The sequence below is a fragment of the Pelodiscus sinensis genome, chromosome 1, assembly GCF_052426305.1.
Source record: "Pelodiscus sinensis isolate ZL-2025 chromosome 1, ASM5242630v1, whole genome shotgun sequence".
Classification (NCBI taxonomy): Eukaryota; Metazoa; Chordata; order Testudines; family Trionychidae; genus Pelodiscus; species Pelodiscus sinensis.
The window spans coordinates 233,274,018-233,505,194 of NC_143052.1; the positions used below are offsets into that span (position 1 = coordinate 233,274,018).

Genomic DNA, 231,177 nt, shown 5'->3' on the forward strand with positions numbered 1-231,177 from the left:
TACTCCCACCCCACCCTCCACTCCACAATCCCTTCCTCTGAGAGACAGGAGCTGGAGATTTACCAGGGGTTCTGGTATGGGGGAGCAGCAGGGATTGTGCCCTCCTGTGCTCACCACAGCAGCAGAAAGTGGAGTGCCCTGCCTGACCTCAGCCAGATGTGCTCTCTTCTCCCAAGTCCTCAGAGTAGAATACAGTAGAGCAGAGCAAGGGGTGGCTGGCTGGGGTACTCTGCTTCCTGACACTGTGGTGAAGCACAGTGACTTAGCTGAGAGATGGCAGCAGAGCAGGCCTGCTGGGTTATTCTGTTTTCTGAGACTCCTGCCACTGCAGTGAGTGTGGGGGAGCCTGAACCCTGCTGCCACCTTGTACCAGACCGGGCTCTTATACCCATAGGATGGTTGGGGTGGCTGCCGCTGAACCCCCCCAAAGCATGGGGCCTGAGGTGACCACCCCAAACCATCCTGCGGATGAAATGGCTCTGCCCAAATGCTGTCTAGTGAATGAAGCAAAGCTCAAAATGGTGGACAGTAAGTGAAACAGGGATTCACTCATTGAACAGAGAAGATATAAATATTGAACAATTGACTCATCCCACTTATGCACTGAATTTGACAGGAGTCCTGTAGAAAGAGAGTTTATAGTACAAATAGCAAAATAATTTCTTATAATTAAAAAAATGCATTATAATGCATGCACTAAAGGGACAGAGTTAAGGCTGCACTAGCAATCATAATTTTAGTTTGTCCTTGTTTTTGAATGCTTTACTTTGCAACCCAAATTTTGTAGCATATGTTTGTATAGCTAAAACTTGGAATAGACTGCTTTTTTTTCCCTGGAGCTATTTGCTTTTTAATTTTGGGGGGAAGAATATTTTTTCAACCATAATGAAAGGATACCCAACTTTTTCCCCTGCTCCTAAAATTTCAAGTTTCCTATTTTTTTCCTTTAGAAAATTTTCTGCCATTATTTCAACTAATGAAAACAGGACTTGGCATTATAGTATAGCATTTTATGTATGCCAAGCATGGCACATGGCATAAATATCAGGCAATTACTACTTTACTGATTAAAGAGACATATTCTTATATAATAACAAGAAGTCTTGTGGCACCTTAAAGACTAACATATTTATTAGGACATAAGCTTTCATGGATGGCAGCTCACTTTGTCAGATGCAAGCTTATGTCCTAACAAATTTGTTAGTCTTTAATAAGCCACAAGACTCCTCGTTGTTTTTGCTAAAACAGACTAACATGACAATCTCTCTGATTCTTATATAATAAATCTTCAAACTCTGTCTACTAATTACTATGCTATGAAGAGCTAACTTCAACAGGAAGTTTAATTTTGACACATCCTGCAGGGCACTCTGCAGTGTCGCCCTTCCTGTTGACTCAAGACACATACACTCACAAGGACAGATTAAGGCTGAGAAAGTAACCAGGCTACATTACCGCAGCATCCATTCTGTGTTTATTTATAAGTTATTACTACTGATAGTTTAAAAATCTTACCCTAGAGTATGGCTTAGCACTGAAATAATATATTGTTCAGTGTGTGGGCATAAAAAGAAAATCAAGATAATGCAGTAGCCAGGCTTTACTATTTCCCCACGTAGACAATACTGTCTCATCAAGTACTTCCTGAAAAAAATACAGGCAGTCCCCGGGTTACGTACAAGATAGGGACTGTAGGTTTGTTCTTAAGTTGAATTTGTATGTAAGTCGGAACTGGTACATATTGTAGGGGAAACTCTAGACAAACATTTCTCCAGAGCTCAGTTTTATTCTCGCACACCTCACTTCCCTCAGTCCTTTATTCTCAAGCTGAGGTGTCTGCTCAGAAAAGCTGCTCCGCGTCTCCCTGGTCTGCTGTGGGGGGCGCTAGCTTCGCATCTCCCTGGTCTGCTGGGGGGAAGCAGCTAGTGCGGGGTTGCCTCACCCCGTTTGTAAGTAGGGATCTGATGCAAGTTGGATCCATGTAACCCGGGGACTGCCTGTATTGTTAAATTCCCGGGCTTTAACGTTAGATAATTATACTATCCCACCCCCTATTGGGAAACATTCTATTGTAACATACATGGCAGCTAGTAGCACAAGGAAAATGGCTGACACAGATTCATCTCCCAATTTTACGAAAAGTCTGCTATAACAATAGATGTGCTCTTCTCCACTATTCACTGAATATTTTTTCCCATTTGTCCCATGAGGAGGGTCCTGCCAAGTTCATGATCCATTTTTGTAAATTTCATCGTCATGGAATTTTAAACATCTTGAATTTCAGTTTCAGATATTTAAATCTTAAGTTTCATGGTGTTATAAGAATGAATATATATTTTAAAACTGAAAAATATAAACACATAAAGCCGGTAAGTCAGCATTTCTCAAACGGGGTGTCCTGATCCAAGAGGGGGTTGCAAGTCTTTTGTAGTGGGGGATCACAGTACTGCCACTCTTGCTTCTACCCTCCCTTTGGTGCTGGGCAGCCAGAGAGCAGATGTCTGGATGCCCAGCTCTGAAGATAGCCCCTCCCCAGCAGCAGCAGTGCAGATATAAAAATGGCAATACACCCTTACTTCTGCACAGTTGCTGGTGGCAGTTCTGTCTTCAGAGCTGGGCATCTGGCCAGCACCTGCCATTCCTCAGCTGCCCAGCTCTGAAGTCAGTGCAGAAGTAAGGGTGGCAATACCTCAACCCCCTTACAATAGCCTTGCAAGTCCTTTTTGGGTTAGAACCTCCAGTCTGGAAAATACTTGTACTTTTGTACACTTTCTCTCTATAATATAGTATAGAGGAAAAGTACACAAAAGACCAGATTTCATGGTGTGTGTCATGTTTTTCATGGTCATGAATTTAGTCAGGTCCTCACTAAGGATGTTAAATATTGGTTAATTGAATAGTTGAGTGACTTCATTAATTCTTATCAGTTAGTCGAATATTCAATAGTCCCCAGGGGCAGAGCTGGCAGCCATTGCGCTCCTGCCCCACTCCCAAGGAGTGGCCTGCCCTCTGTGGGAGGTGGTCCATGAGGAGAGCCAGTCTCAAAAACAGCCCCCCTTGCAGACCAGATGCCTGTCACCTCTGATTAAGAGGCAGCAGCAGCCCCTGTCTAGGGGGAATCTGAGCTCCCAGACCTGGCACGAGCTAGAAACAAGCTGGCCTGCCTGCCTGCTTGCCTCCTAATACAGTTTAAATGCAGAGTTGCAGTGGGGGTATGTTCCAGACCAAGTGTGAATCAGTACTGAGCTGGGCTGCTGTCCAGCCTGCTAAAATATTTACTGGCAGGGGCAGGGACAAGGGGGAGGGGAAATGAGCTTTTGCTTATTGGTGAATTGGTTAAACAACTACACTATTACATCCCTAGTCCTTACCATGATGTGATTGGCATTAGAAGTAGAACTGGGCAAAATTATTCAATTATTTCAGAGAATACAGTTTTTGCTAAAAAAAATAAATTTTTCAAAACTCAGAAACTATTCACACTTGACAAATGGCTTTGGGGAAAAACACCTGTTTTTTAAGTCAAAGTATTTATTTCCTTTTTTAAAACATTTTGGTTCAACTTTTTCACTTTGATATATTTCATTTACACTTTTTCCATTTCAGAAAAGCATTTTGTTTTTTAAAATGGTGAAAAGCACCCAAAAAGAGCATAATCAAAATGAAAAGTTTGGAAAAAATTTATTTGAATTAACCTAAAATATTATGGTCAATTCAAAACTATTATTTTTCAAATTTTAGGTTCAACAATAAATATAATAAAAATGGCTTCAGTTCAAATTAAATCCAATTTTTTTTCTTGGCACAAACTGAACAAGCAATTATTTGTTCACCTCTATTAAATGAAATATACTCCAGAGGATCCAGGCTCTATTTCCTGAGCTACATGCTTTCACAATCATGCACTGCGGTGGTGAGCACCAAACACTTGGCTGAATTGGAGACAGGAGATCCCCGAGTTAAGAGATGTGTAGAGACTCTTCCTCGCCACCTGATCAAATTAAATGCTCATGTATAATTATACTAACAATCACCAGGGTTTTTCCTCCTCTCATCATATCCAGCTGCAGCATTTTAATTATAATTGAACTAGTATTCAGACATATCAGCTTCAATTTTCCATAATATTACAAGTTACATCATATATTTATAATTTTGGGTTTCTATCAAACACAATGCATGTAAACCTAATATTTCCAGTTATTAATTTCTTACAGTGCTGCCTGTAACTGCATCTATTTACAAAGGCTTAATAGCTATTCATATTATTCACAAATGCAGTAAACTGGCTTGAAAGACTAATGATTTCCAATATCTGCTGTTTTGTATAGCCCTAGTTCATAGCATTCTGTCTGGAATATCAATGGGATCTCTTGTCTAGCGTGCTGAAGTGTGACACAGAAGCTGGTGTTCACTACTCTCTGTCAGCAACTCATCAGGCCTGACATACTTACCAGACCTCACATGTTATTGTCATGCCATAGACCTGAAAGGTGGCATGCATGATTGTGTGTGTGTGTGTATTTATATATGTACATTGTAAAACTCATAACTCATTAATCACGAATACTATTGCAAGATGCATGGACGGTAACAGATACAAAATTACAAATGTGCTGAAATGTTTAGCAAGTCATGTATAAGTCCAGTCTTCCCCATACAAAGGAATTTTTATTTGTTTATCTGATCAGCCTGGGGTCATCAGGCAGAGATAATGAAAGTCTGTTTACACAGAAGATAAACCAAGTCCTCGGTGTAGAAGAAATAGCCCATTACAGGGCTCTGAATCTCAAATAATAAGCAATTTAAGCAACTATTTGTGTATAATATTAATACATTACAGAATTGTATTGAGTAATGTATTTCATGAAAGCCTGTGACATGCTGGTGATTAATGCTATTGTAGAAGGTATCTATTAGCATTATATGAGGAATTAGGAATGTTTACTGATATTATGTGACCAAGCACAGAAACAGGAGGGAAGGTAGCATAATGGAATCAAAATAATGGAAGCCCATTTACATACAAACCATCAGGGAGATAGGTAGTCCACAGGAAGGGAAGACCAATAGGAGGCCATACTGCCTATTAGAAAGGGCCAATGAACTCTGAGAAATATTAGGGAAAACAAAGAGTCATTTTGGCAACTTTCACCTAAATAGACAAGGAAAACCAGCACCTTGTACTTCTGTGAAAGGTTCTGACTGACAGAAAGCCAGCCATGTATGGAAGGAAGTAAGATTGGTAAGAAATCTACCTTGAATAAAGAGTGTAGCTTGTTAAGTTAGCTTTAGCTACTACAAAGCATATTTTATTTTTATTTTCTATTATCATTTTTGTCTTTATCCCTTATGCATGATCTCACTTAAAACCTATCATTCTGTTAATAAGTTTGTTTTATTTGGAATTGAAGGCAACCTATTGCTGTGTTTGACTTGCACTGATCATTTTTCCACTTAACATAATTAAAGAAGCAGCAAACCTTCTTACAACTCTGAGGCTATGTCTACATTGCAGTTCTTTGCAAACTGCAATTTGCGTACCTTTTTCTGATTCTTTTTTCGGAAGAGGCTTTTCCGACATTTGGCCCGTCTATATGAGGCTAAATGTGGGGAAAACGTCCTCTTTCGGAAGAGCCCTTATTTCTCATAAAATGCGGAATACAGGGCTTCCAAAAGAACCGCCGGTACCCTGGAAAAACTCTGTAGTGCAGACATAGCCTGAGTGTTCCAGGAGAGGGCTGGACACTTCAAGGATGATTCTGAAGGAATGTGGGATTGGGAGTGTGTTGGGGTCATCCAGCAAGTAGTAACCAAAGCTAGAGGAAGTCAGGAAGCACTGAACCAAGGCCGTATAGCACACAGATACGTAGGGAACTGCATGCTTATCAGCTGGCTGTTGGTGTCCAGGCTGTGAGCCACAGCTACAGAACATTTAAGGCAATCAGAGTTGCAGGGCAGGCAGTGACATAGCCCCTTAGTAGTCTGGGTTGAATCCCAGAATGTCATATCACATTAGTGCCTCTGAGCCAGAGTCTAACATTCTTATTCATGTTGGGTAACAAATTCCTCTATGAGTAGCCCCATTTACTTCAACAGGCTATTTGTGGAGCATGGTATGACACTGGCAGACCTGGTGCCAACTCAAGCCAAAGCCCACGGCCTCAATGAACAAATGCCTAGCTGGAAACCAGATGGGATGACTTGTGCGTTAGCACTGTTAAAGCAGATATTGAATGTATTTAGTGCTTGGATTTTATGAAATGTTTTGAGTTGCTGCATACATTAATCATAGAATACTAGAACTGGAAGGGACCTCTAGAGGTCATCGAGTCCAGTCCCCTGCCCCCACGGCAGGACTGAGCACATTCTAGAATCTAGACCATCCCTGACAGGTGTCTGTCCAGCCTGCTCTTAAATATCTCCTGTGATGGCGATTCCACAACCTCCCTAGGCAATTTATTCCAGTGTTTAACCACCCTGACAGTTAGGAAGTTAGTTTGACATCTGTAGTATGTAAGGTCTTGGAAAAAATTTTGAAGGCGAAAGTAGTTAGGAATATTGAGGTTAATGGCAATTGGGACAAATTACAACATGGTTTTACAAAAGGTAGATCGTGCCAAACCAACCCGATCTCTTTTTTTGAGAAAGTAACAGATTTTTTAGATAAAGCAAATGCAGTGGATCTAATCTACCTCGATTTTAGTAAGGCAATTGATATAGTACCACATGGGGAATTATTGGTTAAATTGAAAAAGATGGGGATCAATATGAAAATTGAGAGATGGATAAGCAACTGGTTAAAGGGGAGACTACAGCAGGTCATACTGAAAGGTGAACTGTCAGGTTAGAAGGAGGTTACTTGCGGCGTTCCTCAGGGATCAGTTTTGGGACCAATCTTATTTAATCTTTTTATTACTGACCTTGGCACCAAAAGTGGGAGTGTCCTAATAAAGTTTGCGGATGACACAAAGTTGGGAGGTACTGCCAATTCAGAAAAGGATCGGGATATCATACAGGAAGATCTGGATGACCTTGTAAATTGGAGTTATAGCAATAGGATGAAATTTAATAGTAAGAAGTGTAAGGTTATGCATTTAGGGATTAATAACAAGAATTTTAGTTATAAGCTGGGGACACATCATTTGGAAGTAATGGAAGAAGAGAAGGCCCTCAGAGTGCTGGTTGATCATAGGATGGCTATGAGTCGCCATTGTGACATGGCCGTGAAAAAAGCTAATATGGTCTTGGGATGCATTAGGTGAGGTATTTCCAGTAGGGATAAGGAGGTGTTAGTGCCGTTAAACAAGGCATTGGTGAGACCCCATTTGGAATACTGTGTGCAGTTCTAGTCTCCAATGTTTAAGAAGGATGAATTCAAACTGGAACAGGTACAAAGAAGGGCCACTAGGATGATCCGAGGAATGGAAAACCTGTCTTATGAAAGGAGACTCAAGGAGCTTGGCTTGTTTACCTTAACCAAAAGAAGGCTGAGGGGAGATATGATTGCTCTCTTTAAATATATTAGAGGGATAAATACCAGGGAGGGAGATGAATTATTTAAGTTCAGTACCAATGTGGACACAAGAACAAATGGATATAAGCTGGCTATTAGGAAGTTTAGACTTGAAATCACACGAAGGTTTCTAGCCATTAGAGGAGTGAAGTTCTCGAACAGCCTTCCAAGGGAAGTAGTGGTGGCAAAAGACCTATCTGGTTTCAAGATTAAGCTAGATGGGTTTATGAAGGGGATGGTTTGATGAGATAACATGATCTTGGTAACTAATTGACCTTTCATTATCAGTGGTAAATAAGCCAATGGAGGGATGATAGGAGTTACTATAGAGAACTTTTCCTGGGTGTCTGGCTGGTGAGTCTTGCCCACATGCTCAGGGTTCAGCTGATCGCCATATTTGGGGTCGGGAAGGAATTTTCCTCCAGGGTAGATTGGCAGAGGCCCTGGAGGTTTTTCGCCTTCCTCTGTAGCATGGGGCATGGGTCTCTTGTGGGAGGATTCTCTGCATCTTGGGGTCTTTAAACCATTTGAGGACTTCAATATCTGAGATATAGGTGAAAGGATTATTTTAGGAGTGGGTGGGTGAGATGCTGTGGCCTGAATTGTGCAGGGGGTCAGACTAGATTATCATAATGGTCCCTTCTGGCCTTAAAGTCTATGAGTCTATGAAGTTTTTCCTAATGTCCAATTTAAACCTCCCTTGCTGCAATTTAAGTACATTGCTTCTTGTCCTACCAGAAGCCAAGGAGAACAATTTTTCTCCCTCCTCCTTGTGACACCCTTTTAGATACCTGAAAACTGCTATCATGTCCCCTCTCAATCTTCTCCTTTCCTGATACTGATTTCGAAATTACCTTTAAAACTTAAGGTTAATTTTGAAAGAAGGGTTTTCTTTCGAAATAAACACATCTAGACAGCGTTTCTTTTTTCGAAGTAGGGTATTTCAAAATAGCGCCCGGATGCAATTATGCAAATGAAGCATGGGAAATTCAAATCAGCACTTCATTTGCAATTTCGCTTGACTGCATTTGCATTCTTCTCTCGAAAGAGGAATGCAGTGTGGACATACCCTCACTGCACGAAATTAAAGCATTCAGTAGAATGGAAACCACTTCATGCTAGGGGTGCAGAACACCCCACCCTTCCAGTTCCAGCTAAAGATGTTAAAAACTGATTAATTGACTAATCCACTGCATTTTGCACCGACTATTCAATTAGTCGATAGGGCGCCTTTGCCTTTGAAGTATAGCAACAACCCTAGGGCTGTGGCTATACTTCAAAGGCGAAAGTGCCGCATGGAGCCCGGGGTCATCTGGGGACTCCCCAGTTGATCCTGGGCTCTGTGCGGCACTGCCACTTTGAAATGCTGCAAGAAGCCTGATGCTGGCTCCCCATGGCGTTTCAAAGTGGCAGCATCGCATGGAGCCCGGGGTCAGCAGGGGAATCCGCAGCTGATCCTGGGCTCCACGTGGTGGTGCTGCTACTTTGAAATGCCATGTGCAGCCTGGGGACAACCCAGCTGGCCCCAGGCCGTACGCAGCGTTTCAAAGCAGTAACACCGCATGGAGCCCAAGGTCTGGCCCCAGGCTCCAAGAAGGGCTGCCACTTTGGAGTACTCCCACCTCTCCCCCCCCCCCACCTTGTTGCTTCTTTCTGATAGAGGCAGCAAGGCGGGGGATAGGGGGGAGAGGGGGAAGTGACTAGTCAACTAGACTGACGACTAGTCCTTCACATCCCTAGTTCCAGCGCCTATGCCCAACCCTGCTACCTGCAGACCACCTTATCCCCTGATACTCCTGCCAGAAAGCAAGGACAAGGGCACCATTTTTATGAAGGTCCTCAATTGGCCAGGGCCTCTGAGCATAGACTCTATTGGCCCAGTAGCTAATCAGCCACTCACTAAAGGACATATAGGTCTTGCATATTACAGCATCTTCTATTACATTTTGGAACTTCAGACTAACTCATTTGCATGTATATATTTACCTGTGTTATCCTTGGAAATACCTCTCTTTTTCCTAGTTAATAAATCTTTAGCTAGTTTATTAACAGGATTGCCTACAAGCATTTTCTTTGGTGAGAGATCTAAGGTACAATAGACATGGAGTAAGTGACTGGTCCTTTGGAACTGGGAATAACCTGAATATTGTTGTGATTGTTTGTATAAAAGACCTCCTATCACAACAGCAGCCTTGCCTGGGTGGAAAGATAGACAGGAGTGCCCCAGAGGACTGTCTGTGACTCCATGTTAAGGCTGTAAGAGTGCTTGAGGAGTTCACACTTGTTACTGGGTTGGTAAAATATAACTATAAAAAACACAGCAAATTTGGGGGTTGCACCTTGGTTTGTAACAATTTGTCCTGAGGTTGGCACTCACTTGTGATAGTCTGACATATGGTGCTATTCAGCATGAACAAAGGTATGAGAATCTGGCTTCCAAATGGTCTTTAAAAGTCCACCTCACACAGAGGAGCACACTCCAATTAATATAATAGCCTCTGAATGCATTACAGAGATGTTGAGAGCAGGAAAGCCCATTACAGTTTGCATCACTGAAAAAGAATCAGCAGATTCAAATTACAAGGCTATCAGCACTGCTATTACCAGTTCCGCCCATGTCTCAGAAATAGAGATATGTTCTTGCACATCAAATTAGCCAATTACTGCATATGCCTCAAGAACACCACATTATCTCCAAGACATATGACCTGAAGCCAAATGGGGAAGGGTAGCTGGGATCTATGTATAGAAGATTGAGAAGATCCATCTCGAGAATGTTTTCCCCCCTTTAATTTTGGAGAAGTTACCATACCCATGTATGTTTTCTTTGTGTTCCTTTGTATTTTTCATTTATAGCACAAGTGCCTAGAATCCTATTATTGTTATTAGGTGCTTTTTATGTTATGTATAAATCTAAATAAATGAAAACAGTGTATTTGCCCCAGGACAATGCAGTAATTATTAAGTTAATAAATATATTAGGCCTCGATTCCAGCAATACTTAAGTACATTTTGAAATTTAAGCACATTTGTAAATGTTGGTCAGATCAGAACTTTAGTTTTCTTGATATATTTGCTCAAAGCAATTATATTAACTTTGCTCTGACCTGTATCCTTGGTATATTCTTATGGAGATAATGTCTCTATTTCCATTACTTGGTAGTTAATCTTTCATTTGTATTTACTGCAGGTAATATCAAAGAAACCGTGTGTATCCTTTTTTCTAAACTGCCTTCTTGTAGAATAGTGAGATAACATGAGCCATGGCACATTGTACTGCCACATCTTCCATTAAAAACATCTCTATGTGATGTTTTTCAGACACACAACACATTAATATCTAAGCCGCACTTTAAGAAATCATTAAGTATCCAGTTATTCTATGGTGGTAATCCAATGTTTCAATTAGAGCTGGTTGAAAATTTTTCAGTGTAACATTTTTCTGTCAGAAAATGCCTATTTGCCCCAGTTGTCTTTTTCCTATTGTCATTGGAACATGATGAAATTGTCATTGGAATGCAAGTGAAATTCTGAAAGAAGTCAGGCGGGTTTCTGTTGGAAATCTACCTGGTTTCCTGCTAGCTCATCCTTCTGTGTCCTCAACATCCACCTAGAAGGCTGGATGAGGGAACTGCGGGCCTGAAAGCTGAGGAGCCCTGCTTCCCAGGCTCCTGTCTCCACAACAGCTCAAGCTCCCAAGGCTTCCACCTCCCTTTTAGTTGACTTCGCAGCCTGAAACAAAATGTCATTTTGACTCTTTTTTAAATTAAATTTTAGAACTACCTTTCCACGGGATATTTTGAAAAGTTCATTTCTTGTTACATTTTGACATGGAACAGGAAATCCAGTTCCCAATCAGCTCCAATTTCAGTTTTGAATCAGCTTTAAACTATCAATAAAGCCAATTTTCTACAAAGCATTATATACCTATTAACTGGTGAACAAAGGATTAATATCAGCTCTGCTTGTCCATCCCATTGCACAGAGTTCAGGGGAAACACTACAACAATGGCTATTTGGAAGGTAAAGGGGGGAAATTACTTTGGGAAGGTCAGGACTGTATTGAACCCCAAGACAGTTATTTTTCTTCATTGTGGTAGCCTAAAGATATAGGCAAGTGCTAGGTAAGACACAGGTATAATTTAAGTCAGTAAAGCAGGGAACCTACAAACCTCAAGGCCTATAAGATAAAAGCTTAGCTAAACTGATCAAGGCATAAGGTACAAAAAGCCTTAGAACAGGCAGTTAACCAGGAGTAACCCCAGATCATAAGATAGATTAATGTAATGACTTCACTTCTGACAGGTAACCACAAGATGCCCATTTGTACCAGCTTACGATATGTTTATGTTAGGAACATCAGCAGATGTCTGGCCACAATAATGTCATGGAACCAATTGACACATATGCTAAAATACCCGAGGTGAAAGGCCCAGTGGTCTAGGATTGAAAAGCCCTTTAATGTTAGTAGGGTGTGGAAGTTTAAATAAGGAAAAGGGTTTGAAACCCGAATTGAATGTTCAATAGGCATAGTGGCCTCAGCAGAACACATTATAAAAATTGTCTCCCAGCCTGCGTGCCTTGGGAGATGCCAGGATGATGACCTCTGACAGTGATGAGGAAGATGACTAACACTTTAATTTTTTCAGCAAGGGATGGTGTGAGTATATGGATGCCTGGCTGGAGTGAATATGACTTTGTTAATTGTGCTGAATAAAAGTGTTATAAGGACAAAATGCCTTTCTAAATTGTAATTGTCTCCTTTGTGCATGTTGGAGTTCCATAATCTATTATATATTTCGAAGAGTTAGTTTGTTTGGGGGTTTATTTGTGCAAAATAAAGTTATACTTTGTGATTACCTACAGATACCAAATTTTGCATAAACAGTTCTGCCACTTATATTAGCTGAATGTGCTACTTTTTACACCGGAATATGTGGGATGAAAGGTTTAAATAATTATTTTTGTTTTTCATTAGAAAAAAAGTCATGACTATTGTGATTAGAGTTCATAAAAATATTTGCTAACAGAATTAAAATTGAGTCACCTATTCAACTGCCATTTCAGTGCAAGCAAATTTTTTACTGTTACAAAGCACAAAATAATTCAAAAATATTCAAAATAATTAAAAATTAGTTATGGAAAGAGTAATGGAAACTTTACGAGTTTCTGATTCAAATTTACTATGTATGGAAATTATTCAATAAAATGACTAATGTTTGAAGTTGAAATCATACAAATTTAAAACTATTCTTTTACTTCCCTTTTGCAAGCACATAATTAAATATATGTAACAGAATTTTTTATTTCTTGAACTTTCCTATAAGTGTAATCTACACAAAATGACTTTGCCTGATCAATATCAGGCCTCACTTGCTAGTTATAATAATAATTCTAATAACTCTGGATCTGATCTCAGGATTAACCCTCCCAATCCACAGAATGTTCATTGGGATTTCAAATTGATTGATATAATTAATACACAACATAGCCTAATATATTTAGACTTTTTACTGAATTTTTACTTGAGAAAAAACGACTTTCTGATTAGGTTCTTAATACTGAGACAATTTCCAATAGACAAACCACTTTAAAATATCTGCAGTAATGCCAGTAAAACTTTATGCAACCTCTAATAAAAGCCAACTTCAATTAAACAACTGCTTTTTGCAGGTCTCTTGGGTGGTTGCTTAAGTCAGGTTTTGCTGTAATATACAAAATATTTATAAATATTAGTCACAATGCATTTCAACTCCCAAAGCCACCCATATTGACTTAACCTGCATTAAAGTGCTGTCTAAATCACAATGAGCATATGTATATAAAGTTCTTAGTACACATTGTACAGTACAATAAGTGAACTGTGCCCTTCCCCCCAAAAAAAAGATTTCTACCCTGAGGAGTTTTGAGTCTAGGGGTAAAATGGATACTATTCAGAAACATTGAACAGTCTTGTCAGAACAGTTTAGCAATCAGCCATGGGATGGAGCAAGGACAGGAACAGGTATAGAGTATTGCAAGGATAGTCTGTCAGAACTAGCAGGCAGTTAGGAGTATACCTAACAATGTACTGGTAGTTAATCTTGAGCAGACTGGCATGACTGCTGTAATTAGGAGCCAAGCCAATAGACCTGCTTTGGAGAGTCACCTGGTTAAAAACACTTGCTTGTGGATTGGCTGGACCCATAGGATTTGCAGGTGATTCATCGGGCTAAGGACACTCATCACATATCTAGATTTAGCTGACTTTGATTACAACAAACATATTTTCAAGCCAGTCCACAATGACTGATGATTAAATGTCTTTGTATTTATGGCATTATTTTCATGTGATGACGTTACTACAATGGCAAAGAATCATGGAAAAATTGCTTTCTTCTAACACTGAGCAAGGGACTCTATTTAATAACAAAGTACCCTCTTCTCGCCTTCTGTCTCTTTACTTCACTGTAAAATTCTGCCTTCTTCCCTGACTTCCTATTACAGACTTAAAAGAAGCAGTACTTGCCTTCACACTAACAACTCCCTTTCCAAACATGGACATGACAGACAGAAAGGGAAGAAGTGCAGCTCAGCACTTTCACCCTAAATATAGTTCCAGTGCCACTATCAAAAAGGTTTTTTAAAAAATATTACCAATAATTTGGAAACCATAGACTACCAAGACCCAGTCACTAACATTCATTAAATTGAATGATCTACTAGTTTAGAATTAAATAAATCCAGCTATTCAAGCATGACAAGACATAATTAAGTCCCAATCCACATTCCAATCAGTAAATAAGACCAGAGTTTTGTACCAGAGACTTTAGGGGTATGTCTACACAGCAGTCCCTATAATAATTCATGATATTTCAAAATAACAAAGTGAGCATCCACACAGCAAGCCCATTATTTCAAAATAACAGGCTTCTTATTCTGAGTTTGTAACCCTCATTTGACGAGGAATAATGCCCATTTTAAAATAGCTATTTCAAAATAAGGTTGCTACGTCTACACTGGCATGATTTTCCGGAAATGCTTTTAACGGAAAAGGTTTTCCATTAAAAGTATTTCCGGAAAAGCACGTCTAGATTGGCAGGACGCTTTTCCAGAAAAGCACTTTTTCCGGAAAAGCGTCCGTGGCCAATCTAGACGCGCTTTTCCGCAAAAAAGCCCCGATCGTCATTTTCGCGATCGGGGCTTTTTTGCGGAAAACACTACTGTGCTGTCTACACTGGCCCTTTTCCGGAACAGTTTTCTGGAAAAAGACTTTTGCCCGAACGGGAGCAGCATAGCTTTTCCGGAAAAGCACTGATGATTTTACATTAGATCGTCAGTGCTTTTCTGGAAATTCAAGCGGCCAGTGTAGACAGCTGGCAAGTTTTTCCGGAAAAGCGGCTGATTTTCCGGAATAACTTGCCAGTGTAGACACAGCCGGTGTGTTTAGACAGGGCAGCTGTGGTTAGACAGGACAGGTGTGGTTATTTTGAAATAAGTGGCCTCCAGAGCTTTTCACAGGTGCCCTGGTAGCCACTCTGTCCACACTCATCAGAACTCTATAATTCCCCTTCAGCCCTTAAAGCTGCAGCCACAGGGGAAAAGTCTTGTGGTGCAATTTAGGCCCTGCTAGCCTATGCCACACACCAACGCCCTGCTCTGCCTTCCCTGCTGCCATGGCAGACCCCAGCATGCCTCCTAAGCCCTCCACAGTTGCTAGCACTGCTGCAGCCAGCTCCCAAGTCCCTTTCCAGGGGCAAAAGAGGAAGGCACCATCCTGATCTGGTGCAGAGATCCTGAATCTCATTGAGGTCTGGGGGGAGGAGGCAAACCTCCAGTATCTCTACACCAAACATAGGAATGCCAACATATACGGACAGATGACCAACAGCCTGGGCCAGAAGGGACACACCCACACCTAGGAGCAGGTGCGAGTGAAAGTAAAGGAGCTGAGGCAGGCTTATACCAAGGCCAGGGAGCACAGCTCCTACTCTGGGGTGGCATCCCACTCCTTCCTCTATCTCAAGCACCTCCACTGCATCCTGTGAGGAGTGGGGTGTCAGTCCCTTCCCCCACCTTGTTGTGGACTCTGGGCTGCAGACACCTGTCTCCAGCCTCCCAGAGGGTGTGGCTGCGGACAAGGAGGAGGAGGAGGTGTAGAAGGAAGAAGATAAGGAGGCTAGCATCAATACCATACTCACTAGCCAGAAGGTCACCCTGTCTCTGGGTCAATACCCCCTGCCCAGGATGTCATCCAGGGCTCAGACAAGGCTAAGGAAGGCCCATCAGATGAGCTGCATTACTTTCCCTAGACATACCCGGGGAGAAGTGGTGAGGGGCTACACGCTCCTCACCCGGCCTTCTCAGCCTGGGGATCACACAGCAACCTGTGCATGTTGGTGCACATGGAGCAGCAGCCCGGAGTGGACTGCCACAATGAGGCTGCCACACAGGAACTTTGCACTCCTGCTCGCAAGGGTTCTGGAGAAACCAGTCTTACTCCTGACCCCATGGTGAGACACCTTCCCACCACAACCCACCACTAAGGATGTTGGGGTCATGGACACACACAGCAGTCTGCACACAGGAATGCCCACACTCTCGGGGTGGCAGCCACACCCAGGCAAGTGTGGTGAGGCGACTGAGCCCCTGCCAGGGGAGCCTGCCGGGACAGAAAGGGAGTGGAGGGTAACCCAGTAGCACCTCCTTAGCAAGCAGCATCTGCCGCTCACACACAGCTTCCCCAACACCCTCCCCCACCTCCTCCAGGGGATAGGAGTACAAGTCCTCTCCCTGTGGGATGCCACCACTGCCAGATCCAGCATGTTTGCAGCATAGAGGGAAGCTGAGCTGCTCCATTGCCCCCCTCCCACCTGCAGGCTCCTGGCCTGTCCATGGGAGAAGTGAGGCCTTCCTGGGACATCTGTGCCCCTGCAGGGAAGGGCCCACTGTCTAGGCCACAGATGGACTTGCTCAAAGCACTTCGCCTTCATCTGACCCAAGACCTTTTGGTATTGGCTCAGAGATGAGGGCTGGGCTTCAGAGACCCTGTCTCCTGGGATGACTGCCCTTGTCACTTTTCTTCACAGCTGGATCAGCTGCAAGTGAGGTACAAGCCATATCTCCTGTGCCAACCTCACGATCCTGTGAGACCGGCAGGTGCCGCAACCCCAGGAAGACTTGCATTGGGAGCACATCACTGCAGGGCACGTAGGCAGGACCACAGACTGGATGCAGACCTGGAACTGCACTGCATCACCTGGCAGGAGCTGTTGCAGCAGGTCCGGAACATGTGTGCTGCTTTCACCATTGCTGTCAACCACTGGGTGGCCACTATTGAGAGGTTCAGCAGCCACCCACCCCTGTTCCTGTTGCCACTCCTGCTCCAACTCCTTCCCCAGCTCCCACCCTTGTCCTCACCCCTCCGGCTTCACCCCACTAGCTCCCCCCATGACCACCGAGGGCCCCACACAAGGCGGCACCAGTCCTAGCCCCATCCATTAGCCCAGTGGTCCCCAACCTTTTGGGGCTGCCGTGCACCCGGGGCGGGGGCTATGCCTGTCCCGGGCACCCGGGGTGCAAGAATGGCTCAGGCCGGCCCTGGTCGCTAGGCGGGTGCACATAAATGCCCCAGCAGGTGCCATGGCACCCGTGGGCACCGCGTTGGGGACCACTGCCTTAGCCTCTCCTCCCGCTCTTTCCCTTCCAGTTCCCTCCTCCCCCTCCCCAGTTACATTTACCCCAAATTTAAAAAACATTTTATTCTTTCCAAATGAAAAAGGGGTTTATTGTATCTGCAGGAGAAGGGGGGGAGGTGGGAAGAGAGGACAAGGGAAGGCAGGGGTGTGGGAGGAAAGGCACAGAAGAGCATTGCTGAGACCCCTTGTGGGGAGGCCCAGGAGATAGTCTCACATCTGGTCCTGGCTAAAACTGTCCTTCAGGGCCTCCCAGATGTGCACAGTGTCCTGGTGGGCCTGCTGGACAGCAGCTCCGTGTGACTGTACAAAGACCCTTTGCCAGCTGCTCAGCAGGAATGTCTCCCCCTTATTTTCACATAGGTTGTGCAGGACGCAGCAGGATGCCACCAAGTGCCAAGGTTCAGGCAGGTGAGGAGACAACAGAACCTCCCTTTAAGACGCTTGAAGGTGCACTTCACAACCATGCAGGACCTTCTGAGCCTGGTTTTAAAATGTTTCCTGGTGGTATCAAGGGGTCTAGGGTAGGCTTCATTAGCCAGGAGAGCAGAGGGTAAGCTGTATCCTCCACAATGCACATGGGCATGTCCATATCTCCAACCTGACACGGTGCAGTCAGGGAAAAAGGTGCCGACGTGCATCTTCTGGAACAGCACTGAAGATGTGGGCATTGTGCGCCTTCCCCAACCACCCAACAATGTCCGTAAGGTGGCTTCAGTAGTCCACAAGAGTCTGCAGAACCATGGAAAAGAACCCTTTCTGGTTGATGTAGTCTGATGCCCAGGAGTCAGGGGCCCAGATGGGGATGTGGGTGCTGTCAAAGCTCCCCCCACCCCCCACAGCTGGAGAAGCCCATGGCAGCAAAGCAGGGGATGATGGGGTCCGTGTCAGCAGGATGACGACCCTGTGCAGCAGGATCGTGTTGATGGTCCTCACTACCTGTAGAAGACAACAAATGGAATCACAGGGTTGCCAGGATCCTCGGGAGTTCCAAGCTCAACCCCTTTCCCACACACTAGGACCAACCCCAACTTACCCCATCACCTGGCAGGACTTTGTGAAGGCAGGACTGACAAACCTTCCAGAGAGGGAGGTTCTACCACCCCACCTCCTGCCCTTCCCAAGGGAACTTCATTTCAGAAGTTCACCACCCTCCAGCGACAATATCATGAGAGAATCATACCTGAACGAGCACAGCCCCGACGTTTGATCTCCCCACACCAAACTGGTTCCTGATGAAGGAGTAGCTGCCCGGCGTGGTGAGCTTTCAAACTGTGATGCAACCCTATTCTGGAGGGATGGCAGGTTGCATGTGGGCGTCCCATCACCGAAGGACAGGGGTGAGCCACTTGCACAGTTCCAGGAAGGTGTCCCTCTGCATGCAGAAGTTCTGGAGCCCCTACTGCTCCATGACGATGCGGTCCCACCAGTCGGAACTGGTGTCACCAGAAGCAGTGGTGCACGGTGTACAGGGGAGGGCGGAAGGAGTTGTGCTACATGAGTAGAGCCTGGAGAGGAGAGGAGATGAGAGAAGAAGAGGTTCCCCGCAGGGCATGGTGGGTACTGCTGCTCCAGAGCCATGTGGGCAACATGCAGTAACTGCACCAGAATGTGCGGCATGAGGACTAAAAGTTGGCGTCTGCTTTACAGCAGGTCCAGCTCCATGGCTAACATACTGTGATGTCGACAAGGGCAACCAGAGCAGGCAGTGGGAAGAGTGTGCTATCCCTCAAGAAGGTAGGCAATGGAGAAGAGCCTGGGACAAACTTATGTAGGGGGGTCCCCTTTAAGCACGAGCCTTAGCTAGCCTCAGTCAGCCGCTCCAGGAAGTGACTGCTGTCCTGATGAACTGCGGTGCTTTATGTGCGATTGAGGCTCCAATCAATGTTAGATGCTCTATTTTGAAATAGCTCAGCGCTATTTCAATGAGCATTTGTAGTGCAGACGTGCAATTTCAAAATAAGCCATTTCAGAATTTTTATTCCTAAATTGCTTATTTTGAAATAAGGGTATAGTGTAGATGTGCCCTAGATGTATGCTTCGCTGCCCGCATGCTATTGGCCAAGCACAATCATTATCGTATCCCTGGTTTGTTTATTTTGATATTAAACTTATTGGCTATGTCTACACTGCCCCTGTTTTGCGCAACAAATATGCAAATGAGGCAAAGCGTGGAATATCTCCACACCTCATTTGCATAATTAATTAGGCTAAATTTTTTGAACAAAAACCCCCTCTTGTGCAAGAGCCATTCCTCCTGAAAAAAAATGCAGAAGAACAGCTCTTGCACAAAAGGGGGTTTTTGCGCAAAAAAGGAGCCATGTGGATAGCTCCTTTTTGCACTAAACCCTTTTGTGCAAAAATGGAGCCTCATTAATTATGCAAATGAAGCATGGCGATATTCCACCCTTTGTCTCATTTGCATATTTTTTGCGCAAAGGGGAGCTTTGTAGACATAGCCATTGTGTTTTACTTTGCCCCCAGAACTTGTGTGCTGCAGCTTTTCATACTGGAAAATGCATAGCTGTCTCTCAGAAGCTAATAGGGGAACGTTGGGAGATTTTGACAAGTGAGGAATTTGAAACCAAAAGTTGAGTATTTGGTAATGGGAAGAGACACATGTTCTTTCCCCTTCCCTATTCTCTTGATTTCCTGTATGAAAAGATAAATAGGGGTGTGTTCACAAGAGAAGGGTCTGAATGCAAAATCTGTATTTCTGTATGCAAATGCATATTTGTGCACAAAAATATGGGATATGCAAGTACAAAAGATGCATATACAGATTTTGTAGTTGCAAAAATCATAGTTTTGAAATTATGATCTATAGTGATAATAGGGATTTTAATTTTACTGTCATCTGAGAGAGGAAAATGTTTGAATATTCTGCATTCTCATGGTCTGAAAATAATCCCTTCAGAGACAACTCCTAAAGGCTTCATTGTGAAGTTAGGGAACTTCATTGTGTTTAACTTTGTTATGTTTGTGACTGAAAGATGTTCAGATTTGCTATTCTGCTGCGTATATTGTACTAAAAAGAGGAATTTGTGTTTTTCACTTTTCCTTTTTTTTTATATATATGTCTTGGGGTTCATCTGGTTATTGAATCCTGCAACCTGGCACACTCCTCTTAAAAGACAAGAATCTTTTCCTCTTTGGAGACTAACTCAGGCTGAAATAGCTCTTTCTCCAAGAGAAACCTCTTTCAGATTTCAGAAGAACATTAAAGTGTTCTGGCTATCCATATAGATTACAACTGCCTTTTTATATTACCACTCTTCAGAGCCATCCAGCCCACAGGACATGTTGGGGCAGCTGCCTTGGGGACCCTGTGGAGCCCAGGATGACCCAAGGGACTAGTAGGAGGCCTGATACTGGCAGCAGTTATTGAGCCCTTCTCCCCTGCATTCAGCCATGGTTATCGTGGAAAGCTGGGGCAGGCACTTAGGGGAAGGGATGGAGTGGGGCAGTGCAGGGGGGAGAAGAGGTAGGGCAGGGCTTGGGGTAGATGTAGGGTTACCAGGTAGATACCGCCAAAAAAACAGACACATTTGATGATGGGCGGGGGGGGGGAGGGACCAGCCGGAAGGGGGGTGGGGTGGGAAGCAGAGCTGGCAGGGGAGGGTCCGGGGACCGCGGGGCTAGCCGGGAGGAAGGGGGGCAGGAATCAGAGCTGGGGGGGCCGCGGGGCTGTCCAGGAGGAACGGGGGACTGGGAAGAAGGGGGGCTGGGAAGCAGAGCTGGGGAGGGTCGGGGGCCACAGGGCTGGGCGGGAGATGGGGGGGGCAGAAGAAGGGGGGCGGGAAGTGGAGCTGATGGGGGGGCAGGGGAAGTGCAGCACCTGGCCGCAGCTGGAGTCCAAGGGGCCACGCCCCCGGCAGTCACTCTCTCGAGTTGCTTGTAGAAGCCGGACGGGGGCAGGGGCTGGGAGCCACTCCCCCCGCCTAGCTTCTTGGTGCAATCAGAGGCTCCCAGCTGAGAGGCGGAGCCGCTATTGGCACTGGGAGCCTCTGGTTGTGTGCAGGAGCCGGGCAGGGAGAGTGGCTGGGAGTCCCAGCCCCCTCCCCCCCCCCAGCTTTTGCACACGACCACAGGCTCCTAGTGCCAATCATAGCCCTGCCTCCCAGTCACTCCCCCGCCCCTGCCAGGTTTCCATCCGGCACCCAGCCAGGAATTCAGAAAATACCGGACATTGCACATGTCCGGTATTTTCTGAATTTTTCTACCAGATAGATGGTGCAAATACCGGACTGTCCGGTAGAAAACCGGACACCTGGTAACCCTAGGTAAATGAGTGGGATTATCCCAGGCTCACAGCACCCTAGGGACTGCACTGCCACTGTTCTTAACCCTAAGATTAGTTTCTTGTGTAAAGAAGGGTACTATGCAGCGAAAGATGCAAATTGTACAATGTGTGTCTCTGGTAGTTAATTATTACTGAATATTTCTTTCACAGAAATATGATTAATTCACATATAATTTTAGTTGATCAATTCAATTTGTGTTAGAACTCTTGAACTCAGATGGGTTCATTCAGTTGAAAAAGTAATAGGACAACTGCCTCATTCATTTGTGTTTCCAACCACTGCAATATAGAAACAATAGTATGTGTATGTATGTATGTTATATGAAAAAGACAAGGTGGATGAGGGAGCATCTTTTAGTGGACCAGCATCTGTTGGGGAAAAGAGTAGAAACATGGTTTTGAGCTACACTGAGCTCTTTTGGGAAAGGAGAAGGGGGAGGAAGGAAGTAACCAGGACATCACAGCTGTATACAAAATGTAACAGATTGTTTAGCATAAGTAATTAACACACATTAGAGGCCATTCAGGGTGAAGTGGGCAATTAACATCTCTGCAATCATAGGACAATGGCTATGGCTGCACTAGAGAGTTCACACAACAGCCCAGCTGCAGCTGCGCCACTGTAAGCTGTCTGGTAGCTGCTCTAAATTGACAAGAGAGAGATTCTCCCCTTCCCCCCAGCCCGCTTCCCCAACAACAGCCCCCTCCTACCCAAGCTTAGGCTCAGGGCTGGCGACAGACTTCACTAGGCCCTGGGAAATGGATGGTGGGCTCATCTCTGGGCACTCTGGAAGCAGGGCCACATTATCCACTAGGCTAATAGCATTAGGCCCTCCCATTGTTTTGGCAAGAGGCCAGGGCAGGGCAGGGACAAAGCTGGGGCAGGCACTTAGGGAAAGGGGTGGAGTGTGGCAGGGCTGCGGGAGAAGAGATAGGGCAGGGCCGGAGGTAGATGAGGGGGATTGTCCCAGGCCCACGGCGCCCTAGGGACTGCCAGTTGAGGAAGAGGGTGTGAGGTTGCTCACATGGCCCTGCTGGAGCTTGGAGCACTCCTGCCAGCAAGAAAGAAAGAAAGGCAAAGCAGCTCCCTGTGGCTTAGGAGGAGCCCCCTCTCACTCCCTGACAGAACAGTAAGCAACAGGCAGCATGGTGGGAACTGAGGGGAGGCTTCAGCTCCTTCTGCCCTTCCTAAAGGATGCTGGGGAGGCAGGGCCGGCCCACAACATTTTGGCGCCTGAGATGGGGAACTCAAATGATGCCCCCTCGCTTGGGCCAAAACTTTGAAAAGTCTCAATTCTCTGGGTCCTAGTGGCACCCCCTCCCCCCACAGTCTGGCACCTGAGGCAGCCGCTTCAGTTTGCCTCATGGTAAGGCCAGCCCTGGGGGGAGGAGGGGGGCAGTGTCTCAGGCAGTCCTGGACCAGTGTGGGGTGCACCTCCAGCCAGCCCCTTTCACCTACCTGCTGCATAGCACAGCAGCTTGCAGGAGAGCTCCAGGAGCCCCGCTGGGAGTACACCCACCTCCTCCTGCAGCTGAGGGCCCTAGCTTGATCTTTCTGCATTGGTACCCCGCCTTACTGTCACTTCTGGTTTCATTCCAAAAACTGAAAGCTAAATATACCTGAAGTGAATCTCTTTTCTGCCCCAACTCAAACTATTTTTTTTCCTAAGTGAGAAATGTTGGGTAAGCATAGAATGACTGCGATTTGAGAAGGGAATGAAACAAAGGCCAATTCCTGGGGACAGTTACATTTTTGCAGCCTTATTGACTTCAGGCCAGTGTCCCGGAGAACACATTTTTGCACAAGACTAGATTTAGATCCCTTCAGCTTTTTCACACCTGTATATGCAGAATCTCATTCACTTTCCTCCCCAGTGAACATTTTAAAGGTGGGGGGAAGGGGAGAGGGCAAGGTCTGTCTGTTTGATTCTTCATTCTATTCCAGCCTAGTACACAATCCCACCACTACCAAACCTGATGGTTCTTTTGAGATGTTAATTTTCAAGGAAGTATTTTTGTTAAGGAGGCAGAAACCACAACAGGTTTTGTCTTATTCATTCAAAAGCTGAAGTGCAGGGGACCGAACCACATGGGCTCAAGAGGTCCCTTCCAGTCTTATGATTCTAATTGTGGAAGAGCTAATGAATACAGAGGAAATGCATTTAGGTGGCTTGCTACAGACAGGACACCATGGCTATGTCTACGCTGCACAGTTATTTCAGAATAAACTATTCCGGAATAATAATAAACTATTCCAGTCTCTTGGTTGCAGGAGAGGACAAAGGCTGTGTCTGGGGGACAGGCTCTGGGGGTGTGTCTACATTGGCATGATTTTGCGCAAAAGCGGCCACTTTTGCGCAAAAGCATGCTACCTATCTACACTGGCCACGTGTTCTTGTGCAAGAACACTGAAGTTCTAATGTGTGAAATCAGTGCGTCTTGCGCAAGAACTATGATGCTCCCGCTCAGGAAAAAGCCCTCTTGCGCAACTGTTCTTGTGCAAGAGGCCAGTGTAGACAGGCAACATGAATTTCTTGCGCAAGAAAGCCCGATGGCTAAAATGGCCATCGGAGCTTTCTTGTGCAAGAGAGCGTTTACACTGGCACGGATGCTTTTGCGCAAAAGCACATTTCTTGCGCAAAAGCACATGCCAGTGTAGACGCTCTCTTGCGCAAATACTTTAACGCAAAAACTCTTGCGCAAAAACTCTTGCGTTAAAAGTATTTGCGCAAAATCTTGCCAGTGTAGACATAGCCTGGGTGTAACCCACACACCTAATGTGGTTCACTGTCCATCCCACGTAGTGGCACTTAGACCACTTACAGCAAGCGATAAGCATAAGGGAGCTCTACAGCCTAAGCAGCAGAGGCTTTTATACTAAGCTCCAGAGGTCCCAGGTTCAAATCTGGCCAGTGGTGGATACATGGGTTAGGAATGAATGGTTTGGAGTGTCAAAGGAGGCTCTGGGTTTGGAGGCCAGGAGTGGGTTAGGGTTGGAGTGCAGTGTCTGGGAGGGTGTTAGGATGCAGGAGGGGGTTCTAGCCTGGGGTGAGAGGGTTGATATGTGGGTTCTGCCCATGTGGCACTTCAGTGAGGCAGCTCCTGGTCAGTGAAGCAGCAGGCCTAAGGTGGCTCCCTGCCTGCCCTGGTGGTGCATGAAGCTGCTGATATGTCTGCCCCCCTCCCCTAAGCAGGGGCCCAGGTGGCTCTGAGTGGTACATGTTACTTGCACCTGCAGCTCCCATTGACTGCCTTTCCTGGCCAATGGGAACTTAGGAGCCTACTGCCACTTCCCTCAGTGTTAGTAGACACAGAGCTCCCCTTATCGCTTGTGTGTTTAGAGGCTGTAGGGACATGGGACATGCTGAGGCTTCCAATCTATGGCACAGAGCTTTGCTGCAGGCCAGATGACATTAAGCAGCAGGCTGAATGTAGCCCCTGGGCTAAAGGTTCCCCACCTCTGCTCTGGAGGGAATACTGAGTGTCATAGCTGTCTAAGGTCTATGCAAGTAGGAATTCTTCCAGGAAATTCCCACATTTTACATTGAATTAGGGAACTCCTCTGGTTCCAACTCCCATCAGCACTAAAAAAGCATCTTTTCCAATTTCCAGTCCTGTGGAGTTGGGAGAACAAATAGCCAATAGCCCATTTCTAACCCCCCACGTGGATACTAAGCTAACCACAAACTGTCCAAAAATGAAACACTGAAACAAGAAATGAAACTGACCACAAGTCTAACATCCGCTTGTTCTTAAAATTCATACCCATTCAAAGTGATCCCAGCTGCTGCTTAAAAGTGAATCTGTGAGAACAACCAAATAAACAAAGAAAAATGCATAACTGCATATTTGAACGATCTGGGAGAGCAAATTAAATGATAGTTGAATTAGAGTATAATGTCACTAAGATACCTTTATACAGTAAGGTAAGAGGCAGACTGGAAATAGCAGTGTGGAACCAAAAGAGACTGCTTCACGGAGGATAGGTCCCTATGCTCTGGGTGTGTGTGTACTTAACCCCTTCTTGTTTAGTACGGGGCATCTCCACACTGTGGGTAGAGGAAGCCATATCCCCTCACCCCTACTGGGCATGCTCCAACAGCTGCTGCAGTATTAAAAGGAGCAGCTAAGCTCATTCTAGACCAGTAGTCTCCAACGGTTTTGAGCATGAGATCACTTTTTGAATTTAAGTGCAATCCAAGATCTACCTCAAATATAAATACCATTGCCCCGCCTCCGTCCCGCCCCTGCTCACTCCATCTTCCCACTCTTGCCCATCCTTGCTTACTTTCATCAGGCTGGGGCAGAGGGTTGGGGTGCAGGCTCTGGTCTTGGATTAAGGGCTCTGGAGTGTGACAAGGGCTCTGAGCTGAGCCTGGGGCAGGCAGTTCGGATGTCAGAGCGGGTTCTAGGTGCAGGCTCTGGGAGGGTGTTTGAATGCAGGGTGCTCGGGTCTAGGGCAGGGACTGGGGTAGGAGTTTGGGATGTGGGCTCCAGCTGGGCACTGCTGGTGGCTGCTGGGTGGGGCTAAGGCAGGGCCCTGCAGCACTCCCAAAAGCAGCCAGCAAACTCCCTCCCAAGTCTTGTTGTTCCCCCGCTCTGTTCTGTGAAGAAAGGATACAGAGTGAGCGGGGGCACCCTGACTTCAGCCCCCCTCCTATCCCTCCCCTGCACAGAAAGCAGGAGGCTTCCAGAGGGAGGAGCAGCTCCAAGGCAAAGGGCAGGAGGTGCTCAGTAGTGTGAGGAGGGGGCAGCTGAAGTGCGGACACTTGAGAGCCTCTTGGCCAAACCAGTCAGGATCACCTGGCAGAGGCTCCAAGATCTACTGGTAGATCCCGATCCACTGCTTGGTGACCACTGTTCTAGACTGACCACCACAGAGACAGGATGACCACCACAGGCTCCAGCCAGAGAGCAGCTGAAGCCACAGGCCATGGAAACCAGAGGCTTCAGGCAGATGTCCACATGCTGTGGACGCTGGTGGGGGGGCTGGAGCTGCCAGGAGCTGTGCAGGCTGCGGGACCCAGAGATGCTGAAAACATCCTGACTCCAGCATTGGGAGATACAGGAGAAAGTAGCCCAGGGGAACTAGTCAGTGGACCAGTTACAGAACTGAATCCCTGCTGACTGTGGCACACACACTTGCCATTGCCAAAGCCCTGAGCTGGGATCCTGTGGAGAGGGAGAGCCCATGTCGTCCTACCCTGGCCACTAGGTCCTCCTTAGTAGTCAACCACTTCCCTGACTCTGCACAGCCCTGGTAAGAAGGGCAACAATATTGACTCTGGCCAGTACGTTGCATAACTGGGCTGAGGAAGTGAGGCATATTGACTGTGTCCACTAGGCCATATAGCCTGAGAGAGAGAGGGAGAGAGCAGTTCTGTTGTCTCTGGCCACCGAGCCACACTGCCCTAAGGCAGTTACATTGACACTGGCCGCTAGGCCATACAGCCTGAGGGAGAGGGCAACTATTGATTCTGGTCATAGGGCCATACTGCTGGAACAAGTAGGGAAGGCAGGAAGACATAACTGCAGCCACAACATCCTTGACCTACCCCAAATGGGGACGGGGTGTAATTGCCCCACAAGAGTGTCCTTAGCCTCTGACATTCAGAACCTGTGAGCGGATGACAGAGGATGCATCATTCAATGATTGCCTGTTTTGTTCATTCCCTTTGAAGCACCTGACACTGAAGACAGGTTACTGGGCTAACGATCTTTGGTATGACCAATAGGGCTGTTATGTGCTATTTGCCTTCTAGGAATTTCATCCCACTCCTGGCCAGCTACCTAATCCCTGACTCTGAGATGAGCTGAGATAGGAAGAATGCCATTGATCAAACAAGGAAGAGGTTACACTGGTTGGCAGGCGCTGTGAAACTGTCTAGACAAAGCACCCTGGTAATCTGACACTGGCTGTGAAGATAATTGTGCCCTTTTTGTGGAGCTTGCACAATACATTGGCTTAGCTTGCAAAGTTATATGTTTAGGCAGCATCAGAGACAGGAGAATAAGACTTTAACCCTAAGCACCAAACCTTTTCAAAGCCCTGTCCACACATTAACTAACCCATTCAATACTGGAAGGTAAGTGCTAGTGTAAAACCATCCTGTCCTTTAGATGGTTCATGGCAGCCACCCCAGGCCCTCCACTTTGGGGGGCCCCAGGGCAGTTGCCCCAACCATCCTATGAATGGGTCCAGGGCAGTTTGGGGGATTACCTGGAGGCCTGGGATGGGGCAACAGCAGGGGTGTGACACCTACCCACCCACCGCAGCAGCGGGAGCTGGAGCAACCCAGCAGCCTGCTACGATCTGCCCTTCCTGCCAGTCTCTCCCAGGCCACTGCACTCAACCTCACCATGGCAGCAGGAAGCAGAGTGCCCTGACCCCAATGCTCTCTGCTTCCTGCCATTGTAGTGAAGCGGAGTGGAGCAGTCTGGGAGAGGGCAGTGAAGAACAGGTTACCAGGTCACTCCAGCTATCACCACCAGGGTGAACATGGGAGCGGAGCTGCCTGCAGCCACCCTGAGCCAGGCCCCTGGTAATCTCCCAGCTTGTGTTGCTGGGGGAGTGGGCTTCAGAAAAGGGGGCAGAGCAGCAGCATGAGAGGGGCCTGCAGCAGGAGAGGGGCTGCCCTGGGCCTGCATGTCCCCCCTCCTCCCAGGTTTGGCCTTGTGCTAGTGCATTTAACAGAAGTCAAGAGACTCATGTGCGGCGACACAACAAGTCACGAATGGGCCAAGGTTAGAACTTAGCTATTACTGATTCGTAGCCTCATGATTACGGATGGACAATAAGCTGGAGAACCCATTGCCAGCGTTAGCTCCTGGTGAGCCTCCAGTGCTTTATTTACCTGTACATCTGCAGGTACCACAACCTGCAGCTCCCATTGGACACAGATCACTGTTTCTAGCCAATGGGAGCTGTGGGAAGCTGTGTCCTGGTCCACATCACTTCCTGCAGCTCCCATTGGCCAGGAATGGTGATCTGTGGCCAACAGGAGCTGCAAGTGGACATTCCTGGGGACACACAGGTAAGTAAAGCATTGGCACTGCAGCAGGGGCTAACCCTGTCCAGTCTATGGGCTGCTTATTGCTCATCTGTGCTCATGATCATTGCCCTAATTACATTGCATTCATAGACCCCCCTTCTTCTTATGGCGTCAATGGCAAAACTTCTAGTGACTGCAGTGGATGCAGGATGATGCCTTTAGCGGAGGTACTTTAACCCAGTGACGTTTCAAAATCCTGAATGTTAAGATTAGTCTGTATCATTAGCAAAGGCCTACCGTTTATTGAAACTACAAGCAGGCTTTACATAAAACCAAGCTCCAGCTGTCAAATTTCCTTACAAGAACAGCATGTATTTAAAGTTGGAAGCTTTAAAGGTATACTCCTGCCTGATAAATCAGCAAGTTTATTCTCCAGCTATTTTTGCCAAACCATTTGGCAGTGCAGTGGTAATGCAATATATGGAGTAACCAGCCTCAGCCTGCAGGGCTGGGTGGTGGATATTATTCAAATATATATTCTGGTAGCACCAAGAGACTGTGTTCTAGATGATTTTATATATATATATATAAATAAATAGAGGTAAACTGTGTTCCTTGCCTCTCAGAAAATAAAATCTAAAGCCAAATCTACATTGGCAAGTTACAGTGCAGTAAATCAGCTCCCAACACTGTAACTGAGGTATTCACACTGGCAAAGCACTAAGTGTACACTAACTCTGCAGTTGCTGTGCTCTAGGTCAGTGTTTCTCAACTTTTTTTTATAAAGTTCCCCTTTTAAAAAAAATTATAAGTACCCCCAGTACCTACAATTTTCAGACACTGTGACAGGCCACTTTTGGCCCGCATGGTAAGCCGCGCCGAGGGGACAGAGGAAGCCCCGGCCCCGGCGGAGGTGCCCAGTCCTTACGGCCGGACCCAGAATGGGCGGCGACAGCAGGGCCTCCCCCCGCATCTGCGCAACTGAGCGGCGGCTGGCCCCGCCCCCTGCGTGCGGCCACCAGAGATGGACGCCCTGATTGACGGGCAGGGGAAGGCAGGCGAGTCCGCCGCATCCAGGGAGGGGGGGGCCCACAGGCACGTTACAACCGGTGGACCATTTCAAAAGGGCCCGCCGGCAGCGAGGGAGGGGGCAGTCTACGAGGCCGGGCCCAGGGAAGCCCTGGGCTGTGGTTGGGTCAGCGCCACCCCCAAGAGTGGCTGGCGGGCAGACATCACTTCCCGAAGGCCCCAGACCGCCGCAGGTACCTCCCACCTTCGGACCCAAGATCGGACACCAAGCGGGGATGTCCACCAAGCCGGACATGAGAACTACAGTAGGCTCCGGGGATCTTTTGGACAGGGTCCTGAGGCCCGCATAGGGGAGGAAGCAGCCCGGGGCGGGTCCCTTTTGGCGTCCGTGGACAGACGTGTTGAGGGAGTGCATCCCACGTTTGCCGTGCAGGGGGCTACTAGACCCCTGCACTTAGGGCCCCAGGCTGGGACCCGGAGGAAAGGGTGGGCCCGGGTCTCCCTCCCTTCACACCACCTCTGGAGCCGGTACCACCCCTGTGAATCTACCGAACATCACGGAACAGAAAAGCCTTGGTGAGGGGGATGGTTGCAGGGTTCGCAGATCCCCCGGACTCGTTGGAGCGGGGTGATCGCACCCAACGATGCTGGCCTGGGGCCTGGCCCGGCAACCGGCATCACAAAGTTGGGCGTCCGGGTCCACCGAACCTCTCTGCCGGCCGGCAGAAGGCGATCGCACCCCCCAAATACGCTCACAGACACATACTTTTTTTTCCTACCATTGCACCACATTTGTTTAAACAACTTAATTGTAGCCAGGCAGGCGATGAAATTTGTGTAAAAAGTATAAAAATAATAAAGCGCTGTAAAACTTAAAACAAATTCATTTTTCTCCAAATTTCAGTTGTGTTGCTCTGGGACTTTGAGCGCTGGAAACCTGGGCTCCCCATCAGCCTATCATGTGGGCTGGCAAGGGACCAAGCAGCTATCAGGAAACCAGGCAGGTTCTGAATGGCCTGCCTGCGTTCTGTCAAATCAGTACCATAGCTGCAAAACAATTTGATTTCCACAAATCAGCAAGTTCTGACCAAAAACATTTCAGAGGAATTTTTGGAACCAGCTTTAACCACAGCCCTTACTAAATTGTTCCAGTGTTAATTACTCCCAATTACTCCCACTTATCAAATGGATTAACAGATTAATTAGCATAAGTCTGGGATAGTTGCATTACCCTGGAGCTTATGTTTCATATTCAGGTCTCCAGTTTGCCACTGCAATGTCTGGTGATCTTTCATTAGCATCTTTATTTCCTATAGACCTTCTCTTAGGCTTCAAAGAGCAAAAGTGTCCTAACTAATCAGCTATCAGATGTGGCCAGGCTGCAGGACAGGAAGGCAGCAGCAATAACATGAAGCTCTGAACACTGAGTTTTATTTTTAGGTTCCTGCTTTGTTTTTTCTCTGAAAATATAACTAAATGAGAGCTGGTTATGTATTGCACATTTCCCATGCAAATTCTATATAGGATGATGCTTATGGTCCTCTTGTAGTGATGAATGAGAAACACAGACATAGCTGCAAGGGCACCCATCCAAGAACAGGATATACGTGAATTGAGATCTCCATGGCAATGTTTAAAGTAGCTTCCTCTATTGGCACATAAAATAGTATTTAGAGACTATGATTCATGTAGTAGGGGGTCTAATACAAAATCTGAGATAAATGGGTGCTTCTAATTGATTTCAGTGGGGTTTACATCACACTTTGATATTTTGGTAACAATTATTTAGCATTTGAGGTCTGATCCTTCTCCTGCATAATTCTCATTGACTTCAAAGATGTTGGATTGACTTTTTAATTCCTTTAAAGCTAAGATCTTGGAAAGGCTGTTGTATATGTGCCCCAAGAAATAATGTAAAACAAAATTCTTCATAGCAATGTCCATTGTTATTTGTCTGACACCACCTCCTTCAGAACAAACTCAGAGCTCCTAAACCTCCCTCAATCCCTTCCTTCTCCCTCCATTCTTGATCACTATCTTTCTGCCATCTCTCAGGCCTGTGATCTGGGCCTCATCTTCAGTTCAGAACTCCTTCTAGGTCCTCACATCTCAGTTATATCTAAAGCTCATCAAATCTTTCCTCAAAATCCCTAAGTCACAGCCTTTCCTCTCCATTCACACAGCTAAAATTCTCATCCTGCCTTTCTAATTTGTGTCTCAATTATTGCAACATCCTTTTCTCTGGCTTTGACAAATAGTCTTGCCACACTGATATCCATTCAGAATGCTGCTGCAAAAGTACTTTTCCTCTTTGCTTCCCTTCACTGGCTCCCCTTCTTTCTGTTGCATCAACCACAAGCTACCTGAATTTATTTTTCAAGGCCTTTCGTGGTTAAGCCCCACTCTACATATCTCTCAATTGCTATCAACTCGCTAATCGGCCCATGGTGACCCCACTGCCAATCCTGCTGACCAATGTTTTATTGTGCTCTTTCTGTTGTTTTATACTTGAACTGTAAACTCTGAGACAAGGATTATCTTTTATCTGTATGTACAGGGCCTACCACAATTTCTCAATGACTAGGTCTCCTGGTTGATATGGTGTCAGGGTGTTGTTCACTCTGGCACTCCCAGTGCTGAAGGTGGAGGCCTGCAAAGAGCTCATTGATTCCAATGTATGTAAGTGTTTGCAAGAGTTGGCAGATTACCTTAAAAACCCACATGATACATTTGTGTTACAGGCAGTCCCCGGGTTACGTACAAGATAGGGACTGTAGGTTTGTTCTTAAGTTGAATTTGTATGTAAGTCGGAACTGGTACATATTGTAGGGGAAACTCTAGCCAAACATTTCTCCAGAGCTCAGTTTTATTCTCCCACACCTCACTTCCCTCAGTCCTTTATTCTCAAGCTGAGGTGTCTGCTGAGAAAAGCCGCTCCGCATCTCTCTGGTCTGCTGGGGGAGGGGGGGCCCTAGCTTCGCGTCTCCCTGGTCTGCTGGCGGGAAGCAGCTAGTGCGGGGTTGCCTCACCCCGTTTGTAAGTAGGGATCCGATGTAAGTCGGATCCATGTAACCCGGGGACTGCCTGTATTTGCTTTCTAATTTTTGAGCTTCCAGAGGGGTCTCATTTTAAGGTCTTTTCCACAAACCTGTTGACTAGAAATACTTTTTAAAAATCTGACTCGTGTATAATCCCATGACCCTAGAAGACAGAGCTTTAATAAAAATCACATCAAGAGAATCACAAAGAAATCATGAGTGTTGATAACAGTGGGCCCTGAGCCCAGCATATAAATTGGCAACATTCCACTCATTTATCATTCTGAATATTTATATTTTATTTCTATATTTATTGTTACAATACTAGCTCCTAATAACAATTCTGAAGTTATGACATGCTCTTAGATTAATCATTATTAATCTTTCACGATATAAAAATTGGAAATAAAATTTGCTAGCTCTCTCCCTTCAAAATACTTCAAAGCAACTCCAAATAAAAGGCTTAATCTTGCAGATACTTAGTACCAGCTATTTCTCTCTTTGGAGACTTTGACTAATACAAAAAGCATGTGTTCTGAACAAAGTTCTCTCATTTTTTTCCATTCAGGTACAGAATGCTATGTACACCAAGGCATTTGTCAATGTGCATGACCAGTAGAAATAAAACCTAGCTTTGTGGCTTTGCTAATCAGCTGAGTGGCATTTGCCTCTCTTCTGAGTGGCTGCACAAGTACATCACTGACAGGGAACACTGGTTCTGAATCGTATTCCATCTGTGCTAGGTCTCCTGGTCCTATCCATGACTCTTTAGAGCTGTATTGAAAGGACTGTCTCTTGCTGCTGCTGCTGCCTGGGAGACACATTTCTCTAAGGAAGTGACCCCATCCAGGACAGCTGCATAAACCTGAATACATCCTTGCAATATATTAACCTTATATCACATTACTGTCGTCTCCAAACAGACTAATTTTCAATCCCACTTCACCCCTTTTCAGGTCCCTTGTGAAGCACGCTCTACAGCAGCTGGGGCTATGTCTACACTACAGAGGGTTTTTTGGAAAAACGGCCATTTTTCTGAAAAAAAACCCTTCACTTAAATCCACACTGCAATTGTGTTCTTTCGGAAAAAATATCAAAAGAACAGAGGGATTTTTCTGATATCGGTAAACCTCTTTCTACGAGGAAGAAGCCTTTTTGAGAAAGAGTTCTTTTGGAAAAAGGCACGTGTGGACAAGGAAGAGGGAGTTCTTTTGAAAGAATAGGAAAGAGGAAAAAGCACAGGTGCCCTGGTGGCCATTCTGACCATAGTAATCACAGCTTAAATGCGAGATAGCGAACACACTGAATGGATGCTCTTCTGAAAAAGCAGTTCGCTTTTTCAATGCACTTGGCAGTGTGAATGCTCTCTTTCAGAAGAAGTTTTTTCAGAAGATCTCTTCCGGAAAAGCTTCTTCCAACAGAAGCCAGCCATCTAGACGTAGCCTGGGAGGACTAGAAGAGGGAAGAATGATGGCTCAAAAGTGACTGACTCTCCTATACATATACACACACACGAGCACATTAGACATCCATACAGAAGGTTATTTCCATGATGGAAATAAGAGAATGGCCTTAGGCCCTGTGGGAGGGAAGTATAAGGCATTTTATTAGGGGAAGAACAAATTTAAAAGTTGTCTATGCCCAACACTGAAATCAGTGGGAGCTGAATCTAGGGATATTAAATTTCATTTAATCAAGTAGTTGATGGAAATTCCATTGACTTCTTGATTAGTTGATAAGGGGGAAACTGCAGAGCCACAGTGGGGTTAGCTCCCAGGCTCAGGAGCTAACTCCTGCGGCTCTGCTGCCTGGCTCTTACTACATTTAACAGGTGGAGGCACAGCACGGAACCGGGCACGAGCCAGGAAGCAGCAAATTCCCAGCTTGTACCCAGTCCCCCACTGCAGCTCTTCCTTTTCAAGCAGAGGCACAGCATCTGGGACAGAGTACAAGCCAGGACAGCTGATTCCTAGCCTGCGCCCCGGTCTCCATGGAGACAGTGTTGGGGGAGGAGGGAACCAGCTTTTAAGCCAGCTTCCTCCAGCACTTGACTAGTCACTTACATCCGTAGCTGAATCAATTTTTTTTATTCCAGAGCTAAATTTGGTCCATTGCTCCAGATTAAAGAGCCATATGCTGACTGCCTGGTGTGCTTAATTATGCACCATAAAACCTACCTATAGAAGGAAAATGGAGTGGAAATTTGTGGGAACGAGAATTGGGATGGCAAACTCATAGGAAAAAAAGGACTGGGGCTCTAAATTTGTACATGCAGTTTTCCTAACAATAGCTATATGCGCGCGCACACACACACACACACATTCACACAGACTATTTATGCTCCTAACAGGAGTAATTTGTACAAGTTGAGAAGATAAATCAGTGACAAGGGCACAATAGTGAGGCATCCACTAGGGATGTAAGCGACTAATTGACTGATAATCAAAAGCTGCCTCTATAAGAGGCAGCAAGATGGTGGAGCAGGAGCCGGTGCTGGGGGGAGCCAGTTTAAAAGCCAGTTCCCCCCAGCACCATCTCTGTAGGGGACAGGAGAGGCAAGGGGGTAGCGGGGACTGGGCTCGAGCCAGGAATCTGCTGATTCCCAGCTCATGCCCAGTCCCAGATGTTGTGCCTCTGCTTTTTAAATTAAGAGCCTGCCAGCTCTTATTACATTTAAAAATCAGAAGCACAATGAGGGTAACCTGGCGCAAGCCAGGACAGCTAATTCTCAGCTCACATCAGGTCTCCCGCTGCAGTCCAGCCTTTTAAATGTATTAAGAGCCAGCCAGTAAGCAAGGGAGCCACAGTGGGGTTAGCTCCTGCAGGCTCTTAATATATTTAAAAGGCTGAAGCGCAGTGTGTGCAGGGAACACAACAGGAGCCATGAATCAGCTGTCCTGGCTCACGCTGGGTCCCCCCTGCTGTGCTTTGGCCTTTTAAGTGTTTTAAGAGCCACAGCAAGTTAGCTCCAGGGGCTGGGAGCTAACCGCACTGTGGCTCCCCCACTTATTGACTAATTGATGGGAAAAAATCCATCGACTATTCGATTAGTTGATTAAACTAAATTTAACATACCTAGAATCCACGTGTATTTTTCATCCATTTTTGGTGGAATTTAAACAAGGAAATATAACTTGGCCTCAAATCTTCTTAAATTCATTTTGTATTTTAAGATACCCAGACCACAGCAGAGACATTAAAAACGTGTAACACAATGCTCTTCTCCTGCTCGCTGTTCAGAAGTTCAAGCCAGATTGGAGAAAGGACTTTTGCCCCAACTGTCAACATTTTGTTACAGTCTAAAAAGTCTCCCTTCTATTAATAAACTCCACACACCGTGCCTAACTGTGCACTGTGTTCTGAAGTAAAGTGAGTCATGATGATGCTATAATAATGTTACCTTTAAATGTCAGCTATTATTCTATGCTAAGATCTCTCAACATTGTCCTCTCCAGAAAGTTAAATGGGAGAGTTCCACTGCATTAGACAAACACAATACAAATTATCTCCAAAGAAACTATGTTTGGTCTTTCTTTTCCTCTACGACAGCATTAAAGAGAAAACACACTCCATCATTAAATATAAATGTAATGTTAACTTTCACAACATTGTCTATTGCACTTGAGGAAAAGGTCAAAACATTTTTTCTTGTGTTAGGATTAGAAATGTCAAACCTTCCTTGCTGAATGCTTCACACTGGTCTCCTGATCCTTCCCAATTCCGCAGCAGCAGCACCACAAACTAGCAGAAGTATGAGTCAGTATTTTTCCTTATGACAAAAAGGACAAGATTGATTGATTGGCAAACTGCTCTTAACACTGTTACTATAACAGGAAACCTATTAATGGCCAGCCCAGTTACCTAGGAGCAATGTTCTGCAGAAGCCACAGGATCAACTTTCAGGCCACAGGCCAAGTTGTGACTCATTTACACCTATGCAAATCTGGTGCTATTCCTATGACTTTAATTAAGAACTTGTCTATGGACAAATTGTACCACTTAACCTATGGACTCCCCTCCACACACACCTGCTGAGTGTCAAGCACATGGAAAGTGTTGGCTGTATGGATATTAAATCAAAATGGAGTCTATGGACTAAGCTGAAATCAAAATGGAACCTAAGATGACCTGAGAGACTTTTGCCACCAAAACCATCAGTTGCACACCGCATGTGTCTGTGCACGCAGTACCATCATGCTGCACACTGCACAAAGTCTGCACATGGACCTCTAATTTTGCACTCAGCACACTACTCCTTTGCACTAATAGAGACCTTTGGTGTTTTCCCACCTAAGGAGCTTTAAAAGAAAGGATCCCTGAGAAGATCGGGTTGGTTCAGGTTCCTGTCCAGTGGCAGTTTCCATCTGGAGGAGGTTTGCTGTTATTGGAGACCATGGCGAAGGCTGGGACCAGCTTCATGACAGACCAGATTCAACTCCACCACTACCAACAGGGTGCTCCAGTTCACTGCTGTAGCGATTGCTCAGTGCTGTGGACCCTAGCTACCTGCTGGACCAAAGCCCACCACCCAGTCAGTCCTTCTCCGGTTATTGTGGCGAAGGCCCACTCTGGAGATAAGAACTGTTTACCATAGTGGTATGTGTGTGTGTGCAACTTACATCAGCTGTTGTCATAACATCAGCAGATCGTTATTGGACTCCTCAGTGTTCCTCCCCTGAGGCTACCCCTAGCCAACAGGTAGAAGGTCCTGAGCCTCATGCAGTCATCAGACAGACCGAGTATAGAGCTCTCCTGTTTATTTGCTGTTCTATTATATCTCGGGTGAGGGGTTGGTTTTATGCAGTGTTATTTCCTATGTTTATTGTTTGTGGTCTGTTGTATTCTACAATATATTTTTAAGTTCCTACACGTGCCTGTGTTTATTCAGACTGGAGAAATCCACTGGTGATGGATATGGTGGTTTCCAGGTCGGACCACCTTCTGGGACAAAGGCATTTTACATCAGTTCAGATCAGGCCCCACTAAGTTTAGTTTACTAGGGTGCCTTTGCTAGTAACAAGAGGGAAATAAACTATCCCAATATAAGTCATCTTTAGTCTGGCATAACTGTGTACACACTAGAGGTTGTAATGATGTAATTATATTAGTTAAAAAAAATCACATCTCTAACTAATATAGTTACACCAGTATGGAGACTGTAGCCTTAGGCTTGGCTTATACTACAGTTCAGTCAAGGTAAAACAGCTTACATTGACCTAATTAGATGGGCGTCTACACTTGAGTCTTTCTTCCCCCAAAGTAAGTGGCCTGCTGACCCAACATAACAAAACCACAATAGGGCGTATGTCAGTGTAGTCAGCACTATGCCGTGTCTATATAGTATAACAGGGTCAAATCATAAGGCTATAAAAAAGTAGTCCTATTGGAGTTTGGGAGGTGGGTGGACAGAATTCCACCCACATTTAAAGGCCCTACCCCTGGCCTACACGGAGGATCCACAGAATCCAAAACACCAAACAATTATGGGGGACAATTGAGAAAAAACAGGAACAGGTATGGAGGTCAAAGGGCTAAAACAAGAAACAGGATGGGGACAACTGAGCTGAAAACACCAGATAGCACCCACTGCCCCTCAAATGCCTCGAGAGAGCCTGCGGATGCTGCTCAGTGGAACCCTGCCCAGATGAGTGAACGGATACAGGATCAGAAATAGGCCCCATAGTTTGGGAGAAATAGTCCCCTCCTTCAGCCAACCTCTGCTCTCTAGTCTTACAGATTGTCATCTTGGCCATAGCCAGGAGGAGGTGGTTCTGCAACGTTGTGGAGTCATGGATGGGGAGTATATAAATAAATAAGTGAGGGGAGAAGTGCAGCCAGAACCTCAACAAGAGCTGAAAAGAGGCTGTAACCATGTGCGGCAGGGTCTCCTTCATGCCACAGAAGGGGCAAGTGTTGGGAATGGGGGAACTGCACCAAATACATGCCCATGCTTACAGCACTATGGAGGATTATCCAGCTGATGTCCCCAGTGGGCGACAGAACCAAAGGTGGAGTAGAGATTGGTTCACTGTGGCTCCCCACCCTCTATTGGTGGTAAGAGGCCCCACCACTTGGTATGCGGACAGGACACAAAGGTGGGGAAGTGAGGAGTATGAAGCATGAGCATGCACAGATGACTTTTTGGTATGGCTCACCCTGGCTTGGGTGATGATGGGGAGGTGGTCGGGAAGGCATGTGGGGCCTGGGGACGAATGGAAAAAACCCAAGGGCCAGGGGAGAAGGCGGGCAGTATGCACCCTCTCGTAGGACCCAGTTGAGATAAAGCCAAGTAGCGGGCAGCAAAGCGTCCCTCACCTTCTGAGGTACATGTTGGAGATTATGAAGGGTAGAGAGCCCCTTGCGCTGGGTGAGTGCCAGAGGATCCACCCAGTCTCCCAGGCTGTAGTCCAGGACGTCTCCAATCCTGGGGACTTCAGGACCAGCCTCTGGTGCACCGAGGGGAACTCCACCACCTACACACAAGGAGGTCTGCCCCCAAGGACATGGTCACCGAAAAGCAGCTATCAGGTCTGGAGAAGGTCCTGACAGAAGGCTGGCAGCTTGGAGAGGTCTCGCAGAAGACCTCTCAGGTAAAGGAGCTGTCAGTCGTATCAGAGCCATCAGAAGCGGCAAAGGAAAGCGAGCTTCACACCAGACAACCTACATCAAATAGGAGCCTCTGCAGGGCCTGGAGGTAGAGGACATAGACCCGCATGTGCAAACACATCAAGCCCCGCCCTCCCTCCTCCAGGGAAAGATGGGGAACCCCTGCAAAGACCTAATGCGGTCCTGGCCAGAAGAACTGCAGCATCAACTGCTGGATGTTGAGACATTGCCAGAGCTTAGACAGGACCAGCTGGTTAAGCACCAGTGTCCTCCCATACAGGGAGAGGCAACGTAGCAGTCCTGTCCATCTCCACTCAGCCACCCTGGATGCTAAACCTTGCCAATTCGGCAGGAAGGGATGCGTGGCAGAAAGAAAAACACCAAGATAGAGCAGTAGACCCACGCTCCACTGGATGGCCTGAAGCATGGGTGGGAGGGAGCTCGCCTGCCACCTGGCCCCCACCACCAGGCCAGAGCTCTTGACTCAGCTGACTTGGACATGAGGAGCACATTGTTAGCGAATGCCAACAGGGCCAGCTGCATCTCCGGCTCAGAGCACTAACCCTGTCAACCTCTTGTGAAGGAGATGGAGAAAGGGCTCCATGGCCAGAGTATACAGCCGGCCTGACAGACAGCCTTGACGCACTCCCTGCCCGAAGCTGACCGGTGCCATCAGGATCCAGTTGAGCTTGACCAAGCACTCTACGGAAACAACCAGCACCTGGAGAAACCCCACTAAGTGGGGCATGAAGCCAAAGGCCTGCAGCATTCCCTGGAGGTACCCATGGTCCATCCTTCTCCTTCTCCTGATCCAAGGATAGGCGGGCGAACGACTGACCAAGTCTAGTTTAGAGCAGGAGCCCCCATGCTAGGGAGACAGCTCCAGCTGTGAGCTCAGTGCAGAGCTCAATTTCAGAACATGGAGCCTACAAGCCCTGATGCTCTGAGCCCCAGGCAGCTGCAAAATTGATAAGAATGTCAAGTTCTGTGCCAGTAGGCTCTGTGAACCCACATGGGGCTCACTGCTCCTTCTCTCACTTGGAGGTGGGGGGAGCTCCAGACAGCTATCAATGTCCCACACTCAGCTGCCAGGGCTTCAGAACGCTTTCCTTCAGACAGTGCAAGCATTCCTGACGAGGAAGTGCGCCATTAGCAGAAGGAGGCTAGGGTGGACACCAAGAGCCAACTGAATTACTGCACTGGCTGTAGGCTGACCTAAATAATGTTGACTTCATTTTGTAGTGTAGACAAGCCCTTAGTTACTTCAAGCGTATAAGCATGCAGGTTCTGGCTCAGGGCTCTAGTTCCCTAGTTCTACAAGGGTTGAGAGCACTTTAGCCTGCTACTCTAAGGGGGAGGGAATGCCTTGTTACTCAGCAGTAGCTGAGTTCTGATTCAAAGCACTGGAATCCTAACTTGTCACTCCTATGTAGGCAACAAAATCATGGGTCCAGTATGAGGGGACTCAAGAATGGAAAGGATTCAAAGTTGAGGGAAATATGGGTGTCCTCAGAATGCCATCTAGAAAGTGAAGAAACCCAGAAGGTAAGGGACAACCAGAGGCATCTCTGTAGCCATATGACTGAAGACACAAAGTCAAGGCATGGCTTATGTTTCAGGGACATGGTCCCAAGGTAGCAAGGACTGAACAACAAAGGAAGGTTGTGTGTGTAGAGTTCAGGGTGGGGGGGTTAATAACAGATCTGGGGGAGAGTGACAGAGCTGATGGAGGTGGGACAGTGAAGTTTTGATCAGGCTCCATGCTTGTTTTTCCTGCCCACCAATGCTAAGTGGAAGTAAAGGATATACAAGAGCTCAAATTAGTGCTTGCAACAGCTCAGAATCGCTACCCAAAGTTAAGCAAAGCAAACTAGTAAACTCGGGAATGCCACATCACCTGTCTTCTTGGGTGTGCAAAGAGCTAGCACCAGCCGTATGAACTGTTTACTCAAGAGTTCTTGCTCTATGCTTCATAGCATGATTCACAGGTTCTACCCTTCAAAAGACTTAGATCTGATTCTTGCACCTGCTTCTATATCTGTCCCTGGTATTTTTCCCTCTAGGGCAAAAGCATTGTCAGCACCAATAACAAAGTAGCATTACAACCCAAGTTTTCAAAAACTGCTGCTAAAATTGTGCCTGCAGTTTTGCACCCATTATTATTTTTACCCACAGTTTGTGTTTGCAAGTGTAGTTTTCTCAAGCAAATCGTAGTTTCTGAACATAGGAAAACTTGACCATGAAAATTTGGGAATGATAAGTTGCAGGCACAATTCTACAGTCTGTAGTTTTCCTAATGTAAAAAAAAAATCTCTATAGACATACTGAAGTGTCTTAATATGGAAAATTATGATTTTCAAATACATGAAACATACAAGAAAACAGAATCATAAATATAAATAAATTCTATATTGCAGCTGCAGAGAGTAACACAACCTTGCAATTATCTAGTGTTGATGATAGCAGACTGCTAAGTGTAGTAACATGCTACATTTCACAACATACAGGATGTAAATCTGGCATGATTTCTTGCATTATAGATAGTAGACTTTTTCAGAAGCAATTCCTAATCTGTTGTCTTCTAAATATATTTTAAAATAATTTTGTACGAAGGTTATAAGTGGATCAATAGCAGTTAGAACTCCTGCATTACGATTCTAATTCTGTCATTGATCTGTTGTGGATTTAACCTTTAACTGTAAAGTGGTTTTAATACTCACCAACCACACAGGAATCTTGTGCAGTTGGATCAGATAATGTTTTACACATGTTTTGAAATCCTCAGATTGTAGCAGTTGTGTAGGGAAAATAAAAGTATTAATATAAAACTATAGGCTGAGTGTATGGTATACAGATCAGGATCCATGAATTATCTTAAGCTTTTGGGTCTGACGCAGAGCCAAACCTGTTCAGGCAAGTTCAGACTCTAGCATTCCATCCTAAGTCACCTCCCACTTCAAACACTCTCACGTACAAGATTCTGATTTTGCCTGATCTCTATACTAAACCTGTTACAACTGATGCTATGCAAATGCTATGGAGCGTTTTCAATGTGGGGTTTATTATAAAAATGTAGGCTGTTGTGGCAGTTAAACAATTAAGCAATTAATACATTCTCTCAGATTTTCCCCTGTGGGAATTTATTTGATCTGACTGTTGATAATCCTTGCATCACTATCAGATGTTGCTTCAGGCATGAACAAGGCTTTCTCTATCATGCTGTTTCCAGGACAGCTCCCTTTTTGTGTTTCTCTGACACGTCTACACTGCAGCTGGAGATGCAATTCCCAGTTTGGGTGGACGCACACATGCTAGTTTTGATGAAGCTAGTACATTCACAAATAGTATTGCTGCAGTGGCACAGGCAACAGTGTGGGTTAGCTGTCCAAATACAAACTTCTCCAAGAACCAAAAAAGTACTGGGGCAACTAGCCTATGCGACTGTCACTTCACTGATATTTTCAGTGAACTAGCTCAGTCAAATTTACAACTCCAGCTACAGTATGGATGCCCCTTTAGACTCAATTTTTTGATGAAGACAGATTACTGGGTGATCATTCAACCTCCAGTCTGGAGGACCAGTGGACTTTTTCTTCATCTGGTCACTACCCTATGACCTGTCCATCTTGGGTGGCACTACTCTTGCACAGCTCTCAGGGAAGATATTGAACACAGACAGGGAAGGTATGGCTGTTAAACAAACCCCTTTATAACTTATAGGACAAATGTGCTTACTGAAGATTTGTTACCCTTTTTCCCACCAAAATAAGCTGGGCCTACTCACTGGAAATGCTTTGCTTGTGAAATTCCCCCTCTGAGGTGTTTTCAGAATTTTTGAGCATGTCCTATTTATTTCAGTACTCTGTGACCACTTCTTTCTCTGTTCCCTTCTACCCTCTCCCTTGCACAGCTGGGTTTGGATTTCAATGCTGATTGTTTGTGCTTGGGTCCCAGAATCCCAAACCCTAATCCAGTTTGGGATTAATGAAGTTGTTTTTGAAGAGTACCTTTAAAATAATGCAATATTTGAAAGCTATATTGTTTTCATTCCTTCTTTGGTTTTGCCTCAGCAGTCCATATGATGCTCTATTTGTGCTTTTCATTTTATAATCCTGTTTTTAGGTCTTCAGAGCAGGTGACTTTATCCCTGTGCACAGAGTCAACACAAGGTATAAGTATCACTTAAACTTCACTTAAACCTTAATTAAGGAATTAAGAGGGAATTAAATATTGCCTGGGCATTATTCTGAATCTCTACACAGAGCTGAATTTCATCCTTTGAAAGTAATAAACTCACAAGAGGTGGGTTTTTTTGCCTTTTTTCAATTGGCAATCAATCGTACTAGCTATAGAAGGTATAGGGGGAAATGATTTGACTCACTAAGGATTATAGTAAATTACAAAATTGCTTTGAGAGGATACAGAGATAGCTACAGAAACCCTTAGGTCTGCATAGCATGAAGCCACATAGTGAACATAGACATTTGAGGACTTGCATTCTCATGAATGTAATCACAACATCCCTGGCCCAATATCCCACTGCAACTCCTTGTCCCGGTCCCATCTTCCCTTTTTAATTTTTGAATGCCTGGGAATACAAGGAAATATGGGATATATTACGTTTGAAAGCACAGCAGATCTATCAAATCCCAGTCTTGAATGGCATCAGAATCCACTGTCCACAAATATATGCAAAAAAAAATCAAAGGGAAATACGAAAGCAAATGAACCTCAAATGTATCTTTAAAAGAGGAAAGAAGTTACAACTGATCTTCAGGAAGGGAAATCATAAATGTAGGCTGAGCACAAGAAGGACCTGACAGAATGGTCCTTCAAAATCCTAGGCCCTGTGGCTCAAAATACATTTGGTACATGATTGGGGCTACCCTCTCATCTATAAATAACTGCATATATTCTGATAAGTTAGTAGGGATCTGAGAGATGAGATAGTGTTTTGCATCTTTCAAAGCACATCAATCCTTCCATTATAACAAAATGTCAGCGACAAACATCTTTTTAAAACTGCAGTGCTGCCACATGTGAGGTGCAAGTGTCTGCCCTCTTGAACTCAGAGTCAAAATTTTTAAATGGAGAACTGAAAGAGGTCCACCCCCAGGGCAAAGAGGAAGTCAATCACTGATGGAGAACCATAATTAATATGCTGCTGTATGGAGCAAAAATAAAAGATAGGGGAAGACCAAAAAGCAGAAGCATGTACCCAAAGGAAGGCCAACTATGAGGGTGAGTCAAACTATCTGAGAAGCACGGAAAATCCAGACATCCACCCTCACAGTCTATCACACAATACGTAGCTGAATTCAGAAGCAAAGAAAATGTCCTAGTGGTCTGAAAGGCAAAAAAGAGGACCCTGTCAATGGAAGCATCAACAGATCTGAGCTCTCCTATAGGACATTTTTTAAATTAAATTAAAAGCAAGCATTTCAGAAATAAATGACGCAGGAATAGATAGAATCAGTTCCTTTCTAGTGCTAAAGCATTAATCAAATCAGATGCAAGGTCCTGCTGTACAAGCAGAACCAAATGGGCAGATTCCAGAGCCAGCCCAGAGTCCCACTGTCTTCAGTGCACAGATCAGCTTGCAGGATCAGAGACTCAATGACTAACAAAATTGAAATTAACACCACATGTATGGCACAATCACTGATGTATTTCCTTTTTATCTACCTAACCTGTGGCCCTAACTAGCTCAGGAACTGACAGATAATATTAGGATAAGATCCCTTCACTTCCCATGAATATTTGGGTTCTCTATGGATTTTCAAGTATGGATGCCTAAAGTTAGGCATCTAAATCTGTATTTAGGCACCTGAATAAATGGCCTGATTTTCAAGTGTGCTGATTATCCAGAAGCTCCCGTTAAAGTCAGTTTTTCTTTCTTGGGTAGAGCAGTAGCCAGCTGCTCTTCACCCAGGTGCTGATTTCCTGTTAGCATTAGGACATCCTTGTGATGTTACTGGTTACCAGAAATGAGATGTCATGGTCTATATCCCTACTTAGAATTGGAATTATATTTAATTAAAATTGTGAATTTATTACACTTTACTTAAATATCATGAACTGGCCTGGATAACACTTCAGAAATCTTGGTCTTTTGCAATTTAGACCATCAAAAGACTGGAACCTCAGAATCAATGTTCTCAGATCAGTGGTTCTCAAAGTATTGTCTGTGACTATCTTGCATGTGATCCCCGGGCTTGGGGCTCACCCCCCACTTTGATTCAAATAGTGCCCTCTTGAAGTGGGGAGCCTGTGCTGATCCTCTGCCAGGTTGGGGCAAGGAGGAGGCAAGCCTCGCAGGCCAGATCCAGCTGCTGGAGGAGGAAGCATCTCTGTGTGCTACTGCTCTCCCAGCCCCTTGCTGGGGGGGAAGGACAGCACAGGAAAAGGCTCCCTGGAAGTTTTCCCCTCTGCTCCTATTGACTGGTATCACAGCCAATGGGAGCAGCAGGAGGCATGGAGTCAGGTAAGTGCCCTCCCCCAATCCCTTATATGCCTAGACCCTGCATCCCATTCCCCTCATCTGACCAGATTCCACACTCCCACCTGTATCCTATCTCCCACTAATCCCCCCCACACACACACACTCTGTGCCTGCACCCTACTTCTCACCTTCAACCTGCTCCTGTACTCTACTTCCTAGCCAGACTCCGCACCCACTCCTGCACCCATTTTGTCATTATGGGTGGTTGGCAAGGTCTGTGTTGAGCAGGGTGGGACTCAGGCCAAAACATTTGAGAACCACTGTCCTAGATGAAGGTTTGTGCTACTTGCAACAATTTCTTTCACTGGGCTTTTTGAGGACTGATCTCAAGCTGTAGTGGAGGTTCTGTCTGCAAGTATGGGGTTTGATTCTGCAAGGAATTAACTGCTCTGACCCTGATTCAGAAACACATTTAAGCCCATGCTTAAGTAAGTATGGGCAGCCCTCTTCACTGACACCACTTGTGTGTTTAATGTTAATTCAACTTTTCAGTGTTTTACTAGATTGCAGCCAGAGTGCTCAATACTTTGCAGGACTAAGCCCAGGGTGAGAGGCATAAAATGAGGTACGAGGCTAATGAGGTAATGTGTGAGACAGGAGCTGAGGAGCAACATACTGGAGGGACAGTCACAACCACAGGATTGTCAGGCAAGAGCATTCCGCTGTGGGAGTGGGATAAACAAAGGACAGCCATTATAGTATTTAGTGACAGCCTAAATAGCACTGCTTATAATAGTGCTACTACAGGTGCCATTATTGTGGATAGAATATTCTTTAGTTTCTTTTTAAGAGGAAAGTTGAGGCATTTCATTAAGTGCTCAATCTAAAATTTTGTGTGTTTTCAGGGCTGGTACTAAATAAACTGAACAGTAAATTCAGCGTAATAGTGAGTGATTGGTATATTACCAAGATGATCAGAAGCTGACCATCTCTCTCTGTATAAAATACTTTATTGCACTGTTACATTTACTTCTTAAAATATTAAATTATTGAAAGTGAAGTATTTACTTGTTTTCTCAATAGTTTAAGAAAGAAGCATAAGAGAATTTATCTGGTAATTTAATTTAGATATGATAGAAGAATTCAAATTTTAATATCCCCCATACTAAATATCTAATGGATAATGCAATCATAAGCAACATGTAGCATGGGTTTGCACATGCTGAAAGTTGACAAACTTGATTTTTTTATGGAATTACAGAATTAATACATAAAGAAAACATGATAGATGTAATATATGGGAATATTTAATTCAGGATTTGAAATATCGTCTTAAAATTAATAGATGTAAAGTGCAACCAATTTCTACCAGCTGACCCTTTCCAACCAACTCAACCCACTTATTCCAGTTGTAGAATAATGATGAGGTGGCATAGTATCAACTTGAGTTTAAGTGGATTATACAGGGTTTTGGCATTAGGGCCATTTTTAGGGCAAGATTCTGATCCTGTTACACTGAGTACCAAGTTACTCTGCAGTGCACTGAAGTAAATGGAATTACTCATGGACTAATATGCTATTCAGTAAAAACAACAAGCAGTCCTTTGGCATGTTGGACCTGACAAATATATTAGGTCATGATTTTTTGTGGGTAAAACCCACTTTTACTCACAAAAAGCTCAGAGACTAAGGCTACGTCTACACTGGCATGATTTTCCAGAAATGCTTTTAACAGAAAAGTTTTCCATTAAAAGCATTTTCGGAAAAGCGTGTCTAGATTGGCAGGACGCTTTTCCGCAAAAGCACTTTTTGCGGAAAAGCATCCGTGGCCAATATAGACGCGCTTTTCCGCAAAAAAAAGCCCCAATCGCCATTTTAGCCATCGGGGCTTTTTTGCGGAAAACAGCACTGTGCTGTCTACACTGGCCCTTTTGCGCAAATGATTTGTGCAAGAGGGCTTTTGCCCAAATGGGAGCAGCACAGTATTTCCGCAAGAACACTGACAATCTTACATGAGATCGTCAGTGTTCTTGCAGAAATTCAAGCGGCCAGATTAGACAACCGGCAAGTTCTTCCACAAAAGCAGATGATTTTGCGGAAAAACTTGCCAGTCTAGACACAGCCTAACTGTATTAGATCATAAATTGCCACAGAACTGCTCCATGTTTTTAAAGTTACAGACTAACAAAGCTACACGCTAATGCTATTCAGTGCAAGGATATCAGACCATGGCAATGATCTGGAAGATAGAGGGAAGCAGTATGTTTATAATATGTACAGATACTAAATTGTGAGATGGAAATATAAGTGGAAAAAAAGAAGAAGACTACATGGGGCTCTAAACTATTAAAAAATGCAGAACATAGCAAAATGAGACCCTGCTTGGGGAAATACAACCTGGTACATCTGAGGGGAAAATAACCGGAAACACACAAATATCAATGGGAGGAAAAATCTGGAAAGCGGCAGTTCAGAAAGATGATAGAAATGTAGCCGTGTTATCTAATAAACCATCTTGTTAGTCTTTAAAGTGCTACATTGTCCTGCATTTTAGTTCAGAAAGAGACATTGGGTGATACAGTAATGCAAATCTGACCTGATTTCAGGATGCATTATTACAGCAGAAAACCTAGTTCACTTTTTGGCTGCATAAACAGAAACATCAGTTCACAGAACTTGAAAATAATGATCCCCCTCTCTCTAGCTCTGGGACCTAGTACGATACAACTTAGCCAGCTAAATCAAGCTACAAGGTGTTTCCCTACAGCAGGCATGTCCAAACTCCGGCCCACGGGCCAATTGCGGCCCATGTTCTGGTTTAATATGGCCCCACAGGTAATTTGGCAATATCTATCTTTTATGGCCCCCAACGAATCCATATGTATTGAGATGAATACATTGTAAAATCTCAGTTAATGTCAGTTGGTCTAAATCAGTTATAAATATATTTGGACACAACATGTATACTTGGTGTTATGTTCCTGTTCATATTTTTTGAACTTAAAAGTTGACAGACAACCTTTATTACCAATAATATGTAATGTACTTTACAATGTTCCTGACATATATTTCAGCTTCCTGGATTTTTTTTTCATCTGGCCTTCAGATATGAAAGGCAGAGTGATTTAACACCTGTTTAGATTTGTCATCCATGTGACGAAATGAAAAGTATGCTGTTTGCAATAAACTTTGCATAAAATAGTTAATTTGCATTTAATTTTAATGGTTCAAAGAATGTCAGGCAAAATGGTCGGCCCTCACGCATGTTCACGTCATCAAATCTGGCCCTTTTTGAAAAAAGTTTGGACTCCCCTGCCCTACAGCTACACTAGGAAACAGGTCAAGTTTAAGTTAGGATTAATGTGCGAGCTAACCCTCAAGTAAACTTGATCACTTTTCTTAGTCAAGACAAAACCCTCTAAGGGTATGTCTACACTACCCCCCTAGTTCGAACTAGGGGGGTAATGTATGCATACCGAACTTGCTAATGAAGCCCGGGATTTGAATTTCCCGGGCTTCATTAGCATAAAGCCGGCGCCGCCATTTTTAAAAGCCGGCTAGTGCGAACCCCGTGCCGCGCGGCTACACGCGGCACGGACTAGATAGTTCGGATTAGGCTTCTAATCCGAACTATCTGTACGCCTCGTGGAACGAGTTCGGTATGCATACATTACCCCCCTACTTCGAACTAGGGGGGTAGTGTAGACATACCCTAAGGGCTCTGATCTGGCTACAACTGGAATACTGAATTGATTTCTGAGCACTACTTTAAAAGGACAACTGGAGACAGTTTAAAGAAGAACAAGAAAAATTATCTGGAGGAATGTCTTTATGGAATTATGCAATTATGTTAAAAGAATGACTAAATAGGGCCATGTTAACAGTCTAAAATATTTAAATAATGTAAACACTAAGGATGGAGTGGAAGTATTTAGACAGGTACACATGGGTGTGAGTAATTAAATTAAAAGAAATTTTAGAATTAATATCAGGAAATACTTCCTGACAGGGAAGTGTATTAGGCTGTGAATCTTCCAAAGGAAGTGGATGAAACCCATTTAGCTAGGACATTTAAAACAGGAATGGAAAAAAATGCTAAAACAAGTGCCATAGAGAGCAAATCTATTGACAGGAAAATGGACTGGATGATCTAATTAAGTTTTTTTTTTTTTTTTACTTTGTCTTACTTCCAAGAAAATTATCAAGAGAAGAAAATGAAAGTCTGAAGTGTGAATTAGTTATTTTCAACATATTTATAGGAGCAAAGAGCAAGTAACTCAGATCTACTCCTGTCTCCTGAAGGTTGACAACCAATGTAACACCTTTATGTGTGATTTATGTTCTTCAGTACACTTTTTCTCTGCCACTCAAGCTAACAAAGCTGACAGCCATAGCAAAACTGAGGTGTGGCTAGCCTTTGCAAAACCTGTATGGCTGATATTTTTCTATGGAACTGGCTCTATCATCTAATTAAGACACCTCTTGAAATTAATTGGCTAATTATTGCTGTAATTTCTGTTGAGCAGCAGTTTTATTCCCGTAGAACATATACATGCTTTGAAAAGCTATATTCTTTGTCCCACTATGATTTATAGTCAAGTTGATCTTTCATAAATATCTTGACAGTAATTCTGTCGTTCACTGGGAATCTAGGCTAATTTACTCTCAATACAGAAGTATTTTCCTGCCATCAAAATATATGAATACATCCTGCTACTGTTTAAATGTAACTGAGAACTAAGGTTGAACTTTGAATATATATATACAGGCAGTCCCCGACTTACGCGGATCCGACTTATGTCGGATCCGCAGTTACGAACGGGGCTGCCCCGGTGTACACGGACTGCGGGACCTCGTGGTCCCGCCGCCCATGTACTCCGGGTGAGAAAAGCTGCTCCGCGTCTTCCTGGTCTGCAGACCAGGAAGACGCGGAGCAAAGCTGCTGCCCGAGGCCCCCCCCCCCCCCCCCGTGGCTTTGCAAAGCCGCGGGGGGGCTCGGGCAGCGAGGCAGCGCAGGCGCGCCTGGGCTGCATCGCTGCCGGCTTCCCCGAGGCTTTGCAGAGCCACGGGGGGGCTCGGGCAGCGAGGCAGCCCAGGCGCGCCTGGGCTGCTCCGCTGCCGGCTTCCCCAGACTTTGCAAAGCCGCGGGGGGGGCTCGGGCAGCGGGGCAACCCAGGCGCGCCTGGGCTGCTCCGCTGCCGGCTTCCCTGAGGCTTTGCAAAGTCGCGGAGGGGCTCGGGCAGCGAGGCAGCCCAGGCCGCCTGGGCTGCTCCGCTGCCGGCTTCCCCGAGGCTTTGCAAAGCCGCAGGGAAAGCCGGCAGCGGGACAGCCCAGACGCCCCGCGGCTGTCCCACTGCCAGCGTCCTCAGAGGCTTTGCTCCCTGTCTCCCTGGTCTGCTGGTCTCCAGCAGACCAGGGAGACTGGGAGCAAAGCCGCAGAGGATCCAGGCGGCGGGACCGCGGTGCGTCTCAGTCCGCCGCCCGCGTCTTCCTGGTCTGCTGGGGGGGGCGCAGCTAGTACGCCCCCCCCCCCCAGCAGACTAGGCTTTTCTCTGGACGCCTGTGGCAGAGCAGCTGGGGCGCTGCCGATTGGTCCCACAGCGCTGCTCTGGGCGCTACTGGACCAACCCAGCAGCACCCCAGCTGCTCTGCCCCGGGCTTCCTGGAATCAGCTGCTGATCAGTTTCAGCAGCAGCTGACTTGGGGACGCTTGGGGTTCTTAAGTTGATTCTGTATGTAAGTCAGAACTGGCGGTCAGTTTCAGCAGTGGCTGAATCTGGACGCCAGTTCCGACTTACATACAGATTCAACTTAAGAACAAACCTACAGTCCCTATCTTGTACGTAACCCGGGGACTGCCTGTACATATATATACACACACACACACACACACACACACACCACTGAGGAACCTACTGTAAAGAATCAAACATTTTAAATCATATAATCCAGATTAATTAGGGAATAAATTTTATCAGAATAGTTTATCATTTAAAGACCTTGAGCCCTATTTTACTATTTTCCCCTCCACAGAACTCTTACTGAAAACAGTGGAAGTTTTGAACAAAGATGAAGCAGAGAATATGGCCTAAGGGCTGTTTGTTTTCTAGCTATTTAATAATCTCCTACTCAAAAGATTTTGTGTAGCACATCTGAAAACTGTCAATATTTTTATGCTCTACACTCCAGGTATACACAAACCGTACATTCTTAATTATTAAACTTACAATGTTTCTTGCATGTTTCATTGCCATTAATTTTTTTTCATAAAATGTTCAGTTGGTGCTTCCTCCTTTAGTCTGAGTCAGATTTTGTCCCCTACTTTCAATAGAATTCCCACTGATTTTGATGGGATTTCTTATGAAGAAAGAAACTATGCTGTGAATAAATATGACAGAACTTTGTCTTGAGGATTTTACAGTGGACTTAAGACATAAAAAGTAGAGAAATAGTTTATTTATCAGAAAAGAGAACCCATGTGCAACAGAAGACTGATTAAGGGGGCAATAATTAAGGGTGAGATTGTGCAATATAATACACATCACTCTTCTGCCACATGGAGGGGGTTCAATATCTAGGGGATTCCTTTCCAACAATATAACACAGAACTGGCTCAAGACCCCACCCAGTAACCTAGGAAAATTGCCCACCATCCTGCGTGCCTCTGAGAGTTGGAAGCAATACTTCCCCACTCATAAGCACACACTCTGGCTACGTCTACACTGGCCCCTTTTCCGGAAGGGGCATGTAAATTTCAGCAGTCGTCGTAGGGAAATCCGCGGGGGATTTAAATATCCCCCGCGGCATTTAAATAAAAATGTCCGCCGCTTTTTTCCGGCTTTTAAAAAAGCCGGAAAAGAGCGTCTAGACTGGCCCCGATCCTCCGGAAAAAGCGCCTTTGAAGTAAGAATAAGACCCTCCGGAAAAGGGCGCTTTTTCCGGAGGATCGGGGCCAGTCTAGACGCTCTTTTCCAGCTTTTTTAAAAGCCGGAAAAAAGCGGCGGCCATTTTTATTTAAATGCCGCGGGGGATATTTAAATCCCCCGCGGATTTCCCTACGACGACTCTTGAAATTTACATGCCCCTTACGGAAGAGGGGCCAGTGTAGACGTAGCCATAGTGTTTGTCCTTGATCAGTGAGAATCTAAGGTTCAGAAGTACATCAATGTGAGTTCACTTCCCACCCCGGGGAAGAAGGCACCTTAATTGCTCTGGCTGACCACTCTTCCTGCCATGATTCCTCACTGTTTGGCTGCTCCACCCATGGCTGCCAACTGCTTGCCACTTTTACCAGTCACCTGCCAATTACCTTCTGCTGCTACTTCTGTATAAAGTTGAAAAAAATATGAGTTTGATGGGAACATGGCTGAATTCCTAAGGTATGTTGTCTCCACTAAGGGACTCACTATGGACCCATATCCAACTGGGGAGGGGCTCAAAAAGAAATGAGGGAGTACAGTGGTTCCTGGATTTTAATAATCATAGAATACTAGAATTGGAATGGACCTCTAATGGTCATTAAGTCCAGTCACCTGCCCTCAAGGTGACTTGAAGACATCTAACCTTTCTAAGTAATTTTTAACTTGTTCTATAGATTAATCAAAAGATTTGTAGGCTGGTCATCCCTATTATGGTACTCCTGTAAAAAGGAGCATGATTCATCTGTTCCTCAGAAGTTCAGCCTACTTTTGATCAGCTGAACAGAGCATGAATCCTTACCACCCAGACTCCATCGGACCATTAATTGTGAACATAAGAACATAAGAACGGCCGTACTGGGTCAGACCAAAGGTCCATCTAGCCCAGTATCCTGTCTACCGACAGTGGCCAACACCAGGTGCCCCAGAGAGGGTGGACTGAAGACAATGATCAAGTGATTTGTCTCCTGCCATCCCTCTCCAGCCTCTGACAAACAGAGGCCAAGGACACCATTTTATCCCCTGGCTAATAGCCTTTTATGGACCTAACCTCTATGAAATTATCTAGCTTCTCTTTAAACTCTATTATAGTCCTAGACTTCACAGCCTCCTCTGGCAAGGAGTTCCACAGGTTGACTACACGCTGTGTGAAGAAGAACTTTCTTTTATTAGTTTTAAACCTGCTCCCCATTAATTTCATTTGGTGTCCTCTAGTTCTTCTATTTAGGGAACTAATAAATAACTTTTCTTTATCGGCCCTCTCCACACCACTCATGATTTTATATACCTCTATCATATCCCCCCTCAGTCTCCTCTTTTCTAAACTGAAAAGTCCCAGTCGCTTTAACCTCTCCTCATATGGGACCCGTTCCAAACCCCTAATTATTTTAGTTGCCATTTTCTGAACCCTTTCCAAGGCCAAAATATATTTTTTGAGGTGAGGAGACCACATCTGTACACAATATTCAAGATGTGGGCATACTATAGTTTTATACAGGAGCAGTAAGATATTCTGGGTCTTATTTTCTATCCCTTTCCTAATAATTCCTAGCATCCTATTTGCCTTTTTGACCGCCGCTGCACACTGCGTGGAAATTTTCAGAGAACTGTCCACGATAACTCCAAGATCTCTTTCCTGATTTGTCGTAGCCATATTAGCCCCCATCATACTGTACGTATAGTTGGGGTTATTTTTCCCGATGTGCATTTCCCTATGTCCCGATGTGGAAGCTGACTTCTCAAATTTTTCCGTATGCGGAGTTTTCTCTCAGCCAGTGAGCTGGGAGCATATAGTCAACTTCACCCATATGCCTTTTATGCCTGCAAACTGACTGTGGCAGAGACGATTATAACATATGGAACACAGAGTTACGGGCAACCAAGGCAACACTAAAGAATGACATCACCTCTTAGAGGGAGTCAATTCCCAGTCCAGGTTCTCTCAAACCTTAAGAAGCTATTGTATCTCTGGATGACCACACACCTCAATCAAAGGCAGATTTGGTTTTGTTGCAACCTAGCACCCACGGCCTAGAAATGAAAAGGCAGATACTCTGTCTCACAAAAAGGTGTACCAATAGACTGGCATGGAACATCTCTTCACAGTCCTTAATGCATACAACTTTTTTACAGGTCAATTGACTAGAATCTAATGCATCTGTTCTCAGCTCTTGTGACCTCTTTGCGACTCAGATCCTGAATAACACAAATGCCGCTGGTAGTCTGGTTCCAATTCAAGCTGTAAGATAGCATCTTCTACAACAGGGCTACTCAACTTTAGAAGCCCCAGGAGCCACAGTGATACTCATAGCACATGCCAAGGGCCGCAACTTAAGTGTGGTTGCATAAACATGCAGATATATATGCAAATAGCTTCTTTCACACTGACAAGCATGAATATAAAGATTAAGACAAGACTGTACAACACACAGGCCCCATTGAAGTCAGTTCTGCTGATATTAATGAAATGCAATATTTGCCCAATTTCCACCCACGACAGCACTTTTAATGAGCAATGACAGTCCAGGAATTTAACTACTAAAACGCATATCAACAGAAGACCATGATATTGACTCACTGTTGTGGAGCATATTCCCAGTGGAGGTCTGTCGAGGGGTGAGTTCCCCCTCAGCACTGGGGCCGCCTCGCCAGATAATGTCCCCACACATCGGCCCTTCTGTCTGGTCACTATGACCTTCTACTAGGGTATAAATGGCCCTTGAAGCCTAGGCACAACGTTCATGCCCCTTTATCAGGGCATATATGGCTCTTGAGGCCTACGCACCAAAAAAGCCTCTCCTGGCCAGGGAGTCATTTGTCAAAGGAAGGGAAAAGGTTGGTAGGGGGACCCAGGCCCTCCCTTTCCACTGGCAGGGGTGACCCATCCATATAGGCAAACTAGGCGGTCACCTAGGGTGCCAAGTTAAATGGGGTGCCAAATGGTAGTGCAATATCATTGAGGGGTTTGGAGGTGGGGGCGCCGATTGCATGGTTTGCCTAGGGCGCCAGTTGCTGGCAGCTAGTCTAGGGCCACCCCAGTCCACTGGATCCCAGCCCAGGGCCCTTTAGGCAAAGACTATTGCTCCTGCCTGCTCAGCAGGGAATCTGGCCGCTATACACCAAGCCGCTTTATCAGGCCTTTGCCCTGGGCTGCTTCCTACCACGCCCTGGTTCCCCTGTAGTCTGCTTGCCTCCAAGCCTGGTCCTTATCTGGGCCTGGCGCTGGGGTTACAGGCGCTCCTCCCTCCCAGGCGGTGGTGGCTGCTGGCTTTGCTCTGGGTCGGCTGCAGGCTGCAGCTCTGGCATTAGCTGCTGACCTACTCCTTCCCACAGCTGCCTCCCTCCCTGCAGGGCTCTCTCTTTTTCTATACTCTGGCTCTGCTGGAAGAATTTCCAGCAGAGCTGGATGAGCAAGGCCTTCTCAGCCAGCTGGGCCTGGGCTACTCTCTGCCCTTCAGTGTGGGGTCTGTCTGCCCCAGCACAAGGTCATGTTCAAAGGATCCCACCCATGGGCCGCATGTTGGGCATAATCGCAACTGCACCACGGGCCGCAAACAAACAGGCCATGTGTTGAGTAGCCTTGTCCAAACCGCACCGCGAGCCACAAACAAACAGGCCACAGGCCACATGTTGAGTAGCCCTGCTCTACAACAAAGATTGTATTTAAGTTCTGGTGGGCCAATTTAGACTCCGGCTACATCTACAATGGCAGCTTCTTGTGCAAAAACTCTTCCACAAGAGAGTGTCTACACTGGCATGTGCTTTTGCGCAAGAGCATCCATGGCAGTGTAGATGCTCTCTTCCGCAAGAAAGCGCTGATGGCCATTTTAACCATAGGGACTTCTTGCGCAAGAAATTCATGTTGCCTGTCTACACTGGCCTCTTCTGGAAGAGCTCTTGCACAAGAGGGCTTCTTCCTGAGAGGGAGCATTAGAGTTCTTGTGCAAGAATCCCTGATTTTCTACAGTAAAACGTCAGTTTACTTGCGCAAGAACGTGCGGCCACTGTAGACAGGCGGCATGTTTTTTGTGCAAGAGCGGCCATTTTTGCACAAGAACGCGCTAGTGTAGACACAGCCTCCGGGTCCTGAAACTGTCATAACATACCAGTCTCAAATCAGTTTGGCCAATCCAGTGTGTAAGGCCTGATATTGCAGAATTTCGGGTGTTCTGGCTCGTGTATGCATCAAAAGGTGTGCAAGTCTCTGTGACATTTGCTCCCAAACAAAGAGCTGGCACTTGAAACCACTCATCCTTCTCCAGCCTTTGCCACTTCCCCCCAAGCCCTGATCAACTGATTCTATAAACTCTGTTGTGGAGCTGCCTCAATCTCAAGAGCAAATGGTAATCCTAATCATGGTCAATCTCCTAACTAAAATTAACATTTTGTTTCACATTGCACCATCCCAACTGCCTCAGAAAACAGAAATAGCACATCTCTTTCTGGAAAATATCTTCCCCTATCATGGGCTACCAACTGATATTATGCTGGACGATGGTCTCCCGTTTCTCTCACGTTTTCCACAAGAGTTTCTATGGCTTCTCAGCATAAAGTCCCTCATGTTTTCTGCCTACTGCTTTTCTGCCTACAGCCCAATAGGCAAACAGAACAAGTCAACTGAGTTTTAGAACATTACCCATATTGTTTCTTGAATTACCACTACGACAATTGTTTTATCTGTTTCATTTTGTGGAATTCACCCTTAACAATGCAATTTATACCTTAGCACAACAACGTTCATTCTCAATTTGAGCCTGACATACCCATGAGCTCCCCAATACTTTGAGCTACAGACAGAGTTGCTCATCTGTACCAAGAACACCAAAAGCTCAAGGAGCAATTGAGATCCATAGAAGAAACTTACAAACACCATGCTCTCCAAGTCATCAGGCCTCTTTCAACATAGATGTGAGGGATGAGGTGAAGTGCAGTGATGATTTAACCTGGTAATATTCCAAATAAAAATCTCCCAAAACATTCTTGTCACTTCACATTGACTCTGCAGACACAATAAATGCCCCAGAATCAAAAGGGGCTAACCTGGGATTAGACCCCTTTGAGTTCCTGAATCTTTTTCAGTTTCTAAAAATGATATGTTTTTAAGAATTTCAACCTTAACAAGGGAAGAGTTAAAAATGCTGTAGTGGTGAGGAACTGAAGGGTTATGGACACATATGGTCATATGGAATTTTTCACTCTACGTTTGCCCAGGTCAGCAGTTAATAAAAGCTGTTCTGTGACCCACTTAATGTGACAAGACTGATTGTCTCAGACCTGTTCTTAGAAGAGAAGGCCAACATGAAAGTCATGACCAAACGCTGCTGCCTTCTTGGCAGTCTTAGCATTTAAAACCATAGAATTGTCTAAATGTGCACGGAGACCAAATTTCTTGTCCAATCTTGTTGTATTGTTTATGCATGTGCTGTACGTACCCCAGGGATAAATATTCTTATATTGACATTACACCTAGCATCCCACTGTATTTCAAATTTGCATCACAAAATTTCAAACGTGATGTTTTAGTGCAGCAATGGCCAACCCACGGCTCGCATGAGCTGCATGCTCCTCAGAAAGAAAAAATTTGCAGCTCCTGACGGAACCAGGATGGAACCCGGAACTGTTCAGGTCATGGCCGGGCCACTCTCAGTGTGCTCACGGCCCGTACCATTCTGTTCACAGCCACCAGCGCACCGCATCATCATATCCTACACATGCAGGCCAGGTCGCAGTCAGAATCCCAGCCTGCACGTGCTAGCAGCCAGCACTGAGTGCAGGCAGCAGCTCCGGCAGCGGTGAGGGCTTTGGGACCTGGGCATAAGGTGGAGGAGGGAGGGAAGGGAATTGGATTAGAGCGGGGGAGAGATGCCTGGCTCTGGAGAAGGGGAGGGGAGGGCAGGGGGATCAGGTTGGGGTGTGTGTGCATGGCATCCTGGCCAGCACATGCTCAAAGCCAGCTGCTCAGCGCACACACCCAGCGATTGTAGGAAGATGCGTGTAGTGGCAGCAGCTCCAGGACCCAGGCATAAGGTGGGGGGGGGGGAGGGGATTGGGTTAGAGTGGGGAGAGGAGGTGTCTGGCTCTGGGGAAGGAGAGGGGAGGGGGATTGGATTAGAGTGGGGTGGAGGGGGGCCTGGCTCTGAGGGATGAGGGGATGGGGATTGAGTTAGAGCGGGTGGGGGGGGAGTAGGAATCCTGGTACTGCATGCCAGCTCCAAATTCTCAGGAAGCATGCGGCTGTCGTGGACAGCAAAGGAAGAGCACGTGCTTCCTGAGAAGCTGAAGCTGGCATGAAGTCCCCAGACTCCTACACACGCACACACACACCCTGCACAGGCAGGCAGCCATGGGAAGGAAGTCCCCGGCTGAGCAACAGACCCGGTGTTTCAGGAAGCGCGCCAGCTGTTTATGAAAAGAGAAGGAAGGAGAGGGGAGGGGAAGAGTAGCCCGTGTGCTTCCTGAGACCCGAGATCCCCAGGTACCAGTCAAGCTGTCCCTGTCCCTTCCCCCTGGCCAGATCCTCCCAGCAGCATCCTGTCCCCTGCCCTAGCACCCTGCCCAAGCACCTTGCCCCTGCTGCACCAGCACGGTTGGGGCCACATTAGTGAGGCTTGGGGTTTTATGGAGGGGTTGTTTTTTGCATCTCACTTGTGTGGCCCCGACTGACTTTTCTGTGGGACAGTGACCCCGACTCAAAACAGGTTTCCCGCCCCTCTCAAAAATAAAGACAATGCTGAAACATGTTGTGTTTGATATAATATTTTATTTAAAAATGAAGCATGGCCAACAAGCCACCAATTGGGGCCACACCCCCATCTGTTTGTAGCATCTTGACACTCCTACACCCCCCCCCCCCCCCCGAGACCCCAAACCTGAGCCTATCATACACTGGAATCCCCTGTCCCGAGTCTCTCTCATCCCCAATCTCCTGCACCCCCCATATCTCCAGTCTTCTGCCACTACACTCCTGCACCATCCATAACACAAATCTGTGTCCTGAGCCCATCATACTCCCAGCTTCCTTGCCCTGAGCCCCTCATGTACCCCAGCTCAAACTCCTGCACCCTCACAGCCACAAGCCTGCAGCTTGCTCAGCACCCCAACCCTCTAGCTGACCCCAACACTGTCCAGCCTGGAGCCCTCCTCCCTGGGACAACGTACCAGCACCCTGGTGTGGCTTTTTTTTTTTGCTCAACAACTTTCCCCTTTGTGGCTCTTCGCATTCTGTCCACCGCTATTTTGTCTCTTTGTCTCTAATGGGTTGGCCACCCCTGTTATAGTGGCATGAGTGTTGCTCACACTTATTGAAAAAGGAATGCAAGATCTCGTCTCTCATGCACTACACCATGGGTTCCCAAACTGGAGGACATGCCCCCCGGGGTGTGTGTGAAGAAATTCCAGGGGAGGCACGGGACGACAGCCCCCTTCCCCCCGTTAATTCCCCACCCCCCAAGTTTTGCTGCTATTTTTGTCCTTTGGCCCTGGGGGTCAGTTCCTTTTTTTTTCCTCAACAAATTTTGCTCGGGGGGGGGGGGGGGTTACTCAAAAATCAAAAAGGGGGCATGATGCCAAAAAGTTTGGGAACCACTGCACTACACTGTGTTCTTACCTTCCCAAAGGGAAGGTTAATTCCCTCCTTGTTCTCATTTTATTGCTCACATACATAAGAAGTACCACGTCATGCAGTCAGGGGGAAAGGACAATTTGCTCCCATGCCGTGAGCCTACGCCCTGTCCACACATGGCTGGTGGGACTCACACGTTCAGTACTGTCCCTAGTCAGACAGAGCTTGTAGCCTTTGGGGCTCTCAAGGCAGCCGCAGTTAAACCAGGAGGGGGACAATAGGCTGGGGTGGGAAAGACACAACATCGAGAGGCTCTCCTTCCCCGTAGGAAGCGGCCTCCCAGGCCTGCAGGGGTCTCTGCGCTGAGCCTCCCTCCGTTCGTTCATTCATTCGTCCGTCCCCCCTCCCCCTCAAGCTCTAGCAAGAAGTTCAGGAGGCCGGAATATAGAATGTCCCAATGCACCATGGAGAACGGCCAGCAGCAGGGCTAGAGCGTCGAGGTCTATATGGCGTGTGCCTCCGCCGCCATCTTGGATCCGGGCACGAAGGCCCAGGTTCACCGCACCGCCTCCCCCACAGGTCTGCGTCGCAAAGGGCTGGAGTGTCACCGCCAATCATTTCACGGCAGCGGGGAGGAGTCGACTGTTTCCGGGAGGCATGAGCCGCTCCGCAGCGTGTCGCGCCTCCCCTGCCCTCACCTAAGATGGAGGCTCCTCCCCCTGCTGCGGCCCTTTCCCAGCGCGGCGGGGGCGGCACCGGGCCCGCCCCCTGCTCGGGTGGGTGGGGGCGTGTGCGCGCCAGGCGCCCGCCCGCCCCGGCCGTGACTGACACTCGCACGCGCCCCGAGACGCAGAGAGCCCGGAGCCCGGTTCGCAGGGCCCCGCCGAGACGCAGACCCCGCGGCGGCGGCAGCGCGATGACGGCCAGGCGGGCGGCAGCGGCCCGTGGCCCAGGCTCTGCCTTCCCGGCGCCCGCCGCCGCCCCCCGGCTCGGAGCAGCGCTGCGGCTGCTGGTGGCGCTGATCGCGCACACGGCCCGGGCCGAGCAGGAAGGTGAGAGGCGCCGCCGTGCCCCTCCCGCCGCTACCTTTGGGGCCTGGCCGCGGAGCGGGGACCCGAGCCCGGCAGCCTGCGCCGGGCCCGGGCGGGGGAGCGGCCCCGGGACTGGCGGTTGCTCGGGGGCTGCGGGGACCCGCCGCGCTCGTGCCGCGGGCGGCAGCTGAGCCGGGGAAGCGGCTTTCCGGCCCCGCTCCGGCCTGAACGAGCCTCTGTGTCCGGGCCGCTCCCCCCCCCTTCGGCCGGGCCCCTGTGCGGGAAGGGGGGTCCCCTCGCTTCTTCTCGCGGCCGCGCTGCGGGCAGGGCGCCCGGCGCTGCCAGCTCACAGGTCGGGGCTGGTCTCCCGGCCGCCCTTCCCGGGCTGTCACTGCCGGCCTGACGCGCCCGGTCTGGGCCCGGGGCCAAACTTCGGGCCGGGGGGCTGGGTGCGGGAAGAACGGGTCAGGGCTGGCTGCTGGGGCTTAGCCCTAGGTTTTCGGAAAGTAGCTGCCATTGGGGTGAACTTGCAAATGGGCTTCACATCGGGACTTGCCCCGAGGCAGCGGCAGGGGGAAGCTGGTGCTGCTTCGTAAAACACCTTCCCCTGCGGGTGCTTCCCCGTGCTTAAGTTCGAAGGCAGGTGGCTGTTGTACGATTGTTTTCCATAGTTACCTCCCTTACACACGGGCTGCTCCAATAAGAGATTAACCCCCCCTTAGGACTTTTGACAGGCTGAGCCTAGTCCCTGTGTAAGGTAGAGATTAATTTTGGCAAGTTGGGTTGAAATCCAGAAAAGGATTTTTACGTTTGGTGTATTAAAACTCCTCTAGCACTCTTTTTTTTTTCTGGCTCACTTTACTTTTTAAGATAGTTGACCAGAAATGCTACATTTGTTGAAGTTGCTGAGATGTGCCTTCTAGTATTGTAGAATAGGTAAAATGTAAGTGTGTCTTTAAGGGTACAAAAAGCAACATTTAAATATCAGTGTTATTGTTTATAATATGTGCTGGTTTATATGATGAAGCAATTTCTGTATTAAGCAAGAAGTGGAGATCCACATACAAGAGACAGAACAGAAATCTGTCTGAATTGAAGTCCAGAAAAAGGGAGACCGGTAGGGAACTGGGAAGTACGAGGAGGAGGGGAGACAGATGTCCTGGAGACATAGTCTCCAGTTTTGAAGTGAGGAGAGAGCAGCACAGGTTTTTCTACTGGAAAAGGGAGGATATATACACAAATATCAGAATATATTTAGTTAAACTTCCATTTTCTAATAAAAGAATCAGTTCTTCTAATAATTACCTAATTTGTTTTTGTAGATTTTTAAGGTGGCACTGTTAAGGTGTATGATAGTGACAGAATCACAGCAGAGAGCTGGGTACCTTTATTGTTCAATAAGACTGTGGTGTTTTCTCAGTCATTGGTAGTTCAAATTTTGAAGCTTCCAAAATGTAGTAATTTTCATGCCTGATATTTAATTATAACCCTTCTGGTATATGTTAACTCATATGTATCTAGTCAGCTCTTCATGGAAGTAATTTCCAAATATAACACCATTGATCTGTGCTGTAGAGTTAGCGCCACCTTAAGATCGCTGTTTTATGTTGACTCTTTAGAAGGGCAGTTACCTTCATTCATTGGGCAATTCTGTATTGACATTCTCTGAGAAACAAATGCGATCCAAGACTCAACACCAAAGTTTGAGCAGGTGCAATTGAGCTCTTTTAAAAATGTGATTTAGTTTTGTGAATTGTTAAATGCACTTTTATCTATATATCTTTTGCCTGTATATTTATCCCAGCCATACTTTGGCCATCTCCACAGCGTGAATTGGACATCCATGCTCTAGAAGACTCCTTTTGTGATTTGTGATGTGCCTGGGTTGGAAACCTTGGATAATGTGAATAGTGAAGCTTTAAAGCAGATGTGGGGAACTTCTTTTGGGTTGGAGGCTGCTGGCCCACAGAAAGATTAGTTGGGGACTGCACAAAAGTGAGAAGTAAAATCCTCACTGATGTGGCCCTTGACTGAAAAGCACTTAGATACTATGGGCCTCCCTAGGCTTTGGAGTGGGGCCAGTAATGAGGGGTTCAGTGTGTGGGAGGGGGCTCCCAGGAAGTGGATTTGGGGTGAGGGGTCTAGGTGGAGGGGGTGCAGGAGCAGGGAAGTGCAGAAGTGGGCTGAATGTGAAGGTCTTAGAGGGAGGTGTAGGGTGCAGAGCCAAGTGGGATTCGGGGGTCTGGTCAGGAGAGGAATGCAGAAGCGGGGTGGGGTCTGAGCGATGGGGGGAGGGGCACTTATCTGGCACAGCTCCCTGGGGATGCACATGGCTCCATGTCCCTTGCCATGCCTATGGTACTGCCTCCTGCCCCCCGCTGCTTCTATTGGTTTTCTACTCTACTGCCATATGGATTTTTCAAGGTAATTTGATATTTTCTAGATTTTGGGTACTAACCAGTCAAGATCTAAAACCTGACAATGTAGAGAAGTGGTTCTAGTCCTTGCTGTCAGTATAAGTCTCTTGTAGGGATGTAAAGTCTTTTTAACTGGTTAAGTGCTTAACTGGGATCTCACTGGCGGGGGGGGGGGGGGCAGCTCCAGCTTGACCAGAACACCATGTCACAAGCTGCTTCAGCCAGACCAAGCCTGCATCACCGGCTGCTTTAGCCAGGCTTGGGCTCCGGGCTTACTGGTTACATCTCTAGTGTCTGAAATTTGTGCCTAATGGAACGTTATGTAAGTCTAAATAGGGACATGTTCAGGAAGAGTTTTAATTTTGCTTTCTAGCAGCTCATCTGGAACCTCTGCCACTCAGCTATTGATAGCATTTTCCTCATCTTCAACTTGTACAATTGTTGTGTATTTGTTCTCTTTGTATTCAATATAGAACTTTATACAAAATGCTGAGCGTGGAGAACAACTTTCCAGAATAATGCAGCACAAAATCCCTTCATTGCAAACTGGGCAACTGACAAATGGGCAACTTACTCAGTTAGCTTCTGATAGCCCTTTTACCTGTCATATCACAAGACTGGAGCAGAGAGAGCAAGAGTATTAGAGTGACTTAGTCCCTGACAATATAACTCTTAAAGATATTCTTTAGTGCTCATATTGGAACAGGTTTTATTTAAATAAACCTAATAGCTGACATGTCAGCATGAGCAAATAATATCTTTGACTTATACTCTTCTTATACTTTTGATATTTATCTTTGCCATAAATAGGCAACTGGACATAAATGGTAGTTAAGATTGTCTGTACTGGGATCCAGAAAATCCTCTTCTGTTTTCAGTTATGCTGAAAGCTTCCTATGTGACATTGGACAAGTCTCTGTCTCTCTGCTTTTGTTAACCTTTATAAAACAGGAAAAATAATACTTCCCTACATGATAGGAGTATCAGATAAATTCATTAGTATTGGTAAGCTGCTCAGGTACTACAGTGAGTACCATAGGGGAAAAGACTATATAATATTAAAAAAAATAAGTCTTTTCATTCCTTATTTTGCTTTCAAAATTAACGTAAGGTACAGTAAAGTAAATTTATTTTAACATTCAAGTTGTGGCCATGAAAGTCCTAAATGTAATTTGATATAGCAACCTCAGCATTGAACTCAAAGATGCTTATTCTATTATACTGAATTAACACATGAAAATAATAAACATGAAGCAAGCAACTGTTAATGAAGCAGAAGTGATAAATGTTTACCTTGTCATTGAGAAATTGTAGATAATTGAGAAGCTAAGTGACTTGTGCTAAATCTTGCTGTTTCAAGGTGTGATGAATATTATGTTCTTTCAGCTAAGGAAACTTGTCATTTCTATTGGAAAGGAGAAGTAAGCAGTTGCTGTGTTTGCTGGTCCCATTAACCATATTCTTGGACAGTTAGACAAATTAAATACAGTAGGCAGCTCTTGCACATTTCAAAGTGGAAGGACCTGCATAGAGCTCAGAGTCAGTGGGACTTGCTGCTGGCCCCTGGCTGCATTCAGCCTTCCAGCTTCGAAATGTACAAGGAGTCCCCAGCTGTGGCTCTTGTGCATTTCAAAGTGGAAGCACCTACATGGAGCCTGGGATCAGCGGGAGACTCAGTCTTCCACTGAACCCGGGTTCCATGTGGTGCTGCCAGTTGGAAATGCCATGCAGAGCCGGGATTAGCTGGGGAGTCGCCCAGCCGACCCTGGGCTCTGCGCGCTTTGAAATGCCGCACTGGAACCTGGTATCAGCTGGAGAGTCCCCAGCTGATCCCGGGCTCTGCTTGGCATTTCAAAGCGACAGCACTGTACAGAGCCCCGGGATCAGCTGGGGACTTGCCAGCTGACTCCAGGTTCTGTGGAAATGCCGTAGGGAGTCCTCATCTCACCCCGGGCTCTGTGCGGCGCTGTTGCTTTGAAATTCTGCAGCAGTGTTTCAAAGGGTCAGTGCCGCACAGAGCCCAGAATAAGCTGTGTGGTGCTGCCGCTTTGGAGTACCCCTTCTCTCCCCCCCCCCCTTTTGCTGCCTCTGTCTGATAGAGACAGCAGTGGTGGGAGAGGGAATCGACTAGTCAACTCAGGGCTGGATTAAGACCTTGAGAGGTCCTAAGCACTGAAAAGATTATGGTGCCCCCCCCCATATATAATCCAAAATAAAAACAATACTATACCATAACATCTCTTTTGTGCCCCTGCTTTGCTGGTGCCCTAAGCATGTGCTTAGTCTGTCTATTGGGTAATCCAACCCTGAGTCAACTTGACTATAAGCATTTGCTTATCGAATAGTCGACAAGTCCTTAACATCCTTAACCCCTAGTTTTTGTATTGTGGGAATAAGTAATTAACTTTTTCTTACTCACTTTTTCCACACCAGTCATGATTTTATAGATTTCAATCATATCCCTCCTTAGTTTCCTCTTTTCTAAGCTGAAAAGTCCAAGTCTTTTTAATCTCTCTTCATATGGGACCCATTCAAACCTGTAATCATTTTTGTTGCCCTTTTCTGAACCTTTTACAGTGCCAATATATCTTTTTTGAGATGAGCAACCACATCTGTATGCAATATTCAAAATGTGGATGTACAATGATTTTATGTAGAGGCAATAAGATAGTCTCTGTTGTATTCTCTATTCCCTTTTTAATGATTCCTAATGTTCTATTTGCTTTTTGGACTGCTGCTGCACATTAAGTGGATGTTTTCAGAGAACCATCTACAATGACTCCAAGATCTCTCTTGAGTAGTTGTAGCTAAATTAGTCCCCATCATATTGTATGTATAGTTGAGATTATTTTTTCCAGTGTTCATTACTTTACATTTATCAACATTAAATTTCATTTGCCCTTTTATTGCCCAATCACTTAGTTTGGTGAGATCTTTTTGAAGCTCTTTGCAGTCTGCTTTGGTCTTAACTATCTTGAACAGTTTGGCATCATCTGCACATTTTGTGACTTCACTGTTTACCCCTTTCTCTAGATCATTTATAAATAAGTTGAATGGGATTGGTCCCAGTATGGACGATTGGGGGAATGCCACTAGTTACCCCTCTCCACTCTGAAAACTTACCATTTATTCCTACCCTTTGATTCCCATCTTTTAACCAGTTATCAGTCCATAAAAGGACCTTTTCTCTTATCCCATGATAACTTACTTAAGAGCCTTTGATGAGGGACTTTGTCAAAGGCTTTCTGGAAATCTAAGTAACTATATCCACTCGATCTTTGTCAAAGAACTCTAGAAGATTAGTAAGGCATGATTTCCCTTGACAGAAATCATGTTGACTTCCCCCCCACAAATTATGTTCATCTATGTGTCTGACAATTTTATTCTTTAGTATAGTTCCAACTAATTTGTCCGGTACTGACGTTAGACTTACCGGTCTGTAATTGCCAGGATCACCTCTAGAGTCCTTTTTAAATATTCATGTCACCTTAGCTATCTTCCAGTCATTCGGTACAGAAGCTGATTTAAGGGATACATTACGAACCAGAGTTAATAGTTTTGCAATTTCCCATTTGAGTTCTTTCAGAACTCTTGGGAGAATACCATCTGGTCCAGGTGACTTGTGATTAAGTTTATCAATTTGTTCCAAAACCTCCTCCAATGACATCTCAATCTGGGACAATTCCTCAGATTGGTCACCTAAAAAGAATGGCTCAGGTTTGGGAATCTTCCCCAATATCCGCAGCCATGAAGGCTGAAACAAAGAATTCATTTAGCTTCTCCATAATGACTTTATCATCTTTGAGTGCTCTTTTAGCATCTCGATCGTCCAAGGAGCCCCATAGGTTGTTTAGCCGTCTTCTTGCTTCTGATGTGCTTAAGCATTTTGCTGTTACTTTAGGAGTTTTTGGCTTGCTGTTCTTCAAACTCCTCTTTGGCTTATTATATTTTTACACTTAATTTGATAGTTTATGCTCTTTTCTATTTTCCTCACTAGGATTTGACTTCCACTTTTTAAAATGTCTTTCTGTCACTGCTTTTTTTTACTTGGTTGTTAAGCCACAGCTGCCCACTTTTGGTTCTCTTACTGTGTATTTTAATGTGGGGTACACATATAAGTTATATTATATATTGTATTAAGTTGCACCTTGCACTTCAATCCCCTGTTTCAGGTCACAATCCCATGCTTCATTCAAACTCTATTCCAGACCCCACACCACCTCCTGTACTCGAGTCACCTACCTCAAGCTCCCTTCTGTACCTAACCTCCATTCCATTCCTTACACTACTTCTGTTAATAACATGGAAGAATGCATACCTAGACCACTTACCAAATTCTTGGATTGGTCCCCCAGAGCAAAAATTGACCATTTCTGCCTTAGAACCTCATTTGGTGCTTCAAATACTACAGCAAGGGCAGTGGTTTCAGCTATTACAATAAGTCAATATACCTGGCTCACATTATGGCTACACTAGCACTTCTGTCTGTATACCTTTTTTTGTCATTCAGAGGTGTGAAAAACATATCCCTGAGTGACATAATCTACACCAACAGGTGCATTGGTGTAGACAATGCTATGTGTGCCCAAGAAGCTCTCCCACCCACAAAATTACTGTTCACTGGAGGTGGTTTAATTATATTGAGGGGAGAGCTCTCTTCCTCTCAGCGTAGAGCAGCTACATGTGAGATCATACAGCTGCATTGGTACAGTTGTGCTGCTCTAACATTTCTAGTGTAAACATGGCCTTAGAGTCCCATCTTCCACCTGAAACCTGAGCATATGTGGAAGAATTTCCATTCGTAAGTGATAGCTTGCTCAATGCAAGGACTGTTATCCTAGAGAAGATTAGGTGCTAGATAAGAAGCTTGTTTGCTAGGGGTTTATTTATCCTTAAGGAGAAGGTTTGGAATTTGTCTTTAATTATTGTATCCTGCAGAACACTTCATCAGTTTGTATTTCATACAAAGATGCTATTATTTGTGCAAACAACTTCCAGTTCAAGAGCAGCAGAGGTAAAAAGAGCATCAAGCAAATAAGACAGACAAATCATACCCTTTTCATCTGTGTCAGGCCACAGGTGTGACATGAGGAGTTAGCGCTGCAAAGCAGTCTTCCACATTTTTGAGAATCAGTTTTCTCCCTCCAATAATTGAGGTTGTATCCATACAGATAAGTGGATCCTGGAAGTAGTACAAAGAGGCTGTCCCATATAATTTGACACCAAAGCTTCACTTCTTATCTCATCGGGAATCCCTTTATGACTACTCTTTTTTGCAGTAATAGTCATAGAGGAAGTTCCTAGGAAAATCCGAGGAAAGGTATGCTTTGGAATCAAAGTATCAGAAAGCACCTTAAACCAGACAGCTCTCCTCTCCTTCATCAGAAAGTTCAAAAATTGTTCATGCTGATTCTGTCATTTATAATTCTGTCTCTCCCCTGCCCTGTGTTGAGCTTTCTATTTAAAAAGGGGTTCATATCCCCATGTCTCTCTGGCTTTCAGACTGCAAATACCTTTGCTTCTTTGTGGGAAGGAATTGAGGAGGATGACTATTAGGTTAGAATCGTTCCATATGATCTCTTATCACCTTGTAGTGAGGCGGAGTAGCTGCCCACTGACCCAGAGGGAGAAGAGCTCCTCTGTGAGCCCTTTTGGGCAGAGCCTGACTCCACCCACTCACCTGACAGGAAGTCAGGGAGTATGGCTGGCAGTATAAAAAGCCAGCCCAGGAGCTCAGTTGGGCCCAAGATGCCAGAGGAACCAAATATATGCCCTGTGCTCCCAAGCTGGGAGGCTGCTGAGAGCTTGCAGGAGAATGAGGACTTGGCCTGGACCACTGGGACCCCAAATGGACTTTCCCTGGGAGGAACTTCAATATCTGTCAGAGCTGTCAAACCGTAACACCCCAGAGGACCTGCAGGCCCAAGGATGTGCAGAGGGGGAAAATGGAAAAAGCCCAGATATAGCCGACAGTAAACTGGCCAATCCAGAGCACTAGTCAGTGTGTTGCGGTGAGGATCCCCCTGACCCAGCAGCAGGCTGTTCTGTGCTATTAGGGCCCTGGGCTGGGACGCAGTAGAGCAGGTGGGCCTGTGTCCCCCCTGTCACCCAACCACTGAATGGCAGTCTTCCCTCTGTCACTTCAGGCTAACTGCTTGTGCTTGCTGGACCACTGCTGGAACAAGGAGACTTGATTGCTTGTTTACCACACTGTCAACTACTAACTGTATAGACTGACTGTTAGTTCGCCATTCTGCCCTGCACCAGGCTGGGCCACTATTTGCCATCCCGCCCTGACCTTGGTCTGGGGCCGCATAGAGCCTGGACCGTTGGCTCAGCCCGAGTGTCAGCCTGAGACCCTGGACTAGAGTTGACAGCTGTGAAGAAGGCAGTTGTTCCACTAACTATTGCTCTGGTTTGACCACAGGCCCGAGGGTAACAACTACAGGAACTCAGTGGACTGAGGTGGAGTGGCTGCTCACTGACCCAGAGGGGAAGTGCCCCTCCAAGCCCTGGCAGGCTGCACACCTATTGTATGTTTACAAAATATTTAATCGTGGTAGCAGTATCTAAGATAAGGTATACATGAATAACTTATGACAGTCACATAAAAACGTTATGAGAGCTTGTCCAGTTATATGATTAGCACTTGTTTCCATTTGGACAAACTGGATTTGGGAATAAATTACCAAAAAGAAGAAAAATCTCACTAGATTCCTACTAAAAAAAAAATCCCCTTCATTGGGAAAGATCTGACTTTACAAATAGGTAGAGCCTTCCTACCAGAAGGAAGAATACTGAAAATTCAGTCAGCTATACTCAGATCTCAAGAATTCTTACTGGATAGTAATGTTATTCTCCAGTCTGGTGGACTTCCCAGGCTGTTGTATATACAGATCCCATCCCATGCTTGACTCAAGATGAAATTTGTCAGCAAAACACGATCTCCTGAAGCTCAGTCATATTCTCAAAGTTGACTCCCCACCAGAGAAGGAGCACAGTGTCCTGAGAGAGCATTCGATCCCCTTGCTTCATCTACAAGTATCACATTCAGTGCCTCCAACTTTTGGAGAGGAGCTTATTTTAACATCTTAATTCATAGTTATTGGGACTGTAGGGAGAAGTTGCATACTAACATACTACTTTTGAGTGCAGTTTAATGGACTGTCAAGGCTTTCCTTCCTCAGTGGCAAGGCATAGTAGTCTAACTTGTTACAAATAACACAAAAGCAGTGTCCTATGAAAAGAAGCAGTGTAGTTAATTCCATTAATCTGTGCATGCAGAGACATTCTAATACTATGGAACCGGTGTATCGTCACCGTTTACCGCAGAGCCCTACGTCAGGTGGGCAAAAACAACAAATTGACAGGTCAAATAAGCAGGGACAGAAGAAAATAGAGCACGAGTGGTCTGTGAACATATCAAAAGATGCGTCGAGGGTTGCCGAGTTGGTCTGTACAGGATTAACTGAAACAACAAATGGTTTGGCAGCACTTTATAGACTAACAGCACATAGATGGTGGTATGAGCTTTCGTGGGCACAGCCCACTTCTTCAGATGACCAGAGCCCACAAAAGCTTATGATACCATCTACATATGGTGTTAGTCTATAAAGTGCTACCAGACCATTTGTTGTTGTTTTTTAAGTACATCAGAAGATGACATTTTTGCTCTCTGTGTTACCTGTAAATAGAACTGTTTGCAGAGAAAGCACAATATCAAGTGTCAAAGTTCTCTTTGAGAGCTGGAAAGCATTCCATTTCAAATGCATTTCTACTCAACTGACTTTCTCTCATCCAAGAGTAACAAAGAACGTGTAAGGCAAGACAACCAATAAGAATATAGTTATGACAGTGGTTTTCAAACTTCCTTCATCTTTCCAGAAGACTGTGTTACTTATGTATCACTGTAGTACCCAGGAACCCCAATTATTAACTAGGACCTCATTGTTCTGGATGCTGGACAAACATAGAACTAAAAGATTCTCTTTTTCCCTATCACCAGGGCTCGACAAATCAGTGAATCTGCTCGCCCGTGGCGAGATTTCAGCTGGTCGCCCTGTTCACCGGCAGTGCATGCATGCGCAGTGCGGGTCTTGTGCATGCACAGTGTGGGGCTGGCGAGTAGATTTCGCTGCAGTTTGTCAAGCCCTGCCTATCACCATAGACCTGTTATCTCAGAACAGCGATATTTATCACGCCACACTTCCATTCAGTACACCTGATAGCGTGGGGCATAGGACTTCTGTAGATCTGCCAGTTCTGTTGACATGTCTTGATTGTTTCAGGAAATCAGCTAACAAGGTCTATGACTTCAAGTGGAAAAGGCTTACAGTTCAGGTATCCAATAACATACTCACAGCTTCAGCTACAACCCAGCCTCTTATTACTTAGCTTGAAATTTTCTGATCTCCGCTTCTTGTTTGTGAAAATTCATTTAGCTCTGTGCTTACTGCGTACTAATTGATAACAGGACTGTATTTACTCATGGCACAGTAAAGAGATTTATAAAAGGCCTAGTAAACATCTATCCTCCAGTCAAAGGTTCAGTTCCGTCATGAGATTTTAATTTAGTGCTTACTCAATTTATGAAACTGCCCTTTGAGCCTCTGAATGTTCACTGTTTATCAATCAAAACAGCATTAATAATAGTCATAGCATCTGCCAGAAGAGTAAGCAAACTACATGCTGATGACTGATGTGCCCTTCACAATTTTTTACAAAGCCAAAGTTATTTCCATCCCACACTAAATTCTTGCCTAAAGTGGTAATTGATTTTCATCCCAACTAATCATTTATCAATATTCCTTCCTAGACCTCATGCAAACACCCACATACCAAATACTAACCGTCTTTCACATAACTAGAACCAAAGCGTTTTAAAAGATCACCAAATCTTCATTTTTGAAGTAATGGCCTAACTTTTATTTTGTAACTATCTATGGGGGTTATGCTATGCAGTGAACAGAACTACAAATTGCCTCTGTTCCTCTCCCCTTTTCAGATACGGATTAGAATACATTCCACAAGAGCAAAAATGGCCTCCATGACTTGCCAAAGGCATATTCCCGTTGTAGAAATCTGCAGAGCTACAACACAGCTTTAGTGATGTGTATACAAAATTCTGTGCATTACACCAGAGATGGGCAAATACTAGCCCATGGACCAGATACAATCTGCCGTGGTGAGCTCTTGGCAGGTTCCCATTGCTGTATTTACCTGCACGGCCTCAGGTACTGGTGATTGGAGCAGGGATGGGGGCCTAGGGGAAAGGGTGAGCGTGGAGGCAGAGCAGGGATGGGGAAAACCAGGTTAGGGGGTTTGTCCTGACCTCTGTAACGTATGCACCACAAGGTTACTCCTGTGCCCTATAGAGATGACTCTGCTGGGTGCAGCCCACCATAGAGATGTAAAAGGTTTACCTGTGGAGACTGCTTCAGTGTCATGGGGGTCCGCTGTGGACAGGAGCTGCTCCAGAAGAGCTGATGTGCTACTAATAGTGTGTAAGAAGGAAAAAGCTAGATCCTTGTGTCAATACACAATGTATATCCACAGAGCTGCAGCACTCTAGTGACAGTGTGTGAGACTAGCAGGGTCACAGCCAGCAATTGGGCCAGGAATCACACTGGCAAAAGCAGCAACATATTGGACTGCTGCTCACAGGATCTAGCTCCTAGTCTGGGTGCTGCTATGCAGCCTCCAGCCGGCCTACTGGGATGGGCACCAGACCAGTGACTGTCCCTGGTCACACTAGTGTGTGCATGCAGCTCGCATGCTCCTGGATAGGAGTTCCGTCCACACTGTACCTTTGAGTTCTTATGGGTATTGTTGGTAATCTGTGCATTGGAACAAAAGATCTTGTAAGCATGGGTAACCTTCATGAAAGCACTTAATCTCTTTTCACTAGTATGCATACATATTTTTGAACTGTTTTTTGTCCAGCATATCATATTAGTAAAATTTTTTGCTCTTTTGAAAGAGAAATCTTGGCATGCTTTTTCTAGCTTTTAAAAAGTGACAGGTTCCTTAGACTATGCCCATTTCAACAATGTCAGGATTATTAAAGCAAACAACCCTCCATCCACCTCTTCTTCCTCTCCCTCCCTTCCCCCTGCTGCAAAGCTAAGCTAAACTAAAAGTGGAAGAGACAAGTGTCCAGCTATAGGAAAAAGAAATCATGTAACAACTCACAGAAAGCACTAACTGAAGAGCTGCTGTATAAAAAGGAATAGCCAAGGGTGTCTGTCAGGATCTTTGTCTCAATATTTTCCTGTCTTGAGTTTTAAAACTAATATGTACACATTTTGATAATTCAGGACAAAACAAATGCATTGTTCTTGGTCAACAAAAGTTACTTTTTCAATTTATTGTAATGTTTGCACTTAAAAAAAAAAAGAGTCCTAGTTGGTGCACTTTTAGCATTATATTAAATCTCTACTTCAGTTTTAGGCTACGGTTTAACTGTCACTCATTACTTTCCATGTGAATGTTAGCCCTTTGCTAGGAAAGGAGGCAGAAACAGGTTAGATGTTTAAGGTGGTGCTGATAGAGAAGTGAAAAGAGCAAATGAAAGTTTGACATGTTGTTAGTCCAGTTCCCCATGGATGTTTTGCAGGGGGTCTGTGCTGCTCTCTTACATATCTATTTATAATCTTAGCCATGATGGTTTTATCTAGACTCCCTATAGAGAAGATCTTATTTTCTCTGTGCGTGATCCACTGTAAAAGAAGAAAGTAAGTCTACTTTCAACGCTATTTTCTATTATTCTTGGGAGAAATGGATAGTGTGCCGTGAAATTTCTACATAGGGTGCCCTCACTCGGCACATCAAAAATGTAGACATTCCAAATGTATGCTCCTATCTTGTTTTCCTATTGCTTCGTATCCTTGCAAGTATAAGCCACTTAAGACATATTACTTTTTTCCCTCGTGCCTTCCACATGATGCTCAATTTCCTTCTCATAGGTTATTCGTCATCCTATTGGTAATATCTATTCTATTGCATGGACTATAACTGTCAGAAAATCTAAGTGTTTCGTTTGAGCAACACAATGCACTTTGGCTCATCTGAACCAAATAAGTTGTGTTTAAAAAAACCCCCTATGATCTCTGTTTTGAGTGGACTCAATTTTTGTACTTGTTGAGGGAAAGATTGGAAAGACTAAAGTATCGTGTTTCTGTGTCAGCTACAGTCAAGGCTATAAAACTTACTCATGAAGTTCTAGTTACGCTTATTAGCATATTAGTATAATACACAATACAAATCTTGATATAATGACAATCACATAGACATACAGTACGTGACATTGAATGCATTGTAATTGGCTCATGATTATAATTAGCTCATAGTGAGTTTACTCACTGAGACAGTGGGCTAGAAAATACATGAATTTAAAAATTAATGTAGAGTACCAAAGACTGCTTAAAAATCATCAGCTTTTACTCATTTCAGTAAAACTTAAACAACAAATGGTCTGGTATCACTTTATAAACTAACAAAACATGTAGATTGTATCATGAGGTTTCGTGGGCACAGCCCACTTCTTCAGATGACCAGAGTTTTGCATTTTGGTAAGTTAGAAATCACACTAACAAGACAAATTTGAAGATGAGTCAGAGAAAATAAGACATACAAGGAAAAGGATTAGAATTGGGAATAGTCATTTTAAAGAAAAGACAGAGGGAAGACATTGATTTAATAAATATATAAAGAAATATTTTTAAAAGAATATGGAACAATTCTTCCCCCTAACATAAAAATAAAAGGTGGAAATAATATGGTGCCTGCTTATCATTACTTCATTTATTCTACTTGTGTATACTGTCTTTCTGGTCTCCTTTACCTCATTTATTTCACTAACCTCAAAAAATGAAGTGAATTACTGTCTTCAGGTGGTAGGCATGATAAATTTTAGGGGTATTGAGCTGAATGAGCTTTATTCAGTTTAGTTTATTGGTTGCACAATGCATCTTTCAATTTTTAGTGCTCGTTAAGAAATTATGGTGCAAAGTGCCACCTTGTTTTGGAGAAACATTTACTCCCCAAACTAACCCTTCCTAATCTGGTGCATTATAGATCTTATTGTTTGTGTCCTGGTCCAAGCATGTTATGTTCTTTTGTACAGGGATGAAGATTACGATCTATACTTGAAAAATGGTATTTCCTTAATAGGGAATGAGAGAAAAATATAGTTACATGCATATTTGTGTTAACTCATACCCACTTGATTTAGGGCAGGAAACCTTAGGTTAGAGGTATTGCCAAATAGTACTGCCTGTAGCTATATCAATCTGAAGGATGGCGACATAGGCAAGAAATTACTTATTTTTACAGTACTTTAAGCTAGGCCCTTTACAATTAAAAACCACCATGGTTCCTGACCTAAAGAGTTCAGTCTAAACATGCAACATGACAGGGGAAGATCAAAATAGAGCGAAATAAAGGAATGACTTTGTGACCATCTAGATCAGGAGTGGGGAATTTTTGGGGGGTCAGGAGCTGCTGACCCACAGGAAAATCAGTTGGGGGCCCACACACAAGTGAGAACTAAAAAAACCAAAACAAAACAACCAACCCTCACTCATGGCCCCTGTCTGAGAAGCAGAAAGACCTTCCCACGTTCCTTTCTAGCCTGAGCCCCCCCAGGCTCTAGTGTGAGATGGATTTTGTGTCCCTCCCTCCGGGGTCTGGAGTGGACCCAAAAATGAGAGGTTCATTGGGTGCGAGGAGGCTGCCAGGAGGTGGGCCTGGGACGTGGGGTCTAGGAGGGAGGGTGAAGGAGTGGGTTGGGGTTTGGTGGGTCTGGAAGGATGGTAGGGTACAGGAGCAGCTGGGGATGGGAGGGCTGGGTGGGAGGTAGGGTGCAGGAGTGGAGTAAGGGTGTGGGGTCTGGGTGGGAGGGGCTGCAGGAGCAAGATGATTGGGCAGGGTTTGGGAAATGGGGGCGGTTATCTGTCGCAGCTACCTGAGGGGACACATGGCTCCATGTTCGCTGCTGCTTCTATTGGCCATGATTATAGCCGCTCAGAACAGCAGGGAAAAACCTCAAGGTGGTGCTTTTCTGTTGTGCTGTTTCTCCAAGCAGGGGGAGGAGAGGCAGTGTATGGAGTCACTTTGTCCCCCTTTGTAGGCTGGATTCTGCCCCAGCTTGCCTGACTGGTCTGCAAGGCTTGGGGCTTCCTCTGCAAGGGAGGCTGTGGAGGGGTCCACTGGGCTGGAGCACCAGTGCCAGCTCCTTAGTGCTGGGCGGGGGAGCCCTGAAGCCTCATGGGCCAGATCCAGGAATGTCGGGGACCACACATAGCCCCCAGGCCTTAGGTTCTCTATCCCTGATGTAGCTACTTAGATGGGCCTCATCACTGTAATGTTTCAGTGTCTGGTGACTGTCACCAAAATGAGTGTTTCTTGGTTCTGCACATCTTGTTTAACATTTATTTTTAAAGTGTTACATTTCAGAAAGGATTATTTCAAGCTGTGGAAAAGAGGGAAATTTAAATCATACATGCAACAGCATATTTGCTAAACTTGATGAGCTTGCTTGCTTCTGTATTTACTGAACAGAAATCCATATTTCATTATGCAAGTGTTCAGAAAGCAGCTTTAAGTATTAAAAACATTGGATCAAAATTATACTATCCAACTAAATGTTAATGCATCCTTGTGAAAATGTCTTTGGTCTGATATATATTTAACTTTTAGACTCCTAAATTTGTTTTCAGAGGTTTAGAGATTTATTAAGATTTTCGTGTATATTCACAGCATTTTCCCCATGTGTTTTTATTTTGCCTTCTGTAGCAGTGTTTCTCAAAGTGGTCTGAGAAACCACTCCGGTTCATTGTTTGCAGCCAAGGGGAGCTGTGGAAAGCAGCATGGGCCGGGCCATCACTTCCTGCAGCTCCCCTTGTCTGCAAATGGCAAACCAGAGCCAATGGGAGCCACAAGCGTGGCCAATGGGAACAAACTGGTGCGGCCAGTTAGCATGTTTCTCAAAGTGGTTTCGCAGATCACTTTGAGAAACATTGTTCTATAGTAACATCATAATCTGAATGATTGTAGATTTCAGGTTATTATAGGGGAAAAAGATTGTTGGGACAGTGAAAAGTTAATTTAGAAGAAAGATATTTAAGTGACTTAAGGTGGGTGAATAGAAAGGAAGACACAAAGTTGCTTAAAAGGAAAGCTGTCTTAAATGAAGAATTTGTTTTTTGTGGTTGCATCTTGCATACCATATGTATTCTGTCTGTTAGTGATATCTTCAACACTTTTACCAGGTGCTGCCTGTGGTATAACTCCTATCAGTGATACGCAGTTATCTACTTTACAGAAGACCCCTCTGCCTATCTTAAAGATGGGGAAGCTGCCTGTAAGGGAAATTTTTTAAAATACAACTGAATTTTCCAAGATGCCTCATCTGCATTTAGTGACTTCAATATGAGGTGGGAGTCTGAGAAGTTGCATGCAATACAAATGTAATGTTGTTAAACTGCAGTTATTCACTCAAGTTTTACTTTGCTTTTATGAAAATGGAAACAAGGTTTTAGAGTCAGTGAGTGTGTCACTTAAAATAAAAGGTTTAACCACAGAAGTTTTAACCACAGCCTGACTTGGAATCTACCAATGCTGTGAAGCATTGTTGCAGAGCTTGGCTGCTGGCCGTGACTTTATTTAGCTATAACTGTCACTTGCTGTCTGAAAAGATGTCTTGTGAAGTGATATAATGACGGATGCTTTTATTTAAAACAGTCACCCGCTTAAACACAAAGCAGCAGATGGTGCCAAAGGTTTATGACGTATGAAATACAAAAATGACTTGGGGAGTGGCTGAGGAAGCTTGTGGGTTTAACACCACTCAAGCTACTTCTTAGGACTCTGATGAAATTATAGTGTATGAACTTTTGTGTGTTAAGTTACAGTAGTGACTTTTGGAAAACTGTGTTTTGTTTACAAATTAGAATTTCCAGAAGCTACAGTCATTTCAGCATGCAGTTCAAGACATCTGTTTTTTTTAAGTGTGGCATGCATTGGAGGAGAGAGCTCTTTGCCTCTTTTGCTGCGTTGTGATGTATGCAGAAGGTGTGAAAGTGCTATTTTAACAGGAGTTAGGTGTTCCAGAATTGTTGCATTATACTTGGGTCCTGTCTACCCTGTGTATTTTCCTCCCAAAGACTTTAAAACTAGAAAGTTTACAGAATTGTCATAATAAATAACAAGCCACTGAAGGCATGTTCTTACAAATTCTTAACAGTTTTTTGTTAACACAGATGTACCTAAAATTGTAATGAGAAGCAGTGGATCTTTTTAACTAAAGATTCAACCCAGTGCCATCTCTCATTTTGTTCCTCAGTTAAAAGCATAGAGCTTTGAATCCCCTTCAAATTCTCCAGGATAAATTAAAAATGGATTATGTAATAAAGCTTTTCTGCCAGCCATCTTTTTCTACTTACTTCTTCCATTGCATTTCATCTTTAAAGTCCTGGATGGTCTGGGTTCAAGAATTATAGAAGACAAAAAATAATGGAGTATGTGAGAACTTGCCTCTTATAATTGTATTAGCAATTAGTTTGACTTGAATACTCATGTTCTGAGTTACTAGATTTAAATGTTTCTCAACTGAACTTTGTGATTTGGGATTCAGAGTCCAAAATACACTTGATATTGTAATATAGGAATTAAATTAAATGGATCTTGTTTTTTTTTTATGTCGTTTACAGTCTTGTAAGTGCCTGATTGACAATGATAGGCACTCTGTAATACAAAATACAGTCAATAGATTAAGAACATTCATGACTTTTTGTTTGCATATTTAACATTACACGGCAGTGTTTGGAAGACATTAAGGTTGGAACTCAAATACACGCTAGCTAATTCAAAGCTAAGGCTGACACTGGATGACCTATTCCTCCTCTTGTCACTGTTAAATAGAGCCCTGCCTTGTTACACAAACATGTATCTGCATCTGATCTGCAGATAATTTTTGCAGATATCCACAGATACCTGCAGATTTTCAGGATTCTCTTCAGGTAGCTGGGCTGATGTGAATGTGATGCCTCGTAGCTGTAATTTGGGTTGGGAGAGCCATGTGGGATGTTGTTGTGGAGAGCCTGCGCAGAGTTGTGGGTCCTCCACCTACCCTCATCTGGGTGGGGAATTGGGGGGCGGGGACATGGCCAGGGGTGGCTGCTCAGTGACCATACCACAGGCAGGTGGAGGATCTGACATGGCTGCCTGTCTGGACTCCATGCTGGCCTTGTCCTCAGAGGGGATCACTGGCAGCTGTGGGGAGCCACAGTGACCCCTCTACCTGTTCTGGGTAGGGGATCCAAGCAGCCCCCTGCCCAGGGAAGGTGGAGGGACCCAGGCTCCTCTCACAGCTGCCGGTCAGAGTGGCTCTTTACCAGCCTGGCTGTAGCCAGCTTAGAGCCGCCTCCTGGCCAAAATAAGAGCTGGGCAGATAGGTATGTGGAGCCACTGCCAACCCTCCACATACCCAAGGTGGGGGCCCCAAGCAGCCTCTGGCCCATGTCCCTGTCCCTCAGATACTCTGCCCACATCAGGTTGAGGATTTGTACTATGGTTCCTCACAACTGCCTGCAGGATTCTCACTGTTGGAGGTTTGTGTAGATAGAAAATTTGTATCTGCAGGGCTCGACAAATAATGCAATCTTCTTGCCCGTGGCGAGTAGATTGCCCAAACCCGGCTCTTCCGGGTTGCAATCTGCGCATGTGCAGATTGCCGGATAGCAAAGCTGGCGAGCGGGGTTCGCCGTGGTTCGGTGAGCCCTGTGTTTCTGTATCCATGCTACTATCAGCAGAAATGGTCCACGGATATCTGCAGATAACGTGTGACTATAAAGCAATACCTGCAGATTTGCATTAGGGATGTTAGATATAGTGTAATTGAATAATCGTGTAACCATATGACATTTTAGCAGTTACACAACTATTCAATGGTCTCCAGAGGTAGGGCCGGCAGCCAGTTCACTCCCAGCCCACCTTGCCAAACCGTTCTGCTGCCTCTGTAACAGAGGCAACAGTGCAGGGTAGCAGGTGGAAGCCAGTCTGTGAGGGAAAACGGTTTAAAAGACAGAGGCAGCATCGTGGGGTGGCAACAGCGCCTGCCTATGAGGGGCCTGAGCTTTCCATGGCCGGAGGCTGCGCCGGCATCCCACGGAACAGCCCCTGTCTATGCCAAGCCTGGGGCTGTCGCAAACAGAGGCTGGTCCATGGCAGCCTCCCCTGCTCCCTCCAATAGAGGCAGCAGTGGGGTGGGGAGAATCAGAGCTGGTGCCTGTCTCCCCTGCCCTCTTTGTCCCCATCGCCACTGTGGGAGACAGCAAGGGATGAGGAGGCAGCTCTGTGGAGCCAGCATGCATGAAGAGTCAGCTTAAAAGCTGGCTTCCCACACCTATCAGCTCCTGCCAGTGTGCTCCCACCCCACGCAGCTGCCTCTGATAGAGAGGCAGCAGTACGGGGGACCAGGCAGCTCTGCATAGGCTGATGTGTGGGGAACTAGCTTGAGAGCTGACTTCCCATGTGTACACCCCCCTTCCTCCGCACTGCTGCCTCTCTGTCTGAGGCACCAGTGCAGGGGTGGGGGAGGGCAGGCGGCTCTGCAGGATCTGGTGCTTTTGGGGAGCCGGCTTAAAAACTGGCTCCCCACAGGCACTGGCTCCTGCCTCTGACACAGAGGTAGCAAGGGGGTGGGAAGTGCATGTAATCAACAAGATTAATTGATAAGCCTATGCTGATCAGTTAATTGTGTAGTCGACTACAGGTTGACATCCCTATTTTGCAGGGGTCTACTGATAAGATACTGTAGACCATCTTTACACCACAATTAATTATTTGGAGCACCTCATTAAGGATGTAAAAGGTTAACCAGTGAGCCTCACCCTGAGAGAGGCTTTCTGTTTCTGGTTAACCTATAGAGGCTGGAGCAGCTCTCTGACCAACCTGGGCAGGACGCTGCTCCAGCCTTGTCAGGCCTGCTGGAGCAGCCACTGTCCATGGTGGGTCTGGCCCTTCCCTCCTCCCGCTGCAGGTTACACGCTGGCTCCCTGGGCAGTCCTTGCCGGCCCTGCTCCTGTGGGTGGTGGCTTTGCTGCAGCTCTGCAGTATAAAGCTTATTTAAGCTTTATACTGCAGAGCCTGCCATGGTGTAACTGCTATCATTTTTAGCAGTTACACAGTTACGTTTGTAAACACATTTTTGCATCCCTACTCCACAGTACACTAAAGCATACTAGGATGATCTGGTCTATATTTGCAACCTTGTATTTGAAACTTTGCTTCTGAGTTCTGAAGTTTGTTGAGTGGCAATGCAATGCTGTAAAGTGACATCATGGAGATCTGTATCCTCTTCTTACTTTACAAGTTAAAAAAACAAACAAAAAACAAACCCAAGCTTTTTCTAACTTAATTTGTAAATTCTCCATGAGAATTCAGAAGCAACCTGTGTTCTTTGTTATCAATAATAAAGATTCTGAAATTGGAATGCAAAATATTATCAGTGTGTAAGGCAGGATAGAGTAGCTTGTTCCTTCCATAGCTGCACTGTAAGGAAAACAATGTTTTGTTAGCAAAATTATTTGAAAGCACTTTGAATCAGCAATTACATTAAAGTACTGATTTTTACATAGCACCATATTAATAGACTAGACTTGAGACTTTTTATAAACTAAACTCCATAATTAGATTGAATAAATAAGTTGGATAATGGTATATTTTGCTTTAGTTGCTGAAACAGAAGCAAAGAGGCCAAAAATGCTTTCTTATTGGTTTAATGGCAGCACTGTATAACTCTGGGCTGACTACTTCTCTCTCTTGGTGGTGGTGGCTGAATATTGTGCAGTGAATCAAACTTTGAAGGGAGCTGGACAATGTTTGGACTAAAATGTTAATTAAATGCCTCCCTTTAAAAGAGAATTCCACTACCACTCCTTTCCCATCATCCTTCACCCTCTGGTCATCTGAAGAAGTGGGCTGTGCCCATGAAAGCTCGTGATACCGTCTACATGTTTTGTTAGTCTATATAAAGTGCTACCAGACCGCTTGCAGTTCTTTATAGTCAGAGCTGATTGGGAAACCAAACTTCAGGTCTGCACAAATGTGAGGGGTTTTTGCCTCAAATGAGATAGAACATCACAATTTAAAACTGGGATGGGGAACCATTTTTTGGGTCTGGAGCCTCTGATATGACCCCCAACTGGGAGAGAGAAAGACACCCCTCACGTTCCCCTTGTACAGTAGGGCCTTAGGGGTGTGGGAACCAGGCTAGTGGATTTTGTGTGCCCCAGCCCCGTGAAAAGGTGGTTGGGTTGGGGTGGAGGTGAAGTGTTAACACAGGCTCCCCAATGCTGGGGTAGGGGAAGGAGCCCTGAGTTTCAGTGGCCGGATCCAGGCAAGGGGCCTTAGATTCCCCACCCCTGGTTTAAAATGTTCAGAATTGAAATTCAGTGATTGGTTTCATTTTAAAACACTGAATGTACTATTTTGAAGTGAATTCTGCTCTTTGGCACCTCTAGCTGCCTATCTAGTTGGCTGCTGTGAAGAGGATGACCCTGGAAGCCCTGGCAGCTGCAGATTGAATTTGTACAAATCTGGTCAATTCTACCACTTTTGTGAGCAGCAGTGAAATTAATAATTTATTAATTCCAGTCAGCAGTGGCCAGGGTTTACAAAGTTCCTTGACTCCATAGTGGCCCCCTGATGGGCTGCTAGAAAGCCTGGAAGTTCTTGGTCCTTACTAGTAGGACTACCCAGGTCATAAGGTGCCAGGAAGAGGGGAAGCCCTGAGTGCACTTTCTCCAAGGTGGAGACTGGAACTTCTGGCTGTACTACAGGCTACCAAGAGTCTTGGGAGCTGGGAAATCTGTCTCTCACAGTACATCAGTGGATTCAAGTAGCTAGTAGTCCCCAATTCCAAGGCACAATGCATGGCTGGGCTGCCCCAGAATTAGATGGATGAACTAGCAGGAAAACAGGCATGGTTCCATCAGAAGTTTGAGTGAGTTTCCTCCAAATGTTTAGATTTTGATGAACTAGTAAATTCTTATGGGAAAAATGTTTCAACTTTGTTGACCATCTCTATTTCTGATATGAAATGAACCTTAAGTATTTGTTTTTTTATTGAACTTCATAATATACTCTTCTTGTATATCTGTAGCTATTCATTACTCTAAAATCTTAGGATATAAAGGAAGTCAAAATGAAGGCAGAGAACTAAAGTAGATGAGTTCTAGTCCGTTTTAAAATAGACATTTGAGAATGAGGCTGTTACTATTTCAGTTACATTTAAGTGTTTGACCATGATATTCACTACTGATGCTTATTGATTAAAATAGCAGTAGTGTAGCTGATTAGCTATGGTTGTGCTTTCTTGATGAATAAGCAACTTGGATGAGTTGCTAACTTGTAATTTAACTGTCTTCCGGTTACACTAGAAAAATTAGAGTGCTTTTGTAGAGAACTTGATATTGAGCTGTGCATCTCTGGAGGGATAAACAGAAAATGAGTCACTAATATGTGGTATGGAAGCTTTTGTTATTGCCCTTCATCTTTCATAGGTAGGGCCATACCAAATTCATGGCCATGAAAACACATTGTGAAATCTGGTCTTTTGTGTGCTTTTACCTTATACTACATCGCAGGGCAGGCTCGCTGATGGGGGAGGCAAAAGGAGTAATTGCCCCCTTTTCCCAGAGCTCCTGGCTCCCACTGTTGCTATTACAGCAGTGGCAGTCAGAGGCCCCGGCCCCTTTGATTTGCTGTGGAAGCGCTGTAGTACCATTCAGTGTAGTTCTGAGGGCTGGGAGAAAAGTCAGTGCTGTCCTCTGGGCCGGCACTAAGGGCTGACTGTCCCCTCCATCAAAAATGATTGCCCACTACTGCTTTGGATAGTTAACAAGCAACATGATTTCACAGGGGAAACCAGTTTTGCTCAAATTGGAGGTCCTGACTCAAAAGGGAGTTACAGAGGTTGCAGGGTTAGTTTAGGGGAGGTCATGATATTACCATCATTACTTGTGTGCTGTCTTCACAGCTATAACAGCAGTACCCGTGCAGCATCACAGAAGTAACAGTGGTACTGCCATACTGTGCCATCCTTACTTCTGCACTGCTGTTGGTAGTGGCTCTGCTTTCAGAGCTGGGCAACCAGAGAGTATTGGCTGCTGGCTGGGAGCCCAGCTGTGAAGACAGCACTCTTGTCCACAACAGCGCAGAAGTAATGGTAGCAGTATTGCAGCCTCTCCTTTAATAACCTTTTGGACCCCCGCAAGTCTTTTGCGTCAAGATCACTACAATTACAAGACAGTGACATTTTAGATTAAAATAGCTGAAATCAGGAATTTTTTTTTTTTAAATCATAGGAGCATGAAAATGAACAAAATGAGCCATGAATTTATTAGGGTCCTATTCACTTATGGCAAATGCCTGGGATTTTCAGGGGGTGGGAGCTGAACACTCATGTAACTGTAGTTTTCAAATAAACTCTAGAGGGCAAATATAACACGTCCAGTTGCATTTGTTCATGTTATGGAATTAAAATATATTTCTGTAAGTAATTAGCTTTCCTTTTACTTCACAGCTTTCATCCAGTCGGATAGCATAATAGAAGTGCTACGTTTCAATGAAGGAGGCCTACTGCAGGTAAAAATTCATGAAATAAGACCATCTCAGTTTAAAATTTTAGATCACTTCTGTCTTATCACATCTATATATTTCATCTTTTTTTAACTTGCTAGTTGCTGTTCAAAGTCTTCTGGTTTAGTGGATCTTGATTTAAGTAAATTAGTACAGGCAGTCCCCGGGTTATGTACAAGATAGAGACCGTAGGTTTGTTAAGTTGAATCTGTATGTAAGTCGGAACTGGCGTCCAGATTCAGCTGCTGTTGAAACTGACCAGCAGCGGCTGAATCGACACACCTGGGGCAGAGCAGCTGGGGTGCTGCTGGGTTGGTCCCGCAGCGCCGCTCCTCGGCGCTACTGGACCAACCCGGCAGCACCCCAGCTGCTCTGCCCCAGGCGTTGGCGAGAAAAGCCTGGTCTGCTGGCGGGGGGGCGCACTAGCTGCGCCCCCCCCTCCCCTAGCAGACCAGGGAGACGCGGAGCGGCTTTTCTCGCCGCGGAGGACACGGGCGGCAGGACCGCGGCATGTCTCGGTGGTCCCGCCACACGTGTCCTCCCTGGCGAGAAAAGCCGCTCCGCGTCTCCCTGGGCTGCTGGGGGAGGGGGGCACTAGCTCCGCGTCTCCCTGGTCTGCTGGGGGAGGGGGGCACTAGCTCCGCGTCTCCCTGGTCTGCTGGGGGGAAGCGCCCCCCGTGCCGCCAGAGGCGGCGACAGTGGGCGAGGTACCCTGCACTAGCGGGGGTCCCCCCCCATTCGTAACTAGGGGTCCGACTTAAGTCGGACTGACGTAACTCGGGGACTGCCTGTACTGCTAAAATGGTAAATTTTCTTAAATGACATCAACATGCTACTTTTTCCTGTTGTCTTGCTGTAAGCAGGTGAATAATTAAACTGCATAGTATGAGCAATTGTATGGACATCACAAAGTTTGTGTCTACACTGGGCATAATTTTTGCTAAATTTTCCACCATTACAACTGCTTTTTCATCCCATTAGTGGTAAGAGTGAGTGGCAGAGGAGAGACACCATCAGTGTAGAAAACTTTCTACGTGCTTGCCATTGGTTTTAGGTGCTGTTATTGATCTGTCCTACACACCTATTCTGAGCAGGGCTTAAAACACCATTGGCTGTCAGTACCTCATTTGTGCTACACTCTTAGCTTTAATTCAAGTGGTGCAGCTTAAGTGCTCATAACTTAGGTTCCTTTGCATTTGGCAGGGCTGTTTTGTGTTCTTTGTTTCTTGCTCTCACAACCTTTTGATGGCAACTGGCCAGCAGTGTACTTCCTTAGTACCTGATGTTATATCCAAAAATAACAATAGTGCCTTGACTTGATGCAGATAAATTGATCAGCAATGACATTGCTCATGTTGAGATTAAACTGTCATTGGATTTCGGTGTTAACACCTTTCATGAACAAGGTAATTTGTTTCTTTAAGCTTTTGTTTCAGGCTATCTATAGCTCCTCCATTTTGAGGTTTTCACAACCGTTTTGGGTAGAGATCTAATTGAAGGTCTCATTTAAAAAAATTATTGAGCACAATCTCATGGCAAGGCATATGGGTGCATAATCACATTTATACATGGAACTCTGTCTAGTTTTCAAGGTCCTCTGTGTGTGCGTGCGCGCGTGTGTGTGTGTGCGCGTGTGTGTTGCAGTTATTTAACTAAAAGTAAGGTTTAACTAAAATCAATTGTAAATAGGTACAAATCCCTCTGTGGATACTCTGACTTTGACTTTAATGTCTTGTTTAAAATGGTACTTTGAGTTCGGAAAAACAGAAACAAGCCTGGTTTCAGCTGAAATAAGTGTCCTTCTAGGGTTTTGCATTAGTTTAACTAAATAAATCAGATTAAAATGAATTTGTGCAACTTCTTCATGTAGACAAGTTCCATGTTTCTCATTCATTGCTAGCACAAATGGGAAGATGATGAAATGCATGACAACCGAGAGCTCTTTTGGCACTTGGTCTTTGGGTAGTTAAACTCTAAATTCAGTAGTGCCTGCAAGTTTGGTGTTAAAGAACCATATAATTCTGAGTTTGACTCAGTTAATTGTTTCAGGGTTTTATGGAGATTGTGAACTCTACTTGCAGTGTACCTGAGCTGGAAAAGCTATTAATGCTGAAGTATACAGTGGTCACCAACCAGTAGATCGGGATCTACTGGTAGATCTCGGAGTCTTTGACAGGTTATTCTGACGGGTATGGCCAGAAGGCTGTCAAGTGCCATCACTTCAGCTGCCTCTCTCAGGAGTGCCATACTGCTCCTGCCCTCTGCCATGGAGCAGCTCCCCAGCCTCTTGCTTGCTGTGCAGGGCATGGGAAGAAGAGGAGGGGGTGCTGATGTCAGAATGCCTCTCCCTCCACAGAGTGGGGCGGGGAGGGGAAGTATGGAGAGAGTTTGCCGGTTGCTTTGAGTATGGTGCAGAGTGAGCCTGCCTTAGCCCCACTGCACCACTACCCAGAAGCCACCTGTGGTAAGCCGTGCCCAACTAGAGCCTACATTCCAAACCCCAGCCCCAGTCCTGAACCCTAAACCCCTACCCTAGCCCTGAGTCCCCCTGCACCTAAATTCCCTCCCAAAGCCTGCCCCCTGTACTCCTCCTGCACTTCAACCCCCTGCCCCAGGCTCAGCTCAGAATCCTTTAGCCCAAGATCAGAGTCTGGATTACATTTAAATTCAAAACGTGATCTCATGCTTAAAAAGCTTGGAGACCACTGCAACAGGCACTAGGAGAGTCCTACTACTGACATAATCATCAAGAATAAAAGGTTTCTGGTTAACAGTTATAAAATACATCACAGGCCTCACAGATCTCAGCCACTGAAAACCTTAATAATCCAGGGTTTACACCAGGGGTGGGGAACTTTTTTGGTGTCGGGGTTCACTCACCAACAGAAAAATCAGTTGGGCTGCACAAAGGTGAGAAGCAAAAAAAGTTGTTAAAACTCAGCACCTCACTGATGTAGCCCCTGACTGAGAAGGAGAAAGACATTCCCTGCATTCCCCTCACACACCAGTGCCTATTGGATCCGGGGCTAGTAGACTTTGTGAGCCCCCCCCTAGGCTCTGGGGTGGGGCCAAAAATGAGGAGTTCAGTATATGAGAGGGGGCTGCCAGGAAGCAGACTTGGAGTGTAGAATATGGGCAGGAGGGAGGATTCAGGAGTGGATTGGGGGTTGGTGGGTCTAGGAGGGTGCAGGAGCACAGTGTCAGTTTGGGGTCTGGGTGAGAAGGCGGGTGCAGGAGTGGCCTGAGGGTGAGGGATCTGGGTGAGAAGTAGGGTGCAGGAGCAAAGTGTGTGTGTGTGGGGGGGGGGGGGGTGAAGCGCTGGAGCGCTAATTCTGGCTCACCAATACTGGAGGGGGGAAAGGCCCAAGGAGGGGGCCTGGATCCAGGTAAGCCAGGGGCCAAGATTTTCCACCCAGTGGCTTATACCAATTAAGTTCAGCCAGGAAGTAGATGAAGAATGTAGCATTCATTGGTTAATTTCATGTTTTAGTGATATTACCTACTATGCTGGCAGGTCAATAATGCTTGCATCTATTGTTAGTCAAGTACTCAGTAACTTAAAATTCTCCTAAAGTTCTCTGATGCTCGGAGGACCCAAGAAACAGTTTGCGCTCACAATGTTAGCATTTGGGTGTTTGAGCTACCTTCTAACCTGAAATTTCAAAAGTGTTTTGCAGTGTTTCACTCTTGGATACTGCTTGTTAATTGATTGGGCAGCAGAAATGACTTCCTTTTTCTGTTCACTAGCTGAAGCATCATAATCAGCCAGGTAGCCTTAGGGAATTGGAGCAGCCTTCTGTTCATCCAGATGGACCTTGGTAGAACTAGAGACAGGAGTGGTGCAATAGAATGCCATAAAGGTGGGGAAAACATCTAGAGAGAGCCTAGAGTTGGGAGTGGGACTGGAGGAGAGAGGCAACCTCACATTTGTAGAGGACTGAGTTGAATATCAATGAGCAGAAAATGGGAAGATTTGTGTGGCACTAGCTGCTTAAGAGTCCCCCTGGGGTGGGAACAAGGGATCAGGAATTGAGAAGATATTTAATATTTACGTTGCTGTAGTGCCTAAAGGCAGGGCCTGTTGTGCAAATTACTAAGTGATCTAGAAATATAGTGAATGACAGTCCCTACCCAAAAGACCTTGTAGTTTTTAAGGATCTCTTCGAAGTCTGGCTTTGAGGAAGAACTCTCACATTCTGTCAGTATACTTATTTGAAGACTTCATGGCTGTTTCAGGCAAACTCAGCATGTGTGTGAAACTGTTTATGGGTGTCACTGTTAGCATGGGGGCAATGTGGAGATCTCCCTAGTCCTTTTGTCAGTGATAGTGGCATTTAGCTTACTTTGTATCACAGTTAGCAGTATCTGTGGTCAGATTTAAGTGGCACTCTGATTCAGTTCTCAGGAAATCTAATTGTTAAAACTCTTTTCAACATTATAGTCTACATTGTATTTGCGAGATGAAAAGGCGAGCACTTTAACATATGGAAAACTTAATTTTTCATGTACTTTAAATTAAAAATATAGTTCTAGATTTTTGTCACATTTTCCAAATTATTCCCTGGTTTTGAACTAAACTTTTTAGGAAAAATTTAGATGGTGAGAAGGTAAGAAATCTTATCTTCAAAATAGAAAAAAATCTCATAACTAACTACAGTGTGGTTTTGTGTGACTTAGGGCACGTCTACAAAGCAGGGCAAAAGTCAATTGCATAGCTTAAGTCGAAATAGCTTAATTCATCGTTTGGTGCCATCTACGCAGAAGGAAGTCGAAGGAAGAACACTCTTCCTTTGACTTCCCTTACTCATTGTAAAATAAGGGTTACAGGAGTCTTGGAGTAAGAAGTTCTCCAGCTAGACATTATTTTGAAATAATGTCTTGTAGATACGCTTTTTGTTATTTCAGAATAACTGACCTGATTTCAAAATAACTCTGAGTATGCATATGCTTAGTTTCTATTTCAAAATTTAATGATGTCAATCATTTATTTTTCTTATATAAAACACTAATTGTTGCTAGGGATCACCTTACTGATTGATGATTACTTTGTACCAGTTAACCAATACTCGGGAGCAGCCCTCCTGCCTGTGGATCATCACCGGTGGAGGGCTCTAGCCTCTTGGGGATCCCAGGAGCCAGAAGCCAGCTGCTGTTGCCACCTGTGGGAGCCAGGATCTGGGGGCGTGGAGTATAAACTGACCCTTTCCTCACACAAAGGGGCCAGCTGCTGGCTCCTGCTGCCCTCCCTCCCCCCACAGGCAGGGGAGCCAACAGTGACTGCCCAAGCAATCGGTTAACCCTATGGTTTAATTGGTTAACTGATTAATGGGGATTTTACATCCCTAACTGTTGCATTTTGATTAATACAGGTTGGACCTCTGTGGTCTGGCAATCTTGTGACCTGACTGGTAACAGATAAGAATTTTTTTTTCTGGACCAGGGGAGGTCACTTCAGGCACTCTGCTGCTGGTCCCCCTGCTGTCCCTCCCTCCCCCCAGGCTTTGCTGGGACTCTCTGATCCTGGAACATCTGTGGTCATGTCAGACCATAGTTGTTAGAGGTGCAATCTGTACCATGTAAAAACAGCTAGTTCCATAGAATGAAGCTTCCTCAATATATAACACTATCCATTATAGTATTATGGCAGTTTTAATTACTTATTTATGTTCTAGTGGGTTTTTTTGGTACTACATCTAGCACAATGGTTTCTCTGTTGGTCCTTATGCATTGCTATAATAAAAATATGTACAGCTGACACTATATACAATTTGCATTCAAAATATTTCAAATTATAATTGATTAGAGAACATAACCTTTATAAAATGCAAATTAAAATTGTTGCAATTAAGGTTTAAGAATGCAAATGACTAGGAAAGGTAAGTAGCAAATATGTATTTAGTTATTAAATTTGAATGTGTAGCCTCACCCTACAAATTCTAATACCACTGAGAGCCACCAGACCTGTTTATACACTTTATCATCATAGCCATCTAATCATACATACCATAGTTAAAGATATACATACTTCAGGGATTTGTGAGATGTGTATGCAGGTGGCTCAGAGATAATGTTGTTGAATCATGTACTGACAGTTTTTCATATGCCACCATAATCATGTAAAGTTCTTGGCATATATTTGTAACTGTAGCACTAGCAATAGTTATTGTCCAGGAACTGTGTTTGTTTATGGACCATTTAAGGGTAGGGTGTTTGCACATATTTGGCTAAACATTACCAGTCTTATTTTTGGCAAAATACTCGAAAGTTTCTTCAAACTTCTGAGAATTTTAAAGTACCCTTATAAGATCACTTGGAAAATATCAGTCAGAGTTGTTCATGCAACCTTAATTATGTATCCTTGGCTATGTCTAGACTACAGGTTTTTTTCGAAAAAAGTGAATTTTTTTCAAAAAAAGTCACCTGCATCTAGACTGCTGTCGCGTTCTTTTGAAATTAAATCGAAAGAATGTGGCGGGTTTTTCGACAGCGGTAAACCTAATTTTATGAGGAAGAACGCCTTTTTTCAAAAGTGCTCTTTTGAAAAAAGGTGCGCTTGAACACAAACTGGGCTTTTTCGAAAGAGAGCATCCAGATTGCCTTTTTTTGCTCATGGTCCCCTTCTGAGCCTCATCATATGCCTGGCAGTTAAGTTTGGGTGGTCCCCTCAGAAACTTACTGTGGCCCCCTAATGTTACATTTTTTTCCATGTGGCCCCCTAGAAGTAAGGAGTGGCCCCCTGGGGAGCCATATGGCCCACGTTGAGAACCACTGGTCTAGACAATCTCTTTCGAAAGAGGCTTTTTCGAAAGAGGCTTCTAGTCTAGACGTACCCCTTGTGTATGTGTGTAATAGTCTTATTATCTGTTCATGTACTATTTCTGAAAACCGTATAGTCATAGAAATATTTTTTCTAAACTTTTCTGAGGTGCACCATTTAAGTGAACGAGGTGAGTGTGTACACTGTGTACTAAGCTCTATTAAGTGCTTGGTTCATTCTCACCACAGTTTACATATAAATTAAGACACATAATTAGACAATAGTACATAATGATAGAATTTGTCATGCCCTTGCAGATTATATTTTCAGGGCTAACATTCAGAATATAGCTTTTTTGTATAAAGTTTGTATTCTAGCAGCCTTAATTGTAAGTTAGTAAACTAACTGGCTTGCATCGTTCGTTGCAGGTCAAATTTTATTCACACTCTCTGAAAGCAGAAACAAACTTCAGTGATTTATTCTTATTTTAAAAATGTACGTATCAAATCTGGTATAGAAAGCTAAAAGCCAAAATATTTGTTCTGTTCAAAGGCCAGTTGTCTTGAGTTATCATTATATAGCATATTGTCTCAAGCTACTTGATTATGATGATTTCTTGCTGTAACAGTAAGCTATTTTTCTCATAGTTCTGTAGATTTTAATAGGATGTTATGTCACGGTTACATATTTCAGCTGATCCAATGCAACTCACCAGAGAAAATGTATTTACTGTAAGTTCAACTTGCATATCTTTTCAGAGAACAGCTGTTTTTATGAAAGCTGTGAACTATGTAGTGTCTATTTCTGTAGTGTTATGGTGCACCATTGTGACGTTGTTCATGGGTATCACTATTCAAGACTGAGCATTCACCTCTTTATGCTTCATGTAAGTTCTTATGAATATCAGAGTCTTTCTCGGTCACTTGATGCTGTAGAATGAGGATCATAGCAATAATTTGTTTCTTTAATTTAAAAAAAAAACTTGTCTGAAGGTCAGGTATTTACTTAAGCATTCAGGTATTTATTGAAGTTCTGCATACAAAATCAATTGATATAAAGAAAAATTGTATTAAACACTCTTTGGTGTCCTCTCTTTGAGGAAGTAATGCGCATATCTAGGCAAGAAGCAAGCTTATATCCTGGAGGGGATTTACTTACATTAACAAGTTACATAAGTGCAGTGTGTTGCACAATTTGCTCTTTATCTACTGATATTGAAAGGAAAATTAGTCTTGTTACTGATTTTTAAGACCAAAGTGTGTGTGTGTGTGTGTGTGATATATATATACTTGGAAAATACACTTTCAGTAGAACACTGCTAATTCATATTAGTTGGGAGCCCGTTACAAATCACTGCACTGAGATTTTGACCACCAAAAGCAAGGGAAATGTCCCAAAATGTATCTTTATTGTTTATAATGCTTAGTATAATTTGCCTGCGTCTGGCACCCCAGCCCCCTCTCCTACCTACTCCCTCTTCCCCCCCCTTCCCACCCCCTCCCGCTGTAGCCCTAGCCCATGAAATTCAAACCATTTGTACTCCTGCTCCCAGACCTTACTCCACCGCCTATTCCACTCCTCCAGGTCACAACCCCTTGCCAGATCCTGCATCCCAGTCGCCTGCCTGAGTCACAGCCCCCTCTTTCACATAAACTCCCTCCCAGATCCCACACCCCCTCCTCCATCTCAATCCCTTACTCTAAGCTCACTTCTGCACTCATCCTCCATCCCAGACCTCCCCCCCTCCACCTCCTTCAATAATATCATGGAAGAGTGCATTGCTTGACCACTTAATAAATTCTTAGGGTGCCCCACCTCCCAGCAAAAAGTAATGCTCACCTGTGCACTGCTATGATGATCTGCTTGCCTTAAGTCGTCTACATTGTTTCTTTAAGAGCAAATATTTAGATTGACATGTATACCTGAATTAACGTGATAACTAGGGTTTTGCTGTGTAAATTTTGCAGATTTGGTCACATCCTCCCATGTTCTGGACCCCAATCTATGTCTTAAGGGACTATATACAGTGGTCTAAATCTTTGACCTTTCTTAAATAGCTTCTGTTTAAAGTACCAGTGAACTTCAATGTTTTCCCTCCAAAATATGGATCAGGTGAAACCAGGGATTGAAAATTGTGCAAACATGACAACTTTCAGTCTTGGGTGAGTACATTTATAATCTGATATTTCGGTCAGAATAGCTAGAAAACTCTTTACACCAGTAGACAACTATCATTTTAGACTTTCCGCCTTACAGCATTAATTTCTAGTCTTGATTCAAGACAGTATAACTTCAATTTCAAAGAGTGGTGATAATTTTAGATCTTCAAAATGTTGATAGTACTTACATTTGTCAATTGGATGTCTTACTGTCATGGTAACAAAGGGAGACTGGCTAGAGGTGAACAACTTAGTCAATAACAAAGCTTGTATCTGTAGATTTCCTAAAATTAAACTTGCTCTAAAATAAATTTAAAATTGTAATGTGGTATAGCTTTTGTTGGGCCTCCTTTGGGATGGCCTGTGAGTTATTCCAAACAACATCAGTGAAAACTTCACACTACACTAACCTTAACTTTTTTTCCACAATAGAAACTTAAGTCTCAAATAAACCTTTCCAAGAGGATTTAGCAAGTCAAAATAATCAAATTGTACAAGATGGGTGTTGGCAGTTCTGCAGCTATTCAAAAGCTGTCTGAAAAGTTTGCCAGCATCTCCTGCTACTGAAAGAGATATATACTTGAGGGCAAGGAAAGGGAAATATATAGAAATAAGCTAGAATTGCTGTATGTCAACAAGATGTGACCTATGTTAAGGCTGAATGACACTTTACCTCTCATTTGAGAAACTGTATCTTTAAAGACAAAGACAAATACCTTTAACTTTCAAAATAAACTCTTCAAATGTGCTTGTTTGTCAGTAGCTGTGAAGTGTATACTAAGGGCTGCCCTTGTCACCAAAAAAGGTATTCATCATAAACTCAAGGCAATCCAGAAGATGAATGTTTGGAGGGAATTTTGGTCAAATGGTTTTCTTATGCACTCAAGTAGGGCAGCTATCTTCTAGGCCAGTGATCTGCTTCTCACCTTAAATGGCTGTTAGGTATTACTGTTAGTGCAGGACATTTTACTCGCAAAGAATAAATACACTCTATATTCTTCTGTTAATTGTTCAGATACCTCAAGCTCACTCTAAGGCCATGTCTGTGATATAGATCTTAAGAGTGGCAAAGCTGTACTGATGCAGCAGGGCTGCCATAAGTTTGCTATGCAACCACTCTCTCTTGTTGGCCTAACTAAACCACCACCAATGAGCAGCGCAATAGCTAATTTGGCAGGAGATGCTCTCCCACCAACATAGCACTGTCCACGCTATCACTTCTGTCAGCAAAAATGTGTCACTCAGGGAGTGTGCTTTTCATATCTGGGGCTTCATACATTAGCATTTTGGTAGATATAACTTATTTAGCCTAAAACTCTTCAGTCAGTGTTTGGTTTTTTTTCTGCTATAGTCATAGATATGCAGAATAGGGATAGTGTATAGATGTTTAAATGATTAACTGATGATAACTGATGAAACTAGGCTTATTGGTTAATTCAAATGACTACATGCAACAACCCCCCCTTTCTGCCTCTGTATCAGGAGCTCCACCTATCATCCAGTGTGGGGAGGCAGGGGCTTCCCAGGAGTGCAGCCGGGAGCACACTGGCTACTGGTTCTGCCATGGGGATCATTTTAGTAATCGTGTAACCGTTAAATTATTACACAATTACTAAAAAAAATCTAAAATCTCTAATGTGGAATTCCTCTCAAAAGTTGATTGCTGTAAAAAGTAGTAAGGGCATGTCTTCACTACAGGCTGGATCAATGAGCAGCAGTCAGTTTGGTGGGGGTCGATTTATAGCGCATCTACTAGATGTGGTAGATCAACCACTTAGCACTCTCCCATCTACTCTGATACGGTACTAAAATGAGAAGAGTAAGTGGAGTTGACAGGAGAGCATCCTGAGTTGTCAACTTACCATTGTGAAGATACCATGGTAAAGCATATTTAAGTACATTATTCAAGTAGCTGAAGTTTCACAGCTTTGGATGACAGCTCATAGATCAGGCCTGAGTCTTGACTTGCATATACCAGTTGAAGGCACTGAAGGGCCAGATGAAATAGAAAGTAATAATAAAAATAACTGTGTAGCAGGCCTGAGAAAAATACGGCCTACATGCTGGATCCAGCCCACCAAGCCACTAGATCTGGCCCACGGATGCAGCAGAGAGCCCTAGGCAGGCTTCCCTGATTTTCCTGACGTCCCTCACGTTATTTAGAAAAGCGGCTGCTGGGCTGTTTCTCTTTCATAACTGTAATCCTGTAGCAGATGGGGGGAAGGTTTCAGGTGCTGCCTCTGCCGCTGCCCCAGGCATAATCTTCTGGGTTGGTTTCTGACCACAAACTGCTACACATTACTGAGCTCTAAGATTCCTCCTCTTACAAGGCAGTTGCCTTGTAAGAGCTCAGCTGTAGCATAACAAGCAGCTTTTGTACTACCGGAAAATATGCCTTAATAACAAATAGCAATGAATGTGAAAGATCCCTAGTATGTCATGACTGGGAATGACTTTTGAAATTTAGTTTTAAAAATAGTGTATAGAAGTTCTTACATAGGAATTAACCATTTTAGGTATTTGAAGAAAACTCGAAGTATGTTAAAAGAAATCTAAGCAACTGGGAAGTGATAGTAGTTTAAGAGCTTTCTCCATTCTTTTTCTAATAGCTTATCAACCAGTGGAGATGGGATATTCCAGCAAATTTTGTGATTTCAGCCTCTTATGAGGCTTAGTTTTGACCAAGTTGTTACAATATTGGCTGAGTCCACCTTGAGGAGAGTCACCAGATTAATTGGAAACAGTTGGATCAGAGCAGAGTCCAGGCACTGCCTTGTTGTCTAGGGTACACTCATAAGTACAGACTCCATGTGTAAAAACATTCCTTGCAATGTGAAGCTTCATAGTCCAAATATCATAGGTCCTAAAACCACTGTTAAATCTCCTGAAAATCCTGAGCTGCTTATGTATGTTCCCCCAGAATTCCCTCTTCACCTCTGGTAATAGAGAATGTTTTTATATTTTAAATACTGCAGTTCACCTTCCTCCCACCCATTTCATCCCATCTCCTGTTTTTGGGAGGGTTGTCTTTAGATTCTTGTACAGGTTGCAGCTCTCTACGCTTGGACTCTCTTGTCCAGCAGTATCCCTGGTCCGGCAGGACCACAGATTGCTGAATGAGAGAGCCCCAAGGCAGGAGGGCCAGCTTCTGAGAACCCAGTGCACATTGAGGTTGGTGGTAGTGGGGTGAGGGCCTCAGCAGCCCAGTGGCAGGGCAAAGGCAGCCTGGCAACCCAGCTGTGACCAGGACAGCCCGTGTCTTGCTGGCCTGGCAATAGGGTTGCCAGATACTTTCACAAAAAATCTCGAACATGGTGGGCGTGGGGAGAGGAGGGGAGAATTGGTTGAGCAAAAAAAAAAAAAAAACCGGGGGACCAAACTTGTTGAGCAAAATAAAGTCCAGTATTTTCTGTTTGTTTTTACCGGACAGGGGCCACAAATACCGGACTGTTCAGGCAGAAACCAGACACCTACAACCTTACCTGGCAGTGGGGTTGTGCTGTGGTAGTTCGAGAGGGGCTGTGTGCTAGCCCGGCAGTGGGGACAGAGCTGCAGCAGCCTGGCTAGCAGCAAGGCCTGGCCGTGACAGCTTAGCAGGGAAGCCTGCCTGCAGTAGTGGAGCCGGGGCTGCAGCAGTTCAGTAGCCCAATTGAGGTCTCAATGTGGCTGGCAGTGAGGCCAGCAGTGGGACTGGAGCAGCACCTATGGCAGTGGGCCTGGAGCAGCTGTCATCCAGCTGGAAGTGGGGCCAAAGGAGCTGGTGGCGGGAGGGGTAGCAGGCTTGTGGCAGGGGACCTTCCCTGTCCAGCAAATTCCCTAATCCGGGACCACTCAGGTCCCAAGGGACCACTGAGGTCCAACCTATTCTGCATTAATCACCTCCATAGTAAAGTGCCTGCTGTGGCTACTCTTGAAGAGCAATAAATTAATTTAGGTGCTGTTTTCACTTAACTTCACACTAATATGGGTACGTCTAGACTACATGCCTCTGGCGACAGGCATGTAGATTAGGCTACCGGACATAGTAAAATGAAATAAAAATAATCGCCGCTTGATTTAAATTTACATGGCTGCCGCGCTGAGCCGACAAACAGCTGATCAGCTGTTTGTCGGCTCAGCGCGATAGTCTGAACGCTCCCTTGCCGACATCAAAGGTATTTGTCGACCACCCAGGTATGCCTCATCGCATACCTGTGTGGTTGACAAATACCTTTGATGTCGGCAGGGGAGCGTCCAGACTATCGCGCTGAGCCGACAAACAGCTGATCAGCTGTTTGTCGGCTCAGCGCGGCAGCCATGTAAATTTAAATGAAGCGGCGATTTATTTAAATCGCCGCTTCATTTTACTATGTCTGGTAGCCTAATCTACATGCCTCTGTCGCCAGAGGCAGGTAGTCTAGACGTACTCTAATATGACAATAATTTAGCATTGGAATAAATTTGACAACTTACTGGGCACTATGGCCACAGTCACCCTGTTGGTTTCGGTTTTGATCCAGCCAAGATCAGTGTCTTTTTCTCATCTACTTTGGATTCTACGTCCTTTATTTTAAATTAATCCAAACTGTTGGATTTTTTTGATGATATCTGTGTAATAAGAAGGCCACTACATGCTAGTACTTTTTCTTTCCTCCAGTTGCTGCTCCTTCCAGCCCTGATCACAAGGGCCTTTCATTTCTAGAGAAGAAAAACTCCATAAACTAGATACTGTGGAATTTGTAATCTTGAGGGAGAGAGGTACTTACAGAATTAAATGCTTTATCCTTAATTCAGCACTGCAAAAGTGAGAGCCCATATATTAAGTAGAAAAGTTTCTTTAAGAATTCAGGGTTATACAGTAATTCCTCATTTAACATGGTAGATACGTTTCAGAAAACGATTGTGCTAAGTGAAAATGTGTTATACGGGGTCAATTTTCCCATTGAAAATAATGGAAAAGGTGGGGGTTGCGTTTCAAGCGCACGTGTGCTCGCAGCTCCAGCCTGCACTTGTTAGCAGCTGGGACCAGGACATAAGGTTGGGGGAGAAAGAAGACTGAGTTATAGCAGGAAGGGGAGGTGTTTGACTCGGGAGAAAGGAAGGGAAGGACAGGGGAGGGGGCTTGCAGCTGGTGGCTGGGTTTCCCCAGCTGGCCAGTCACCAGCACCTGCGCGGGGCTTCCTCTGCCTCCTTACAAAGTGGCGGAGGTTTGCCGCTCGCTGCGCAGTTCCCTGGTGACCCCCTCTAGCCGGACGCAAGGCATCTGGCCAGAGGGGGTCACCGGGGAACTGCGTGCCGAGTAGCGAACTTCTGCTGCTTTGCCGGGAGGCAGGGGAAGCCTCGCGCAGCTGCTGGCGGCTGGCCGGCCCTAGGGGAAATTGTGTTATTGCGGAGACAGGGTCATGTTGTTTGAAAAATGTTCCCTAAAAAAAAAATTGTGCTATTGCGAAAATGTGTTAAGTGGGCACATGCTAAGTGAGGAATTTCTGTATTAAGGAGTTCTTGTTCCAGGTTAGTAAGTAAGTAGTATTTTATCCATCAGTTTCAGACAGTTCAAGGTGCAAATTATACTCAACCAATAACACAGGGTGAAGTGTTCTGAGAACTGATACACATCTCAAATGCATTAAGATACAAGACTACTTTGGGGAACTGCAGGTGCTCTGCAGTTATGATGATCAGCAGGTCATTTTAATTTAGGTTTCTAAAAATAAGTACTGGAGTTAGAAATTTTCAACTGTGGAACATAGCACTATTTACTATAGTTACCACCATCCTACGACTTTTCCAGAGACACCTTGTCTGAAAAAAGTCCCAGGGTTGGGGTCAACAAGAGGGCTTGAGTATATATCCTCTTGAATGTTTGGGTTATTTTATAACCTGAAACTTTACTCAGGGACTCAAAAATGGTGCCTTTTTATTAAATTACCCTATTTAGTTATCTTTATAAGATTAATATTTTTTCACTTATTTTACCTAGACTTAAGAATTCATTTCCCAATTAGTTATGTGTTTGGGAAGCATAGCTGCTAAAAGTAAAGATGAATACATCTTGGAATTGTTCTGAGGTAAAACTACTGTGGATAAAACTTATTTGTGTTAGTTCAGATAACAAACTCTGCCTTTTCAGCTATTTGGGAGGAATTGACAAACAGCTAATGTTAGTTTGTGCAAAAATTCCTATCATGAGGTGGAAGTCATGGATTGGAAAGGAGTTGACTAGTCAATTAACTGATTAGCCTAGGTTTATTGGTTAATCTAGCTGACTACTGGCGCGTGTGCGCGCACGCACACACACACACACCCCTTTGTTGCCTCTACCAGCACCAGCTCTGTGGTGCTGCCTGCACTGCTGCCTCTATCACCGTGGTCACCAACAGGTCGATCGCGATCTACTGGTCGATTGCGAGGCCTCGACCAGTCGCTCGCGAGGTGTCCTGTCTGCCCTGCCCCCATTTCCCTCTCACCCCCGAGAAGCCCCACTACTTACCTCAAGTGAAAATGGAGGTGGTGTCGGCTTCTCAGGGATGGACAGAAGTCCGGCAGCTTAGCGCCACTTCCGGCAATTCCAGAAGTGTGCTAGCTGCTCTGCTGGGTGTACTGCGGGAGGGAGCATTGGCTCCCTGCCCTGTACAGGAGGGGTGAGTCAGCCGCGCGGGAGGCGTGCAAGGGGTTTCCCGGTGCACGTGGGGGGGTTGGCTCCGGGGCAAGTGTGCGTGCGGGGCTTCCCAGTGTGCTCAGGGGGTTGGCGCCAGGACAAGCGCGTGCGGGGCTTCCCTGCGCGGGTGGGGGGGGCAGGCGTGTGTGCAGGGCTTCCCTGCGCCGGGGGGGGGGGAGGGATTGGTGCCAGGACAAGCACTTGCTGGGTTTCCCTGCGCGGGCAGGGGGGGTCGGCCCCGGGGCAGGCACATGCTGGTTTCCTGGGGGGGAGGGAGAATCCTGGGAGGAGGGAGATGCAGAGGACTCTCCCGTCCCCACTCCCCGAACTCTGTCCCCACTCCCCGAACTCTGTCCCCACTCCCCGAACTCTGTCCCCAGCCGCAGAACCCTGTCCTCTGCCCTCCCAGCACCTTGTTCCCTCTCCCCTGCCCCCACCCACAGAACTCTGTCCCCACAAAATGTATAACTATAAATGCTTCATTTTAGATGTAAATAGCATGAATAAAAAACAGACCATTTATTTCATAACTATAAACATGTGATTTTAATTTTATGTATCGCATAATTTAAAAATAAACTGTTTATCAGAGTGTGTTAGTAAGGGCTGGGGATAGCAAGTGATGGACAGGAGGAGAATAGAGAGGGCGGGGCTTTAAGAAAGGGGCGGGGCGGTAGATCTTCGCCTGTTCTGAGATTTAAAAAATGATCTTGGGTGTAAAAAGGTTGGAGACCACTGCTCTATCATAAGAACATAGAACATAAGAACGGCCGTACTGGGTCAGACCAAAGGTCCATCTAGCCCAGTATCCTGTCTACCGACAGTGGCCAGCACCAGGTGCCCCAGAGAGGGTGGAACGACGACAATGATCAAGCGATTTGTCTCCTGCCATCCCTCTCCAGCCTCTGACAAACAGAGGCCAAGGACACCATTTTATCCCCTGGCTAATAGCCTTTTATGGACCTAACCTCCATGAATTTATCCAGCTTCTCTTTAAACTCGATTATAGTCCTAGCCTTCACAGCCTCCTCTGGCAAGGAGTTCCACAGGTTGACTACACGCTGTGTGAAGAACTTTCTTTTATTAGTTTTAAACCTGCTACCCATTAATTTCATTTGGTGTCCTCTAGTTCTTCTATTATGGGAACTAATAAATAACTTTTCTTTATTGGCCCTCTCCACACCATTCATGATTTTATAGACCTCTATCATATCCCCCCTCAGTCTCCTCTTTTCTAAACAGATACAGAAGTGGGGCGGGCAGGAGGCAGAGAGGGAGGAGGCAAGGGAGGCTGCTTCAGTTTAAAAACCAGTTCCCCTTGTGGACCGGATGCCTGCTGCCTCTGATACAGAGGAAGACAGCAGCCTCCTGGCCATGGGGGCGGGGGTCTGAGCTCCCCATGGACAGAGGCTCCTGGGGAGATAGAGAGGGTGGCGGAAGCTGCCACAAAGCAGCTCTCCCCTCTGCCCAGCAGGCTCTGTCGGCAGGGAGCTCTCCCTCTCTCCCCCCTCCGCACCGTATAGGGGCTACTGCCACCCTGTGCTGCTGCCTCTGATTCAGCAGGCAGCCAGTCTGCACGGGGAGCTGGGTTTTAAACAGTCTCCCTCTCATGGACCAACTCCCACCTGCCACCTCACGCTGCTGCCTCTGATACAGCGTGGGGTGGCAGGGGGCTTCCTGGGAGTAGGACCGGATCACACTGGCTGCGGTTCCCACCCCTGGTGACTATAGAATAGTCAACTAACCACTAAGAATTCATGCAGTTACTTAACTATTCTGTTACCCGCTATTTAACATCCCTAGTGGAAGTAACAATGAAACTCCTGCCACAGAAGATTGACTAAAAGGAGCCTTTTATTTCTAAGTGAAAGAAGAGACCTGTGTCCGTAAATGACACTATCAAGCTTGCTAAATGGCATTCAGTTACTCTGTAAATTATAGAAGCTTTCATGCATCTCATTATTTGTAATCTTGTCTAGGTGCAATCTTTGTCCTGGACAGTGTTAACTGTACCACTGTAACTTTTCCTGGTCTGTAAGTGAGATTTCACATATTTTTCCTTTACCTTTTTTATGCTTAGATATGCTGTCTTTGAATAATCTCTCTCAGGAAAGAGGGATCTATTTTGTATGTACAGGCAATCCCCGGATTACGTACAAGATAGGGACTGTAGGTTTGTTCTTAAGTTGAATTTGTAGGTAAGTCGGAACTGGCGTCCAGATTCAGCCGCTGCTGAAACTGACCAGCATCTGACTACAGGAAGCCTGAGGCAGAGTTTCTCTGCCCCAGGCTTCCTGGAATCAGCCGCTGATCAGTTTCAACAGCGGTTGAATCTGGACGCCTGGAACAGAGCAGCTGGGATGCTGCCGGGTAGGTCCCCGCAGCGCCGCACCTCGTCTCCCTGGTCTGCAGGGAGACGGGGAGCAAAGCCTTGGAGCACGCCCGCAGCGGGACAGCCCGGGCGCGCTTGGGCTGTCCCGCTGCGGGCGTGCTCCAAGGCTTTGCTCCTGTCCCCCTGGTCTGCTGGGGGGGGGGTGCAGCTAGTGCCCCCCCCCCCCCGCAGACCAGGCTTTTCTTGCCTACCCCTGGGGTAGAGCAGCTGGGGGCTGCCGGGTTGGTCCCACAGCACCGCTCCGGACCAACCCGGCAGCACCCCAGCTGCTCTGCCCCAGGCATCCTGATTCAGCCGCTGCTGGTCAGTTTCAGCAGCGGCTGAATCAGGACGCCTGGGGCAGAGCAGCTGGGGTGCTGGTGGGTTGCTCCAGTAGCGCTGAGGAGCCGCGCTACTGGAGCAACCCAGCAGCACCCCAGCTGCTCTGCCCCAGGCGTCCCCAAGTTAGCCGCTGCTGAAACTGACCAGCGGCTGACTACAGGAAGCCCGAGGCAGAGTTGCTCTGCCCCAGGCTTCCTGGAATCAGCCGCTGATCAGTTTCAGCAGCAGCTGATTTGGGGACGCCTGGGTTTCTTAAGTTGAATCTGTATGTAAGTCAGAACTGGCATCCAGATTCAGCCGCGGTTGAAACTGATCAGTTTCAGCAGCGGCTGACGCCAGTTCCGACTTAGGGACTGTAGGTTTGTTCTTAAGTTGAATCTGTATGTAAGTCGGAACTGGCATCCAGATTCAGCCGCGGTTGAAACTGATCAGTTTCAGCAGCGGCTGACGCCAGTTCCGACTTACATGCAGATTCAACTTAAGAACAAACCTACAGTCCCTATCTTGTACGTAATCCGGGGACTGCCTGTACTTTTATAACCCTAGCTGAAGAATAAAGACATCGTAAAATTTGCTCTGAATACTTGTGACAATGAAGCTGGCTGGCAAGGATGTGGTATTGGGCAAATCTTTCTCAGCAGTCTTGCCGCTGGACGTAGGCCTACCCAGGAATCCTCTAGTGGCATTGTTCAGAGGTTTTAGTCAAGTTTTTACCAAGCCACTGTATTGTTCAATTTAGAGGCAGTTTAAAGGATCACCACCTAAAGATCCAAACAAGGGACTGAAAGTTAAGATTCTTTTCCTAAGTAGTGTCCCTATGGGTGCTCTGCTGTAGGTGTATGTGTGTGCCTGCACCTCTAATTGAAGAATTTATGTTGCAGTGTCCATTCTGCCTACACATGTACCCTCCCTCTCATGTTCTGCCTTGCAGTTATCTCACACTGCACAGGCAAGTCACCTTTAGTTCCTTCTCAACATCCGTTGGCCTGTAACAGAGCAAGTAGCTGTGCAGTTTGTTTACTTTCTCTCCTTAAAATTCATAGCGTTTAGTTTATAGTTTTTAGAGTTGCCATTCCTTTTTGCAGTACCATTAGAACAGTGTCTTGGCTTTCCACCTTCCCAGAGTACCTCATCCCTTTCATGAGTCTGCTTTTTCTCATGTATCCCAAGTTTTACCTCACTTTAAAACCCCTTGCTTACACAATTGGACAGAAAATACAAAAGTGTCGTCATAGCACAACATTAATGAAAAATTCCTGCATTTGTTGTGGGATTACCCACAAAGGGACATGCTTGGTTTCCCTAGCTTCAAAAGGTGCTTCTCTTGCAGAGAGGCAATTCCCATGGCAGACAGACACCTTTTCTGCATCTGCTGCCTGGGAGAAGCACATACGGGATCTAGAGCTGAAACTGACTACTGCTTCAGTGTCTCTAGGTCACTTGGGGGACTTAGCTCCACTGCTCCTTTCCTGAAATGGGTTTGGCAGGATCCTGAGGCCTGCAGCAGGGAGCCTCTGAGCCTTGTCCGCCCCGTCACACTGACTTCAGACCAGTGTATGATCCCTGGTTCCGAGCCCTCAGGACAAAAATTATGCCTGGAACCTTCAATCTCCAGAGAGGGAGAATTGCATAAAAAGTCAGCTGATTCACTCCAGCAGAGTCTCTAGAAAGAGTAGGAAGCCTTCAAACTGAGCTCTTGATGAGCTAAAGGCGATCTCCAGCACATTCGGTCACCTCAGCACTAACAGCACCAAAACACGATACCCAGAAAACATAGTGACCACTGGATACAAGCTCTGCTGTGATGCCTGACGACCTAAGGGGCATAGGCTCTGAACTGGTGATACCACCTGCTGAAGATAAGACCATGCCATCCCTACAAAATTGTATTAAAAAATACTCTTGGAACTAAGTGTTTGAAAGCAGCCCTACTAAGAAGCTCTCTTTCAGTTCATCTATTGATAGTCTGTCATGCTAACAACACTCAGACATAGTTGAGTTGAAGGTATTATAATATTGATGATGCTGTTTAATGGATTTGAATTTATACAGTACTTGAACTAGGGATGTAATCGTGTAGTCAATTAACCAATAAGCAAAAGCATATAAGTTAGTGCTATAGAATACATGCATTTCCCACCCCCCACCCTTGTCAGTACATTTTTAAGAAGCCCAGCTCAGTTCTGGCCCACGCTAGGTCTGGGATCTACCCCTGCTGCTGCTCTGCATTTACAGTGTATTAAGAGCCAGCTCAGTTCTGGTTCGCACTGGGTTCAGGAGCTCAGACCGCGCCCCCCTCCCTCCAACCTTAGACAGGGGCTGCTGCCACCTTGTGCTACTGCCTCTTTTTCAGAGGCAGCAGCATTGGGCAGCTGGCAGCCGGTCCACAAGGGGAACTGGCTCCCTTGTTGGCCAGCTTCTGCCTGGCACCCCGCGTTGTTGCCTCTGTTACAGTGGCTGCCGCCCCCGCCCCGAGGACTATAGAATAGTCGCTAAAATAGAATAACAGATAAAAATTCATGAGGTTACTCAACTATTCAGTTAACCGATATTTAACATCCCTAACTTGTACTAGTACTATTCTGTTGCCCAGATCTCTAGGACAAGCAAAAGTGCTTTCTGAGCTGTTGACAATTTTTCTTCCTTCCAGGCAGGGATCAATGGAAGATTTTATAGATGGGTTGAATATCTAGTGTAATAGTGTACTGCAAGTCACAGAAGACGGTAGCTTTATGTGCTTCCTCAGGAGTAGAGGAAGAAAAGGACCTGTGAGTTCTTCTACACCTCCTAGTCGCTGACCAAGGGAGGGTTCTAGCTGATATCACTCATCAGATAAAAGCCTTGGAAGAGTGGGATGTGGCTAAGAAGGAATGTTTTACCTTGCTTACCTGATGCCAAGGCTTTTATCTGATTGTGTTTTCTGTTAGTACAGGCAGTCCCTGGATTACGTCAATCCGACTTAAGTCGGACCCCTAGTTACGAACTGGGGGGAGGGAGGGGGGAGGCTGCTGCTGAAACTGATCAGCGGCTGATTCCAGGAAGCCAAGGGCAAAGCAGCTCTGCCTCGGGCTTCCTGTAGTCAGCCGCTGGTCAGTTTCAGCAGTGGCTGAATCGGGGACACCTGGGGTACCCGACTTACGTACAAATTCAATTTAAGAACAAACCTACAGTCCCTATCTTGTACGTAACCCGGGGGCTGCCTGTACTTTGATTTCTATCTGTGACTGAGGGGGAGGGGGGAACATAGATTCTATCAGGGCTTTCAGCAACAATAAAATTTTCTAGCTAAGCCTAAGTAAGCTATGCACCAATTCATAGAGCCTTTCAGCCATCATAACATGAGGTTTGGTTTGATTTAGTTTTGAGAGAATAAATCATGCAAGTATAGATGATAGCTGTATAGTACAAAGGTAAGGAAAGTAAGCAGTAGTTCAATTTGTCAACCATCCTAAAGTATGCAGTACAGGCAGTCCCCGGGTTACATGGATCCGACTTGCATCGGATCCCTACTTACAAACGGGTGAGGCAACCCCGCACTAGCTGCTTCCCACCAACAGACCAGGGAGACGCGAAGCTAGCGCCTCCCCCCGAGCAGACCAGGGAGACGCAGAGCGGCTTTTCTCAGCAGACACCTCAGCTTGAGAATAAAGGACTAAGGGAAGTGAGGTGTGGGAGAATAAAACTGAGCTCTGGAGAAATGTTTGGCTAGAGTTTCCCCTACAATATGTACCAGTTCCGACTTACTTACAGATTCAACTTAAAAACAAACCTACAGTTCCTATCTTGTATGTAACCCGGGGACTGTCTGTATAGTAAAATAAAATATAGTGATTCCTAGTTGTTGAAAAGCACAATCTTATTTAATTTTAGGAGGCAGATTATTGCCTTTTTAATACTTCCAGGTATGTGGTAGTGGTGTGGGTTTTTTTTTTAACAGTTTGACAGCTGGTACCAGGTGTAGCAATAGAATTTTCAAATAAATCATTGACTTGCATACTATTAGCTTCCCATTTTTGTACCAATCGCTGTCCTATATAACAAAGGATTTTAAAAATACCTAAATTCTTGAAACTATGGATCCATGAGAAAAATTACTCTTTATTGCATATTCTTGACATCCTGGTTTAATGGTGACATTCATCAAATACTGAGATTGATAAAGCAAAAATGTACAGTCTCAATAATGAGACTTTTGCTTTTCTGAGACTGTACCCTTAAAAGGACTCCAAACAAGTTTTGTTTTGGGGTTGTCTGCTGTATATGACAGATGGCTTTTTAAACTTTAAAGTTTAATGCTGTTTGCTATGTGTATTTTCTTTCCATTTCTACAGCTTATGTTGGGCTTTCATTTGATTTAAACAATGACCTTTGTGTTAGAATTTCTTATCCCCAGGTTAGCTCTTGGTAACAGGTAGCATAGCCATATTTTCCTCTCCTTCTGTCCCTTACAATGTTGCCCTTTTTTTAGAATTTCTCTCCTCTCTTTTCAGTCTTTCTGAACTACATATCATCTAGTGTTTCATGTTCCTGATAAGATTTCAGGAATCATCACTGGTTGCTTGATTCCTGACTGGAATTTCAGGGTGTTTTGGTTAAACAAATGAGTAGTCCAGTGGCACCTGAGACTAATAAATACATAGGATCGTGAGCGTCTGTAGATAAAACCCACTTCATTAAATAGTGAGTTAATTGCTTGATTTGTAGGTAAACAGTTGGCAGAGACTCAGAACTTTGTCTTTTAAAAAAATTGTTCTTATTAATTATTAGCATTGCATTTTTTAAATATGGAAAACATTTTTTATATCAAGCTTTGAAATCCTAACTATTTTTTTATTCCTGTTACAGACTGACACAACTATTGGCCTCAGCTCATATCAACAGAAAAGGTAAAGTGTGTTCGAGAGTAAGATGCGTGCTTCTAATGAATTCTCCCTGTGGAGTTTGTGATTCTTGATGACAAAAAAAAATTTTTTGTGCAAGTCACTGTTAGAAGAAAGTTAACTTAAGTCTGTCATAAAAACTTGAACAAAACAGTATATTGTGAGAGGACTCCCTCACGTGAACCAAAAAGATCTATCTGTCCTTAGCCTTATTGCTACGTATGCCCTCTCACACTCCACAGAGCAGATCCACAGTGCTGTAGAATAATAGATTCACACTGGCCACATTGACTCATCCTCAACATTAATATCACTAATCACCCTTCGAACACATTTCTCAGTTCCAAAGCCCTTCCAGAAGAATCTCTCCAGAACCCCAGTGCTAGTTTGCAGATCTTAAAAGCTCTCAACCCCTTCTCCCTAAACAAGGCCATCTCCTGTCCACAAAGACACATGAGCTCTAGGATCTATGCAAGATCCCTAAGCATATTACAGTAAAACTCCAGTGGTCCGGCATCCAGTGGTCCGGCACTCCTGATGGTCCAGCACCATCTGGAACCCAGAAGTGCTCCGGGCAGCCGGACAATTGGAGCTGCTCTGCCCCCGGTTTCCCCAATTCAGCTGCTGCTGAAACTGACCAGCGGCTGACTTGGGGAAGCCAGGGGCAGAGCACCCCAGCTGCTCTGCCCTGGGGCTTCCCGGAGTCAGCGCTGGTCAGTTTCAGCAGTGGCTGACTTGGGGAAGTCTAGGGCAGAGCAGCTGGGGTGCTGCCAGGTTGGTCCCGCAGCACCGAGGGACGCATTCCCCCCCCACTCCAGCCCAGACCGCTCATAGACCCCCCCCTTCCGATAGTCCAGCATATTTGATAATCCAGCACCCCCTGGGTCCTAAAGGTGCCGGATTATCAGAAGTTCACTGTAATAGGATACATTTAGTCCCATCACTAACAAAAGCAGGTGCTTCAAGACTACCCTGCTAGAAACCACCAAACTAAAATTCTACAACAAGACTCTGGCTTCTGACAAATATAAGGACCAGTAAGCAAGTGGAGATGATTGGTGAAGCCAGTTGTCAGGTTAATACCACCACGAGCTGCAGTAACCCCCTGTTCCTGTGTAATGGGCTCTACCCATGACAGGCCCTCCTGCTCCTGAAATTGCACAAAATCATTAAAGCTTTCTTATACCTCAGAAATGTTTATAGAACCACTGATCTCTATACTACACTGATAGCAAGGTTCCGTAGTGGCCACAAATAACATGTCATCTAAGTAATGCACTACCTGCCTTAAACCAATATCCCACTGCTCAGTGAATATTGTACTTTCTCAGATGCTGAACGTATTGCTTAGTCCCCTGGGCACAGCTTTATCAAATTGTCCTTTAAACGTTTGGGTTTATCTGTCAGTCAGAAGGATGCACCATCAGTAGCTGAAAAGCAGACAATATGCCTTTCCTGTACTAGCATGGACCTAAATAGTCTCCCTTCTCTTCTGGGTCACCTTGAAGGTGAGGTATGGATCAGTGTCACAAGGCTGACTTGGTCTGAAGCATCCACAGCAAGTCAATTTCTGGCTGTTTAGTCCTTTTAAGGGACAAGCCAGATGACCATACTCATGACTTCATGCATGGTGAGTCAGTACATTGACTCTCGTGCTGACAATTGCTAACTATTTAATGTGAATTTGTTAATATGGGTTGCTTCTCCCTGTTCTTATTTTTATTCCACTGGTGGGTTGTCCACTTGTGTTATCATAATCAAGGGTGACCAGATGCCCTGATTTTATAGGACCACTCTGAATATTTGGGGATTTGTGTTATGTAGATGCCCCACATCCTATCCTGATTTTTCAGACTTACTGTCTGGTTCCCCTGTCTCAGTCCCCATCTTGGTTCTCTGTGTAAACTACATATATGCTCATAATCTTTTTCTACTGTTAAAAATTATTGTGTATTCTGATTATGCTAATCAGTACGCAGTCGGCTTTAATTGAATGGGTTAAACTTTGTTTCTCTTTGTGAAAATATTTTGAAAAAGTTATTTACCTTTCAGTTTTTTGATGACAAGATTTTTATAACTAGACTCCATGAGATCTGCATTGTTTTGTTCCTCAAGCAGATGACTCGTTTTGAGTTTGGCTGTTGGGAACCACATCTCTATGAATCACTTAAATTTTTGCCAGTTCTTACTGCTTTATAAAAATCTGTGAACTGCAAAAGAGTACATTTTTAGTGATCTGTTTTTATCCTGTAAACAGATTAATAATCTGAGTTAAGAAAAAGTTTCATTTTAGGTTGCCCATCATGTATAGCTATCACAGGCATACACAGTCAAATTAATCCTTTAATTCTACTTTCTCATTCTTTTGGGAATTTGTTCTTCCTTAAATTGATCTTAGTTTTTTGACAGGGCCTTAAAATCACCAAATTAGATGATTACTAATAGCAAGGATCTGAAAATCTTTACCACATAAAGAATCAGCAGTAGTCTTCTACAAGCAAGTTTTTAACACATGAATTCTCATAATGCTGACTGCCTATGTGCTGACTAAGTTTTTATTAAAAATTGTGAGGTATAGTGGCAAGAGAAGAATGGTACATGAGTTTGTGTGCATGCACTTTTTAATGCCTTTTAAACAACCTGAGAATGAGTTAAGAGGCATTGGAAGTACAGGATGGATTGCACAGTTGAGGACTGGTGATGTACAGGTTCTTGCAGCAGGACTACCAATACATTTCAGTCTTGACCTTAAAACTCCCTGTCTCAATTTTAGGCCTCTTGAGTATTCATTAACTAGTGTTCTCTGCTGAGAGAGCCAACCTGATTCCTTTTCACACAGTGCTCCACAAACTTTCCAATAGGTTCAGATCTTATGAAAATCGCAAGGTGTAAATTGTTCTTAAGAATGAAAATTCAAATTCCAGCGTTCATGTTCCTAGCAAGGCCTTTGGCTTACTTCAAAGCACTATTTTTAATACAATTTCCACGCTGTCATCATTAGTACTGAGGTATTGGAAAGCATAAAGAACAGCTGCAGTTTAGAATGTGTCGTACTGATGCCGTCTAAGAGATACTTGCCTTAAAAGTATATGCAGTGATAGGTGCATTCTCTCACCTGTGACTTTTTGTTTTGACTCCCACTAGAAACATGTATGTTGGTCTCTTTTTAAAAAAAATCACACATGTTGTCCTATTACTTCTAACTTGAATATTTAAATCACATCTTAATTTATAATTAGGCACATGAATGGCCTGAGTTTGAAGGGCTAGTTGGAAAGCTCCTGTTTGATTTAAGTGGAAAATATTAGCACTCTGACCACAGAGGTGTCTAACTTCAAGCATCAGGTTTGAAAATTTCAAATGTTGGTGTACCTGTATCTTGTGTCCTGTTTTTAACTTTTCCTTTGAAAATTACTTTTGGATAAAACTAGCTAGAAAGTAAATTCTGATCACTAAATTGGTCTTCCTTTGTCAATTTAAATATGCTCGGGGCAAAGATGACATTACAGGAAAAACCAACAGCATGCAAAAATAATCATGCCCTGACAGCCAGAATTTTTGCTTCATGCGTCCTCTTACACGTCTTAGACGGTATATTGAGAACTATAATAATGAACATTTTTTTTAGAAATTAAGCCAGAAACCAAGAAGTATATCTGAATGTTTCATGCTCCTGCATACCTTTAGGGCACAGACTTGAATGCTGTATTTCAATTTAAAAGCAAATATTTACATTTGTACTGTAAAGTTGTAGCTGTTAAAATATCAGTTTATCCCTTTTTAATTTGTAGTTCTTTACCAAGGGTCTCTTAGACCAAGGTTTCTCATTCTGTGGGTCATGACTTAAAACTGTCATCAGAATGTCAAAGATTAGTGTAAACTACGAGAAGTCCTGTGGCACCTTATAGACTAACAGATTTATTGGAGCAAAAACCCACTTTGTCAGATGGATTTGGTGGAAATTCCAGAGGCAGGTATAAATATACAGGCACATGAAAAGAAAGGAGTACCAATCAAGAGGAAGGCCAGAGATAACGAGGTCAATTCAGTCAGGGAGGATGTGGCCCACTTCTCCCAGCTGATGTGGAGGTGTGAACTCCAAGAGAGGAGAAACTGCTTTTGTAGCTGGCTAGCCATTCACAGTCTTTGTTAAATCCTAAAATGATAGTGTCAAATTTGTAAATGAATTGAAGCTCTGCAGCTTCTCTTTGAAGTCTGTTTTTGAAGTTTTTTTGTTGCAGGATGGCTACTTTTAAATTTGCTACTGTGTGGGAGATTGAAGTGTTCTCCTACCGTTTTTTGTATGTTACCATTCCTGATATCTGATTTGTCCATTTAGTCTTTTACATAGGGACTGTCCAGTTTGGCCAATGTGTTTAGCCAATGTTTATGGCAGAGAGGCATTGCTGGCACATGATGGCATATATTACATTGGTAGATGTGTAGGTGAATCAGCCTGTGATGGTGTGGCTGGTGTAGATATGTGGGTAGAGTTGGCACTGAGGTTTATTACAGGGATCCTGACCCCAAGGACAGTGGGAGGCTCTGTATTGTAGTTAGAGACGGCCCTTCACTCACCCTGAAGTAGTGGCTCCAGTCCCATGGGACTTGCTGACCTTGGCTTTGCCATTCCTGGCACTGTCACCTGCTCACTGGGTCACAGCATTGTCCAGGTTTTTTTTCTCACTGTACAACATAAATCTCTTTATCCCAGTCTAATAATGTGATGGTGCAGAAAGCAACTTGATGCTAATTGATCTAAACAAAAGTTTCACATGTATTTCATCACTTTCTGTATTTATAATATTCACAGAAGAAAACAATATTGGCTGACATGATTGCTAAGATGCAGAATATTGTGAGGTTATGGGACAATGAGAGTTGAGGTCATTCAGTGATAGGGACTAGTCCCTAAATTTGAGTGAATTTACTGAAAATGAAAAAGCTCTTAGGTTTTGCGAGGCAGTCACAGTTCAAACTCATTTCTCTACTTCATTTTCTCTGCCATCCTTGTAAATTGGGGAAAAAAGTCAAACTCATTAAAAATCTACCACTGTGTTAAAAGGAAAAGTTTGTTTATTTAGTGCTACGCTATTGCTCTTATTCTAAGCATTTCTCACTTTTCTAATTCCCTTATTTCATCTGTAAACCCGTGATGCAGCACAGCACAAACTCACTGTTAGAGAACTTTCATGTTTTGTTTACAGAAAAATTTGACAAGATTCCTTCATTCAGGATTTCTTAACTCAGACTCTCAGCACTGGGTTCAGAGAGCAGCCTTTACCCCCCATCCTCCTAGTTCTGGGGCATCTGTTTTTATGGCTCCTTTTTTAATCACCTGTGTGAGCTTCATTAACTGCTCGCTGGTCAGGGATTAGGTAGAAACAATGTACTGTCATAATTATAATTTTCAAGTCTCTTTGAATTTAATCTTGAAACACGTTCTTCCCTTGCATGTCAAATTATATAAAATTATTTAAATAGTACGCTTGACTTTTAAAAATAAAGCTGGTTTAAAAAAAAAAATCTTGGCACTTACTGTGTAATATTATCTCTACTTTTGTTAAATGAGCATGTGTGGTAGTAACAGTTTACACATGTAGTGTTGAGTAGTTTATACAACTAAGCCATTAGGTTCTTGCAATACTAGGGATGTTAAAAGGCTTAATGTTTAATGTTATATCTTCTGATATAGAGGCAGCAGCATGAGGGGGAAGGAGTACATATGGGGAATCAGCTTTTAAGTCTGCTTCTGGTACGTGCAGGGAGCCTGCATGTAGCCATGAAGGTTAACCGATGAGCTGAGGGTCATCAGTTAACTGTGTACATAGTTACACTTTCACATCCCTATATAATACCACATATTTTTACTAGGACAACAATTTCAACAGCAGTTTGTGGACTGACACTTATCTTACCATGGTTTTAATAACTGATAATTTGTGAACTGTTGGGTTAAGTACTGAATCCTTAATGTACAAAATTGTCTATAAGTTAGCATAAAAATATTGTCTGAACAATTGTCAACAAAAACTCATGTGATTCAGGTTACAACCTTCAAAAATAACTGTATACGTAAGGACCATCTTAATGAAAGTGCAGCTAAATATGTATAATTATATTTAGCACAGTCTGATTTTTTTAGAACTTTTTAAAACCACAAAATTAAAGGATACTCCTAAAGCTTCAGCATATCCTTGATTTGCTCATTGTTGCTTATTGTATGCAGTTAAATGTAATGGGCCTATTTTGCTATTCCAGGAAGGGTGGTATAACCGATTTAAAGACTCTTTAAATGTATATATTTTGTGGGGTTTAAATCAGCCCTTAATCTTGGTGCAAAATGTTTTTTTGTGTTTATATAGCTAGATCGATTTAAAAGAACAATTCTGGTATGCTATTTTTTTGAGAAATTTAGTGTGTTCATATTAGACATCTGAATACAATGACATTATGAGTCTTTATTTAATATTCAGACTCCTTAGGGCCAGATAGTGCCTTTAATCTCCTCCAGCAGAAAGGGAGTTGATAGCTACATTAAAAGGAGAGAGAGCTTCATGGGTTGTATGTCAGTGTGTCCCACTTTCCTGGAGTGTGTATGTCAGGAGAACATTGAGTTCTGGCACTCCCTCACCTTTACAACAGCCCCATTAGGGCCAGCCTGATTCAAGTTTTAAGCCATCTTTCTCCCAACTAGTGATATAAGCCACTAGTCAGCTATCCGATAAGCAGATGTTTATCGGATAGTCAAGTAGCGACTCAACCAGTCATTCTCCCCTCCCCCCTTGCTGCCTCTATCAGAGAGGTGTAGCAAGGAGCGGGGAGCAGAAGCTGGTTCCCCACAGCACGTCACTGTGGGGGGGCAGGAGAGGTAGAGGCACAGCAGGAAATGGCATGAGTGGGGACTGCTTCAGTCCCCTCTTGTGCCAGTTCCCACTGCAGGCACTTCTGCTTATGAAAAGTACAAGAGCCCTCTAGGGCTCTTGTATTTTTCATAAGCAGAAGTGCTTCAGGGAGCATGTGGCGAGCAGGGACTCAAGCAGTTGCCACTACTCCGTGCTCTCTGTGGTGGGCCCCCACCCCCTCCCCCCGCTGCCTCTTATCTATCAGAGGCAGCAGGGGGGAGATGAGAGTTGCTGCTATGAAGCAGCCCCTGTCTGCAAGGGTCCCAGCAGGGTTCCCCCTCCTCCCCCCACCCCATGGACAGGGGCTGTTCGTTATCCCCAAGCAACCCCTGTTTGTGGCAGCCAGAACTTGAGCTGATTGCTGTGCCACTGGGCTCTTACTACTACATTTAAAATGCAGAGCTGCAGCAGGGGTGGCTCTGGAGCCAGCATGAGCCAGGACTGCTCAGGCCCTGCTCCAGTTGGTGCCTCTGGAGCTACCCCTGCTGCAGCTCTGCAGAGGCCCTTATTGACTAATCATACAGTCAACACAAATTGTATCAACTATTTGATTAGTCAAATAATCACATTTTAACTCCCAACTTGACTGATGGGTTGTCATCCTTGGGATGCACTCTGGAAGCTATGGGAACCATGGTGTCCCTCTCCACTATGCAGCTGGGTTGGGGACAAAGCCAGCCTCACCCAGGTCCTCTTATCACCAATCTTGGCAGCAAAATGATCTGGACAAACTTGAGAAATGGCCTGAAGTAAATAAGAAAAAGTTTAATAGGGACAAATGCAAAGTGCTTCACTTAAGACGGAACAGTCAGTTTCATACATACAGAATGGGAAGTGATTGTCTAGTAAAGAGTACTCCAGAAAGGGATCTAGGGGTCATAGTGGACCACAAGCTAAATATAGATCAACAGTGTGACTGTTGCAAAAAAAGCAAACATGATTCTGGGATGCATTAACAGGTGTGTTGTGAGCAAGACACGAGAAGTCCTTCTTCTGCTCTACTCTGCGCTGGTTAGGTCTCAATTGGAGTATTGAGTCCAGTTCTGGGCACCACATTTCAGGAACTATGTGGAGAAATTTGAGAAGGTCCAGAGAAGAGCAACAAAAACTATTAAAGGTCTAGAAAACAAGACCTCTGAGGGCAGACTGAAAGAATTGGACTTGTTTAATTTAGAAGAGAGAAGTCCTAAGAAGGGACGTAATAGCAGTTTTCAAGGATCTAAAAGGATGTTACAAGGAGAAGGGAGGAAACATTGTTTTCCTTGACTGCTGATGATAGGACAAGAAGCAATGGGCTTAAATTGCAGCAAGGGAGGTTTAGGTTGGACATTAGGAAAAATTTCCTAACTGTCAGGGTGGTTAAACATTCGAATTAAGTTGCCTAGGGAAGTTGTGGAATCTCAATCCTTGGAGATATTTAAGAGCAGACTGAATAGACATCTATCAGGGATGATCTAAACCATGCTTGGTCCTGCCATGAGTGCACGGGACTGGACTCAATGATTTCTCGAGGTCCCTTCCAGTTCTTGTATTCTGTGATTCTATAACCTCTCAAGAAAGATCTTGGAGTCATTGTGAAGAGTTCTCTGAAAACATCCACTCAATGTGCAGTGGCAATCAAAAAAGCAAATAGAATGTTAGGAATCATTTAAAAAGGGGTAGAGAATAAGATGATATTGCCTCTATATAAATCCATGGCACGATTACATCTTGAATACTGCATACAGATGTGGTCGCCTCATCTCAAAAAAGATATATTGGCATTGGAAAAAGTTCAGAAAAGGGCAACAGAAATTATTTTGGTTTTTGAATGGGTGCCATATGAAGAGAGATTAAAAAAACTTGGACTTTTTAGCTTAGTAAAGAGGAGACTAAAGAGGGATATAATAAAGGTCTATAAAATCATGACAAGTATGTAGAAAGTGAATAAGGAAAAGTTACTTACTTATTCCCATAACATATGAATTAGAGGTCACCAAATGAAATTGAGAGAGAGCAGGTTTAAAACAAACAAAAGGAAGTTTCTGAGGAGGTAGGTGTAGGGCAGGCTTTGTCCTATGAGGCAGAGTAGAATTACTAAGCCTGCCTGCTTAGTGAATTGCTTTTAGTGAATTCCCCCAGGAGTATAAAATAGGTGTAAAAATTGCAAGGCTTCCTTACATGGTCAGAGTGGTGGAAAGGAGCCTTATTGTAAAGGCCATTATGGCCTTTTATATCCCTATCATACTTTAGTAATTAGAGCTGGTCTAATTTTTGGACTGAGGACATTTCTTATAAAAAGAGTCCATTAACTGTTTGCTGTTGACTTTTCTGCAGGTGGTCAGTAATCAATATAAATTGAGTTTGAGTCTCCAGCTCTCACTTGCTCTTCAGTTGCCTCTGTTGTAGCATTGAGCATATGGATGCATATATTTGTTGACTAATAACTGAAAGTAAAGGGTCAATACTAGCTACATTGCTATTAGACAGAGGTGGGCTGGGGATTTTCTTAATGCTCTCCAATCCCATTCTCCATCCATTGTACTGTAGTTTAAATAATTTGTCAACATTGAAACTAGTTTGATTATATTGTGCTGTTTTAAGAAATAACATATACAGAATTTTAAAGTGCAGTATTTTTACTTTTGTGATGCAAAATTTTATTTTTGGCTCAGAATTCCACCACGAGTACGAGGGTAGTTACCACCCTAAACTGCAGTGCCATAATGGGAGCCGGGCAGTCCGAGTGCAGAGCCAAGCAGTGTGGAGTGGCTACTACTCTGGCTGGTACCATGAAGGGTATAGTGTAGCGTTCCTGTCTCCTCCTAGTGCCAGTTCTGTGGCTGCTTGGCAGCTTCCAGCCACTTTTGACTGCTTGCACAGGTAATAAGAGACACCCTGGCAGGGAAACCTCGTTCTGGGAGAGCCTCCATGGAGGAGTGACCATGGGGGATGACCTTCCTGGCACAGCCCTTAGCTACCCTATCCCTTGCACCCTGAGCTATGCCCGCGCTTTGATACCTTCCAGATAAGCATCACCTGTTCCTTGGCATTGGAGAAAATGAGAGACCCTCATATGAGGGAAGGAAGGGAGAAAATGAAAGTGCATGGCATGGGGGAGAGTAATGGGAGGTATACAGAGCCCCTTGAACGAGTAGGGAGGGGAATGGGGCACCCAGAGCTCTTTTGTTGTGGGGGGGGAGGGGGGTGTTTGCAGGCATTCCTAAAACTGAATGGAATAGGAGTGTGAGTCCCAGCGAATTTGAAGGAGGAATGGAGGGACATAAGGAGCCCCGAGCATGTGCAAAGCACTCAGCCTACAGAAGCAACAAAGCATGCAACCCTCCTATTAATTGACAGTTATCTTAATGGAGCCCTTCACTTTTAAAGATTTAGGCTTTTGCAGTCACCCACATGGGGTGAGTTCTCATGCGCGTCAAAGATGCTGCCAACTAGTGTTTAACAGCCAATTCTGTTGCTCATAACAGGAAGACACAAACCTTTATTGAAAGTGAACTTAAAGTGGGAAAATAACTTGTTTTGCATGAAACCTCAGGGGTAGTTAGGTGAAAGTGTAGAACATCGCACATATTGTAGGCAGAAAATTGCAAACATAATCTGTTGCAGTTAAGATAAATGTTGAGCATCTATTTTCCTAGATCAATTCTTATTGAATGATATGACTAATGAAATGTTGGGAAGATGTTGCTCACAGTACAGTGACAAATTCTGGCACTCTGCTGAAAGACTTTTGAAAGTAAACTGCACCTAGTTATAAAAATGGTAACTTAATGCTCAGTTTTCTAAAATTTAAAGAATTTGTTTTGCTTTTATGAACACCTCACCTCTGTTTGTGATTGTGGGATATCTTCTGAAATTATAAATTGGGAGAGCTGAGCCATCAAATAAATTAAAATAGATTGTATTTAGCCTACTAAAAGTCAAAAGGAGGCTTTGGAAGATAGAATGCCAATGTTTAAAAGTGGAAAGTGTTGAGACTCTGTATTTGTAGTGTTACTTGGGCACATTTGGAGTGGTGAGTGTTTTAAATTCTTAAATGCGTAGTTCTGTGGCACCTTAAGTAACTAACAAAACTATATATAGTATCACAAGCTAAGGTGCCTCAGGACTACTCATTGTTTTTAAAGTTAGACTAACACCGCTACGCCTCAGACTCTTTAAATTTCTTAGATAATGTATCCAGTCATTACTAGGAACACTTTAAAAGGTCCCATGTACAAACCTAAAATACTTGCCTACGTTATACTCTGACACATAATTTGAGACGTTAATAGAATGGAAGTAGATACACCACTTCTTGTTACACAGAAGTAGTAAAGTATTCTGAAATAACGTCTTTCAGAGTAAATATGTAATAGAATGTGATAAGCCCAATTGTATAATTACAACTGTAACACAGTGTGCAACTACTTGAGATCTAAAATGTAACTTTTAGGTGTCAGTTTTTCAGTATTATTTGCCTAAACAGATTTTTTTCTTTAAAAAAAAAAAATAGTATGTCCCATTTGGTGACCTATTTGAGTGCCTGGATATGGACTTATGAGTCTCTCTGTAGGCATCAAATGAAAAATATTTTCAAAATTGATTTGCTGAGACTGTCTTCCATTTTATTTCAAACCATTTATCTTGATTTCTGCCTCACCATCAGCTTTTGTTGCTTTCTGATTTGACATTGACCAAAAGATTGTGATACAGACCCATGAGTTGCATAAAGATATTTCAGATTGGGATAAACTAAATATTAAATGCATGTTTGTGTAGCATGCGTGGAAGAGTTTTTGGTGGGATAGATTAAACAATAGAGTGATAAAGGCATTAGAGGAAAAGGACACAGTTTAAAAATTGGAAATAAAAATCTTAGGAACATAGGAAGAAGTATAAACTTTGGCAAGTTAAGAATCAAAACAGAGTGAGGCAATCCAAATAGAATTTAAAGAACTACTAGTCAAAGACATTTAACACTCTTAATAATTTCAGATTAATAACTCAGAAGCAGAAAAGTTCTAAAGAAGCATTCGAGGAAGACAATGCTATTGCAGACAAACTAAATTAATTATTTTCATTGGTCTTCACTGCAGAGGATGTTAGAGAGATTCTTCAGTCTTAATCCAGAGATTAGTGACCTATAAAGAATGGAACTGTCCCAGACTAAGGCATCGGTAGAGGAGATTTTGGGACAGATTGATAAGTCCCTGAGACCAGATCGTAGGCAGTGAGTATAAGAACACAGAGGGTGCTAAGTCTCCCCAAACAGGGTGTCTTGGACTGCTGCTGCTGAAAAGTTGCCTGGAACATGGCCAGCCCATGCTCTGTTCCAAGAATCACTTCCCCTCATCCTTTTCCCTCGTGGCCTGACCCACACTGCTCCTCTTTCCCTCCAATGATTCATCTCTTTCCTCCAGGGCTTTCCCTGCCTGCTGCTCATGGTTCTTTGATCCCCTCCCGAGACATCACTGATTCTGCCCCTCTGCTCCTGAGGCCCTCCTGCCCATTTTTCATGCCTTTCTGCCTCCTTCTCCAAGGCCCCTGCATCTTGCTCCCAATGGAGAGGAGTGGGCATGCGTGAGGGGGGGGGGCATGAGCAGCAGGTAACTTGAGGGCAAAGGTTGTGGGTAGGGCATTGGGAGGGAGGTGGTCAGGCTGGGGTGGGGCTTTGGGGAGAGGGGGAGGGGATTTCCAGCTTTCTTGACCAATTCCCTAAATGCAGGAGTCATGTGCTGCCCATGGACCAGATGGTATTCACCCAAGAGTATTAATGGAACTAAAATATGAAGTTGCAGAACTACTAACTGTGGCATATAACCTATCACTTAAATTTACTTCAGTACCAGGTGACTGGAGGATATGCCAATTTTTGAAAGGCGGCTTCAGAGGCAATCTAGCAATTACAGGCTCTTAAAGCCTATCTGCAGTACCAGGCAAATTACTTGAAACTAATAAATAACAGAATTATCAGACACCTAGATGAACATGATTTGATGGGAAGTGTCAACATGACTTTTGAAAAGGGAAATCATGCCTCACCAATCTACTAGAATTCTTCTAGGGTTAGCATATATGTGGACAAGACTGATCCAGTATATATAGTGTACTTAGACTTTTAGAAAGCCTTTGACAAGGTCTCTCACCAAAGGCTATTAAGCAAAGTAGGCAGTCCTGGGTTATGAGGGAAGGTCCTCTCATGAATCAATAATTGGTTAAAAGATAGGAAACAGAGGGTAGGAATAAATAGTCAGTTTTCAAAATGAAGAGCTGTAAACAGAGATGCCTCTAGGGATCTGTAAGAGCAGGGCTGTTAAATGATCTGGGAAAAGGGGTAAACGGTGAGGTGATAAAATTTACAGATGATACAAATGTACTAAAATAGCTTAAGTCCAAAGCAGACTGCAAAGAATTAACAAAGGTTCTAAAAAAAGTGGATGATTTTGCAATAAAATGGCAGATTGCATTTATCAACATTAAATTTGAAGTAATGCACACTGGAAAACACAATTCCAGCTATACGTGTAAAGTGGGTTTTAAATTAGTTGTTACCAGTCAAGAAAGAGATCATAGAATAGTCTTCATGTGTGGGTCTCTGAAAACATCTGTTCTGTATGTTGCAGCAGTCAAAAATGCCAACAATATTAGGAACCATTAGGAAAGGGATAGATAATAAAACAATAAATATAATACCAATATATAAATAAGTGGTGTGCCCCCACTTTGTATATTGCAGGGGTGAGTAATAATTTTTTTTTTTTTTTTTGCTAGGGCCACTTCATAAATTTTTGAAGTGACCCTGGGCTGCACTGGAAGGGGCAGGGCCTCAAGCGGAAGGGGCAGGCCAGGATACTTCTCTGCTTCCTCACCCACAGACTATCATTGGTCTGGGGGTGGGGGGAGCACGTGCTCCCCCTTCTGCCCCCAGGCCAATCTGGGCTTGGGGATGAGGGAATGCGCAAAGTGTGTCCAGTTCTGGGCGCCACATTTCAAGAAAGATGTGGAGAAATTGGAAAGGGTACAGAGAAGAGCGACAAGAATGATTAAAGGTTTAGAGAACATGACCTATGAAGCCAGGCTTCATGAACTGGGCTTGTTTAGTTTGGAAAAAAGAAGATTAAGGGGGGACATGATAGCGGTTTTCAAATACCTAAAAGGGTGTCACAAGGAGGAAGGAGAAAATTTGTTCCTCTTGGTTTCTGAGGACAGGACAAGGAGTAATGGGCTTAAAGTGCAGCAGGGGAGGTTTAGATTGGACATTAGGAAAAAATTCCTAACTGTCAGGGTGGTCAAACATTGGAATAAATTGCCAAGGGAGGTGGTGGAATCTCCCTCTCTGGAGATATTTAAGAACAGGTTAGATAGACATCTGTCAGGGATGGTGTAGGTGGAGCTTGGTCCTGCCTTGAGGGCGGGGGGCTGGACTCGATGACCTCTCGAGGTCCCTTCCAGTCCTATGATTCTATGATTCTATAAGTCTCCCCCTGCCTTGCCAGGAGCTAAGCGCCGCATGCTCCTTGCAGGGCAGGGGCAGGACAGAGGAAACTTTGCACACTTTTCCCCTGTCCCCAGACCCAAAGCCTCCTCTCCCCCTCCCAGGCCAATCAGGGCTTGGGGGCAGGGGGAGTGTGCGAAATTTCCTCTGCCTTGCAAGAAGCACGTGGCGCTTAGAAGTGCCACATGCTCCTGGCAGGTCAGGAGGAGACTTTGAGCGCTCCCCTACCCCCCCAAGCCCTGATTGGCCTGGGGATGGGAGAGCAGCAGGCCTCCGTGGGCTGGATCTAGCCTGCAGAGGCCCTTTTGCCCACCCCTGGTCTAAGTCATACTGGTTGATGGTACCAATCAACTCCTTCCTGCATAGCATTCCATCTCATATTTGCTTGGCCTCCCAGTAGAGATTACTAGGTTAGATAATTACTTGTCCCCCCTGCTTTTTTTATTAATTTTCTGGGAGATGAGGGGGAAGCATAGTCCCTGACTTGGGAGGAGAATGGGAGACTCTGGTAGAGGGAGGGGGGAGTTGAGGGGCATGCAACCTTAGGCAGCAGGGTAAATATTGGGTGGTTGCAATAAAACAGGGATTTGAGAGTGGCACACAAGGAAGGAGCTTATGTGGTGCCATGGAGGAATGCAATGGAGGAATCCAGCATGTGATATGAACTTGACCTACAGGAGCTTTGAAGTATGGCCCCCCCCCCCCCCACATCAGTGTTTCTCAACCAGTGGTACGAGTATCCTATGGGGTACTTGATAGAAGTCTGGGAGGTATGTCAATATGACTGAAATTTGAAGAAAACTGAATTTTTTGTGTTTTACAGCGCTTCATTATTTTTGTACTTTTTACACCAAAAATTTCATTGCCCGCCTGACTATGATTAAGTTGTTTAAACAAATGTGTTTCAATGGTAGAAAAAAATGTGTGTCTGAAGGCTGTAGGTACTGGGGATACTTAATAATTTTTTTAAAAGGGTACTTTATAAGGAGAAATTGAGAAACACTGCCCTACATTACCTGAGGATACTGCATTTCATATTAAAACTTAATGTTAGGCATGAACATTTGATAATTATCTTGTGTTCTGAAATGCTCTTAATATTGTGATGATAGAAATAAATGTAGTGAACCTGTATTACACTTCCTTGTGCTGGGGGAAGCAATATGGCACTGCTAGGATGATGTTGAACAGAGGTGGGCAAAAGCTTCTCACCAGGCTGGATCTGGCCCACCTTGGGCTTTGATTCAGCCTGCAGGGTGATTACAGGCCCCTCCCCCTAATAGGTGTGTGCTGGGGGGTTGGAGGGAAAGAAGCTCAGCCCTGCCTCTCTACCTTCCGCGCAGCCTCTGGAGAGGAGGCAGCACTGGGGCTGAGGCTTCATCAAAGTAAGGCTGGCCCCAGAGACTCTGCTACCACGGCCTAGGGCCAAGGCTGGAAGCACCCCTGCCACAGCACCTCCAGGCCCGGCCCATGGCCACGGCAGTAGAACCTCTGGGGCAGTGGGGCCTTCCTCTGGGGCATTGGGAACAGCATGGCTGCAGCCGTTGCTGCAAGGGGGCACAAAGCCAGGTAAGGTTCCCCCAATCCTGTCATTTCCCTCCCCCTCAGACCCTGCACCCCCAGTTTGCTCCAATACTCTCCCTTGTTCTTGTACCCTCTCTCCTGACCACACACTGCACCATCTCTTGTTCCTACATCCTCCACCTGGCCAGACACCCTACTCCCAGCCAGGGCCGGACTAAGGGGTGGGCTAGCTGGGCAGCTGCCCAGGGTGCCAATCTATAGGGGGCAGGCTGCACGCCAGCGGCCGTGGCCACACAGCACATGTGCTGTGCGCCCCGGGGCACCAAAATGCACCTGGGCCCAAGGCACCAAAATGGCTCAGGCCAGCCATGCTCCCAGCCTGCTTGTACACCTCAGCTCCCTCCCAGATCCTGCACTACATCCCTATCCTACTTGCTGGCAGCCCTGTCTCACGCACTATAGCCCTCATTTTTATCCCTACCCCAGAGCCTAAGGAGATCCATAAAATCCACTAACTCCAGAACCTTGGAAAAGTAAATCTGGTCTGTGGGAAGCCCAGAACCTCAGTTTCCCCCTTCCCATGAGGCTGGGGCACCAGAGGAATGAGAGGTCTCAGTTGGGGCCACATCAGTGAGCATTGGGAGGTTTTGACGAAGTTTTTTGCTTCTCACTTGTGTTGGTCCTAACTTTTTTTTTTTTTTTTGTCAGTGACCCCTCCCATAAATAAAGAAAACATTGAAAACTTTTTGGACATAGTTTATCAAACTTCATTTTAAATAACATGAGAAAGTTAAAACGCTTCATCTGTTTCATAATTCAAATTAAACCATTCTTACTAGCTGCAGCTGGTTCAGAAAATAAGGTCACCATACCCAGCAGGGTAGTGCGAGGCTCCGCCCCTTCCACCAGAGGACTCACCCCTTCCAGGTAGGCCCGCAGCCACTTCCGAATTTTATGAAGTGCCCCCCCCCCCTTCCAAAATTATTGCTCACCTCAGGTAGTGAAGCTGCTGTGCTAATTTGCTTTGTAGTGATTTTGATGTTGGGTATCTGTCAAAATGTTGCTACCTAGTTAAGACCCACTGCATGAAAATTTGATTTTAGCTTGTCTTTCTATGTAAAATATTAGATTATCTTTTTTAGTGCTCCCTCTTTGAATGCCTCTTTTGCTTGCTTATTGTCACCTGCAACAAATTAAATCTTCTGTTCTAATCTTTTTCAGGCCATGAATGGCTGCTCCTACTACATATCTCTGTTTATCCCTATTCCACTCAACACTCTATACCTAAAAACATCCAGTATCCTTCCACAGTGCCCCTTCTTGTATGCTCTCCCTTGTGGGTAGAATGGTTCATCTCTGATCATGTTCCAGATTATGACCTTCTCCTTCAGATATATACATTCTTGAGACCTTCTAGTGGTAATCTGGCAAGATTTTTGTGCAAACCTGAGGTTTGTGAAATTGCCTATTATATTGTCTGAACTAGACTGTAAATTCCTTGGGGCAGGGATTGTGTAATTTTTTTTCTGTAATGTTTGTGAAGTCAATGTTCTCATACAATACAATTAGACGTTAGTTCCTTTTTTAGTAGGGTCCAGCAATTGCAATAAGATTGGACAATCAGTACTATTGAGTTAATATGTTGCTAATTAGTGCTCACCAGCTTGTTTTTTAATTTTAAAAGTGAAGTTAAATGTCCTCAATGTGTCCTTGCAAATCAAATCCCTAACTTTACAGGCAGAGATCCAAGAATTGAAAAACTGGTATCTAGCCAGTTAGATCAGCTGATTACCTAATGCCTTTAGTAAACTAGTTGTGGACTATTTGCCTATTCTGTGTGATTAAGCAAACCGTTTACAGCAGAATGTATAACTAAACTGTTCCCTTGTGTAGTCACCTTTAAAAGGATGCACATTTTTGTTACTACTACTCCTTGTGTTTTGAAATCAGAAGAAAAAATCTCATTGATACATTCACAAACGTTGGATTGAATCATCAAATTTAAGCACTTAAATTTTGAAAATTTGCGTAAAATAAAATTGTTTCTCCCATCCTTCACTTCCCTACTTTTATCAGAAGTAGATCTGTGAAATACAAGTACCATAATATGGACCTCTGTCCTATCCACTCACAGTGGAATAACAAATGATTTTAAACCAGTTTTTAAAAGCAACATTTAAAAAAATTTAAATCAGATTTTTTTTACATCCTTTTAAAATGGGAAGAAAGAGAGGTCATAAATTGTTTAAGTGGCTGTTTTGTACTTAGACTTCTAACTACTCAAAATTAACATAAAATATTAAATTCTACTAGGAAATTTTATGCTTACAATCCTCATATGTACTGAAGAAATGCATAGGGAAAACAGAACTCCGGTTTGCATTTCCCCATTTCAGTTTCCTCAGCGCTCTTAAGATTCTTTGGGATTAAATCAGGGTCCTCAGTGCAGTCCATGGCCTCACCCCCCTGCACATAGACAGTCTCTCTCAGGAGTAAAAGTAACTTAAAATTTCTCACAGGTACTGTCCTATTGCAACCCGGGTCCATGCCAGTTTTTTTTTTTAAATAGCTCCCTGCCGGCTTTTGCTTAGGGATTTTAAATATCAGTTAATGGAATAGTCGATTAACCTCTTAATTTCTTCAGTTACTTGACTATTCTGTAGTCCCCAAGGATGGGGCTGACAGCCAGTGTCCTCCTCTCAAGGAGCCCCCTGCCACTCTGCGCTGCTGCCCTTGTATCAGAGGCAGCATTGCAGGGTGCCAGGAAGGAGCTGGTCCACAAGGGGAGCCAGTTTAAAAGCCAGCTCCCCGTGTGGACTGACTGCCTGTCGCCTAGTATTACTGCCTCTGATAAAGAGGCCACAGTGCAGGGTGACAGCAGCCTCTGTGTAAGGGGGGGAAGAAGGGAGTCTGAGCTCCTGGACCTGGTGCAAGCTGGAACTGAGCTAAGCTGACTGCTCTCCTGGCTCCTAACACACTTTAAATGCAGAGTTCAGCAGGGGTAGGTCCTGGACCTGGCGCAACCCAGGCTGCTGGCCAGCTTGCTAAAAAATATGTACTGGTGAGGGGGTGTGTGAATGTATATAGTCTATAGCATTAACCGATATGCTTTTGCTTATCTATTGATTGACTATACTATTACATCCCTACTTTTGCTGCAGCTCAGCCATCTCTTGCGCACCCACTTACTTTCACTTCTGGTCTCTCTCTGTTCTTTGCACTTGGCTTCCTTTCTTCATCCTTGGCTGGTCCCTCAGTTAAACAAAACCGAATCCCTCTGTTGTGAAAGCATGGCTCTCTGATCCTCTGTCCTGCCCAACCCGTTTCTCTCATTTCTTCTCACCTGCCCAGTCTGTATAGTTTTAAAGGTTAGCAAAAACTCTTAAGTTTTTTTTATTTCCTGTTTGGAGATTTCTCCACTTTCTAAGCACCATCCCTGCAGATTGACTTGGCTGAATTGTTTCAGAGGGGTAGCTGAGTTAGCCTGTCACAGGAAAAACTTAAACAACAAATGGTCTGGTAGCACTAACAAAACATATAGATGGGTTTCCCAGTTCAAGCAACCCTCCTTAACGTACCTTTTGAGTAGTCAGAGTGTGGTTTAAGGGTAATTACTTTTCATTGTCCCTCATCTGGAAAATGGATGACAGGTGGTTCTGACAGAACATGGCTAATAAGCTATACACTGAGGCATGAAATGATAAAGCAGTTTCATAACATCAGTCTGAATTCGTATATTTTACATAGGTAAATTCTCCAGACTGTCATGGGGGCTTAAATTGCACCTTTCCTGTGTATGCACAAATTCAGGTCTGCTTAGAGAAGTTTCTTATACACAGCTGAATATCTCTGATGTTAGAATTTAGTCCTATATCTGTCTCCTAAACAGATCCAAACTTAATTGATCTTTTCAGTATTGTGGTTCAGTTTTTTGTTAAATCTCTTGAGCATGAATGGAAATGTACAAAATCAAAGTACAGGCAGTCCCCGGGTTACGTACAAAATAGGGACTGTAGGTTTGTTCTTAAGTTGAATCTGTATGTAAGTCGGAACTGGCGTCCAGATTCAGCCGCTGCTGAAACTGACCGCCAGTTCTGACTTACATACAGATTCAACTTAAGAACTCCAAGTCAGCTGCTGCTGAAACTGATCAGCAGCTGATTCCAGGAAGCCCGGGGCAGAGCAACTCTGCCTCGGGCTTCCTGTAGTCAGCGCTGGTCAGTTTCAGCAACGGCTGACTTGGGGACGTCTGGGGCAGAGCAGCTGGGGTGCTGCTGGGTTGCTCCAGTAGCACCGCTCCTCGGCGCTACTGGACCAACCCAGCAGCACCCCAGCTGCTCTGCCCCAGGAGTCCTGATTCAGCCACTGCTGAAACTGACCAGCAGCGGCTGAATCAGGTCGCCTGGGGCAGAGCAGTTGGGGTGATGCCGGGTTGGTCCAGTAGTGCCCAGAGCGGTGCTGCGGGACCAACTGGCAGCGCCCCAGCTGCTCTGCCCCAGGGTCCACAACAAAAGCCTGGTCTGCTGGGGGGGGGGGCACACTAGCTGCGCCCCCCCCAGCAGACCAGGGACACAGGGAGCAAAGCGGCAGCGGGGGGTGCCTCGCCTCTGAGGCTTTGCTCTGGCCGGACCGCTTTGCTCCCGGTGCCCCTGGTTTGCTGGAGACGGTCCCCAGCAGACCAGGGGCACCGGGAGCAAACCCGCAGCCGCGGCGGGGTCCCCGCGCTTCTGAGAGAAGCTGCTCCTGGTGCCCCTGGTCTGCTGGGGACCGTCTCCAGAAGACCAGGGACACCGCGAGCAAACCCGCAGCAGCGGGGGGGGGGGGTCCCCCGCTTCTGAGGCTTTGCTCTGGCAAAGCCTCAGAAGTGCGGGAACCCACCGCTGCTGTGGGTTTGCTCCCGATGCCCCTGGTCTGCTGAAGACGGTCTCCAGCAGACCAGGGGCACCGGGAGCAGCTTTTCTCGCCCTGGAGCTCGAGGTGGCTGACCGCTGCCTGTGAGCTCCGGGGCGAGAGAGCCCCGTTCGTAAGTGCGGATCCGACATAAGTCGGGGACTGCCTGTAACAGAATCTGCATTATAGCATCTTTGTGACCCAGCATTTCTCAAACTGTGGGTCCCGACCCCCCGGTGGGGTCATGAGCAACTGAGAGGGTAGTTGCAGCAATGGAGAGGGGGGTCGCAGTATCACAAGTTTGAGAACCCCTGCTGTGACCCCTTAATTGCTGAATTCTAAAGCAGCTATGAATATGCCCAACCAGTCTGTCCTGACCATCTGTAATTGGCTTAGTTACATGGAAGAGCCTCACTAATTTTCTCACATGGCCATTCCTCTCTTCTAATTTCAGCACTGAGCTGTTAAATCTTTGCTGTCAACTCATCCCGCTAAGATTTCATTGGTTTTACAAACATATTAATGGATTGGTCATGGCCAAGGTATTCATTTGTCTGTTACTTTGATTTTGTAATTGGTTCCCCCAAGAACACTTGGGAGGGAACTTGGGCATGTGTCCTTAAACTTGATCAGCACTTAGCTTTTCTGTGACGTACAATTAGAGAGACTTAGGTTCACATTATGTGCACAATTTCTTTTCAGATTACTGTCACGATTACCAGGCTAGTTGCACTCCTGGCCCTCTTCTGGTCTATCAACCTGCACTCCCTCAGGTGCTGTGGAACTTCACCTATTTTAGGATACAAATCCACAGTTTTCCCATTCATAAACCAGGTCCTGAGCTGCTTCCTGCCTGCCCGCCCCCTCCCCCCCGCCACCAGGCAGAGCCCGTGGGTTGGACCTAGGCCTTGGCTTGTTTGGATCCTGCCCCTGAGGCTTGAGGCTCTCTCCCTCCCCCTCTCCCCCCCAGTGCTGCTAGTCCCTAACAGGGGGAGAAAGTGACTCCCCACACTACCACTACACCTTTCTCTCCCCTGGCTGGGGAAATGGCAGCACAGCAAAGTGCTGCCTGGAGGCTTTTCCCTTGCCACTCCAATTGCTCTTAATCATGGCTAATATGAGCAGTTGAGGGCAATGCCTGGGAGAGGTGAGGGACACAGAAGAACCATGTGTGTCTTCCGAGAGCTGTTCCAAGAAAGCGCTGCTCCTCCATTGACCAGACCTCGCACAACCACCCTGCCTCTGCGCACTCCCTCCTGCCCGGACCCTGCACCCGCACTCTGCTCCTGTACCCTACCTCCGATAGCCCTCCCACCCCCAACCCATTCCTGCATTGTCCCTCCAACCCAGACGCCATGCCCCAAGCCCGCTTCCCAGCAGCCCTCTCCCACACTGAAACACTTATTTTTGGTCCCATCCCAGAGTATTAGCCCAGGCAGCTCTGGTGTGCAAGATGAAAATGAGAGGGAGTGTCTTTCGGGGGCTTTATCAGTGAGGAATGTAGTTTTTTGTTGGGGTTTTTTTTGTTTTGTGTTTCACTTTTTTGTGCAGTTCTCAACTGATTTTTCTGTGACCCTTGACCCAAAAAAAGGTTCCCTACTCCTGTCAACTGATGCAAGGCTCCCTTCGAGCTTCAGCCTATCTGTTTGTGCCACAGTTAGTTAACTCCATAGTGAGAGCCTCGGCAACCCATGTCAGCTGACCAAAAGCCAGTTTTGATTGTTTAATTGCCATTTTCAAGGGGCCACTGACAGAGCCAGTCTTATTTTTTTTAAACCATCTGGCAACCCTGCGGGAGAGCCGGGCGGTCGCCCAAGGCCGCCAGTTGGTTAGGACTGGTCCTGAGTGTCACATACCCTATACTTCAACTGTGCTTGCCCAGTAGGAGCGACAGAGTTTGGCACCTGTGGTGCTTCCCTTTGGAAGTCTGTGACCAGTAGTATTGTGGCAAAACTGCTTTTTTAAAATCAGTGTGAACAGAGCATTCAGAAAGAATTTTAAAACAAGTCTTTACACGCCTGTATTGATTAGAGGCTGCTTATCTTCCAATGGACATTTTTCACCCACTCTTTGTATGTAGTAGGTTTCTAGCAGGTCAGGCTTGTGTATCAGATATGGACTACAGAGCTTCCATTCAGAGATACACCTGAGAAGTATTCCAGAAGATCCTTTAAAGTACTGCCAGGTAGGATTTGAGGTTAGCTGAAGTTAAGGTACAGTAAAACCTCAAAGTTATGAACACCAGTTACTAAGTGAGTAGTTAACCACACACCTCATTTAAAACCAGAAGTATGCCATCAGTCAGCAGAAGCACCAAGAAAAAAAATTCAAATACTGTGCTAAATGTGAACTACTTTGTCAAATCTTTTTTTTTAATGTAAATAAACTGTTTTTGTGCTTACTTCATTTAAATTAAGATGGTTAAACACAGCATTTTTCTTCTACATAGTAAAGTTTCAAAGCTTTCTTAGATTCAAATGTAAACTTTTAAAAGAAATAATTGCATTTTAATAGTGCAGTTATGTGTTATGAGGTTGTACTATGTGTTGTACACAGTGCCACTTAGTGGCTGAAGATTATAATGTGGTTTAGCATTCCAGTAGTTATCTGGGCAGTCCTTACTACTTCAGACACCCCCAGCAACTGAACAATGCCCCTCTCCTCTTGAGAGGATTCTTCCTTTAAAACCAGTCACAGTCCTTTTGATGTACTGGCTCCCAGGCCTTTGCCCATTTTGCTAAGAGGTAGCTAATCTTGAGCCATTTTCCTCCTTCCTGCTTGTTTTCCTTACAGCTCCCTTTTAAACTAAACCAATTTGCTTCTACACTGAAGCAATGACCAGATTAGCATACAGTACTCATAAATTATAGAGCAACTCCAATTCAGTCACATCTACTTCGTTCAAAGTGAAGTAAACTATTTTAGAGCCAGAAAACCAAGTTCAGTTTCACACTGAAATCTATTACTCTTCTTGTTCCTCTTTGTAATGTGGTTTTGGTTCTGTAAGAGACTGATCGTGTGCGTGAAATACTGTCATATGTTCTAATAGGAGGACATTGATATATTTCCCTAATATTGCATCTTGGTATTTTGTTTGTATTGAAATGTATATAATTGTGGAGGGAAAAATTAAAATTTTAGCTTAAACAATGTCCATTTAAGATGTATACTCTTAACATAACATAATCCTGCTTAAGTCTCTGCATTTGATAGACTGCATTCAAAATAGTTCTCAGAGCTGTACACTTAAAACTCACATCCATTGAGTTTATTCATACATTTATGCACTGAAGAGCTACACAGTAACAACATGAGTAAATGAAATATGACCTTTACTGGTTAGACCTATTTCTAGTCTATTTCTTAGGTTCTTCCTTCATCGGAAGTACTTGTAACCTATTAGCCTTCTGAAATTACTTGCTAGGAAAGGAAGACATAAGATGTGTGAAGAGAGAATGTGTTTATTGTTGCTACTTCTGTTACAGAGCCTTATTTTTTCCCCCACAGTGTATCCCTGTACCGGGGGAATTGCAGACCTATCCGGTTTGAACCACCAATGCTGGATTTCCATGAACAGTAAGTTGGGGAGCTTTTTATTTCTGTTCTAGTTAGAAGACAAATACAGAAATTAGCATAAATAACATATACTTGATTGGCAGAACTTTAAATGTCTATCCATAATTGCAACTGGTTTTGCTATACTCATCACCATGGGATCTCGACCATCTTTGACTCCTAAAACTAGGCTCTTAACTTGTTTTTACAGTTGGTCTAACATGTGGAGGAATAGTTTGTTTTAAGCTGAGTCTGCTTTCATTGCATGCTACATTGAAGCTAACTGGATTACTTCCTATTTGTAGGAAAGAGTTAATGGCACAAATGTGGGGGATGTAGAGGAGTGCAGGCTTTTGAGTGGAAGCTTTTGTATGCACGCTCAAGGTGGAATATTATGCTTATCCTGAGTTGTTTGTTAACCTGTGGAGGGAAAAGAATCATGTTTAGATTGTGAAAGTGGTTGCCCAAGAATACCTTATGCACATGGAAGTATCCTTCTCCATCTTTTAGTAAATAAGTCACTAAACATTCAAGCTATATGAAAGTGCTTTATTTTACAAGTATTAGTTAATGGCCTTTGTCAGTGCAATAAATAGATTAAATAAGCTAATGTGTCACATTTATATTAGCGCATTGTTACAAAAAGAATCTGAAAGGAAAAACTAATCAACCATTTTAGGTTTCTCTATTTCAGTACTTTGATTTGGGAACTTTGTTTTTTAAATGTCTGACTGTAGTTACTTGTTTATTTTGTTTAGCAAAAATGTACAATACAGGTGTGTCATATTTGTCACACCTGCTTTAATAACAAAATTTGATTTAATATAATTCCATTAATATAAATAATGCAGTACGGTAAATTCAGTAAGTTTAAACTACTCATGTATAACTTTTTCCATGACAGAGGTATAATTATGTGGTCTTACTGAATCAGAATAAAGTAAAAGAATGGGGACATTTCTAAAGAAGTTGTGATTTCCAGTGAATACACAGCAATCTTAACTGTTTTTAAAATTTTTATAAAGCTTTTTGTCATGATGTTAAAAGCGTCTACTCCTTTACTTTAAAGAAAAATCTCGCGTAGTAAATTTGCTCTTCATTATGCCTCCGCTTTTTATATAAACTTATCCTTCTGGAACTCTATTACTTTGAAACAAGTAAGTTGTTATAGATCTGAAACACTGCCAAAATTGTGCAAGTTTATGACCTGCAAAGAGCTTGCAGTTCTCGAGAATTAGTACCAAATGATGTGGGCTTTCAACCAGCTACAGAAATTTCTCATCTAAAAGTTGTAATGGAATTGTGTGCGTCAGACTTTGCCTTAGTAAATGTTTTCTTTACTTTTTAAAAATTCAAATCTGTCATATTTTACCTGCTGCAGAAAGTTGAAATGCTTTGCTGCAATTATAACTGTTCTTCAGGTGCTTGTTCATGTTGATTCTAGTCGATTCCAATCAGGTGTGTGCTTGCATACATGCACAGTGGCAGAGATTTTTTTCCCCTAGCAGTTAGCTGTAGGGTTGACCTGGGCACCTCCGGGAGTAGCACCTTCATGGCACACAAGATAGTTCTGCCAACCTACCATCCCCTCAATTCCTTCTTAGCTTGAGTGAGGATTAGCTGGGACCTTCCTGTGCTCTTGTCTCAAAGTGCAGCAGGAATCTATATACTACACAGTTCTTATTAGTTCCTCTATTGATAATTAGTAGTGGTAGTAAATATTTCATTAGCGTTAGATTAAGTGTGCCTTGGTGGGGGATGTCCTGTCCCATGCTCTTTTGATGCTGAGACATGCCCAGGTCTCTGGGCTTTAAAGCCTGTGAAACCTGCAGCAGGTGTATGCCCAGAAATGATCCTCACACTGGCTGATCAAAGAGCATTCCAGGACCGAAGTGGAAGCTCAGATCATCTTCATCAGAGCCACCTTTGGCAATCTGGGTCTCCTACATGAAGTGAACTCGTAGCCCTAGCCACAAGGCTAAGAATATTCGGGGGCGGAGATCTTTCAGTCTGTCAGGTTGAAAGTATTCTTTTTATAAATAGTCATTGGAGTAGGGGCTTGAACTTTCATCTCTTACCTTCTAGGTGCCTTTTAACCATTAGGCTGGAGAGTCAGTCTTGCTTTTTATTTAGCCCACTATCTATTCATTGCGTCATTCATAAATGAACACTGGTATTCTATGTCTCAGGTGAGTGCTCAAGCCACTGGTCTAAAAGTTAGAAAGTGGCACCACCATCTCCTTTTCCTGTCATTTTGTAAATGACATCAAAGTTCCAAAAAACAAATTTTGGTCAAAACTATTTGGTAAATTTGCAGATAGTTTTGGGTCAATTGAAACTACATTGTTTATTTGTGTAGAAATAAATCAGTTGTGTTTATATCACAGCAGCTATGTGCTGTATATTTATATATTCAGTTTGTTTATCCTTTGAAAATAGCCCGTATATACGTTCTGCATACACCATATAAGTTTAAATTTTAGATCGGCTTTTTCAGAGAAATGAATACATGAAATGTCTCATTACTGACTTGATTTTTTTTCAAACTTCATTATATCTTAGATTAAAATAAGTCTGATTTTTTTTTTAACATTTATTTGTTGGACACTGCAAATATTGGTTCAAATGGTACCTTATAAAAATACTTGTACTTGTTACATTAATTAAAACTTGGAGATTAAGAATCTGTCTCTGATAGTGCAGTAATATTGCTACCTTTCGGCTGTATTTCACCTCTCACAGTGACACAGCTAAACTCAGAAAAGTAACTTGCCCATGCTGCTCAGACCATCTGTTACATACCTGTGAGTGCAGAACAGTGCATTCCTTTTAGTGCTTTGGTCTTGTTTACTGTCCTGCTTTCTACGAAGCTGTGGTAAGAATGCAAAGCTATACTATTAATAGATGTGAATTGACCAAAAGTATGAATGGATAACCTTTCCATTTAGGGTAAATAGGGTGTTGCGTGTGTCATTGAAGTCACCGTAGTCTCCTTCGCTTAGGTCTTTCTTTCATAGGAAGCTTTTCTTTTGACTGTTTCAGCAGTTGCCAAAGGTGATTCTGGGGAAAGAGTTGGTAGACTGCTTCAGAATTCATAAAGTTTCTATCTAGAACCAGAACAGACCTGTTGGAGGGGCTAGACTTCTCTTTCCTTGAACAAGATGAAATGAGCAAGAATAAAATGAAAATCACAATCTTTCCATTCTTCCCCATTCTCCCACAGAGGGAAAGTGGAAGGGGAGATATGCTGAGGCAGAATGGGAATTCCTGCTGAGATTACATTTTTAACTTTTAATAGTTAAATGAAATCTTACAAATTTCAGAAGACAGTCTGCATTCGTTTCAAGTCCCAAACTAGGTATAGATTGAAAAGAAGCCAGAGACGTTTACAGAAAGGGTCTTTTCCTAACAACCTATTCTTGCCCTCCCCCATTAAACAGCTGGAAATCCCCAAGAATTATTTTTGAACCATCAACCAGGAAGGACCTTTGTAAGTTTAGCTGGGGTTCTGTGTGGTTCAGTGCCAGGGACTTATCCACATCTTTACCTCTAAAGAAGAGGGTAAATTCCATATTTTAACTATTCTAGCAGCTATTTGTTTCAGATAAAAGTATTGATGCCAACAAGTTCTCTTCCAGATTTATAATTTCAGTTATCAATTGCTACATGTAGCTGCCTTTCTAGAAAGCCCTAGAAAGTGCACAGTGAGAAGATAGTATTTCAGTGGAATAAAAATAACTTGTTAGTAACCATATCCTTGTTTAACACCTTGACCTTTTAGCTACAGGATGCTTAGCACAGGATACACTTATTACTTCATAAGTAGTAAACACTTTCCAGTTATCTAAGTAATGAATTGATTATGATGGAGGCTGATTATTATCCCTCAGTATTACACTAGCATTCGTTAAGTCAGCTGGTAATGAGACGAAAATTAACTTTGGTTGCCAGAATCTTTTGGTTTGGATGAAACAATTAACCAGAATTTCTAGATAGTGTCTACTATAATTGAGGTGTATATTATTTGAATAGGCACAGATTAGGGATGTGAAGAACTAGTTGGCTATCCAATAAAGCAAATACTTATTGGATAGTCAACAAGCTTGTCGACTAGTTGCTCTCCCTCTCTTTCCCCCCCCCCCCCATCAGAATGAGATAGCAAGGAGGAGGAAGGAGGTACTTTAAAGCGACAGCGCCACATGGAGCTGGGGGCCAGACCCCAAGCTCTACTTGGTGCAGGTTCTTTGAAATACCACCTCGGGAGCCCAGTGTCAGGCCCTTCATGGTGTTTCAAAGCTGCAGCACCACGTGAAGCCTGGGAACCGGTGGGGACTCCTGGACTCCATGCGGCGCTGCCATTTTGAAACATCAGGAGTGGACTCCCACAGCACTTCAAAGTAGCAGCACTACAAGGAGCCTGGGATTAGCTGGGGAGTCCCCAACTGACCCCTGGCTCCATGTGGCACTTTCGCCTTTAAAGTTTAGCAACAGCCATAGGGCTGTTCTACACATCAAAGGCGGAGACACCCTATCAGCTAGTTGAATAGTTGATGCAAAATGCATCGACTGTTCGATTAGTCAATTACCCGCAATTTAACATCCCTAGCACAGATTGAAGTTTTAGGGAGCAAGTACCTAGATGAGAGTTGAACATAACTTTCAGAGATCGACTAGGAATAAACTTGTTGGTTACATACGTATAAATCATGCTGAGGCTTATTTGAAATGTATGTATTATGAGGTATAAAACAAATTTCTTCAGAGACATTGATGTTTGGGGTATGTTCAGATACTACAGTAAGCGCCACACAGAAGTGTATAATCAAATAAGTAATTAAAATACAGAAAAAGAACAAGCCTGTAAGGGGTATTGCTTCTCTTATTTTCACGTGAGACTTTCAAGTATTGCTTCATAATTGTTTAATGAGGACTTATGTACGTGCATTATTTTCACTTCTGTATTTACATTTATTGTCCAATCTTCTCTGATATGAAATCCAGTAATAATTCTATCTAATAAAAGCATTCTGAACAGATGTTGATCTTTTTTTCTTGTTTTTTGACAGGCCAGTTGGGATGCCAAAAATGGAAAAAGTTTATCTACATAACCCTAGTTCAGAAGAAACTATTATATTAGTATCAATATCTGCTACAACATCACATTTTCATGCATCATTCTTTCAAAATAGGGTGAGTTACTCTGCTTTTTAAAATTATTCTGTTTTAATTATTTCTATGAAAACTTTTTCTTAGTAATGAGTAGCTCTTTTTTTAAACAAAATTTCTGGTGGATAACTAAAATATTATGAATTCTTCAGTTGTTTTGATCTCATCCCAGTTACTAAGACTGATAAAATACCTTTGTTTCTAAAGGCATTTTCAGCAATTAAATAATGTCTATTTGCAGTTATGACTTGTACGCTTTCCTTTATGAATCCTGATTTTTTTTTTTCTCCCCAAAGGATGCCAGACTATGCCAGATTGTATAATTCTCATAAGAACCTTCACTTCTTTTGGAGGACATTAGGAAACTGATTTTCCTGTGTTCATTAGTAAATCTTATTAAATTGGCCAGAGGAGTTGCTAGCTTATACTGAGATGTCAGGGTACATCTAGTAATGTCTTTTAAAACCGATAGGCTGTTTCTCAGCACTAGTGCTATCAGTGATTTTAAGATAAGTTTAGGCTGGGTATGGATGTTTTAATTACTGTCAGTCTTATTCTGTTAGAACAGAGTAATTTTCAAGTGTAGGTTTTGAAATAAAGAGCAGAGTTTAGGGTGATGTTTTGTTTTTAATTACAATATAGATTGCTAATAATTGTTTGTACAGGTTGGACCTCCCTGGTCCGGCACTCTTGGGACCTGACAGGTCCCAGATGAGGGATTTTGCCGGCCCAGGGTAGGTCACTTCTGGTCCCCCTGCCACCGCTCTTCCCCTTCCCCCCCGCCATCAGCTCTGACCCAGCTCACTGTTTTCCCAGCTAGCAACTCACCTGCTGCTGACCCCTCTGACAATCAGCAGAATTAACATAGTTTGGACAGACAGAGCTAAAAAATTGGCACATCTGTGCATAGTGTGAGTTTTTTCTAAACAAATGATCTGTTGTCATTTCCTAAAAGTGATGGATCAGATGAAGAGGACAGAAGGAGAAGTGGGGATACTTTTTATTTTTTCTCCACTTTAAGACAATGAACATTTTTTTTATTTTAATGTGTAGGTGAGGTGATGGGTGGTATGATGTTTCTGATTATTCAGCTTTGCTGTTTTGGTGCTGAAAGTGCCTTTTGCTAATGTGTCCAAATCCTATATTCTAATGTACAATTATGGAATGCTTTGGTCCTCAGTATTGAATACGCATATCAATGTGATGGGTTGTCACCCCTAGATGCAGTCTGGGAGCCAACCCTAACCCTAACCACTTTCCATCCCTAACAATTCACCTGATTTGGCCTCCCTTGTACTGCTCTCCAGGCCATGTTATCACCCAACAAAACAGCAGGTGGTGCCACACACTCAATTTAGTTATCTTAATGCTTTATTTAAGCTAGTGCTTTCTAGCCTTTTTTTATAGCGGGAACGAGGGAGCCCAGTCACAAACTTTTGGTGGACCAGCACCATTTAATTTTCATATTCATTATGCAAATAATAAATATTCAAATATGCGAATAAAATGGTGCCGATCCGCCAAAAGTTTGTGAATAGGTTTGCTGGTCCACGTTATAAAAAGCCCCAGATCCCAGAGCCAGCCCTAGAGCCCCTCAATCCTCCACTACCCCCTCCCCCGTGCTAGCCACTGACCCCAGAGTTGCCTGCACCCAATCCCCCCAGTGCTAGCCTCTCAGCTTCAGAGTCCCCTAGTACTAGGATTCCCAAACACATCACTCAAAAAACTGATTAATATAAAACATAAAACAAGTGTGTTAACTACAGAAAGATAGATTTTAAGTGATAGCAAACAGTTCAAAGCAGATTACCTAGTAAATAAACAAAAATGCAAACTCAGTCTAATATACTACATAGATAGGGTTTGAATTAGCATTACCTCAATATTTCACCCTGACTGAGGATACAAGCAGTTCACCAAGTTTACAGTCTAGAAATCCCTTTATGCTGGGATCAGCACTTCCTTGAGCTCAGTGTTTGTTCCTCCAGTGTTTCTTCTGTTCGAGTGTGAGGGGGTCGGCCAAGAAGTGTCAATCCCCATCTTTATAATCTTTCTAAATGGTGGCAACCCTTAGTTCCATGCTGTTCCCAGCTCAGTTTGTGGAAGAATACAGGCATCAAAATGGAATTTAGTATCCTTTGGTCTGGTCACGTGCTCTTGCATGCCTTGCTGAGTCATTGTGGCTATTATCCACAGGTCAGGTTTGTCATGAAGTACACTGGAGGTGATTCTTGATTATAACGTGTGACATTGTTTGTTTATTTGAAAGCTGTAATGTCCTAGCTAAATGTTCTTATTTTCTCATTGATTTTACTTTTCAGAAAATTCTTCCTGGAGGGAACACATCTTTTGATGTCGTTTTCCTTGCAAGAGTAGTGGGGAATGTAGAGAACACTTTATTTATTAACACTTCTAATCATGGGGTATTTACTTACCAGGTAAGAGAAGAAATAGAAAAGTAATCTTTTTAGCATTCTTAAAAATAGATAACCATATAGGTCTGTGAATATCTTTTGTGAATGTTTAGTGGCTGGTATAAAAAAAGATTGTTCAGATATCTCTGAGAGGTGCCAAGAAATGGAAAAAGTGCCGTAGAACTTTTTGCTTGACTGTGAGCATTAATACCATAAGCACCATTATTCTGACACACAGCTATATATTAATAGCTCATCAAAATCTCATCAATTTCAAGTGTGCTCTAACTCTGAAAATTAATTTTAAAAAGGCATGCTGGAAATTCGTGTTTATTTCAGTGTTTCAGATCAAGCTGGCTCAGTGAACATCCAAAATTATGATTTCTATGCCAGCCACCTCAGCTAATTACTGAGACACAAACATTGAACATTGAGTGTGACAAATGTCAGGTCAGCACTGGTGCGGGAAGTAGGGGTGAAGGAGGTGCTGCAGTGTGTTCAGGTTTTATGAAGGGCCGTGCACCCTTCTCCCACATCACTGGCTCTGGGCATAAAAGCTCGTGCGGGGGGGCGGCTGTTTCCCATGCTTAGGCTCCCAGTACTCCATCCACACTCCATTTCCCCAACTCCTCACCTCACCTGGGGTTTAGGTCTTGGTGCGCCCACTAGGGATGTGAACAGGTAACCAATTACCTGGTAAGCATCACCCTTACCAGGTAATGTTTATTGGGTGTCAATTAACCAGTACCTGAGAGCAGGACTTAGCCCTAGGGCTGGGAGCTGCTGGTGGCAGCAACCCCAGCCGCAGGGCCATCATAGGTCCGGGAGCCCCATGTGCTGGGAGCTGCTCCCTGCGGCCTCCCCCTTCCCTCGTGCTCTAGGAAGGTGGGAGGGGGGTTGCAGAGTATAGTGAGCAGGGGGGCAAAACCCCCTAGTTTTCACTGAAGAGCATTCACAAGTAGTTCAGTGACTTTAGGGGACTACCAAAGAAAGGCACTATAACATGCATATGGGGATCAGGCTCTTAACCTTAACTTATAAACCTCCAACACAACACCAAAGGAAAAAAATTCTATCCAAAATATTGCCCCAATCAGGAACAGATACAACCTTATGGTTACAATAGGTAAGCTAGTGCATACCTTTGTCTTCAGGAAACTTTTGAGACAGAATGTTCAGTTCGTTAGTTCCCATAATATAAGGACTAAAGGACACCAAATGAAATGAATGGGTAGCAGGCTTCAAACTAACAGCAGAAAGTTCTTCTTCACAAAGAAAATAGTCAACCTGTGGAACTCCTTGCTGCAGGAGGCTGTGAAGGCTAGAACTATAACAGAGATGGCACTATTTGAAAAATTGCTTAGTCTGTTCCCTAAACACATTTGTCAGATGTAATGATACTTGCAGAAACTAAGACTTTTTCCCTCTGGTTTGAAACAGGTATTTGGCGTTGGGGTCCCGAACCCTTATCGGTTGCGCCCTTTTATTGGGGCAAGAGTTCCTGTAAATAGCAGTTTTTCTCCTATAATAAATATACACAATCCCCACAGTGAACCTTTGCAGGTGAGCATGAGAGGACAATTACATGTGTGTGGTTTTTTTTACAGTGTTCTGTGAAATATGTTGAATATTTGTTTTGAAATTGCATACATATTGTGTAGTGTGGTTTCTTTAGCCATGCTTTCCTCTCCCCTCCCTGGCCCTTCCCCCTTTCCTTCAAAACTTCTTTCCTGGTAGTGTGAGCCCTGCATGCTCTTTTTAAAATACATGAAATAAGATGCTCATAACTGATTTGATTATTGCCTAATTTAATATTTTAAGATATATGTTTAAAGAAGTGTACAAATAAAATGGTTTATAAATTTAGTGCTGAATCTTGAAAATTTTCAGCACTTGCATAGCTTTCCATGCAGATCTCACTAGAATCATAGGAATTAATCGCAAGCAGAAAATTGAATATAAGCTTGCATAATTTGGGTTCCTATGTGAAACTGCTCTCTGCAGAGGAAATTTAAAGTAGAAAAAGCATGACATTAGCTAATTTAAAATTGCCTTTCATAATATTTGTGTAAAATTAAACATGACTCTAGAAGTTATTGTGTGTGCTTAATGTTTGCCTTCACTGTTAAAGAAAAACATTGATGCAAACAAAATGCTGCATATTTTCAAAACAGAGTAAATGAAAGGGACTCATTGAACACAGATAAGTCACTTAATTTCTCAATGCATCTGTTCTCAACTGTAAAATTAAGTATAATCATTCTTAACCACTTTTGTAGAGTGTTGATTTATGGATGAAAAAATACTGTACATTTTAAAACCTTAATAAAAAGGAGTGTTTTTTCATTTTCTAAAAATGACTGCTTATTTGGCAAAGACTGTTGAAAATATTGAGACAGATGTACACAACTGAAACTAAATTTGTTTTTCTCTACAGAATTTAAGAAAAAAAATTAACTTTTCCTAAACTACTTATTTGTATGTGTCCTTTTTTTAATTTACAGAAATACTTCTGAGGGCAAAAGTGTTTCAACTTTCAAATATACTTAATGTTGGAAGCAGTAGTTCTGCCTTCCTAGAAAAGAAAAAAATCATCCTCTGATGTGATTTCTGTAAATGGGGCACCTTATGCACTACAAATCCTGTTATATATTAGATGTAGAAGGTGCCTGTTTACTAAAAGCTTAACACTGTAATTATCTGAAATCGGCAAAATCTAACTTGTCAAAATTGGAATAGATCCAGCATACTGTGCTGTTGTGCCTAACTGCTGATCTGTTGCACTATATATTAGATTATAATTTCACCGAACTAATAAACTCTTTTTAATGTTTGTTTTTTTGTGATAGGTGGTAGAAATGTATTCAAGTGGAGGTGATCTCCATTTAGAGCTTCCAACAGGTCAACAAGGGGGTACAAAAAAACTCTGGGTGAGTGGTAATAATTTTGTAACCAATTCTATATTCATTTTGATTTGTTGATTTTTCTTCTTCAGTAACTATTTTAAAAGTAAATAAATCATAAGAATTGAAGTCAGTGGCAGTTCATTCAGGCAGTTATTTAATTGTCTATTCTTGTTATATATTTTTCTGGAAATCAGAAAATATACAGTGATTCATTTTAGTGTCATGATGCCACTTGAACATTGTCATGTATAGGATGCCAAATTATGTATGTGTGAGATTGTTGAAAGATTCCCAAACACAAACTTCCAAATGTAGATGCTTAGTTTATGCATCCATGGGTGAAGGGAAGTACTGTCACCATTCTAGTGATGGGCTTAATTTCAAAAATACCTTTTTATAGAGGTGTACTGTACCTTCGTTTCATCTCTTCCTCCATTTTGACGTGAGTGGTGCTCTTTTGAAGGAGGGACTTACTCATGCTTTTATCCTTCAATAGGAGGTTCTATAAAGAAAATAAAATATAATACAGCTGCTTAAAACTATTATCTTTAAGATACAAAGTGCAATATGTAAGAAATATATGATTGCAGTGCACAAAGTTTGATTATTAAACAGTGTATAAATCACTTTAGAATTTTCTTTGTTGTAGTTGAAAACCTTTATTAAAGGAGAAAATTGTATTCTTTTTCTGGGAGGGGGGGGGGGAGGAACCTGTATATTTTGTTGAATAAAAGCATACAGCTATACTTGGTTATTTTTATTTTTGATGAAAATAGAAGTTATGTTGCTTTTGTATTAGACACTGTATTTGTGCTGTTAAAATTCTCTTTTTAAATATGAATTCCGTCCAATGTGAAGAAAACAGAATTCTACAGTTATGTTTGTTTCTTTTTCTGAAGAGGGCTGAAGAATTCTTCTGGACACTTCCAGAGTCCCGAGAAACTCTGTTGGAAGGCAACCTATACTTTTTACTCCAGCAGAAGAGGGCTGAGCGTGACCTCTTTCTAATGCACCACTTTCAGTGCCGCAGTAGCGTTGTCAGAGACCAGCACGTGGCATACTTTTTCTGAGACCAAACATTCTGACACAGAAATCTGAGTCTGTTTTTGTACAGTGTTGTTGCTATATTACTAACTACCTTTTTTCTTTTTTATATATATCCAGTTATAACCCAGCCCAATATAGTGGTTATTCTCTTTAGAGCAGAACATTGTCTACTAATAAAAAAATATACCAAATATTCTGGGTTTTTACAATGTGTTTGTAGCACTCATAATTAATATACTGAATTCTTCTTTGTGATTATTTCAAAAGGAAATTCCTCCCTATGAAACAAAAGGAGTGATGAGAGCCAGTTTTTCTTCAAGAGAAGCAGATAATCATACAGCCTTCATAAGAATAAAAACAAATGCCTCAGACAACACAGAATTTATCATTCTTCCTGTTGAAGTAGAGGTTACGACAGGTTTGTGGAAAATACAGTATTCAAATTATTCAGTTTATTTTGCCATTCTAAAATAAGAAAATATTTTTTTTCATTTCCTTTTTTATGTAAAGCTCCAGGAATCTATTCATCAACAGAAATGCTAGATTTTGGTATGCTGCGGACACAAGGTAAATTGTAATTAACATTTCAATTTCTATGTCTTATAAATAAAATCCTGCAAAAAATAAGATTGTAGAAAATAAGTACAGGCAGTCCCCGGGTTACGTACAAGATAGGGACTGTAGGTTTGTTCTTAAGTTGAATCTGTATGTAAGTCGGAACTGGCGTCCAGTTTCAGCTGCTGCTGAAACTGACCGCCAGTTCTGACTTACATACAGATTCAATTTAAGAACCCCAAGCTTCCCCAAGTCAGCTGCTGCTGAAACTGATCAGCGCTGATTCCAGGAAGCCTGGGGCAGAGCAACTCTGCCTCAGGCTTCCTGTAGTCAGCGCTGGTCAGTTTCAGCAACGGCTGACTTGGGGACGCCTGGGCCAGAGCAGCTGGGGTGCTGCCGGGTTGGTCCAGTAGTGCCCAGAGCGGCGCTGCAGGACCAATCGGCAGCCCCCCAGCTGCTCTGCTCCAGGGTCCAAAACAAAAGCCTGGTCTGCTGGGGGGGGGGGGCACACTAGCCCCCCCCCCAGCAGACCAAGGACACGGGGAGCAGAGCCGCAGCCGCAGCTGGGGACGGTCCCCAGCAGACCACAGGCACCAGGACTGAAGCGGCAGCAGCGGCGGTTCCCCGCTCTTCTGAGGCTTTGCTCTGGCAAAGCCTCAGAAGCGCGGGAACCCGCCCGGTGCCCCTGGTCTGCTGGAGATGGTCTCCAGCAGACCAGGGGCACCAGAGCAGCTTACGAACGGGGCTTTCTCGCCCGGAGCTCGCAGGTAGCAATCCACTACCTCGACCTCCGGGGCGACAAAGCCCCGTTCGTAAGTGCGGATCCGACATAAGTCGGATCCGCGTAAGTCGGGGACTGCCTGTATAGAACATATTCTAAACTTAATAGTTCTGCACTGATAAACACTATTTGTGGAGGGTAATGGTGAACTCTCAAGATCTTTTCTGTCTTCAGAGGTGGGGATATATTTAAATGCAATTAAAGGAAAACTATACTTTGCTTGCTATACTTGCCAACCCCCCCCCCCCCCCGGCCGCTTTATGTCATTCTGTTGCACATCAGGAGAAACTTTTATATATGAGACGCAACTTTTTTCAAATGCCATTTAAAATAAACTCCCCCCCTCCCCCCAATAATTAACCATCTAAAATGTAGTAAAAAATATGAGGCAAAATAGGCATCCACAAAACCTAACATCAGATGAAACAAACAAAAAAAACCCAAACCCTTGGCATCTGCAATCACATCAGATCCAAGCTTGTGTGCAAAAATGTTATCTGGGCATACAGATAGTCAGTTAAATGAATCTGTGCATATGCAAATAATTTACAAATAATAATGGTGCTATCGTGGAGAGATTAGCCTGCATAGTTGTACACACCTAATTCTGGTAACAAGGCCCATACAGTTGACCTCCTTAACTTTTGAGTGGGCTTTTAGTTTTGTAGGTGACTTAAGACTTTAATGTTAAATATGAATTTTCAGTATTTTTCATTTGTACACACTTAAAAATTTCAAAAGGAAGTGCGGACCACAGATCAAAAACCACTGTTCTGACTTCATTGAATTTCCTATTCTGACTTATATTCAAATGAATGAAGATTAGGTCAGTTGCATGATTATGAAATCTTAGCACAAATGTTTATATAGTTAGAGGTTATATGTTAGCAGAGAATCGGTTAATATTCAGCATATATGTCAGAAAAAGCAATATAGTGTCATTCTTCTGAGATGATGGTAACTTGCAGTATTAACAAAAAATTATTTCTGGTGGAAAGGCAAAAGACAGAAGTAGTGGTGGGTTTGTTTTGTTTTGGTGACATTGCTTCTGAAATGTTGTTACTTTGATTCTTTCATTTCATATGGGATAATGTAAATTCAGTCTTGTGAATATTGGTGCAGCAGATCTGCAATTGTTCATTGTAACATTATTAACCTGCTGATTTCTTTTTGATATAGAAATCAGAATGATTAAAGTACACAACCTACTTAATACATAGAAGCATAGTTTTAAAAATGTAACATGCTCTTATGAATAACAAGGTTGTGAGTGGTTGACCTGGTTTTAAAACAGATTTCAAATTAAATAATGGCTGATCATGCAGAACTCTAGTTGGAACAGATTCCTTTTTTGTGTGATAGATTGTATAGTAGTAAGACCGGATAGTTAATGTGTCTTTGTTTTTAACAGATATGCCAAAAATTTTAAATCTACATTTATTAAATTCAGGAACAAAGGATGTACCAATTACAGTAAGTTTTTTTTATTTCCTTTTAATTTCATGAGTTATATTTAATTTTATAAAAGGAAGAATACTCTCTCTAAACTTTCATTCACTGACATTATTGTTCAAGGTTGAGTTCTAGAAAGCATACTTTGTTTCTTTTCCCTGAATTGGCATCCCAAGCTTCCAAATAGTCCATTGGCTCATTATCAAGGTACAAGTTGACATCTTTTTTAGATTGATTCTAGAAATTGCAACACATTTCACTTAATTTCTTAAGTTTTTACCTTCATTCTCAGTTCAAACTGTCTACCTACCACCTTTAAAGCAATACGTCCCAAGGTTGCCCATTAAAGCAGCATATCCTGAGCTTCCCTATATAATGCATTGGCTGCCTGAAGCATCTCCTGTCACCAGTTAGCAAGCTGCAGTTGGTCTAGCAGGAAAGATGATGAATGGGTTATCTCTAGGACCTGCCATACTCCTGTCCTTTCCCCAGCCCCAGTAGAACCCTCTGAGTCCTGGGCCCTGCCCCTCTACTCTTGCTCCATCTGAGCAAAGTAGACTTCAGCAGAAGCCTACAAAAAGATCCTAGCCACCTGAAGTGCCCAAACATTTTAGTTTGCCAATAGCAGCTTCCGCAGGAGGGGCAGGTCCCCAGAGCTTTCTGTCTTTCTTCCCTCACAAGATTGTGCAGACTTTTGGGATTTATCTGCATTTACTGTTTTGCCGCTGATATTGGCCCTAACCTTATCCTGCCCTTGTTCTACCACTACTGCCCTTTCTCTGCCCAGCTTCTCTCCCTGGCTTCTGTGCTTCTCACTTTTTCTTCCCTCTTCCACCTCCCCCAATCTTTAGCCCTTCAGTCACCCCTCTTTGCACCACTTGTGGTTTGTAATTGAATCCCATTGAATGCTCCTCTAAATACAAGATCTAATACAAAAGCTAAAGCACATAAACCTATCAAGATATGTAATAATGTGAAATAATCTTTGCAACCGCATCTTGTTCTTGTTTTTTATCATTCCCTTCCATCCCCCACATTGCCGCCTCCTTCCTTTTCTTTTCCCTTTTGAATTGTGCCTGTTTGTTTGGGGGGGACAGGAACTGTTACTTTTGTGGTCTGTAAGGTGTCTTGCATACTTCATGAATGCAATATACATTATTTTGCTGGTTATACTAGTGGCTTGAATCTAAATGTGGAGTTGAATCATGACTGCCTTCATGCATCTCCAGCAGAGGTCCATTTATGTATTGGGGCTTTGATATCTGCATAAGTGTAGATTTATATCTTGTTCTTGAGCATTATGAAATGGTTTATTTCATTTTGCAAGTTATTGTAAACTTGTTTTAGAGGAAATTGTATGTTACTTTTTTACTTATTGGGGTTTTTGGATCTGCTTACGTTTTTCATAGTGTCCACTTTTACAGGTTGTTACCGTTTCAAGATAAATGTTTTAACACCTTGATAAATATGATATCTTTTTCAAGGTTTTGGACAGGGATTTATATTTTGATGTGTACCCAAGTCCTTGAACATAATCTGAAAGATGTTTTTATTCAAAAGAATCAACTATTGTATTGGTGTGATATTTATGAACTAGAGTCTTTTAGCGTTTCAGAGAAGTCTTGAATTTCTATTATTTTGCCAGCGAAACTGATTCCAAAGCAGCTAGTGTTATACTCTTATGCATAGGGCTCCTTCTAAAAGAGTTTAAAACATGTACTGTTGCCTGTCTGATTCTAGTGTTCCAAAGGAGGCCACAAGCAAGAACAAGTGTCACAAATTTCATTTTAATGTTACAAGAAAAGTCTATATTTAGTGTACATCTAAGCTGGCAGCTAGTGAAGCGAAGTATCCGCAGGTTATAAACGTATGTGCTAATAGTATTGTAGCCAAAATTACCATTTTCTTTGTCTTTCACTTTGTAGCTAGGCCAGTGTAACATGTTACCTGGCAGCAATGTTCTCTGTAAACTGGGCACTTGGGTAGCCACCCAGGAGAGATTAGCAGAGCACCCACAGTTGGGTAGCATGCGTTTGTTAGTGGTGCACATCTGCCCATACCTCGGTGCATGTATCATAATGTATTATGCCCATGGATGGAAAAAAAAATAGAGAGAACCTTGCCTGTTAGTACAGGTTGAACCTCTCTAGTACAGCACCCTCAGGAACTGACCAGTGCCGAGCCAGAGAATTTTCTGGACACAGGAGATCCATATTGCCTAGTAGCATTAGCAACACTTCCCCTGCTTTACTGGGCTCTTAAAAGATATTTAGGGGTAAATTAGAGCTCAATAACACAGAACACTGAGAACCGGGACTGGTGGCTGTAACCAGACTTTATGGGAAACTTGGCCACACCCATGACAAGTGGACATCCAGCTACCCAGAGCACACATGTTGCCAAACCAGCATGTGCCAGACTAGAGAGGTTCAACCTTTAAAAGCCCATAGAAAACTTAAGACAAAATCACTTTGACTAGTTCTGAATTCTGTGGTTGTTCAAATAACTTAGACTTGGTTTTTATGCTGGAGAGAATCATATTTACATTCCTTTTGACTGGATAATATTTAGCAGCCTTTTAGTTGTTCAACTGTGTGACTGTCAGTTTTTTCTAATAAACTTGTTTCATTGGCTATTGTCTGTTTATATTCTAGAATGATCACTTAACAGTTCCTGTAGCTTGATAAGTTTCTTTTCTAAATCCATTTGATTGCTAGAACAGAATTTTGTTCATGTTGACTCAGTAAATGTTAGTTCAGAAATGCTGCTCTTCCTGTATAAAGTAATTGGAAAGTTCTCTTTAGTAGGGGAATTTTCATTCATGTGGGGAGAGTAGCATATGGAAGCTGAAATCCATCATTGGTATATGAGAGTACAGTATACCTACCAAAGTATATAAATCTTATCATTTTACCAGTGCTTCAAAACAGAAATAACTATCTTTCTCCTTTCCAGTGTGTATGGGAAATAGCTTGATTCATCTGTAGGAGGGGGGGGGGATGTGTGGGGGGGGTTGGTTAGTTAGGGGGCAGAGGGCAATAGACAAAATTAATGGGAAGCTAAATAAATGCTTTCTGAAAGGCTAATCATCCTAGTTATTATGCTGTAAGATTTCAGTTTCTGTGAAAGTTGGCAAGTTTAAATCCCCCTTTAGGTTGAGGATTCAGTCTGGAGTTCAGTTGTCAGTTTTGAGTCCAAGGTTAATTGAAGGCCGGGGAAGGAGGAGAAAGAAGGAATCTTCTAGTTCTTTCACCATAACTATACTGTGGCTTCATTGTTCACATTCCCAAAAAGACATAGTAGGTATAATTTTTAAAATGTTGGTTGGGCACACAGCAAAGGTTAGTGTCATTTACTAAGGCTGGATTGGTAAGTTTGAACATCAGTATGGAAGTCTGAATGCAGCAATCCATGCCAGATCCAGATATTGGTGTAGTTTTGCTACTTGAAACTCTTCCTCTTTGCTTGTGTGGTGATATGACTTATTTTTATGAGGTTCATGAGCAAACAGCTTCTGGTTTACATAGACAGGGACGGATGGCCCAGCAGTCTTGGTGAGAGGTCTTTGGTTTTAGTGTTTCCTGGGGATGTAATAGTATAGTTGATTAACCGATCAACAAAAGCTTATAGGTTAATGCTATAGACTACATGCATTTCTTCTCTCCTCCCCCCCCCCCCCCCCCCCCCCCCGTCAGTAATTTTTTTAGCAGGGTGGCCGGCAGCCCAGTTCAGTACTTGCTTGAGATGGGTCCAGGACCTTAACCCTGCTGTGGCATCTAAATGTATTATGAGCCAGGCAGGCAGCCCAGCTCAGTCCTGGCTCATGCCGGGTCCAGGAGCTCAGACCCTCCTCCCACCCACCCCCAGACAAGGGCTTCTGCTGCCTCTTAATCAGAGGCAACAGCACAGGGTGACAGGCACAGAGTCTGTGAAGGGAGCTGATTTTTAAAGTGGCTCCCCTCACAGACCAGTTCCTGCCTGATACCCCACGCTGCTGCTTCTGATACAAAGGCAGCAGCACAGAGTGGTAGGTAGCTCCTTGGGAGTGAGGCGCACTGGCTGCTGGCCCCGCCCCCGGAGACTATAGAATAGTCGACTAACTGATAAGAATTCATGAGGCTACTTGACTGTTCAATTAACCAATACTTAACATCCCTAGTGTTTCCTCTGCCCTCTTCTGGGTGCAAATTTGGTGACCTTCAAGGAACACTACAAGAAACTTATTTTCTGAGGTGGTGTTTGGAGGAGAGTTTTTAATTTGGGGGGAAATGAAATTTTGCGTTAGATTCAAAAAGGCCTTTGAGGAGACTGATTGTTCCTTAATCACTCTTTGACTTAACTTAATTTGCTTTTAATTTTTTTAATCCACATGGAGAACTTGAGAGCTACATAGGAAAACAATTAAAGAATTTTGACAGCAAAAAAATTTAGTAATACAAAGATTAATTCCTTTCGGTGTATTTTATCCATGAGGTAAGCATTTTGAGGAGTGGACCTACAGAACTTTAGTGCATTTCCAAAGTTTAGTACACACATTTCTAAACTTTGATACTTTCCTGGCAGAACTACATAAAGAATCTTGTACAAAGAACAAGCTGTCCTTTTAAATATTTCCAAACTTTAATTGCTGGATATAACTTTGTCATTTCCAACTTTGGCTGTTAGGAGACAAAAGTTAGCATGCTTCATTCAGTTGAATATGCAAGAGCCATTAAAACTATTTGCTTTAGGAGAGGTACAAATGGCCATAATATGTGATTTTTCTGCACATGTTTATAGCTACTTCAGAGGCTTATTATTTTGCAATACACACAGTCCTCTCCAAGGGTCTAATATATATGATCCATTAACAGACCCCTCAAAGTCAAATCTACTACACTAGTGCAGATTTGGGAATAAAGCCTAATACTTCCTAATCTAAATACACAAGCCCCTTCCACTTAACTAATGCAGACCATTTGTAAGCTATAGAGTAGAACCTCAAAGTTACAAGCACCTGACAAATGAAAGTTGTTTTGTAACTCCAAACAAACCATTATGGTGTTTCTTTCAAAAGTTTATAACGGGACATTGACTTAATGCAGCTTTGAAATAAGAAAAATGTTTTCTCTTTATTTTTAGTAGTTTCTCATTTAAACATAGTATAGTAGTGTATTTGCTTTTTGGGTTTGGTTGTGGGTTTTACTTTTTGTTTTTGTTTTTTTGTTTTGTTTCTGCAGCTGTCTGTGTACTTCCAATTCCAAATGAGGTGTGTGGTTGACTGGTCTGTTCGTAACTCTGAGGTTCTAGTGTAGTAGTAGTAGTTAGATTGTTGCATCTACAAGCCAGCCGCTCAATGGCACCAGATCTAGTTTGGACAGGTCTGATATCTCATATAGCAGAAGGCAGTAATATACATGTACAAGATTTTAGAAAATGGCTCAATCCTCATCTCAGAATTTAAATGAAGAAAATGAGCATCTTCTATTAAATGACATGGTATTGATATATAGAGATCTCTAACCACTCTGTTGTATGGCCATTTGGTACCTTTACAAATAAGCTGCAACTAATCACAGTAACAGAATGACATTCTAACCATGTCCATAGAGTGTTCCATATCTTCAAAACTATTTCCACTCTGTTCAGAACATTAAAATGTGGTTGGAATCTGAAAAGTGACCCTGTAAAATTGTGGAATTCTTACTAAAATTGTACTAAAATATGACATGCCCAAATAAATTTTCCCCTGTTCAAATAACTTTTTTTTCTAACTGCCAGCTCTGCAAATTCAACCTACAGTGAGTCAAGCTGGGTTCATTTTCCCTTGTGAAACATCAAATGGTGTAACCTTACTACTGGTGAAATTTAAATAATTAACAGTTCTTTTGATGTGTGAACCAGAAAAAAATCAAGGTTTTTTTCTGTAGAAGCATTAGCAATAGTAAAAAGTAGTAAAATATTAGCTCTTAGAAAAGTAAGATACAATATGTACAAGGAATAAGTTTTATCTTTTTTTACATAGTCACTTTTCTGCCATAACTGCACTTGGATTCACCTAATATAGTTAGTGGGTAATACAGAACTTTGCACTTCACTGGATATTAACTTATTGAGTAATTCAGAGTACTTTGACAAGCTCCTAAGCCTCTTAATCTTCATTGTAGTGTAAAATAGCTGCAAATGCTGTTCCCTCAACCATTTCGGAAAATGCTGTGCACTGTTTTGGTAGTGGCTGTACGTTTTCAGTAAATTAACTGTTTAATATTTTGACTTATATTTGCAGAGTGTTAGAGCCACACCACAAAATGAAGCTATAACAGTGCACTTCAAGCCAGTTACGTTAAAAGCTTCTGAAAGTAAATATACAAAAGTTGCAAGCATCAGTTTTGATGGTAAGTGTTTTTTTCTTAGAATTTTAAAAAAATTTCTTAAGCTATAGACATTTCATTAAAAACTTTGAAAAATACTTCAGAAGAATGTATGTCCTGTATTATATTTTCTAGGGAAAGAGTAATTCCTTCTCCTATGCAAGAATTTTGATGATAAGACTTAAAAACTGGTTTATTAGGAAAAGATTAAGACGTAAAATGGGAATGTTAAATTGTGGGCAATCAGCCAATCAAGTAGTTGATGGAAATTCCATTGACTACTCAATTAGTCAATAAGAGGGGAAACTGCAGAGCTACAGTGGGTTTAGCTCCCGCCCAGGGAGCTAACCCAGCTGCACCTCTGCTTTTTAAACGTAAAAGGCAGAGATGTAGTAGGGAGGACCAGGCACAAGCTGGGAATCAGCAGTTTCCTGGCTCGCTCCTGCTCCCTCTAGCTGCGCTGGCAACTCTTAATACATTTAAAAAGAAGAGGCGCAGCATCCCCCACTATGCCTTTGTCTCTTTTGCTCTCCCAGATGGTTCTGGGGGCAGCCAGCTTAAAAGCCCCATCCCAGCACCAGCTCCTGCACTCCTTCCCTCCCTTGCTGCCTCTCTCTGATAGAGGCAGCAAACAGACCAGGAGGGAGGTGGGCAGGCATGGGCGTGGGGGAGTGACTAGTTGAGTCACTATTCGATTTCCCAATGAGCGTATGTTTATCGGGCAGTCAACTAGTCACTTGCATCCCTAATGTAAACAGTTTGTTAGTAGCAGGAATAGATGAATCGTCAAATATTCTCAGCTTGCAAACATTTTTTAAAAAACTGAATACAGGTTGCACCTCCCTAACCAGGACTCTCTGGTCTGGCAACTTCTGTAGTCCTAATGGACCACCGATGTTCTCGGTCCAGAGAGCCACAGTGACTAGGAGTTGTGCAGCAGGAAGATTGGCACTTGGGAGCGTGGTAGGCCTGGTAAGGACCCGGCAGGGGAGCCAAGGCTATGGTAGCCCAGCAAGGGAGCTGTGGCTGCAGCTGCAGCGGCACAATAGCCTGACAAGGGGGGCCCCTGGGACCATGGCATTGAAGCAGCCTGGCAGGGTGGCAACAGGGTGATTGGGTTGGTGGGCCACTGATATTGGACCTCCTCTGGTCTGGCACATTCACTCTTTCGGGACCAGTCCGATCCCGAGGATATTGGACTAGGGAGTTCCAACTGATAGTATGCATAAGCAGAATTGACTATAGAATATATCCATTTTTAGCTGACTGTTAAAGAATGGTAAAGGTGTATCTGCATTTCAACAAAGCAGGATACTCTTACACTTCAGTAATAAGAATTTGGACAGGATACATCTTTCTAGGATCTACAGTATTTTCAACATCAGATCAGAAACATTTCAATTTGGGGCTATTCCTGAAAATGTGAAAATGATTTTGTGAACCGTGGCATCCTCTCCAACATTCTGCTGTGAGTTTTACATTTATATTGTTCTGCAAGACTACTGTGCAGAACAGAACTTGTGCTGGTATTCTTTCCATCAGGGAAAACACATAACTGCTCACAGGGGCTATTGTGTATATTTCCTCTGGTCTATTAAACTTGATGTTGCATTTCTTTTTCCAACCTAACCTTACATGGTCAATATTCCCTGCAGTTTTCTAGGGTAAAGCACATAAAACATACCTGTGTTCTACCACATTTTGTATTGAGATATCAGAATAAGTATATAAGGCATTCCAACATTCTCAGAGTATTTTGTTCAAGTGCATTCCAATCAGGCTGGGGTGGGGTGGGGTGTGCGCTCATGCATAGTAGCTGGAAAAAATTTCCTCCAGCAACTAGCCGTAGGGTCAGCTTCCATGCCTCCTGAAGTGTTACCAAATGGCCACCAATATAGAGCAGCACTGACTCTTCATTCTTCAGTTCCTTCTTACCGCCAAGGACGGTAACTAGAGCATCCCCTGCTCTAAGCAGACTAGCACCTTTCTCATTCTGTTGTAAATAGTTTAGTCTAGTCTTTATAGTTTAGTAGCAGTTAGTTGTAAGATAAGTGGGGAGGGGGTTCACCTTGCAGTTCATTTAGAACTGTTTTTGGGGCATGCCTCAATCCCCAGGTTTCAAGGCGTGCCAGTACTGCTCTAAGTGCATGCTAAAGAGAGACCTACACTCCTCCTGCCTGAAGTGCTTGGGAAAGGGTCACCAGATCTGCAGGGAATTGAGGCCAAGAACCATAAGGGAAAGGGTACAGCAGCTCGGTATCCTTCTCATGGAGGCAGCCTCATGTATCCAATCAGATCCCAGTGCCAGACACAACATCCCTCGTCCAGCGAGGGATTGTAGCTGATTGGCAGCATCAATCAGATCAGCATCAAGAAGAACCACCCCTCTCTTTGGTCATCTTATTGAGAGTCTGAATCACTCTTACAGATCAGGGTATATGGGAAGTCGGTGGCTGTCGTCTCGGCACCAGAGGAGATCTCAGCTATCCCAGTGGCCACCCCAGTGGCCATTTTTGATCCTCTGGGCCTTCCACCAAGGACAGGATAGGAGCTAACAGTTACACTTAGGAGTGGCACCTGTGATGTCAGCCACTTCATCCCACCATAGGCAGCTGAGCAGTGGGTGAAATTTGTAGCCCAGGCACTGACCATGTCACTGATTCATGCCACTTTGGCATCATAGCAGGTCGCAACCACCACTGCAGTCACTGTGAGCCAGGATCACTAATTGATGCAGGCACCAACTCAGATGACATTACCAACATGGTACCCTGGTTGAGACCACAAGCTACACTGACCCAGATGCAAAGAACTGACTCTAGGCACGTTGCTGTGCAGTCAACTCCGAGGCATTCTTTGGGACTCCTCCACTTGTTGCTTCACTGCTGGCACCAACCAGCACCCTCGGATGTGAGACCCTGAGGGAGATGATGGCGGGGAACAGCCACTGCCTCTAATAGAATCATTTTGCACCTCGTCTGATGAAGCAGTGGCGGGTTTGACTGTGGCCCTGGCCCTTGCAGGACTCTAGAGTCTTCAACAGTTGTTGGATAGGGTGACTCAAGGGTTAGGCATCCAAGCAGAGGATGCAGAAGATGATGCCAAGCAATATATAGACAATATACTAGCTCCATCAGGCCCATTCAGAATTTCCTTGCTTCTGATTAAAACCAAAGACCCTATGGCAAACCTCTGCCTCACCTCAGAAAAGGGCAACAAAAATTATTAGGGGTTTGGAATGGATGCCATATGAAGAGAGATTTTAAAAAACTGGGGCTTCTCAGGTTAAAAAAGAGGAGACCAAAAGGGAGCAGTATGATAGAGGTCTATAAATCATGACAGGCAAGGAGAAAGTGAAGGAAAAGAGATTCCCATCACATAAGAACTAGGTGTCACCAAATGAAAGTAGCAGGTTTAAAACAAACAAAAGGAAGGCTTTTTTTCATGTAGCACAGTAAAACCTGTGGAACTCCTTGCCAGAGGATATTGTAGAGACCAGTACTTTAACAAATTTAAAAAAAAAACCTAGATACATTCATGGAGGTTACATCCATCAACGTCTGTTAGTCAGGATGGGTCAGAGGTTGGAAATGGATGACAGGAGAGGGATCACTTGTTGATTACCTGTTCTGTTCACTCCCTCTGGGGCACCTGGGATTGGCTGCTGTTGGAAGACATGATAATAGGCTAGATGGACCTTTGGTCTGACCTAGTATGGCCGTTCTTATGCTGCAGCCCTTGGCCAAGAAAAATTAAAGATATATCCCTTTGTGGGGACAAAGTAACAACTACTTTTACCCTCACACCCCCAACTTCTTGTGCATGTTTGTGGCTAATCAAAGGGAGAGACATTGCTTCCAAGGGCCTTCTCCCAAGGATAAGAAGGTGAAGCATCTAGACCTGGCTGCAAGGTTTATTCATTGGGGGGAGGGGGGTGGTCAGGAGCACAGGGGCAAGAGGTTTACTCCTGGTATTTCCTAATACCGAAAACAATGTGGAAGGTATCTCAGACCCATTCTAGACCTGCGGGAACTAAACAAATTCATAGAAAGATGCAAATTCCACAGAGTCTCGCTAGCCTTCATTATTCCCTCTGGATCTGGCAGATTGGTTTGCCACCCTTAACTAAAGAATGCATATTTTCACATAGCGATTATCTGCTCGCACAGGAAGTATCCGAGGTTTGTGGTGAATAGGAACCACTGTCAATTTACAGTTCTGCCATTTGACCTCTCTGCAGTCGGCCCTCTTCCCTCCCCCCCATATTTGCTAAGTGCATGGTGGTGGTGGCAGCTTTTCTGCACAAGCACCAAATCCCAAATTTTTCCATACTTAGATAACTGGCTCTTCAGAACCTGGTCCAGTTCCCAGCTTGTGGCACTACAGTTCATCAGGTCTATGTTCTACAGTCTTTAGGACACAAACTGGATAGTCTATATGCCAAATAAAAATGGGCGGAGATCAGATCTCAGGAATGGTAACACACACAAACCTCTAGGGCAGGGATCTCCAAACTACGGCCCGCGGGCCGGATGCGGCCCGTGAGGCCCTCTCATCCAGCCCGTGGAGACCTTTTTGTCTGGCCCCGCCTTCCGCGTGCCGGTGTGACGAGGCGACCCCCGCCTGTCCCTGGGGCGCCGCCGAACGGGCCCTTCTTGCAGCGGGGGGGGGGCCCTGTCGGGGGTGTGCGGCGTGTACTCACGCCGCGCCGGGGCAGGAGAAGCGGGCCGCTCCGCTGACAAGCGGCCGCGCGGCGGCAAACGGCGCAGGGGGCGGGGGTTAGCACGGGCAGCGTTCCCCCGCCCAGACTGACAGGGCAGCCGGCCAATCAGGGGGCAGGATGGGCTGTGGTGGTAACGCCTGCCCGGCGACGTGCGGGGGAACGTGAACCCCGGCGGGAACTTTAAAAAGGTGACCCCTTCCGCCCGGGGGGGGGGGAAAGGAGTGAGCGGTGGCAAGCAGGAGGGGAGGACAGCGTGCAGAGGAAGGGGAGAGCAGGGGGAAACGCCCCCCCCCCTTCTCAGGAGTCCAGACCCGACGGCCACCCAGACGGCAGGACCAGCCCCGGCGGGAGGGGTGGGCGTCTGGATATACGACCGTCAGCCTGACGGACGAATCAAAGGTGACCGCCCCACGGTGGGGGGAGGTAGAGGGTCACACGAGGAGGGAAAGGAAGCAGCCCAGGGCAGAACTCGTTAGAGTTGGCGGGCTGACGAGTTACGGCAGGAGCCCCGTCAGCCGGACCGGAGCCAGCTGGTTCCGTGTCCTTAGGGCCCTGGGCTGGGGCCCGTGAGTGAGGGTGGGCCCGGGCCCCCCTTTCCCTCCCCTTCAGCACTGGAGGGAGTGCATGGTCAGAGTACCGGCCGCGCTGCGACAGAGGGCGCAATAGGCAACTGAAATTCCCCGTCGTGAAAGCGGCCCCCGAACTGCTGTTTGATAGTTAATGCGGCCCTCGGGCTGAAAAGTTTGGAGACCCCTGCTCTAGGGGAACATTTTAACAACCCTGGACATTCAGTAATGGATTTCAAGTAGCCATCCTTCTTCAAAAAAATTTCAAATCCAGATTACAGAGGGAGACAACTGAATTGGAATTCATTTGCAAATTCAACACTATCACCTTAGGATTGAATAAGGATTTCAACAGGTTAATGCAGGGGTTCTCAAACTTTGTGATACCGCAATCCACCTCTAAGTTGCTTGTGACCTCCTGGGGGGTCTGGACCCACAGTTTGAGGTACGCGGGGTTAATGCATTACAAAGGCAATTTCCCTTCTCTGGATAGTCATATTTTCACACCAAATCCTGTGAATGACTCAATTCCACTACTTTGATTAGCTTCTTAAACACAAGCAACTTAGTCCTTATATATACACCCCTACTTCTGTAACTTTCAGTTCATCTGATGAAGTGCAGTAGTTCCAGTTTTTACCCACAAAAGCTGATGCCCTAATAAATCTGTTAGCCTCTAAGATGCCGCAGGACTCCTTGTAGTTTTTGCAGATACAGACTAATACAGCTACCCCTCTGAGACTTTCTATACCACGTATCTCCTGTGGTAGCAACAGCTAAACTTAACACTGTTCTTTGGAATAAGGAACATGAAGATAGAGATCATGTGGTTTTTAAATAACTTTGTCCTAGTATGTGGGTGACGATTACCCATCTGCTGATGCATATAAAAAAATGAGAGCTTAGTATTTTATGTATAAATCATTGAGGTGAGAGAAATGATTCAACTACTAGTTTGCAGCAGTTAGCTTTTAATGGCTTAACAAATTTGAAAAATGAATAATAGCTATTTTATTTACTATTTTATGTAAATAAAGTGATCACTAATGTACTTTATTCTACATGTACAGCATCAAAAGCAAAAAGACCTGCTCAGTCTTCTGGAAAAATAACTGTTAAAGCAAAAGAGAAGAGTTATTCAAAACTTGAAATTCCATATCAAGTAGAAATATTAGATGGGTAAGTCTGCATATTTTAAGTGCTGATGGAAAAATTAACACCTAGAATCAGCTGTTTTTCTCTTTTATTGTGTTTTGTGGAATAATGTTGTTGCCCACATATTCTATCTGTGGAGTTCTTCCAATAGCACATGTTCCAATTTTAACTTTCTTGGGAGAATAGATAAGCCACTGTTACTCAGTAATACATAAACTAATTTGAAGATTTGGACTCTGGCTTTCATGAGTTATTTTTCTAAGTGGCTTATAGCTACGTATATCATAGTTTCAGAGACAAACTTTTATCACTTCCTCCTCTGTTTTAAAAAGTGGTTCTCAAAGTGGCTCAGAGACCCATGGAGAAATTATGGTGGTAGGTAGAAGGGGTGCAGTGAGGATGGGGCCTGAGGCTGAGTGCAGGTTGAGCACCCTCCAGGGAAAATTACAAGCTAGCTTGAGGGGGGGAGAGGGAGACCCATGAACATTTTTAAATCAGAATGAGGGTTCTCAGGTTGCTCAAGTTTGAAAACTGCTGTTCTAAAAGTTGGAACAACTATTGTTTTGTGCTTGGATTGCCCTGCCACTGTAGTCTGAAGCAAGAGTGGAAAAGACACAATTTTACAGTCAGATTTTAACAATTTAAAGCTCATCTATGAAAATATATCAGGGATACTCCTCTCCTTATTAGTTGTTACTCAGTTGTACTCAACTGTGAATGCAAGTTTATTTTCTAATAATTTAACTGAGGAGTTGCTCTGTAACAGCATTGTTACTATTCTCTTACAGCAAACAGTTTGGGTATGTCTAGACTATATGCCTCTGGTGACAGAGGCATGTAGATTAGGCTACGAGGCATAGGAAAATGAAGCGTCGATTTAAATAATCGCTGCTTCATTTAAATTTACATGCCTGCCGCGCTGAGCCGATCAGCTGTTTGTCGGCTCAGCGCGGTAGTCTGGACGCACGGGGGTCGACATCAAAGGCATTTGTCGACCTCCCAGGTATGCCTCCTAGGATGATTCAGTGTGCTGTGTGTGACCTTCTGAGCTCATTAATTTATGATAATCAAATATTCAAAGCTCACAAAATACTGTATCCATGTAGTACTGAAATAAGAGGTCACTATACAGTGGGAGAACCATCCCTTTTGTGTAAATTAACTAATTTTAGTCTGCAGTAAAGAGCACGAGAATTTTTTAGGCAAGTCTTAAGTTTTTGATGAATCTTTCTGATTAAATAGGTATTTGGGATTTGACCATGCTGCCACATTGTTTCATATCCGGGACAGTCCTGCTGATTCTGTGGAAAGGCCAATATATCTTACAAATACATTCAATTTTGCAGTCCTCATTCATGATGTGGTGTTACCAGAGGAAGTAAAAACAATGTTTAAAGTAAGTCCAATTCCAATGAAAGCTTTACCTATTTTAAATATTTAAATTAACTGTACTATATTAAATTTTAACATTGGTCTTATTTCTTCACTAATTTAGGTCCAGAACTTCAGCAAACCAGTCTTGATCCCACCTAATGAATCCATATATATTTTCACACTTTATTTTATGCCTTCCACATCATCTGTTCATATAGATAACAATATTTTACTTATCACCAATGCTTCCAAATTTCAACTACCTGTGCGAGCATATACTGGATTTTTAGATGTAAGTATTTATTTTTCCTTGAAATTTCATGCAAGGTCAAAGAATACCTGATACTAACTTGGTTTTGTTTCTCCATGGTGACTGTTCAGTTCCTTTGTGATTCAAAACAAAAAAATGAACAAAAAAGTGAACTAAATTTTGCTGCCCCTTTCTCCACAAGCTTCTCAACATACTAAATAATTTGTTGGGGATTGGGTTAATGTGATAGGTTTTCCTCCTGTTTTTTCCACACTTGCTCAATTACGTAGTTTTAGTTTACATATAGAGTAAAGTATAGTCCCAGTTTTTTAATGCTTTCCCTTATTAATGTATTTGCTAATGAATGATTTTGAATGTAATGTGTATTTTGAAGTGCATCTACAATGTCTTTCTTAATCTTTCTAGTACTTTGTATTGCCTCCTAAACTCGAGGAACGTTTCATAGATTTTGGCATATTGAGTGCCACAGAAACTACTAGCATTTTATTTGCAATCATCAACAGTAATCCCATTGAGGTAAGCTTCAACATATTTTGAATTACTGTTTGTTCTGTAATACATTTTTTGTATCTGTCATTGAGATTGTCATCTTTGTCTTTTTTAAGCTGGCTATAAAAAGCTGGCATGTTATAGGGGATGGCTTGGCTGTAGAACTCCTGGTTACTGAGAGAGGCAATAGAACCACAATAATTGCCAACATTCCAGAACTAGAAAATGCCAGTGTATCTGATCAGTCTTCAGTAAGTAAGCCCTTTTTCTTGAGTCCTAAATTAACAGCTCCATGTAGCACATTTATAAGTGATTATATAGCAATGAATGACTTAAGTACAAGTTAGACATCAATTATCCAGCACCTTTGGGACCGAACCAGTCCCAGACTAGAGAAGGCTACCTACCACAGCCCCCAGCTGCTGACTCTGCCAGCTGGGGAAGTGGGCTGGGGGATTGCCTCCAGCCCCTGCTGGGTTGCTGGCACCACTGCTGCTGCCCTGGCCAAACTGCTTACTAGACTCTAACAGCACATGCTGCTGAGGGCTGGTTCTGGCTCTGCTTGGGCTGCCAGAGGCAGCCAAGTGCTAGGGCTCTGGTTCCCACCCCCACGGCAGCCTGCGGACCCTGGCTTCACTTTCGCAAGCTATCCAGGACTTCGGCCCTACCCTGCCATATGTTTCTGGGGCTGCCGCTGGCCCCAGTCTTGCTGCGATGGGTTGCTGAGAGTGCAGGGTCTGCCCTGCAGCAGCCCGCAAGCTCTGGCCCCACTTCTATGGGCTGCCTTGGGCTCTGGCCCCAGGCCTGCATTGCTATGGGCTGTTGCAGGCTTGGTCTTGTGCCCTGACCCAGTCCCAGTGCCATAGGTTATCAGGAGCTGCCAGGGGCTGCTGCTGGCTCCAGCTGCACTGCTGGCTGCTGCCAGCTCCTGCCCCATCCCACTGCTTCAGCCCAGCCCCTCCTGGATTGTCCTGCCCCTAGGCTACCATGGTTCTCTGATCAAGGAACTTCTATGATCTGCCAGACCATGGATGTTGCTGGACTAGAGAATAACAGTTTTGGGAGGTGCAGCCTGTATAACTTTCTTTCATTAAGCTATTAGTAAGATAATGTACAAGGTAGCATGTTTTGAGTAGAAGGAAAAATAAATGTTCATATGTGGGGTAATTGTTGTCTAAGGATACACTTGATGGATTGATCAGTTTCTAAAATAAAATTATCAGAAAGCTGAATCTTGGTATACATGCTTCCTGCATCGTTGCTTAGTAATTATTTCCCTAGTCACTTTCTAGAGATAAATGAACTTTGTGAACTAGGGAAGTGATAGTGATTCAAGCAAACCCCAGGGAGCGCGGCAAAGGGGCAGCACCAGCCCCAGGCGCACAGCACATGGGTGGCCCCTCCCCGGGCACGCGGTACATGGGCTATGCCGGCCCCAGGTGCACGGCGTATGGGTGTCCCTGCCCCTGGGAATGCGGCATAGAAGCAGTGCCGGCCCCAGGCACATGGGTGCTGCTGACTCCTGGGTGTGCGGCGTATTGGTATCCCCGCCCCTGGGCACATGGCACAGGAGCGGCACTGCCCCGGGAGTGCGGTGCATGGGTGGCCCCGCCCCCGGGCACCCGGCACGTGCATGGCCCCGCCCCCAGGCGCCTGGCAGCCCCAAAAGGTTGGGGACCACTGGTCTAGCTAGTTGGAAGAAAGGGTGCATTGCCCCTTTAAGGGCTCCCTTGCAGCAGGAGGGGAGAAAAGAATAAATTTGTGGCCTAATTAAGCCAAATCTGTGGCCCCTTGTCTGTCTTCTGATAGAGATGGACATTAGACAGAAACAGTTATTTTTATAGTGTTTTAGATGTTGGTTTTTACAGGCCACTTGCAGGAATTTACCATTGATGCACTGCACTATCAGTGTTTCTGCTTACAGTATTAAATCAAAATACTATTATTCACATCAATGCATGGCAGCCAGGAATCCCAGGCTTGAGTTTGCTGTTCTTACTATAGTTAATAATTCATTGTGCCCTCTGTCATGATATATTGTTACAGGAGCGGTGGGGAATTATACTACAGTAGACTTCTGATAATCCAGCACCTTTTGGACCTAGGTGGTGCCGGATTATCAGATTTGCTGGAGAATCTGGAGGTCCGGTATAGCTGCATGGCTTATCAGCTGGTCAGAACACAATCTTCCTCCCTCTCCCCTCCCCTTTCCTCTTCCCTGAAGCAAAACCTCTTCTCCATACTGTAACATGATCCCACTCCCTCCCCAGCCTTATGGTCCCTCTGGTTACAGCCAGCATGTGTGCTGAGCGGCAGGCTTTTTAATCAGCTGGTCAGGAGCGCTTGGCATTTTGATGCCGGAGTATCAGGAGTGCTGAACAGTTGGATGCCAGACTATTATAGTTTTACTGTAATATGTTTTTTCTGTGTAGCAGGAGTTTCATGGAAACAGAGTAGCAAAAGTGTCCTTGCATTTTGAGAAACTGTATGCTGTTTTGAACAGTTAGGCCTTATAAAGGGAAACTTTAGAAATATTAGTTTAGGTAACATTATAAGTGTTCATAGTGGCTTGCAAACACATTTTAAAAACATTTCCCCTGGGCTGAGAAATTTGCAGTCCATTTAGTCCGAATACTAAGTTGAAAGAAGAAGTTATTTTGTAGCCAGTGTGTGTAATTTAAACAGATTCTGTACTGGTATATGGTATATAGAACTTAACCATTTTTTAGGTTTGCTTACTTGTAATATTTCCATTTAAATACAGTGGGAAAATGTGGCATAAAATAAAAATGAAACTTATATTTCTATCACTTTCAGGTAATATTAACATCTGGTTATTATGCTGTGTTTAGAGTAAAACTAATAGCAAAAGAACTTGAAGGAATTCATGATGGAGCCATACAAATCACAACTGATTATGAGGTATATTAATTGTTTACCTAAATGACAGTAGTGCTGCCACTGATAAATTAATTGTTATATTTTCTTTTTTGTGTAAAAGCCATTTCATCCTACTGTGAATTAGTATTTTTTGCTATACTTTAAGGTTTTTAATTGACTGAGAGATTAATTATCAAAAGTAGCTCTTATAGTGGTGCAGTAATTCCTTGATGCTGCAAGCCACATTAGTAATTAAGTGCAAAGTCATAAAAGTTCCATTGATGACATGTCTGGATCCCTGTGGCTAGATTACTTTATAAAGTATATGTTGCAATGATTCACAGTGGTACTGTATTTGTTCTGAAGTTATTTTTAAAAAGGCAAATTTCACTCTGCTTCTGGAATTTGTATTTCAATGTATTATGCAATCACATAAGTCCAAGTGCATTGATGCTCAGTGCAGCACAGAATGGATCTTTTGATGTGATATATTGTCATTACAATGTATCAGTCAGTTATTTGTGTGAAAGCATAATATCTCAGATTTTTGTAACCTCCTTTTTGAGACATAGAATGTCTGTCAGTCCACAATATGGAGTCATATGGTTATTGGCACATGGTAGTAAAAAGTTACTTTACTTGACCTTTTTGGTTTTCAGTGCTAATATCCACAAAATAAGATATATTCTAATACCTACAATAAGAGGAGTAACCTTGCAGTGTATAATGGGATTGCTTTAATTTTTAACAGAATTTGTTAAAAACTAACTTTCAAGGTCTATGAATGTGTGTTGATACTGCATGCTATATTGTGAACATTCTGTTTGTTTTTGTGGGTATATGGAGCTATGAAGCATGGTATTTTATGCCATACTTTGGATGCAGCTAGGGAAAAAAGGATCTTTTAAAAAATGTTCAGGTATTCTGTGTTTGGCAGAAATAATATTGGCATTTGTTTGCTTATGCACAGATGCATACATATTTGACCCTTCAGGCAACTGTTAAATCTTCTGATTGTGAGGACTTTTTGGACTGATAGATATGTTATATACAGGCAGTCCCCGGGTTACGTACAAGATAGGGACTGTAGGTTTGTTCTTAAGTTGAATTTGTATGTAAGTTGGAACTGGTACATATTGTAGGGGAAACTCTAGACAAACATTTCTCCAGAGCTCAGTTCTATTCTCCCACACCTCACTTCCCTCAGTCCTTTATTCTCAAGCGGAGGTGTCTGCTGAGAAAAGCTGCTCCGCGTGTCCCTGGTCTGCTGTGGGGGGCGCTAGCTTCGCATCTCCCTGGTCTGCTGGGGGGAAGCAGCTAGTGCGGGGTTGCCTCACCCCGTTTGTAAGTAGGGATCCGATGTTAAGTCGGATCCATGTAACCCAGGGACTGCCTGTATATGTTAATCTATAATATTATTTATATATAGTCCAATTACTAAAACTGATGTTTGTGTAGATAGCTATATGTTAGCTAATAAGTCACTATCATTTATAGTGCTTCTAGAGCAGTTTAATATCTCCTGTGTAAACAAGTGCAGTATTTTTGAGAAGATGCCATTGTATTTTCCTAGAAGGAACAAAAATGTTGTTTCTTACACTGAAATGTTGTAAGTTGCTTGTATGTGTTGTTCTGCCTGGCATGGAGTTTAATATACAATGATAGAATGAGTGTATGATCTGGAGAAAGGGGTAAGCAGTGAGTTGGTAAAGTTTGCAGATGATACAAAACTGTTTAGGATAGTCAAGACAGAAGCAGACTGTGAGAGACTCCAAGAAGATCTCACCAAACTGAGTGATTGGGCAACAAAATGGCGAATGAAATTTAATGTGGATAACTGTAAAGTAATGCACATCGGGAAAAATAACCCCAACTATACGTACAGTATGATGGGGGCTAATTTGGCTTCGACAAATCAGGAAAGCGATCTTGGAGTTATCGTGGACAGTTCTCTGAAAACTTCCACACAGTGTGCAGCAGCGGTCAAAAAGGCAAATAGGATGCTAGGAACTATTAAGAAAGGGATAGAAAATAAGACACAGAATATCTTACTGCCCCTGTACAAAACTATGGTATGCCCACATCTTGAATACTGTGAGGAGACCACATCTGTACACCTCAAAAAAGATATTTTGGCCTTGGAAAGGGTTCAGAAAAGGGCAACTAAAATGATTAGGGGTTTGCAACGGGCCCCATATGAGGAGAGGTTAAAGTGACTGGGACTTTTCAGTTTAGAAAAGAGGAGACTGAGGGGGGATATGATAGAGGTATATAAAATCATGAGTGGTGTGGAGAGGGCCGATAAAGAAAAGTTATTTATTAGTTCCCTAAATAGAAGAACTAGAGGAGACCAAATGAAATTAATGGGTAGCAGGTTTAAAACTAATAAAAGGAAGTTTTTCTTCACACAGTGTGTAGTCAACCTGTGGAACTCCTTGCCAGAGGAGGCTGTGAAGGCTAGGATTATAATCGAGTTTAAAGAGAAGCTAGATAATTTCATGGAGGTTAGGTCCATAAAAGGCTATTAGCCATGGGATAAAATGGTGTCCCTGGCCTCTGTTTGTCAGAGGCTGGAGAGGGATGGCAGGAGACAAATTGCTTGATCATTGTCTTCGGTGCACCCTCTCTGGGGCATCTGGTACTAGCCGCTGTCGGTAGACAGGATACTGGGCTAGATGGACCTTTGGTCTGACCCAGTACGGCCGTTCTTATGTTATGTGATTAAGGAAAAACGTGCTTGTTAATCTTTTCGTGATAATTTTACTTGAGAAATGAAAATTAGCTGAAGAATTAAGATATTTGACTGGATGATATGTTAAAATAATCATCCTTGTATTAAACTTTACACATAGGATTGTCATATTATGTCAAGTTTGTTGTCTTTATTCTGTATAAATAAACATAATTAATAGAACTTTAGATTTTTAAGAAAATATTTTGGTGTAATTAAAAGTGGATATAAAAGGTTGAATAGGCATACTTATAAAGATTCCATTTGGGGAATGTATATTACTAAACTTCTTTTGTTCTTTCAGATTTTAACAATTCCTGTGAAGGCTGTAATTGCTGTGGGTTCACTGACTTGCTCTCCTAAACACATTCACCTTCCACCTTCCTTTCCAGTAAGATACTTTGTTTACAATATTTTACTTTTTTTTTTCCTCCTGATCCTTTTCAGGTACAACTTCCCTTAAGATTTGCTTTATGTCTTGTAAATGTCTATGCTAGAAGGAACAGTGGTGATAATTCTTAAACTCTTATTAACCATCAGTACAGAAGCTTTTATTACCTCACATAGATGGCACGAGACACAACTCAACTCCTCTTGTATTGTATTACATGAATAGAGCCCTGGATATTGATTTCTGTTCCAGATTTGGCTCTTTTTTGAGCTTTATTATGTTGTAGCTGTAGTTAGTTTTTTCCTCGTTCCTTCTGCATTATTGCTAGGAATAAGAGAAGGGCATCTAATTATATTCGTTATTAGGGATGTTAAAAGTTAACCTGTAAGCAAGAGGCTTATTGGTAATTTTACCAGTTAATAGACTTGCTAGTGAATTCCAATAGGCTGGAGCAGCCCTGGCTGTGGAGCGGCCAGTGATCGGTCAGTTGGTGGGACCCCACTATTGCAGCTGGACCATACGGCCATGGCAGGACTGGCAGCATGCCCTAAGTTAAACAGCTGGTTAAGCATTAACGATTAACCGGTTAACTGTTTTAATATCCCTTTCAGCTTTAGCAAGGGTGGAGAACTTAAGGCCCCGGGCGCTGAAAGCAGCCCCTGGCTTGCCTGTGTCCGACACCTAAGTGTCATTTATAAAACAGTGTTTCGATTAAAATTGCCCATTGATAAAAGATGGGTGTGTTTGCACAGCTTCATGGATGGGGCTCTGGAGTGTGTGTCCATTAATCAGGACAAAGCCATGCAGTAAACTATTCCTTCATTTACCAGCATCGCTTTTTGGTGATTGTTCTTGTTTGGGATACTTCAAGAATTCCTTGAGCCTACAGCCATCCTTGGAGCTTGCAGGCCCACCGTTGTGCCTCACTTCCATTCCTCACCTTATCTTCAGTACTGAGATATATAAAGGGTAAATCTCAGATTACGTTTGAGGGAAAGAAGTAAGTTTCTAGTCCTCTTCTTGCAATAAAACCTGCAAATGACACTTAGGTGAGTCACCTAACCCTTCTGCTTTCAAATGATGAAGTGTTACTGACCTGCTTTATGGATGACCTAAGCTTGTAGAAAAACTTGGAATTTCAATTTTTTTCTGTTAAACATCTGTTTTTATCAACTTTTTTTGAAAGCTTCATTCAGTTTGACTGTGATTGTAATGGTTTAGCAGTAAGTGTTTCTAAAGCACTACATCAGTTCTAAATTTCACCATGTACACACTCATAACTCATTGATAGCTCAGAGTATTGCACTCCAGAATCCAAAATTATTGTCCTTTTCAAAATACTTCTATATGTTTGCACCTAAGCACCAGTTCCATCAGAATCGGCTTGTTCTCCTTCCACTTCATAGGGTGGGTAGAACCTAAAATCCAGCTCTTGCTCACATTCTTTTGGCCCTTGTAATATAAAAGGAGTCAGATAAGTGTGGGTAATATCTAAAAAAAATTATCTTACCAATCATCCTCAGAATAATTAGGGTGATTCTTTGCATAGTAGTGTTGCATAAATTGCTGGTTTCATCCCCTTGGAGGCTAGTCTGATTTACCCCAAGAAGAGAGTCACACTTTCAGGCTGGGTCCAACTCAAGTTTATTGGTTGCAACCAAGGTACGGCTAAGGAACTCAATGTTCAAATCAGAGCCGACGACCAACATCTCATAGGCAGGGGTTTTTATAGGGTTCACATCTTTCCTGGTTTAGGTGCCTTAACATGATAGGTTACTTCATCTTTGACATTTAGCATTCCTATAGGTCAGGTTAATTTTCCAAATGAGGTTAAATACAGTGCCTACTTGCTGAACAATGGGCAAGCCATACTTCCCTTTTTCCTTTCCTGCTTTAGCCGGTCACAAGTTTAAAGGATGTGGAATCTATCCATATCTCTACTTAACAGAAGACTGGTTTCACTTCCCCTCGTCTCCTTATTATAAGTTATTACCTGTGACAGGCCTTGACCTTTGTCATGTCTTACTCCTATACAAATAGCAAATATATCTAAGCATTAGCAATGTATGTATATTGTACGTGCCCCTCATAGGGGAATCAATGGCTCCGGGGGATTTGACTTCCCTTTTACACATCAATTCCCCCCTCAAGAGGCTTTCTCTTTCTTATACCTCATCAGTTTCTTCTTTGGCTAATCTTTGGTAATGTACAAGCATTTCACGGTTGACAGTAGTCAATACAGTGCGACATATAGAGGCAATTATACAAGGTATAAAACAGGGCATTAAGCATAATATAATCACAACAAAACAAAACTAAACAGGAATGTGTACCAACATAGCACAACAAGAGTTTTCCTCTTTTTCTTTGAAACAGTCGTGGTTCAGCATCATGCAGGGGAGAGGTTACTAGCACATCACCCTGTAATATTTCGATTCTTCTGGTGTCCAACAGGTGGGAAAGCAGGACCAGAAGAGAGAGGCTTATCAGCAGTCGGGGTAGGATCATTTTGCAATGGGAAGCATTGGCTAACAGTCAGTTCTTGGCACTTCACAGCGCTGATGGACATAAGAGTCTTTATTCTCTGAGCCAAAAGCCAGCTAGCTCTTTTGGAACCAAGGTTATTTCCTAGGAATAAAGCAAACCATAAAAACAATCCCACGCGGTTGCTTGATACCGGCCTTATCAAAGTGAGGCCTTTTTGGCATGTGGTTGCCAGGAGAACCAGGGTCGCAGTTACTGCTGTAGCATACGCTTCTCAGGCTGACTTAATGATTTGAGTTTGTTAGTCCTTAGCAAGATACCATGGACTGCCTCAGTTTACTCCTATAGTTCTTTTCTCTTGACTTTGGGGTTCTTCTTAATCTACTAGGTTAAATACAACAATTTAAGGGATTTTAATTTACTCTGGAAATGCTGGTACAGCACTATCATTATTATAAATGTTAAAATCTAAACTCTCTACATAATTTGGCATACACTATTCAAATCCATCCCCAAGATATTTCGTCGCCTTACTGGCACTGCCCATGATTATAGGTTTGACCTCTACTGCCTGGTTGAGTGCTGCAGAGATAGGTGTTTGGCATGGTCCACGGTGTTTCCCTATCTGTGTGTACCTCAGACGGCCAGCCCCGATATATCTTTGGGCATTGGCCACCAACTTCTTGATCTTTGCCTGCAGGGCCAGTAAACCCTCCTCTTGGTACTTACTTCCGCCGTGCCACTCAGCATCTCATGTGTGGTTATCTCCACTACCAAAGTGCGATATATCCACATTCTATTGACGGTTAGGCCGCTTGATGAGGGACTGTTATGCACACAGACGGATATACAGAGGGGCAGGATGGAGTGATCTGTCTGGGTAGTCAAACACCAGTAGGTACCGTTCATTTGGACCAGCTCGATGTTCATTTGTTTTTCTATGACAACCACATCAAGCCTAGGCAGATTCGTCATGATGTTAAATGGGCAGGTACATAAAATTTCCTTATCAAAGTGGGTGCAACAATCCCTGGGTATAGGGAGGCTCCCACACCTTCAGAATAAGCAATGCCTTCTATTCTATCTATATGCCCTTGCTTTGGTACAAGCAGGGAGGTTACCATTCTGATCTGATATGAGTGAGGAATCCTCAGAGGGACCAAAAACAAATGGTTGTACTATGCCCTGTCCAGGTGGGCCTTTGGGTCCTCATGGATTCTCTCTTTCCCTACTCCCATGGGTAGGCACAGGGGAGATTGGGGACTCACCATCATAAGAACTAAGTGGTAGTGGCTAAAGCTTACCTTATTCTTCAATACTGGCCTTCTAATTTCTTTATTTTACTTCTAATCCAATTAGCTTCTGGTCCAAACATCAGGTTAGGTCTACAGAGCTGGACAGATCCTTCAAACTATTTAGGATCAATTGATTAGCTTGGCTGGTGTGTAGGCCTTTACGGGCACTGGATATTACTGCATTTACAAGTCTGGATTCTCATACAATTTTTCCAGGCTCAAACCAATCTGCGATGGTATCTGCTAAGCCTTGTTATTGCCTACTCAGGCATTTGCCAATTTGATTAGCCAGTTTAGCACACAGCTGGTCTGTACCAGTGTGGAACATCATCAAGGTAAGGATCAGTGACAGTTGTCCTTGTTCTGGAACAGGGGCCTGTTCAGGGCATGGTGCACAACTGGGAGGCTCCATTTTGTCCTTAAAGTCCTGGTTGATGATATCCAAATGAGGGCAAGTTAGCAATGGCCATTAAAGCAAAACTAGTCTGGTGGGAAGGAGCTAGTACTGTCTCCCATCCTTCTGTTCACGTGATGTACTCCTTGCTTCCTTCCAGTTCTTTTTGTTCACCTGTGGAGACATTGTTAACATTCTCCTAGCCTAAACAATTTTCTATTCACAACATTTGCAATACGTATTACAATTAAGACACACAAGACAAACTTGGACAGAACACAAACACATGTCATGACACAGAACCATGGCATTTTGTTGTTGTTTTTCTTCAACTGGCGCCAGCGCTTTCTGATGATCTGAAAGACAAGAAAACATTTCTCCCCCCCATCGGGGTGGCCTATTATAACTTAAAATACTGCCTAAGATCTGCTAGGGGAACAGGGTTACAGCTAGTTCCTTACCATTTTCATGTGCGAGTGAGCTGCAATTTTCTGAGAACAAGAGCGCTTCATCGGTACTCGTGACCTTCCACTCCCTTGAATTACCTTAGAGTTGCTAGCCCTCCCCAACAGTGGCATGGTTCTGTTTCCCTCTCGTATTGCAGACCGGACTCTTTTTTTCCTCTTATGATCTGTCTTGATCCTGCTAAATTACTTTTCTTAATTACACAGATTTGTCTAGCATTAATTTGGTAAGGAGAGTGGGCTTTCTAATTAGCCCCCACACTTCCTAATTCTTTTCAGTATATGATTTTCATAACATCCAGGCTGCAGCAGTTGAGTTATGCTGCTGGCTCTGGGGTGAATCACTTGCTCATGTTCTGTAAGGAGATTTATGTTGCAGAATGTGTCTCCTTGTTAGGGCAGATTTAGTTTTTAGTGATTACATCTTCACATTCAATTTCTACTGGTTGACATTTGGGTGGCTTTTAAGTTACCTTCCCCCACGCCCTCAAGCCAATTATAACGGCGTGTGAGGGAAAGGTTTTAACTGTTTGTTATGTTTTTTCCTCTGGATGGCCCCCACTCATATGTTGTGAAACATCTTTGGGTTGCCTGCGTTTCTAGCCGTAGAGGCTGTCGTTATCTATTTGCTAAGAAGGGCTCGAGAATTTCCTGAAGTTGCTTGGATTCGATCCTTGCTCAAAGCCCGCATTCCCTTTTCAATCTCATAGCTTAGGAAGGTGCATATTTGGGCCTTCTCTTGTGAAACTTTATATCCCTTCTTCCCTAGGGCATTCAACAGGGGCTCCGTTGCCCTTTTTCCCCTTTTGCATATCAGGACTGGTAATCAACAAATCATCAATATACTGGAGGAGAGCTACCTCAGGGTGCTGCCCCCTCCAGTCTTCTAAGTCTTTTTGCAATGTCGTCCCAAAAATATGGGGGGATGACACAAAACCCTGGGGCAACACAGTCCACAACAGCTGGGTTTTGTGATGGGTGTCCGGGTCTTCCCATTCAAAAGCAAATAATTTCAACTATCTTTGTGTAAAGGTATAGAAAAGAAAGCATCTTTCAAGTCTAATACCATAAACACTGTTGTGTCTGCTGGAATTTGTGTTAAGATAGTGTGTGGGTTGGGGACCATAGGATGGTCTACAAGAACTTTCTTATTTATTGCCCGTAAGTCTTGCACGAGTCTATGAGACGCTATCCGGTTTTGGCATCCCTAAAATAGGGGTGTTGAAGGGAGAGGAACTTTCTACTACCTAGCCATATCTTTTGAATTGTTCGATTAATGGCTTTAAGCCTATCCAGGTGGCTCTTTTTTCTCTCTCAGGGGATATGGCTTTACACCCACAGAGCCTTCTCCTTTAATGAAAGGAATTCTTACTGGAGTCACAAACTTTGCTCGGGCAGGGGTCTCATCTGCCTAAACACATGGATTGACTCCTTCTAAGAACTCAGTCCCTTTTGTCTCTAACAGCATCTCAGCTGCACAGAGGGCCATCTGGTAATTTGAGCCCTGTTTCACTGGCAGCTGCACTACATTCTGATCACTACGGAAGAAAATTTTAGCTTCCAGCTTAATTAGCATATCTCGCCCTAGCAGGGCAACTGGGCATGCAGATGAAACAACAAAGGCATGCTCTAGCATAATTTTTTTCTAATCTTCGTGAGGAGGGGTCTACATACGGGTAGCCTGCTTCTCTTTCCCTCAATTCCTTCTATCGTCACATGCTTTCCACTTTCTTTAGCTGAAGGGGGTTTTATGGGGATCATAGAGAACGTGGCTCCAATATCCACCAGAGCCTCATAGTCCCTGCCACCCACCCTTATTTTTACCATGGGATCCTTTCGAGCTTTAGCTCGTAGGGTGGTGGCCTTAGATTCCCGTCCCCTTCAACTAGATTCTTCTCCGGAGGATTCTGCCCGCATCTGGCGGTTCTCCGGTTGTCTTTTCTTCCCCTTTGCCTTCAATTTTTGGGCAGTCTCTCTTCCAATGTCCTTTTTCCCCATCAGTGCACACATTCATCAACTGCTACCCGTCCCTTTCCTTTCTGAGGGGGGCCCCTTATGGTCCGGCCTCTGATTGCTGGAGAGTGCTGCAGCCAGCACTGCCATCTGCTTCTGCGCTCTCTTATCTTCCCTCCTCTATTACTTCTCTAAGGGGGTACTGATGGTATGATGATCCCGGATCTGATGGGCCTTTTCGCAAGAAGTACTTTTTTGCCTGAATGGAGTAGTCCACCCTGTTGGCTCAGCCCCCCCCTCACTTCAGCCTCTGCAGGGGGGGCTGAAGTGAATCCAGGACCAGCAGGAGTCTGATAAGGGGGGGTAACTTTTCAGATGTAAGTTCACTTATGATTTCAGAGTTACTGTTTCCTCCTGAAGTGGCAGGAGAGGAACAATTCTCATTCTCTCTAATAGGGCTAGACCCTCCTGAAGAAGAAGGGGGTTTCCTCTTTTTTCCATAGGGCTCAAATTCCTCATCACTAGAGGGAGCCAGTATTCCAGGGCGTTTACCTCTCAAGGTCTTTGCTTTTGCAGCCATGACCTTACACACACCCATACTACATTTTAATATCCATTTTGGTCGATCCTGGACGTGGAATAACCAACAATCAATATATGGGAAGTGATCCCACTGTCCGTCCCGCGTCACAATGCTATGTGTTAGGGATACCAGGTTTACATCAAAGGAGCCCGTATCTGGCCATCCGACACCAAAAGTAGGCCACTCAAGTTGACAAAATTTAATTAACTCACCTTTTGCCATTTTTACTCTATAGTCACTTTTAAAATTACTAAAATTCTGTAACATGCATCCCCAATGGGGTTGCGGAGTTTTCTATCCGGGAACTTTCCGAACCCATATCTATCTATTTATATATATTGCGCGCACACACACAGAGTCAACAAGCTTTTATCGCGGCTCCGTGTGTCGATGGAATGACACCACACCAGCTTTTAGCGTCCGAACTCAGAGAGGGGTCCAGCGCTTGGCTGCCTCACTAGAGACACCGGTGTGCCCTTATGGAGCCGTGACACTTAAGACGGGCCTATCAAACAGTAACAAATATAGACAAACAGGGGCTTAGAGACTCGCTGGGTCACGAGGTTCGGCTGACCCCCCTTGCAATCAAGAAATCCTGGTCATCGGGTTTCCCCTTGCAGGATTCTTGGGGCGGCTGGAGTCAGCTTAAGTCTCAGACCTGGTCAGCGACAGTCATGCTTACACACAAACCTGTGGTTTCACAATTTAGGTTTCCAACAAATCATTAAAACAAAGAACAAGAGTACTCCTACTAAAAACAAAAGCAATCCACTGGAGTTTTCCTAACTCCTCATAACTTCCCCACGCAACCCACGGGTTCATGGTGTTCCTTCTGGGGCTTACAGAGGTTTCTACCATTTTGGGAGCGACCCAATTCCACAATATTGTGTTCTTTCCAATGTTCAGACCTATGTGCTGAACGCAACGCCCCCGGGGGACAAACAAATACTCAGACCTATATGCTGAGTGCAAACTTACAGATCAATATCTGCTAGAACACAGGAATAGGTATACTCACTCCGTCTATACCCCGGCGCCTTCCTCTTTTCTTCGGACCTGACAGCCTCGTGTGACTCATTCAATAGAGACTCCTTTAACTTTCCGGATGTCCCGACTCACGCTTTCGGTGCCGTGACGGACTCAAACAGTCCGGTGCGCACTTCACGGTCACCTACGGCGAATCTTGTCGTCCGACTCCGGAGTAGTCCAAGGGAGGTCCCATCTGGGTCGCCAATTTGTTGCATAAATTGCTGGTTTCGTCCCCTTGGAGGCTAGTCTGATTTACCCCAAGAAGAGAGTCACACTTTCAGGCTGGGTCCAACTCAAGTTTATTGGTTGCAACCAAGGTACGGCTAAGGAACTCAATGTTCAAATCAGAGCCGACGACCAACATCTCATAGGCAGGGGTTTTTATAGGGTTCACATCTTTCCTGGTTTAGGTGCCTTAACATGATAGGTTACTTCATCTTTGACATTTAGCATTCCTATAGGTCAGGTTAATTTTCCAAATGAGGTTAAATACAGTGCCTACTTGCTGAACAATGGGCAAGCCATACTTCCCTTTTTCCTTTCCTGCTTTAGCCGGTCACAAGTTTAAAGGATGTGGAATCTATCCATATCTCTACTTAACAGAAGACTGGTTTCACTTCCCCTCGTCTCCTTATTATAAGTTATTACCTGTGACAGGCCTTGACCTTTGTCATGTCTTACTCCTATACAAATAGCAAATATATCTAAGCATTAGCAATGTATGTATATTGTACGTGCCCCTCATAGGGGAATCAATGGCTCCGGGGGATTTGACTTCCCTTTTACACATCAGTAGTGAGATATATTGAGAGAGAAATTGGTTCTGTTTGGGACAATATGGGAGGGAAGAACAAAATTGTGTATGTCTTCTCCAAAATACTACGGTAGGTAAATCCTACGTGGGTAGAGAGTAATTTCTGATGTCTTGCCTGTTGTGAGTGGGAGAAATGTACACAGTATTTTTTTCTTTTTTCTTTTTAGGGGAAAATAGTTCATCAGAGTTTAAATATTCTGAATTCCTTCTCTCAGAAGGTGAAAATACAACATTTACGTTCTCTGTCTGAAGATGTGCGGTTTTATTACAAGAGATTAAGGAGCAATAAAGAAGATTTAGAGCCAGGAAAAAAATCAAAGGTTGGAGATTTTTATATATTGCTTAGAATTAATAGGTGGGTTTTCTTTAAAATAACACACTGGCAGTTTTGGAGTTATTGGATAAATTTATTCTCTCTATTTTAGTCATCACGGATGCTTGTTTGATTAATTATTCTTGTACAATTTGCAGATAGCAAATATATATTTTGATCCTGGATTACAGTGCGGGAATCACTGTTACGCTGGATTGCCTTTCTTATTTAAATGTAAGTAATTTTCATTTCTACAATTAAAATCTCAAATTAATCCACCCTTAATATTGAGGGGTTGTATAACAATGTGTTTTTGTTTTTAGCTGAACCTAAAATTCAGCACAGCTTAACGATGCAAGAAGATGCATGGGATTCAGACTGGGATTTGCATGAGAATTTGTTCAGAATGTGGGCGGGAATCAGTGAGAATTCAGATCATAGGTGAGTGTATATTTGCCCTGTTGCCTGTGAATCACTTGATTCTCTTTGATATGTGTTGTATGTTTACGATATCGAATTGTGTTAGGAGAGATGGGCAAGGAATAGTTGCTAAATTTGCTCTTAAAGAGATTGAAAGGGAAGAAATGACACTTAAAGTGCCATTTGACTTATGTAAATCAACGAGTGTGAATTTGTAGTTGACTAACTTACTTTGTAAACTAGAAGATGAAAAGAAACCCCAGCCTACAAAGTGTCCCTAAAATGCCTGGTATTGCTTGTGCAAAATAGCTGCTATACTCCTGTTTAATCTAGGTGATCTCCCTTTGCTGGTGTACTAAAGTTGCTTCTTTTCAGTGGTGAACAAAATAATCCATTGATTTTATATATAGTGTTTTGAGATACTATTTTTTTGAAAGGTATTGTATGAAGGGTGTTGATTTTAGTGACTAAACCCTATTCAAGCTAATGCTTAAGAAGTGGAACTGCTATGTGGTGCAGCTGCCATATTTAATGTATGAAGTGACTGCTTTTAATACTGGATGAAATGTTCAGTGTCTCTCAGAAGGGTATTGTGTGGATTAGTTAACGCTGGCAAAGTGCTTTTGAGTTGCTATTTATTGTGATCTTAGCTTGGATTTTATTAATGTTCTAGACTTTGTGAAAATATAAAAAATACATTGGTAATGAAATATTGCAATAGAAATACATCAACAACATTAACAGTATGTGCCTGTCACATCCCTCAGAAAGCACAATAATAAGTCTTAAAGGAAGAGAAATGAGACCCTATCAGAATTTGCCTGAACTTACCTACTTTTTGTAGTTTACAGTGAAGGCTATATAATATTTGAGGAAGAGGGAAAATGCATCTGTAAATAGTTACATGATACAGTGAATGAATCCATCTAAATTCTGTTAAAGAAACAAATACAGAGAAAATTTAAACAAAGAAAGGGGCATGCTCAGCTGGAATACAGAACAGAAATACAGGACTAAAGCCCAGAGTGATAACATCATACCACTAGAAGGCCTTTTCTGGAGTGCTTATGACCTACTGAACCCTGGCTATTTATGTATACCTCCCATGCTCTTACCTGCCAACTGAATCACTAGCACCACCTAGTGTGGTTTTTAGTATTGGGTTGGTCTGTCCCTTACTGGGTGAGAATCTCTGGGTCTGACTGTTCATCACACTTCTTTCAGTTCTATATTCTCCATAAGCATGATATTGGAGCTAAAGAGAGGGTTTGTGCACTGAGCAGCTAGGCCAGAGAATAAACCATTAATGGAACAATAGGAAAACTGAAGTGGAAATACAGAAAAGTTTAAGGCCTTAGTGCAGTTAGGCTAAATGGCTAATCCCGTCTTAAATTGGAATCAAATTGTAGCCACATCAGACAAACATGTATCCTCAGTACAACCATCCTTAAGCATTCAAATATCATGACTTAAGCCTCAATAAGGGTATGTCTACACTGCAGAGGTTTTTTTCCGAAAAAACATCATTTATGTCCACACTGCAATCATGTTCTTTTGAGAAAAAGTTGAAAGAATAGGATTTTTTCCAACAGTGGTAAACCTCCTTTCTACGAGGAAGAACAACTTTTCGGAAAGAGCTCAGCTTCCCGGAGAGGCTGGAGTTACGAAATACATGGGTGTTGTGCGCCCTGCCTGACGACCCAACAAAAATGTCAGTAAACTGTCCACAGTGGTCAACCAGGTCCTGCAGCACCATTGAGAAGTAGCCTTTCTTGTTAATATACTGGGCTGTTCGATGTTGTGGTGCGCAGATTGGAATGTGTGTTCCATTTATGGCTCCACCACAGTTCGGGAACCCCAGGGAGGCAAATCCTGCGATGATCGGATCCAGGTCTCTCAGGTGGATGACCCTGTGCAGCAGGATGTAGTTGATGGTCCTCACAACCTGCAGAAGGAGACAAACACACAAAACAGAGAATGAGAAGGAGCCTGAGCCTTTGGGAGGTACCCCCCTCCCCAAAACCTCTGGAGCCAACCCGCCCCCATCCCCCAGAGCAGCAGAGCTGTGAGAGGGTGGGACGGCACAACCCCCCCAGAAACCCCCTTTTCCAGGACTCTTCCCCCACCCCATCCCCACTCCCTGGACAGGGACTGCATCCCCAGAATGCCTTGGGGGTGATGAGCTTCTCCAGGCGGATGAAGGGCCACAGGGTGAGTGTCGTGTCATCAGAGGGGAGGGGCAAGCCAGGCACACAGCTCCAAAAATATGGCCTTCTGTATGTGGAAGTTTTGGAGCCACTGTTGGTTGTCGCACTGCTCCATAACCAGCCAGTCCCACCAGGTCAGAACTGATGTTCAGCCTCGAGAAAAGTCTCTCCACTGTGGGGTGCAGTTGTCCAGTTCTTGCTCCCACACACAAGGAGAGGGTCTCAAGAATGAGCTTGGTGTCAAGCTCATGCAGGGCTATGAAGGCATCTGGCACAAACTGCTGCAGAAACTGCAGCATGGCCATGTGGGGCCATTGCATGCCCGGGGGCATCTCTAGCTCCATGGCAAAAAGAAAAAAGCTGTGGTGCCCAAAAAAGCTGGGCAACCAGAGCACGCACTTCAGGAGCTTTGCTGTGCCTCAGAGAGGTAGGCAAGCACGCAGCAGAAGCAGAAAAATGGCTCTCCAGGAACATCCCTTTAGGTGCGTGTCTCAGCTAGGCTTAGGCAACAGCACTCAGAAGCAACTGGTGACCTAATGCCCTGCCTGAACTGGTTCTGGGTGGCCTTATGTGAGATAGCATCCAATCAATGTGGACGCTATCTTTCGAAAAAGCGGATCGCTTTTTTGATGCACTTTTGCTGTATAGATACTCTTTTTTGGAAGTTTTTCAGGAAAATCTCTTCCGGAAAAGCTCCTTCTGAAAGAACCTGCAGTCTAGATGTAGCCATAATCGTGATTGCATTAAACATCTTTCTCTCTCTGTTAAAAAGTTCAGAACCCAGAATTTTCCAGAAGCAAGAGCTGGTAGTAGGCTGGACAGACTATAGCCATTAATTCATTTTTGTTGTACTGTAAGTGTAGGTGTAGCATGTTTGTGATGAGATTTAATTGTAACTATTTCAAATGAGAGAAATTTAGTATTAAAAATACAATATCTAATTTTTTATTTTTTATCATTGATTTTTATCCACCCTGAATTTTAGATTTTTTCCTTGATTTCTGATTTGAACTTTTAGGGCTCACTTGGGTCTGATTTAGGGACGTTAGTGTGTAACCGGTTAACCAATAAGCAAATGCTTATCAGTTAATGCTTCCCGTTAACTTTTCATATCCCGTCTCATGGATTTTTATGCTATTTAACAATATATATTAAAATAAGAAAAGATTCAGGTGTAACTGATTTACAACTCCTTTTTAGCACCACTGTACTCAGAGCCTTAGTTATGGTCTAAGTGCCATAAAACACCTTTGTAACAAGAATATTCTGGTACCTGAAGAAAGTAAATACAGGTAAAACACAAACAGGGGCGGCCCGTGAGCCTAGGCGAGCTAGGCAGCTGCCTAGGTCGCCTCTGGTCCGGGTGCCCGATGATGATGTCACGGGGCACCGAGACCATGCAGGCAGGGGCGCCAATTGCACCGCCCTGCCTAGGATGCCAGCTGCTGCAGCCGGCCTCAGGCTGCTCCTGAGCACAAATGTTTTTACAAAAGTAAGAATATACTGGAGAATTGTGCATTCCAAAATATTTGTATTTTCCAGAATGCATGGAAAGTGAACAAAATGTTGCTGTTTGGCTATTGACATTCCACTGTCAGATCATGGTGGATTTTATAACTTTTTTCTTTTTTTTTAAATTCAGATTGAGTGCCATGTTTGAAGTGGACACTGATCTCCAGAAGGATGTAATATTGAAAATCACAGCCGAACTGGCCTGGCCATCCATACTCAGCTCACAACGCCATTTAAGTTTCCCGCTTACCAATACCAACAGCTCGTCAGTAAGTGTATGTGTGTTAACAGTGACACAGCATAGTTTTAAATAGGTCTTAATGTTTGGAAAAGTTTCACTATATTAATTATTAATATTAATGTAAATGTCAAATTGTTGTTTGTATTAGGAAGAAGAAATTCTTCTAGAAAACCCTGCAGATGTTCCTGTCTATGTTCAGTTCCTTCCCTTAGCTCTGTATTCCAACCCATCAGCTTTTGTAGACAAATTAATAGAGCGGTAAGTATAGTTTGGAATATTTAAACTCCTTTTGCTTTGATGCCATCAACACAGCAGTTAACAACAGTGGTGTTGTAGAGAGAATTCAGAGCTATAGTATAAATGGGAAATGAAAAGATAAAGAAACTTTAGTACACCTCCTTTGCCAGCCATCAGTTTGTGGCAGCACTGATCAGCTAAGCAAATGCTTCAGATTTTCTGCTTTGGAACACAGAGTGGACAAGAGAGACCAAGCAAAATAAGAAAAATGAGTGGCCATTTTGTAAATTTAGTCTTCTTTACAGTTGCCTTAATATAAATCCTAGACTTTTGGTTAGTGTTGAAATCCAAAAATTATTTTAAAGTGTTATATAGGGCCTGTTGTCAGTTATATGAACTTCATTAATACCTGGATATTCTATCTGACTGTAATACAGTTTAGTAAGATGCATATATTTATATTTCAGGTTTAATTTGAGTAAGCCAACAAATTTCCATTTAAGAACACTAGAATTCCAGGTTTCCAGAAACTCTGTGAGTATTTCAGAATACTTACTTTTATTCAAACTTTTTATATAGCCACACAAATATTGTATAACAAAGGTGCAGACCTAGACTTCAGAATTATGAATGACATCTGATGATTGTTGGATATGTTAACAGAAATTGTAAAACAGTTTTCTTGAAAGTTTTTGGTTGTACTTCACATTTAACTTTTTTCCCTTTGAGTCTTTTATGTAATCATAGACTTAAAGATTGAAAATAACTTCTTGGCTTATTTATTCATTCCCTTACTGATTTAAAAATATTCCCTACAGAATAGTTTCAGATGCTTGTTTTAAATACCAGCTAGTGGGACATCCATCACTTCACTCTTGGTTCAGAACTTTTTGGCAGTCAAAACTGTACTTGTGATCTCCCCCCCCCCCCCCCCAAAGCAGTTGTTCTTATCTAATGTATAAATACATATTATTTTTTTCTCCAGTTAGTCAGTTTAAGCTATACCTAGTTGGTTGTTTTCCTTTCCTATATAAACCAGTGTTTTCTTACAGTAAGACGATTAGCAAAAAGTCACTTTAGAAATAGGGCTGTCAGTTGACCTGCATTAATGCCTGCGATTAACGCAGGACAGGATTAACACGTTAAAAAAAAATCAATGCATTTATCACAGGCGGTAATGCTGTGCTGCCTCTTTGAAGTGCTGCTCTGGCACTTCAAAGAGGCTTTGCAACAGCAGAGCTGGGGATCAGTCCCCATCTGATCCCCGTCTCCTAATGCACTGCCCCTTTGAAGTGCTGCTTTGGCATCTTAAAGGGGAACTCCAGCTGATCATGGGCTCCATACAGCGCTGCCCAGTTGAAATTCTGCAACAGCATTTCAAAGGGGAGTTGCATGCGATTAATTACTATTAAAATTTTTAATCACTTGACAGCCCTATTTAGAAAATTTTCCATTTTAGGTTTGTGTTCTCCTTTTTGCCTTTGTAATTGTGTTGAAGATTTAATAATCGTATACCACTTAAAAGATGTGAAGCACTATATAATTGTAAAGTTGTAATATTAGTGTTAGAGATGCACATGAAACAAACCCTTGAATGTCTCTGGGTTTTAAGAACCCAGGTGTATGTAGTGTGGGTCATATTGCTATCATTTGTCATGGTGAATTTGTTGCACTACTTTGAAGTTAGTAATAAAAGTAGAATTTTTATGCTGTAGATCTTTTGTTTTTTCTATTAAAGTCTATGGTAGCTTAAAAGTTAAATAACTAATGTTGCATTTCAACGGGTGGCAGTATAACTGCAATCTGTTCTTTTTGCCTGATCAGACTCTACTTCATAGAATCATAGAATAATAGGACTGGAAGGGACCTCGAGAGGTCATCGAGTCCAGCCCCCCGCCCTCAAGGCAGGACCAAGCTCCGTCTACACCATCCCTGACAGATGTCTATCTAACCTGTTCTTAAATATCTCCAGAGAGGGAGATTCCACCACCTCCCTTGGCAATTTATTCCAATATTTGACCACCCTGACAGTTAGGAATTTTTTCCTAATGTCCAATCTAAACCTCCCCTGCTGCACTTTAAGCCCATTACTCCTTGTCCTGTCCTCAGAAACCAAGAGGAACAAATTTTCGCCTTCCTCCTTGTGACACCCTTTTAGATATTTGAAAACCGCTATCATGTCCCCCCTTAATCTTCTTTTTTCCAAACTAAACAAGCCCAGTTCATGAAGCCTGGCTTCATAGGTCATGTTCTCTAAACCTTTAATCATTCTTGTCGCTCTTCTCTGTACCCTTTCCAATTTCTCCACATCTTTCTTGAAATGTGGCGCCCAGAACTGGACACAGTACTCCAGCTGAGGCCTAACTACTTGATTTAAAACTATTTGTATCTTACTTGAAGGGAACTTAAAGTCGATGATGGATGTTGTCCTGAATAAATGTTTGTATTTAACAAAAAAAAATTACCTTTGAGATCTGATAGAGAATTAAAAGACTTTAGGCAAATCAAGTATTTTAAACAACTTCATCAGGAAGCACATTTTGATATGAGAATTTTTTTAGAAAATATAGTTTGCAAGTATTCAGTGGAATCTATACAAAATTCCCTATTTTAAAAAGTGGTTTTTATTTTTCATTGTCTTAAGGTTCAGCCATTGCAGAGCACTACAGGATTTGCAGAGGGTTTATCTCGACATTCAGTTTTAAACGTAGTTTTAAAGCCTGGGGAACGAAAATCTGTCAAAGTAAAATTTACTCCAGTTCTTAATAAGACTGTGACATCATTAATTATCATCAGGTATGGTAGGTCTCTGTGAGTTGGGTTTGAGTTATTTCTGTAGGTTACTCATTTTAACATGCGTGAATAATAAATTGATCCATTGTTTCAAGATTAACTATAGGATCTCCAGGGTTTAGAATGATGGATTTAGTTTGTATACGTTACACTGCGATTTACAGTAGTCAAAGGCATTCAGTTAATATCTTCCAGTATTCATGTATTGCTCGTATGTTTTCTTCATTAAGTTGTTAAAATTCTTTTGAGTTCGTCTATACTTTTGTATTGAAAGTAGGGACTTGTCAAAACTATTTCTTAAAATAGTCTTGCTTAATTAAATTGGTTTAGTGTTTGAAAGTCTATGTAGGAATTCATGAGTTCCTTTACCAAAGTTTATTTTAACCTTTGTTTCTGCAAAGAATTATGCATGGGAATAAGTGTTTACTCATATATGTAAAACTGTTCTAAAATTGGGATATAAGGTTACAGTTTGTGAACATGTTTGCGACAGCTGTAGAGTGCATAATTTTGCTAAATGTTTCTTCTTTCCCTATTCCCTTTATACAGAAATAATTTGACTGTAATAGATACTATAATGGTAGAAGGCCAAGGAACAACTGAAAGCCTGAGGGTTGCAGGCAAGCCTCCTGGGCCAGGAAGTTCTTTACGTTTTAAGATCACTGAAGCATTATTAAAAGACTGTTCAGAAAGTGAGTATTCTAGGAAGACCTATTGCACTGAACAGAAAATCTCATAACTTCTAGCGTATATAACTACCAATACCTGCAGTAACTAGAAAATATAATTTTCCTTCTTATTTTATAACTTCTAGATCAGGGTTTCCCAACCTATGGGTCGGGACCCAAATATGGGTTGCCATTACATTTCAAAAAGGTTGCCAGGTGTCTCCCCAGGTGGCTCTTAAGGAGGCATTCACACATTTTTTTGAATTGCCCTGGGTCACCAGTTTTCCTGAATTATCAAAATTGGTCCCCATCTGGAAAAAATTGGGTACCGCTGATTTAGAAGAAGTGAATCTCAAAAATACATAAAATGTGTGAATTTCAATATGCAAACAATATTTCTGAGCAAAATTTTTTATTTTTCATGAAGTCTTAGGTATTTTGTTACTGACAAAAAAAATAAGAAATGTAAACATACAGATGAAGGTATTGTAGCGTTTTACTTGAATTTAAAGTGATGGATACTAGAGGCTATACAACCTCAGTTTTTAAGAGCAAAAGAGTGGAGACAGAAGCCCTCAATAACTGAACAGTTTGTGAGAGGTGCAGGAGAGGGTGATTGCTCAGGGCTGTTTCCCTGTAAGAACTAATTTATCTAGCAAATATTTATGGGAGGCCCACTATCTGACATGTTCTGTCATGTACTGCTCCACACTCTGAAGCCTACTTGTGAGAGAAGGGACTGTGATGGCCCTGAATGCCCATATCTCCAGAGGAATTGGGTCTCAGGAACTAGTCAAGAAGATCTGGCCCTCAGCCTTTGCTAGATACCCATGGTATGTCTGGCTATTCATAAAGAAATGTACATGATTAGACAAACCCTTCTTCATTGAGTGATGTGTTGAAAACTCTGTTCTAACCTCTAAATATGTATTCATTTTCCACTAGCAGTGTAATCTCTTAAAAGCCACATTTCTCTTAAAAATGCTGACTTTGTTGTCTTTGAAGTCATCTATGAGCTTTATTTTCAGGACAGAAAAGAATTTAATGTGAGTACAGATCATAACTGCACACTCTATCTGAAAATAATGTTTACAAAGTTCAGTTAAATGCTGCTAATACAAGAGCAAAGCAGACAGCCGAGTACACATGCAGAGTAGACAGAGTAATGAACAATAGCATACACCGATACACACTTTGGGGTGAGCAGGTTTATTAACAGTTTATAAACTGTCTCAATTCATTAGCTTTCTCCAGTTTTTAATGAGGAAATAGAATGCTATGGAATTGGACAACAACTATTCTACATAACAGCCATCAGACAGTATTTGCAGAGACTTCTGTTGCAATATCTTGTCCAAAGGTCAGGACTTCTGACCACACACGATTTCCTAACTAACACTATTTCCTAACTAACACTATTTCCTAGTGTTGCTTTTGGGCTTAGCGACGATGGCAGAAACTGAATTATGCAACATTTTTTCTAGATAATGCATTTATTGTACTGTTGCTGGTTTAACATAATCCTCAATGCTTTGTTCTGTACCTTTTTTTAGAAATGAAATTAAAAGAACCAAATTTCACACTGAAAAGAACGTTCAAAGTGGAGAACACAGGGCAGCTTCAGGTTAATGTGAAGTCCATGGAAATCAGTGGCTATACCTGTGAGGGATATGGATTTAAAGTTGTTAACTGTCAGGAGTTTGCACTAAGTGCCAATGCTTCTAAAGACATTGTCATATTGTAAGTACATTATTGTTGAAGAGTGAAGCCATTTTCCTTGTATAGATGAGAATAGTCTTACATTAGGAAATGCATATTCAAAAGCTTTACTCAATAAGAAATTGGAGTTGGTTAAATCCCCTTTTTAAAAAAAAAATTAAATTTTGAGCTTCTTAATTTTCTTCTGTACAAAGATTGCAAAACTTGATTCCGCTTTTAGAGAAGAAATGAACTGTTTGCAAGAACTTATGAGATTTCATAGCTGAGTACAGTATTGTATTTACAGGATGGTGATAAACCAACTTGGAATTTTTGTAATATGCCTCTATTTATACAGCTTCATTTAGGGATAACACAGAATATAGACATGTCCTTTTGGTTCATTGCAATGTGTACTGAAGAGGATCCATTTCTGTATGAGTGGCCCTATCATAATGTATAGCATTTTTACTCTGGAGGCTTTATGTAGGCAGCAGTGACTGAAATGGTAGGGGGTGTTTTAATCAGAAGTTGGATACAAAAAAGGACCCTCTACTCCAAAAATTGTTTGGGCCCTGCTGGTATTTAATACTTCTATTACTTACTAATTGATTAGCCTTTACTTAAAAATTCAAAGAATTTAAGACTGTAAAGGAACAGTCCAATTGTTAGTCTGGCCTTCATTTAGCACAGGCCATAGAATTTCACCTAGTAATACCTGCATCAAGCTCAGTTGTTGGCAATGGGGCTACAGCATAGCTTTCTAGAACGATACAGTAATTCCTCAGTTAACACATGTCCGCTTAACACATTTTTGTGATAGCACGATTTTTTGGGGGGAACATTTTTCGAACAACACAACCCGTTCCCACAATAACACGATTTCCCCTAGGGCCGGCCGGTGGCTGGCAGCTGTGTGAGGCTTTCCCTGCAAAGTGGCAGAGGTTTTCCGCTCGCCGTGCTGTTCCTCAGCGACCCACTCTGTCCGGATGCTTCATTCCCTCTCCTCCGCCCTGCGCTTGCAGCTGATGGCTGGGTTTCCCCAGCTCGCCGGTCAACGGCAGCTGCACGGAACTTCGTCTGCCTCCTTACAAAGCGGTGGAGATTAGCGGCTCGCCACGCAGTTCCCTGGTGACCCCTTCTGGCTGGACGCAAGGCATCCAGCCAGAGGGGGTCACTGGGGAACTGCACAGCGAGCGGTGAACCTCCAGAGGCAAGGTAAGCCTCGTGCAGCTGCCGGTGACCGGCCAACTGGGGAAACCCAGGCGCCACAAGCCCCCTCCCCTGTCCTTCCCTTCCCCAGAGACAAACACTTCCCCTCCCTGCTATAACCCAGTCCCCTTTCTCCCCCAACCTTATGTCCCAGTCCCAGTTGCTAACAAATGCAGGCTGGAGCTGCATGCACATGTGCGCTTGAAACGCAACCCCCACCTTTTCCATTATTTTCAATGGGAAAATTGACCCCACGTAACACGTTTTCACTTAACACAATCATTTTCTGAAACTTATCTACCGTGTTAAATGAGGAATTACTGTATTCAATCTTGACTTGAAGTGACAAACTTTCCACTTTGATGATCTGTTTCATTGCTTAATTATGATCACTCTAAAATTTTGTATTTTTTACATAATTTTAGTTTGATTTTTTTCTTAAAGAAAAAAAATGATCCAGCTATAATTCCAAGCATTATATCCGGTTGGCTTCATCTGCAAGATAAATCTACCCTCTGATACGGTCTTATTTCTAGGCCTTAATCTTCCCCCTCTTACTGAATATCTTTTTTCTGTTTATATACTTGCTAGGCTGATTTCATTGTTTGTTATTCAAATAATATGCATAGATACTATTTGGCTAGGACATATGGGAAACTAATTATCATTTTACTGATTCAGTCAGTTTCTGCAAACCTCCCCAGATTTGTCATTGGAGTTACAATTATTTTTTTAAAATATGAAAAGGATGAATAATGTAAATTATATACAACTTAATTTGTTTTGCCAGACTTAATATATGAACAGTTGTAACAACGTGCACTTACTTTTTCAGGTTTACACCAGATTTCACTGCTTCCAGAGTAATTCGTGAACTGAAGTTCATTACAGCAGGAGGCTCTGAATTTATATTTGTATTGAATGCATCCCTGCCATATCATATGTTAGCAACATGTGCAGAAGCCCTGCCCAGACCCAACTGGGAGTTGGCACTGTACATAATTATCTCAGGAATTATGAGGTATGAGTTGCTTGTACCCGCATAATGTACATTGAATTGTCTAATTATGAATACAAAATACAGAGCGCTGATGCTTAGATTTTAGTATAATTTAGGATACCTTTTGCATACAGTGCAATTGATAATTGATGTAAAATATTTTATTATAAGGAAGTTAGGGGAAAAAAGGTGCAGATTACTATGGATTTTGGGCTAATACCATGATGTTGGGAATTGTAACTTTCTGTGCAAAACTAGTATAAAATAGTTTGTGTTTGCCCAGAACATCTTTGCTACGATCAAATATTGTACTTGTGTTAATCCCGATGATTGTCGATGATTCAAGTCTGGTTTAGTTACATTAAGTTATGAACTGAGACAGTGTTGTTAAACATGGCTCCTTTTGGAGATGATACCCTTTGGCAGTGCTGCACATTAAGGAGATATGACCCAAAGATAAAGACTTACTTAAGTTTAGCAGCAAATACCTTTTGAATGATTTAATTCTGCTGCCATCTCTGTGTGACAGACAACTGATGATACTAATAATGGAATTTCTGAGAAGCTGAAGGACATAGTTCAGTCATATGTAAAACATTTAAAATAGGATACCATCAGTTATTTAGGTTACATAGTAGCCTCTGAATACACCAGATTAAAAAAGCACAAAATCTTTCAGAAAATGTCATTGAATTTACCATCATAAAAGAGATTACTAGCCTTTGAATTGAAAATGTATTACGCTTCGTAGGCTGAACTGCACTACTTCATATTAGTTTGTGAAATCTGAAAAAAACTTCCCTCCCCACCTACCCAGGATGTTACAACAAATGGTATTACTGTTTCAAAAAGTAGTTTTTTTTCCTTTTAGTGAATATTGAATTAGTTTCCCAGCATAAAAAATACTGTAGTACTGTAAGTGTTTGGTATACATAGAAACACTTTCACCAGATGATGTGAACCTGAAAAGTTGCCCTAATCGTATATCCTCTACAACCCATCTTTCATAGTGATTCTGGCTCTGAAGTTTAGTTTAGATCCGTGCTAAGGTGTTTGGCTGAAGAAGTGGGCTGTGCCCACGAAAGCTCATGATACCATCTTCATGTTTTGTTAGTCTTTAAAGTGCTACCAGACTATTTTTTGGATTTTTTAAGTTTATCATATTTTCAGTGTTTTGTGAACAATGGAAGGAATGGATAAAGGAGGTTAAAGCATGATGGAATCGTTTGTTGACATACATTCCAACACTTCGCCTTTTGAGCAGTACAGCTTCATAGTTTTTCTCCCCCTAAATAGTTGCTGACTACTTGCAACCTTAACTTTAGCTTAATAGTTTGTTCACTAGGTAAATAATACAGGGGTCATTGTTAGTTCTAACATTTTCTGTTCAAATTGTACAGCTTTCTGTGGGATTTTGTATATGCTTCGTAGTACAGGTTGGAACTCTGGTCCAGCACCCTCGGGACCTGACTGGTCCCAAATGAGGGAATTTGCCGGACCAGAGGAGGACCCCTGCTATCTGCTCCCCATACCACCTTCCCTCCCCACTGCTGGCCCCAGCAGCCACTTCCCCTCTCCCCTCCCCCCATGCTGCTGCAGCCCCGGCACCCTGAACTGCCCTGGCCCCGCTATCAGGGCTACCACATCCCTGGCCCCAGCCCTACTACCACGGTTGCTGCAACTGCCATGTCCCTGACCCTGCTACTAGATCTGCCGCAGCCCCTACTGCACTACCAGGGCTCCGTTGCCAGTCGCAGCCCAGCCTCACCAGGCTCTGAACTGCCAGCCTTCTTGCCACTGGGGCTCCCATCCAGGACTCCCTGGTCCGGGAAAACCCGTGGTCTTGCTGGACCGTAGATGTTGCCAGATGAGGGAGTCCCAGTTTTGGGAGGTCCAATCTGTATTTTGTTAGACAGAGTTACAAAACACTGTCTCACCACCTGCTTATAACTACAATATAAGTACCAGTACCTAATGTGGGAACATTGTCATGTTCCTGCCCTCTAACCTCATGGAAGGATCCAGGGGACAAGCTGTAGGCCCAAGTACCATATACAAATAAACTAGAGGTTATTTGGTCATAACATAACTAATTCACTTTTTTTTCTTGGCAAATTCTCTTGTTAGCTTTAAATGGTGCAGGAGCTGATAAAGACAGTGTGCAGCCTTTCAGTTGAGATGCAATCCTTCACTTCTTAACTCATAGTTATTAAATGTCCTGTGGCATTTTTTTGCACAAGTGGCAATGTTAGCCCTAATGTCCAGATCTAGTTCCATTTTGAGTTGTTGGTCTGCCTCCCTAAAGTCTCTGTGCATTTCCAGTTGAAGTGGTATTCTTCATTGCCATCTGCCCTAAATTAATACTATTTTGTGTTGTAGTAGCACATAACAGCCTCGCTGGGGCCCATTTTTCTAGGCAGCATACAAACACATAGTGAGTGAGTCCATTCCAGGAGGAGCTTACAATCTAAATAGACAAAGTATATAGTAGCCCTTTTTTTACCCAAGCAACAGTGTGTTATATAAACACTTACTCGGGGGGAGGGGGGGGGGAGAAATGAATGTATGGTTATTTCCTGCTTGTTTTCAATAGTGCTTTTAGTCTGCACACTAAATCTGACAGTATTTTAATCCATCTAGTATTTTATTTGCTCATGACATTTTTACCCAAGAATTAATATTTATCCTGTTTTCTGTGTGTCAAATCAGATACTAACTTATGCTCCTCCCCTCATTTCCTCTCCCCTACCCCTGGGTACCATTGTGGCCTTGACAGGAATTAGTAACTAAGGCCAGAATTCTACTCTTTTAAATAGTGTTGATCTGGAGAGGTTTCCCTGTTTGATTAATCTGTTTTCCTTACCCTTTTATTGCATCTTTGTGTAACTTTTTTTGTCAACTGGTACTTCATTTCACACAGTGGAAATATCAAGAAGCTGTCAAAAATATGGGAGGAGGAGAATAGAGCTAGGGTGACTGAAATAAGTTAATTTCTGCTTCAGAAACCGTTATCTCTCATCCCCCCCAGAGATGGAATTGTCAACCTTTGGCATGCAATTTATCAGGAGGATAATCTGGGCATCTGCAAGACATTTTGTTTTCATTGACTGTCTACAGGCACGGCCCGCCCTCTACAGCTCCGAGTGACTGCAATTCAGCATTTCCAGCCATTGGTGAGAAGCTGCGAGGGGCTGTGCCTGCAGACCATCAACATAAAACATCTTGTAGCCCACTGGTGGATTACCCCTGATGGACTGCATACCAAAGTTTGTCAACCCCTGTGCTAGAGATACTTCTAAGTCCACCTGGAAACTTACACTTCTTCCACAATGTGGTGATACACACGAACACAAGTGCATAACTCCTGGACATTAGAGTCTGGAGTAGCTTCCTGTTTGCTTCTTAGTGGAATTCAGAAGTTTTATAATTTTCTTTTAGTGCTACTGGCCTTGTGCTTAGTTATTTGGGAGACTACATCTCACCCTGTATCGTACTGCAGGAGATCATTATCTGGGAAAGACTGTACATAAATTTGAACACTCAGTGAACAATGGCAAGACTCTCTCTGTTGAGGGTCCCTGCTCTTGAAATAAATTCCTTTGTAGTGTTCCAGAGAAGCTAGTGGACCCCCCCACACACACGGCATTTAACTAAGGGCTTGTCTAGCTTGGGAAGCTATTGCAAAATAAGTGAGGCTGTGCATTTAAAGTCCAGTAGTTATTCTGCACTAACTTCCCATATGGACATTCTTATTAGTAGGGATGTAAGAATTTAAACAGTTAACTGATAAACATCAGTTACGGCAAAACTCGTCACTGACCTGTGCCAGCTCCCAACTTCCAGCCCTGTTCCCAGGGAGCCAGTTGTTGCCCCATGCTGTAAACTCTTCAGTATAAAGTTTATACTGCAGAGCCCACAGCGCAGCTGGCTCCCTGAGAGTGGGGCTGGGAGCTAGTAGGGCTCTGCAGTATCAGGGCTCCGTGTGGGGAAGCAGCCAGCTTCCCGGAAGCAGGTCCGGGAGCTGATGCACATTGGGAACCGGCTTGTACTATGTAGATCATGCTGGGATGCTATAAGCCAGCTGCTGGCCCCGCAGTGTAAGCCTACTGCAGGGCCCACAGCATGTGTAACTGCTAGGATTTTTAAGATACACAGTTACTTTTAACCATTTTTACATCCCTCTTTATTAGTACATGTAGTACAGTATAAGTGTGTCTACCTAGGGAACTAATCCAGGCTTTTTCCCCATATAGAAGAGCATAACTTATTTTTTCCATAGCTTTTTTTCATTTGAGGATAATGTCTCTTCTTTTTGCACTTTAATTGTAACTCCCATAGTGATATGTGTACATTGAGGTGTTAAATAGTTATCTCACACTAGGATTTTGCTCTTTTCACCAACATATAAAATTGTTTTTGGGGTACTATTAACCTTTTAGTTTTTGATTTGTTGGCAGAAAATGCATGTAGCATTCAACCTTGTCATTCCTAAAATAACAAAACCAATGTGGGTTTTTTTTTTCTTGTTTCCTATAGTGTACTTTTTCTCTTGGTAATTGGAACAGCCTATTTAGATGCTCAAGGAATTTGGGAGCCATTCAGGAGGCGCCTGTCCTTTGAGGCATCAAACCCTCCCTTTGATATGGGAAGGCCATTTGATCTCAGGAGAATCGTTGGAATTTCATCTGATGGAAAGTAAGTACAAATGAATATGGACAAGACCCCATGGAAAGTAATATTTCTCCCTAGTACAAGAGATTAATCAAAGTTACTCTCCTAACAAAAGGGACTGGTAATACAGCAAGAACTTGAGGCCATCCAAATAGTGTGGAAGATGAAAGAATTCTAGCTTTTTGTAAAAGTCAGCATGAGAATTTACATAGAACCTGTTTTAAAAAAAAAAAAACAAGCAAACAAGTACAACGCACCAGACCGGGGCACATTTTTTTTCTGCTTTGGGCTCTCTGCTGGGGCAGGGTAGTCAATAGACAAACATGGGCCAAATTTGGACTGACAGTTGCTTTTGAACAGACTGTGAAATCTTTTTATTTATGATTGTTGTGACGTGGAAAGTGCTTCTCTGGAGCCAGGACCCTGACTATACCTTTACAAAAAATATACTAGCCCAGAGAGCTTTTTTTGAAAAGGAAACACACCTAATATTCTTTCCCACTTGTACTATATGGTATTGTTGTCATTTGTCCACAAATGTAAATAAGTGGATAGTGGATATTATGTATTAATGATTTGTCAGTTGAACCTTAAGGGGGGTTTTGTGTTGCATGTCTATAGGCAGCCAAGAACTGTGTAGTTTAGGATTACTAAATGATTTAATTACTCTTCTTCATGTAAAGAAATAAACACTTAGGCTGCGTCTGGACTGGCAAGTTTTTGCCAGCTGTCTACACTGGCCGCTTGATTTTGCGCAAAAGCACTGACTTCCTACTGTCTGAAATCGGTGCTTCTTACGCAAATACTATGCTGCTCCCGTTCGGGCAAAAGCCCTTTTCCGGAAATGCTTTTGCACAAAAGGGCCAGTGTAGACAGCTGAAAACTGTTTTGCACAAAAAAGCCCCGATGGTGAAAATTGCGATCGGGGCTTTCTTGTGCAAAACCGTGTCTAGATTGGCAAGGATGCTTTTCCGCAAAAAGTGCTTTTGCGGAAAAGCGTCCATGCCAATCTAGAACCTTTTTTCTGCAAATGCTTTTAACAGAAAACTTTTCCATTAAAAGCATTTGCGGAAAATCATGCCAGTCTAGACGTAGCCCCACTGTGTATTTAAACCACACTTATTGTGTATTTAAATCTTCTTCCAGCTTGAATGCACTTGGATCGGATTCTAATCACAGTTCCTCCAGAGGAATCTATGGAGCAGGTGGTTCCTCATCACGATCCAGCACAGGAAGTCATAAGCAATGCAATCCAACAGCACATCTGCACAGCAATAGAAATTCAACAGATGTTGAAAATGTTAAAACTAAAAACAATTCAAATGTTGGTAGCAGGACTTCCCTACAGGCAGCTTCCATGCAGTCATCTAATAGAGCGGGTCCCCTTATCCTGGATTCAAGTGCTATAGCTCAGAATCCTGCAGTAGGCAGACGATCCAGGGGGGCGAAGCAGAGCCAACAAACAAACCAGCAGCATTCTCATGCTCTGCTAGAACAACACTCCCAACAGCCAATACCAACAGTGCCTCAGCAACAAGAGCTACAGACTGAAAGTTCATTGTCACAATCACCACTTCTTAGCCCTTCACATCCCGAATGTCCTAGCAACACAAGGCACAGCTCAGAGGATTCAGATATTGCTGGTCTTATAGAAACCATGGACAAAGAGTTTGACCACCCAGAATCCCCTTCCCCAGATGTGTTCACAGAGCAGCCCCCTTCTCCAATAACAAAAAACAAAGGTAATACAACTCTGCTTTGCTTAGTGATATGGGTGACACATTATGACAGCCGGGAGTGAGATTTGAACTGGTAAATATAAAATTTTACAATTTCATAATGTAAGCTGCTAACTTCTCAACTGTACCAGAACTTTCATGCATGATCTTCAGAAGGGATCATACACTTCCTTTTTCTCTCGATGATATTGGCATTGTCCATTCAACATTGGACACAGTTTCTTTGCAAGTTTTATATGAAATAGGTTTTTACTGAAAACCAATGGATAGATTTAGAAATCTTTTGAAATTACTTTCTTTCTGGCTTTTGGCATATGATTAGTTTTGGGAAAGGGAAGCAAGCTTCTAAAAACTGAAAAGTGGGCTTAGTGAATCAATACAGTATTGTCAGAATGGAATTTTTTATGCCTAGCACTTGCAGTTGTGACAGTCTTCAACGTTAGGCTGTCTGCAAGGTAATAAATTGTACCTGTTTGAATTTATTTTTTATACCGTGTTAATCTCTGTATGAAGGTAGGTTGCCTTTATAGTTCTTTAAATGTGCACCTTTTAATTTATCAAATTCTCTTAAAGAACATACATTGATTGTTTTGATTTTTACACAGTCTTTATAACAAATTTTGAATTTAATAGAAATTTATCCTTAGGGTGTAAATATTCATTAATGTAGCTTTGATTGCGCTGATGTCCAAAACTCTTTTCTGATTAGCCAGTTGAATGTAACACACACGTCTGAAGGGTCACCCTAGTTAAAAAGAATACTAGATTTATAATTGCAGAGGGTTTTTTTTTTTTTTTTAAATAAGATTTGTCTTTTTTGGTGGGGGAAGTAAGACATTTAGGCAGACTTGTTTCCATAGAATATTACAAGTGCCTTTCATACACACTATAAAATTAGAGATGCATGTAGGTGGGGGAAGAGAACAGAGACGATAAAATTAGAAATCCTGGAATGAGACTATATCACCACAGGGAGCAATTTTAGCTTGTATTGTAATGATTAAAAAATATAACGTAGTAACAACATTATGGACAAATGGTATTAAATATTCCTGATGGATACAAAGTGTTGGCTGTGCTTAAGAATAGGTGCCTCTAGAATTCCAACAGTATCAGGGTCTAGTGGAATTATGGAGACTATAGTTTTTATTTCTAAAAACTGGAAATAAAGTTGGTGTCTTTTAACGACTGAATGACTAGCATGATTTAACTGCAATTTTCATATTTGTTTCCTAGTTGTAACCGTTCTCAGCAATTTATGTATTGGAAGATTATCTTAACGTATTTAGGAGGAAAATAGCTGTTCTAAATATTGCAAGTGCCAAACTTTTATTTACCCATTTTTCAAGCAGTATGCACTTGTAATGACTTGCTGGTTTTTCTAACAGGTTTAGCAAAAGTCTAAATTAAGTTAGAACATTTCACATAAGTCCCAATGTATCATTTATAAGACATCATTTTTTTTCTCTTGTAACTTTTCCTAATTCTAAATACCTTTAGAGAGATCCATATTTCTATAAAAAGCAGCCAGTTAGCAGCCTTGATCATTTCTGCTTGGGGATGAAGACCTGTAGTAGACTTTTTTTTCTGCTTTCAGACAAGTATTTGTGTTAACTTTTCATCTTCTCAAACAAAATGAATTTATATATACAAAGCTCTTCATCCTCACAAGTCTACACAGAACTAATATTTTCTGTACAGTTTTGAGTTGCACAATTTGAATTATAAAAGTGTAGTACAATTGATAAAAACTTGTTAATTGTCAATCTCCCTCTAATACACTTTTAAAAAAAGATTTCTTTATTTAGATATTAGCTTCATCCATTAGGACTTGGTTTTTACAAAATTTGTGGCCAATTCTTCAAGCAGTTGTGCATATGAGGAAGTGTGCTCAGATACCTTCAGCATAAAATTGTATGAAACCAAAAAGAAATATTTAAATATAATTTGTTGTAGAGACTGATGGATGATCTTAACTGCTATATCTAACTTTATAGATAAGTTCATGGATTTTTTTTTAAATACATTTTTTTCTTGTTTTGTCCTGTAGCAATATTCAAAACATTTGGGCTTAAATGCGGGGGGGGGAGTTTTTTGTAGTAAAATAGTGTAGCTCAGAGAATAAAATGTCACACACTAGTTAGTCTCTCATAAGAACCTTGTAATATTTGTAAATGCCCTCAGCCAATCTTACTACAATTTTTGACCAAAAAATGCACAACTGATGTCTGTAGAGCAGTTCCATTTTTCCTTTGTCTGTTAGTGATAAAACTTTTAGTGATTTCTAAAATTGTCAAAATCAATCTGATATGTTGAAATTGTAATATAAAATGCTACAGAATTCAAACAGAACTCTGGTCACATGCTAGCTCTCTGTGACTCTTTGCTATGTGGCCAGTGTCTCGAGAAGGTGGCTAATGTTGGTAGAATCAAGGAGAGTAAATATGTGAGTACTAGTATTGGTCAAAGGTTTTAGGTTCGACACTATTTGCATAGATGAAGTGAAGTGGTATAAACACATGTGCAGAAGTCTGACGTTTCACTTTTAACCACGATATTATACAGAGAAAATGTTAAAAGGCTAAGGTATTCTAATTCTAAGGCAGTCTAATTCTCCTTAAGAGTTACAGCTTGTTCGGGAGGCTTAGCAGTGGATTGTTTTTCAGTGCACAAAGTGGCGCAAAATACTTCGTCTTGGAGCACAGCTGCTAATCTGGGGCGGTCTTTATCTCCTTAGGAAAAGGGAAACCGTTTCAGCGCAAATCTAAACCACAGAAGAAGAGGGAAGAAAAGGAGAGAAGAGGAAAGGGAAAGCAACAGGAGGATGAACTGAAAGATTCTTTAGCAGATGATGACAGTTCGTCAACCACCACAGAAACCTCCAATCCAGACACAGAACCACTCCTGAAGGAGGTACAGAACTGTTAAAGGGATAGAAGGGTGCTTCCCTCATATACCTAGGTAGAAAGCATGGATTCTTCCTTTAGAGAAAAGAGAACTAGAACATGCTTGCATCTCTATCTTATTTCACACACAGGCCAAATGATGCTAGGTAATCTGCTGCAGCATTTCAGCCACTGGTATTTGGTCAAATGGTCATGATCATGGTTTTGTCTCAAAACATGAATTGTAAAACCAACATAAAACTAATTAGAGAATAGAATGCAGAAGCCAAATTTTGGGCACGTTTTTAATTTGATGAATTTATATCATCTAGAATCCTGCTATTTTGAAAGCAAAGCTGATTAAATACATGTAAAATATTTAGGATTCAGTTTGATCAGTTTTGCTTTTCAAGGTGGCGAGTCATTAATTTGACAGTATAATTATATCCCCTCAGTTGAAAAGCCATAGAGGTTCTGTAAAATGAGAGAAAAGTCAAATAGTCAAGTTGTGTGAATCTGCTATTTCTTTACTTAAAAGCGTCTTTTCTTGAGTGCTCGCTCGTGTTCATTCCATGTTAGGTGTATGTGCTTGCGACCTGCACAAGTGCCAGAAGTTTTTCCCTCCGTATCTGTAGAGGACCAGCTCTGGCACCCCCGGAGCAGCATTTTGTGTGGCATGGCATAAGGGGTGCGGACAATTCCTGCTACCCTTCTTTCCATCTTATCACCAGTGACAGTACTAGAATGTTCCTTTAGTTCAGCAAGCTTTTTTTCTTGTGGGCTACGTCTACACTGGCCCCTTTTCCGAAAGGGGCATGCTAATTTTAAACTTCGTAATAGGGAAATCCGCGGGGGATTTAAATATCCCCCGCGGGATTTAAATAAAGATGTCCGCCGCTTTTTTCCGGCTTGTAGAAAAGCCGGAAAAAGAGCGTCTAGATTATTCCGGAGGATCGGGCCAATCTAGACGCTCTTTTCTGGCTTTTCTACAAGCCGGAAAAAAGCGGCGGACATCTTTATTTAAATCCCGCGGGGGATATTTAAATCCCCCGCGGATTTCCCTATTACGAAGTTTAAAATTAGCATGCCCCTTTCGGAAAAGGGGCCAGTGTAGACGTAGCCCCAATGTATTCATTGCAAACTTTCTGTTGTAAATAGTTACATCAGTTAGATAATTCCCATGCTATGTTATTTAGTTATAAGGTCCCAGATGGGGGCCTGTGTTGTGTAGGATCACAGATGGGACTTAGCTTGAGGATGAGGCATGCCCTGCTCTCTGGGGTTTACTCAATCTGTGCAAAACATCTATGCCAGTCAGTGACATCTCTTCTCCCTCTCCCCTCCCTCCCCATACCCAGTTATTTAAGGCAGTGTTTCTCAATCAGTGGTATGAGTACTCTTAGGGGTACTTGAGAGAAGTCTGGAGGGTATGTCAACATAACTGAAATTTGGAGAAAACTGAATTTTTGTTTTAAGTTTTATAGCGCTTTATTATTTTTGTTCATGTCTGGCTACAGTACTCACACCCAAAAATTTCATTGCCTGCCTGGCTATGATTAAGTTGTTTAAACAAATGTGTTGCAACAGTAGAAAAAAAATGTTGAGTGTCTGAAAACTACTAGGGGTACTTATACTTTTTTTTTAAAAGGGGTACGTTATAAAAAAGGTTGAGACGCACTGTTTTAACGCACGTAGGGCAGTCCCATATTATCATCAGATGGTATATCTGCAAACGTCTTAAGCTCTGTCTGAGGCTTGGTCTACACAATATAAGCTTTTAGTGATATGGCCTTGTCACTAAAAGTCAGATAGTGTGAATGCTGTTTGTCAGCACTTTTTCTGACAAACTTCCACCACCCCATGAGCACTATTGGCTTTGCTGGCAGGAGAGCACTATTGACCACAAGCACTGTGCATGGTAAGACTTTTGTCATTTGAGGGGGGAGTGGTTTTGCCCACTGGTGAACAATTAGTCTTGTTGCTCAATTGCCAATGTTAGACAAAGCCTAAGAGAGAGCGAGAGATCCAACTTAGTGCTCCTTTTGGAGTTGTCACTGGCTCTGGAACAGCCACAATTGAACTCCATGCACAGCACCACAGCTTTGCTGCACAGCTGCCTGCTGATACCATCATTGGACAGGCAAAAATTTACCTCCTTGGTAAGAGAGAAGAGAGAGACCGGTGATCTGCTCACAAGAACAAGGATAGTGCAGGAAGCAAACCTAAACCTATGAAGGGCAGCTCATCACTGCCAAGTGGGAGTTGGGCCCCAGCTTCAGTTGAGCACGTTAGCCCATCCTGGGACTCACCCCAGAAAGCAGCATGGGAGTCCATCACCTGAAGATATTGTCAACTCCAGAGGCCCAACAAGTGGCGCTGGATATTCTGTTCTTCTGTGTCACCCATTCCGGACACAGCAGCTGCCAGAACAAGGGGTAAGCCTGTCCTTGGACCATTCTCTTGGTCCCCAGCAGTGTGGCTTCGCTTGCTACCACAGGGAGTGTCCCATCATGCATTGCATGTAGAGCTGCTTTCTAGTCGGAGCCTTTGGCGCTAGTCTTTGAGTAAACATGACCCTGCAACCCCAGGAGTGTCATAGCTATTCCCTTCCATTTGATGCTAGTCTTGTGAAAACCTCTGTCAGACTTGGTACCAGTCACTGGACTATAGACCTAGGTTGCTGTACCAACATACGCACCTGACATTGCTGCATCAGTTATGCTCCCACTCCTGCTCTATTTGGCATCAACCAGCATTCAGTGTAGACAGCTCCCAGAGGGGTCCTCAGTGGAGTCCCATTTGACACCATGCATCTGTCAGTGTCACTGATGTCAGATGTCTCAGACCTCAGTTGGGGAATGCATCTTGGTGTGCTGTGGGTGTAAGGTACCCCTTAACATCAAAGGACTCATGGTGGTTTGTCTAGCCTGCGCAGTTCTTGTCCTGCAGTTATCTGGTTAAATGGTTTAAGTGCTGACTGACAACATGGCCTCCATGTTTTACATCACCAGGAAAGGGAGAGAGCTCACTCATTGGCCCTCTGTCAAGAGGCCCTCTGCCTATCAGATTTCTGCCTCCCGCATGTGATCCACCTAGAGGCCCCTGTCAGGAATACACCGGTAAATTGCTGCAGCAGTTCCTCTTCTCACCACAAGTAGTCACTCAAAAGTGGTCCACATGCTTTTCCTGAGGTGGAGGAACTCCCCAGGTAGATATGTTTACCACCAGGCAGAACAACATGTGTCATCAATTTTGCTCCCTGCGGAGCCTCGGTAAGCGTGCACTTTCAGATGCTTTTCTCCTGTCCTGGTCGGGAATCTTGAAGTTTGCACTCCCACCTTGAGTTCCCTGTAAAATGAGTGCTTGGGAAGCCACCCATTAGAGATTTAAATACTTTCCAGCTGATTAGCAAAGTGCTCACAGCTGGCAACATGTTTCTCTTGGTGGTGAACATCTGCACATGCCTTGATGCACATAACAAAATTTATTCTGCACACGGATGGAAAAATTAGAGGGAACATTGTTCCCGCCCACCCTGCTCGTCTCCTGAGTCCTGTCCAAAATCAAGAGGGACAAGACTCAAGTCACTGTATTGTCCTGGCATGGCTGCACCAGTATTTGTTCAGCATGCTATGCTGTTGGATCTGACAGTAACTCTCCTCAGTAGCCACTGCCAGACCTCTCAGTAGCCACTGCCAGACTGCCCAGACCCTCCTCAGTAGCCACTGCCAGACTGCCTCTCAAGATCACGGTTGCCTCTTGCATCCCACCCTCACCTTCCTCTACCACACAGTATGGATGCTGCATGGTTGATCCCAGAGGAGCAAGCCCACTCAAAGGAGGTGCAGCAAATCCTTTTAAAGTAGAAAACTCTCCACTAAGCAACTTACCTGGAAAAGTTGATGAGATTCTCCCACTGGGTGTCTGAGCATAAGATCTCCCCAATGTGCTCTTTGCTGCAGCCCATTCTGGAATACCTGCTCCTTAAAAATCAGGACTTGGCCCTCTCTTCTGTAAAGGTTCGTCTGGTGTCCGTCTCAGTTTTTCATCTGCCAATCCAGGGTAAACTGGTGTTCTTGCATGAGATGATGGTCAGATTCCTGAAGGGCCTTGAAAGTCCCTTTCTTCCTGTTAGGGGATCCTGTCCCATATTGGGACCTCAATCTGGTTCTTTCCAGACTCTTGGGTCTGCTCTTTGACCCCTTGGGTTCTTGTTCTCTTTCCCAGTTGGTGGAAAGTCACCTTCCTTTTGACTGTAATGCTGGCTAGATGAGTGTCATAGATTAAAGCACTGACCTCGGAACTGCTGTGTACTGTCTCCTACACTGATAAAGTACAGCGGTAATCCCATCCAGCCTTCTTGGCAAAGATGGTGTTTTTGTTTTCATATCAGATCAGGACATTTTCCTCCTGGTTTTCTGTCCTAAGCTGCACAAGATCTCTAAAGAGAAGCTGCTACATGCCTTGGAGACATGCTGTGCAGTGGCATTTTACCTGAACCATGCCAAATCCTTTCGTAAAGCAACACAGCTCTTCATTGTGACAGTAGACAGTTACGAGATAGCACATGTCCCACTGCCACCTCTGATAAGAGCCCACTTGATGAGAGCATAAGCATTGTTGGCAGCCTTCCTGGCACATGTTCCCCTGCAGGATATTTACAGAACCACATCATGGTCTTTGGCAGAGCTGAGTTTCAAAGCTTTACATCTATGAACTCCTACGCACCTCCATTAGTATTGCTTAGGAGTCATCTCACATGGCATGAACATGAGCAAACACTTGAAGACAGTTACCTGTTCCATAACTGGTGGTGTTTGAGATGTGTTGCTCATGTCTTCTGCTCCATGACCTGCCTTCCTTTCCCGCTGTCAGAGTTGCAGCAAGGAACTGAGTGGAGGGGGGAACAGTTGGTATTGCTCAGACCGTGTCATACACATGCCACTCAAGAGCTGGTCTTCGGGATACCACAAAGGAAGAAACTTGGAGCACTAGTGCACGTGGCAAGTGTATGCACCTAAGATGATAGGAGCAACAAATCTCAAACACCAGTTACAGAAAAATCTTTTATCTAGTTGAGATCAAACCGTTTCAGTTTTGAGCCATCTATCAAATGCAGCCTAGGTCATCAAAGTTACCATTCTCTGACTGAAGCAAGTTGTCACAGTCCATAACTAGCATCCCTTTTAACAGTTTCACCAAAAATCTAGATGAACATGGAGTTCGAGCTACCTTCCTGTTCCTAGAATGGCCCCCCAAATCAGGTTTGCAGTGCTAATCTGGGGAAGTTTTCACTGCTGCTGCCCATTCTATACTGTTTGTGTAGATAAGCAGATGTTGAAATCCTCTGGGATGGTCAACAGCCTTTTGATAGGCATTACATTCACTGTAAGGATGGAGGGGAATGATTATTGTGAAGTGGTGAAATATTATCATCTATAAGGCAAATTACTCACTATTTTCAATTCCACTTTCTCTCTGTGGTTTTTAATGGAGCAGGATCTTTCAGTTACCATTCTTAGTATTTGTTACTGTCTTGCCTTTCTGCAGGAACCAGAAAAGCAAAAGGGAAAACAAGCCATGCCAGAAAAGCATGAGAGTGAAATATTCCAAAAAAAACAGAGGGGGAAAAAAGTATCAAATGTCAAGAAAGAAATTCCAGCTGAAGTGAAATCCAGGTGAGTGTAATTATAAGGGATTTCTTCCTAGTTAGGAAGGAAATGTGAAGGTAGAGCTTTCTGTGGTTACCAAGTCTTTAGGCTGCTAGCTTGTCCAGAAAAACCTACTTGTAGTAGCAGTAACCTTACTTGTCTTCCTTCCTAATGTTGGAGAATATCTGTTCTGTAAATGTGAGCAGTCATCTGACAGGAATGCTGTGCATCGAGATACATTTTAGCTCTTGAATAGTGAATCATCTACAATAATGTGACGCTTTTGGTAAATGAGCTTATGTAGAAAAACCAGTTTGGCCATCCATCATTCATCACGTACTGCAGTTAAGTAATAAAGTATCTGGTTCACACCTGTGGTTGATATCAGATACCCTAGGTATCACCAACCAGCAGATCAGGATCTACTGGTAGATTCTGGAGCCTCTGACAGGTGATCCTGACAGGTTTGGCCACGATGTTATCAAGTGCCAGCACTTCAGCTGCCCCTCCTTCCCCCACCCCCCCATTGCTGTGCTGCTCCTGCCCTCTGTCTTGGAGCACCTTGCCTTTCAGAGTGAGACACACTGAGGAGGAGGCTGCTGAGATGTTAGGGTGTTTTCCTCCCTCCACCCCTGAACTCCATCTCCATAAAGTGAGCAGGGTGGAATGAGGGCAGGGCCTCAGAAGGATGGGGAAGGAGGTGAGGCATCGGTATTTGGGTTTGAAGTAGATTCTGGATTGACTTAAATTCAAAAAGTGATCTTGTGCTTGAAAAAGATTGGAGACCACTGCTCTAGGTGGAATTACAGTCTCAGGATTTTCCTGTTGAATCTTATAATTAGGGCCCTTATACATACCATTTCATTTAAAATTAGTTTAACTGGTTCATCTGTTTACATATGAAATTTCACGATGTTAATAACTGTCGGGTTCCGTCCCAAAAGGTGATCGGGGTTAGGGGGGCTGATGGATTGCCACCCTCACTTCTGCGCTTCTGCTAATGGAGGACCCTGCAGCCAGAGAGCAGAGACTATTGGCCAGGCCCCAAACTCTAAAGTCAGCACCATCACCCGAGCAGTACAGAATCAATGGTCACAGATTGGTAGGGTTGGGGGGGATTGCATGGGTCCAGTTTTCCTAGCAGTCTCTTGCCCCAGTGGAGAGGATATTAGCTGGAGCCACAGGTTCTCGGCATGTGGTAAGTACTGGTGTCACAGGTGGAGCTGGGACCTACCCACACAGAGTGGGATGTGAGACAGCTGGAACTGTGTGTGTGACCACTCCAGATGCAGCCTGCCTGTATGGGAGCGAAGGGTAGGATTGGTTCCTGCAAGTAATCTGGAGATCCCAGAGATGGGTTGAATCAGTCCCTGCAAGGGAAGAAGAAATCAGAATTCCGGGCCAGGACTAGCACTGAAACCCTGTGCAGGGTAGGGCCTTTAGCTGGGTACCAGATTTCACCAGGGAGATTATAGTTCATGGTCTGTGATGCATTTTTTCAACACTGGCAGTTTGGTAGCATCCTATTTATAATTTATGCGTCAGATTCTTGGATTGGTGATCTATTGCTCCGTCTCCCTTTTGTGTCATGCTAGAATGATTTTTACTTTTCCTCTGCATCATCTGTGCTGACAGAGAAGCTTAGTCTTACTACATCAATTTCTTTGTCATGCTGCTGACTTTAGAGTTTTATAAAATCACAAATACCACACACCTGAATTGTGTAATGGATGGAATGCTACACAGTCCTGTTTTTTGTTTCAGCTACACCAGACTAACACGGCTACATTTCTATCACTATTCTACCTAGCTGTGACAGTGTTGCACCATCATAAACCTCCTGTATGAAAAAAAACCCGGAGGTTTTGGAGATGAAGGTAGTTCACAGGCCCTTATAGGTATATGGGGCAGTAGTATCAAAGGTCAGCTAGTTTGGAGGATGACACAAATGGGATGAGGAGGAGGGTAGGAGTTTGGGTGCAAGATGATGTAGGAGGAGATATAGACAAAGGCGGAGTTAGAATTATGAAGAACTTTGAATGGGAAGAGAAGCTTGACATAAACAAGGAAGGCCATTGCAGAAATTCAAGGGGGAGAGGAGACTTAGAGCAGCAGGAGTAGATGATCTTGGCGGCTGCAGTCAGTATGGACTAAAGGCAGGGGAGTTATGAGTCATGTTAGAGAAGACAAGACACCTAAAACTACATGGCGTGTAAAGGTGAAATTCTTCAACACTTCATCCAGCAACAAAGAATAAATCTGTTCATGTTTTCACTTTAGTTCCTTGGAGCTACCATGTACTTCCCCACTAGAAAACAAACGCAAAACCTTTTCATCCAAGATGTCTCTTCAGCACATGCTGGCAAATGGGTCCAAATCAAGAAACCTCCAGAAAACAAGAGGTACAGTATATCAGTTGCTATAAAACAAGCTTTTGCGGGGAGGGTTGTAGGTTTGGAGAATTTTTCTTGTATTACACACACTTTTTTTTTTAATTTTTAGTTTTTAGAATTTTAGCGTCCTAGATCTCTGTACAAGGAGACGGTGCATCTCTTAATGGCCATGGGCTTGCTCTGGTTTTTTGTTTTTTGTTTTTTGGTACAGGTCCAAACAATAAGTTAATGGACAGCAGGCCATCAACACTAGCAAAATTTCTCCCCACTGGCTCTGGACAGGAACTAGGCAATACCAGCAGTTCAGAAGGGGAAAAAGATTCTCCACCACCAGAGTGGGACTGCGTGCCACTTCACAAAGCAGGCAGCTGTAAGTACAGTTACTGAACAGCAGGAGACTACAGTGTTCTGTAGTACTTACAAGGACTGTTGTTTAGATCTTCCCATCCTCCCTCCCCATACAAGCCTTTCCTGATTGTTCAATAGTGGCCCCCATTTTGACAGTAAGTAATGGTAATGTGGAGGTTTGAAAATTAGAGGTAGAACCTTGATTAATTTTTCCACAGATTTTTCTTTCTTAATGGGTAAAATTGTGGAAAAGTTGAGAATTGATAATGATAGGGAGAATATTCATTCAGCTGTTCATCTGAAAACAGAATGCATCATTCTTTTGAAATGTGGGCTCCGTTTTATCAAGTCCAGTACAGCTGGGGTTGTTTGTATATTCCAGGGAAGCATTGCATTTCCATAGCAGCCAGCACCCCAAGTAAGGACCAGTGGCACCTTATGCTCAGTTCTGTACAGACATAAAATAGGCCCTCTCCCAAGGAGCTTACTAAGAAGGCTCTACAGTCTTATTTCCCTTCTCTACAATGCAAACTAACTTTATCTGAATCTTTCATCCAAGCTGTACCCCAAAACTGCTTATAGATACAAATAATATGAGGAGACTGTTCTATTGGGACCGGGGACAGCTTTTCCTCTACCTTGAAGCCAAAAGGTACATGTCAATCATGTGTTCTTCTTCGAGGACTGTCCCTGTGGGCTCTCCACTGTAGGGCTATGTCTATACTGCCCCCTCTTGAGCAAAAAATATGCAAATCAGGCAAAGTGTTGGAATATCGCCACCTCATTTGCATAATTAATGAGACTTCATTTTTGTGCAAGCAGCTTTTGCACAAAAACCTCCTCTTGCACAAGAGCCATTCTTCCTGGAAAAAAAGAGGAAGAACGGCACTTGCTCAAGAGGAGGTTTTTGCACAGAAAGGGGCCATGTAGATGGCTCCTTTTTGTGCAAAAGCCTCTTGTGCAAAAATGGAGCCTCATTAATTATGCAAATGAGGCAGTGATATTCCACACTTCACCTCATTTGCATACATGTGCAATAGGAGTAGTATAGACATAACCCTCATGTTTCGGCACCCCTAAGCTTCTAAACAGAACTTTTTGGCAGCAGTACTCCCTGCACTGTCAACCATCACCTCCGTTCTTTCTCAAGTGCTCCTTGTTCAGTCAGAACAGAACAGTGCTCCGGGATAGCTTAGCTAGAGTTCAGAGATACTATTAGTCTCAATGGTTTTTTTTTCCCCCATCAATTGTTAGGCTTAAAAATCTTTTATTAGTTATTTACTGTCGTTATAGATTTTAGGAAAATATGTCCAAGTCACCAGGCTTCAAGAGATTCCAGACCTAAAGGATGTCCATTCCGATATCGGATGGACGTACACAGTGCATCAGATGCCTGGGCAGGGAACACTCATCAAAATCCTGCCATCACTGCAAAAAGCTCTTTGCCAGATCGCTTAAGATAAGAGGACTCCAGCTTAAGCTTCTTTCAGTGAAGAAGACAGACCAGCATCTGAGTCTCCTTCAGCAATATCACTGCCCTGTACATCTCCAATGGCGGTGTCAGGCCCGGGCACGGCACCGAGCCACAAGCCCTCTAAAAAGACAGTGAAGAGGAAGTATTCTTTGCCTCCTGCTGACAGGCCAACAAAGAAGACATCCCTGCAGCACAAGCCCTCTGCAACCAGGGCTACAGCATCCAGGGACACGCAGGTACTGGGGAAGTCCAGCAAGGACAAGTCCTGAGGGATAGACTCCTCTAAGGCTGCACGACCTGCAGCTTCTGTGACGAAATGCAAGAAGATTGCTTCTGTGTTGTCAGTACCAAAGGCTCCAGTACTGGCAAAACCAGCACCTGTGACACCACTATGGCAAAAGGGTGACCAGATCTCATCTTGGTTACTCCCAAGTCGGTATCAAGGCTCCATAACAAGAGTCCCCTGGCACACTCAACATCTAAAGTGTATGAGGATCCGGTATCACAGCACTTGCAGCCTCCTGCACCGTGTTCTTGCCGCCGCCACACACACCGCAGCGAGACTAGCAGTAGTGTCGGTACCGAGCACAGTGCTCTTCAGTACCGACGCAACACCATTGTCACTGGGCCCAGCAGATTAGCTACTCCTGTGAACTCAGTTCTGCACTTCTCCAGCAACAGTGAGGATAAGCAAGATATGCCATTCTCTCCATGCCATTCCTCACCTAAGCCAATGGTACAGGCCCAACAGCAGGTTGTCCAGATGCACATGTGGTAACCTTTTCCTTGGCTTCCCTCTGTCCCACTCCTGCAACCATGGCAAGGATGGGATCCATGGGCCACAGTCAAAAGCAGAAGTACCACCCCCTTTGATGCCACAACCACAAGAAGTGGCTTCTAAGCTCCCTCCACTGCCTGCATCCGAGTTGACGCGGGAGGATATCAAGGTTCTAGAGACCCAAGATGAAGAAACAATGTCTCGTCTCTTGTTTTTTCATCCTCCCTGGATGAATCTATTATGCCACCGCCACCTACCATGGGTGACAACTTCAGATCATTTCAGGACCTGTACAAGAGGGTCACAGACTTTCTTGACATCTCTTTAGTCAAGGTCCCAGATGTACAGCATAAATTGATGGACATACTTCAGGGTTCTCCCTTGGGCAAGATAGCATTGCCAGTTAATGAAGAGCTATCCTTGACCCTGCTAAGATCCTATGGCAAACTCCGGTTTCTGTTCCACCCACATCCAAGAGGGCAGATAGAAAACATTTCATACCGGCAAAAGGAGCCAAGTTGTTTTTCACACCCCACTCCAAACTCCCTAGTAGTTGATGCTGCAGATTACAGGGGGAAACAAACACAATTTAGATCAACTTCCTATGACGACAAATTGGAAAAGATTGTACCTCCTCGGCAGGAAGTCATATTCATCTGCATCTTTTCATACGCATTGTGAATTACTCTGCCCTTCTTGCAAAAAAGATGTGCAACCATTTTGATAAAATGAGACTTTTTATTGACAAAGTGGCCTACAAATCTAGCATCGAAGAGGATATCTTAATAGCAGATGGCCCTCCATGCTTCTCTGGACATGGCAGACATGGCCTCCAGGTCTCTCGCCACACCAGTGGGCATGCGCAGGGTCGCCTGGCTCTATTTGTCAGGTTTCCCTGAAGTACAAAATACTGTTGAAGACCTGCTGTTTGAGGGACAGAAACAATTTGCGGACAATACTGATACTTCACTCTGTTCTCTAAAAGAGTCTAGGGTAACCCTCAAAATCCTCGGTATGTACATCCTCCAACAAAAGAAAAAAGGTAATCAAATGTGTACGCTCTGGGGAAGAGCAGCATCTTATCCACACCAGAGGCCCTACGACCTGAGGCACAGCCAGAGACAACAGAAGTGGAGACAGCCACAGGATCAACAAATGACACCCCAGTCTGCCAATGGAAGGCAGAGGTTTTGAACCTCTGGTCGGTATTTCAATGTTGTTTCCTCATGCCAGTGCTTACAGATTCAGCCTATAATTCGACGAAACCTGGGCTGCAATAACAGCAGACAAGTGGCCCCTAGAGGTCCTAAGCAAAGTCCTAGCAACTCCATTCTTCAGATTTCCACCAACCCATCCCCATCCCTTTCAGGGAACCTTCTCACAGGCCCCTGTTACAGCAAGAAACAAACTGCTACAAATAGGAGCAATAGGAATTTTCCCAGAACATCACAGGGGAAAGGGGTTCTATTTGAGAGACTTTCTCACTCTCAAGAAGTTGGGAGGATGGAGGCCCATATTGGACTAATACTTCACAATGGTGATCCTGGCAAAGATAATTCCAGCGCTAGGAAGAGGAATGTCATCCCTCGACCTTCAGGATGCATATTTTCATATCTCAATAAGATCTTTCACGAGAAATTTCTGATTGCACTAAACAATCAACACTACCAGTATCAAGTGCTACCGTTTGGCCTTTCGGTGGCCCCCAGGGACATCTCCAAAATTCTGGCCGTTCCAGTGGCACACCTGAGAAAATCAGGCATAGTAATCTACCTATATCTGGACAATTTCCTGATAGTAGCATCAACAGAATGTCAGGCCAGACAATCCACAGAAGCCACAATCAGACTCTTTACAGACCTTGGGCTGCAAATAAACACACAAGTCCAACCTAACCCCTTTGCAAGAACATGAGTTCATAAGGGCCATGCTCAATTGCATACAAGCACAATTGACTCTTCCAGGATTTCATGCACTTTCCGTGTTAACACAGTCTCTCATATGCATCCCAACAGTTTCAGCCAGACAGTGCCTGCAATTGCTAGGTCACATATCCACAACGACTTGCGTAGTACCTCACGCAAGGTTACACATGAGAATGCTTCAGGCCTGGCTGCGCACTTGCTTCCTCCCACACAGGCACTCACTACACAAGATCCTCAGCCCTACAAACAGGGTCAGATAGTCCCTCTTGTGGTGGATTCAACACAACAACCTCTGCTCGGAGGTTCCTTTCCACCATCAGTCCACATCATGGCGGATGCCTCACTGGAAGATTGGGGAGCCCATATACGGGATCACATAACTCAGGGCAGATGGTCTTCTGAGGAGATGAACATGCGCATCAATGTGCTCAAGTTGAGAGCCGTAAGAAGGGCATGTGAATGCTTGCTTCCTCTTAATTCAGGGCAAGGCAGTCTGGGTATATACAGACAACACTGTATGCATGTTCTACATAAACTGGCAGGGCGGAGCCAGATCACATCAGCTCTGCAGCAAAGTGGTTGCTCTATGAATATGCTGCATACTCCCCAAAATAGACATATCAGCCATATATCTCCTGGGTGAACAAAATGCCACAGCAGACAAGCTCAGCTGCTGTTTCCACCAGAAGCATGAGTTGGAGATACACCCTCAAGCACTGAATTTCATCTTCCACAGGTCGGGCTCTGCAAAAATAGACTTGTTCGCAACATTACTCAATTCCAAGTGCCCCAAGTTCTATGCCAGAGCGGGCTTGGGCAAGAACTCTATGGGTGTTGCCATGATCAGCAACTGGCCTCACAATCTATTATATGCCTTTCCATCTTTTCCCCTCATAGGGAAGGTAATTAATAAGATAAGGCATGACCAGGCAGGTGTGATTATAGCACCTGTGGCCCAAACAGACATGCTATCCTTACCTGCCTCTGATGTCAGTTGCTCCTCCAGTTCCTCTTCCTCCATGGCCAGACGTAGTGCACCAGGACCAGGGCTGGGTTCTGGATGCTGAGGCTCACAAGCTGCATCTGATTGCATGGCTCCTTCAGGGTTAACAGTGCACTCATTTACCTGCCCGGAAGAAATAAAAAGCATAATCCTTAATTGCCATAAACAGAGTTCAGGAAAAACTTACCTGTACAAATGGTGACACTTTTCTGAGAAGGCTACCCACAGAGCACTACAGCCATGGTCAATGCAGCCCACAATAGTCCTGAATACCTCCTCACACTAAAACCTCAAAGCTTGTCTAATGTTAAGGTTCACCTTGTGGCCATAACAAATGAGCATAAGGTGGATGGACAAACTGATCTCTCATCCGATCCCCAAGAAATTTATGAAAGGCCTTGGCAATACCTTCCCTTCGAGAAAGCCAGTAATTCCATCTTGGGATCTCAACTTAGTTTTTCACACATTAACTCGTCCTCCATTTGAATTCATGGTGACTTGCTCATTAGCCCACCTTTCCATGAAGGTAGCATTTTTAATATCCGTTATGGCAGCCAGAAGGGTCAGCAAGATAGCCGCCCTTATGGCCAACCCACCGTTTACGACATTCGACAAAAACAAGGTCATACTCAGACCACATCCAAAATTTCTTCCAAAGATAGTCTCATGTTTACATCTCAATGAGCCTATATAATTTACCAGTCTTCCATAAGAAGCCTCGTCCAAATGCCAATGCGGCAAGACTCTGCTCATTGGACGTCAGACAGGCCATTGCACTTTACCTAGACAGAACAAGACAATTTAGACAATCACACAAGCTGTTTGTATCAATAGTAGACTGCTTTAAAGGGCAAGCGGTATCCAAACAAATGATCTCCAAGTGGATCGTGAATTGCATTCGCAAATGCTATGCCATCAGCAAAGTTGCATTACCTACACCTGTACGGGCACATTCCACAAGAGCGATAGGCACATCAATGGCCACCTTGCATAATGTGCCCATCTGAGACGTATGCAGGGCAGCAGCATGGGCCTCCACACATACCTTTACAAAGCATTATGCATTAGATACTTACCATTCACAGTGTACCTCCTTTAGAACATCAGTCCTCTCAGTGTCCATCAATGAGATCCTAAGCCCCTCCTTCCCAGAGGCTAAAGGTACTGCTCCATAGTCCCCCACAGGGACACTCCTCGAAGAAGAAAAGAGAGGATACTCCTCTTGTGCAGTAACTGGTGTTCTTCAAGATGGGTGTCCCCATGGCACCCAGCGGGAGTACTGCTACCAAAAAGCTCTGATTAGAAATGTAGGGGTGCCAAAACACCGACAGTGGAACACCCACAGGGACACCAATCTTGAAGAAAACCAGTTACTACACAAGATGAGTAACGTCTCTTTTATGCAGTCAGGCTTTGAGGGCTGTGTTAGGTTCCAACTGATGACTGATACTTCAGGGCAGGACATGAAACCAGAAAAACAATCAAACCCTGTTTATGCCAACAGTGGAGGGGAGGAAACTGTGAAAATGCAATGTTCCTGCCTGCCTCCACTTTCTCAGGAAGATCTACGTTACTGGTGGCACAGATTTCTTTGGATGTAAATATATGCCTCTTGTAGTGATTGTAGATGTAATAGTTGGTTTGTTTTGGCCTTTTTTCCTCTATATATAGTCATCTTTCCCGGACTCATGTGTTTCAGCCACAAAACAGTGAAAGATAATTGGGGAGCTCTAGTAGGCGTAGGTGGAAAGTAGAGTGGAAGCATACATGGTTCCACTTCCTTGGTGGGTAAAAGAGAAGCAGCTGCATTCTGCATTGAGTGAACATGTACTAATGGAGACCAGCTTGAAAGCTCCACCTCTGCTGAAATTTTCATCCTAAGGCATGGATGTGTAGAGGTTGTGATTGCCAGATGTAGAGGATGTAGGAGAATAGCAGTTCATGTCAGAGTGATGTTAATACTATAGACAGTGGAGGAAAATAGAAGATTTTTAATTGGGGAAATGGAATTATGTTTGAAGATGCACCTTTCTTTACCCATTACATGCTTTTCATATAACTCACTTTACCTGCTGCCTTTGTTCCACTTTGCTATTCCAAAGGTACATAGCTAAACATATTCCTATACAGAATCTGTGTGGTCCTGCAGCAATTTTAATTAGCAGCTAAATCAGTATGAGCTTCATGTGAGCTGCAATGTGCATCAATTTTTTCACTGACATCTCAGAAATCTGTCAGAGTGAAACTGGTTCTGAATCTAGCAATTTTTCAGCGTTATTGACCTATAAGTGATTACAAAAACAAACAAACAGCCTTGAGAATTAGAACTCTGGGAAGGGTTGACATGCAACACTGTTTGGAAAACTGCATTTTCACAGAAGATTTTTTTACTTCATGTTTCAACAAAAGTGATAAGTATCTTTTTCACCTGACTGAAATCTACACATATTCCTGGGTGTGAGGCCAGATGAGTACAATTTGATAGCTTATTAGAGAATTAGAAAAAACATAAACAATGAAAAGTCTAATTTTTAAGTTTTTCCTGTTACAGACTAATTTGGCTACCCCTCTGAAACTAGAGAATTAAGAGGCTATTATAAAAGCAGTTTTTGCTGACGTTTTGTCACTAGTACTACTCTAGGTCAGCTTTCCTCAGCCTAATTTTTTGTGACATTATATGGTTTAACATTCATTTCACTTAATTCTCCATTTTCTTTCTATGATAATTTAATATCTGAATATTTGACATACAACTATTGTTACATGAATATATTTGAATACAAGAATTTCTGGGAATTTCAGAAGGAGATACAGTAAATAGAACATCAGAAAGGGTAACAAACCTCCTTACAAGTAGCCCGTGTCGTGAACTGAATACTATAAGACCTTTTTTGCTTGGTTTCCCAGCTATGGACAACCTTTATAAACTGTCTCTGCAAACTCTCAACGCAGATGCTTTCTTGAAACAACGACAGACCTCACCAACTCCTGCTTCTCCATCTCCACCCCCTGCAAATCTAGCTTTTGTGCCACGGAACACTTACAGTAGTATTGTGAACAGTAGTTGCAACAAGTAAGTTGAATCTCTACTTTGTGTTAGCAAATTCTAGGTGGAAAGAGCAGTCCGGTTATCTGTCTGCCAGTATATTTCTCAGTGCATTTTCACTCCCTTTTAATACTCTTTCCCTTTCCCATGCAGGGGTCTGTGGTTCTTGATTTAAAGTGCTCTGAGTTTGTTCTTGTATATGTACCACATTCTGTAATTTTGCAATGGGTTAGGGTTTCTTAAATTTGATTCTTCAGTGTGACAGATTGGGAAAATTGTTATAGACCACTGCTTGAGGTTGAAAAGCTGCTATGACATCTGTATCCATGATTTTACAGTCTTAAATGACTGCTTCTTGGAGTCTTGGATCTGGAGCCCACAAGGAGAGAGGCAATTCTTGACTTAGTCTTAAGTGGAGTGCAGGATCTGATCCAGGAGGTAAATATTGGAAATAGTGACCATAATATAATAAAATTTGACATCCCTGTGGTGGGAAAAATGCCTCAGCAGCTCAACACTCTGGCATTTAATTTCAGAAAGGGGAACTACACAAAAATGAGGCAGTTAAACAAAAATTAAGATATAGGGATAGAAATAAAATCCCTGCAAACTGCATGCAGACTTTTCAAAGTCAGCGTAATAGAGGACCAACTTAAATGTATATCCCAAATTAAAAACACAGTAAGAGAGCCAAAAGAGTGCCACCATGGCTTGGCTTAACCAAGTAAAAGAAGCAGTGAGGGGTAAAAAGGCATAGTTTAAAAGGTGGTAGTTAAATCCTAGAGAAGAAAATAGAAAGGAGCATAAACTGTCAAATTAAGTGTAAAAATATAAGAAAAGCCAAAAAGGAGTTTGAAGAACAGCTAGCCAAAAGTTCAAAGTAATAGCAACACATTTTTAAGTACTTAAGAATCAGGAAGCCTGCTAAAACACCAGTGGGACCCCCTGGATGATTGAGATGCCAAAGGAGCTCTCAAAGACAATAAGGTCACTGCAGAGAAACTAAATGAATTCTTTGATCTTCGCAGCTGAGGATGTTACAGAGATTTCCAAACCTGAGCCATTATTTTTAGGTGACACATTTGAAGAATTGTCCAAGATTGAGGTGTCACTAGAGGAGGTTTTGGAACAGATTAATAACTAGCCAGTAACCTGTCACAAGGACTAAATGGTATTCTCCCAGAAGTTCTGAAAGAACTCAAATGGAAAGTCGCTGAACTCTTAACTATGGTTTGTAACCTATCCTTTAAACCAGCTTCTGTACCCAGTGACTGAAAGATGGCTAATTTGACACCAGTATTTTTAAAGGGCTCTAGAGGTGATCCTGGCAATAACAGACCACTAAGTCTCATGTCAGTACTGGGCAAATTAGTTAAAACGATAGTAAAGAATCAAATTGTCAGACACATAGATGAACATAACTTGTTGGGGAAAAGTCAACATTGTTTTTGTAAAGGGAAATCATGCCTTACTAATCTACGGGAGTTCTTTGAGGGGGTCAACAAACATGTGGATAAGGGGGATCCAATGGATAGAGTATTCCAGAAAGCCTTTGACAAGGTTCCTCACCAAAGGCTCTTAAATAAATTAAATTGTCATGGGGTAAGAGAGAAGGTCTTCTCATGGATTGATAACTGGTTAAAAGACAGGAAACAAAGGATAGGAATAAATGGTAAGTTTTCAGAGTTGAGCAGTGTGTAACTAGTGTGGTCCCCCAAGGATCTGTCCTGGGACCAATCCTATTCAACCTATTTATAAATGATCTGGAGAAAAGGGTAAACAGTGAGGTGGCAAAATTTGCAGGTGATACTAAACTGCTCAAAATAGTTAAGACCAAAGCAGACTGTAAAGACCTTCAAAAATATCAAACTAAGTGATTGGGCAGTAAAATGGCAAATGAAATTTAATGTTGATAAATGTAAAGGAATGCATCTGAAAAAATAATCTGAACTCTACATACAAAATGATGGAGACTAATTTAGCTATAACTACGCAAGAAAGATCTTGGAGTCATTGTGGCTAGTTCTCTGAAAATGTCCACTCAATGTGCAGCAATAATTAAAGGGATAGAGAATAAGACAGAGAATATCTTATTGCCTCTATATTAAACCATGGTACGCCCACATCTTGAATACTGAATACAGATGTGGTCGCCTCATCTCAAAAAAGATATACTGGCATCGGAAAAGGGCAGCAACAATTAGGGTTTTGGAACGAGTCCCATATGATGAGAGATTAAAAAGACTGGGACTTTTCATCTTAGAAAAGAGAAGACTAAGCGGGAGGGGAGACTATGTTAGAGGTCTATAAAATCGTGACTGGTATGGAAAAAGTGAATAAGGAAAAGTTTTTTACTTGTTCCATAACATAAGAACGAGGGTTAGCCAAATGAAATTAATAGGTAGCAGGTTTAAAACAAACAAAAGGAAGTTTTTCTTCATGTAGCACATGATCAACGTATGGAACTTCTTGCGAGAGGATGGTGTGAAGACCAGGACTTTAACAGGGTTAAAAAGAACTAGAAAAATTCACGGAGGTTAAGTCTATCAATGCTTATTAGCCAGAATAGATAGGAATGGAGTCTCTAGCCTCTGTTTGTCAGTGGCTGGGAAAGGATGACAGGACAGGGATCACTTGATGATTACCTGTTCTGTTCACTCCCTCTGAGGCAGTGGTTCTTAACCTTACTGCAGCCTGCACCCCTTTGGTTCTCAAAATATGGTCTCTCACCCCTTATTAAAAATCGTTATTAAAAAGTAGGTCAGTTTTAAACCTAAGATGTATCAAAAATCTGGCATATCTCACACCCCCAAGGGGTGCATGCACCTCAGGTTAAGAACCACTGCTCTGGGGCATCTGCCATTGGCCACTATTAAAAGACAGGACACTGGGCTAGATGGACCTTTGGTCTGGCCCAGCATGGACATTTTTATGTTCTTATGTTAGTTTTTTTAAAGGTTAACATGTGGTGAGGAGCACTTGTCATAACCAGGAGTAGGTGCTGCCTTGAATGGCCTATGTATACAGACTTATGGAGTCTAAATAGAAGATGGAGATATTGAATGAATACAGACAGATGGGGGAGTACAAGGACACAGTGGTATCACATTGGTCAGTCTACTAGGCAATGGGCTCCACACAACAGCCAACTAACTCTTTAATTTTTTTGTAGGCATCATATCTTTGCAGATGTTTACACAGAGCTCCTCCAAGTTTGCGGTTTGGTAGAAAGCACAAAGGAGTGTCTATTTGAAAATGTAGTAAGTGGCCAGTGAAGTCTGGAGGTATTTGCTGACTGAAAGTAGGAGTCTACATTTCGATACTGAGTGAGAGCTCATAGGTGGTAGAGTGAGAATAGGTGTGAAGGCTCTTGAAAACAAAGACAAGAAGCTTAGCTTTGGTGTGAATGACCAGTGGAGAGACTCAGAGTAAAGGGTGACATGAACAAAGCAATAGGCCACTAATATGATCCGGAATGGATATCAGTAGGGTAAGATGGCATTTTTTTCAAGGCCAGGGAGAGAGATGTTGCAGTATTATAGAGGAGAAGCATGGATGAGAGCTTTAGCTATGTGAATGGATTCTGTTCCTCCTCAACAGTCTCCAAGACCGCATGACATATTAAAGGTCCATGCCAAAGAAGGAAACCTGCCAAGGAAGTTACTCAACAGTTGAATATTTCTTCTTTCACTCTATATGAAGCTGTTGTCTCATGTTTACTATATCAGACAATTTCAAGATCTGATAATCCCCATTTAGAACTAGTGGAGGAGATACAGCACAAACTGTTAGACCTGTCGTCAACATGGGTGGCTTTCTCTATCACATGCTTTATGGAAATTACCAGGTCCAAATGGCAGACTCCTGCTACTGCTCCCCCATCCCCAACAGCTAAAAGACCAGAAAATGGTATTATGTCCCAGCTGGGCATAACATAACACACACATAACACGCAGATCCTGTTATGACTCTTAGTTTTAGAATTCTAAGCTACAGAAAGCTTATTGTATCAATGCTACAAGCATGAATTCAAATCTGTTGAGCCATTACAACCTGTATATTCAGAGAAAAAAAATTAAAATAATTTTTACATTCACCTACCTGTGTTGTTCACCCCATATACCAACTGTAGTTCATTCTCCAAGGATGTCCTCCATATCTTGTAGGAATCCAGCCTTTCTTGCCTTCATTTTCTAGGTCCTAACACATCTTTTTTTTCCAGATTAAGAAAGCTAATGCTTCCTCTAGAGACCTCAGCAGTGTTGGTGCTTTGAGCCTTATGTTTGCAATCATTTAATAGTAACTCCTTTGCTTGATTTATATAGTTAAACTGTCTAAATGTCAGCAGAGTAACTAAAACCTGGGCTTTGGAAATTTGTGTGGTATTATATTCTGGCCCAAAATGTGAGGCTATTTCTGCAATAACTTTATATTATTACAAAGCCAGTTAAATACTAGTCCTGAAAACTTCCTTTTGTAGTATTGTGCTGACTCCTAACACTTTACCTTTTTTTCCCCTTCTTTTCAGTGAAGCAAAAAGCAAACAGCTTAATAGTGCCAAACACAAGTTGGCAAAGGCAGCTTCTCTCCCTGGCAGGAATGGAAACCCCACTTTTGCTGCTGTAGCTGCAGGTTATGACAAGAGCCCAGGTAATGGAACTGTTTTGGAGTAATATCAGAGTTGACTAATGTTCTTGTACCATTTCATTGCTTTATTCAATTTGAATTCATTGTTGCAGGAGGTAGTGGATTAGCAAAGGTTTCACCAAATAAAACAGATGTTTCTGGCAATATCAGCATTTCTCACACACCAGTTGACAGTGATGGCTCTGACAGGTAACTAATTTACTTCTAAAAACCCAATCTCTTCACCTTCCCTATAAAAACGTTAGGGAATACATATGAAGTCAACAGAGGCATTCTTTGCAGATAGGAGGCACGCATTTTTGTTCCTAGAAGGGATAGGTTTTTTATTATTTCAGAGGTGGACATCTGACAATGGCCATCTAAACATGAGGATCATTAGCATGCTCAAGTTTTAGAACTAAATGGATGACTTGGAAGTAGGGCAGCAATTCTCAATTGTAGGTAAAGACCCCATTTTAATGTGTTTGTCAGTGCTAGAGTTAGACTTAATGGGGCCCATGGCCCTGGACCTTGGAGCTCGGACTATCAGCCCTCTGCCCAATGCTGAATCCCATGAACTTTTGGAGCAGCAGGGATCAAGTGGTCTCAGGCTGCAGTCCCTCCTCCCGGAGTCATGCAATTTTTGATATCAGAAGGGGATCACAGTGCAATGAAATTTGAGACTCCCTGAAACAGGGAAAATATCTTTCATGGCCTCTGATTCTTATGCTGTTTAATACTGTCTTTTTCCCTTTGCCAGGCAGCTATATCTACGTCCCTATCCAAGCAATAAGGGAATCCATGTGGCTTTCTCAGCATCTTGAGACGCATGCACTTGGTTCACCTGTTAGAGCCTGTTGGTGGAGTTTCTGACCACAGAGCAGGGGAGCCAAGTGTTTTCTCTCCTAATTTAACCTTGAGGACAGGAATGGTGACACTGTTTCCCAGTTTTGAGGGCAGAAACGTAGCATAGTCAGATTAAATGATACTTCCCAGTTGGCAGCATGACCTTAATTAAAAGGTGATGGATGTTTGCATCAGCATGGTTACTAGAACAATGGACAAGAGGAGGAAATGAGCTCTGAGGGAGAATGTGTTTGACACAGAGCTAATAGCTCTTATGGAGTAAGAACTAGGTATTAGCTAGGCTTTTGCTTTCCTGACCAAACTGCTTCTCCCCTCATCACATTTGTTAACATTTATTAAATTTAAATTGAGAAACTACAATCTTAGCAATTGAATGGCTTTCTTTTAAGGGATCTTTTAAATAATTTAGAACCTAGACTGGTACCTGTCTGGTGCAGAATTTCCCCTAGATAGGGACAACAAAAACTTCTGAGAAATCAAACAAAAGAGCTATTGTCAAATGTGTACTTGAGAACTGGAAATAGAGCAGTATAGTTAACTGCTGATGCAGAGAAGCCTTTCTCTCATAAGACAGGTGCAAACAGAAAAGTAAACCAAAAGGCTTTCTGAAACTGTTAGGGCCAGATGAGAGAAATCTAAATTAACAGAGTGCAATAATGATGAGTTACAAAAAAAAAACCCACACAGAGTATGGTAAAATACTTGATCACTTCAAAAATGAGTAGTTATGTGGTACCTTAGACTAACAAAACTATATGTACAGTATCATGAGATTTTGTCAGCACAGTTCACTTCTGATGAGCTTGAGTGGAGAAAAAAAGATGAGTTTTTGTTTTTTGTTTTTTCTGCTCAAGCTCTTCTGTGGAAGTGGGTTTTGTCCATGAAAGCTCATGATACTGTATATCTATTTTTTGTTAGTCTCTAAGGTGCCACAGGACTACCGATTTTTTTAAGTTACAGACTAACACGGCTATGTCTAAGAGACTTGGTCGCTTCAGTTCTCTTTACACCTGGTATCCTATTTCAACTTATGTTTCCTGACAGTAAATCTGTTTCCCACAGTGTCTATATGTACAGCAGTAAGCTTTTATCATTAGTGATCCAATTTCAGAATTAACTGTGTGTATTGTTCCACCCTCTTATGTTTTTAGTTCTGGTTTGTGGAGTCCCATCAGCAACCCTAGCAGCCCAGACTTCACACCCCTCAATTCATTCTCAGCATTTGGAAATTCTTTCAACTTAACTGGGGGTGAGTAAATAAACAATCAAGTGTGAAAAATTCTTCATTCCTTTCTCCATGTTGGAAATATAAAAGTAGTTCTTCAGGGGTTTTTTTTAGTTTAAGGGAAGAAATTGTTAGAAGTATGGTGGAATAGTCTAATACAGTGGTTTTCAACCAAAGGGATGCATAACCAATGAGATGTATGCAGTAGGGATGAGAATGGTTAACTGATACCTGGAAGCAGCCTGTTACAGGCAGAGAGCTGCTTCAGCCCTGTGGGAGCCAGGAGCAAAAGTGGGAGGGAGGTGGAGGGTGAGAGCAGTCCCCTGTTGAGATCTCATTTAATTGGCTAACCAGTTAAACCTACTGATTAACCAGGGTTTTACATCTCTAGTATGCAGAGTTCTTCCAGGGCATACATCAACTCATCTAGATATTTGCCTAGTTTTACAATAGACTACATAAAAAGCATGAGAAGTCAGTACAAACTACAATTTCATACACTAACTTGTTTATGGCGAGGAGTCCTGTGGCACCTTATAGACTAACCGAAGTGTTGGAGCATAAGCTTTCGTAGGCAAAGACCCACTTCGTCAGATGCAAGCTTATGCTCCAACACTTCGGTTGTCTATAAGGTGCCACAGGACTCCTCTCCGTTTTTGCAGATTTAGACTAACACGGCTACCCCTCTGATACTTAACTTGTTTATATGGCTCTATCCACTAAAATACAAGTACAATATTTATATTGTAATCAAGAGTTATAATTAGTATAGTGAAAGGAAGCAAGCTTTCGGTATTAGTGTGCTCTGACACTTTTGTGTTTTTTATGTCTGTTTTTTTTAACCAAGTATAGGATAGCATGGAATCCTAGGGCTGGAAGAGACCTTAGGAGGTCATAGAGTCCAGCCCCCTGCCCAAGGCAGGACCAATCCCAACTAAATCAACCCATCCAGGGCTTTGTCAAGCCTAGACTTAAAAACATCTAGGGATGGAGATTCCACCACCTCCCTAGGTAACCCATTCCAGTGCTTCACCACCCTCCTAGTGAAATAGTTTTTCCTAATAGCCCGCCTAGACCTCCCCCACTGTAACTTGAGATCATTGCTCCTTGTTCTGCCATCTGTCACTACTGAGAACAGCCTCTCCTTCTTTGGAACCTCCCTTGAGGCAGTTGAAGGCTGCTATCCAATCCCCCCTCACTCTTCTCTTCTGCAGACTAAATAAGCCCAAATCCCTCAGCCTCTCCACGTAAGTCGTGCTCCAGCCCCCTAATCGTTTTGGTCACCATCCTCTGTATCCTCTCCAGTGCGTCCATATCCTTTCTGTAGTGGGGGCCCCAAACTGGACACAATATTCCTGTGCCTAATAAAGGGGAATAATAACTTCTTTAGATCTGCTGGAAATGCTCCTCCTAATGCACCCTTATATGTCATTTAGCCTTCTTGACTACAAGGGCACACTGACTCATATCCAGCTTTTCATCCACTGTAATTCCCAGATCCTTTTCTGCTGAACTGCTACTTAGTAAGTTGGGCCCCAGCCTGTAACAATGTTTGGGATTCTTCTGTCCCAAGCGCAGAACTCTTCATTTGTCCTTGTTGAACCTGATCAGATTTCTTTTGGCCCAATCCTCCAATTTGTTTAGGTCAGTCTTGGGCCCTATCCCTACCCTCTGTATGCACCTCTTTCCTCTAGGTTAGTGTTATCCGCAAACTTGCTGAGGGTGCAATCCATCCCCTCATTCAGGTCATTAATAAAGATGTTGCACAAAACCAGCTCTAGAACCCATCTTTGGGGCAGTCCACTTGAAACTGACCACCAACCACTCATCAAGCCATTGATCATTACCTGTTGGGCCCAATAATCTAGCCAGCTTTCTATCCATTTTGCAGTCCATTTATCCAATCCATGCTTCCTTAACTTGCTAGCAAGAATATTGTGGGAGACTATCAAAAGTTTTGCTAAAGTCAAGGTATATCACCTCCACTGATTTTCCCCCTGTCCATAGAGCCATCATAGAAGCTAATCAGATTGGTCAGGCATGACTTGTCCTTGGTGAATCCATGCTGACTATTGCTGATCACTTTCCCCTCTTCCAAGTGCTTCAAAATGGATTCCTTGAGGATCCCCTCCATGATTTTTCCAGGGACTGAGGTAAGGCTGACTGGTCTGTAGTTCTCTGGATTGTCCTTCTATTTTTTAAAGATGGACACTGCATTTGCCTTTTTCCAGTCATCCAACACCTCTCCCAATCTCCACGGCTACGTCTACACTGGCCCCTTTTCCGGAAGGGGCATGGTAATTTTTGAGATCGTAATAGGGAAATCCGCGGGGGATTTAAATATCCCTCGCGGCATTTAAATAAAAATGTCCGCCGCTTTTTTCCGGAGGATCGGGGCCAGTGTAGACGCTCTTTTCCGGCTTTTCTAAAAGCCGGAAAAAAGCGGCGGACATTTTTATTTAAATGCCGCGGGGGATATTTAAATCCCCCGCGGATTTCCCTATTACGATCTCAAAAATTACCATGCCCCTTCCGGAAAAGGGGCCAATGTAGACGAGCCCCACGAGTTTCCAAAGATAATGGCCAAAGGCTCTGCAATGACATTTGCCAACTCCCTCAATATCCTCAGATGCATTAAATCTGGAGCCATGGATTTGTGTACGTCCAGCTTTTCTAAATAGTTCTTAACCTGTTCTTTCTCCACTGAGGGCTGCCCACTCCTTCCCATACTGCATTGCCTAGTGCAGTAGTCTAGGATCTGACCTCCTCTGTAAAGACAGAGGCAAAAAAAGCATTGAATACTTCAGCTTTTTCCACATCATCTGTCACCAGGTTACCTCCCTCATCCAGTAATGGCCCCACCTTCCCTGATCACTGTCTTATTGCTAACATGCCTGTAGAAACCTTTCTTGTTACCCTTCACATCCCTTGCTAGCTGCAATTCCAATTATGCTTTTTAAGTGATGTGAAACTTGGCGTATGTAAGGAAAATTAAATTCCTAAAAGAGGTACAGTAGTATTGAAAGATTGAGAGCCACTGATCTAGTATCTGAGCCCAGAAAAAATTTGATATTACTTATGTGCTAAAACTGTAGGTACAGTGACATTCTGGTTTTGATTGTCTTAAGACAAAGAAAGGCAACAGATATTTGCTACTTCACTTAATTAGAAACAGGCTGAGATTATCCTCTTATTTTTTATTCAATGAAATCAAAAGATAGAGAATTCAAAATTAATACAAAGAAACTACCGGTAGTTACATTCAGTTCATACTTAGATTGTAGAATTTTGAATCCATCTTAATTGATTCCACAAAATGTCAATGAGTCAAAGTGGGATTAGAAGTTTATTTAGATAACAAGGCTATGCAGAGTTTCAGCAGTTGATGGAAAGTGTAAAGGAGTCGAGGAATCTAGATTCCTGATATTAATGAGTTAATATGCAGCAACCATTAAAGAGCTATTGAACTCTATGTAGTGTGCATGTAGTACCCGCTATACTGAGGAAAATCATACACTGTATATTTCCCCTGGTATTTTAAATACAATACTAATGTGTGTGTTTCTTTTCCTACCTTTTTAGAGGTTTTCAGCAAACTTGGGCTCCCTCGATCTGCTTATGGCCAGGATATGCAACGAAACTGGAGTGAATTTAGTAACATCCCTTCATCCATCTGGGACTCTTCAGCTACAGGTCTTGTACCCTCCTGGCCAACAAATTCAGGTTCCCCAACTCACACAACTCCAGTAAGTACACAGGCGCTATAGTCTTTTAGCCATGTGACTTAATTAGTATCCAGAGTCTCTTTAATTGAATGCTGCTGAAAGTTTGGTTGCTCTTCATCTGAAGGGTTGACAAGGAAGAACTTAATCCTCATTTTATGTAGTCAAAATAGCTGTTGAATGAAAAAAGTTTAAAGATATTTGTGTGCTGTAAAAACCAATGAAAAAGATGTATTCACCTGCACATAGATCAGTGTACATTGCTTTACATAAAATACCTGTCTTAGGGCCAGTCTTACAGCAAAGTTGCAAGCACTTGGAATTTTTATAAAACCACTTGTTTGGTACTCAAGTAGCTTCTTCCAGTATTAGACATATGCACTCCTATAGTACTCCTATCTATTCTGCACCAAAAGCCAGGTGCATTTGCTCTATCACCGATAAAGCTACTCCTTCCACTTTCATGCAGTTAAGAATTGCCAAATGTCATCTTGGCTAATCTCGATTCTGCTTGGTAGCCCCATTATCTTTCAAAATTCTAAATCACTTCCGTCCAAGACATGATATTTTCATACCTATTTTTCAGGAGTTGCAAATTTTCCTAATACTGCAGCTTTAAAACAAAGGCCACAAATGTAGATAAAGAAATCAGATACTGAAGGGGCAGACTCTTTGCTGACAATGACTTTAGCCCCATAAATCTTGCATGTAGCTAGCTAGAAAGAATAGATCTGACATTTAGACAGATAGTAGTAACTTCATTCTCTTTTCCTTGCATTCCGTATTTTGCTTATCTATTATGAAGAATCTGATATTCAGGACAGCAGTGGGGAATGATGTTTTTAACTATATCACATGCTTCCTCTTATTAACATTAATACAGCTTATAGGAAAATTAATTTTCTCCCCATTTCAATGCAGTGTTTCCTCTTATGGTAGGAATTTAGGTGGCATAACACCCCATTGTTGCTAACCCCTGTACTCGATGTTTAACTCAACATTTTAGTGTCATGGGTAGAGCCCTGCATGGAAACAAAAATGTAGATCTGCATTTGCCAGGCTAAACTTCTCATCTGATCCACAATTTGTGATTTGGATTTTACTTGCTTCTGCTCAACAAATCTGGAGGGGAGGAAGGAGGGAATACAGATGAGCAAGGAGAGAGGAAAGGGTTGTGCAGGGAAGGGAGAGGCAGCATGAAAGCAGGGACTAAGAGGCAGCAAGGTCCTGGGATCTGGGCTCCACAGGTTATTGCTTACCAAGCGAGGGGCCAGTCAGGGCCAGCACTTAGCTTCTTCTGCAGGGAGATCTAGAATGCAGCTTCTTGTGTCCTTTCCCTGTCAGCAGTTCAGAGGCCTGCCCTACTCCCCTCTTCCCCCCTCCATCTGGTGGCGGGGAGGGGGAGCCCTGACCAGGCATCCACTCGGCTATCTGTGCTTATGTAGGGCTCTTGTCATGGGAGAGTTTATAAAAGTGTCACTTTATTAACAATTGACCAACCTCTGCAGCTACTGCTTAAATCACTCACCCCCATTCTCAGTGGTTTTCTTTTGCTCATTCATAGTTTCTAAAAAGTGTTCATGTGGGAGCAGGGATGACTTCTCCACTGGAAAAAAAATTACAAAAATGAAGAGCTTAAACATCCAAAAAAGAGAATCCGAGGATTTGAAATTCAGATTACTACAGGCAGTCCCCAGGTTACGTACAAGATAGGGACTGTAGGTTTGTTCTTAAGTTGAATTTGTATGTAAGTCGGAACTGGTACATATTGTACTCCAGGTGCCCCCGATTCAGCCGCTGCTGAAACTGACCAGCGGCTGACTACAGGAAGCCTGAGGCAGAGTTGCTTTGCCCCGGGCTTCCTGGAATCAGCTGCTGATCAGTTTCAGCAGCAGCTGACTTGGGGACACCTGGGGTAGAGCAGCTGGGGTGCTGCTGGGTTGGTCTGGTAGCGCCGACCCTTGGCACAGCGGGACCAACCCAGCAGCACCCCAGCTGCTCTTGGGGACGCCTGGAACTGACCAGTGGCTGGCTGACTACAGGAAGCCCGAGGACTGCCTGTACTAAATTTTCCATGATGAGTTTTATTTTGTTTTGCCCTCAAATGCAGAATTCATTGGTATGTGATTGTTTAACATACAAAAACTTATCAGGCTTTTATCCCCAGGATTAGAAAGCACAGGTACGGTGAAATCCAGTGCATCTGATGATTTTAGAACTAATCATGTCTGAACTAATTGAATGTTAGTTTAAAAGCTAACAGAGAGCAATGACTAAGACTGTTAATAAAATTTGTATAATTGTAACTAATGCAGCATTTATTTTTCTGTACTTCAGTCGATCCTTGGCAACCCCAGTGGCTTGTGGTCTACCACCACTCCCTTCAGCAATTCTATTTGGTCAAGTAACCTCAACAGCAGCCTTCCCTTCACCACGCCAGCAAATACATTATCTGGAATTGATCTGATGGGTAGTGAAAACTCCCCTGCTCCTCCTCCACCTTCTGGTGCCGGTGTTACTAACCTGGCTGAAGACATGGGACAGACGTATAATCCCTGGCGAATTTGGAGTCCTGCAATTGGAAGAAGAAGCTCAGATCCTTGGTCTAACACCCATTATCCTCATGAAAACTAAAATTAGGCTATACAAAGGGACATTTATCCAGATCATGATACAATTCTGAATATGCCATTTTTGGAACATCATTTTCAGGCTATTATTACCATTGCTTTTTTCTTCCCCTTTTGCAACACAGTTGAACCAGCCATGCTTTCATTAAAGTCTACTTTGCAATTATGATAGTGTGAGATCACAGTTAAGCTTGTAAAAGTCAGTGTGATGACAAACCAAACTTCAACTAAGATTTATAAATTGGAAGAGCTTTCATTGGTTTTCTATTTTATCATCTGCCATTCATTATTTGGGAGACAATTTGAATTAGAAAATGGTCCCAGCATGCAACAATTTTATCAAAGTACCAGTTCTGGTTTTTAATTTTTTTTCCAGTATTATGCTCCAAGATCTAATTTTTTAAAAAAGCACCTTGTGCTCAAAATGCAGAGTATTTTTTTAAAATAAAATTGTCTTTGTTAACAGGTTCTAAGAATGTAAAAACATTAAGAACAAAAATGGCTGAATGTAAGAGGATTCATTCTGTTAAGACTGTATACACTTCTGTCTTGTTTGTACATTTGTAAACCTGAATGCATTTTTAAGTTGAACTGAAATGCACATAGCCAAGACTTGTGGAAGGAACAAGATACCCTGTGCATTTCTTAAAGATACAACTTTGGATTGTATTTCAAAATAAAAAAAATGCTTTTTTCAAAAACTGTCTGTTGTATTTCTGTGCTCCAGGCTCTGATTCAGATTTCCATATGTGCTTATCTGTTTGGCCATAATGGATTCAGGGCAAATCAAATTGGCTTTAAACTGGAACCCTGCTGCCTAAAAACCACATTCTGGTGCAGGTTGTTTTCAGAGCAACGTAATTCATATAGGTGACCTGCACCAATATTAGATTTGTTGTATAGAAGAGCACTGTAAAAACACCTATTGAGTGTAAACTTGCTTTTGAAAGCCAGCTGCTGTAAAGTTACTGGCAACAGGCTTGGTGGTGGCAGCTACACCTTTAGTCTGGCAGTTGCTCTTCTTGTCAGTGAGTCACTAGGCACATTGTGTCCTCCAGAGCTGTGTGTGTTGGGCTTACAGATTACCAAAATGTACAAGTGAATGTAATGGCCTTTTCCAGCAGTGAATCAAGTATGTCCTTTACACAGTGCTTCCTAGGGAGTAAAAGCTGCAGAAGGTGGCAAAAGGTACACTTGATTTTGTTTTCACTCACTCTGCAATCTCTCCTGCTATTGCTTGTGCAACCTGGAAAAGGAAGACTACTTTTGCTGCTGCTACTCAATGCTGTCTCAGCAAGAGCAGTAAAGCAGACAAGAATGGTGTTTGCATCAGTTGTTCTTGCTACCACTGGACAAAGCTAGAGATAGGAATTTCTGAAAAAGGAACTTTAGAAATGCAGGAAAGGAATACAACTGGCAATTCCTCATTGTAGAGTTCAGGCTGACAGCTTGATTTTTGAGTTCACCAACCATTCTTTTATATACTGTGTTCTGCTACCTTTTGGTAACTAAAAACATTTACAAGACAGCCAGCTCTTTATTTGCACCCTGTGGACAAGAGCCACTGACATGTCCTAGCATTTTTTCCTCAGCCATTCTGCAGCTTTTTTCAGAGAAAAAGGGTCAATTAAATCTGTGTCAAACATAGGTAGGTCATTAAAGCAGAATAGGTTCTTCCTTTTTCCAGTAGATCTTTGTAAGAAGTTATTACCTGATTCAACAATAAGCCTCCATCTACAATGTTTTTAACAAAATGTATCTGTAAGCAGGGGCTGCTTGCTATCAGCCAGCTAAAAGGAGGGGTGGATGTGCCCACTACAATTGTTTAGCTCTGCAAGGTAATTAACTGTTAACTGTTATGTAAATACAGTTCAGGAGAGAATCTGAGGTGTGGCTATGTAAATCCCATTCAGCCAGGGCTGAAGGAAGGTCAGTGTTGGAATGGAATGTGGAGAATTGTATATAATTTGGGACTGTTGTGGGGGGTCACTAATCATGCTACCCCTTAATGTGGGAACTGTAAAACATGCCAACAGTGCTTGCAGGAGAGACACCACCATCATGGTAAGAGGTCTCGGAAGAACAAGCCTCCCCCCTTTGAGTTGAGTGAACTGAGCTGGGGGAAGGGTTAAAGGGCTTGAGTCAGCCTGCTTCACACCTGCCAGGTGTGAGCTATAAGACTGGCCTGGCCTGGCCTGCACCTTTCCCCCTTTGTTTTAAGGACAGACCTAAAGAAGACTCCCTGAGGAGACTTTTCTTTTGCTAGTCCAGTGAAAGCTGGATTCATTTGCCAGTCCAGCTGGTGGCTAAAGAGTTGAAATCACTGTGAGTTGAAATCACTGGTTTGGCTGAGAGCCAGGCCTATTGCAGCCAGTGGTGTGGCATGCATTGGCGGCATGGTGTGGAGCGGCGGCAGGCGAGGAGCAGTGACCAGTGGCGTGGAGTGGCGGCGGTGTGGCGTAGAGCGGCGGCAGGCAAGGAGCAGTGACCTGTGGTGTGGAGCGGCAGCGGTGTGGCGAGGAGCAGCGGCAGCAGATGAGGAGCGGCGGCAGGTGCCCAGCGGAGCGTCCAGTGGCATGGGACGAAACAGCTGGTGGAGCGTGGCAGAGTTTCATATAAGGTGCTCCCTATCTATCCCCCCACTCCCATTTCTACCCAGGTTGGGAGATGAAACCCTGCGGGTGAACTTTGGGACTCGAGGTGGCATGGACCAGAGACAGAGACTTTTGGGGTGTGGGACTCTTTGGACTTCGGGTGATTCTTGGCGGGGGGGGGGGGCTTGGTTCATGTTGGGGTTAGAACTCTGTGGTGTTTTCCCCAAGTTAATGCCGTATGACTTCTCTCTCTTGTTTCATTAAATGTTTCTTTCCTATACTCAAACTCAGTGCTTGCGGGTGGGGAAGCATTGCTTCTCAGAGGCGCCCAGGGGTGCGTGAATTTCCCAGATTACTGGGTGGGGGC

At 43.4% G+C, this 231,177-nt stretch overlaps 1 protein-coding gene across 4 annotated transcripts; it reads left to right on the top strand.

Annotated features, from left to right (window-relative positions):
* Positions 1–60,802: 60,802 nt before the first annotated feature.
* Positions 60,803–228,917, top strand: TMEM131 (transmembrane protein 131). 4 transcript variants are annotated; one of them, XM_075916529.2, is made up of 41 exons: positions 60,805–61,130; positions 85,113–85,174; positions 108,280–108,320; positions 132,618–132,686; positions 137,732–137,855; positions 140,153–140,269; positions 141,686–141,808; positions 143,095–143,175; positions 144,466–144,616; positions 144,709–144,765; positions 146,946–147,007; positions 153,252–153,360; positions 159,696–159,804; positions 161,023–161,176; positions 161,276–161,446; positions 161,831–161,941; positions 162,031–162,165; positions 164,732–164,836; positions 167,830–167,916; positions 177,100–177,252; positions 177,404–177,479; positions 177,569–177,686; positions 181,515–181,659; positions 181,774–181,883; positions 182,330–182,396; positions 184,507–184,658; positions 185,205–185,347; positions 186,877–187,063; positions 189,069–189,254; positions 193,770–193,928; positions 195,051–195,646; positions 198,381–198,556; positions 204,079–204,206; positions 206,460–206,581; positions 206,784–206,942; positions 215,008–215,173; positions 219,675–219,796; positions 219,886–219,982; positions 221,791–221,888; positions 225,447–225,610; positions 227,924–228,917. In XM_075916529.2, exons 1-41 carry the CDS (start codon positions 60,995–60,997, stop codon positions 228,218–228,220), a joined length of 5,625 nt encoding a protein of 1,874 aa, XP_075772644.1. In that variant the 5' UTR covers positions 60,805–60,994; the 3' UTR covers positions 228,221–228,917. The 4 variants fall into 4 exon arrangements, with proteins under 4 accessions (XP_075772646.1, XP_075772644.1, XP_075772645.2 ...); XM_075916530.2 differs by having other exon boundaries at positions 60,808–61,130; positions 181,515–181,653; XM_025178646.3 differs by lacking the exon at positions 60,805–61,130 and adding an exon at positions 77,718–77,961.
* The last annotated feature ends 2,260 nt before the right edge of the window (positions 228,918–231,177 follow it).

What these genes read in the sequence shown, in the direction of transcription:
- TMEM131 (XM_075916529.2), top strand. Translation starts at nt 60,995, where the DNA reads ATGACGGCCAGGCGGGCGGCAGCGGCCCGTGGCCCAGGCTCTGCCTTC. An exon ending in TGGTATGCTGCGGACACAAG is followed by an intron (nt 144,766 to 146,945) that starts GTAAATTGTAAT and finishes TGTTTTTAACAG; the next exon opens with ATATGCCAAAAATTTTAAAT. An exon ending in GACAGTGATGGCTCTGACAG is followed by an intron (nt 219,983 to 221,790) that starts GTAACTAATTTA and finishes TTATGTTTTTAG; the next exon opens with TTCTGGTTTGTGGAGTCCCA.